At 36.3% G+C, this 221,072-nt stretch overlaps 15 protein-coding genes and 2 long non-coding RNA genes across 34 annotated transcripts; 6 read left to right on the forward strand and 11 right to left on the reverse strand.

Annotated features, from left to right (window-relative positions):
* The first annotated feature begins 4,724 nt into the window (after positions 1 to 4,724).
* LOC106175440 (lipoma-preferred partner homolog) lies at positions 4,725 to 20,143 on the forward strand. 2 transcript variants are annotated; one of them, XM_086995936.1, is made up of 11 exons: positions 4,725 to 4,897; positions 5,960 to 6,151; positions 10,828 to 11,091; positions 11,808 to 11,898; positions 13,118 to 13,305; positions 13,780 to 13,881; positions 14,194 to 14,261; positions 14,496 to 14,543; positions 15,058 to 15,188; positions 15,325 to 15,445; positions 15,789 to 20,143. In XM_086995936.1, the coding sequence occupies exons 2-11, from the start codon at positions 5,983 to 5,985 to the stop codon at positions 15,918 to 15,920; spliced, it is 1,314 nt and encodes a 437-aa protein (XP_086852062.1). In that variant the 5' UTR covers positions 4,725 to 4,897; positions 5,960 to 5,982; the 3' UTR covers positions 15,921 to 20,143. The 2 variants fall into 2 exon arrangements, with proteins under 2 accessions (XP_086852062.1, XP_013412899.2); XM_013557445.2 differs by having other exon boundaries at positions 5,960 to 6,136.
* LOC106168264 (uncharacterized) lies at positions 19,799 to 23,508 on the reverse strand. 2 transcript variants are annotated; one of them, XM_013547272.2, is made up of 5 exons: positions 23,144 to 23,508; positions 22,655 to 22,810; positions 22,104 to 22,382; positions 21,690 to 21,805; positions 19,799 to 21,285 (listed from the first exon to the last, which is right to left on the reverse strand). In XM_013547272.2, the coding sequence occupies exons 2-5, from the start codon at positions 22,782 to 22,784 to the stop codon at positions 20,845 to 20,847; spliced, it is 966 nt and encodes a 321-aa protein (XP_013402726.2). In that variant the 5' UTR covers positions 22,785 to 22,810; positions 23,144 to 23,508; the 3' UTR covers positions 19,799 to 20,844. The 2 variants fall into 2 exon arrangements, with proteins under 2 accessions (XP_013402726.2, XP_013402725.2); XM_013547271.2 differs by having other exon boundaries at positions 23,169 to 23,507.
* A 24-nt stretch (positions 23,509 to 23,532) lies between these two features.
* On the forward strand, positions 23,533 to 46,090 carry LOC106175433 (uncharacterized). Of its 7 annotated transcripts, none has more exons than XM_086995941.1 (9): positions 23,533 to 23,650; positions 24,869 to 24,921; positions 27,814 to 28,045; positions 30,522 to 30,592; positions 31,878 to 31,986; positions 32,208 to 32,335; positions 32,729 to 32,952; positions 37,842 to 38,007; positions 44,810 to 46,090. In XM_086995941.1, the coding sequence occupies exons 2-9, from the start codon at positions 24,888 to 24,890 to the stop codon at positions 44,974 to 44,976; spliced, it is 1,131 nt and encodes a 376-aa protein (XP_086852067.1). In that variant the 5' UTR covers positions 23,533 to 23,650; positions 24,869 to 24,887; the 3' UTR covers positions 44,977 to 46,090. The 7 variants fall into 7 exon arrangements, with proteins under 7 accessions (XP_086852067.1, XP_086852065.1, XP_086852069.1 ...); XM_086995938.1 differs by having other exon boundaries at positions 23,548 to 23,585; XM_086995940.1 differs by lacking the exon at positions 23,533 to 23,650 and adding an exon at positions 24,083 to 24,212.
* Positions 33,456 to 36,545, reverse strand: LOC106175437 (hepatocyte growth factor activator serine protease). Its single transcript, XM_013557441.2, has 5 exons — positions 36,053 to 36,545; positions 35,302 to 35,472; positions 35,005 to 35,118; positions 34,287 to 34,426; positions 33,456 to 33,816 (listed from the first exon to the last, which is right to left on the reverse strand). Exons 1-4 carry the CDS (start codon positions 36,090 to 36,092, stop codon positions 34,287 to 34,289), a joined length of 465 nt encoding a protein of 154 aa, XP_013412895.2. The 5' UTR covers positions 36,093 to 36,545; the 3' UTR covers positions 33,456 to 33,816.
* LOC106175435 (14-3-3 protein epsilon) lies at positions 40,866 to 42,735 on the reverse strand. The gene has a single exon (XM_013557440.3). The coding sequence runs from the start codon at positions 42,610 to 42,612 to the stop codon at positions 41,833 to 41,835; it is 780 nt and encodes a 259-aa protein (XP_013412894.1). The 5' UTR covers positions 42,613 to 42,735; the 3' UTR covers positions 40,866 to 41,832.
* On the reverse strand, positions 45,936 to 49,625 carry LOC106175434 (peroxisome biogenesis factor 10). Its single transcript, XM_013557439.2, has 6 exons — positions 49,442 to 49,625; positions 48,758 to 48,915; positions 47,857 to 48,102; positions 46,995 to 47,185; positions 46,533 to 46,665; positions 45,936 to 46,266 (listed from the first exon to the last, which is right to left on the reverse strand). Exons 1-6 carry the CDS (start codon positions 49,548 to 49,550, stop codon positions 46,192 to 46,194), a joined length of 912 nt encoding a protein of 303 aa, XP_013412893.2. The 5' UTR covers positions 49,551 to 49,625; the 3' UTR covers positions 45,936 to 46,191.
* A 202-nt stretch (positions 49,626 to 49,827) lies between these two features.
* Positions 49,828 to 65,458, forward strand: LOC106175438 (ubiquitin conjugation factor E4 B). Its single transcript, XM_013557442.2, has 26 exons — positions 49,828 to 49,987; positions 50,864 to 51,026; positions 51,339 to 51,399; positions 54,006 to 54,093; positions 54,295 to 54,433; positions 54,907 to 55,048; positions 55,209 to 55,356; positions 55,792 to 55,892; positions 56,504 to 56,618; positions 56,924 to 57,067; positions 57,378 to 57,494; positions 57,849 to 57,947; positions 58,088 to 58,201; positions 58,420 to 58,509; positions 58,995 to 59,100; positions 59,317 to 59,561; positions 59,916 to 60,043; positions 60,370 to 60,468; positions 60,585 to 60,826; positions 61,120 to 61,246; positions 61,613 to 61,757; positions 62,150 to 62,284; positions 62,668 to 62,862; positions 63,230 to 63,404; positions 63,669 to 63,815; positions 64,173 to 65,458. The coding sequence occupies exons 1-26, from the start codon at positions 49,964 to 49,966 to the stop codon at positions 64,226 to 64,228; spliced, it is 3,345 nt and encodes a 1,114-aa protein (XP_013412896.2). The 5' UTR covers positions 49,828 to 49,963; the 3' UTR covers positions 64,229 to 65,458.
* Positions 65,459 to 65,568: 110 nt separating this feature from the next.
* Positions 65,569 to 71,685, reverse strand: LOC106175425 (serine/threonine-protein kinase Pink1, mitochondrial). 2 transcript variants are annotated; one of them, XM_086995935.1, is made up of 12 exons: positions 71,396 to 71,685; positions 71,069 to 71,138; positions 70,286 to 70,460; positions 69,815 to 69,953; positions 69,301 to 69,543; positions 68,814 to 68,970; positions 68,063 to 68,245; positions 67,567 to 67,736; positions 67,276 to 67,403; positions 66,785 to 66,950; positions 66,395 to 66,456; positions 65,569 to 66,065 (listed from the first exon to the last, which is right to left on the reverse strand). In XM_086995935.1, exons 1-12 carry the CDS (start codon positions 71,481 to 71,483, stop codon positions 65,772 to 65,774), a joined length of 1,875 nt encoding a protein of 624 aa, XP_086852061.1. In that variant the 5' UTR covers positions 71,484 to 71,685; the 3' UTR covers positions 65,569 to 65,771. The 2 variants fall into 2 exon arrangements, with proteins under 2 accessions (XP_086852061.1, XP_086852060.1); XM_086995934.1 differs by having other exon boundaries at positions 69,301 to 69,558; positions 71,396 to 71,684.
* Positions 71,686 to 71,890: 205 nt separating this feature from the next.
* LOC106175448 (ran guanine nucleotide release factor) lies at positions 71,891 to 75,600 on the forward strand. Its single transcript, XM_086996405.1, has 5 exons — positions 71,891 to 72,061; positions 72,602 to 72,718; positions 73,211 to 73,309; positions 73,720 to 73,872; positions 74,448 to 75,600. Exons 1-5 carry the CDS (start codon positions 71,985 to 71,987, stop codon positions 74,560 to 74,562), a joined length of 561 nt encoding a protein of 186 aa, XP_086852531.1. The 5' UTR covers positions 71,891 to 71,984; the 3' UTR covers positions 74,563 to 75,600.
* Positions 75,214 to 78,900, reverse strand: LOC106175447 (DNA fragmentation factor subunit beta). The gene is made up of 6 exons (XM_013557455.2): positions 78,704 to 78,900; positions 78,247 to 78,376; positions 77,539 to 77,742; positions 77,193 to 77,272; positions 76,610 to 76,890; positions 75,214 to 76,234 (listed from the first exon to the last, which is right to left on the reverse strand). The coding sequence occupies exons 1-6, from the start codon at positions 78,821 to 78,823 to the stop codon at positions 76,042 to 76,044; spliced, it is 1,008 nt and encodes a 335-aa protein (XP_013412909.2). The 5' UTR covers positions 78,824 to 78,900; the 3' UTR covers positions 75,214 to 76,041.
* A 173-nt stretch (positions 78,901 to 79,073) lies between these two features.
* Positions 79,074 to 144,287, forward strand: LOC106175431 (centrosomal protein of 104 kDa). Of its 6 annotated transcripts, none has more exons than XM_086996401.1 (28): positions 79,074 to 79,174; positions 80,362 to 80,494; positions 80,743 to 80,834; positions 81,120 to 81,201; positions 81,523 to 81,661; positions 81,840 to 81,905; positions 82,363 to 82,430; positions 88,050 to 88,159; positions 88,311 to 88,366; positions 88,730 to 88,885; positions 89,108 to 89,135; positions 89,448 to 89,583; positions 97,892 to 98,031; positions 98,568 to 98,650; positions 99,474 to 99,641; positions 100,011 to 100,072; positions 100,326 to 100,398; positions 100,868 to 100,933; positions 101,277 to 101,398; positions 102,133 to 102,367; positions 102,796 to 102,891; positions 106,023 to 106,064; positions 136,791 to 136,829; positions 137,312 to 137,463; positions 140,184 to 140,292; positions 140,577 to 140,715; positions 141,944 to 142,093; positions 142,516 to 144,287. In XM_086996401.1, exons 2-28 carry the CDS (start codon positions 80,382 to 80,384, stop codon positions 142,590 to 142,592), a joined length of 2,799 nt encoding a protein of 932 aa, XP_086852527.1. In that variant the 5' UTR covers positions 79,074 to 79,174; positions 80,362 to 80,381; the 3' UTR covers positions 142,593 to 144,287. The 6 variants fall into 6 exon arrangements, 5 of the variants coding, with proteins under 5 accessions (XP_086852527.1, XP_086852528.1, XP_013412880.2 ...); XM_086996402.1 differs by having other exon boundaries at positions 137,366 to 137,463; XM_013557426.2 differs by lacking the exon at positions 106,023 to 106,064.
* On the forward strand, positions 82,729 to 84,536 carry LOC147759758 (uncharacterized). Its single transcript, XR_015331119.1, has 3 exons — positions 82,729 to 83,018; positions 83,467 to 83,522; positions 84,027 to 84,536. It is a non-coding gene; the product is annotated as an uncharacterized LOC147759758 (long non-coding RNA).
* Positions 84,529 to 87,833, reverse strand: LOC147759759 (uncharacterized). Its single transcript, XR_015331120.1, has 3 exons — positions 87,417 to 87,833; positions 86,390 to 86,519; positions 84,529 to 85,678 (listed from the first exon to the last, which is right to left on the reverse strand). It is a non-coding gene; the product is annotated as an uncharacterized LOC147759759 (long non-coding RNA).
* Positions 112,374 to 134,183, reverse strand: LOC106175432 (uncharacterized). 3 transcript variants are annotated; one of them, XM_086996399.1, is made up of 4 exons: positions 133,819 to 134,183; positions 124,614 to 124,687; positions 117,708 to 119,047; positions 112,374 to 115,328 (listed from the first exon to the last, which is right to left on the reverse strand). In XM_086996399.1, the coding sequence occupies exons 3-4, from the start codon at positions 119,022 to 119,024 to the stop codon at positions 112,851 to 112,853; spliced, it is 3,795 nt and encodes a 1,264-aa protein (XP_086852525.1). In that variant the 5' UTR covers positions 119,025 to 119,047; positions 124,614 to 124,687; positions 133,819 to 134,183; the 3' UTR covers positions 112,374 to 112,850. The 3 variants fall into 3 exon arrangements, with proteins under 3 accessions (XP_086852525.1, XP_086852524.1, XP_086852526.1); XM_086996398.1 differs by lacking the exons at positions 124,614 to 124,687; positions 133,819 to 134,183 and adding an exon at positions 122,816 to 123,201; XM_086996400.1 differs by lacking the exons at positions 124,614 to 124,687; positions 133,819 to 134,183 and adding an exon at positions 122,816 to 123,200 and having other exon boundaries at positions 117,747 to 119,047.
* Positions 144,288 to 146,304: 2,017 nt separating the features above from the next.
* LOC106175429 (uncharacterized) lies at positions 146,305 to 158,561 on the reverse strand. Its single transcript, XM_013557420.2, has 14 exons — positions 157,302 to 158,561; positions 156,741 to 156,863; positions 153,956 to 154,039; positions 152,886 to 153,012; positions 152,177 to 152,389; positions 151,680 to 151,802; positions 151,204 to 151,410; positions 150,741 to 150,898; positions 150,126 to 150,256; positions 149,301 to 149,463; positions 148,868 to 149,072; positions 148,188 to 148,365; positions 147,633 to 147,822; positions 146,305 to 146,836 (listed from the first exon to the last, which is right to left on the reverse strand). The coding sequence occupies exons 1-14, from the start codon at positions 157,464 to 157,466 to the stop codon at positions 146,567 to 146,569; spliced, it is 2,337 nt and encodes a 778-aa protein (XP_013412874.1). The 5' UTR covers positions 157,467 to 158,561; the 3' UTR covers positions 146,305 to 146,566.
* Positions 158,562 to 182,335: 23,774 nt separating this feature from the next.
* Positions 182,336 to 198,706, reverse strand: LOC106175443 (solute carrier family 12 member 9). 2 transcript variants are annotated; one of them, XM_024077176.2, is made up of 11 exons: positions 197,332 to 198,706; positions 190,595 to 190,729; positions 189,606 to 189,740; positions 188,886 to 189,043; positions 187,545 to 187,740; positions 186,726 to 186,836; positions 186,195 to 186,306; positions 185,817 to 185,974; positions 185,497 to 185,579; positions 184,702 to 185,019; positions 182,336 to 184,319 (listed from the first exon to the last, which is right to left on the reverse strand). In XM_024077176.2, the coding sequence occupies exons 1-11, from the start codon at positions 197,672 to 197,674 to the stop codon at positions 183,162 to 183,164; spliced, it is 2,907 nt and encodes a 968-aa protein (XP_023932944.2). In that variant the 5' UTR covers positions 197,675 to 198,706; the 3' UTR covers positions 182,336 to 183,161. The 2 variants fall into 2 exon arrangements, with proteins under 2 accessions (XP_023932944.2, XP_013412903.2); XM_013557449.2 differs by lacking the exon at positions 197,332 to 198,706 and adding an exon at positions 194,322 to 194,889.
* Positions 198,707 to 201,840: 3,134 nt separating this feature from the next.
* On the reverse strand, positions 201,841 to 211,444 carry LOC106175427 (rhodopsin, GQ-coupled-like). The gene is made up of 3 exons (XM_086995279.1): positions 211,042 to 211,444; positions 208,940 to 209,070; positions 201,841 to 203,816 (listed from the first exon to the last, which is right to left on the reverse strand). The coding sequence occupies exons 1-3, from the start codon at positions 211,257 to 211,259 to the stop codon at positions 203,014 to 203,016; spliced, it is 1,152 nt and encodes a 383-aa protein (XP_086851405.1). The 5' UTR covers positions 211,260 to 211,444; the 3' UTR covers positions 201,841 to 203,013.
* Positions 211,445 to 221,072: the final 9,628 nt, after the last annotated feature.

A 221,072-nucleotide genomic window follows, 5' to 3' on the forward strand; every position in this document is an offset into this window, starting at 1 on the left:
CGGCCCTGAAATATGTATAACTAACAGAGATTGGTCAATGGATGCCATTAATTTAAGATTGGTGATCTGCGGAAATCGTAATTGTAATAAATTAGATAGATATGATCAAATAAGGTATTATCTACAGTTAATCTGCTATTTTTCATAATTCATACGAGGACACCGTGAATGAAGCGTAAAATCAAAGATAGAATTTTTGCCGTGAATAATGACCCGTTTACTGATAAAGTGACCATTTTAGAAAGGCCGAGGGAAGCGGTACAAGGTCATCCCCCCTCCTCCCCCGAATGCATTAGATCCTTTTCTTTTTAAAAGCACATTAACTTCGATCCGGGCTGTTATACGACTTCACTATTTCCTCCCTACTAACAGGCTTCAATCTTCCGTTGACGCTTCAATTTCTTTTTTCGACGGGTCAACGACATGTGGCAGTGTACTGCCAACCATGTACCAACATCATGAAATAAATCGACTCATGGTGTTAGTGATTAATTATTCTACGTTATCACACTTTGCCATTAGCCGACTTAATTGCTGTCAGGTGCCAAGAGCGTTGGCCATGATAAGATTCTAAGAAATCCACTTAGGTTAAGCATTCTCAAGTGCCATTATTGTCTTTAGTGCATGTTGAAGAATGCGTTAATAGCAAGTCATCACAATCAAGATGCCCAGTATATATTCCTTTATATCGATATGTTTATGCCTAAATTATTATTAGAATTAGCTGGAAGGTGCTTTCTTATACAATTTTTTTTTCTTTTTGTAATTTGGCATCAATGTAATTTATATTAGACGTTGCGAAATGACGTTCCTGTACATGTTGTGTTTGAACTCTACCATTTTATCGGCAGCACACTTAGTTACCGTCTGTAAGAATATCATCAATCATAAAGGAAGCCAAAGTAGTCAACGTTATTTCTCTGGGCGCTCTGCATTTCTCATGTCTAAGATGACCAATTTTGATTACTAGATACAAGCTCCCTTCAGAGTGAAATTGGCATTAGCCGATATAGAAAAGCTTGACAACGAACAACAGTCGAAGACAGCGTCTTCCTGTTGATCAATCACTGATACTTCTCTTTAAGGCCCCACACCAGACCGTAAATCGAATAGGTGTCATAAATATTATTGTCAAATTGATCACTTTTCTGAACTGCAGCCGTTTATTAATGCAAAAGATTGTATTTTCTCCGTCCTTTGATGGCCCTTATTTGTTCTCGTGACATTCCGATGCCGCGTTGGTCATTGCGGTGTACGTATACGGACGTGCGCATGCGTACCTGACCGGTCACATGGACACGAGAGCGAGATTTTCCCGTTGCCATAGGGTTTCGTGCCCGCTTTGAATTTCTGGAACCGTGCACGCTCCCGACTGTGCTCTGTGAACCTCCCACATTCCTAACGTGCGAGTATTTTTGTTTTAAGCAAAATAACTCCTATTAATTATATTCAAACTTAGTTTTCTTCACTTTTTTTTTTAATGCCACTTTTTTATCATTCCTTGAATCAATTGAAATTACTGTAGATTAATCTGATCTACGACCAACTTTTCTGATAAAATCTTTCTGGGTTTCTGGTAACCAAGTTCCTTGATGATACTCAGGGCACCAGTGGTGTGCTGTCTGGTTAAGTCATTTAAGGCTCTCCAGTTGAACGGATATGTTATAGGCCACAACCTTCTGACCATTTAGTGCCGTCGCTACATACCCTTCCGTTTATTTCTTTTATCAATAATTCAGCACTCGAAACACGCCGCTTTAACAAGGTGATGTTATTACTTTATTAATACTAACATCTTGTAGCTGCAATCTCCTTAATTGCCACAAAGTAAACCCTGAGTCTCAGAGTTCCATGAACTATACTGTATGTAGAATCTATAGCCAGGTTCACACTCCTGCGCTACGAGCTCAGCTACTGGCCACTAACGGTCGGCAGCAATCGGGTCACTTCGACGGCTTTCGGCACGTAAGCAATGATATATGATCTTGCGAGGACCAATACGCATGAACCGTGTGCTTTTGGCTTAAAATGAGGAAGCGCTCGGATGCAATAAATAAATAAATAAATAAATAAATAAATAAATAAATAAAATAATAATAATCATAAAAATTTTTAAAAAACATGTTCAAGTAACTGACTCAATAATAAATAAATGGATAGTCGATTTAATAAACAGTTGATAAAAGAGTTATTCGACATAATGCTTACAGAATACAGGGCGAAGAATTGTCTGACACATACACGCGCTGTGTTCATAAAATCATAAAATACACTCGCTTCCTTGTCACGAGTGAATGGAAAACATTAATTCAATACAACATTTCAATTATTATATTTCACATGCCTTTTCAAAGTTCGAGAATAGCAATCCGGTGCTTGACGAGTGTAATACCAGTGCAACGAGCCAGTCTCCCATTCCATTTTAAATGTGCTTCATAAACGAAAAAAAATTAGCTTGGAAACAGGTTTATAAATCGTAATCTTTCCTACGGTTTTCGCCTCGGTGTACCTCGGTACGTGTTTAAGGATACGTTTTGAAATCTCAGTGAACATCATAACGTTACTACAGTGTGTATATCTAAAGGTCTAGCGCACATTCTTTATATCCAGGGTACAAACTGTGGTCTGACGTGGTATGGTGACCTGGGTTGTCACTTGTTACCGGAGAATATTCATTTATGACGGGAAAGGAAGTTGACATCCCAAGTGCCTGCAACATGTACATGCAACCACTCAAATGCAACATGAAAGCTATACCATAGAATTTCTTTGTCTTAAAGGCACGAAAGGTACCTTGGATCTCTGGGAAGCAAATTTTTATTTTTCTGGAGATTTCAACGTGTTTTAACAACGGAAACAATACCCAAAAAACCGTTGACCAAAACAATCTTTTTAAAAGTCTCTGTGTCCGAATTTCCCAATACTTCAGAAATTCTCCTAATAGAACTAAACACTGGGGCATTTCACTCCTGACAGTGAAAGTTAGGATTTATAGGAGCGCTAGCAAGGCAGGGGTTTATAAATCTTGAATTACTGGGCGATGTTGGATACAGAATACTCAGGTGATAGGAAGGAAGGGGGTTGCCGAATTTTCGAAGAATTAGAATTATTTTGCAGTAGAATGCGAAACGCGGTTTGTATGGCATATTACCTGTATTTTTGTTTAGTATTTGAATAAAAAATGTGTGGAAAATCCTGACATTCGTTATCGACTTCAGCCCTGCTACAGTCGTGGGGACAACAACACTCGAACGATTATATCTGAATTCTTGTGAACTTTGCCACTTATGTTTTATCTGTATTGATTAATAATAGGCCTTAGAGATGCCCGGAGAATAGTCATTCCTTTGGCCATTTTTTCATAGTGTCATATTATTTTATCAGGAGAGTCCGTACCAGTATACACTCTACTGGTATCTGGGTACACCCTTTCCCAAGCTCTCCACAGTTCGCTTAATATTGGTAGGTTAGTTGTAACTAAACTAAAATGTAAGAAGGCCCCATTTATAAGAGAGAGTCTAAACATGCACAGGTGAGAGGCTAGTAGGCCTAAGTTTTCAATCTCTCAGAGTGCACGAATGCGATAGGTGCGCCGGTCAACGCATTCAACTAGAAAATTTTGATATTTTGGAATTCTTTCCCTAAAAAAAAAAAAAAAAAAAAAAAAGCCTCCACTACAATTACTTAACCTAGTACACTATACAATACCCATTTTGTGTAAAACAAATCAAAGCATTCATTATGATTCAGTGGGATCGACGGGTTGAAATCTTTTCTCCCAAAATACATAATTATTAAACATTAAAATATGGTTATATAAGCTGCATTTGTACCTGTAGTTAGCAGCAATGGTAAAATGGATTTGTGTTTGTACAAACTCCTGATATATAAACAGCAGGTTACTAAAAAACGTAATTTATCCACATTAGTAGGCCTACACGCCCTACATGCACACATGTACCATTACGTCCCTCCTTTAAATGATCTTAAATGACAGCATCTAGACTGACGCGCAGCGTTGGGTAAACATCATTAATCCCGCGAATTCCCATGCCAATACGTCACAGTCAGACACCTTAAAATAAATTTAAAAAAACTTTTCTGCATTCCCATATATGGTATGTTTACAACAAAGTTACTACAAACTGCATGCTTTCAATAACCCGGAAGTAAAGTGATATTTGATTCTTTCAATTAGATTAATAATTCTTCTTCTTCTTCAAGAGAATCCATGCCAAATAAAAAGCAATTATTAACACGAACGCACGTCAAATTCAAAGGAAAGTGTGTTAAAAAGGGTGCCAAAATAACTGAAATGTGCAAGTACAGTACTTTATCCCTTCCAGCATCACAACTAGGTCAAAGTTGAGGTCACGCACGGGTCATGTTGGCCTAAATATTTTCCAGCCCAGGTTAAGTCTGACAGTTTGTAGATTCGACCTCACACAAATGTCATCGCGTTATTTTTAAATGAATAACAAAAGAATAGATGTTTTGTAGAAGGACGTTGTGCTTTACCCTACGTACATCTTGATCAATATGCAAACTACTTAAATTTGGCGAGCCTCTCTCGCATCGTTAGCATTCCAAAGTCACCCTATCACGTCGTTTCCTGCGTTACGATAAAGAGTTCCACATATTTCTTTATATATCTAAGTACAGTTTCAATAACTAACACACACAAAAATGTTTTGAAACGTATTTTATTGTTTTTAGCATAATTTTCATCTACAGGTTCTACAAAATGTTTAGATTAAAAAACATATGACTGAAAACGAATTCCGGAAGTTGCGTAGAAATATTCAGCATCCTCAGTGTTTGGTTGGAGTTAAGCTTCGTCTGTAGGCTCAAGTTTCAGAGGATCGGATCTAAAAACTCCTCGGACGTGTAATCTTAGGTAAGGATCAGCACTTCCATTTGCTCGCTTACTACTTATCGTACATTTATGCAGAAAACTGTATCGTATGCTTAAACGACAGCTTAATTGTAAGTAAAACTTCTGAGAGAGTTAAACTTCGGCAGCCGGCTGTTTTTTTGTTGATATGTCAAATGACAAAAGTCAGTGTCACCATGAAGTAGCTATTCTAGTCACACTCTCTTTGTTTGAGGTAAACCATTAAAAGCTGTTCAGGTTATTCACAGAATATTAAAATGGTTACTAGTTGTGTTTTTATTTCTTTTCGTAGATCAACAGTATCACTATATATTTCATTAGATATCGTTCATCATAAATAACAATATTTGCTAGATATTTTTAATACAGGTACTAAAATTGAGAATAGGGTGTTGGCTGATTTCTCGTTATATACATACATTTAGTATTTTCAGTCCACCCTGTCTGCTTTTTAACCCTATCCCTAGTGAAATCCAACATAACATCATTTAAACAGGAAAGGGGGACCCAGTGTTGTTGAAATGGTGGCGGTGGTGGTGTGTGTGTGTGTGTGTGCGTGTGTGCAGAATACAAGCTAAATTCATGTACAACACTGTAATCATACACATTACTAGTACTAGTAGGCAACTGTGTCTTTGTGGCTGTATCCAGCGATATCGAGCAGCAAATAGTTCTCTTTATTCCAAAATTTTAATGTACTTTGTCTTTGACCTAATCAGGTCAGAAGTAGTCAAAATAAATAAAATATCATGCCTGTTTTATAATCAATAAGACATGTTAATTAGCTAATATTACTATTGAGTGCTATAATTCTGATTGAATACTCCACAGGGAGGTTGAGCATCAATGCCCAGTCTGTACCAAAAATGACTAAGAGCCAAAGTAAACTGTGCTAAAACCATGTGTTGTGCAGTGTACTAGTATAAGAACTGAACTTATTTTTACTTTTCCTTTATTTATTTATTTATTTATTTTTTTTTTTTTTGTGAAATAAGACCTTGGTCTGTCTGTGAGATTAATATTGTAACTTGACCTACATTTATCTTGGAACTCTTTTTTTTTTAGGATTTTAAAAGAAGCAACTCACCATGACAACCCAGGCACGGCTGATGCGGGAGCTAGGGGTGCCTGACCAAGGGGGCGGAAAGAAGCCAGGGCCCGCTGTGGCACCAAAGCCCAAGTTTCGAAGTCCTCAAATGTCTCCACAGCCTCAGGAATACAGGGCACAGCAGTTTCGAACCGGTACTTGTATGAGGGGTGAGAGAGAAAGATTGTGATTGGTTGCCCTTTGTTTTCTGTGAGAAGAGGTATATGAGAGAGAAAGAGAGAGAGAGAGAAGAAACCCTGATGCAGATATTGAATAATAACTGAATTTGTTCAGTTTGCCCCCCCCCCCAAAAAAAAAAGTAAAGAAAAAGTCGATTTGAAACTAGAGCTGTGCTCTCTCTAAATATGGTGTTTGTGTGTGTGAATATGTGTATTTTCATGTGTTTTGAGGTTTCTACAAGCACAGGATAGTGTGTGTACAAATGTGTGCACATGCTGAGTTACGTGTGAACATGCATGTGTGTACTGGCACTTGTGTGTGCACATACCTCTAATGGTCGTATCGCCTGAAGGCTGCTTTAAAAGAGGTCTTTTACCATGGGCGTGTGTTTGTATGCTATAGTGTGTGCCACCTGTCTGGGGCTGTGTCTCCACTGTTTATATAAATAACAGTAACATCTGAGGCGTGCTTTGTATGCCAAGTTGACTAAGGTCAGGATTCAGTTTATGCCTGTTTTCACTCCTTGACAAAAGCTAGTTTGACAATAGCTGAAACTGTTTATCTCCTGTGTACATGGTGCGGTGGATACAAAAGCCGCGGGATTGTCTCAGTTATTTGAGTAACTCTCACATCAACCACCACAGCAGATGAATGCTGAACGGATCTTTGATTGGATTTGCTTTATAAGAAATATTGCCATGTTTTAGGGTGGTGGTGGTGTTTTTTTTAATAGTTAAATATGAGTGCACAAGAGTGTCATGCCATCAGTTTATATGCTCATTTCACATTTTGATTGTCATACTGCAGCTTTTTTACCAAAGTTTACCAAACCAATGATAAGATTTTAATTAAAATTTTGATTTTTTTTTTCTAGTTTAAAACCAAAATGAAAAACTTACATTTAATGCAGAAATTTTTGTATGTCACTTCAGGCTTTCTTAGAGTTGAATTCAAGCATCTAACAAAGATCTCACAGTAAAGACCGATTCGGAGCCAGTTCATTTATGGAAGCCTGTGAACTGGTTCAAAAACTATTTTACGTGTTCACCTAACTAGCATGTCACATCTCAGTGTTGGTGACTCAGCTTGTGGTTGACCAAGTTCATCTGTCTCTGTGCCGGGTGATGCAGATGTAGTACTAGTAATGCATAAGTACGGTTATTGGTAGCAAATTTCAAACACCCTCTTCCACACACACACACACACACACACACACACACACACAGACGCACACACAGACAGACACACACACTCAGACACACACACAGACACACACACAGACACACACACACACACCAGACAAAAACAAAGAGAGACAGAATCATGGATGAAAGGCAAGTAAACAAGAAAAAAAAATTATTTGCCTGCCAGCATCCTACTAGTTTCAACAGTGCTTGGATAGCACAATATCACTGAAATCCAAAATCCCTTGCTATATGGCATGTCAATGCGTACTCTACTTACACTTTCATGGAAATAATACACGAAAAGAATGGTTTTAAGGGCATTTGGTTCTTTTCTATTAGATAGTCTTATTGAGGGAGAAAGAGAGACATCAAGAAATAAAATGAACATAAAACAAAATTACCCTGTCAGCTTTAGTACTTGGCAAAGAGCACAAGGACATTTTCATTGCCACTTGGGAATAGAAATTGCCAGACATCTGTCATAATACTCATTAATTTGTTGTATGTCTAGTCTCTGCAGAATTTTGAATGCTTTCATGGGTTTTGATTAAGTACTAGAAATGATGGTAAAAGCATGTTCCAATAAGTTCCAGCTTTAAGGTCAACTTTAACCATTTGGCAATTTCCCCAAAATTCATATTTTCTATAAAAAAAAAACTAAAATAAAAGTAATTGATGTTGATTGTTCCTTCTGAATATGTTGGCCAGTCATTCAGAACTTAAACAGTGTCTAAAAAATGGAATAAACATCCAATCTAAATGATGGGATGGGTCCAGCAGTGAGTTAGGAGTAAAAAAAAAGATGCTTTCTTCTTAAGGAAAATTTATTTTGGCGAGTAAATTCAATATGCGGAACCTTTATAGTTTGAAACTAACTGTAAGAATCTTGCCTTGGAGTGCAGTCCTTCTTAAAAAATATCTTAACTGCCCCCAGTTCTCATCAGTATACCACAGGCGCCATTCAGATCGAGAAGAGCCAAGTGCTAGCTAGTTCGCAACCTAAATATGGTGGATCTACACAAAAAGAAGACTGCTTAATCCTGTAATTATCGCTCTGCCTCTCACACGCCTCCCCGCGCGTCGAATCTCACCCATTTAAATTGTGCTGTGATTTAATTACTAGTACAGTGCCCCTGCAAGGACGACGCATGGGAAGTGGGCCTTAGGATACTGTAATTTAAAGCTTGATAAAAATTTTATCACCCTGGCCTGTTTACACAGGAGGCATGTATAAACAATCTGTACAAAGTGAAAGTGATTAGAAATGTCTATTTATAAATATATATAGAGGGTGGGTATAAACAGTCTGTACATGTATGGTATAAGTTGGGCCAGCCCAACTTGAGTAGAAATGGGCCTCACGTAGATGTTTTAAAGCTCAAGAAAACAGACAGGAGGAGACAACCAGACACATCTAAATTGATTTCTTTTTGTCATGCATCCTTGTGTGACAGAACACTTCAGTGGTGGAGAAAAGAGTAACAAAGGAGGCATCCTTCTTGTTTAATGGTCTCAAATGTTGACCTCTCACCCGAATAGTAGTTTGTACTTATGTGTGGAAGGGTGATGAATAGAGATATATAAGACAGAATGAAGAATGATTAATGGCCAATTTGGAAGATAGGAGGATTGGAGTGGGTGGCGGTTGGAATGGAGGACGAGAGTGTGTGTGTGTGTGTGTGTGTGTGTGGTTGCACACATGCAGGCGAGTAAAGAGTGGGAGGGTTAAAAAACAGAGAGAGAGAGAGACTTCTAGGGAGAAGGGACAGAAAACCATTTATGACATTTTAATTCTAGGTTTGGCATTTAAAGTACAATGATGTAATACCATAAATAACAAATAGATTTTTTATGTTAGTAGTGACTAGTTGTACGGACTTGAATTTGGGTTCTGGGGAAAAACATAAATTGATAATTGTACTTCACATCAGGATTAGAAAACAGTACAGCAGAATTAGAGCTCTCGTCAGAAAAAGTCAGGCTGCAGCAGTTTACAACATCCCTCTGATCTGAAACATTTGTTAGTGGGGTTGGAGGAGGGTTAATTTTTCATGATTTCCACACGTTCTTGTTATGATTTTATGAAATACAGGTCTGACAGAAACAGGCATTTCATTGGAAACATGATGAATGTATGGTGTACGTATTTTTCAAACTGATAACTTCTGTATATATTATTGCATTTAACTCCAAGTTTTAGTGTGGATTTGTATATTTGTATGGTGTAATTGCACACACGGTTTATGTATAATCTGTTGATAGTGTGTATATTTCAGTATAGCTTCTTTGGACATAGCTATGTAGAAACTTTTTTAGTGCCAACTTATAAATGAGTTGTAAAAATTGTCAGAAAGCAGTCAAGAAATCAGTACTAGTATATACAAATTGATGAGAAATTTCATTTTATTTTTACTGGTCCCACAAACTTTCCTATTGACTTAATCTTCCACCCCCCTGTCATTTTTTTTATTAAGTCACTTGCAATGGAGATAAATCTCTGTCAGTTTCACTTGTGACAATAAAAATAAGAAATTTGGAACTTGAAAATCATATTCATAATGGTTCATATATCAATTTTTTTCAGTCAGCAGTTCTACATAGGGTATTCATTCAGTTGGTTATTTAGGAGAAATGGCTTTAATTTCCAGGAAAAGTCAATTTTTTTTATATGGAGGTTTAATCCACATTGTATGTATGCCCTTCAAGTTTTAACTTAAAAGTAAAAGACCTGGTTTTGACGTAAGTTCCCTATGTGAAAGCAGGCCCAGATTTGAACAGGGGTTAAGGGTGCCTGGATCAGTCGTGTGCACAAGGTGTTTCTTTTTACAGCACCTGGGCCATTTCTTGTCAGTGATGCCCACATTATTGGCCCCGTAATAGTTGCACACACTTTAGTACTGAGTGCTACTCTTTTTTTTGGAAAAAAAAAATGAAAAGTAATTTATGTACTAGTACTACTGAAACAGTTGTGTAAATCAGATATGACTTTGGGACATCCCATGTGCGTACTAGCATAGTGTACTTTGAAGTGTGTGCTTGTGTGTGCATTTGTGTGTGTGTGCATGTATGTGTGCGTGCATGTGTGTGTGTGTGTGTGTGTGTGTGTGTGTGTGTGTGCATTTGCATGTGTGTGTGTGTGTGTGTGTGTGTGTGTGCTTGCATATTTATGTAATTGAAATGTAGTCTTCAGTTTATGCATGCGTGGATGTATTACTTTGATTTCTTGACAGTTTTTGTGTAAAATTTGTTTTAAAAGATATTTTAAAGTCAGTTTGCTTTAATTCAAGGTTTGCTTTGTGTGAATTTGTTACTGATTAATTGTAAAGCTTGAAAAAAGCATGGTTGTTGTATGTATGAATCATGACTTTTTACATATTTTCCAAGACCTTGTTTTTATGAGATTTTCAAAATAACTGTTTTTTTACCGATCCGTGTGTTATGTTTGTGCTTTGTTTTATGCTTGTTCTCCCCTTTCTCAGCATCTTACCAATACCAAGATGAGTTTCCCCCGCCTCCTCCCCCTCAGACCAATTTCTCCAGTCCGCAGCCGTTCTACAAACATTACGAAACCACACCGCAGGATGATTTCCCTCCCCCGCCCCCTGTCGTACAGGATTACGGTGGAACAGAGAGCGTGAATGACACGAAGAAACCTTACGAAGCGCATGCAGTGCCTCAACCTGCTTCGTATCAGCAGACGACGACAACAAGGCCTACGTACACTGCATCTAGCACATATGCAGGTGTGACAAATGAGTCTTTTCTTGATTTGGTATTGCTTGAAAATTATTTTTGTTTAATTTAAAGGATTGATTGAGATGCTGAACAGCCTATTTGAAGATATTTTCATTGTTTATATTGCATGTTTGCCAATGTGCATTGGTTGTTGTCAGGTTGAATAAGCAATTAAATTTTTTTCTTTGTGAATCTTCCCTCTTAATATTTAAAGTAAAAAGATTTATTTTGACACTGTGTTGAAGGGCGATTTATACTGCTCTCTGTCTTGAACTGATTTCAGCTTATACATGCATTTGTATATGTGATTTTTATCTGTCTGGTTTTAAAGGGCAAGTCTTGCAGTTTCAGTTTGTACATCTTGCTAAGAATTATGAATTTTGAATGCACGGCGTACATGAATACATGTTGCATGGCTTTGCAGTGGTTGTGGTGATACAAAGCTCATGTCTCTGTGTGGGAATTAGCTTATAAATCCTTATATTTCTTGTGCCCTCTCCATCTGTTCCTCTCTCTCCAATATGGCGTGCTTGATTAGATAAATTAGGGGGAGGGAGGGGGTCTCCTTTTTAGCAGCCTCTGATCCTATGACTGGCCTAAGGGGGATTGAGGGGTTCTCTTCACTTTTTAAGATTCTCAGATTATATGTTTGGTTTTTCGAAATCACCATAATGTATTTTGGTTTCACATTCATTGTAAAGATTTTTTCTGTGTTTATCTACAGGAGCTGCAGGTCCAGTTTTAGATGGCAGAAGTCCTTTCAGCTCTGGGTCTGTGTCCCCCAGCTACCCTGCTTCCTCCTACAGCTCATATAGGTACGATGTTATTATTATTATTATTATTATTATTATTATTATTATTGAATATAATCAAGTGTATGGTTTTCACTTACAGTTCAAACTGATAGTACATTTCTTCTTCTTCTTCTTCTTATTATTATTATAGGAGAAAATGCATTGGTCACCTCTTGTTTTGTAAAAAAAAACTTGCTAATCTTTTTTAAGGCATGGCCTACTTTGCAAATGTTTAGCTCGGCTAAATTTCTTTGTATTTTTTGCTGTATCCGTGGTCAGGGCCCCTTGACTCCATTTTGGTTTATATCAGGATAAATATGTAGTTATAAATAAATAAATAAATAGATTAATTAATTAATTAAAAATTAAAAGATACTATTCTCAGTAAGTTGAAAAGTGGACTGCTACATCCAAATATTAGATGTACATTTATATACAGTAGTGCAGAGTATTTAATACTAATAAAGTTTAAACTGGTTTCATTGCAAGTCCTTTTGTAAAACTGATCCCTGATTTTCCCCTGCCGTGGATAATAAAACTGGGCACGGATTGGCCCCAGCTATGGATAATTAACCTGGACACTGATTGGCCCCAGCTAAGGATAATTAGATGTAGCGGCAGCTGTGTTTTACTTGGAATCTGAATATGATCAGGGCAACATGACACATTGATTTTTAGTTGTGTTTGATACAGAAGCTGTTGAAAATTTTCTATACAGTATCATTCAAGCAGCAAGGGCAGGGCTGGTAAGTCAGTGTCATAAAAATGGTCTAAAGTGTGGGTTAGTCTGAACTTAGACTGCTTAGAAACTTAGCCAGCTAAGTTGTGTTTCACATAGACTAGTATCTTCAGTTGCCTTTTACACAAAAGAATTTTTGTCCCAAATTTTGATCTAAACTTAAATTTAAGCCTATTTTGACTCAAGACTAATCTGTTGTAGTCTCCCCTCTACCAGGGTTGCAGATTGATTTTTTACTAGATGTTATTCTGGCTATGTCTGTGCACAAATCTGTTCAGAATCTGAGATTGAGCAAAAATTTTTGTAAAAACCTAAAGTCAACACTCAGCTCTCCTCTGTTAGAGAGTAGTCTTAGTAGGCCACTTGAAATATTTTGCCCAATTTATGAAAAAAAAATGGGTAATGATTTAGACCAATAGTGCCATTCTTATTTTCAGTGATAGTTATAGTGATGTTGAAATTGGACATACAAATAAGCTCAATTTTCATTTGTTATCGTAGGTCTACCCCCCAGAGTTACGAGGACCACTACGCTTCAGATCCACCTCCGCCAGTGCACCCTGGTGGCAGTAATTATTCACAGCCACTGAGAGCTGAACCAGCAAAGACAGGGAGCGAGGCAGAAGTTGATGCTTTGACCAATTTGTTAGTCAAGAGCATGGAGGCTTCGTCAGATCCAGATTTTTTTGGTGATTGCTTTTTGGGTACTTTATTGGTAGATAGTAAAAAGAGAGAGAGATGTAACATTTTTAGAATAGCAGCAGCTATAGAGTAAATATTTCTTAAAGTCTTTGAGTAATACAATTTCATTTTGAATAACCACAGGAGAGTTACTCACCTGCGTTATGTCATGCAGTGAGTAAAAATTCCCAGACAATTTTCAGCTGTTGACAAATCTATATGAGGTCTAGGCAAAACCATCAAATGAATAGGAATTCAAAGATGTAAGGATCTAAGTATCATGAATATTTTCTCAGTGTTACTTTTACATATCCAGTGAAACAGTTTTTCTTATGCTAGACCCAAATGCACATGTGCAGTAGACCACAAAAAACAAATAAATTTTTTATCATGTCCTTCACATAAAACATACCAGAGTTGACAAAAAATGATCTCTTTTGTTGAGGGAGGAATTGGTGTTAATTTTCTGTATCTTGTTCCAGGAATGTGTGCCAAATGTAAGGAGAAGGTCAGTGGTGCTGATAATGGCTGCACTGCGATGGAGCAGGTCTTTCATATTGGGTGCTTCACCTGCGCCACCTGTGGTAAGTGAGTTCAGATCACCTGCGCCACTTGTGGTAAGTGAGTTCAGATCACCTGCACCACCTGTGGTAAGCAGGGCTCACATAGCCTTGGCAAGTGCCTGAATTCAGCCCTCCATCTTAAATTCAGTTTGTGGCTTTTAAAAGTACTTGAAATTGCTTTTAGCATTTAAAGGGCTTATTTTCCATCACATTTGTCCTTGAAAAGTACTAGTACTTGAATTTAATCAGTGAGCAATTTTTCAAAGTAATATCAATTCTTGTCATTTTCACATAAATATTGTTGCACTGAGAACAATCTCATTTTATTTTTAGGAGCCAAACTTAGGGGTCAACCTTTCTATGCAATGGAGGCCAAGCCTTATTGTGAAGGATGTTACATGGTATGTTGAAACATTACTGTAAAGCTGCATTCTGATAGGATTGTACCAAAACTGATCCCTTTCTTTAATTGTTTGGATCAAAGAGATATTTAGAACATTTGGAAATAAGATAAAGTAGGGAAAAAAGAAAAGATTGGAAAAGATGATGTAAAGCTTTGAGTTTAGAGCTAAAAGTTTACACGGTGGTCCAGGACACTGTTTTGAAACATTTATTTATCATAATCTGAATTTCAGAACACCTTAGAGAAATGTTCAGTTTGTTCAAAAGCAATTACACACAGGGTAAGTGTTGTCTTTTTGATCTTCCTTAAACATTATTTAGATAGATGAATCACCAAAGAATAATCAAGAAATAAGAATGAAATTGACTTAAATAAATAATACATTGATCAGATTTAATTCTCAGAATTTACCTTTCTAACATCTTTTATTCATATTTTTACATGAAATATCATTTTCTACCAAAATTACTTATTTATCCTCTTCGAGCATACCTGAATGATAATGGATACCTGTATGTGACTTCTTGACTTGCATAATCCATTGCAATGTGACACGGGAAGCTTGTCTATAAAAAAAATGAGTAAAAAAATGAGTAAAAAAGGATGATGGCAAGAAAGTGGATTTTTTTATTAGCGTCTCTCACTGTTGAAGTCAAACTTTGCTTCTGTGGGTATCAGCAACTCTCTTCAGATGTTATGGTACAATCTACAAACCACTTGCAACACTTCAAATTGGGAGTTCTTCACATCTTTTGTGATATGTCATCAATTGAGTATTTGAACTCGTATTGCAGATCCTCCGGGCCACAGGGAAGCCTTACCATCCCGAGTGCTTCACGTGTGTGGTGTGCAATAAGAGCCTTGACGGCATTCCTTTCACTGTAGATGCCACCAATCAGATACACTGTATTGAGGACTTCCACAGGTAGTTACTGGCTGAAATGTGTTAGTTGAGAAAACTTTCCGCGTACTTTGGTGCTTACTGTGTTGCGACTTAGCTGTGATATTTCACCTGTTGTGATTTTTCATTTTTGCAGTAGCGAAACTTGTTCTCGTTTCAGAAAATTTGCCCCTCGTTGCTGCGTGTGCCAGCAGCCTATAATGCCGGACAACGGCCAGGAGGAGACGGTCCGTATTGTCGCCATGGACAAAAGCTTTCATGTCAACTGCTACAGATGTGAGGTAAGACTGGTGACTTATTCCACAACTTTTCAGGTTACCACAGGGGGATTATTCCTTTAAATTACAATTGCTGAATCACCATGGTACACCAGGTCCAAAACCATTAACAAATATAGATATATTTTCAAGTTCTGTGTTTCCAATTTTTAAGTCACTTTGGTAACAAGACTAGCAAATTTTACTCCTAAAGGTGTAGATTAAAACTTAGTATTCAAATTTAGTCCCGACCTGTCCCATATATTATTGCATGAAAATTGACAAAATGACTTATTTTTTGCATCTTTATTTTCTGCTTTTTGACCGTACATATGACAGCTTTGCTGCCTTGTTTTTTTCCCCTCAGGACTGTGGACTGATCCTGTCCTCGGAGGCTGAAGGACGCGGCTGTTACCCACTGGATGATCACCTCCTATGCAAGAACTGCAATGCTCTTCAGATACAGGCCATGACTTCCAAGATGACAACTGAATTATAACTGACCGCTGAGTTCTTATTTGGTCTGGTCGGATATTGTCATCTGCCTGGATGGCTGTCAAGTTTGTCCTGTATGTTATTACCGACCACTGAGTTATAGTTTGGTCAGATATTGTCATCTGCCTGGATGGATGTCCTGTTTGTCCTGTATGTTATTACTGACCACTGAGTTATAGTTTGGTCAGATATTGTCATCTGCCTGGATGGCTGTCAAGTTTGTCCTGTATGTTATTACTGACCACTGAGTTATAGTTTGGTCAGATATTGTCATGTGCATGGATGGATGTCCAGTTTATCATTACTGACCACTGACATTTAACTTGGTCAAGTTGTCTGAAATGTCCTGGACATCCTGGTTGAACACTTATTTGTCACATGAGTTCAGCATACTTATTTATATGTATCCTCTGCTTTTATAGATTTAAGCCAGTTTTTAAAATATTGGTCATGACAGATTTCCGATGAGGTCATATAAAGGCACAGCTACTTCTTGTGTGAAACTGTCTGTAACCATGATTTAAGTCGGTATTTATGACTTTTTATTATTTATTTATTTTTAACTGGTCCTTACTAGGGCATAATTTAGTTTTATATAGGATGTGTAGATGACCGGTGGCCAAAATCTGTCCATGATCTCCATGATTTGAGGCCAGTTTTATAGATAACTGTACATGAGATAGAGTTAAGTGTTACACAAGTGTTGATATTTTTCAGAGAAACAAGCACTGTGAAAGGTACGTTTTTTTTAAACTGAGGTTTCTTTTTCGTGCACTATAGGGTGCAAAAATGATCATCAAGTTCTTGTATGGTCACAGCAATTGCTCCATACTGTGGATGTTGCATAAGTTAGTTCTATCTGCCTGAGATTTTTTTTTCATAACATTCAAATTCTTTGCTATGAAAAACACAAAAGAAGCTTTTTATTATTATTTTTTAAGGCCTTTGTCTTAACCAGGTAAGACCAAGAAAATTTTTGAGATTTTTAGACAGTTCTTACAATTTACAATTTTTAGAAGATCTTACTCGTAGCTAATATTGCTCGGTGAAATTTGAGCATTCTTATTGTGCAAACTAACTGTGATGTCAAATGGAGTAAAGGGCGGGATTTAAAACTGTTTTAACAAAACTCTTTCTTAAAAGTAGTTAAGGCCTATTATTGCTGTTGAAATATGACATAGTTGGCGTGTTTTCAATCTGATAACTAGGTTGACCTATCTCGGTGTGAAGCTTTCTGCAGTCAGTCAAAGTACCCATAAACTCTGACTAAGATATTGGTCTAAAACTAAACCTAATTTGGGGCTTAAGTTCTTTTGTGCAAGACGTACCAGAAGTTACACAGGGATAACTGACAACCTACTGGGCTGTCTGTAATAAGAATACAGATGGTTTATTAAAGGGAAATGTTGTGTATTGCCTGAATCATGAAAATACTATTTTTAGTGTAGTGAGATGAATGATTAAGTAGCATTTCATCTTTCAGAGTATTTAGTTAACTTGTTTTAAACTTCTGCAGATAAAACTGATTGCATATGTTCGGTGGAAACCCTTCATAGTGATCAGTTACAACGCTTTGATGACAGCAAGAGAGTTAGTTTCTATGCTCTGAAACTCAAGGGGAGGGGGGGGGGGAAGTTGCTGTAGGAGAGGATATTACTATGATGCAGATTTGAAATTGTGCCATATTTATTATTAGCGAAATATTTATTTGCTAAGTATTGGTGAAGCAAGCATTATTATTAGATTGAATGTTTGGATAAAATGTAGTGCTTTAGGGATCGATTTTTTAAAATTGGGGGTGGGGGAGGGGTGTTGCACAGGGGACATTTCTTATGATAACTTCATGATAAAACATAAGTTAAGGTAAAAATATTTATCATTGCAAGTATATTATTAGCAGAGGTGGGAGTTTTCCTTTTATTGAAGATGGTTTTCTCCTTTTTATATGGAAAAGATTACTTTGCAAATGTGCTGGATTTTATATCAAATAATGTTAAACTGGAATTATACCTTGGATATTTTCAGATTTTTCTCTTCATTTGAGAACATTTCTTGAATGTTCAGTCCTTAAAATAACTTCAGGTTTCTGCTGTCTAAAATTGTTGATTTGCTTCATTCTTGTTCATTTTAAAAAATGTTTTAGGATAAGGCATAAGGCAGAGTATATCCAATAATGTATCAAACCCAGTGACTTATTTTGTCTAGTCAGTATTGTATTGGAAAGATAAGCAGTCTGTACGGGCACTTACTATACTGAACAAAATTGGGAAAGAGAATTTGTACAAATATAAATGACAAATTTATTTATTTAGTCAAAGGAGAAATTGTTCAAATTTTATGGTTAAGGATCACAGTTACATATTATGGACATGGTATTGGCTTTAATGGCAAACAAGTAGTGAAGGAGAAACCAGGGTCCAAAAAAACATTAAATGGGAGGGGGGGTGGGGGGGGGGGTGATTATTAGCACACAGACTCATGTCTAGACCAAACTGGAGGAAAATGGTTGTAATCTGATTATTCAATGACTTTGGTAATTTTTGATGTTAAAATAAAAAAGTCTAGCCTATTTGAAAGAGTCAGTACACAGTTTGTTTATACCTGGTAAGCCGTCATTGTATATTAAACACATCTGCATAAATATTATAATCCCTTCAATTGAATTAATTTTCATGTATCATGCTTTAACACACATACACACACACACACCCTTATGCATATATATAGAAGTGATTTTTTTTTCTGCTTCTCAGTTGCTCATGTAGAATATAGGACTTGCCAAACTAAATTGCTTGATGGTTCCTAGTTTACTCTAGGCTTGTGATGGGTGCAGATAAATTCTATGCCATATGTACAATGAATTAGGTAGCTATAAAATTTGTAATGAAATATGTTCCTGGATAGTGCATAGCAACCCTACCTCTTACTGAAACAGTAGTAAAAGTGTATTAGGCAGGAACTACATTATGCAATCTTTTTTAGCCCAGTATGGGAAAATAATATAAAATCATCAATAGAGATTTTGCAGGATTGGGAAGAGAGTGGGGTCAGAAATAATGGCAGACAGAATTTATCCATGGATAATATTTTTATTTTCATTTCTATTAAGTTCTGCCAGAGGGCAGTCTGTTGCACAACAGTGATTTTACCATGCTTGCAGGATTTTTAGGTGTATTTGGCACTGAAATGTCACTGAAGTAAGTTCAGTCAAAATGGAATCCTTTTCCTTATAATCTGGGATTCACGGCAGCTTTGTATAGTCATGGCTTGCATTACTGTCATATTATAGCAATAAGGTGTGGTCACATTTAGACAATATTTTCCACAATTTTATTAAAATACCCTATCACAGTATGTACATAAGGCACATTTTATACCTTACATAAGGGCACACAATGCTTTACTCCAATACAGCTAGCATACATTGGGTCAAAGTTGGTGGTTTACATGAAGACTAAAATTGTCAGTTCGGTGAAAGACTCATTATGTTATTCTTTGAATAACTTGAAGCCACTGGCTGCAATTTTACATGTTAGCGCGAGAGCAGTATTGTGTTCCAACTGCTGAGCAGTTGATCTCCTTAGAATAGTTTAGTTATGCAGTGCTGCCCCCAGTGGTGATTTTTTTCAGTCACACCAATCACTGTCAGTCATTGCACAGTGCTGCCTGTAGTGGTAATCATCAAAGTCACAGTCAACAGATTTGCACGTCTTTTGTATTTTTCATTACTGGGAGGTAGTCTGCATTTGTTGTATTCATATACATTTATATGTATTTAAATCATTATATATGAAGCTATCAGGTGCTACTTTCAGAGCTTCAGCAGGTGTTGACAACTTAGCTGAATTAAATATAATAGATCTACAGACAGAAGATGAAGACATATATAGAGCAACTTCTTTAATATATTCAAATGTAAGGGGAACTAATTACAGCGTCAGATTTTCACATCTCTTATAAAACAAATTATTTTCTTTATGAAAGGGGCAACAACAGCTTCAGAGTTAAACATCTTGGAAAAATATGGATAGCTTTAGCTGTGGTACCCAATCACCTTTAGTTAATAAAATAATTGTGAGAATCTAGTATAAAAAAATCACATTTATTTATTTTGTTCACTGCTTTTTTTATCAAGCTTTGTTGTCAACTCTGGAAGACTTCTGCTTTCATAATTATGCCATGGTGTTTGTAAGGTGAACTTCATAATAAAGTGTTATTTTATCTGAACCCATTTCATGTTTTGTGACTCGGATATGAAAGATTCTGGATATGTACTTATCATTTAGACACTAGATGGAAGGGAGAGGGTCGGGGGGGGACATCTCCAGAATAGAGCCTATTAACCTGGATAAACTCGTTTCATGATGAAGATGATATCACAGACAGAAATATTGGAGGTGATATTAAAAGTAATTTTTTTTTTTTGGGGGGGGGGGGGGGGAGATGCACCTTTAATAGATGCCAGCTTAATATTGCTGGACACTGAATACTATTGGATCTATTGACTTGACCTGATCAAGGATTTGTGCTGGAAATGAGAGGATGCATGACATATACCAGCTATTATGCTCATTAATAAACAGAGGGTATTCCGAGAGTGCAGACTTCTGGCATGGAAAAACTCCATGAAAAATTCTTTTCAAAATATATAATATCCTCTAAATCTCATTGGAATTTTGTAAAGGACTCTTTGAGAAAGGTCTATCTTGTCCACTAATAACTGAACAGAAAAAGCCACACCAATAAAAATGTTCCCTCTAATTAACAGAGGTAATGAATGAACAACCTCTGTGGGGAGAGGTCAAAGCTTGTTAGTTATATAAGAAGTGACCTTACATGCTTATTTGCTTGAACTGTAGCAGCACAAAGTACCTAGAAATTTTGGTGTCCAATCCAACTGCATCAAAATTAAATGTTTATTTGTGCTATCAATCATTCTTTTTGTCAGAAATCCACCATTTAACATCTGGCCCATTACTTTCTATAGGTTTGACAATTTCCAAAACAGTGGGGAAATAAATAGTATCTCTAATCTTATACTCCCTCCCTGCATCTCTAAAGGCAACCCTTATCCTGTCACGAACTGTCTTAGGGTTGTCCCAATTAGTCACAGGGGTATCTGAGGGAAGATCGTGCTGAGCAAATGAAATTTCTGGTTGTAAAAGTATATAGGCATGATCAGAGTCAAAAGCATATCTTGAGTGGTTAACTGGGTAGCAGGGTGCAAACGTCGTCACAAAGAAAGTGATTTTGTTGAACTGGAACACCCATCCTCTTTTGGCGATAAATGACTGCTTCATGCAATGCACGCCAGAAGGATCGTAGTCTGATATTGTTGTCAGAACTCTCCGCACAGCTTGTCCAAATGTCTGGAAATGAGGAAGAAAGAATCGATTTAATCACAATAATATTAATTATTATTATAGTAATGATGATGTATTGAAATCCTACTTTTCTTTAGAACTGCGTGGTATACTAATTTTTTTAACCATTTACTTGATTTTGTCCGAAGATAAAACAATTTTCCTGCATGGCTCAAAAGAACTGGAAAAATACTAATAAAAAAGTAAGATTAAAAAAAACAAAACAAAACAAAACAAACAAAACATCTTATACAGTAAGCCTTTAGGGTCAACACTGACAGAATTTCCTAAATTCAAAACATCTGGATGTTCTGAGCACCTCCCATTTCATGAATTATGACAAAAAGGATCATTATGTTATTTTATTTAATTTCTTCTGTACAGAATTCATGAAACATTACCGTACATACCTGGACATTCTTGCCATAGTCTCCTGGAAGTTCATAGACAAAACCATCCAGACCAAGAGGTTCACATAAACATGTAAACTTGAGGAAGGTTGGCACACTTTGATATATATTGTGTTCTGAAATAAATAAATAAATAAATAAATAAATTAATTAATTGACAAATAAATAAATTAATTAAAGAATTGTGAAGATGACATACTATTGTTGAGTGCTAAATGAAACTAGTAAAATATGAGAAAATGGAAAAGCACTTTAAAACCTCTGCCAATGCAACTCAATTTTCATTATCATAAATTATTATTAATCATCTAATAAATTAGCATAAATCTAATTATTAGTTAATAAACTTTAGTATGATTTAATTTTTCATTCTTTAATTACCTCATCTTAACACATGCCTTTATATGTACATACCTATACTTAAATCATAATTCCATTTCGGAGAACCCCATAACCGTGCCTTCTTTGCAAATATGCATTCTGTGTTCATTTTCAGACTCTCAAAATTTGCTAAAGAGTCAACGTCCTCTGCATCATAGGTCACAAGTTCAGTGACCTTGTGCTCCATAAGGTCAATGACCTTTCTTGGAAGGTCATCAACACTGATTTGTGGCTTGCCTTTCAAAGGATTCCTATTGGATTTTGGTATTGCATCTCTTTTATCTTCAGCATCATTTAATGCATAAAGTGAAACTGAAACAAAATAAAATAAAAATAGGTTTTTGGTTTGGTACAGCAAATGAGCTAATTCGAAAAGAAATTAAAATAATTCATTTTTACAGAGTATTTTTACCTTATTTCTCTATGTACCCCAAGCCTTTTTAAAACAATCAAAATACATAGTAGACCAGCTTTTAGACATGCCCCAAGCTTTAAATTTTCAATTTTGGCAATCATGGTCCTATTAAAATTTTCCATTTTACAGTTATTCAGTAGGTGGCGAATATGCTTGTATACACACGTACCTAACAATGCCACAAATGCAGTCAAAGAAGACCAAGATATCACAAGAGAAGTCCCCAGGAACCCTAAGAAGCATGAAATCCTAATACATAATATAAGATTGGATCTGTACTTATGAAGAGTGTTCCACATGGTGAATCAGCAGTCTGGCTTTAAACCTGAAAATAAATACGTAATACAGATAAATGTTAGGTAAACTACTCTGTTTTAAGATTTTAAAACTAATTCTGATTATATTTTTCTCTTATTTTTTTAAAAGTTGCTAGTAATAGTATAAAACTCAGAGTCAAAAGTCTTTCCCCATTTTTTAAGTCATTTATGGTTTTTGATCTTTACTCTATGCGTCTACATATAGTACATATAAAAATGCAAATAAAAGAACTTAAGAATGTTTTCCGTGCTGAAATTAAAGAGGTCTTCAGTGATCGATTTACAATTAATGTTCATATAAAAATCCTGCATGACACTCAATACGAATGCTTGCAACTTACTATAGTACATGTATAGATTGCTCACCTCCTACGCGCACCCAGCAAGGATTACCACTCTCTCCAAAACTTGAATTATTTTGTAAACCTTTGTAAACGTTAATATGTACGTACATTATCAACAAGTCAAAGCTGACGTCATGCCATGTTAATTTCAGTGGCAGTGTCAAACGTTCCACCGTGGAACTTGTACCCGTTTTTCTTCTAAATCTGACCAAATCGAAATATTTTCCAGCGATTCTTACAGCTGTACACTACAATTCGATTTTCTAAACACCACCTTATTTAGAGTAGCATGTCATGCTTTATCAAGACAAGAAACTTAAGAAAGAAATCTACATTTTATCAGAGAAGTTTGTTTATCCCGGAAGTAGCTCTTCACTATGCGGAGGTATGAAACTGACAGATCGAAAACAAACCCAAACCCACGTGAAGTAGCTCACAGGTATTGACACGTTTATCACTTCGAGAATTGTCAGCTGATAAGTGATTCTGCTGTACTGGGTCACGGTATGTACCATTGTAATTATTTATATGGCTTGGCCGGTTAAAGCCAGTCGGGATTTATCAGAAGCGTCCGTTATCTGAAACCTATCACAGGTGGCAGTGCCGCGTAACAGGCATTCGGCACGTAGTGACACTGTGCGTTGCGTGATCCGCATAATCGTACAGTAGCTCGTGTGTTTACGTTGTTACAGGGCCAGTGTCGAATAAGAGCTCATACAATAAACATGCAGAACAGGCAGATATACATTAAACCAGTGCTCTTGATGGGGCGCAGATCAAATATGTGGACGCGTCATCCACTAGTTATACAATGTATAATACCAGGACTACTGCCTGGTAAAATTTAAATTAATAGAAAAAACAAGTGGGATATAAAAATGCCCTACTTTACACTGGCCAAACGGACCGACCAAGCAGCAACCGGTTAAGACCAGACCTTACAAGACCTGACATTTCCAAGTACTCAGTACTAAACCCTAATATTTATATTTTATACACACATTTTTGTGTCAGCATCAGTCTGTGAACAGAGTTTGTACAGTTTGTCTTGTGTCAAGAGTCTGTGGTAGGTACTTGGTCTGTTTAAGTCATTTGTCTGCCTCTTGCACTCCTGTCTGTTTATTTATTTATTCTGTTTATTGACTGATCATGCAAGATCTAGAGACAGTATTAACTGCTGAGATCAATGTGAAAATGTAATCTGTGGCAGCGTGAAACTGTGCTGTCAGTAGTGGGGATTTGGTGAACTGATTAACTGTAATTGGCAACAATGTAATGAAAAATGAGCAGTTTTTCAAAAAAAAATGTTATTTCAGTAGGTGACAGTAGTGTATTGTGTTTAAGGCTGAGAGGTATGGGCCTATACTTCGTCAGTGAATCTAAAAACCACAAAACAACTATAAAGAACACCACATTATTGTAGTCTATCAAGATGAAAGGAAAATACTGTGGAAAAAAATTTCAGTGACTGATAAAATATACATGTACGAGTATATGTCATGCTGTTTTTATTATTTATAGACTATTTATATAATATAAGAAGTGTTATTCTAACTTAGAAAGTAATTGTTTTAACATTTGGTTTTTAGATTCATAAATTGATCAAAGTGATAGGCTAAGCCTAGTGTGGGTGAAACTGAAGTCCCCATCATGAAGAAGATTATATTAAAGGCAGATTTAAAAAAAAATCATTTTCACCTGAACTTCACCTGTATATTTCAGACTAGGTGGTCTGGATAAGATGCCGATTTCAACATTCTTGCCTGTTTTAACAGATAAGTATGAAAGGAACACTGGCAGCTCTGAAATTGTTTGATACACAAAGTAGACCATGGGCATTTTATTATAAATGTTATTGATATATGTGGAACAAGTGGAAAGAAAAAATTTAAGGGTTTTGATTGTCACTTAAAGTTATCACTTGACGTGACACTGGCCGAAATAAAGTGGTTCAACTGCCTGCTTCTCAGAGTGAAGATACTATATCTCTGTGTCCCTGTATCATGTGCCCACTTTGCCCTCTCCCCCTCAATCCCCCTCCCAGAATTTTCTTTTAGTTTTATTGTTACTATGTTTTGGTATACATATGGTTTGGTTTCGTGGCAGAGTATCGTCCGGTCATGTTGGGTACTGATGGGTTTGGATTGGTGTTGTTCAGTCTCGGTCAGTGTCGATGGGTCATTTTTTTGTAGGACCTCTTTTAAATTGTCCTCCTTGAACCCTGAGTCTGATGTTATGAATAATTGATATTATCTTTTCTAATATTGAATTACAAAAAAAAAATCAGACTTTCAATTTGGCTCTGGGATCTATTGGTACAAAGCTGGGATCTTAACTGAAACTTCACAGGAGTGGGAACTTTCAATTTGCTATGTGTCCCAACCCCTTAATGCTTAGTTTATCCAGTTTAAAATAAGGTCATTATATAAGAGAAGAACTTCATCAGCTGTGTAATATTTGTCATTTGAATTAAATAGTAATTTTTCTTCAATCAGCTGATTCCAACCCTGATGAAGATGCTCTAGACAGGCATCAAATATTGGAGGTAAAGCAATTTCAGCATTACATGTTGATAGAAGAAAAATTACTGTTAATCCAAAGATCATTAATGTGTTTGTCAAGTAAAAATTTGAAAAAACAATACATCCATCACTAGTTGTCTTATCTTGTGCTTCTTCCCAGTAATGTCAGTACTAGTACTAGTAATCAATTCCATATGTATTTTGTATTTATATCTAGATGTTATAAAACCAAAAGTAGAGTAGAGCAGGGTGGGATTTAGGCTGTCTTCTGGGTCTTCCGGAAGACGGTCAGATTTTCAAGTTTTCATTGACAGGTACGAGTATCTAATTTTTTCTGTCAGAAGACGGTCAAAAATGGAGGCTGGATCAGCAAAGATAATTTGGAAGATGGTCAGAAAATATCTGTGGATCCGCCCCTGTAGAGAGCCTGTTAAATGTAACCTGTACACATTTTAGTGCCCAATAAAGATGGTTATAAAATGGTATTAGTAATAGAATTGAGTTATACCCAGCCGGCTGCAGCATTCTGGCCTCATCACACGCCATTCTGCAGCTTACCTATTACCAGCATATTCCACCTACCTCTGAGTCAGCTGTTTTGACAGGCATATTGTTTTCAGTTATGCTGGTTTACATCAGCCACACAGAGAGGTATATTGAAATATGCAGGTAGTAGAGGTGTGTTTTACATAGACAGAAATTCAATGTCTTATGTATTTCCCCTATTTTAGGTCTCTGAGCTACATGCGCTTGAAATAATTTCAATGCAGTTGAATCCTCTGGTCCTGAGCCCCTGTACTCCTATTGGCTATCATAAACAAACTAATTATTTGGATGGCAAATTGGAGTTTTTTTAAAAATTAAAAATTAAATTTCTGGGTTTTGACAGTCAGTTTGATCACAGTCCAGAAGACAAAGCAATGTACAAGCTAGGCACTCAAAAAAGGACTTTTTATATAAAAAATACATAAGTGCAAGCATCTCGTAAATTTGATTTATTTCCATTATCTGTGATGATAATAAACACAAAGAAAATTATGTAATTGGGCATATTGCTAGTAAGTAATAATTTCTTTAGAATGATATTGTAGAAATTTGCCTCCAACACATACACCAAAAGCCCCCTGTATGATCTCATTTTCTAACATTCGAGAGAATTTCTCATTGTCCTTTTCAAGGTAGCACTTAGCCTTGGCAGTGTCATTGGTCACTGCAGACCGCATTATATAATATTTTGGACACTATAGTTATCTATATGGCTGTATATCTTAGTGTGGACATATTTGGTCACCCTGGGCAAACATTTTATGTGAAACCAGGAGGTGAAAAATCGGCACATTGTATTGTGCTGGGGAAGATAGTCCCGTCAGGATCCAAATTAAGGTACCTGTTATATAGTTTAAATGTGGCATAAAAAGTACTAGCATATAACAGACACAGAGTTTATTTCATGGAGATCAAATTCATACATATACTTACTTTACATTAGTGTGCATGGAAAAAAGTAAGAAACACACATTTTATAAGGAATATTCAGTTCAAGAGGATATATATATACATATATAAACCAATCAAAATTTCATGAATGTTAATTAGCCATGGCAAGTTAATGCATGATGGTTTCCTCAAGAAGTTATAAAGAAGTTATAACTTCTTGGTTTCCTTAATGCTGCTTGTATCCAGTTTTATACTTTAAATGGCTTGTAATTTGCATAGATCTACAATTACTTTATATCTTATCCCAAGTTATTTTTCCACAAGATCAATTCACAACATATTTGACTTTTTAATATGCTGGTACTGTAGTGTGTTCATGTTGGTGATATTTATGGTTTTAGCATTTGTGTTTTTAAAGCCCCTGTGACACTTCAGACATTGGGCTTGCAATTAGAGCTTAGAAAATAATTTTTTGCCTACTCCCCCCCCCCCCCTTATTTTTGAAACTTTGACAATATAAGACAGTCAAAATCAAAACCATGCATCAGTGTTACTGATCTTTAAATATTCCCAAGTGAGAGAGCTTTTTCGTTTCTTACATGTTGTGGTCAAAATTGGTTCTGTACTAGTAAGTAAACACAATAATGGTGTAACTGGGGCTTCACATTTCAAGAATTAATTTTATTATTCTTTTTTCTCTTTCTGTAAGTGACGAAATGGAGTGTCACAGCATGAAAGACCCTCTTGGCGTTGCCTTATTCGGTCTGGGACGAGCTGGCATGATACATTTCCTGAACCTGATTCGCTGCTACCGCGTTCAGCTGAAGTATATCATTGATCTCGATATCCCCAAGATCAAACAGTTGCTAATACAGTATCACCAGCGTCATACTGTTGCTCTTACTCCTGAGGAGGCAGAAAAAGTATACAACGATGAAAGGTGGGTTCTGTTGCATACAGGTCTATATTTTCGGTAGTTCTGTAAATCTGGACTCAATTGCACACAAGTTTCAATTTTGTCTGATATGTCGCCCTCACTTACAAGTAAATTGGCTATCTCTGTTGATAGAGGGTAGGGAATACCCCCCCCCCCCTTAATCACCAATCTCCAAGATTTAAACAGCTCAATCACCAATCACCAAGATATATTCAGGCCAATCACCAATCACCAAGAATTCCTGAATCATGTTTCACGCAGAATATTGGGCTAAAATAACGCATCACGCTCGAAAAATAAGGCCAATCACGTGTAACGCAAAAGGTATTCCCTACCTTCTTGATTTGACACTGGCTGAAGAGAGAGATATTATCTTTTGTTGATAATTATTATTTATTGCATGAATTTTGCTTTTTCCTTTTGGCAACGATATCTTAAAAAAAGGATGTACTTTGTTTTGCTTTTAAGTTGCTTGAGTCATTAGTAGGGATGAAAAAAAAAAAAAACGGAACCAATCAAAAATATGCTTCAGTATTTCTCTTAAATATGTCGTAAATTTTTATGTGATTTTAAAGATGTATTTTTCTTCATTTATCTAGCTTTCTTCTTAATCTTGTTTAGCTTTTTTTTAGGGGGGTGCGGCTGTTTTGTGTAAAATGACATCTGCTGTTACCTTTTCAGTCTTGATGCTGGAATGATTCAAGATGTTTGACAGTTTCTGCTGACTTATTTGATATTATTTCTGTCATTTTGAGAGCACTGACTTTAACACAAAATCAAATATCCCCAACCACACTTGCAAAGAGTAGACTTAGCAGCAAATGCTGTCATATGTGCACCTTCCCTGCATTGAACTGTATGAATAATGAAAGCACTAATAATACAAAAAAAAAAAAAAAAAAACAATGTATCTTTGGGTTTTTCAGTTGCCATGTTGACAAACTCACAATAAAAATCTTGGAAAAAATGAATGTATAAAATTGCTGTAAAAAAAGAATTTTGAAAACGTAAGGGGTGTATGTACTTTGCCTTCACTGTAAATTATGATTTTTTTCACCCTTTGTTTTCAATTGTTTCTCCAATTTCTATGACGAAGAACTGCAAATTGTATTGTTGAAAATCTATGTTTTGTAGTTTGTAATTAAACAAATTTTTGATCATTTTTTCAAATTTATTTGTGTGAAATATCACATATTATTATATGTGAATGGCTTAGAGGAATCTTATTCACATTTACTAGATCAGTGTTAAAGAACCTTTATTATTATTATTAGTTAGATGTGAGATAGGTTTTAAAAACTTTAAATAATTTGTGATCATATTGTGGTGCCCAGCATAACTTGTTAACTGTGATTTGAGTTCAGATCATGAAATTTTCGGTGATATTTATGGATCATTTGAATGTCCATACTGTCATATTTTTTATTAGAACTTTTAAGTTTAATGTTCTAAAGACGAAAAAAAGTCAAAGTCATTTTTCACTGAATGTTCAAATTAAAATTTCTAAAGACAGGAAAGTTAAACCATTAGAGAAAAGCCTTTTTGCCACCCTCCCCTAAAAATGTTGCTACTGTATGTCACCGAGGAGATTATGAAACAAGTAAAAGAAAAAGTTTAACATAATCTTTTATGTATTACAATCTTCTATTGATTTTTAAATGGCATCATATAGTGTGTGACAGCTTAATTAAAGTACATATTCTGTACTAGTACCCTATTTCTATACATTTTGTGGTCAACCTGAAAGTTACACTGGATTCTTATTACTCTCATTTCCCCTTCCCTTTGCTATCAGAATCTGAAGTACAGGCCATCCCAATTTGTTTTGATCTGGAGTACAGGCCATCCCAATTTGTTTTGATCCAATCAGAAAAGGTTGGAAATGAAGTTGAAAAAAAAAAACCCTTGGGCAATTGAAACTTATCCTCTGGTTGGTTGATAGAGGAACATAACTTGGCACCAATGTTGAGCTAATCAATGGGATGGCCTGTTCTGAAAGTCTTGATAACATTGTAAGGTGGAACCGCGGAGGTGATTAGGATCTGGTTTTCTTAAGGGGCCTGTTTCACAAAATGATGAAAGTTTTTGTGATTAGCTAAGAATGCTTAACTTGGATAGTGCGGTATGTCATGTCAACCTTGTGATATCAGATATTTATATTTTATGTATATATTTAGAGGCATGAAAAACATTTCCTCAGCATGTCACTGGCATAAAGACGTTTCTGAAAATTTTACACTTCCTATCGAAATGACTCTCAGAACCACAGTAATTTGGCCTTAGCTCTTATTTTTGGGACTGATCACAAGAAGATAATCAGCCTCTTATATTTTTTGTGAAACAATTTGGTTGACTATATGTGATTGTTGGCAATCTTAGCTAAGTCAAATAATCAACCAACGATTCTTTGATATTTGTGAAACAGCCAGGACCATATTGTATTGTACGTGGCATGCTTTAAATTTGTATATATTTACAGCGTTGGAGCAGTATTTGTCTGCTCCCCAACTTTTACGCACCAGGAGATAGTGCAGAATGCACTCAGAAAGGGTTAGTCATCGGATCATTTGCTGTTGAATTTATTTGGAGTAAATTTTAATTAAAAAATAAAGCAAAATAATAATTTAATTTCTAAGAATATGATAACATTATTGATCAGAAGTATTTTTGGTATACTGGGTAGTTGGGACACATTTACATGAGCTTATACTAATTTTCAGAAAAAAAACAAGAGTTGACCAAGAACATATATTGTTAAAGTGTTGAGTGCAACTAGTATTATAGGAAAGATTGAATGGTACCATTGTATGCTAGTTGCTGGATTTATTTATTTATTTACTTTTTTGCACTATTAAATTATCAGTTTTTTGTTTGTTTACCTCTAAGTGATGGTCCAAGAGCTACCCTGACATTATGAAATCTTTCTTCTCTAAATTTATAACAAACGGCTTTGTGAAAAACAGTCATAGTCATTAGCAATATATATATTTTGTATCTGTGTGTGTGGGTTTGTATGTGTGCATTTGACTAGAAACAAACAGGTTTAAGGATATTGTTAGCCTTTGCCAAAAACTCCTTATTTACTGCCTTGCATACATTCTTTTGGATGACAGATAAATTATTAGTGTTCAGAGACTAAATTAATCAACAATTATACATGTGTCATCTTACGGGGACATCATAATTGCGATTTTGGAATTGAAAATGGAAAATTGAAAAATCATTTTCTCAAATTTCTCCTCTACCAGAGCATCCATGGACACCATTTTGATGCCAATTTAATGACACCATTAAGTACTCCAAAACCAAGCCAGTGATTTTTTCCAAAAGTTCAGATTTTATCAATGATAAAGCAAAATAATACTTTTGTTTAATAAAAATCTGTAATTAAGGGCTCATAACTCTATAACAAAAGTGCTTAAACCAAAATGATAGCACAGGGTTGTAGCCTATTCATTTGTGGTCAACTATGCCAATTTTCCTAATAAAATCTTGTTCAGGGATAAAGTTACGCCCCATTTTGATTGCCATCTCACCTAAAATAGAAAGGTGTTAAGTTAAAAATTAAAACTTTGAGTTGCCTATGCCTATACATTGCAACAAAAAATATAAATGCCAATATTTTATATTTTGGAAGGGATTTGTGTTGTTTTATATCAGCAGAAAGATTGATGCAATATTGAATAATTAGATGCAGGAAAAAACTCATATTTGGTATCTGGATGAAAATAAAGGCTTACAATACCCTTAAGGAATTAAATACTATTAATCTGAGATTGCTGTAACACATTTATAAAAATTTCCCTTTTAGTTTCATTTTTTTGTACTTTTCCAGGGAAAGGTGTTTTCTGTGAAAAGCCAATTTCACAAGATATTGCTGGAACTGAGGCATGCTACGTAGAATCGGAAAAAGCTGGGAAACCCTTGTTCTGCTCGTTCAACAGGTAGGAGCCTGCTTCTGGAGTCCTAGAACTAGCCTAGATAAGTCAGTACCAGTCCACTTGACTATAAATCATCTTTTATTGTTTCCATTATACATTCAACTGAACTGGGGGAAGGTCCCTCATTATGCACTGGCATCAGCCCCCCCCCCCCCCAAAAAAAAAAAAAAAGAAAAAAAAAAAATTCTCAAAAATCCCAAAAAAGTTCATGATTCTGTTTGCAGGAGGTACGACCCCAGTATTAGAGGCATCCTTAATGGCATCGAGGAGCAGAATGTCGGTGACATCCACATGGTCAAAATGTGCAGTCGAGACTCTCCTCTACCACCTATGAGCTACCTGAAGATATCTGGTAAATCATCATCCCTCGGACAATGTTTTAAGTCATGTGACTAATTGGTTGGTGCGTTCACACCCAAACTGCCTGGCATTGCTCCAATCGTACATGCACTCAGGGGTGGATTGAGACCATCTTCTGGGTCCTCCGGAAGATGGTCAGATTTTCAAGTTTACATTAATGGTATATAAGTTTTTTGTTGGAAGACAGTCAAAAATTGAAGGTGGAACTAAAAAAATAATTTAGAACACTGTCAGAAAATCTCTCTAGATCCGTCCCTGTGCACACACAAACACATGCACAGAGATTTTATGGAAACTATATTAACAATTAGACAAACAAGCGAAAAAAGAGATTTATTATAACTCAAAAGAATTTCCATTTAAAATTTTTTTTGGCAATTTGTAGGAGGCATATTCCATGACTGTGCAGTTCATGACATAGACGTTATCTGCTGGATTCTTCACCAGTATCCAGTCTCTGTCTATGCTCAAGGCCACGCCCACATCAAGGCCATTGCTGAAATGGATGATGTTGATACGGTTGCTATAACGATGAAATTTCCCAGCGGCGCCTTGGCGATGATTGATCTCAGTCGCAATGCCAGTTATGGCTATGACCAAAGATTAGAGGTAGGTTTTATTCATGATTTCCATTCACCATTGTTTCATATAGAAAGTTGATATGGCTGTATTGAAATATGGAGTACGTAGATTTTTAATTACTTAGTTAAACAAAACTTTTTTTTGTCTGTGCAACTACCATATTTCTTAGTATTTCTGTGGAATTCTGTATAATTAATATAAATTTATATGGATTTGTCCATTCTGTGTGTTGTTATTTTGATAGGATAGTCTTTTGCAGTACAATATTTCTGTTGTTTGATTTAATGCTTTCCTTTTTTTGCTCACTTTGAAACCTGATCAACAAAGAATGGGGAGGGGCAGGGGAGAGAGGAGGGCAGACATTCTGCCCTTTCCCTGACAGTTTATTCTTAAATATCATAAATTAGTAACATATATTAGCCAAAAAATATGAAAATATTTCAACAACTTTTTAGAAATTTAATCTCTCCTCCCACCACCACACACACACACACACACACACACACAAGAAAAAAAACAAACAATGAGGGTCTGCTGAAAATGTTTAATTTATCAGTAATATGTAAATGATTACATGAACATCTTCATAATCAGCTGTAAGGCCTCTATTTGCTCCAGTATCTAAATACAACACCTGATCAAGATGTAATCCAGCAATCAACATTCTAGAAAAAAATATGTAATCATTTGACAAAGGTTGTATTGTAGCAGTGCATATAACAGAATCATTGATGATTTAAGGTAACAGGAATTTTTGAATTGCTTTGAAATAGCTGTATTTAAAGTTTTTTTTTCTGTAGGTAGTTAAAACAGTTCTTTTTCTCTGACCCTCATATCAGCAGGATTTTAATGTGGGATTCCTCTTTTGACAGGATCTTGCTTTTTTTGTGCCTAGGGTGAAATAAAATTTAGTTAAAAGTAGACTTAAATGTGAACTTTTTCAACACATAATGTACTTACATTTGCATGCAGTATAACTGTATTGCCTGTAATGGCATATAATATAGCCACTGTATCATATATTGTGAGCCGATAATTTGTGAAATACTAGCTACCAGGTAGACTTATGATTTGCCTCTTGACTGTCCAGCTTATGGGGTCTCAATTTCAATTTGTTGAACAGGCCCCAGTAGAGACAGAGTTGCTTTTCTTCATGAAACACTTACGCAATAGCGTAATTACGCAAAAAGGGAAATATAACTGCACATTTGGCCATTTACTAGTAAATTCAAGTTTTTTTTTGTGAAACATTAACGTGAAAAGACATAAAATGCAACTATCACAAGCACTATAAATATATCTACTTTGCCAAGTTGATTGAACTGGATAAAAAAATGATCATAAATTGATATTCTGCTTACCTAAACACAAGTGTCACCAATTTGGATGAAACCGTCGTTACAAGTACACTCGCAGACTGTGTAATAATAAATATAGCCCCAATAGTAGCAATATTTATATTGCCGCAAGCAAGTCGCATCAGGTTGGATATCACATTGAGCTGAAAAAAAAAATGCTCATTATAAAAACAGGAAAGTTTTGTTCTAGCCCAGTTTCTCAAATGTAAAACCAGTCTTTTAGTTGAACCAATTTTGATCTGTTTCAATTCACAAAAAAAAAAAAAAAAAAAAAAAAAAAAAAAAAAAAAAAAAAAATTATTCCATTAAACTGTTTCAGTAATTGTTGTTCATGGAATTTTATCCTTTTTTTTTCTTACTTGCAAAATAGGTTCAATACTGCCTTTTAATTGGACTATTACTGATTTGTGGAAGAAAAGGGAAGACAAGAATATTTGATTTTCTTTTACAATTGTTGGTACCAGTGTGTAGACTGAAATGTTGCATTTGATCAGTTGTTTTATAAACATCGGCCATAGGCAAAGGAATTTAAATTACTTAAAAGTGATCATATCTGCAGGAAGAGAGGGGAAAGCCCCCCCCCCCTTCCAAAAATGTAATTCTTAGGCACCTGTTGTATGTATGGCACAGTTAAGTCTTAAAATCCTAATTAGCCAATTATATCACTGCCTCTATTGTAATTAAATTGGAAATAAGCCAGAAATTCCTTAAATAAACTTACTCAGTTGGCAGTTAGTCCCGGCGTAGGCTGGAGGGCATTGACAACTGTAGCCAGTGGTTAGTACCGTGCAGTTGCCTCCATTTTGACATGGGCCAGAGGCGCATGGATTTATAGCTGTTTGAAAACAAAAAAAACAAAAAAAAAAAAAAAAAAAGATTTAGCAGACATTTTATAGAATCTTGCTGAAAATAAGTTCCAGTACCTGAAATTTTTTTTTCTTTTCGAGGAAAACTATTTATTGCTGTTATAATATTTATATGAATGTCTAACATGTATTGTAAGCCACATTTAATTTACCTGTGCAGTACCCAGCAGTTCCAGTAAACCCCAGATTGCAGGTACATGAACAGTCGTAGTAGTAATAGTAGTAGCCGTAATAGTATCTGCATCTGTATACCAATCGGCATGATGCATTAGGGTCGTTATTGGGTACCGTGCACGTGGTCTGGGCATTTTTTGGGAAGAAACCTAAAAAGATTTTTAAAAATGACAAAAAATAAGCCAGTAAATAATGATATTGAGGATTGATCAGAGAAGAAACAGTTAGTCAGAACTGAAAATGCAAAATGAGAATGGCAATCCAGCAATGCAGCTGTACTGTAGGGGAAAAAACTTGGACCAGTGATTTTTGCTATTATGATCAATGACTTCAGAACCGAATGTGACTCTTTAAAATATGTAGTTGACACCACTATTCCTAAATATTGAAACGTCCGAAAAAAGCCAGCTTGCCTCCTACCTTCAGCAGCACATCTCACTCTTTGGTCTAGTGATAACAACTTAACAATAAATGCTGGCAAAACCAATTTGAAAGAACCGATGTTTGAGTTTTTAAGAGATGATCACAATAATTATAGCACCTTCATAACATACCACTGCCCCTTAAAAGCTTTTTGAGACATTTTGTAATCAAACAAACAAAGAAACAAACAAACAAATACAACAATGTGATGAAGGCATAAGGTCTTTCATTGGCATATCTAAGAATAATAATGAAATTTAGCAAATTGCCTTTTACAACTTTGTGTTATAAGTGACATGTACTTACCTAAGACCATCAGGCTGCACAGGAACAGTGCTTTCAACATTTTCTTCAGCTTTAATTTAGACTTGAAGATTTTCTAGGTTAAACAAACCCACTGTGTTTGGACCTCGTTAAAAGCGGTATCTTTCTTCAAAACAGCGAAGAAATACAGTGATAACTTAAGTTCAGCTGATGAGAAGTTATACCAAATTTGTCCAATGAGCACACTTTGATTCATTTTAAAATTAAAACTGACACCTCTGACACATCCTTCTCCAAAACTTGAATATATGTATATCGATGTATTCAAATACCCGTATATTTGTCAGCTTATATTCCAAAACATCCTAAACCGTAGGCACAAACGAAAACTAGAAAAAAGTTGAAAAAGTTAAAGACAACAAGAAAATACATCTATTCCAAAGAGAGAAAAAAATATGTTGTAAGTTGGCAAGAAAGATTCAGAAGATTGCAGAAATTGACTGATTTTATCAATTATGCTTGTTTTGATAAAATTGGTCTCTTTGAGGTCACAGTCCATCACTTTATTCAGCCATACTGTTAAAGGGCCCGAGTTTTCAGTAACCCCTAAGAATCTGGGCATCCCTGTAGAATTTAGGGGATTGCAGCAGAGTGTTACGCACACTCAATCACTTGTAACACTTCAGGCCTGTAACCAGGGAGGTTCGGGGGGTTTGAAAGAACCACCCTTTTTGCTGGGAAAAGGTCCACTCTGGGTAAAATCTGATCTATGTACTTGAGGATTGTATGGTAAAAGGTCCACTTTTTCAGAAAACGAACCCCCCCCCCCCCCCCTCTGAAATTGCTGGCTACGGGCCTGCACTTATAAGTGAATGTGTATCCAAGATTATATTTTACCATATTGAATGTGTACATTGTGAAAGGGTTTTTTCATAGTCTCTAGATAGGATTCTGTATTAAGCTTCTAAGATACTGAAATAGAATTATTCTTTGCTTATAGAGCCTTAATAATAGGAGTCAAACACAACGTTTCAATCAGTTTCCCTTATAATTAGCTGCATGATAGTCAGACTATAACTCTCAGCAAAAATTTAAATAATGCCCTCTTCATTTTCATATTACAGAGATTTTGGTATCATTTAATAATTATGGATAACACATGTTCCTTCGTTGCTTGAAAAGGGGTGGGTGGGGGGCGGCCTGCTCTGTGTGTGTGTGTGTGTGTGTGAGTGTGTGTGTGTGTGTTTAATGACAGTATGCATTCATACCAATTGTAATGGTGAATTCATTGTGTACTTATTGGGGCCGGAGGGGGGTGGGGGGGGGGGGGGGTAGAAGGAGATTAAATAATTCATGCCCCTGAAAGCCATTTTAAAGAGGTACTTTATGCCAATATTTGGCACAATTGACCAGGAATATTTTAAATGTTAGTGAAAAGGTTTGGGTGAATTTTTGAACCCTCTTTTAAAGACACTGAAAGCTCACCTCTATATATTTTCAGCCTGACTCTGTGTTTTCATGTAGTATATTCTTTTCAGAGAATGAAAACTGCAGGGGCACGCTGATAATGTATAGCTCTGAAAGCCTGGGTGCAGTGTTCGAAATTAACGCTGGACCGTCTGCCCGGTGTTGACAACTTTCAGAACGGGCCAAGAAGTTTTCCCACCTGGCAGACATTCAGTCCAGCTACTTTTCAAGATGGCTGGATCTTCTGTCCAGCAACTAATTTTCCTAAGAGGCAAACACTGCCTGGGTGCATTCATGTTAATCTCACTAAATGTTTTGTTGTTGTCAGGACAAAAGGTATGCTGATTCTCTTGTGTTGTTGTAGGTATTTGGGACGAAAGGTATGCTGGTCTCGGAGAATCAGAGGTGCACCGGTGTCCAGCATTCCTGCACCACAGGCACCAGTTTGGCTCCTATGCACTTCTCTTTCCCACAGAGATATGCTGACAGTTACGTGCTGGCTATGGAACATTTTCTTAATGTTATGGAAGGTAAGATTGTGTGTTTCCATGAGAAAGAACAAAGAAAGTATATACATAATGGAAAAAAAAATAAATGAAAATAATGATAAACAAATTAAATGAATTAATAAAATAAGATTGTATGGTCCCATGAGAAAGAACAAAAAAGTATATAACCAGTATAATGAAAAGAAATGGAGAATGATCAATAAACAAATTATATCAATTATTGAAATAAGATTGTATGTTCCCATAAAATAAAACAAATATGAAAAAAAATATATACATAAAAATCATAATGATAATAAAATATATAAATTAATAAAATAAAAAGTCAAAATATGCTTTATGTCAATGTTACTCATGTGCAAAGAACACGACAGCACAGCTTCTCAAAATAATTTGAATCAAAATTTAGTTTCAGTATTGTCAAAAGACCAAAATATATGATATCCATTCCAATCTGTAGTAGTGAACCAAAACATTGGCCATTCGTATTTTTTTCTTTGAACCATTGCCGTTATGGACCATGTTATATATTTGCTAGGTGAAGCCAGCCAAAATATTTTGCCCCATTTAAAATACCATGCTTTACAGGTGAATAAAAAAGGTTTAACCTCCCGTTTTAAGTGTTTATGTTTGTTGGAATGTTTCAGTAGGAAACCAGGAGTCGATGTATAGGTAATGTAGGTCACCTATTTTTTAAGGGATATTATATCAAGTTGCCACCCTGGCGCAGCATACGGACTTATGGTGACTTTGTATAACATAGCCCGTTGTAGACCTATCTCTCTGCTTTACAATTCACGTGCAACTAAAGGAACACTGCATTTTGAAATTCAGATGTATTTGCATTTTCTCTCAGAGCATGATTTTATTTATTTATTTATTTAATTATTTATTTTATATTTTTGGACCAAACAAGTAACTAAATTTGTGAGGCTAATTAAGAAATGGATGGTTGATATTTAACCCAAGTCCAAAGATACCCTCATGCTATTTGTATCATTTATTGAGATATTATCATGTTCATTGGCACAGGAATACAAATATTACTAGAGAATACTTTGTATGTAAAAGCCATGCGCCAGAGTTGGTCATTTTTCATGCAACAACTATCTGGAAATCTTAATCTTTTTCAACTTGTCCATGTCCTGCTGAGATTGTACGATTTTTGATTTTGTTCTCAGATGATTTCAAGTACCGTGACCTCTTTGTCTGTATTGGTTACACTTAGGTGAGCATTTATAATGCAAGCTATTTCTACAGGTTTTATTAGTTTGTTTCTATTTCTTCGCATTTTTCATTCTATATCTGAAATTGTCTTGTGTTTCAATTAATAATTAGTTTTTTATGTAAAAATTTAAAAAATGAAAATGATCACTCTGTATTAATTGACACACAAATTATGTCCACTGTTTTTTATGCCGATCTTTAAAATGCTGAATATTGTGTTACGAGGCAAATGGTGATCATTAATAATGACGTCAAAGAAATAATCCTAGAAACGAAGGCAGTGTTTGGAAAGAACCAGTAAAGGGGCTGTCACAGTGAAAGTCGAAGATAACTAGAGTAGGAACAAGTCTGAACAGAATGTTAAAGTACCACAAAAACATCTATTGTAATTCAATATCAATAATCCTATATAACTACAACGATGTACAAGGAACTGATATGTACAATGCTAGCTTACACTGGTTACATTTCCCATAATGCATCACAGTGGCTGGTCACTATAATTATGCAGATATATTGACTTCTAAAGGCATGTTGACTATTGATTATTTGCAACTCTTGCTAACAGAATGAAGGACACCAACTGGTGGAAAGGACTGCTGCAATTATGGTGGCAAGGGGAACAATTTCAGGACCCATTTCTTTATGCTAAAGCTGGGCAGAATTTAGCTAGACAATTTATGAATCAATTTGTGCATCAACATTGAACTCGTAAAGAAAGGCCGCATTCAGAATTGTGGACTAGCTAGCTCGAGGGTCAAATATGGTCGACCCACTTGAATACTTTCCCACAGTGTCTATTAACGGATTAGATGGCAAGGTTTCTAGTGGGTCGCCATATTTGACCCGCAGATTTGTTAGTCCGCTGTTCTGAATGCTGCCAAACTTGGTGCTAGCTCTGGGCATCTCATCTTGCATGAAGTCCATGGTACAGCAGTACTTTATGATATCACAAAAGTCAAAGTAGTGCAGCCTGTTAAAAAATTGAAAAGACCCCTGGGAGGTCCCAGATGAGTAGTCGCCTCTTAAACAACTATCCCGTCCCTTACACAGTGGCACAGGAGCAGAGAGACAGATAATGTTAGGGTCACAGCTAGGCATAAGAGTAAGTCCATGCAACCCAATGTTACAGGAATTAAAATATTACACAACAAAGGGATATCATAGGCGCTACTCAACATCCAGGTATGAAATAAATTTCAAGAGAAATACAGAGGGTAAGTCTGTGGAGGAAAGAGCTCCTCCTGATCCTCTCAGATCTCACAGGGGTCTTTTCTGTAATATTACAACTGACTAGCAGTGACCCCTATGGTCAGGAAGCGTGACAACACTGACATGCATCAAAACCCAATTCTTTAGTAAGGAAAACATTTTTTGTTCCTCTGTTATGTTCATACAATAAGTTCTGATCAAATACCAGTTGTTTTTTTTTTCTTGCAAAGTCAGAAGGTTGAGGAATCTGGGAAAAATGGTTAAATAATTTACATTTGCATTAGCCAAGATGCTAGATTTGATAAAACCAAACATCAGTAATGGTTTGCTTTGATGTAAAACTAGCAGTTCTTCTGAAAATGGTGAAAAGAATAAAACCACATCAATCACGTTAAATTGAACAGACACAGTCAATATTTCCCATAAAAAAACCCAGCTGGTGCTTTTAAACCATTTAATCACTCATTTTAAATCAGATTAGTACAAGCGCACTCAAGAAAACAGCGGTCTATAATTGGGATTCCTATACATTAGTACCGCAATACTAATGATTCATACAGACCTGCTCTGGCCAGCAATTTAACAGATTGGCCCGTCTTTTTATCCACCCGCCCCTTTTTTCAAGGAACACTTTATATGCACCCTTTGAAGAGATGAAAAAAAAAATGTTTGGAACTCTGAAATCCTATTTAATTTCATACTCTTGGTGATTCCTTTTTAATCTGGGAAAAATGTAAGTGAAGCTAGAAGTAGAACACTCCCAATAAATAGGAAGGTCATGCACTGCACTCATACTAACATACTGGGTTCAGAATGCCCAAAACCTCCATCTTTTTTATCAGAAATGTTCAGTTGCCCTCCCCCTACTAATATCATGCATCAGCTGCCAGTGAACTAATGATAAGACTTTTAGAAGGCTTACAATTGGGAAACAAGTGGAACAGCATCTTATGCTTATTGCATGCAGTAATATGACACAAGTTTCATAGTCAAATTGTCACAAATATATATCCAATCAAGCTTGGAAGGGGTGGATCCAAGTATTTTTTATTATAAGTCAAGCTGCTGGCTCCAGTTAGCAATCCTCCTACATAGATTTACAGTATACGGTGTTAAATAAGAAACGTCACACTTGTGAATAATAACACTATCTCTTTTCATCAAAACAATAATAATAATAATAACAATCAAGTCCATTAAGTACACATCTACAAGAGGATTCTGTATAAAAATTGTTATTATCTGTCATCCTGCTTGGGGGGAATAGTTACAAGCAGTTTGGGATTCCAATTTCCATGTTTCATAAAAAAAAGCATCTCAATAGATGACAGAAGTTTTTTTCCTCAGACAAGTCACGATACAGATAATACAGTCAGTCTTTCATTTCTGAATTTTTTTAAAGTTCGGTTACGAGTCCTCCGGTTTCCCCGATGTCTCTAAATCTTCAACTTGCTCCTGTCCTTGCCCCTGCTCGTCTGCTTGCATGTCCGACGTCCACAGTGTCAAGTTGTCCCGGAGTAACTGCAGTATGAGCGTGGAATCCTTGTAACTTTCATCGTTCAAGCTGTCCAGCTCTGCTATGGCGTCATCGAAAGCTAATTTGGCTATTTGACATGCCTTGTCCGGGGCGCCCAGGATCTCGTAGTAGAACACGGAGAAGTTCAGGGCCAGGCCGAGGCGTATTGGATGCGTAGTCGCCAGGTCAACTTTGGCGGTTGTGGTGGCAGAATCATAGGCGATCAGACTTTTTTCCGCAGCTTCCTTTCTCTGTGCGCCCGTTGCAAACTCGGCAAGGTATCGATAATAATCACCCTTCATTTTGTAATAGAAAACTTTCGATTCTCCGCTGCCCGCTGAAGGGATGAGGTGTTCGTCCAACACGCTTAAAATATCATTACAGATATCTTTTAGTTCATTTTCCACGGTCAGTCTGTAATCCTTTATCATTGGTAGTTTCTTGGGATCATCAGCTTGAGCTTGCTTTGTTTCTATACTGCTAATAATTCGCCAAGATGCCCTTCTTGCACCAATTACATTCTTGTAAGCTACAGACAGGAGGTTTCTCTCTTCTATCGTCAGATCAATATTCTGCTGGGCAACTATCTTCATCTCCTCCACCATTTCATCGTACCTCTCAGCCTGCTCAGCTAGCTTGGCGCGGTAAACACGATCCTCTCTGTCTACCATGTTCGCTAGGTTTATGGAGCCGGACGATCAGAAATATTATTAATTGTTTACCGCTTCTGGAAATAAAGAACAAGATGGCCGCGCCCGCCAACAGGTTACCTCGATCAGTAATGGAATGTGTCACGTGATGCTGAGCCGCCAATGAGAAATCTGTAAATATTGCACTCCGTTATAGGCATATACATATTTTGTCGCTTATTATGATTAATTAGATATTATGTTAAGTTTGTACGTGTTTCATTCATAGTTTCAGTAGGTTTGGCCTTGAATTTTAGGGTGCAATAATCCAATCAAACAAACTTGATGTTCAAAAACAGGTTACACGTTAGTTACTAGGGAAAGTTGACACTTTTTTCCAAGTATCTCCCTCCCCCCACCGCATGACCCTTTGATTTTCAATATCTTTTCTCAATTAATATGTGTAGTGACTTTGAGCAACGTCTCAAGTATTCAAATAATTTAGTTTTGCCATTCATTTACTGAATTATCGATGTATTTTACATGAAATTTATGCGATCCAAATACTGCGAAAGCCGGCTCATTGCTGGGGTGAAAATTTGCTGCTATCTCATTGGTCAAAGAGCTTGAAGATTAAAAAAAAAATTAGTCAGTGAATTCCCAATTTAATCTACATCCTTCTGAATAGTAAGGAAATTCATCAAAGTCAACACATAACTTAATTTGGATTAGCATTAAAAATTAGAGAGTTATTTAAAGGGAAGTGATCAAATTAATTAGAGCCAATTAATTTGGTGAGGCATAAAAAAAAGAAAGAAGAAGAAAAAAAGTTAATCTAGCTAGATCTTTACCTATAATGTATAAATAGGATAGCATTTCGACCCAATTGTTTTGTGAGAAGAGTCCACATTGATTAGTTGAGAAGTAACATCTAACTTAATTTTTTTTGCCTTGAAATGGTGAGCTGGAAAACTGCCAAAATACACTCTGGAAATTGGCAGAACAGTCAATAACTGATTCATCTGTCATAGAAAGGATCCTTTATACACTTGCTCAATTGAAATATGTATGTCGCTTGAAAGGGTGAATTAAATTACCACCCTTCCAGACCAGAAATGTTGTGACAGCTAGCAACCAAGTACCCCCAGTATGCATAATATAGCATATATATGTGCAGCCAGTGTGTGCACTTTACACATACCCTTAAAAAATTAGCAAAATAAAAAAAATTGCGGCAACCAGTTTACAGAAGTTTGCAAGAAAAATTGTATTAATTGCTGCTTATTTGCAGCAAATTTGCAAGAACATCTGAAGTTTGCAGCAGGTTTGCAAGAAAGCACGAATTCTTGCAAATTAGCTGTAAATTATCAGCAAGTTCAGGAGAGAGTTAATATTGAGGCAGCTAGGCCTGATATATACTTTGTGAAGGGTAGCTTACCATGCAGATCATGCAGTAAGTAATTAAAGCCCCTAGTACAGCTGCAATCAGTGACAATACCTGTGGAGTTCATAAGGGCCCATATGTGTTACCTGACAATTAACACTTTGGGAATGCACCCTATATAATTTACAAGAATGGTTCTTGAATAATGACCACGTATGATACTGAACAAATTGGAAAACCAGCTTAATTGACTTAATTATTTTTCTTTAAGTTAAACTTTAAAATCCCATATTGGACTGAATTAATTAAACCTTATCGATGTTAGTTACCGTGTACATTTCCTGAATGTCTACATATTACCTACAGTACATAATTAGATATTGATAGTGCTTATGGTGTTTATCATCATGTAATATACTGCATCAAAATTGACAAAAACTAGATATAGCTGCTTCAATAGCATTAATACAAAAATTAAAGAAAATAAACCGCATGCATTACTTTTTTTAACTGAAAGAATCATGCTAGTGCAGTACTGCAAGTTGGAAATTATTAGCTTGATTGAATTATTAATTTTAAGTTACAAATTTTTTATGAAAAAAAATTTTTTTTTTCACGTATATATATATTGGCATTTTCAGTGTGTGGAAGCTTGGCTTTGAAATCTCATTTGCTTGAATTTCCATAAGTTACCTGTAGCACATAATTAAAATTTTGTGGTGATTAAATGCTGTCAAGTATATATAATACTGTAATTAAATAATGAACATACCCTTTAATAAATATGCTTTTGTGTTATGTCCGTTGAGATCCCACAGAATGAAAATATTTCATGTAACTTTCTGTATTTTCTAGAAAAAGAAGCTATGGAAATCACAAAAGAATCTACTCTGACCATCAGCAAGATAGCAACAGCGTGTGAGGAGTCCTACAAGTTGGGCAAACCTGTGGAACTGTTTCTTACTCAGCCAGAGGGACCAACTTTGAAGTCTGACACCAATGGTGAAATGGTGACCGCTTGAATGGTGATAGCTTTAGTTGGGAAAATATATGAATGTGCATCGCTACACGCACATTATAGACAGTAATGACTGATTGGTAAATTATACATCATTGGGTTTTTTTTTATAATCAGGTCATTAGTATATATATGCTTCAATACTTGTCAAATTCAGAACTTGTGTCCATGAGCAGAGCTGATGTTTTCTGTCTATTTTGAGTTTTCTAGTAGGTTATTTTCTGGTGCTAAGTGAGAATTTAAAAAATTGCAGATATTAAAAAAAAAATAATAATAAAATTGTTTTGTCATGGCTGAAAGTATGGCTTACACAGAATTCTTTTGTTTCATTTTGCTAGGGAAAGTATACTAGTAAGTAAAGGTGAGGTTCAAAGTATTAGAATATTTTAATCATGTGTCTTTTCATTTTTCTAAATTTTTATTTGGCTAACAAATGTAGTGGTAGCTAGGGAGAGTAACCCCTACTCATTTTCCATGGAAGTGTTAAATAACTATAATTTGTTGCCCTACGTTTTGTCCCACAATAAATGTTCACAGTTGATATTTAAACCAAGCTATCATATTTGACTATAGCTTGCACCTTTCCAGACACATTGCATGTCAGTATTTAGGTAACACCTGTTTAACAAGTATTACTTGATCGAAAACCTTTTTCTGTTTACAGCAGGTTATGGTTTATTTTAAACAGTTATACATTAGGTAGATTATTATGATGATGATGATGATGATTTTTACATGTTATTCAAGTAATGTCATTCTAGCATTCCAGTTGTTTTTCTCTCTCTCTCTGCTCATAAAACAAGAATTATTATCAGAAAATTCATTTACACTAAATACTTAATGGACATCTTAGAGTTATATGTATTATATTCCTTCAGTTTTATATTTATAGAAGGCATATTGGGAATTGAAAATAAACATTAATATTTAATATTAACAGAAATTGGAATTTGTCAAACAGGATAAAATAACCATTATATTTATTATTTCAATGTCGTGAATTATTAATTACTGGTACAGTGCCCGGATACAAAATCATAATCTGATCTTATTCTCTAATATAATAAATAACATCAATATTGTTACTCTAATTTTTATAATAAAACATTTCATCCAGATTTAGTTTCTCATGAAGATTGAAAATTATATTTTCCATTACTTCATGTTAGTATTTTGTCATTGATTACATGTGGAAGAACACCGTCTTTCTTTATTTCTTTCAAGTTGGATCAAAATTTTGCAGGCAGACAAGTCTTGATGGTTCTAACTTCTCTCTGCATAGGGGGCACTCCAGCTGAAAATAAAGAGTTGTAAAATATTGACACAAAATTATCCACGCGCAGTAACCAAAATTACAGGTGACTAATTAAATGCCCCCAACAATGTGATGACAAAACTATCGATAGAAAAGGACCAATTAAAGCAACCAATGTAGTCCCATTAATCTTGTTAAAATATTAATTCATTACTTTACAGTATGTAAAACATTCAGATGAAATATTTACTAATTTACTCCTGTAAACGTGATTAAAAAAGTATTTAAAAAAAAAAAAAACTAACCTTGGACTCACACCATTCTAGAATACAGTCCCAGCAAAATAAGTGACCACAAGGTGTTGCTGTAGAATGCTTTCTGGACTCTAAGCACAAAGAGCAGCGAGACCCTGGACTCACATAAGACTCACTGTGAGAACTAGGAAGTAATAAAAAAGATTTTAAAGATGTTAAAAAAACAACAGATTTTGAAGGTGAAGATAAAAAAACGAAGAATGTAAGTAGTCAAAAGATCATTGCATGTAATTTTCTCATTTAAATTGTTACTGTTACTGTACTATCTTTTTAGAGTTTTATGGTGGGGCAATATTAGAATGGAAGCCTTTTTTTTCCATCGTAAAAACCTCGCATGCAGAGAGAGGGAAGTGGAAGGTTCCTTCTGGGGGGGGGGGGGGGGGGGGGTAATCTGCTGTGCCCACCAATGGATCTGCCACAGCTGTTTATCTTTTTCACAGCTTTCTTGCTTACCTTGCCGTCACTTGTTCTTTCTCCTCTTCCTCATCTCTTTTGCCATCTGTTGTTGTTGATGTTGCCATGGACACTGCATCCCATCCATGTTTACCCACAGAGTATGTCAACTGTATAAGGCTCAGCCAGCCAAGAATGCTATAACTGGCCCTGGGAGACCCAGGATCTGAGGGGGAACTACTGACACGCAGCTGGAAAAAAACATTATTAAAATCAATTAAGTGTTGCATTTTGTGCAGAGTTTTAGAGAAGTGGAAGGTCAAAAGTACAAGATGCGATGAAATAGACAGTCTAGTGTAATAGACCTCGCCTAGGGGTTCTACTTCTAGGCTCTTTTCACACCTATATGTGTGTGTATTATACAACACAGTCTGTATCAGTTTACTTTGAGAGATTACCAACTTATTTGCCTGCCTTTTACTTATAAGAGAGTCACAGATTCTGAAGTAGAGCCTCCATACTTGACATGGACAATTAAATCGTAACTCAATAATTACTGGATCTTTGTGAATTTTACAGATGCTGTATTTTTAAGTCAGAATTTCTTAAAATAAGAACATTCCTTCTGAGTGACAACAACAAAATTAAAAAGGCTACTCTATATAGTTCTATTCCATGCAGCTAAAGCACCACAAATGCTATATGGAAATATAATTATTGGATTATAAAATTATGTATCAGAAAGCTTGATAAATTTTGCCCAATAAAAAAATGGAGTAATTGCCCAGAAATTGTGGAGAATTTGTACATGTTAGTCCACAGATACAGACTGGATCGTTGTAGCACACTACACCATTCAACAAAGTAGAAATTAAGGGCCATATACAAGCTCTGAAGGGGTACGTTGAAGTTTAACACTTACATATCTAATTCCTGTTACTCTCTTGGATACATTATAATAGACACCCTGGAGATAAAATAAAGCCAGATGACTTCTGTGAATGTATGGGATGACAGCTCTGCATGTCTTCACAACCTTAAGCAACAGCACCCTGAATCTCTGGCTTAGTTCCCATGTGTTGGAATGGAGTTTCATCTCAAGGAACGTGAAGAGTTTCTGCAGGAGGTATGGGGTGCACACCTGAAGGAGGATCATTAGCCCTCGTCTCTGGGGGAAAAAAAACGTTTCAAATTATATTTGAATAAATTAGAGAGCGTTTAAAAAAGTGTTGAATGATAGTAACTGCACATGGAGAAAAATTTGTCAAAACTCTGAGAAATAATTTGAAAAATCGTAACTGAATGATTTCCAGAGTTTTTAAGAAGTACATTTATAAACAAAGCTAGAAAATTTATCTGTATGAATTCTAATGAGTAATGTAGACATTTTGAATAAGAAAGACATTTTGAATAAGAAATTTGTCTGATTTATTAAGATGATTACTATTTATAAAAGCATTCTTTAAGGCCTTGAGATTTCAACTTTTTAATCAATTCACTTCTTCTTTGAGCAAATATGTTGTAAGTAACAGCCCATCAGAAACACTAACTACCAGTTATCTACCAGGGGAAGTTATCAGCACAAAAAAATGAAAAATTTTTTTTCGTTGAAAACTAATTAAAAATCAGTACGTATAGGGATGAGTACTAGTAAACAGTTAATACAATTACAAGGCAACAATTGACTTATTGGAGGTTATTATATTATAACATGCATGCTTTTGAATCCTGGAATGGGGGAAGCATGCTATATATATATATATATATATACCATTTCCTGGATCTGCTATTACTGTATTTTCTTACAATAACATTACACATACCAATTTGGACGGAATTGACCGTTTGGACTGGTCAACTTGCAAGATGCTGACATATTCTTCACCAAGCGTCTGGTAATCTGCCAGCGTGGTCAGTGCCAGGTAGCCCACACTGGCCAGAATGTCCAGTTCTACTTTCCACCTAAGCCATCGTCTGGCACCTTTAACATCAAATAATTGCCATGATCAAAGTTAGTATATATATCTACTGCTCAGTTAATAGCTTGGTAGTGATTAGGAATTGTTTACCTCCAATTTCCTGATTAAATGTATCTGGTATATACCCCAAAGAGTTTTTACATCTATTTTATTTTCACATTGTTTTAGTATGTCATTCCAGATCCTATAATTATTGCTTTGAAGCTGAATTTTTCTCCAGACAGAACATATCCAGACATGATCCTTTATTTCAGTTTTAAAGTGTTGACAGTTCAGTTGATGTATGCCTGCCACATACTACCAATAGTCTAATACTGCCTGGAAGAAGACTATGCGGACCTGAGGACAGTCATATTAGCAAGAGTAACATCCCTTTAGTCCCCTCCCCCGCACCTCTTGCTCCAGTTTTTCAGCCTGACAAGCTAGGTGCACGCCACTGGTAGCCTGTAAGGCCGAAAACTGAGGCATCGCCCCCTTTCAGATGCTACAATATTTACTAGTTTGTCCAAGAAATAAATGTGTAAATACCCCAAACAGACTGCACAACGTCTGCAAGTGTATTCTTCAAATACTGGAGGTAAAAATTGTCCTTCTGATTTGACCTGACGATTTCTGCAGCCCCCGCATCAGATGGCATTTCTTTTTTATGTACAAACGAAACGTGAAGTCAAGTAAAGGAAACTACTCTTTAGTAAATGGAGTACACAACCGGTCTTTCCTCCAACCAGTAATAGCTTGTTGAGGTCAAAACAAATTATAATGTTTGTGTTTTAAATGAACAGGCCCCACAAACACAAGAACGGGTCCCACAAACACAAGACTTTATTAAGAATGCTCCTATATCTATATATTATACAGTAAATTTTGAAAATACACATTATTTCATAGTTTGAGTGCATAGTTTATCAGACAGGTAAGCATCGATGAACAGGTGTTACCTTTTTACTTTATATGTGACTATTGTTAGACTGCAGTCGAACGTTCGGGTAGTTTTACTTTTTTTTCACAAGCTTTCTGAGGGGTTTAATTCTTTCAGCTTTTTATTGAAAGATGAGTGAACTCACTCCAGATGAGGTAAGGTTTGAGTACTCTTTCCCTCCGATTGATTTTGTACAACGTGTTTGACGAAGGTTTTATGTCCCCAAGGGATTGGCTTGGCAGTTTTGCTGCTGTGTCATTATACGTTTGTCGTCGCAAATATCTCAGCATGATTTGATCATTTTATTCATATTTTTAGGAAAGAAACTCCGTCTCTATCGACAACGTTATAAGTATCAAAAACCATAAACGTAAATGTGAAGTTTGTGAAAAACTGCAAAACATCTTTTTCTTAACCATAGCAGGTCATAATAAAATGCGCAACACAGCGCAGTGCACCAGAGAGTTAACACGGGGAATGGTCATTCACAAGAAAACACTGTATTGAGAATTTTAGCATGACTGTTGAATAGTTAGAACACTGTCAGTTAGCAATTCATACTGTACAATACTTTAATTTAAAACCATATAAAATGGTAATCATTAATCTTTTCAATGGGCAAAATGATCAAACTTTCAGACACATAATTTCATAAACATAAAAATTATATTTCTATATGGCACTTCTGGTGCTTTAAATGCATAGAATAGAACTTTAGAGTAACCTGCTATTTATTTTGCTACCACTCAATAGGAATGTTTAAATTTTAAGAAATTATGACTTAAAACAAAAATACGGTATCTGTAAAATTCACAATTTCCTCTCCATTGAAAGGATTGAGAAATGACTCTAGTAATACCTATATATAGCATAATAAAATGAGTTAGATAAGATAGCACTAAAAGTCAGAGTAGTGAAGTCGAAAAGTTCTACTGCACTCAAAACTTTGTCTGCAACCATGACACACATTATGCTCTAACTAACTATGTATTCATATATTTAAAATATTTTTGTCACATTTCATTATTAAGATGCGTAGAAGAAGGCTTGCGCGTCTTGGGGCAAGCCCAGCCAGCTCACCAGGGGGAGGTAGTGTCTCTCCACAGACCCCTGCCAGTCTAGGTGCTTCACCGTCACTCCGGACACAAGCAGCGTCAAGTACACAACCCTCACCATCTGAAACACCCATGTCAGGTAAAACATGCCATTGCTAAGACTATCAATTATTATAACAACAACAACAATGACAATATAACACTTATAAATAAATAATGGTTTATTTATTGAAAGATACACAAGCACAGTTTTGGTTAATAAAAAAACATGCATTTTGCCTAGTCAACTTCAAAAAAGAGAATTAAATTTCAAAGCTTCAATGACTTCATTCTTACATTCAAGGTACAATTACTAGATGTTCTGATGCCTGATAAGTAAGGTAGGGACTTGGTTAATTTACTGAGACATAGTGTAGTGTATTATATAAGAACCAAACCTTTTATTTTGCAGTAGATCAAAGTGCCTCAGAGACATCCAACATGGAAACAGATGATTCCTCATGTGAAAAGAGGTTTGTTAAATCTTTTTTCATGGGATGCTTATGCTCATTACTTTACTTTAAATCCAGCAACTCTCTTAGGCTCTGTTCACAACATACTAGTAGTTGGTATACACTATCCAATATTGTTGTGAATGTTACAATCTGTTGACAATTTGAAATCAACATTTTTTACTAAAACCATCAATTTCAGGCATGTCTGGAATGACTTTGCTCAAATTCTTATGAGAAGTGTCTATGAGTGCATTCCCATAGATTTAGATTGATCGATCTAGATAGACCTAACTCCCTGGGGGTTCACGCTAAAGTGCTGTCAGCCGAGCGCGCACGGTAGTTAATTACCCCCTTACAGCTTTAAGTAGGAGGGACAGACATTTAAGGCCGGTGATAGTAAAAGGACCAAAGTCATAGAAACAAAGCCCTGGGCTTATAAGTTTTTATAAAAAATTAAAACAAACTTCCCAAAAGGCCAATTAAAGACGGGGATTAAGTACAGTGTCCAACGGATGACGCTCTGGCGCCAATTTGAGGGGGAAAAATGCCGTTTTCGGTATTGGGATTTTCTCTATAACCAAGACAGCTATTCAAGTGATTCAAAAGGCCTCATAAAGCTGGGTGAAAGCACTTCAGCGCGGTACCAGGGAATTGTCTTAAACTATTTACTTTTGATTTTATCATCTTTTACGTTAAATTACCCCATATTTCAATGGCTTATTCACTTCAAAAGGCGATATCTTTCAAACAAACAATTTTCTCTTAAACCCCTGATATCATGCTGTAGTCCACATTCCTAACAAAAATAGGTGCAACTTTTGTAACGATCGGTTGCTCAGATAGTGAGATATACTTGGCAGCGATTCACTTATCTCGTCAATATAGAAAGCTGTTAAAACAGCCAAAAACGTTCACAGGTTGGTTAACAGGGCTTATTAGTCAAATGCTTAGCTGGCAAATTTACCTGTTATCGGTTATACGATCAGCTGGAACCATTGCTTATTGTCATCTAAAAATATTTTGTTTGGGTGCTTTGAAGGGGCAGAAAATCGTGCTTTTGTTACATTTTCCGACCACTCGTTAGGCATGTAAGCGTGCCGCCATTTTGATTGACAGCTCTGGAGAGGGCCCTAGCCTTGTGATGCCCAGTAGGGTGTCAAGGATATGTAGAAGGAAGCGCTAACAAAGGCGATTACGTTTAACCGCAATTAAGAGGTGTGAAGTTGCATTTGAACGTTTCAATGGCTCTTCCTCGGCAATCGAGTAATTTTACCTGAGAGATTCCTTCTTTGTTATCGGCAAAGTGATCAGATAAAACTGTGTCGAGAGCAAGTGTCCGTCACTTGTGTTGATACGAGTTTTTTGACGGGTAACGCTGCAGGATTATTTTGCACGGCACTTGGTAGTCGTCAGATCAACGGAAAAATCCAGTGATTACTTCAGAGCGGTCTCGCTCAAAATGCCAGCTAAGATAAAGGGGAGACGCTCAGCTGCACAAGATTCAGCGGTAAAAGTGGCTGAGAGAAGGCTTTTGAATAAATATTTTATTTTTACACACATGACACTTAGACCCTATTTGCTTTTTACCTGCTAGCCTTGACTATTCTCGGGGTCTTTTTGTGATTTTCATTTTTGGACACTTGAACTCTTTCTTCCCGCTTGATCAGTGATTTTGAAATTGTTTTTCTCCAAATATCGCAAAATGCAAAGCCGCTAACATGCGTTTTTATTTTTATTGTTTTAATCATGCTGTCAACCTTTGCTTGGATTTCTCTTGTTTGGCCATTCAAATCACAATTTTTCGCGTGTCTCTCAAGCTCCATGATATCATATCTTGGAGAATAAAATTTTATTTTGTCAACATTAGATTTACCTTTTGCAAACGGCAACCAACAATCATTTCCGGTTTCGTAACGTGTCGCAGATACGCTCGACGATATATATCGCAAAAATTAAAGGCTAGGCTAAAAGTATCCTTTTTTAGCTTTTTTTATTTATGTTTTTATCGATTTTTCTTTCATTTGTCAATTAATTTAGACGTTTCGATTAACTCTTTCACCCATTTATTAGGTATACAGAAATCAGTCATCCGACTGAACAAATAGGGCCGGTTTTCCCCAACCGCCACGCATAGGCCTTACTCTCAAAATTTTCCTTCTTTCCTCTGGAAAGGGACTTTTAACACGAACTTTTCTCTTCCCCATAGTGTACTAGCTAGACTTCTTCGCTGCTAAGCTGATGTAAGACTTATGACCTATTACCGCACACGTAATCGGCTTATAACTCATTAACTGTGCTCCGACCCCCTCATGGCAACGGCCCTTAGTAACAGAGGCGTGGCTTAGTTGTCAGCCTGACTGGGGCGCGTGCCGGTTGAAAAACTCATCAAAAGACGCATTTTGCGATGCAAATTCATAAAAATTATTACATCCAACGTTAGATACTTTTTTGATTAATATAAACACACAAAAAACTCAAAAACACGATTTTAAGCGTATTTAACCCTATCACCGACCTTAAGCCGGCTAAGCTGACCGTAATCTAGTGAGACTCCCCACAGGGATAGATCGATCTAAAATCTGTGGGAATGGGGTCTATGTCATGAATGTGTGTTATTTTCACAGTGCCCAGTCACAAGTTGATGTTGATTCAGGGATAGAGACCAATATGGAAGTTGATGATGAGCCAAGAGCAGAGACAAAAAGGAAAAGAGTAAGCAAATACAAAACCAAATATGTCAAAAAATATTGCCTTTTATAAGTGATTTGAAGGTACCTGTGCCAATGTAGGTGTTATGTCTTGGATAATCTAATAGTGTGAAGTTGTTGGTAGAAATAGACTGCCAAACTTGCCCTTAAAAAGTCTTGATCTTGCTTTGATACAACTGCTTTATCCCAAGTTTCTTCATTCCAGGACATCAGCGTATCTGAAGCCTCGGAGGAACAAACCATAGCTGCTATATGCAGGCTTTTTATAGTGTCGTGGAAGGAGAGGAGTGAGGAAACCCTTTATTTGCCAGACTTAGCAGAATCATGCAGTGGAAGTGAGAATGGTAAGGGGGTGAAAAAAGATGGTGACAGCAGTCAATTTTGGAGTTCCGAAGAGATGATTCATTTTTTTTTTTTTTTTCTTGAGAGCAGGCCAAAAATAATGCATGTACGGATGACATCCATAAAATTAAATCAAAGTGTACACCTAAAGTGTACTTCTCCATGATAAATAGTCCAAGGTGTGCAGTCTTGTGACCATTGTTCAATTGTGCAGTTTACCCATGAAGTAAATCTGACAGAAATGCACACTGAGTCGCCTGCTTAGTTAAGTCACTTGAAGATTTTAAACTAGATCAACAATGCAAGCAGCAATACTGACATGCGGCATAGGTAAAGTTAGTTCTTTCATAGTCAGGAACCAGCAATTTTTTTTTGTAACCAGCTCATGGTAATCATTAAATGTGTTGCTGGTATTTCACAGATTAATTAGGTCAGCACATATCTGTAAAGAATCAAATTTATTATTCAATTTCAGGGTATGAAGACTATCAAGATTTGATAAGCCAGATATTGATGGAGGTCCTCACAGTCATGAGTCAACAAAGCAAGAATCCAATGCTAAGTCTCAGACCCCCAAAGCTGGCAGGGTCGCCTTCCAAGTATGGCGCTAGCCCAGGGTATGTATCATGAGTTACTAAATTCAATGCCAATGGTAGATGGGTGCGTTTTTAAAGAACTCATGACATAAATTGATTTCTGATATATATTTTATATAGAATCTGAGTAAATTATTATGATTTTAAAAAATTTACAGAATTATTAATTTCCTTCTTTCAGCGCTGGTGCTATGTTGCTACATGAAAGACCAACAAGAGATTTCCCCAGACTCAAGTTTCAGCCTGAGGACTCTAAGGAGGTGGAGATGCTCAAGTACCTGCTGGACTGCTTTGACAGGTGTTTAAATGAGGAACGCCTGTCATCAAAGGTAACACGTGTGCTTGTCTGTGATGTCTGTCATGTACGTGACACGGTGTCACTGCATAGTGTCTAGATCACTGTATTGTAGAATTGTTGTCATCTAAGATAGTACAATTTTTGTTGTGTATGTGACATGGTGTGAATTTGGTATCATGGTTGCTGTTTCGTTGTTTGGATTTTTAAATGAAAGAATAAGAGAACAGTTTTGGAGGTAATACCCACATATTTTATAAGCTCTTGATAAAAAGAAAAACAATAATTTAAATAAATGAAAGAAGTTTTCCTGCTATGACACTAATTATGACATTGGATCAGCCAGTTACTTTCAGAGGTTTAAACTGGGCTTTAAGTAAGGTATGAATGATCCCTCTAGCTTCATTTATAAAGAAAATGCTTTAAAATAATTGAATGAACAAATTTTAAAACTGGTCTTTCTGTTCAGCGCTCCAGAGTGCCACCTCTCAGTACGGCCATCGAGGAAACGAGAACTCAGTGTGTCAACATGGCAGCCTTGGTTCTGCAGGGGGTGCTCACACACCCAAGGTAAGAAATAAAGTGTAGACAAAACAACAGTTAGAAGGATAGCAACTCTTCATATGAGATTCAAAACTCCCATATAAATACTTTGTAAATGACACATAGAAATATAATAAAATTCAGTTTACAAGTACCACTGAAAAAAGCCAGTTATTCTGAAATCTGTGCTTGCCATTGGACCAGGTGGACCTTATAAATGGCTACCGGGTACCCTCCATGATAAGCAAGATTATTACACAAAACACTCTGAGAAAAAACAATTGACTAACTTTGAATGTTTGAACTGATTCATTAAGCATTGATGAAATCATCATTTACCCAAAGAGAGTCTGTTTTATGGCACTTTTCCCGCCAAAATGAAGAGTGATTGTCCTTTAAAATAAGAGTTAAATTGCATCGTTGCTGTAATAGTAATGGTTATCAAGTGATCATCTTTTTGGAAGAAGACCAAGTGTAATGGTAGCTCTCTGACATGAAGCCATTTTTATTACTTTTCAGAAATAATGAATAAACAATTTCATGTTAAATAGCTAAAAATGGACAGTTTTTGGAAAGAAGTTTTTCAATAAAATATTTTTGTTCAAATATAATGAGTTTTAACCATAAATCTTCCACAGAAGCCCAGCACGGCCTTCTTTACTGCTGCCATTTTTGCTGAACCACAATCTGCCAGCAGGCTTCTTAGAGATGTTGGTTAAACAGACCAGTGGCTGTCAACGGAGCTTTAAACAGGTAGGAAACTGCTTGTCCATCTTCCTCCTGTTTTTCTGTCTGTTTGTCTGTCTGCTCGTCTGTCTGTTTGTAGTGTAATTTTAATTGACTTTCTGTTGCGTGTCTGTCTTTCTTTGACATCAGTAGTTTGATAACTGCACTGAGTCAGTGTGTGTGCACGTGTGTGTGTGTATGTTAATAGCCTGTATGTCTGAATGGGCGAGAGAGAGAGAGAGAGAGAGAGAGAGAGAGAGAGAGGGAGAGAGAGAGAGAAATGAAAAAGCCAGTGATGCTTCTTTTCAAATTCACATTTGTTCATACTTTAGGTGTTTGCGCCCATCCTCCAAGGCCTTTACAACACCATAAAAAGGCTATCGTTTGATGAAGACGACTACAGGCAGCCTATACTGGTGCTTAGACAACTCTGTGATATACAAACTTTTGGAAAACAGAAGCCAGTCTGCAGCTTGGTAGGTTTTGATGTACAATTGAAGAAATAATTGTGTATTTCATTTTTTTTTTTTTTTTTTTTTTGTGACATTCATTTATGATGTTGTTTTTGGAAAGCTAAAGGCTTTTTTACCATTCCATAATAAGTAAAAATCTTAGGAATTTGGCCCAAAATATAATGCATGATGCGAAAAGGGCCTAAGATATAAAGCATGATGTGAAAAGTCCTTTATTGTGCTCACCATTCATCAGAGGTGAAATTGATGAAGTGATGAAACTGCCTTTGTTGACAATACTTAATGATTGACAATATTATTGATGTCACTGTAGATCATACAACTTGATAACTGGCTGCCGGCTGGTATGACAGAAGCAGAAGGGATGGAGCTGCAGAAACTGGCTTTTTTGGGACCTTTCTTTGCCCTGTCAGTATTCGCAGAAGACAATGTAAGGGAAAAAAAGGAAAGGGTAGTGAATATAGATGACATAGCAGGGGAATAAATAGAATTATACATAAACTCTTTTTCAGCTCAAAATGGTTTTCAATTCTTATGTGCATGGGACTTTTAGTTCACATAAAATTTAAAAACTTAAAATCCTAGAGCAATAAAGATGGCTTGGTGAAGCTGGTAACAGAAAATTTATGAGGGATACCAGAGGGAATGCTCTTGTAGTAAAAAAAAAATATGATGCTTAAATGTTGGACCACTTACTTGTTTTTAAACATGTGTAGTTGTTTTTTTTTTCATGTTAAATGTAAATGCTGTAAAATATAAACCCACATGTGTGTGACTTTTTCAGACACAGGTTGTTGAAAAATTGTTTGCTAACAAAGAGATGCCACCTGACAGTATTCGACTTGTTCATCAGAGACTGAGAAGTGAGATGGACTTTGCCAGGGTAAGATATCTCTCTCTCTTCCTCCTTCCATCTCTCTCTCTCTCTCTCATTTATTTGCACACACCATCTTGCATTTCATATTAAAAATCATTAATTTAATACTTGTCTTTCATATTTGTTTCCTTATAATTTACTTTCAGAATGAGCTGTTTGAAATAGTCCACACATTTTTAAGGAATGTGGACACTAGAGATTCCTGTTTGAACTTCATCACTGCTGTAATTCAAAGAAATCTCAAACGAGCACAGATCCAGGTATACTGAAACAAATGGTGTTAATAAGAAATTTGATAATATTTTGTTACTGGCAGCGCCAAGATTTAATTACTGCTTTGGAAGTAACTGGCTGCCCGTAATAACGCCGTGATCACAAGATACCGTAAATAGATTTTTAGATTTTTAAAAAATAGATTTTTCATGTGAACGCAGGCTAAGAAGTCAATATGGTGATAATATGCAACTTTTCTTTTCAGGCTGATGAGCGTCTACTCTGTGGGGAGGGATTAATGCTGAATTTTCTCACTGTGCTACAGAAATTATCCAGACCCATTAAACTAGAGAAGGTGGGTGCTCTGTTCTGTCTTTTGTAAATATGTATGGACAATATTTTTAACTGAAAATTTTTGTGTTGTTAGTTAGGAAGAGCATTGCAATTTTGACATGAAAGAGTGTTGTGTAATATAGTCGTGGTGTTTTTATAGCGAGGTATTTTGAAAGACCAGAAAACAGTTATTCTTTTCTCGGTCACCAAGGTGCAACATTTCCATAACAGTTAACACAGTCCATTAACACTCTCATTTTAGAGATTTTAGTTTTTTGTCTAATTATGTGTCGATTGTCTGATTTAGATGGAAACTGGTGATTTTCAAGTGTAAAAGGAAAATAAAAATTTAGAACTCGAAAAGGTTTATTTCTTATAATATAAATATTTTAATTTTCTTATTAGTTTTAGATTTCAGATTATAACTTAAAAATTAAGGGAGAATTGATATTAAATTTTTTTGCTATACAAATAGCTTTAAAGTGTATTTTCTCTATTTTTAAACAGGTAGACCCCTTCTATTTGTTCTCCCCTAACGCACGCGTCAATATTTCGGAAGAGGCAAGATTAAAGTGCACCACTCAGGACTCTACACAGTGGATTGAAGAACTGAGTGAGTTAGAAATTAATAATTCAATGAATATAAATGGCATAAACACTGACAGAGCCCATTAGCAATGTGCTTGTATAATTAGCATCAAGTTTTCATTTATCAGGAGCTGTAGAGTCTGGTAGAAAAATTTGCTTCATGATGTTTTGTCACTATGCCATAAACAGACTACAGAGAAAGAGAGCCCACATGTTCAGTTATTATAAATATAAATTTCAGACAAGGACACGTCGCACATTTGGCAGGATGCCAAGTTCCCCACGGAATGTTATTTCCTCACTCTTCACTCTCACCATCTTTCCATCCTTCCCATAACGCGCAAATATCAGCGACGCCTACGAGCCATGCGGGATCTCACACGCATGATAGAAGAACTGGAAAACCACGAGCCACAATGGAAACATCTACCAACAGTTGCCAGTAGGAATAGAGAATTATTGAAACGCTGGAAGTCTCAAGAACGGGTAAAAAACATTGTAGAGTTGATATTATTATATGATAATAACTTAGAAATCATTATTTTCTGGCATTTGCTTACAGACCTCAAATTTATAATTATACATTTAATTACTTTAATAATGTTTTTTCCCCCCATTGTGATGCATATTGTTTTTAGTTTAAAAAATTTTTTGTCACATGAACCCAGCTCACTTTTAAGAACATGAACTGTAGTTTTCAGGCAGTGCATGCAAAATGTTTTTAAAGGGTAATTAAATCAGTTTTGTTCATAGTAAGTGAGGTTTTCCCATAAGATATTTGAATTTTAAACAAAAATAAATGCAGAATAAAAAAACTTTGTATCTCCCACATGCTTTCAGAGACTACAGCGCGGCAAGATGTGTGCTGATGCCGCAGTTTTCCAAGAATCTTTGTTAGTCGGCACACTACAGTTCTTCGAGACTCTTGTGCAATATCTACTCAGGCTGGTTTGTCCTTCATATCCAAGGTTTGTCTGTGTGTATAGATCTTTCTCTTTCTCTCTCTCTCTCTCTGAATGTGTGTACAAGTGTGTCTGTGTGTTTAAGTGTACCTCTTTCCTCTGTGAACATTTTTTTCACAAGAACTCTCTTTCTCTCTCTGTTTGACTATGTGTATATGTGTATTTACTTTGTAAATTTATCTAGTTAGAATGATAATATCTTTAAAAACATTAAATTGTATTGCTTCTTTAAAAAAAAGAAAATGTTTTACATATTGTTTTCTTTTAATATTTTTAACCATTCTTTGAAATAAAAAAATTAATAAAAGTATTTATTTTTAAAAAAATTTAAGGATCTCCCTGCCACTTCCTCAAGAGGTTCCAATGTTGTTTGCAGCACTGCCAGAATACTATGTGGAGGATTTGGCCGACTTCTTTCTGTTTGTCATACAGTGAGTACAGTTTGCTACTGATGGTCAGATTGGAAAATGCTAGTGTCTTCATTTTCAAGCCTCTGTGTGTATGTGACCATCTCTTAAATATTAACATGTTTTTCATACTATTTCAGATACACGCCCCACATTTTGGAAACTTCACTGACTCATATAAAAGATCTTGCGGATTTCTTGATAGTGTTCATATCAAGTTCCCATTATATCAAAAACCCATATTTGGTGGCAAAACTGATCGAGGTCATGTTTGTACTGAACCCAAACGTGCAGCCGAGAACGGAAAAGACGAGCGACATGGTTCTGAACAACTCCCTGGCTCTGGACAACCTTTCTCCTGCCCTGATGAAGTTTTATACAGGTGAGCGTTTCCAATAGAATGATCGCTCTGCTTTTAAATTTAGAGAAAAGTATACATATCACTTTTATCAGGATGAACCTTTTACCTCTTATCATTTGTTAATTGTATTTGTTGTCATTATTATTATTTTTATTATAATTGTTGTTTTACATTTTGGTACGACAGTTTCTCACATTTAACAGTTACTTATTTGTTCTCTAATAATAATAATAATAATAATAATAATAATAATAATAATAATAATAATAATAATGATAATAATAAGATATGTGTATATATGTGTATATTTTCAGATGTGGAGTCAACTGGAGCTAGCAGCGAGTTCTATGATAAGTTTAGCATTCGCTATCACATCAGTATCATCTTTAAGACGTTGTGGGAAAACCCTGCACACAAAGGGAAGCTGATTGAAGAGGCAAAGTGAGAGCTTTTGCTTATTATTATTATTTATTTATTTATTTTTATGAATGTGCATATTCTGAAGTTTTAAAGAAGCACATTGATAAAGAAGTTCTATCATGTGAAAAGTGGTAGTCTTGAAGGTACATTTGCATTAGGTTTGTTAAGTTACTAAGGTTACATTTTTTTTTTGAGTAGATGGAATCTCTAAGTTAACAACATGATTTTTTTAAATTTTATAGATGAAATCCCCGAAGTCATAATATTTATTTTCCTTACAGCTCAGGAAATCAAGAATTTTGTTTGTTTGTTTGTTTCTTTTTTTTTCCTAAGAGATAAAATCACAGGCAAGACTAACCAAACATTTCAATTTCTAATCATCTCCAGCTCAGGAAAGCAGTTTGTGAGGTTTGTCAACATGCTGATGAATGACACCACCTTCCTCCTGGACGAGAGTCTGGATACCCTGAAGAGCATCCATGAGGCACAGGAGCTGATGGAGAACAAGGCAGAATGGGGGAAGTTGTCTAGGGTAAGTGCTGGCAGATACTGGAGGGAAGAGGGGGTGGGGGAGGGGGGCAAGAACAAGAAAGGGTGGGGGAAGTTGTCTAGGGAAAGTGCTGGCAGGTCCAGGTGTGTGAGGGGGAGTGGAGGGTTTGGGTGCAGGGACAAGAACAGAAGAACAGAAAGAATGGGGAAAATTGTATGAGGTAAGTGCTGGCATATCCGTGGGAAAGAAGGGGGGAGGGGAGCTAGGATGGTTTTTCAAACTCTATCATTGTTGGGGAAGATATGTTTAAACCATACCATTATTGGACATGTATCTTGGACCAGCAGAAAGCAGTGAAAGTTAAATTACTGTTACTTTGTTGGTATTGTGGAGTGTATAAATGATAACCATACCTTTATCTGTTGTGTATCTAGGAGCAGCAGCAAAGCAAGCAACGCCAGTTAGCCCAGGATGAGAGACAGTGCAGATCCTACCTGACGCTCGGCTCAGAGACAGTGGAGATGTTTTACTACCTCACTCGCCAGATACAGATGCCTTTCTTAGTGCCTGTAAGTGTCAGCTTAAACCTCTTGTCCCTTCCTTCACCATCTCTCTCTCTCTCTCTCTCTCTCTCTCTCTCTCATGTTAATAGTGGGTCAAATTCATGTTTACAGTTACTGTATTCTTTTATACTAAATAGCAGTGGTATACTGTTCAATTTGGCAGAATAGTTCACTAAAACTTGGTGATTTTTCAGAAACTGATATAAATGGTTGCATTTTTAGCCAAAACAGTACAATGCTTAAGGGTGGGTCACTATCTTCCATGACTGATAATGATATGATTATTGAAAACTCCATATTTTACCCTAGAAGAATGCTTGTTGCTAAAGATGCCTTACATTGTACAGTTTATTTATATTTTTTTAAAGTTTTATTATTTTTATCTTTAGGAATTAGCTGACCGCTTGGCAGCCATGTTGAACTTCAACCTCCAGCAGTTGTGTGGACCAAAGTGTAAAGAATTGAAGGTGAAGAACCCTGACAAGTATGGCTGGGAACCCAAGAAACTTCTGGACAGGCTGACCAGTATTTATCTCCACCTCAACAACTGTGATGCATTTGCTCAGGCTATTGCCAATGATGAGGTATGCACAATTAATGATGAGGTAATACACAACAAATGATGAGGTATTATGCAATAAATAATGAGGTAATGCACAACAAATGATGTGGTAATACACAACAAATGATGAGGTAATACACAACAAATGCTGTATGAATATATTATAGACTCGACCAAAGAAGTTGGGAATTGTTGAAGGTTGTATAAAACAGTAATTACATTATGTATATTGAATTTATGAAAAGGTACTAAACAGGCATTGACGGGTAGAATAAGAAAGAGAGAGTGTGTGTGTTTGGGGGTGGGGGGGGGGGGGGAGGAAGACAAGACGGCCCCCACAATATTCATGGGCTATCCATCAAATATGGTCATATCTATCTGCATTCCAGAGATCTTATCGGAAAGAGCTATTTGATGATGCTGTGGCCAGATTAAAGAAGGCCTGTATCAAGACTCATACAGAAATTGCCCAGTTTCAACAGCTGCAGAGTAAGGTGGAGAAGCTGTTGGTGGAGAAACACAAAGAGGAGACAGATTTTGGGGATATTCCAGACGATTTTAGAGGTATTTTGCCAAAAAGTTTTTTGTTTGTTTGTTGTTTTGACAGCTGTTTCCTGAAGGCACTCTGAAAATTAACCCTTCTTTAAAGTATTACTGCATAAGATGCGAAGAAGTATTTTACTGTGTGCATGTTTAATTAAGTTACAACCAAAACAGCACATGTATTTTTTCACCATTCTCAACCAATTGAGAAAAAAGAGTTATTTCCACACAATTTAAAGCCATCTATTGAGGAATATGCTAACACAGTGCTGCCGTCTATTGTAGATCCGCTGATGGACACCCTGATGACAGACCCTGTGATACTGCCCAGTGGGACTGTCATGGATAGGCCTATTATACAGCGCCATCTATTGAACTCCAGCACAGATCCCTTCAACAGGCAGCATTTGACAGAGGAGATGCTGATACCAGGTAAAGAGGGATTTCTTTCGGAAGTCTATTATATTTGACATCAAACTTACCTGGAAATGAAAATTTCCAAGATGGAATATTATGATGATATTAATAATGAGTATAATGATAATAATAATGATAATATGACAAAAGTTGTGCTTATCACAGTTTTCATTATGAAGGGGTGTTCGCTACAAGAAGCAGATGTCGCGTCTCCCACACTTCTGTTTATTAAGCAGTTACCTACTGTGTCATTCTGACTCGATTTTGAAAAAATGTCCCTGCTCCCATCACTTCACTTTATGATTTATTTTGCAAAAATATATTTTTTTTCTGCTTTTTCAATTGTTGACATAATGAATCATTTCATTACAGCAACAGATCTGAAAAAGCGCATCGAACAGTGGAAAAGAGAGAAAACAAAGAAGTGACTGAAGAAAAACAGAACACAACATCTGGTTTAACATATCAATTAACAATATATACAGACACATCTGTGTCTGTACATAAAAAACAGACCCTCAAAAAATAACACGGATATGGAGTATTCCAGTCTTTCCTGGAAAATAACTGTTATCCCTAGTTGAACTTCTACCATATATAAAAAAAACTGGTATTTTTCTGCAAGCAAGAATATTTTGGAATTCTCAACCTTTTCAATAACAAGCTGAGGAAAGCTGAAAGTTTTACTTATCTATTATGATGCAGTTTATATGTATTTATTATTTTGTCCTTCAAGGGAAAATCTTTTTAGTTGCTAAAGAAGGCCAGTATCACTCAGTTATTATTTGTAATACTTAACAAACCCCCATTTATTCCGTCTCTTAAGTATACTATTCAAAGATACGTGAATATTTTGAGGTAAAAATAAAATGCTTTTTTGTTTTTAAGTTTGGGAGGTGGGAGGGGGGTGGGTGGGTTGAAAGAAAACATAAAATAAAACAGTTCTCCTGTTCTCCTTTCTAGTGTTCAAGAAATAAGGTTCCTTTTTGGTCACATAATCATTTATGTTGGAATGATGGTAAAGAGCATTGGGCAGGTTATAAGGGTGCTTATGGTCCAGTGTTACAATGAAGGTATTTCTGGACTGATTACAGATTTTCAAAAGTTTTGATGGTGGGACACCACATCATTGTCGACCTGGACGAGGCTGTGGTAGGGTAGTAAACCACATGCCTTGCCGTATTCAGGGGTTTTGTCCCAGGTGGTTTGTACCTAGTTTTATTACTGATATTATAGCGATTAAAAAAGTCAATCCCTTGGAATGGACCATTTGAGCGAGGGGAACACATTATGGCAAGTCTTTCATTTTTGGAGTCTGAAAGATATGTATTAAGAAAGTCCACTTTTTGTGCTTTTGACTTTTTGGCCAATATTCAGTCATTAATTGCACATAGTCAATTTGCACATGTGATAGGTTTCCTCCCTTTTCTGTTTCTGTACAACTTTGATATTCACCAAGTGAACCCACTGGTTCTCTCTGTCTATTCAAGCAAATACATCTGTCCAGACTGCTTTGTACCATGTTGTTTCTCTGGATTATCAGCTGGTTGTTTCACAAGTTCAAAGAGTAAGTCAAGAATTTGTAATATGTATTATAGGAGTTTTAAAGATGAAGCCTTTATTCAATGTTTCTGTGGGAATAAAAATATCTCAATTGACCCAATTGTTTTTCGTTGGTTGGTTTATTGAGTGGTAGAAAAAAAATTGCCAGTGGCACAAGAAACAAGTACCATTTCTTCAAGCTAGAGAATTCTGTTTTATTTTGGTACAAGCTAGAGAATTCTGTTTTATTATGGTAATCTTATTACCCTCCACACAAAAGAGAGATGATTTCTTATAGCCAACTGCTAAAGTTTCTAGCACAATAAATAAATCACAAATAACCAAAGTTAAACAGCTACAAAGTTCCTAAGTACAAAAGTCCTTGATGTTTGCATTGTTAACAACACTGCGGACCTTCACACAGCGCAGTTAACAACAAGCTTCCAAAAACTCCACGGCTTTCAACAGTCCAGACATATCTGCCCTCCTCAGCAGGGACCTCTTCAACTGCTGCCGACAGTTCATGTGGGAACAGAATGACCTCCCCGGGCTGAAAACGACCTCGGCAGTCAAGGTCAGAAGCCAGGTCATGAGGATCCCCCTTTGCAGATTGTTCTGGTTTTGGTTGCCCCCAGAGGTCAGGACAGACCAGCCCAGTGGGAGCAGGTGCTCTTGCCAGAGATATAAATGGAGAAGGTTGGCTATGGTGTCTGCTTCAGGCCTCTACGAATAATAATATCATGATGCTATTAATAAAATGAGACAAAATCAGAAAATTTTTACTACAAACAATTGTGGGAAATAGAATTCACTAGAATCCAATAGTTTTCACTAGAATTAAACATATTTCATGTTTTGCATTACAAGTCAAACATTAAGCGTGTTACTGATTTTGCTCACATTTGTGCCATAAAAAATTCTTTTTTTACACTCTGTTCCACAAAGCAATCATTAAAAAAAAAATTGAACACACAAATTGCACACTTTTTTCCCCCCATTTGCTAAAAGTCTATTTGCTAATTAAAAAAATAATTTTCAAGAAGAATCTTTACCTCATTTGGATCCCTCATCAGCATACTATATACAGCCATCTTTATGAGGACTGGGATGTTATCTGTGAATTAGAAGTCAAAATGATATCAGTCATAAAATTTAACTTCACCTTAAATAGCCTTATTTTCCCCACAAATCGGAAAGAGTCCCAGTTAACTAAAACTATATAAAGAAAAGCAATAAAACATCTTTTTAAACATCTACTTGAAGGATACTTTAAACTACTTTTCTCGGGCAAAACTGGGTTTCACTTTAGCAGAGGGAAGATATAAACACTACTGCTGCCTGCTCTTAATTCACATTCCAGTGAATGACTTAACTGTCAAATGGTACAAAAATCTTTAAAGTCTAAGTCTACAGTGACTGTCAACAGAATATTTCTTTTCTACCTGGCAAACAAGGCAAATCCTCCTCCTTATAGAACCTGCTGTCTAGGCCTTGGCCATGAAACGGGTTGGTCAGCCCAAAGATTTGGAAGGCCAGTGTGCCAACTGCCCAGAGGTCTGCCTTCCTGTAGTCAAGGTAACTGCACTGACCAGGGGAGGCACAGGCTATCTGAAACCCAGGGACAGTAGGGTTGAGTGAGGTCTTCAGGAAAAATAATACTTTTGACCTCTCTAAGGTTAAATTTGTGTTGGTTACTTTTAAGGAATTTCTGTTTCAAGTTATTTTTTCAGATGAAGAAACCAATTTATGCCCGAACTCTCTCTCTCTTTCTCTCTCTCTCTCTCACACACACACACACGCACACACATCTGTTAAAATCTCACACCAACAAGTTCAAGAACATACTAGTAAGCATGCACGCACTTGCTGATGTGATCATGTATGAAGGCAAACACACACACACACACACACACACACACACACAGACACATACCTCAGGAGCCATAAGAGCCGGGTTTCCACCCTTCCCTACTTCTGATGTCCAGTAGGGGATGACCAGCCCATTCTCTTGGTCACACAAACAGTTGCCAAAGTCTGTGACAACCACCTGCGGAGAGGAATCTGGCAAAACAAAATAAATAAATAAATAAATAAATAAATAAATATGAATAAATGAATATGAATAAATGAATAAAGAACTGAGAGATCAGCTCTCTTGTCACTAAATATTTTTTTTAAAAAACAAACAAACAAACAAAAAAAAAAACTTTTCAGGTCAACTCACCTCTGTTGTCCTGAAGGTCAACCAGGATGTTATTGGCCTTAAGGTCACGGTGGGCAATCCCATGCCTGCCCATGTGTACCACTGCCTCCAGGAGCTGTGCCAGTACCAGGATCCTGGTCTCCAGGGAGGGGCTGTGAGTGGTGAGGTATTCCTCCAGGGTACAGGAGTATCTGGGGAAACGGTGAGCATGAGGATTTAAGATAACGTAGACTTGTATCACTATTACTATTATATTCTTATTCTGATTTCAGGTACCAACTACACTACCATCTCTCTCTCTCTCTCTCTCTCTCTCGTTTTTGTTATTAATAATACAAATGCAACAGGGAACATGTCCAGTGTTACTGAAATTTCAGACCAGTAGATTTTAGGAAAATGGTGGTCTGAATGGCCAATACGCTAAAAAGTTTTTGCACAGACAGTTCACAGGTTTTTAAGTTGTTCCTCTTGCAAAACATTCCCCCTTCTTCCCCAAGTGGGTTCTATTGCCGCCTACCTTTTCATCACCAGATACATGGTCATATTCCTGCCGCAGCCTTCTGGGTTGATTCTCTGGGGTAGAGGGCACGGGAATTCCTTCAAACAATCCTTGAGCTCTAAAACATCTCCAACAAATACTTGTCTCATGTCCACAATGTTGGGGTGAGGGGGAAGTTTCATTTTCTTTTTCACATGGTTCCTATAAGTCCAAGATGATGAAATATATATAAAGTTTTAAAAAGAAAATAACATAGTTATACTTACTATTTATCCATAAGACTGTTATCTCATATTTCTCAAAATGCAAAGGTTTTGACATATTAATACTTGTGCAATGATTGAAGGCAGAAAATCAGTTGCCAGACTATCATAAAAGATATTTTGACAAAACTGCATCTCAAGCTACCAACTTTTTAATATTTCCATATAAACCATACTCATTCTCCCACATATCCATCTGAACCTACCCATTCTCTCACATATCCATCTCAACCTGCTGATTCTCCCACATATCCATCTGAACCTACCCATTCTCCCACATATCCATCTCAACCTGCCAATTCTCCCACATATCCATCTGAACCTACCCATTCTCCCACATATCCATCTCAACCTGCCGATTCTCCCACATATCCATCTGAACCTACCCATTCTCCCATATATCCATCTCAACCTGCCGATTCTCCCACATATCCATCTGAACCTACCCATTCTCCCACATATCCATCTCAACCTTTCCATTCTCACACATCTCCATCTCAACCTACCCATTCTCCCACATATCCATGTCAGTGTTGGAAGCAGCCATCTTGGCAGGCACCATTTCTTTGCTCATCTCTCTGAGGATCAGCTCTGCGTTGGATGCCACATGGTAGTTGAACATGACTTTCACAGCCAATTTGTACTCCGTTGATGTGTTGTGATCTGAAATCAGTAACCCACAGCAACAACTTTAGAGGAAAAGAAAGCCAAGTTTACACCTGTCCAGCAATAAAGTTAACCTCTTAAAAATATCCACAAAATGATCCAAACTTCGTAAGGGTCCTCTGGGTAAAATAACCACCACACAAAGAAGTGGTGCACTGCTCATGACGGGTGCACTGCATTAAACTGATTTTTAAAACAAATATTTTTTTCAAGTAACGGAAAATTTCGCTCAGCACTCAATGAATATTTCATATGCCTGTATAACTCTGGTCGCAGACCCTTGACCTCCTCTCCCCATATATTCCAATAACTTGATGCATTAACTACCTTGGTGATTCAGGCCCTGTGTGCCCGTCTCCAGGTCATCATCACTACAAAAACTGAAGTCAGCTTCATCATCTGATGACATCACCTCTGAGGACTGTTCTGATTGGCTAATCTCAGTAACCTTGACCTGGTCATCAAGTACAGCATCTTCCAATGTTTTCATGGCAACATCAGCATTCAAAGTAGAGAGCTCCTCTTCTTTTGGTATGTCATAGTCATTGAGAGAAAGGCTGGTGTTTGAGCCTGTATAGAAATAATCTGTGGGAAAATGAGATATCTAGATAATATTGAAAATCCATCTCCAAGAAAGTTCAAACAAGACCTAAATCAGTCTTTAACAAGCCCTCACATATCATATCATATTATACACTGTTCTGAGTATCATTTAGATATACATACATGCAATTCCATACAAGCAAACTCCACCTGGTTTTAAAAAATCTGAAATTGTTTATTAATTATGTCAAGCTCTGTGAGTAATCACCATGAATGATTTCCAACAATGCACTTCTACCTGTTAGTTTTGCCTCATACACAGCTGCATTGCAGCCCTTTGCGATTATGTTTCCAAATGTATAATCTTCAAGGCAGAATCCAATTTCTGTTGAGCAGGGTTTGGCCTCAACATTTTCATATGATGATTTGAAAAGCTCCTGTAAGTGGACAGAGGAAAAAATGTTCATTTAAAAATTTCCACGCATTGCCTTTCCCATTGTTTTTCTGTTAATTAATTTTGTCTAGATAAACTAGACAAAAATCTGACAAATGTACAGACATTAGTTATTAATTCTCACAAATGTTCAATTATGGAGATGAAATCGTGGCAAAATTTTTAATAAGAAAAGTGAACTTGCTTTTCACAATGAAAATATAATCTATTCCAAAATGTTTACCCCAGGATGCTGTTTACAGTATCACTAGCCCTCAAATAATTGAGACTTTATTTTTAAAGACAATTCCAATTTTTTAAATCAAAAACGCTCACTTGAATCTCACTGCAGAGCAGATCTTCAGTTTTTGCCTCCGAAGCATTTAGATTGCTGACTAAACCAAATCCTACTAATCCTAGAGCAGGGACGCGTCCGCCAGATCTGACCTGGTTAAGTGCTGCGAAACGCTGTGCTGCAACTCGATGAATCTGTGCTGGTAACTTGAAATAGCTGTAATGTAGAATGAATGACTGCTTTAAATTGTAACAAATTTAAAGCCCACAAATGAGAAAAATAGAATTTCCAGCTTTATTTTTAAACCCAAAATGGACAAGTCAGAGATCTTTCCATGCATATTGATTATGGATCTTTTTGTTTTACAAGCCAAAAATTATCATAAAATGTTTAATCAATGTAAATAACTCTGAAAGTAACTGTCACTGACAAAATAAACTTGACAATTATAAAGTATGAGATATATATTTGATTTTTACTAGATAACCTCATTAACTATGGCAGTATTAACCTCCATCAGGGAATGAGGTTATCCAGGTGAAATGCTTCTATCAAGGGGACATACTTGGAGGTAAACAGTTTCAATATAAGCTGCTGATTGAAGAACAAATCACTTCTTTATTCATACTAAACTTAACACAGCTGATGAAATTCTCCTCCGATTTAAACCTGCGGCCGTAGCAACAGTCGAAAGGTTCATTGGTCCGAATGTTCACTATAGAACCTTAAGATCAGTGAACCCTCGATTAAAAACCAATTAAAATGTTACCATTTTTGGGACCAATGAACCTTCGGACAAACAAGATGCCCTCTTTAAATCTCACCTCCTGACTGATGTCTTCCATACCTCTTGCCTTGTCACCAGCTCTCTTCCAGGATAACCAAATGCACTTTCTGAAACACACAATTCACAACTGGTAAGTAATCTGTTACGTCAAAATATTCTTCTAGCACATAATATTCAGTAACCACATCAGTCATAACAGAATTTTGACAAAAACTTGATTTGTAAGGTCAATATCATTATAATTGTAATTTCCACAAGACGCCAATTTTGCAATAACGGTAAAAAATACCTGCTTAAAAATTAACTTGAAATCAAAATGAGTTCTTAATAAAGTAACCAAACACACACACACACATATACATACCAAGCCCTTCACCTCGACCATGGACTTTCCCAACTTTGCACCATAATTCTTTCCCACGCTTGAATAATGCTAACAACTTCTGTCTCATCGTCTCCTTGTTGCCATCTGCTGCGATGCAGAATTTCCCCCCGCTGGCCCCAAAAGAGGCCTTTAACTTAAGCCCCAAAAGCTTAATGATTGCGTGGACTTAAACACTGACGCAATGCGCCCTAAAAGGGCGAAATATTTTCGCTCATCAACTGCGCAGTTTTGTATCTGATGACGAAACCAGAGAAAATTCCCCAGTCAAAACATTGGTGACGTCATTACATCTTACTCTCAAAATGACTAAAATTACTTTTAAGTTTGTTTGTTTAAAATCTCACACTCATTATTATCTTTGTGCATCAAATAATGATTTTTAAATTTCATATTGATGCGATATGGCCAATATTTACATTAATGGGAATGAAAACAAACATTATGTACAGCTACGGTTTGAGATTAAGTGGCACTCTTGTGAATAAGAAGGTACATAAATAGTTTGTATACAACACGTGAGGCAACGAGGACAACACGAACTAAGAAAATATAGCTAAAATTGGTAAACATGGAGACTTTCCACGAACAAATGATGTTCGGGGATTCTTTATCAGTTTTTCTACCCAATGATGCGAAGGATGTCAGGTACTTTGGAGTCCCATCCCTCAATCTCTCTAAAACAAACGCACGTGCACACATTCTCTCTCTCTCTCTCGCACATAACGACCAATCAAAGATAATATTAATTTTATTATTATTGTTACAATATTATTTTTTATTACTGGTCGTAGTAGTAGTAGTAGCTAGTAGTAGTGATCAAGTAGTAATACCAGTAGTACATGTAGTTTCTTCTAGAACATGGAATTCAGTTCATTAAGTAAATTTCCTATCTAATTTATTTCAATTGCAGGGACGAAATTGATAAAAGGTACTGCATAAGTGACTTAACAAAAAAAAAAATAAAAAAAAAAATAAATAAATAAAATAAAAAATAAAAAAAACAGAAAATCCAAAACTTATTTACTAGTAATTATTTTTTCATGGGATGGGGGGGGGGGGGGGAGGCACAGGGAAATATACTGTATACTCGGTAAGTTCGTGGTAGCATCATCATGTGACTTATAAAAATAGCCAAAGACATGATTCCAGTGGTTATAAAAATAATGATATTTTGATATTTTCAAGTGAAATCCGGGAGATCCCAGACAATCAAGAAGTGTTTACCCATTCACAGATGGACCAGAGTGTAATATTTGAAATTTTGGAATACGTAAAAGAGGACTCACACCAACAGGCAATGAGGTTACAATGCTTCAGTTATTTATTTATTATTATTATTTTTTTTAATAATAATTACACAGAAGCAGTCATAGCAGTTGACACATTCATTCATTCACAAAATTCAGTAAAATGTATCATTTGTTTTGTAATTTGATTAATGAATAGTAACAGTTGTATATTTCATGTAGAAGTGAAGCATATTGGAATTTGTAAATACCATTTCAATATACCTTAATGTTCTAGTCTGCACCAGTACATGCAGTTACCACTATACTTGCTTGTGATTTGAAGACTGAACATTAATGTCTAAGGCCCCATTCAGAATAGGGGACTAACTAGTACGAGTGTCAAATATGGCCAACCCACTTGAATACTTTCCCACAGGATATCTATTCAGTGTCTGTTAGCAGATTAGATGGCAAGCTTTGTAGTGGGTGGCCATATTTGACCCTCTGACTAGTTAGTCCCCTATTCTGCATGGGGCCTTTGACTGTCCTTTTGCATTTCATGTAGAACCCACTTTGAAGATGTGTGTCTCAGTAATGAGGTGGGTGAGGACTCGGAGATTATTACAATTGAAGCTGTGCCTGCAGACAGAATTCAAATGGAACAGTGAGTATAATATTATTGAGCTGAACAAACTCAAACTAAAGCCAGTTTGAGAATAAATTGAAAAAAGAAGGGTTATTTTAATACCAAATATTTTAGCCTTCGTCAATTTATGACAATTAATTCCTTGGTTGTCCATTGAAATAAAGTAAAAATTTGATCAGTATGACATTTCTAAGTTATTAAAAAACTGAATTTAGTTACCTCAACTGAACTGACACTCGAAAGTAATTATTGAAAATTTAGCTCAAAATAACTGATATGAATCGATTTGTTAAGCTTTTGCCACCGTTCCTGCTTTTATTCAGAAGTTTAAATCCTGATGTCCTAAAGGGCCAGCATACTACAGTATTTTTAGTACAGACTGGGTGATTCTGTTTCTAAATGATAAATTAAATATACTGTATTTTCAGCGCAAAATGCGTGTGGTACCTTAAGGGCTGCCAGAGAGTTGCTAAATTCAACGAGGATGCTAAAAACACAGTGGAGATCCACATGGCTTTGTTCAGGCTGCCTCAGTTTGACTCTGATATACTTGTCACATTTAATAACCCATTAGAGATCAGGTACGTGTGCTCTTTTATGGACAGATGTTTTTACAGCACACTGTTACTGTAGAAGTTTTAATATAGAGGGGTCATGTCGATGCACCGTTACTCCCCGCACCGTTACTTCCCCGCACTGTTACTTCCCCGCACCGATACTCCCCTGCACCGTTACTTCCCGGCACCATTACTTCCCCGCACCGTTACTTCCCCGCACCGTTACCCCCCACACCAATACTCCCCCGCATCGATACTCCCCTGCATCGTTACTCCCCCGCACCAATAATCCCCCTTAGTATTTTTTTGTATTATGCACATCGATACAACCCCACAATGATAGATCCTCGCACTGATACTTCCATGCACCGATACTCCCCCTCAGTATATCTGTAATTGTGGGGGAGATCGGTGCGGGGATGTATCGACATGTAACCAATATAGAGTCTTGACACTGATTAGTACTACCGCTGATGGCAATAGCCAATAAGAGTATTTTGGAGTCACCAATACCACAAAGTAGTTGACTAGCTGATTTTGATAGTCTAAGCCAAGCCCCAAAACTAAAAGATTAAATTAATGTTTCTTTATTATTTTAGCCCCCTCAGTAGCAGCCATGCAGCGGTGCCCGTGTCAGCACAGCCTTGGACATTACAACACTTTCAATGTATAGTGGACTCCTTGAAAATAATTAACACGGATATTTTTGGCTGATTTTCTGGATAGTGAAAGCAGTGTTGTGTTTGGTTTTGGTTGAAGAGCAAACTCAGATGCCCTTGATGGATATACAAGGCTATACTGAGGATTCTTGGGATATTCGGCATCTTTTATCAATTTTTTTCATCAATCTGTGCCAATGCTCTAACAGTTCCAACATACATTGGATAAGACATAACTCTAAGGATTATTATGGCTGTATTTAGAAGGCAATATCATTGGGAAATGGCACATCTACAAAATGAATATTTCAAGGGTATATCTGACTGTAAAATCCATTGGAAGTACTAAATACAAGAAAAATCCCAGTGAAATATTTTGACTTTGATAGTACTTTCAGATTATTTTACCAAATAAGCATGCATACTGAAACCGCAAGAGAAAAGCACTTTTTTGACCTCTTAAAATGACACTTGATGGACAAGTTATAAGAAATATATTCTTTAAAGTTTATCAGTTTTCTCTGAAAATTAAATTGAGTAACAAAAGTTGATGCACATATGAAACTGGGATCCCTGGATACAATGACAGTGTCACAGCCATATTGAATTTGGTGGCCATATTTGACAAATATTTTTATGGAAAAATAATGGGAGATCGACCACAATAACATAATTTCATTAGTTTAAAATAAAAACATAAAAAATATTCATAAAAAGCAATGTTGCACTTTATTTTTCATATGCACTACATGTACTTTCAATATTTGCATAATCCTTAAAATCTGTTCATCATGCAGTATACACATTTCAATGTTACTGAAATATGTAATTTGTCACTGTAATCTGATTATACTAGTCTTTCTTTTCTTTACCAGCAAGTCCAGAGTGCATCATGGTAACTAAGTCAATATAATCCTGGTCCTAAACCTGTTATGCCAGAGTCATTTGGTCATTTAAATAATATTGTTCCCATGATATGAAAAAGACTTCAATTATGTCCTTGAAATGTAGCACAGATTAAAAAAATAAAACTGGATATTATACACCTTGTATTATAAAATTTTAATAAATGTACAAAAGTACATGAACACAATTTCAAGTTGTCTTCCTACTTCAACCAGGGCTAAAAAAGCACATGAAAAATATAAATGACTTGATAAAAAGACAATAAGTGGCACTTTGAACATAATGTATGCCAGTTAACTACAATAAAAAGTACAAATTTGTGGCTTTTTATCTTTCATTTAAAATCATATTCTTGTAAGTGAACTATCAGAATACTACTCTGACCAGTAAAAAGAATATTTGAGAGAGGAAAATACATTGTTAACATTTAAAACATTACATCTGAAATGCTTTTTCTGTCTGTGAAAAACATTTATTTTAGTGTTATACTTTCTTTGTCTCCATCCTTCATGCCAATTCAATTCAATTCAAACAAATTGAAAAAAAAAGATGTTAGAATAACTTATTTCTACCTTTGTAAATGGTAAAAAGATGATTTTTATTTTTTAATTAAAGTAAAATATCTAGGTCAGGAGTAAATTTTTCTACGGTCGCATCTTGTCGCATGTTCCCTTTTATCATGGCAGGCAATATGGACAAGTTTAAGATTCATCCTTGTAAAGAGGAGGTCGTAAAAGTATTGAACATTTATTTTCCTGCCCCTAGGAATGTTCTTGGCGGCTTCCACAAGACATGGTAACACTTCTCTGGACTTTTCAATACTAAAAGAAAAATAATAATAATAATAATAATAATAAAAAGAAAGAAAACTTGACATGTAATTCATAACAAATATTTTGTGGCTGACATGCACTACTAAACAACCCCATGCTCTGTGAAATATTTTGAAACCATAATGCCTAATAGCAAATTCATTATTTTTCCAATATTTACAAAAACATTTCACATTTATAGGCTGAGTTTGAGAGAAAAAAGCAAATTCAATGTCCCCAAGTGCAAAACTATTTCATAAAGTATTTCAAATTTTCTATCATATATCACTTTTGAGATCAATGCCCTCGACTCCACACCATTAATTTTTCAAATTTGTTTACTTAATGGTAGTATATATCTCACACTGTTTCTCTGCAACTTACACATGATCTAGATTCCATGTGCTGAACAAAATCCTGCTTTCCTTGGACCCGTACGGGTTAATAGAATGATAATGTTGGCATTTCTTCTCATTGTAAAGTCCCTCACAGCTGAACCACCCATCCCTGTCACACATTCTTTCCTTGTCAACTGAATGAGATCTCACAAAATAATGTCCATGGTAACTGTTAAGTTTAAGCTGTTCTTTGAAACTGTCCATGACTTGTTCTAATTTGAGTTTTGTATTTTCAGGTATCTTTTGAGCATTGAAATGTTCTTTGGCCTAAAAAATGGGGAAAAAAGTAAAACATCATAATATTATTGGTGATAAATGCTTTAAAAGACCAACAACTATGTACCTTTCTTCTTTTTTCAAAATTATAAAATATTGACCTTACGATTTTAAACTGACGTAAACATCTACTAAAAATAATGCATTGCCAAATGCTTTCCAAACCAGAAATGGCATGGTTTTCTTTGGAAATGCACAATTCTTTATCTTTATTTATTTATTAATGTATTGAATGACACTGATTATTACTTAATATTAATACTTAATATTAAGATACAAATTTCTGTGACCACCTTGTCCAAGTACCCCCTGATTCTGGCTTTTGCACTGTATCTCAAATGTTCTTCTTTTGCCCTGCATTTAGATGATAACCCTACAACATACAAAATGAAAATCCATTGAGTATCATATTAATATCACTACATACAAATCTGTAAAAAATAAACATCTCATAAATAATTTATGAACACTTAAAAACCAAAAACTTATACATATGGCTCAGGCTGAATCAGTTATCATTGTTGCTTAGAAATTAATATTGATAAGTCTCATTGATGTTGGATATAAAAAAGGAAGACTTAAGAAAATGATCATACCATATACTACAAGTATCTCTTTAATATTAATATGAAAAAATACCTTCAAACCAATCTGGATCCTCTTCCCTTGTACTAGATTTTATATTCATTTTTATATTCTTCACAAACTCTGCCAATCCAACTGCAGTCTGTTTGTTGATGTCTCCATCCAAAAGTTCCTTGTGGATACATGTGTAGATGTCTTCTTTTCTTGAACAGATGTTTTCCTCAATTCTACTTATACTTCTAAGTAGCATGGAGGCACCTGAAGAGTAAAGGTAAGTAATGTGAAAGAAAATCATGTTAGAATTTGTTACATTCACAGTAAAATAATGATAAGCATGCATACATTGTGCATGAGACCTTCACAGAACAAAACTGCTTTTAAAGGAACTGATGTGACTCAGAGATTCACTTCTTTTGTGGAGAGATCTTAAATCAATCGTATCACTTATAATTATAGATCTATTCCTAAGAAATATCCACAGGAGAGGATATATCATCCTCCCATCCTGCCCAACCCCTCCCCTCCCAAACCAGGCAAGCCTTTGTCTTTAAAGCTGTCAAAAAGAAGAGATTATCTGAGGGAATGATGGTTTGACACCAAAAGAAACAAAAGATTATGGCCAAACTTACTTATAGTGAACATTTTGGTTTAATCGTGTCACATGATCTTTCACGACCATTTCTGGTGTTTTTAATGGTGTACAATAGCATCTATGGTCTCTTTTGCAATTATTTGATATCTTCTAAAATGACCAAATCTCACCTCCCTCCCATTTTTCTCCTTTACATAAAATCATTAGAACGGTCTGTGAGGGAAGACTCCACAGGTACTTGTTGTCTTCAACTTCTGTGCCATCTTCTTCTAGACAAACTGTCACTTCTTGTGTTGGAATCTACAAAAATAATGCATTGAAGAGAAAATTACACACAAAAAAGAAAAAACTTATAAAAATTAACTGTGTGTGCCATTAACACTTAGATTCCTGGGATTTTTCTTAAACAAAAGGAGGGTCTCAATTTAAGGTCTCGATTGGAAAAGTTAAGTAACGTCACAGAAAATACAGACACAGGAAATATGACTTAAGGATTAAACGCGGATTATATATCTTTAATACCGGCAGTGAGGCAACGTTAGAGTATAGACAACAAAGTGCCAGCGTGGAATTTGAAGCCGTGGAAATGGAAAGTAACGCCTGTTGGCTACATTTCAGTGGGCTTACCTGTAGTTTTTCGCAACCTTTTAATTTCAATTCGTTCAAATCCTTAACGGCTATTCCTACTCTCTTCCTTTTGTTAACACCAGTAACTTTGAAAGCCTTCATAGTAAAATCTTTCGTCATTTATCATTCTCAAAACAAGTCGAAAGTGAAATTTCCCCCCATGCGACCTCCATTTGTAAACATTGCAAGTCTCGTGACCTCTCGTCCATGGCCTATTTTTTATTCCCATTGAGTTTTACCTATAAAAGACAATTAAACAGAATACGTGTATAACTACATTAATTTTATTTTAACTACTCAAATTAGAAATAAATGCTAATCCAAATACTCTTCGCAATTGCACATAAATGGGACTTTGTTTTATAGGTCACGTGACTAGAATCTCGGACGAAATTTGGCGCAAGCGCAGAAATGTGTGTACAAATTTTGGTTTCTAACCAAGCAGATGTAGGATTTATTTAAGCACAGCTGGTAAGCAGGGGTCAAATGTTGTTAATATGTATAATCATCGAAAAAGGGTATTACCTCAAGTCAAATTAGCCGCATATTTTGCCTTTTGCTTGCATTGTTTGGGCGCACGCAACTTTCTTGGTCCTGTCGTTCCGACCATGACTTTGATATTATTTTGTTGGATTCGTGACATATTATCTGACACTGTAGTTCAGTGACACCGTAGATCTATACTTAATTATGCGTCATCACTATTACCGTATAATTGTGATGTTAATTGACCTTTAATAGTAGTTTGCATTAGCAATATTGTTCGACAGATGTTTAATGACTTCAAACTCTAGATGTAATAAGGACACCATGTGCCTTGCAAATAAATGTCAAGTTGTGAGATTATCATCAGGTTGGCAGTAATATACTGGTATGTGTATGTAATAATTATTTTAGGGTCTGTATTCATGATGGGTCAGTTGTTAAGCTAAAAAGCAGGTAAATAGTATGTTTAATTATACTAACAATTACTTGCATGTATAAACTTTCATGAGCATGCAAGCATGGATATAATCTTTTAAGAATTATCATTTGTTTGTGTTATTGTTTTTGCTACATTAGCAGATAGGGTTGTGTTTATGCACTTTAGAAGTTCACCATTGAGTTAATGGTTTGTGTATTTTATACCATGGAAACTGGAGTGTGTTTCTATATTTTGCTGCACCGGTTAAGTATGTAGAAGGAGGATTCTATACCGGTATATCTGCAGGCTTTTAAGGGTAGGTCATTATACCCCTCACTTAACAAATATCTTCATTAGGTCTGGAAAAGCTTATGTTTATGTCATAAGGTAAGAGGTTTTTCAGGCAAAAATATAATTATTAAAATTAAAAATTGCTTTGAAGGGAACGTCTGCAGGCTATTGGGCAGGAATAACTAAAGAATGCATTTACTATTAGTGAATTTTTTTTTTTTTTTTTTTTTTTTGACCGGATACTTTTTGACTTAGTTCTGAGTTTCAAAATCAGAAAGCTAGGAATGTGTGTGCTTTTGATACCAACATTTTTAGCAAATATTCTGTCAATTAAAAAAATGGCTATGGAGGGAGAGGAATCAGGCCTAGGTGGGGGATCAGGCCTAGGTTCTCTCAGCTGCTCTGCACCAGCATTTTAAACTAATTTGTCAGTGATTTATTTGAAATCTCTTTTCTTTGCTAGTGGCATAGGTAAGCCGAGCCATGCCAGGAAAGCTAGAGTTTCGTGTTGTCCATGTGTCTGGCCAAGATGATGGTTTCAAGGCCACTGAACTGAATACTCATTCACCTACTACCAAGGGATGGCAGTCTTCAAGGTAGTGTTTTTTTGCCAGCTCTTATTATATATATAATATAAGAGGAAATACTTAAGTTTGTCTATTTGAGCAAGTTAAAAAGAAAGAAAGACCACGCTAATTTTGTAAAAAAATATTCTTGTGTGTATAGATCTATACAATTGCCAAATAAATTTGAAAATCACATTTAATTTGAATCAAATAATTTATGATTAATGAGTAACTGTATATTTATATATATTATAATAATATGATGTTTATCTCCACAGATTTTGCCTTTATCCACAAGACATGGTTTTACAGTTAGACAAGAAATCTCGAATGAGGAAACTTCAGATTCTTGTTCATCAGTACAACATTGGTAAGTTGTCTCAAGATGGTGATAATAAAAATGAAGAAGATGGCTTATCTGTTTTTTCGATTGTTATGCTGCTGATCGTGAGTTGTTGCCAAGGTGACCAGGTTGCTTTGCAACAGGTTTCAGTTACTAGTGCTTAATGTTGAAAATATCCTATCCAGGATCTCCGTGACGATGCCAATTTTTTCTTACTCATGAAGAAATGAATTGCTTTGTGTGTATTTCATTTGTTTCTGTGTGACTGTATTTTATTATCTTGTTGTTCATCCATACTTTTATATTTTACAGCCACAAAGATAGAGTTTTATGTTGGAGATGTTCCAGAAGACACTCCTGTTACACTTCAGAATGCTAGATATACACGCCTGGGGTAAGACAACGGACACATTTACTATTCAAAGTTTCACTGAAAACTCATATTTTTTAGAAATATATGACCTTACTTTGAAAACTGAACATACCTCTGATAAATTTTTCATAATTTATGTTTTCTCATAATTCAATTTAAAGTAAATTTATTTCTAAAGATAACATAATGATTGGTATAATTCATGGCACATTCCTATGGTTTGATCAATTTTTAATTGGAATATAGACCCAACCATTTGTGTAATATCTGTTTACATTTACATTATACATTGTTTCTACATGATGTCCTGATGGATTGTGTTATAACTTTGATTCGTGTTAGGTATGTCTGCATGTCAGATAACGAGAAAACGGGCTTCAAAGCCAGGGAGTTGAAGAGCGTGCACGTGGATGCTGTCGGCTCCTTTCTTAAACTAGTCATTCATAAAAATCATGTCAACAAGCACAATTTATATAATCAGGTAATGTAGACGCTGTAAAATTTAAGAAAAGAAGTCAAATTGTAAACAAATGCACAACTCAAGTGTTGATTATTTATAGTGCTACGTTAAAGTAGAGAATTTTTTCATAAGAGGTCCGCTTTTCTGCCTAATGAGTGTTATATACTAATTGAAAGTTATTCATTTTTTTCATCCTCAGGTTGGCATCATAGCGGTGAATGTGATAGGAGATGAGATCAAAAATATTTATGACCCAAGTAACTTGGTAAGTTGTTTTTTAAGAAAATTGCATCACTTGGGAAAACAATAATTATCTTAAGTCGGAACCCCCCCCCCCCCAAAAAAAAAAAAAAAAAAAAAAGAGGTGAGGCTAGCATCTGTATTAACGTGTCAAGAAAAGCCCAATCTAAGTTTTCCCTTTGATACTTTTTATCTTTGAATTCAGTTCAGTTTTTGGTTATAATAATCTTTTATTTCTCAGTATATTTCTCAATTATATACATTTTCAAATCTCACACTGCACTTCCTAAGTAAAAGCTACCATTATAAATATATGCATGATAAGTATGTGTCCCAATACCACGGTGAAGGTGTCTTGTAAGACTCAGAAATACTGGGCTGGTTATATATCTGAGTAAAAAAACAGGTAGATTCTACAGTAAGAGTTATTTAATAATACTATTGTTGTAACTTAGATTAAAAATGCTTCTCTGATCCTACAGGAAGGAGATCCGTACATAGATGATCCCAGATTGAAGCAGGACCCTGCCTTGGCTGGTTTACTGAATAAGTAAGACTGGGCTTACTGGTGTTCATTGCCAGTTGAGAAAGTTCTAAAAAATGTCAACATTTTGATTGATATCATTGTGGATACCAACAATATGGTGGAGGCCGTTCCCGAAAAAAATTTGTTTCTTTAAGAACGTAACGTTGTATGACTGCTATGATTATAGTGCAAGAAAATTTATTTCATAATTTTGTCTACAATTTTAGAATTGTGTAAAAAACCTTTTAATTCAAGATTAATATTAAATTTAAAATATTTTTCCTGTTACTGTATTTCAATAGGTTTAAAGGGACAAAAAATAGGATTAAAAACGCCTTTTTAGTGCATGGATTGCTTCTTTTTTAACTTTTCTGAGAACAATTGCTATGGGTAAAGCATAAAATGGCAGGTAAATGGCCTTAATCAATATCGAAAAAAAGAATCATATTCACCGTCCACTTTCGAACCCCGGGCGTCAGCCATCTTGACACAGTTTGAAATAACGCGGCTTCTCGACTCAGATACGAGATGTAAACAATGCAGACAGCATGTCGTTTCGAAGGTGAGCGTGGACGTGAAGGAGAAGAGGAATTGCTCACCGAATCTTTGCAGGTAAGCGAGTTATATTTACCAAAAGTACTTTAAAATGGGAAGATGGAAGTGGGAATCAAAATGTCTGGCAGAGGAAGTTAAAAAGCGTAGATAACTGCTAATAATTAACGTTTCCTCGGGTAACGCACTCGCAGCCAAATCACTCGCACTGGGTACGTACTACTATAGTTATATGAAGCGAGATAGTGCACTTTACCCCTGAGGTATATAGGTCTGTAAAGCAGGAGGAATACCCTTTTCTGCTCAATGTGGTCATCTACCAGTACTTACAGACTAACCTCACACCATATTCTCGCAGGGGAATCCCATGATATATACATGTGCGATGTAACTCGAGTACTATAGTGGGGATAGAGGGTGTTCTTTGTACAACACGTAACTACGTTAGCTTATTTGTAAATTTAATAATATTGTCAATGAATATGATTATAAGGAATGATTTTTTTAGCCTTTCAGAGGAGGAATTGGGTGATACACCCCTTCAAGCACGAGTGAAGAGATCAGGTATGTTAATAATTTTAGCAGTATAACATGGGCGGATCCAGGATTATTTGAAAGGGGGGGGGGGGGGGGGGCGGTCCGCAGATGCAAAGCCGACCCCCCCTAGTTGGCGTGGGGTCCTGGGCCTGCTTAAAACTTTGGTATTTTAGAGGGTGAACAGTGCCATTTGGTACGGTTAAGCACTATACTATAGGAAATTAGCTAGTCAAAATTCTAATTCCAAGTGGGGAATATTAGTGTAATTTTTTTACATCAGTTCTTTGAAACCATGTGTGATTATGTTATTTCTTCTTGTGGCCTTTATGATTTAATGCAGCTACAGATATTTAAATTTAATTTTTATCTTTTTTTTTTGCCATAATCAGACTTGCTTCTTTATTATAAGCTGGTTATCATGTAGTGATCATGCCCTCTAATTTGTTGATTTTTGTTAAAGAATAGTGCTGTTATGATAATATCAGTACATATTTTTCTTTATAACCATTTTATGTAATTTTTCTATTACAGTGTCTCAAGTTATATCTGGAAAACTAATACCAGGAAGCACTCCAATCTTACAATACTGCATCACTTCAATGTCGGTGTGACAAGTTGTGTAAAAGACTGCTACAAAAAACTTGCAGCAATGACCACATGATTCACCACCTTTTACCAAAACCAAGTGAACAGTTTTATATTATAATGCCCATGTACATGTATTTAAAGTGACAAGACTGAGATCAGCGAGAGCCTCAAGGCCTTTATTTTCTGGGCATTGTCAACTCTTCAATAATTTTATAATCTTGTCAAATACATCCAAAGATTCAATTCTAATGCAATTCTTGAAAACTTTTTTAGAATATATTTTAATGTCGAACATGTTTTTCTAAGAACTAGCCCTTTAGTAAATTAACAACATGTACTATCCAACTGTTATTATTAATTAACATATTTTTATGTACAAAGCATAAGCTGCAGTATCAATGTAGCATTAACTGGGTAGAGATTATGAATGAAATAAAAGTTTAAATATTGAAACATCTTTTATTTATATTTGGCAAAAATACAAGAATAAACAAAGTTTGCTACATAAGTTTGGAATTTGGCCAAATCATCTTTATTATTACCTGTCACATGTAATGAATAAGACATACACAGATTTTGTAAGCTAGAATGCATAATTATTTTCATACTTATTAATGCCATCTTCATAAATAAGCCTTCTATTCAAGCATACACAAACTTTCACATTGTGCAGTACACATTATAGTATGATAACATTTTTGAGAGCCTTATTAATAGCCAGGCTATCATGTTAAGAGTCTGATGTACATGCAGACCCATGAGGATTGCAGATCAACAAATTATCCCCCTCTCTGTCAGTGTATTGACTCATGTGAGCTGACACAAAAGTCTCCATGCAAAGTGATGTGTCATAAGAAAGGACCAACCCAACTTACACAAACATAAATTGTTTCATCGGTAAGATATTCACACATACTTTTCCAAGATGTGCAGGGAATAAATAGAAAGGTATAAATATTTCTTTAAAAAATACAGGCATGGCTTCCCTGCATGAATTCTAAATAATGGCTGAGTGGAGAATTGAATACAGGCACAAGTGTTCACTCAAACCATTTTTGTAGGTCTTAAAAGAAATGACATGCAGTCATTTGCCAAATACAGAATTTTATGCTGTAACAAAGTCACAAAACTGCAACTGGTGATCTTACAAAATCTAACAACACACTGGTTTAAAATCAAGTTGAAATCACAATATGCCACCAGTACCATATTCCATAATACATTTGATGTCATTTAGATTTAAGAAGTAAATGCTGGACCAAAATGGTTTATTCTCAATATCAGACATATGACTTAGGTTTGGGAGGAAAGACCGCCTTGATTTCCAATCTGTCTGCATTATAGCATACATGTCAGTGCTAGATGGTTTGAAGTCAGCAGATTATGCTTTGTCACATTGGCAAGATGAGTTCACTGAATATATCCTGTAAGCAGCACTCGAAAGTCAGGAAAAGTCTCTCACTATCCAACTCGTCCCCGCTTTGGACCCTCAAGAAAAGTTCCTCTTTTTTTGGTGGAGAGCCATGGAGTTCCTCTTCCATGTAAAAAACTCTTCTTCAGGACATCATACTGGCAGTTGCTCATAACCTTAAGGTCTAAAAAAGCAAATCAAAATAATAATAATAATAATAATTTATTAAGATTGCAACCCAGTGGGTTGAAGTTGTACATAGTGTTAAGAAAATTATAATGAAAATAAAGTGAATATTTGCTTGAATAAAACTGAGTTAAAAGACTGCTAATTGAACTTTAAAATTATTGTACTTAGGATAAAAGACAACATAATACTATTGGAAATTTAAAAGTGCATACAGAATAAAAGAGCATCAGAATATGTCGCTCTTAAATTGTGGCACTTTGTTACTATTGTTTGATCTTAAAAGACGATTGGATTGATCAATAAAGATGTGATTCAGTTTGTCAGAGGATTCAGTTTTTTTTGTAAAAGAAAGTTTTGCACAGATCTCTTCGTTTATCTAAAGTACACATATTTGCCAGGTTCAGGGTTTCATCATAGTGTAGGTCAGGGAAAATAATCTTCAAAGCACGTGTTTGGTCAGTCTCTTAGAGTTTGCATTGCTCTATAGTTAGTCCTGGATGCCACACAGGGCAGGCATATTCTAGAATTGAGCGCACAATACTTTGGTAAAGCTTAGCTCGTTTCAGTTGACGGAGGAAATAGAGTCATGTATTATGTTTACATTATGTGTCGCCAATTTGGAAAAAAAATTGATAAAAGAGAAATCATGCACCTATAATGCCTAATATATGAGGAGTGAATATCAGCTTATTAAAATTCTGCTTACTCTAAAGACATGTTTTAGTCCCATGTTGGATCATCAGGATCCTTTAATTCCCTCTTCTTCAGCATCTTCCTCCTCTTCCATCTGCACTTCTTCCAGCTCAGGCATCCCATAGGAAAAAGTTACCTTGATACTGCAACCAAAAAAAGCAACAGTACATAAAATAAGATAATCAAGTTTGAGAAAAATCATGTAAAAACATAACTGAAATAAGTATAAAACTCAACTGAAATAAGTATAAATGCCATTTTTCTCAATATGATCACCTTAAATTATCTAGACTGTCATCTTCAACTGCACTAGTATTAACTACAACTTAATTTTGAAGTTTCTTGATCACTTCATATTGGTTTAATCTCCGAAATACTGGTTGGACTCTAAAGTTAAAACTGTATGATCTAAATTATTACTCTGGACTATTTAATACATTAGAGAGATGTACCAAACATAAACATGCAATATCCCCTTTCTGATTTATTTATTTTTAATGTAAAAAGGAGACAAATTGTCTTTAAAATATAAAATCAAAATACTACTCAAAGATATTTTCAATTATAGTTGACATTCCATTTAACATTGAGTTAAACTTAGATACAATAACAGCTTCTGCACATTCATTTTGGGATTTAGATGCCTAAAGAAATAGCATCTTGGTCATATGTCTTAATTACTGTGGTATGCCTAGATGTTAGAGGCACAAGAAATGTGCCCTCGGTAAGTAAAAAATTCGCCCTGGTCATTGTAATGTACATGTAACGAGACTAGTATCTCCCACCAAGTCCGTTTTTATTTAAACTTTCTTTGCTCTATAAACTAACTCAAACCCTGTCAGAGTCGACATATGAGCACACTTGCAATTTCTGTCATCGATACCACTCATATTAGTTACAATTTCATGGCATATTTTGACAGACGAGCCTGACAATCGTAAAGAAATACAACGAACACACGTAAATAAACATTAATCTCTGTGCTTAATAAATATTTTTACTGGTGTCTTATCTCAAACATAATTGTAAATGGTACTCACAAATCCAGTAAATACTTCGCGGCCAGACGATCCTTCGTATCCATGGCCATCCATGCAAGCAGGTTTTCATCTGCCTTCTTCCTCGCCGGTGTTTATTGTTTGCCTGTCGTACATTTGCTGATACACTGTTTTACGCGCATTTTATTTTTCTGGTGTTGACTTTTGTAAAGGGTGTTTCCTTTTTCTTTTTGTTATCTTTCTTCCCTTCTTCGATGGAGTCTCAACTAATTCAGCCTCCTGTTCCATGTGCTTTCCCGGCAGCTTGAACTAGTTTTAACTAGGTCGCAATACGAGAATCTCGCGATATCCGGAAGTCTAGAGAGCTCAATAATGAAAATGGAGGTGGTTGTTGGTAAACCTCCGCTTAAGCGGAGGTTTTCTTTTTATTGTATTTTCCAAAAATGTTACAGAGCGATGGAGAGTGCCGGGAATGATACATTAAAGGTTGGTAAATCGCAGAAAAGTACTGTTAACCTCGGGATAAATCGGGATAAATCAATTTTGGCGCGAAAATCCTCTTTTGTGTCCTTTTAACACTTAATGCTGTACCTTTAATATTCTGATCATTATAGACTTATAGTAGCACTTAATCCCTGGTACTGGGTTACTGACAGATTTGAAATCTTTTTCCAGGCCAGATTATATTTCTCCACTGGACGATCTGGCATTTGACATGTACCAGGATCCTGAAGTGGCACAGATTATCAGGAAGCTGGAACGCAAGAAGCAAGAGGCTGTTCTAGGTAAGTAAACTCATGAATATGTATATTTGATTAGAGCTGAAATTTTGATTTGTTCTAGGTTAGTTGTGAATATATTTTGATAAGAGCTGAAATATTGACTTTTGGTTTTTTATTATTAATATTATTATTATTATTATTATTATCTTTTCAGAGGAAAGATATGACTTTGCCAAGAAGGTGAAGCAGGCAATAACAGACCTACAAAAGGTACAAAACTGAAATGAATCCTTTTGAAATAAATAAAATGTTCTGTCTAACTGCCTAACATTTATGCTAAATGTGTACTTCTTTTTGTTCTTGCTGAATATTGATTTAGTTTTAATCAGTCAGCTTGCATCCTGTTGTAGAGCCACTGTCAGCATCACAGTGAAAAATGATGTGTTTCAAAGTATCAAACTCAAATAGTGCTTGAATTCACGCTCACACGCACACACAAACACACCTACCTTAAAAAAAAGAAGGAAATGTGATTTATCTGTTAATTTATTATTTTTTTTCTTTTTTTTAGTCAAAATTATTTAAATATTTATTTATCTTATCAATTATATGTTTATTGAATCATTTTTTAAGGTGGGAGAAAAGTTAGGAAAGATGGAAGTAGAAAAACGCCAGGCGGTGGAGAGCGAGGATTACGACAAAGCCAAGTTAAAGAAGGTCCAGATGGATGAATACAGGCTTCAGGTGTACAAACAGCTTCAACTCCACGATCTGCTGGAAGTGTCAGGGGTGAGGAGTGCTCTATTAGGCATCTTTAACTAATAAAAACCATTTCCAAAACTAGGGAACGGTTCACAATGAATTTTGTCCAGTAGAGCATTAAAGAAATATAATAATACTGATTATTTAGTGTATTGTCCACTTTGATTTTTGTTCAAGAAAGAAAATTGGCTCTGGATGTTGTCACAGAGTAGTACTTGGTTTTAAAATGGATTTTGGTTTTCATTTTAGTCAAAGCATCCTCAGCCAGTGACCATTGGTAAGTTTGATTGGTTTTAAGTTTGAGACCAAAATTTTAGTCTATTGACCCAAGATCTGCAGCTGTCCAATAAAATGAAGATAGACTGCATCAATTTAAATACAAGAAATGAACAGCTAGGTTTTCACATCAGTGCCTTGTTTAAATGGACCATGTGTGTATGTTTTTAACTAAAAGATTAACACCAGTTTGGGGACCAGTGCAAGGTTATTGTCCACAACCTCCACAATACTTAAGTACTCTGGGCTTAATAAAAAACACTCATAAATGCATTATTGGGGATTTAATTTTTAGACATTCATATGTTTTTAGAACCTGTGAGGCAGCAAACTCCACCCCCAAAATTGGAGCGACTGGAGAAAACACCAACCCCTCCCCCTCTCCCACCTCCAGAAAGTCGCTCGGGAAAGCTCCCCTACGATGAAAGACCTCTTCCAGCTTTAAAAAAGTAAGTCAGTGAATGATTATTAAGTAGAAAATTGAAATGCTAATTTCAGTATTTGGTGAATTTAAATGTTCTAATTTGTAGATTTAGTTTTTGGCTCATGTTAATTGCAACCTTTGGTCTTCAGATAGGTTAAAAGATTTCCCAAGTTCACCCCAAAAAAAGAATTTGCAAGTGCTTTTATTTCAGATCGATCAGCAGTGCAAAGATACAATCTTGTAGCTAGATGCACAGTTTTACAATGTGTGTGCATGTGTTGGGGGGGGGGGGGGGGGTAGAAATGTGATGTTTTACAGCAACATTGTTGCATTCACACATGAGTGGGAACAAGACTAGTGTTGTTGCCCGTGAAAACCATACATGGGTCAGGAAGTACAAAACTTGGTTCTGTTTGACAATCTCGTGAATTTTAAAAACATATATGCTTGGCAGTTTAGTTTTTAGCTTGTTTCAATGAAAACTGAATGTTATTTGGCACATAACTTTTGCCAACATTTTACAGTTTTGAATATCCGAGAAAATATCCCTGTTGAGAAAGAGTAATTTTGATTTTTAATATAAGAGGGTATGATTCTGTTTATTGGTAAATGTGATGATTGGATTGTGCAGTTTCATATCATATAGATACTTTATTTCATAAGTATGTGTAATACAGTGAGATAAGAAAATATGGTGTTTCCAATTGTTAGAAAGCAGCCTGCAGGTATAGAAGAGGACTATGGTAAGCTTGAATCTGAAAGTGAAAGTGAAAGTGAGACAGATGGTGAGAGTAGCAGTTCTAAAAATAAGCAATTTCCCCACAATCTGTCTGTACCCAAACATCGCCAGGCAGTGAAAAAACGGGAAAATGTGGAGACTGTAGAGACGAGTGAAGATGATACTGATACTGAGACCGAGACAGAGAATACTGCAACCAAGCCACGTCAGCTTGTTACAGATCCTAAAACACCAGAAGACCATCTTGACGCTGGCAGCCAGGATGATGCGAATCCTGAAAGTGATGATGAGGATGAAAAGGGAAAGAGACCAATTGAAGGTAGTGAAAGCAAAAGTGAAATCGAACAAGATGAAGATGAAACCAACCATGAACAGCCGCATGTGGCAGGAAGTGATGAAGGTGATGATGATGATAATGATGAAGATGATGACAGTGAAGAAGAAAATGAAATACCAGCTGCTGAGAAACCAAGTGGTTCTCCAAGCAGTAGCATCATTACTGACAGGCACCAAGTTGATACAAGACTAAGTAGACTTAATGCAAGTGATACGATGTGAGTGTGAAATTGTTTTCAACCAAGATGGATGGAAGTTACATGGTACAGCTTATGTCAATGAATATCTGCTTACAGTTAGCTCACCATAGGAATCCAGTTTAATCCTTTTGTTGTCCTGCCCAACCATTGTATTTGATATGTGAAATAGTGACCTTTCTCCAGTAGCGTATAGCTCACCAAAGAAGTCCAGTCTAATCCCTCTGTTGTTCCGCTCACCATCTGCATATGCAACATGAGAAAGAGTGACGTTTTTTTAAGTTATGTTTAGCTCAACATAAGAAACAAGTCCAATCTCTTTGTTAGTCCCACCAACACTTCTTGATACAAGTTGATATTTTAATTGTATCAGTTGGTAGCTTTGCCTCTTACGTTGAGCAGACTGTAAGCAGGTAGCCAGCTGAGATGGGCTGTTCCAAGTAAGGCTGACCCATCTTGAATGGAAGCGCGGCTCCAGATTGGCCTTTGACTGTATGTAGAACGTGCAGTTTGGTTGATTTCATTCTCTTTTTAGAAGTTCTAAGTGTGTCTGAAAAATGTGCCTATTTGATAGAAGTGTCTACTTATGATGTTGATATGTAATCACTAGTACGTAGATTATTTGTTGAGTGGTCATTTGGTTGTTTTCAGACCACAGAGAGAGAGAGAGAGAGAAGAAAAAGTGGAAACACACTGACACCAATACACACACTTACATGCATAGAAGCACACACATTTACACACATAGCTATTGATAGATGCATGTTTATTAGATTATTAAGCTTTTGCATTTATTATTACTTTATCATTATTATTATTATTATTTTGATACTGATAGAGATGATAGTAATAGTACTAGGTCTTACTAGTCTAGGTGTGGTACTCAGGTTGGTGATTACTTACAGTTGACAGTCTGAAAGTCAATTGGTCATCTACTTTTTGGCTGCAAGGATAGTTTCGCACACACAAAAAAGCCCAAAAAACCATATAGTCCGTGGGCCAAATACCGAAACCCTCCCCCCCTTAGTGATTTTCGTTCACTGTGTTTTTCTGATAGCTTAGGTCCTTAGCTTTTATTTTCTGCTTGTTTGCCATTAAACTGGTGGTGGGTGTGTGTGCTACAGCCGTTGCCATGGTAACACACGGGTTAAAAATTGACATTTCTGAGCCCAACAAAATCTAAAATATTTCAAATACATAAACTAAATAGAATTCATAATCGTTCTAGACATGTAGTCTAAGATGTGCACTATACCTAACAATGAACAAAATTTTCCAAGATGGCGGCAAATCCAAGATGGCGGCCAGTTTTTGCTGTTTTTTCAGAAATTTTGATAATTTTTAATTTTTTAATTCTTATTTAATTATTAAAGAATTGCAATATCTGGGATATTTTGATACACCAGTGTAGCATGGAATCTCTACTTTCTGCCTGTAGTGTTTGTTTAAGGTGCAATCTTTTTATTGAGATGAAAAATCCTGAAATCCAACATGGCTGCCACAAAACAAGTCTTTTACATGTAGCTGTCCTGTCTGGAAATATGACAGATTTATCATCCCAAATTAAGTTCTTCATTACGTTTGGTGCACTGAATATAAAAACAGAGCCCTTTTCAATTACTTGACTTAATTTGGATTACAGTATGGCTTTCAAAATTCAAAATGGCCGCCAATGACCGTGAATTTACATCTTTGTAACCAGTAGACTAAAATATGACAGCAATATTCCTAATTTTATCTTAAGTTTGGATGAATACTTATGTTTTAATAGTGCTGATCACTACTAGATGTGTTGTCATGTAAAATGATTTTAAAAAAAGAAAGATCAAATGGTCAACAATAACCTAGACTAGATAAAAGACCTATAATACCCCCCCCCCCCCCCCAATAAATGCAAGTCACTCACATTTGACCTAAGAAATCACACAAAGTTTCATGTACATGCTAATCACTCAAATTTGACATGGGAAAGAATACTTTTGAGTTGAAATACTAATGTATTCTGTCGCATTTGAAAGAAATGGCTGTCAATGAGTATAGGGGACTATATATTTATGGTCAATATGATACACTCTTGCTAAAAAATTGATTGAAAAGTATATTCCAAAAGAATGTTACTTAGATTGATTTTATTAACCTGAATCCCCCTTTAGCGACTTTTATTTACTATTATATATCGCTTACATCCTAAGATCCCATTTTCTGCTTGTTTTCTATTCAATTAACCCAGCCATTGCCATACTAACACAGGGGTTCGAAATTGACATTTCTGAGACTAAGAAAATTTCATACATTTCAAATATATTAACTTCAACAATAATGTAAACTTAAGCAGACATCTGGGATTGAGAAATGTTAAGTATTTTGATATCCATATGGTATTTAGTCTTTACTACGGCTAATAGTGTTTGTTATTCCTATAATTATCATTTTAAGAACAAAAAAAAAACAACAAAAAAACTTGAAATCCAAAATGACCCCAACTAATCCTGGGTGATTTACTTTGGTATATATTGCTGTCCTATTAAACTTCTAATATTGAATATTGTTCTCCGAAATTGCCTTCTTTCTATCTGTATTTATTCTTTTATTCTTTTGTATTTGTTGTTACCTTTTGATGTATTGAATTTGAATAATATGAAGCCAAGATCGTGAACATTTGTAATAACTCAATATGGTCTACAAGTATTTAAATTATCGTGCGGTAGATGGCTGAAATTATTTGATGGTCTCTTACCATCTATTGGGCAAGTTGAATGACACAAAATAGTCTGATTTTGAGTGAAAGGCAACTAGTTTGCAAATATAGATGGCGATTTTGCATTTCTATACAATTATATTTTAAGTAAAATGTTATAAAAATTAAATTTTTTATAACAATTTGAAAATTAATTCTGTTCATATCAGCATATCCAAAAACCTAACATTTTTCAATTCCAATGCTGCTTTCAAAGTTTACAAAAAGCTACTTTCAGTAATAAGAAGAAAATTAACATAAATCTATCGTCATCTTGGATTGGCTGCCATTTTGGCAATTTAACTACGATAATTTTTTCAAATAATTTTGTTTATAACTGAGGTCCAAGTCTAATTTTTTTTTAAAAAGTTTACAATACAGCGAGTTCATATATTTAAAATACATGGCAATTTAAAGGTCTCATAAATTATAATTTTAAAACCCCTGTGTTACTATGGCAACAGCTGTATCGGTCACACCTTTCACCTATTACATGGCAAACAAGCAGAATATTTGAACTGAGGGCCCAAGCTATCAGAAAATCATAGTAAATAAAATTTGCTAATAGGGCTGAGCTAGCTTGAGTTTATTAAATTTTATTTTGTATTGGAATAATGTATTATATCATTTTATGTGTAAGCAAATTGGCGGCCATTTTGAATTTCGAAAGTCATAATGCAATCTGAATTAACACAATTTAAAGAAAAGGGTCCTAGGTCCATATTCAGTACACCTAAAAGTAATAAAGAATGTAATTTGGGATTATTAATGTGGCATCTTTCCACTTAGGACAGCCGTATGTAAAAGACATGTTTTGTGGCAGCCACCTTGGATTTCAGGATTTTACGTCAAAATTAAAAGGTTACATCTTCAAAAAGCACTTTAAGCAGACAGCAGAGGCTTTTTACCATTATGGAACATTAAAACACATGCCACATTGCAATTTCTTAATAATTAAATAAAAACTCAAATATAAAAAAATCCCAAAATTATAAAAAAAACGAGCAATTATTGGCAGCCATCTTGAATTTGCTGCCATCTTGGGACATTTTGATGATTGTGAAGTATAGCACACTTCTTAATTTACACATCTGGTATAATTGTGAATTCCATGATTTTAAATGCATTTGGAATATTTAATTTTTATTTTGGTCTCAAAAATATCAATTTTCAACCCCAGACATTACCATGGCAACAGCTCTGTTACTCACACCCACCACCAGGTTAATGGCAAACAAGCAAAAAATAAAAGCTAAGGGCCTAACCTACCAGAAAATAATAGTAAACAGAAATCACTAATGGGGCTAAGTTGGTGGGAGATAATTAAAATTAATATTCTGTTGGAAGAATATATTATATTAATTTTAGCCAGTGTGTATAAGCATATTGGCGGCCATTTTGAATTTTGAAAGTCTTAATGTAATCAGAATTAATGCAAATTGTTTTAAAAAGTCCTAAGCTCGAATTCAGTTTATTAAAAGTAATAAAGAATGACACTTTGATGATAAATCTGGCATCTTTCCAGTTGGGACAGCAGACTTATATTTAGGCCACCATTTTGGATTTCAGGATTTTACAACAAAATTAAAAGATTTCATCTAAAATAAATACTGTAGGTAGCAAGTAGAGAGTGTATGCTATTCCGGCGCATCAAAACATATCCCACATTCTTATTCCTTTATAATTGAATAAAGACTCAAATATGAAAAATAATTGAAATTACTCAAAAATTAGCAAAAATTGGCCGCCATCTTGAATTTACAGCCATCTTGGAACATTTTGAGGATCACAAAGTATAGTGCAGCTCTTAAACTATACATCTGAAAGGATTTTGAATTCCATTCACTTAACACATTTGAATAATTTAATATTTTTTTGGTCTCAGAAATTTCAACTTTTTATCTCAGATGTTACCATGGCAACGGCTGTAGCACACACACCCACCACCAGTTTAATGGCAAACAGGCGGAAAATCAAAGCTTAGGACCTAAGCTATCAGAAAAACATAGTGAACGAAAATCACTAAGGGGGGGGGGGAGGGGGGTCTACATTGGCCCATAGACTAATATATTTACAATAGTCTACTTAGATAAAAAAGTAAACATTGGTCTGACACATAGAGTTGTGTTTTTCAGCAGGCACAATATTTAAATTAAATGGTCTACTTACTTTTCTTGGGTGGAAGTAGACTAAACTAATTATCTAAAATTTTGTCCTTTTTATTTATTTATTTTTTTTATTATTATTTTTTAAATGTGAAACCAACTTTAGGAGAAGTTTAGTATATTTTTTTAAATAAATAACTCCCAATGAATCCCATAAAAGATTTAAATGTACATCTAATAGAAGGGTTGGACATGTGTAGCATGAAAATGTATTATATTTCTTAAACAAAACAATTATTGGATTCTTCAACCCAGTATGCAGTTAGAATTACATACTAGGATATTCTTAAGACATATTGGATCCTGTAGGGATATCTATAGTACTGTAGATAGTTGAATACAATGTAAAAGATGGGGGCATTGCTAAAAAGACAAGTGTCATTAATTCCATTACTTCACTAGAGCTTTGGAAGAAGATGCCCAGCTGCAACATGACGAGTATGCAGCAGAAGGACTGTAAGTGTATATATTTGCAGTCTTTTGATTTCTTTTTTCTCTTATATATTATGTTCAACTTTTTTATTTGACCTTTTAGGTTCGGTGATTTTTTTTTTCGTTCCATGATCAAGAGATCATTTTCTGAGTTGATTTTTTTGTGAGACTATTATTTCACCTGTTTATTGATTAAGGTGCTTTAAAGTTATACATATGAAGTAAAATCTGCCACTAAACCCGATCAAATGCCATCATTTGGTTTCTAATAGCATAACATTGTTAACTTTAAGAAAATACCAATGGATGCTGTTTCCTAGAAAAATTGAAAAATGATATTTTCTGCTTTTTTCCCCCTGTGCCATACATAAATAAATTTTTGATTGTTTCTGTCATGTCTTTTTGCTTTTGTACAAGCAGCAGTTATGCATCAAGCATAACTATATCGTTTGGCAGACTTTTATGAAGTAGAGGGATGGATAAATAGGTCAAGTTTACGACCAGAAATTTGTGGGATCCACATTTTTAAAGCTGTTATTTTTTGGCTCAAACGACTGAGCTATTACCATAGTCCTGATTACAAATAAATAAAATCTAAATTGACAGTCTGATGGAAATTCATCTTAGTTTGTAGTTTATTGATAATGACTATAAGTGTAAACTTTTCTCTTTCTGCACAGAATTGAAGCTTCACCTCATAAAGCTTCATGTTTGTGTGGAAAGTGAAATAATTCAAACTTATGATCAGTCGCCAAATGGTCAAATCGCCAAATTGTTGAATTTTATTGGATTTTCAGAGAAGACCAGAATGGACCACCAGCTGATTCTCCTCCACTGTCTGTAGAACCAGAGGGGGAGGAGGATTTCGTTGAAGAAGCGAAGTATGAGCGGGCCAATGTTACCTTCATCTGTGTCGTTTCACCGTTTTTATTCTTCTGATTTATTCTGATTTTACATGATGCTGCTTTTTTATGCACTTGTCTTGTTTTTATTTATCTGTAATAGAAATTGGATGCTCTGATGGTCTTTGCAGTGGATACTCTTAACCTGATATGTTCTTTTATTTTATTCCGAGTTGAGTCTTATAAAGCATATTTGATTGTTTGTTTTTGTGCACCTAGTTTTTTGTTCGATGGTGACTTTTCTTTTCCAGATTCCCTTCTTTTTGTGAACTATGTTTTGTCACAGAAGTCAAAGAATGATGAAGAACACTTTTTCACTCTTTATAACTCTCTTGCCAAACTTTATCCTATTTTATTTAGTGTTTATGGACTTTATTGGATTGAATCTTGTTTTGGCGTGTTGTCTTTTCTTTTCAGAGATTTTGGGGATGTCTTTTATGTTGGCTGATTTGAGCAAAGATGAATGTTAAAATCATTGTGTTTTGGTGTACTCTTTTCTATGTACTTTATTAAAACACAGTTTGTTTATGGTGTGATTATAATGTGCAATGTCTTTGTACCTGACACACACGCACACGCACACACACACACACACACACACAGCTATGGCTCTGAAACAGGATGGTCAACACACACCGAAAAAGTTGTAAAATTGGTGGCTTTTAAGTTCTTGGCTATTAAAGTAAGACCAGTCTAGGTCATCTTTCAATGCAGTATAAGATTTTGTTTTATTCTCACTCTTCTCTCCCCTACTGTTACTACTATACCTTGAAGCAGAACAGAATTTTTCATAAACACTTCTCACACAATTCCTTGAATTTCTAGAACACAAAGCCCCAGAGATGTTGAAGATGAGGCTGAAGGAAGTGGCTCGCCCCCGCCAACTGCCAGACAGCCCCCTCCGGCAGAATCGCCGCCTCCGCCATTGGATGAAAGTGGTGGCACTGGCGGAGGAACAGGGGGAGGTAGGTGGAGATGAAATTATAGCAAATTTTGAATTTTAATGTTGAACTTAGCTGTGTTCACTTAATAATATATAAATTTTAGTAATATTGTTAGTATTATTATTTTAGTATCATTATTTAGTAATAATATTATAGTAAACAGGAAATGCAAGAAACCTTCAATGATATGCATGAGATGAAACAGGTGTGTGTATGTAGATTTTTTTGTCATATTGTATTAATATTTATTAATATTTATTGTATTGGGAGTAATATTTTGAAAATTTTCTTAGTTTGATGATAAATGTATCACTTTAAAAAAAATTTATATGAACTTACCTCAGCATGAAGATATTATGATAATCAATTTAAAAACTTTAAACTCGTCCCACTGTAGCAAATTAATTTTTTTTATTTAATTAATTTTAACCAATGTACTTTGATATGCTTCTGAAATAATTTTTATCCTTGTGTTTAAGTACAAACATCTGAATCAAAATAAAGTAATATTAATTATAACAATATAACACAATGTATCAAATTCTTAATTTTTTAAGGAATCACAGAAGGACCAGAAGAAATGAGTGAAAAAGATCTCCGTGAGGCCGGCATTCTTATTGACGTGTTTGGGCAGCCATTGGTAGGTTGATAGTCTGCGATGTAAACATTGACGTCACACCAAATGCCAGTAAACGTCCAATCAGTTAACTTTTGCCAATATGTTCAGTCATTGGCCTCTATTTCTGCTTTGAATCAGTAGTTAAATACTGAAAGGGCCAGAGGCAGGCTTTAGCAAGGATTTTGAAGTAGGAATTCCAAACTTTTTTGTAACTGAAGCAGGCCATCTAAACTCGATATGTTCCAGGAAGTCCAAATTTATTTTCTTACTGAGACAGGCCCTCTAAACTCCATATGTGTTTTCTTACTGACTCGTCTAAACCCAATATGCTCTAATAATGAAAATCTTTAAAAAGTGCCAGTCCAAAATTGAAATACAGAGTCCAGAAGAGAGCTGGACAGTTGACTGGCTAAAGGACAGCAGGCTAAAGGGGTTTAGACAGAAAATGAAGTTAGCCTGGGTATCTTACACCCCATTTCCTTAGATTTTTAGATCGATCTATCCCTGTGGGGAGTCTGACTAGATTACTGTCAGCTTGGTCGGCTTAAGCGTCTGTCCCACCTACTAAAAGCTGTAAGGGGGTAATTAACTATGGTGCCTGCTCAGCTGACTGCAATTTAGCGTGAACCCCCAGGGAGTTAGGTCGATCTAAAACTTAATCTTTAGATCGATCTTAATCTCTGGGAAAGCACCCTTACACACTGTTGGCTTTCAATTTTAATATTTTTATTGTACACTTCACAACCTTTTTATACACTTCACAACCTGTGGTTGACCATATTTTACCCTTATGTGGTAAAGAAATTTCATTTTTATATTTAAGATTTTGGCTATTCTTTTCCAGGCTGCCAAAGCCTATTCCAAAACTTGGAGTTTCCGAGAAGATGCCATAAATTCAGTCCAGAAGGAGCTGCGTGACCTACCTACCAGCTCTCCTAAAGAAGAGACCAGAAACATGCTGCGGGCAGCCATTTTTTTAGTTCAACGAGGGATCAAGGATAAAGTGCAAGCGGTGAGAATGTAACCAATTTGAAGTGGAGTTTATTTCTTCTTTCTGTGATAGATTCATGATGCATGTTCCTGCAGGCATGTCAGGTGCACATGCCTTCAAAAAAATCAGAGTTAAATAAAAAATGTATTTAAAGAATCTTGACAATGTTAGATTAATGTTATGCATGAGGATCATTAATGTAACCTCTTTCTTTCTTTCCTTCTTAATTGAAATAGATATATCAGAAATAGATTTGTCTGAAATTAGGATAAAGATTTCTTTATGGTTTTCGATCTTGAAGTTTATGTCAGTTGTATATATTTATTCTTTATTCTAAAGTTGGACATCTGTCAAAATGATTATTTATTTTTGTTTTTTATCTTTTCTTAGGTATTCAAGGCAGCCCTGAGTCTTCTGCGGTTTATTCTCAAAGATTTTATTTCATTGCACAAGTATGTAATTCCCCTTTTCATTACATTTCATTTCCTTGTTCAATAAACAAAGTTGATCATAAAATTTGGGTAATAAAGAAATCTCTGAGCATCCAGTTGTATGTAGTTTCTTTTATTTGTTTTTTACTCAAAGATTTTCCAATTGATGATTTGACATCATAGTGGTATTTGAGTGAAACTCATTTCTTTTTTATTTGAATAATCACATTTTACTTTTATCAATTAATTAATTAGTTTTTTTTTTACTCTTTAGACTTGGCAAATCAGAAACTTCTTATGCTGTTGAAAAGACGCTTCCAGGCTTAATCCAAAGGAGCGGAGACACAGTGAGTGGGGCCAATGACGTATTTCTACCCAAGATTTTAATTAAAATCCAGTTTAAGTGGAATCTTGTCTTAAGAACTAACTTAGCAATATCAAAAATCACAGAAGTTGGTGTCATTGACTTCCTTTCATAATCCCCAAGGCACAATTGAAATGACTTTGTTTAAAAACTGGTCTTTGGTGTCAGGGCTCAGATAAGGTGATCATGTTATATGATAGCCAGGCTATGAATAAGTTGTCAATCTCTCCAACTGGTACATTACAGAAGAAATCATTATTTTATAAAGTCAACAAAATATTTCAAAATGGATTTTAGGCTAAAGATTAGCATATTGTTATTATTATTGTGTTGTTATTATTGTTCCTTAAAATTTTGGAAATGGGGCCTTGATGGCACATATGAGGTAAAAAAAAAAGGGAAACTCTTTGATTTTTGGAAATTACTACATAACTGATTGTTCAATTTTTCAGGCTGCTAGAATCAGGGATGAAGCCAAAGCATTTGTTTTAGACATAGCACAGTACCCAGATGTCAAGGTGAGATTGTTACTTCATAGTTTATTTATTTATTTATTTATTTTGTATTTATCTCATCACAACTCTGATGTTGGGGGGGGGGGGGGGGGGGGGGCGGGGGGAGGGGGGTAAAGAGAGCCTTGGTTGTAGTAATGTGGGTATTTTTGGATGATAATTATTGTATGCTCCCTAGGGAGGTGACGTCATTTCACAGCTGAACAGGTCCATAAAAAATTGTCATCAGTGAGAATTGTCGAGTTCAGGGGAGTTGTCAAAGGTCATTTTGAAGTAAAAATGTCTGTGCAAGACCAACAGAATGGGAAAAATCTGTTCTTCAGTTTCGTTTTGATGTGTTTGTTCACAGGCTACCCACCTTGTACCCAGTGAGTGTACAAAGCCATTCAAGCCCTCAGCGGCGCCACGCCTCTCACTTAGCAAGACAGAGATAGTAGAGCAGCTTTACCGAGACTTAGGATTGGAAAACAAGTAATTTTCTAAATTTTACTAAAAAAAAAGGAAAAATTAAGTAACAAATGAGATAATTTTCCTCTCTCTCTCTCTCTCTCTCTCTCTCTCTCTCTCTCTCTCTCTCTCTCTCTCTCTCTCTCTCTCTCTCTCTCTCTCTCTCTCTCTCTCTCTCTCTCTCTCTCTCTCTCTCTCTCTCTCTCTCTCTCTCTCTCTCTCTCTCTCTCTCTCTCTCTCTCTCTCTCTCTCTCTCTCTCTCACACATATATAGTCCAACTGGGTTGAGTATTTTAATTGACAATGTACAGTGTGAACAGTTCAGAGTTTCAAACAGCTGTTCATATGTCACCTAGTACTATTATTTATTATATCTTCATATTTTATGGTAAGGCAGATAAATTGCCATAACATCTAGTCAGCCATTGTAGTCAGTGGGAAGTGTCTACAATACTTCCACATAAAAGGTCTTTGATATATCCTGGTGCAAGTACACTTGTCATTGAGCAGAAATTTGCCAAAGAAAGGTTTCCTTTGCTTTTCCTAGGAAATCCTAACACTCACTCAGTTTTCATTAATTGTGCCACTTGTCTTTTTTCAAAGAAACCTCTCAGCAGGAGGGTTTGGATTAACAATTAAATGTGACCATATTTCGTGGTTTAATTTGTCACGTGAATGTAAATTGATGACACTTTTTAAAGTTATGATTATTATTCATATATTATTTATTTATTTATTTATTTATTTATTTATAATAGTGGCCTGACAGTTGACAACTTGATGAAGTTTTGCGTGGCAGCTCTGCAGCACAATAATGGGGAGATACGCCATGTGGCCGAACGCATCATCATTGACTTGTACAAGACAGTTGGTGCTCCCGTCAAAGATTTCCTTCCCCCGGATGATGATAAAACTAGGAAAAACACTCTCTACAGACAAATATTTGAGGCCTTTGATAAGATTGATGGGAAGCCTTCGAAAGAGGAACTGAAGGTGTGTTATTGTATTTTAATCTCTCTCTCTCTCTCTCTCTCTCTCTCTCTCTCTCTCTCTCTCTCTCTCTCTCTCTCTCTCTCTCTCTCTCTCTCTCTCTCTCTCTCTCTCTCTCTCTCTCTCTCTCACACACACACATTGTTGGTAGGTTGACTATGATGGGCATGTGGTACAGCCAAATTCTTTAGTTTTCAATAAAAACTAACTCACATTAAGAGCCAATTAAAACATTTTCTTTACTTTGCTGCCTTGAAGCCAGTTTATTGTGTAATAATGATAATAATGAGTTGTCAATCAGGCATTGAATTTTTACATGTTGAATACATAAATGCCTAGGTTATGCAGGTAAAATACATAAATGTGTAATATGCATAGTTGCGGATCGTTATTGTTATTATTATTGTTGTTTATTTAAATTTTTGTCACAGAGGCAGAAAGCAGAGGAAGAAAAGAAGAAAGCAGCAGAAATAGAAGCTCTCCAGGCACAGTTGGCAGCTTTAAAAGATCTTTCGAAAAGCAGTGGGGTGAGTTCCTTCCCCAGACTTTCTTCTGCTTGGTCAGCTGACTTCTTGCAAACTTAAATCCCTTTTTGTATCACAACAATAATTTCCCTTGCAATATTGTTGATGTAGATAATCCCTTAAAAGCGACCCACTTTATTAAGTTCAATTTGAAGGCAGCTACGTGGACGCATATGTCCACTCTTTGTGCTCAAACTGAAGTAAAAAATCTTTCAAAAGCCGTGCGCACACAATAGAAAATCCCCCCCCCCCAATCTGTCAGCTGCTCAAGGAGGTGTGTTAGTCTCTTACTCTGATTGCATTCAGCGAGAGTCCTCACGGAGTGAGTGAGCACTAGCTAGATCGACTTAACTCTTTCTGAATGGCCCCTTATTCATACTGTAATCAGTCAACAAAAATTCATTAAATGACATCCTTCTTGTCAGCCTGTGATCTTTATACCATGTTATATTATTATCATTGCACACCTACTTTTTAATAAAAATAAATAGGGAGAATTTTACATACTTTACAGCAGACACTGATGTCAGTGTTATGAATTAGTTAATGCATTTATTTATAGGATAATTGATTAAGTAATTAACATTACCAACAGTAGAAATTCTACCTAGTATGAAATATGAAAGTTCATCACTCGGTCTGCAAATGCGCAATTAAGTTTTGAGTTACTGTGTGCAGGTTTGAAGGATTATACCAACGGAGCGTAGTCTCAAGGTTAAGCTGCACACTGTTGGACTGGGTTCCAGTACCTACATCGATCTAACAGGATCGATCTATCTCCGAGGGGTTTCTCGCTAAATTCCTTTCAGCTGAAGCTGCTAAACAATTTATTACCCCCTAGCAGCTACAGTAGGCATGACAGACATGTAAGTTGATTGCAATTTAGTGAGAATCCCCTTGATAGGGTCTGGGAATGGTCTCTTAGTTAAGGATACAGTGAAGCTCACAGCTGGCTAGTGGCCCTTCCTTGCCCCCTTCTTCCCCACACCCCACACCCCACACCCCCTCAAAAAGTTTATCATGTAAAAAAGGTGCAAAATCCAAGCAATTATTCCACCCCTTTGACCTTTGTATTATTTTTTTAAAAGACTTCCTGTTTTATTTTTTCCTTGCTTCACTCAGTGATTTTTGGATTCTTGTTTTTTCCTCCCCCTCACAAAATACTGGTTGTCCCAAGAAATTTGCAGATAATTATTTACTTTTTTAACAACATTGATTAACCTCAACGCACACGCACATGCACACACACACACACACAATTATTATAATATTAATGATTAATTAAAATAAAGAAAGAAAAAGTTATGAAAGACAGAGGTAAGGTGTTTGAGATGTACAAACTCTGTTCAAAATGAACATGAAATTATCACAAGTATTCTCGTTGGTGTCAACAGTTTAATTCTGAATTCTTACAAAAATGTATTGAACCTTATTTTTGATTCTCAGAAGAACTGGCTAACGTCAAAGTTTTGATTCGGATTAACACTGTCTGATTCCAAAGATTATAATTGTAATCAACACTTGGGCTATAAAAGTTTTAAAACCTTTTATAATGACTATCATTTGGTTTTGTCATCATGGTAACAGACTAGAGGCATTTTCACATCAAGCGTCATATCTTAGCGATGCAGCCATACCAGTATGTTTTGAGAGGTTGTATCATGTATTTATGCTACTGGATACCTTTCTCCCTTTAAATTTAAGTTTTGCCAGTTCACTTCATGCTTTTTAGTTCATGTATTATTCCCTTTTTTAACGACATTGATTAACCTTAACACACGCATGCACACACACACACACACACACACACATTAATTAAAATAAGAAATACATAAGTAATGAAAGACACAAGTAAGATATTTGAGGTGTACGAACTCTGTTCAAAAAATGAACATGAAATTATCACAAGTATTTTCATTGATGTCAACAGTTTAATTCTGAAATCTTACAAAAATGTATTGAACCTTATTTTTGGTTCTCAGAAGAACTGGCTAACGTCAAAGTTTTGATCCGGATTATCACTGTCTGATTCCAAAGATTATAATTGTAATCAACACTTGGGCAATAATAGTTTTTATGCCTTCTGTAATGACTATCATTTGGGTTTTGTCATCATGGTAACCAACTGGAGGTTTTCACATCAAGCGTCATGTATTTATGCTACAGGATACCTTTCTCCCTTTAAATTTAAGTTTTGCCAGTTCACTTCATGCTTTTTAGTTCATGTATTGGCCTTCTTAAAGGGATAATAACTCTTCATATGAGATCTATATTTCACAATAAAAACATGGTGAATAACTCATTGAAATATAATATATTCTGTTTTACCACAAAAACAGTAGCTATAGCTTTTATTCTGATATCTGAGCTTGTCTTTAGACCACGTGACCTCCACTGATGGCTATACTCTGTTAAAATCTCTTAAGAGATTTTAACAAAAAAACAAACTTTTTAGAAAAAAAAACCAGGGACTAACTTTGAATGTAAAAATGGATTCATTAACCATTGGTAAGTATGGGAAAATTGTTGTTTACTCAAGGAAAATTCATTTTTTGGCCAAAACGAAGAGTTATTATCCCTTTTAAACTGTTGGGGTGGGGGTGGGGGTGGGGGTGGGGGTGGGGTCCAATCAGCTGACTGTCTTGGTTCAAAGCCAGGCTAATAAGTTGTCAGTCATTCCCTTCAAAATGTACAGGTACAGCTGCACTGCCAAAATGTAAAAGATGTCAAAACCTGTCAGTTTTCGTGATTAATTCACACTGTTTTCAGCTTCACTTCTGCCCTTCATCAGCATGGTGCCTTGAGAACTTTATTTAGTGGAAAGAAAAATATAATGTCAAATCCTTTAAAAACCTGTAACATTCTTGTTATTGAAATAGGTGAAGACACTCTTGGGAAGCTTTGGAAAGTACTGTAAGCCTTTCTTGAGGCTAGACAATAGGTATTGTTGTGAAAATAGATTCTAGCATGCTTAACAGTTTTGATTTAAAGTTGCAAAGCTTTGCGTATAGGTAATTTCAGTGTAGTGCTACATGTGAGAACACAAGGTGTACGGTTTGTATAGTTACACAGGTTTTGTCATAATGATGCACCCACCATAATTTTTTTGCGCAAACTTTGACTTTTCTTGGCAGGACCTTCCTCCAAAAACGCCATCTATAATTGTGCAAGATGAGGTAGGCTCTCTGAATATGACCCAGTGTTGTTTTGACCTTTGATTCCTTGATTTCCATGCTGCCCTCTATATTAATTTGCCGTTGGTTTTAATTAGATGTTTTTATGTGCATTATTTATTAGTAGGATACTTGGTTAGCTCGTCGATCAGGCAAACAGTATATTTTCTAAACACATCTTGCCATTATATTATTTGCAGTTTTGATAATAAGATGACTAACTAAGAAAAAGGGTATCTTATAATTTATCTTCTCTAATGGAAATTTCCTATAGGATCCTATAGGATGTGTAAGAGGCCAATTAGAATGTGAAGAGCCGAGTGCTAGCTGGTCCACTGCCTAAATATGGCAGATCTACATGAAAGGAAGACCGCTTAATCCTGTAATGGTCTCTCCACCTCTTTCATGCCCCTCCACGCGTCGTCCCTACAGTGGCACAGTAATTAAATCTTGGCTCAATTCGAACGGTCGAGGGACGACCCATGGTGAGGCATTTGAGAGGCTAAGAGACCATTACAGGATTAAGCAGTCTTCCTTTCATGTAGGTCCACCATATTTAGGCCGTGGACCAGCTAGCACTCTGCTCTTTACATTCTGAATGGCCCCCCTTAAAGGAAGTTGGTCCAAAATCCTGTAGGACATTAGTCCTAGGTAGGAATCTTAAACTGAAAGGACATTGGACACAGTCCATTGTAGTCCTACAGAATTCCTATAGAGTCCTGTAGAATCCTTTAGAACTCCTATAGGAAATTTTTGTCTAAGGGCTTGTTATTTATTGCTGGCACTTTGGTTTTGTCTGTATATTTCAGTTGATTTCTGTTGGAATTTCTCTTTTGTTGTTTTCTGTATAAATGCTAATTAGGTTGTAGATATATATGCAGTGTTTTATGTGAAAATAAATTCATTACCTTTGTTTTTGTATCATGATCACAACAAATTGTTACAGATGCATATCTAAATATTTTTATTTGTGTCATTTTAATGTCATTATGTGCCGTAGCTTTGCAGCTAGTTTCTAATTCATACAATTTACAGTCCCAATAATCACATGCCATATGTGTCTAAACGTGCATCTGTACCAAAAAATCAGTTCAGTATGACTTGGTTCCCATACCTAGATCGATCTAAAAGGATCGATCTATCTCCCAGGGGGTTCTTGCTAAATTGCTTTATGGGAATGGTGTGATTCGGTATTACTTGACAAGGCAGATGTCATAGCAACTCGATAGAGAGTGCAGCCTTCCAGAGATTAATCAACACCAAGTTTGTGTTTTAATCAGGACTTCATAGTAGTGGCAAACTTCTCTATGCTTTGTAATTTTAAAATCGTGTACCGACTTTTGAAACGTGAACTGTTAACATGTGTTATATATGCTTGGTGTAAGTGTTATGTATTATTTTCTTCGAATTCCCACTTGCTAATGCTCTCTACTGTCCATATGAACATATGCAACCCACCCAAATAGCTACATATATGCATGTACTGCATGTGCATACAGTTGAGCATTTACACGTATTAAAGATATATGGACATGCAGTGGTACATGCATGTCGTAGCAGGCATGCACCTGTGCATGCATGGACGTGCACACGTTTAATACTTTATTCACACCAGTCCTGCTTCACTCTCTGAGTGTCATAGCTCTTTTTTTCTCTGTTCCTCAAGGATCGAGTAAGTCTCATGCTACACCCTGTCTGGGTGATAAGTGAGGTAGGCAAAGCATGCCCGTGTGCTCGTGCGTGCATTTTTGTGTGTGCGCATGTGCTGATTGACATGAAGTGCAGGTGTCTATTAGTTCCTTTATTTTTATTTTGACCAGTCAGATAGCATCCTGAACTGTACCGAGAACAGATTAACAAAGTATTTTGTAAGCATTTATTTTGAACATTAAAATATCTTCTTTATTCATAGCTCCTATAATATAATATTATGTTATATCTGAAATGGTATGGAAGCTGCTTTTTGATTTATTCGGTTTGGGGGGGGAAATAGTTGAGTTTCTTTTGAATTTTTTTTTCTACAATCTTGAATGCCTGTTGTCCTGGGCCTCCTGTCTTAAACTGTCATTTGCATAACTTTCATACAATCAGTTGTACAACTTTTATACAATCAGTTTTATAATTTTCATACAATCAGTTTTATAACTTTCATACAATCAATTGTATAACTTTCATACAATCAATTGTATAACTTTCATAGGATCAGTTAATTAACTTTCATGCAATCAGTTTTATCATTTTCATACTAGTCTCTCAGTTTTATAATTTTCATACAGTTTTACAACTTTCATGCCACTGTCTACATGTATGTATGTATAACTGATCATGGCCACATGGGCTTGTATGAAACCAATTAATATTTAGTATTTGGTGCTGCCTTCCTATAGGTTTGTGTGTAACTATGAACTTAATCATGGAAGAATTGTTATTACTATGGCCTATGAGGCAAAAGGAAAAGAGGGAAACTGAAGTAATTTGTAAAACTGTGGTGTTTTTTTTAATGGAAGTATTAATTTTTAATTAGCTTATGTTGATTATGGAAGTGTGTGATTTAATGTGGGAAGTTCTGAATGCTTTAATGTATTGAAATTTGCCCCCAGGAAAAGTGGGTAATGGCCACCAAATAATGGTGTTCAGGAGAAAAATTATTAATATTTGGAAATTCATTAACAATATTTTTTGTGAATTAATAAGATTCTGTGTGTATTATCATTATATGTATTACTTATAAGAGTTTCAGTTTCAGTAGGTCTTTGTTTGGTTAAGGATGCTGCTTGTAAGGCTTATGCTTAATTGTTTTTTTGTTTTTGTTTTTATTCGTTAGCTGCAGTTTTTCGTTAAAAATTCATTCCAAAAATTTGTCTTTCCCAGGATGCCATGTCACTGTTTAGTCAGGTAGGTTAATGAATTGTGCCAAGTAAATGAGTGACATTATTTCTTTCATCACAGGTACTGTACTTTATTATTTTCATCTCTTGAAGTCAAAATCAGGTTTGAAGTGGTGTATGAGTATTTATTTTTACCGCGAAGTCTGTTTTTTTTTTTTTTTTTTTTTTCAGTTTAGATACCATTTTTAGTTGGTTTGAGGATTTTCACAAAGTTTTCTTGATTAGCACAGATTTTGCATAAGATCGAAGTTCTCTCTGTGTTGTTTTAGCAACCTGAATATTAGCATTAGTACTAGCCAGTCATTTAGAACTGAAGTGATTTAACTTAAAATGGAATAAAACGTCAAAGTGCAGGGACAATAGGAGGAAATTACTTTTTTCCTAAGGAAAATTCATGTTGATGGGTAAATCCTGCGGTACCTTTAAGAGCAAAGCATAAAAACTTGTGGAAATTAATAAAGAAAAGTTGAAAGTAGAGCTGTTAATAGACGTGATGTCATGAACTGTAAATTAAGAAGATAATTATAAGTTGCCGCGACCAATAATTAACTGTTGGAAAAATAATTTCTATGCAGTAATGAGCTTCAGCTTCTTGGAGCCATTTCTGTTCAACAATATGAAACAAGATAAGTTAATTTTTTTAATAGATATTTATTTACTCACAACATGAACTGTATAAGTTAATTCTTTAACAAGTTAATTCTTTAAATTCTGAATGTACTGCTGCCACTCTGTTCAATATAGAATATTAAATGAAAAGCAATCTTTGTGAGCAGTTAATGATACAAGTATCTTTTTCTTCAACATTAACAAGTAGTTAAGGTAGAGGTGTAAGATGAACAGGCTATGTGTTTAGTAACAATTATAAAGCTGAGATTAATCCAAACAAATCTTCAATTTAGTTTCTGTTTTCATTAACACCAAGTACAACCGTCCTTATTCAAAAGATGGGTTTTATCAGCAGTGTCATACATTCAGATCTTTTGTAGTTTCTTGTGCACCGATGGTCAAAAAATGTTCCAAGCATCATGCCTCATAGGCAGAAAATATAGAAAACATTCAAGTCCTGTAGGAAGCTTTTCCTTTTTTTACCAGTGGCATACATTGCTGGTAATAAGACTGGTCATTAACGCCACATTTGAAAAAAAAATTGTCACCTAAAACAGCTGAGGACTGGGCTCACCAAGCGCTTGAATGCAGAGGTCCGCTTCTTTTTCACGTAAGGCATGGCCTTCTTGAATGTGTTGTCTGCAGATTTGATGTGTTCAGGTGCTTTTGAGACATGATTCTCAATGGAGTCAACTAGGTCACCTTGATGGAGAAGGTGCATTTTCACTTGTACGAAGAGGTTCCTTAGGATAACAAGTTTGCCCTCCAAGTCAAGTATTTCTTGATGTCTCTCAATTAGATCTGCACAAATTTGAGAAGTACCTTGTATGTCAATCTCTTGAATGAAAAAATTGTCTGATATTGTGGACGACTGGGGAGAAGGAAAGGATGAATCTGTTGCACTTTTACCTTGAATGCTCAGGTGGCGCTCCAGACGAAGTTTGCAGTTGTTTTCATGATTATCTTGAGCTGTTTCAAGCTTTGACATACACTCGTAGAAACGTTGGTGAAGAGAATGGCTGTGTGCATCAAACAGCCTCTTTTCCACACTGGTCTCTGCCGCAGAACCAAGTTTCTGGACCATGTTGGCGCCAGACTCCCTCAGGTCAGTCATCTTTTGGCCAATCGAACTGGCGATGTTATAAACTTCTTCTCCTGCCAGGTTAAGTTTGCTTTGGAGTTGACTCACACCAAAAGTGGACACTTGAATCTCTTCATGCAGTTTGGTCACCTTGGTCGCCAGTCGCTCCAGCTTGTGGATATCTCGATGGATTTCTGCACTTTGTGTGAGAAGTGCCTGGATTGTTTTTGCCTTTTCTTGATCCTCCGATACAACTACAGTTTCATGCTGTTGTTCATGTTCCATCAAAACTGTGTCAAAGTGGTCATCTACGTGATGGTTTCTCAGCTGCATATCTGCAAGACGGTCTTTCACCAAAGGCATTTTGGCTGGTGAAAGTTACTCTGTGAAGTTCGTTATGTATTAATGCAATTTTGCTCAGTTTGTGTTTCTGAGAGCGATTGTTCGGGGATTTATGTAGTTTTCAAGTTTCACACCTCGAAGGGTTTGTGTTAGAAGTGACGGTTTGTAGAAATGGGCCAATCAGGAGTTTTCTGATATGCAATTGGATATTACCAAATGGTTTTGTGATGTTTTAATAGAATTGTAATTAGCACTTGCATGTTTTCACGTGTTGATCTAAAACAAGCTCAATCTATAATAAAACATTCACTTTAAAAAATGATATTCCTTTGTCGTCATGTGACAACTTGGTGATTTTTCTTAGTTGACTGCCCAACCTATCTTTCTGCGATACAATGTTTTGATATAAGCAAAATGTGCAGCTTGAATCAATCAATTACACTTAAATAATATCATCATCTGTAAAAACAGCAATTTTTCAGAAAAAAAAGGGGAAAAATTAAGGATATTTGATAAGGTAAAAATGGATATCATTTATATAGTCCAGAAAAAAATCACTATTTGTACAAGGTGATATGCCGTTTATTCCCAGTACTCCAAGTCTGCTGATGTAGATATTTTACATATAAGGACAGTTGTGGTGGTTTAAATTTTTTCCCTCATCACTAAGGCCTATAGATTCATTTAATTAAAAAGCTACTTGACAGACCACAAGGATGTTTGAGTAGATTAACTTTTAAAACTATACATATGATATAATATTTAATAATAATGTATAAATAATAAAATATATGAATAAGATTTGTACAGTTGATTGATGATACTGTTATAAGAACTTAATCTTGGTGAGGAAGAAAACATATTGCTGAAGTTATGTAAAGGACTTGATAAACAATTTTCTAATATTTTAATAATTTCTACTGCTTGTCTAAAGAATAATTATGAAAACATTAAAATCTGTGATGCTTAAAAATGATATTTACAGAAAGTTTGCCATCAGTTCAAAATACTGTCATGAGAGTAACTGAAGTCAACCTCAGAACTTTGTTCACTCTTTGGCCTAGGATATCAACTTCATAGCATTTTAATGCTTTAGATCTGCATTTCATCAAATGGCATAACTGCCTTCTTCAGTCTTTTAAAGAAGTATTGTCAAACTGTGACAAGTCTTCAGTTTTCTCAAATTAGGTGCTAAATTGATATTTGTATCATCCAGCTTAATTAAGTCTCTTGGAGGCCTCACTCATTCTTAAGACTGCGCATGACACAATGGGTTGTTGGTATGTGGTCTGTCTGAGTCACATCCTTCTGCCAGGTTGAATATTATAGGGATAACCCTTCATTAGAGATTCAAATTTCTGCTATAAATACATTGAAAACAACACATAGAAATATGATAAAATCCATTTTATCCACCAAAAGGGTGGTCATCAGAATTATTCTAAAATCTTGCCATCAGACCATGTGGACCTCTATAGATGGCTGCCACTCTTAAGAGGTTATAACAAAAAAAAAAAAAAAAAAAAAAACACTTAAAAAAAACCTTATATTGAATGTCAAAATGGATTTATTAACCAATAGAAAATATATACCCAAGGATAATCCCATTTTGACACTATTCCTGCCAAAATACAGAGTTGCCATCCTTTGACTTTTTTTTTTGACCCCTTGATTAAGCTGTAAGCACACAATGTGACCATGGTTTCTTTGGCATCTAGAGTAAATATTGACTTTGTCTCTTAGTTCCCTCATGGTATGTTTTGTCACATATACATCCAGGTTTTACTAAGGGTCCTTCATCGGCCTGCGATGATTTTCGTCCATAGTTACTTGGATCTTTTGAGTAACACTTTAACAGGTTTCTTATCCTCATATCATATACAGTGACAGGGGTTTTTTGGGCTTCCTTGTGTACAACACTATGATGACAATAATTATGAAAGCTCCCAGTATTACTGTTCCTATGACTGACAGCACTATTATATCTGTGGATTCCAGTGTTTGGGTTGGGGTGTTCCCATAGTTGTTACTGGAATAGTTGTACGTGGTAGTTGTTGAAAATTGGTTTGCAGAAACTGTGTTATTTTCTTTTGTTATTGGTATTGAGGATGTGAAAGTCTTAATTGTAATTGTAGTTGTTGGTGTGGTGGCTGAAGTTGTTGGGTTGGTTGTAGTTGTTGGGGTGTTGGTTGTAGTAGTGGGAGTATTGGTTGTAGTTGTGAATGTAGTGGTTGTAGTTGTGGGTGTAATGGTTGTGGGTGAAGTGGTTGTATCTGTGGGGGTGGTGGTTGTAGTTGTGGGAATAGTGGTTGTAGTTGTTGGGGTGGTGGTTGTAGTTGTGGGGGTAGTGGTTGTAGTTGTTGGGGTGGTGGTTGTAGTTGTGGGGGTAGTGGTTGTAGTTGTTGGGGTGGTGGTTGTAGTTGTGGGGGTAGTGGTTGTAGTTGTTGGGGTGGTGGTTGTAGTTCTGGGGGTAGTGGTTGTAGTTGTTGGGGTGGTGGTTGTAGTTGTGGGGGTAGTGGTTGTAGTTGTTGGGGTGGTGGTTGTAGTTGTGGGGATTGTGGTTGTAGTTGTTGGGGTGGTGGTTGTATGTCTGGCAGTAGTGGTTGTAGTTGTTGGGGTGGTTGTAGTTGTTGAAATGGTTGTAGTTGTGGGAATAGTGCTTATAATTGTAGGGTTGGTGGTTGTAGTTGTTGGGGTAGTTGCTGTAGATGTTGAAGTGGTTGTAGTTGTTGGGGTAGTAATTGTAGAGGTGGAATTTTGGGTGGTAGTTGTGGGCTCAGGCAGTTTGGTTGTTGAGGGCATGGTTATAATCATGGGTGTGGTTTCATTTGTTTTCAGAACAGTAGTAGTTGGAGATGTTGTGCTTGTGCTTGTGGCATTAATGGATGTATTTGTTGGTGTATTAGTGGTTGTAGTATTAGGTGTGGTTGTTGTGATGATACTCATGCCAGCCATTTTTGTTGATGCAGGCTTTGTAACTATTGTAATTTCTGTAGGCACGGTAGGGCTTGTGGTTGCTTCAGTTGATGTACTTTCATTGGTTGATGGTTTTGTAGGTATACTGGGAGTGGTTGTTATTTCTGTTGGTACACCCCAACTGCTGGTTGTTTCTGTTGGTATACTCTGGTTGGTGGTTGTTTCTGTTGGTATACTCTGGTTGGTGGTTGTTTCTGTTGGTATACTCTGGTTGGTAGTTATTTCTGTTGGTATACTCTGGTTGGTGGTTGTTTCTAATGGTATACTCTGGTTGGTAGTTATTTCTGTGGGTATACTCTGGTTGGTGGTTGTTTCTGTTGGTATACTCTGGTTGGTAGTTATTTCTGTTGGTATACTCTGGTTGGTGGTTGTTTCTGTTGGTATACTCTGGACGGTAGCTGTTCCTATTGATATACTCTGGCCGGTAGTTGTTCCTATTGGTATACTCTGGCCGGAGGTTGTTTCTGTTGGTGTACTCTGGCCGGTGGTTGTTTTTGTTGGTATACTCTGGCCGGTGGTTGTTTCTGTTGGTATACTCTGGTTGGTAGTTGTTTCTGTTGGTATACTCTGGTTGGTGGTTGTTTCTGTTGGTATACTCTGGTTGGTGGTTGTTTCTGTTGGTATACTCTGGTTGGTGGTTGTTTCTGTTGGTATACTCTGGTTGGTGGTTGTTTCTGTTGGTATACTGTGGTTGGTAGTTGTTTCTGTTGGTATACTCTGGTTGGTAGTTGTTTCTGTTGGTATACTCTGGCTGCTAGTTGTTTCTGTTGGTATACTCTGGCTGCTGGTTGTTTCTGTTGGTATACTCTGGCTGCTGGTTGTTTCTGTTGGTATACTCTGGTTGGTAGTTGTTTCTGTTGGTATACTCTGGCTGCTAGTTGTTTCTGTTGGTATACTCTGGCTGCTGGTTGTTTCTGTTGGTATACTTTGGTCGCTTGATTCTGTGTTATCTCTCAGTTGTCCTGGTGATGTTCTCTGCATAGTTGTTTGGGTGATGGAGAAGACAGGTGATGTTGAAGATATATCAGGAATAATTGTAGTGTTGCTATTTGTCCATTCTCCTGTAGAACGGAATGGGGTCTGCCTTTGGGCTTCAGAAGTTGATTTTACACTTTCATTCCTCTGAATTGGATCCAAAAGTGGTTTTGATGAGCTTTCTGTGGTAATGATGCTGTCTTTACTGAGCTCTGATAGGCTTTTGGTGCTTGCCGTGGTGTCTTGACTGGGATCTGACAGACTTGGCGTTGTTGTTTGGCCAACTTGATCTGTTGCGTTGTTTGCCACTGTTTCGACACTGTCTGAACTCAGGAGAGCAGATGATGGTTTTCCATCATCAGTGGAAGCTTGGTGTTCGTTGGTTGCATCCATAACCTAGAGGACAGAAAACAAATAAATGAATAAATAATTAAGATGAATGTATATTCTGATCAAAGTTGATCTTTGTCATAGTGTTACTCATAATGATGAAATTTCAAACTGTTCAATTTCTACACGTAAGTTCAGCGTTACTGATGAAGTCCCAAGTGTTGGGACAAAGCTCTAAGGTTTGCTTTCAGCTTATTGTGTAGAAATTGGACAGTTTTAAATTTCATATTTTTGAATATATATATAATTGTGTGTGTACAGGGATGTGTGAAAACATTATTAATAATCAGAAATAATTGTCATTTTGTTTGACTTGAAAAAAAAAAGATTGAACATTTAGTGAAGGGTTGTTGTGGTAAGTGTTGGGGTGATTTTTTTTTTTTTTTTTTTTTGCTTACCAAAATTTGTTTCCTCCATAACATGATATTTCTAACCACCACCTACTCTAGCTGATCAAACAAAAGTTGATTTCCAATTTCGTGTGAAGCGTGGGCTTTGTTTTCATTCAGTTAGTAACTGTTAAGGTGTGAATTTCCTTTCAGTCAATAATTGGCTATTGTTTTGAATACCGTAAGTTGATTTTATGAGGCGTGTGCAATGCATGTTGTGGACTGAATGGTGGCATGTCCTGTTATTTCTGTTCACTTGAAGTGAGAGGATTGGCCCTCTTTTGTGGACAGTACGTTAATTACTCAATCTTTTCAATGGGGGAAAATTGTGAACTTCATAGGTACTGTATTTTTAAGATGTAATTTCTTAAAATTAGAACATTCCTATTGAGTGGTAGCAACTAAATCAAAATTATTTATTATTATTTTATTATTGAAATTCTAATGACAAGTATTGTGAGATAGACTAACTAACTTAGGTAGAACATGCAGAGGTTTGCCAAAGTGTTAATCTTAGAATAAAGTTAACATGTTGAGTCGCAGTATTTGCGGGACAAGGTAGGAGTGGTGTAAATGCCCTGTAACACTGTTACTGGCTGCAGGCCAATTGCCAGTTATTTGGATCTGGGCCAGAAAAAAATTGTACGTGTTCAGTTACTTTTAAAATTACTACTGGTTCATGGCAGCTCAAATGGTCAGTAAACTAAAAATCTAAGTAAAGCTCTTACTTGTATTTAGACTAAAAATCTAAGTAAAGCTCTTATGTGTTATGTAGTCAAGTTGACCTCCCATTAATGTTAAGTAAAGCAGGTGATGAACAGGGACCTTTGTTAAAATGTTAGTGGTTATTTAGGAGCAAAGCAAAAAAAAAACAAAAAAAACTGCAAATTGTTTAGCTTGAAGGATAAGACTGAAGGATAAGACTGACCAAATTCAAGACTAAACCTATTGAATGTAGATTGACATGGGAATTATATAACATTGGCATTGCCACATTCAGAATCCAATTTACGTTGAGCTAACCATTGTTGGAAGTATGGTTGTTTATTATTGTGAATTGGTTGTAGATGCCACTTCAAGATGAGCTGATATATAGTATTTAGTATGTAATAGAACTTGAAAGTATTAAAATATGAATTTTTTTTTTAATTGGTAACGGCCTTAACAGTTATTGAACTATTCTTGTGTCTTTGTCCATCTGATTATACACAAAAGATTGCTGGCTACTTTAAAAAAACACAACAGCTATTCTGGCTTGGCTAACATCATATTTAAAGGTGTTCGGATATTTCTTCTCGGGTAATTCTTTCAAAATTAATTTTTTTCCTTTTGAGAGATCATAAAAAATACTGTTTTCAAAATTAAATAAATAAATCCTGATAATGAAAATATTGTTAAATGTAAACTTGAACCAAAATGAAAATAAGAAATACTTCTAAAAAATTGAAAGTCTCATTCAAAATTTTTGTCAAGAATAGGTCTTTTTTATCTTCCGAGGGACCATGAAAAAAAATTGTTTTGTCAGAAAGTCCACATAAGTGATCAGCCTTGTGTGCCGTATTTCTTGGGCAGGGAGAGGTATGGCAGTGGATGGACCCTTCTTTAGGTTATACAGTGTATAGTGTTAGACCTTCATATAGCAACAACATTTTTTCTGGATATTTTGGTACTTTTGATATCTTAATTGCCATCATATCTGAAACTTGCCAAAATCATTATCTACATTAGTAGTTCTAAGTTTTAAAATAATTTTCAGCCATTCTTGTAGTAGCTGTATTTTGCCCATGATAGTAAATATTTAAAAATAAGTGCTCAAAAACCAAATTTATTAATATATATATATATATATATATATATATATATATATATATATATATATATATATATAAAGGTCACACACGCATTGTATTCCTTTAACCAATACTTACTGAAAGTCAGTAAACTAGAGGAGTAGCTGGGAATAACACCATCACCTCAGGGATACCACTACCATTACCGTGACAACCGCCATTGCTGGTGTCAATCTAGTCGTTACCTCTACTGTAGACATCGTTGCTGTGCCACTAGCGACTGGCGATGCAGATGGTGACTGCGTTGGCATTGAGGTTGTACTTGAAAGCAGCTTAGAATTACAGAGATCTCTAGTATCACAGTGGTCAATGGGGAATGTTGTGACAGTGTACTCCTTGAGTGATTCAGAGGGGCACGGCTGATCGAGTCCTTTGAAGTCCTTCCTCAAGATGTTTTGTAAAAAACGCAACCCTGCAGCATTGCAGGTACATTCCAATGGGTTCCCAGACAGTGAAACCGTCCTGAGGTTTGTATTGTTGTGAAAGGCACATGTGTCTAATGTAGCAATAGAGTTTCTGCTCAATTCCAGGCGATGCAGGTTTTTCATCTGGGCAATCCCTTTGGGGATTTTTGTGAGCCCCATATTGTGAAGGTAGAGATTTTGTAAGGTAGAAGTTAGGTTCCCAACGGTGGGCAGATCAAAGGAGGCCATCTGGTTGCCACTGAGCATCAGGGTCCTCAGTTTCCAAAACCGGGACAAGAGAACAACGGGAAATTCTGACAGTTGGGTAAATTCCAAGTTCAGATCTTGGATGGATTGGAATGCTTGCCCAAAGCCAGCCTGTGGAATGTTTCCCAAAGGGTTATAGGCAAGGTAAAGGATCCTAAGTTTAGGAAGGTTGGCCAGCACTTGAATGACATTGGAAGTGAGGGAATTATTTTGCAAATTGAGCAGATCGAGACTGTTCTGAATGTCATCAAATGCGGCGCCATCTATGGTTGAGATTTTATTGCTGTTCAGGTACAGTTTTGACAGTGCTGGAGTCTTGTGGAAGGCGTTTGCTGGAATGGTCGTCATTTGATTGGTTGATAGCACCAATTCTCTTAATATAGACATGTCTTCTGCAAAGACAGGAATTGCCGTCAGGACATTCTTCCCCAGATACAGATATTCCAGGCTGTTTTTTTGTCCGAGGAATGCTTTCTCTCCAATATAGCTGATATTGTTTTCACTCAAATCAATAAAGTTGAGGCCTTTTAGAGTGCTAAATGCATCATTGGATATGCTAGAGATATGATTCTTTCCCAGTAATAGTTCTTCAACTGAGTCCTTGGTGGTGTCAAAGGTCGGCACCATGGTCAGTCCTTTGTTTACGCAATTAACTGACCATGATTTTGTTCCGTCGGAGTTTGTGCCGAGTTCATCACAGGTGCAAGGTGGCCGTACTGGACAGTCCGCGGCCACATGTGATACTAGGGATAGCAAAATTGCCATGGCAGGAATATGGTGGTGGAGATTCATTGTGTGGATGGGGTAGTTTTTACCTGGAAATAAAAGCACATGATTTTATTAGTACCAACCAACACAAACACACACGCACGCACACACACACACACACACACACACACACACACACACACACACACGCATGTATGCACACACGCGGGCACACACACACACACACACACTTACTGGACTAGGCCAGATCCCAATTGGGTCTTTGCATTGTTAAAAGCATAATGAGCATGTTTGTTGGCTGGGTAATGTACAGGTGTTTGTGTGGCATGTGTAATAAATTATGGAGATTTTTTGTACCAAGCCATAGATATTTATATGTATTTATAAATATGGTATACCTAAGAAATTCAGAAAAGACAATTTCATGATTTTAATGGCCATATTTGAGCCAAATATTTTCTGACATATGATACTGTCGCGGTATTTTTTTTTTCTTTTAACATTTTGTGTACTGGGGTTACCAATGACAGCATCTTTAATTCCTATTTCTAGCCCAGCACTCCTTACCTCCTATCTGCTGTTGCTATGCCTACAAGGTGAATATTTATGTATAAGAACTGTTGATAATAAGACGGAAAGCAAGTCATGAAATAAATTAAGTGATTAACAATTAATTTACATTGTCCATATTGAGCAAAATTAGTCCTTATTCAGTTGAATAGACTTTGCCTTTCTTCTACCTGAATGAAGAATTTTACAAGGTGAATATTTATGTATAAGAACTGTTGATAATAAGACGGAAAGCAAGTCATGAAATAAATTAAGTGATTAACAATTAATTTACATTGTCCATATTGAGCAAAATTAGTCCTTATTCAGTTGAATAGACTTTGCCTTTCTTCTACCTGAATGAAGAATTTTTAATTCTCAGTACTTAAGCAATGGAAGGCGTTTGCCCAAAGGTAATGCCATGATAATAAAAAAGTGGAAAGATCCTGGGAGAAGTCAGTTGTATTTTAAGTTGTACAATTTTCAATACCATATTTCTATAAAGAGTTGTATGATACTGTTATGAGATTATGTTACTGATGATGGAAGAGGATTTAAAACTTGTAACCAACTAATAAAAGGATGTCGGATGTTATCAATTGGGAACAAAATGTTTATTTCTTTTGCACCATCAAAGGGTGAATTTTCTCTCATAAATGGCATCAAAAATTGCCACTTTTTGACTGAAAAAATGGAATTTCCTTTCAAGTTTTTTTTAAATAAAATTTCCTCTTGTCAATGAACTTTCAACATTGATATTTATTTTATAAAAAAATATTTTTCATAGCCATGCTATGAATATTAGAGAAAAAGTGGGTTTGTGGAGAAAGATTATGAAATGTCCTTAGAATAGGTAGATGTCAACTATTTGAGCACTAAAAATGTTTTACAACTGGAAAGTAAAGGCTTACCAGAAAGGTAAAGCTCATGTATAAATGCAGTGTATATCACTTTTTAAATATGCATCAGATTGTTTTTAAATTATTTTCCTTTAAGGAAGTAAAATTTCATTTTACCTTGAACTGTTCTTCAAAGATGCAGAGATATTTTCTTCTCCATCAGGTTCTTACCAAGACTGTGAGTCAGACGTGCCATTATGTGAATGAATTAATTGGTAATAAAATAAGGAAGTGTCACCGTTTTCTTTTTAGTGCTGTCATCAGACTCAAGAAGGGGTGGATTTAATTATTTTTTCTATACAAAAATTGTTATTAAATTTCAAGCACCTTTTTTTATTTTTAAGGCTGATTTTTATGAAAAATATACAAACATACTATTTGTCTGTAAGTAGATTACTTTTCAGAGATTCTGAGGAATCTGTGCACTATTCCATATATTTTTAGTAAAACATTCTTTTTGGGAACAGATAATGTAGTCACATTTTGGGAGTAATTACCATAAACACTGTTGCCTCATCTAATAATGTTATAGAGGTCTTTGGGTGGGTTTATTATGAGAAGATAATATTCATGGCACGACTTATTAAAGTGATTGTAAGTCACACCATTTACACTGAAACTTACAATAGGCCCCAAGGCCAAAATGGAAGAAAAATAAACCCCCGTCTTATGTATTACAGATAGAAGTAGCAACTACATTATAAATCAACAGAGCTGTTGTCTAATTCCGTATGTTGCCTTATTCTGTGTGATTTAGTCTATCCAGCATCTAAATTATCAAATTAAAATGCGTGTTGGTGGTCCTGTTTGGATGTATGGCTAAAAGTGTATTGGTGTGTTTTGAGAGAATGACAACTTAATCATCTGTCTATTAAGAGATTTACCTTAACAGATCAAGACAGTTGCAAGGTGCAGGGCATGGCCCGTTGTTAACTAAATTAGTTATTAATAAAGATAAAAATCCAGAAGCAAAATTGTGGAGAGCTTATGAAGGGGAGTCAAATAAAGTAAAGTGGTATCCCTAAAATATAACCCTCTCTGTGAAAAATATCTACTCGTCACAAAAAGCCATTCAAATAGCAGATAGTAATCAGTAGATTTGTAGTACAGTATTAGTACAGAATTTTATAGGTTAGAATTAGGTTTGGTGCTTGGGGGGGGGGAGAGGGGGTTATCATAACGAGATGGTCCAGTAAGATGAGTTGTACTAAGATAGGTGGACACAACTTATCTGGAATAGCGGCCGCACTATGTAGATTTTACCAACAGACGGTCCAGTGAGAAAGGTGGACCCAAGTTATCTGGAATAGCAGCCACACTATGTAGATTTTACCAACAGGATTTAAGGACGTCTGGTAACCAATATCATACTGACAGCCTAGTAAGTAAGATGGGTCATTCCTAGATAAGTGGGCCCAACTTCATAGGAAATGCAGTTTATTTAATTAAGCTAAAAGGGTTTGAGTATTTAGTTGAACCATATCTTTATGAATAAATGTGCCAAGCTTCTTACTCATCTCAAAGGAAGTAATTAAATGTGCTATGACTGTCATAAGAACAAGCTGTATATTTCCTCATCTTTAAGAACAAAACTGACATCATCTATTTCCTTTTCTTAAACATGACCTTTCCATTATGTGGTTAGATCATTGACTGTATCTCTGTGTTTCTTACCACCAACTTAGATGGTTTTTGTTGTGAATGGATACAAGCTTAAAATAAACTTTTAAATTAAGTCAGAATGTGAGTGTGTGTGGGTTTGTGTTGATAGATATAATATAAATAAGATTGAATGACTTCCCTATTTTGAAGTCAAATATCATAATTTTAGTTGCTATGGTTAAATCTGATATTGTGGGACAATGTGGTTTTCCAAAAAAAAAAAAAAAAGTTCTCACAAAAAGAATGATGGTATAATTTCTGTTAGTTGCGCAGTTAAAGAAAACTATCTTCAAAAACCTGAATTTGTTTTAAAGAAAAATTACAAATAGAAAATGATGGCTATCATTAAGTGATTGTAACATTTATAGCGCAGGTCTCCACCAAGGCATAAAGTGATAGTAACTAAAATAATATTTAAAATTGTTTTTACTTTATTCCCTCCAAACTAAGTGTTTTGAATTTTTCAATAAAATTTGTACAAACTTTTTGGCCACAAACCAACACAATTTCTAATATTATATATTCAGTTTTCTTCATTCAATCTTTTCAGTGTAGACAGTTATGTCTGTACTAGTTCCAAATTATAAACCTATCTGAAATTCAATTCCTGCAATTTTTTTGATAAGCAAATGTTAACATGAGTGTATTTTTATTTTTGACACTTATTTCAAGCCTTTTGTTCTGAACCGTATCTCTTTCCTTTGATTTAGTCTGCACGCAATACATTTATATAGTGATATTTACCTGAATGATGCTGATGAGGTAACTGATCTGCTAAAACAAGATATACAGGTACTTCCACAGTCACAATGTCTAGATACTCTTGTCACTTAATTTTTTTCCCCTTCTTTTAAGCTGTCAAAGTGTTGCTAGTCTGAGGACTATTTCTTTCACCGTTATATCATGTTTTAAAAATCCTTGCTGCTGTAAGAATCCGTTGATAGTATTTCCAAAATATTTTGTGTTTTCGTCAGCAGAACTTCTTGTCTGAGACAGATATGTCCATTCTACAAATACCTTTTAGTATGCCCCAACAGGAAAGTGGACAATTATGTCCCTTAATAGAAAAAATAACACAGAAAGTAATCCGTTTGCATCAACACAACTCTGAACATGTCTGTGGACAAATCATAACTGCAGCTGTATCTTTTGTCTAACAGAAACCAGTTTTGAGAGATCAGGATAATTTTATCTGTAGGAGATCAACGGCACTTTCTAATTAGATATTAATGTGTACAGACAAGATATCGCCCTGTAGTGCATAAATATGTATTTATTACCTTTGAAGGTGAACTTTGATGTCATTGCTGTCTGACCTTCTCTAATCAAGACGATCAAGATTTTATAATGTGATTTGTACTACCTACCGGATAAGTGATGAGATGAAGTGGTTGATAAATCCATTTAAGTGTTGTTAGGTCTGAGGTCAGAGACATAAGTTCAACAGTGGCAGTTTTTTTTTTTTTTTTTTTTTTTTTTTTTTTTTTTTTTTTTTTTTTTTTTGAGGGGGGGGGGGAGAGGACAAACATGGAGAAAATTATTGAGTCAAAGGAAGCAAATGCAAAAGAGTGCTACCCATTGACCCTGTGACAGAAAATGTAACTTTGCTAAAGCTCATTTTGACCACAGTTGTTTGGTATTACAAATCCCATTGATTTTTTAAAAATCTGTTTTAGAGACTTAAGAAATGGGTAAGTATCTTGTCTGGTAATTTACTCAGATTTTGGAGACAAGAAAGCTTATAAAAATGGCATAATGGTGAAAAATATGAATGACATACAACTCATATATTCTCAACATGCCAAGGGAAAAACTACTCTTTTCAAGTTCTTCTCAGATGTCATCTTACAAATATCTGTTCCATTAGGTAATTTTTGCAGATATAAAACACTTTTTTCCTTTTTTTTTTTGTATTTTTTCATGTGTTTTAAAATTTTTTTAAAGAAAATTTTTTTAGGATAAGTCCATTGTAATGATTCAAGATTAAGTAATTACTGATTTAAAGCATGAGCTTTATTTCTTTTTAGAAAACAAATCAGTTTTTAATGTTGTTGGACTATATCTCATTCAGCCTAGGTCAAAATAGTTTTAAAAAATTACATTAAAAGTCAAGAACTTTTAATTTCAAGCATATTTTTTATGAAACTGGAGCCAATGTCTCACCAAGAAATAAGAGGACATATTTCTGGATGGCGAGAGATTTTTGGAATACAAGCTACACCCCCGAGAAGGGGTAAAGTGTGTTAAAGTGAATGAGAATTTCCTCTAACTTTTTTTCCTGTTTCCGTTGCTGAGGTAGCAGAGCACAAATACTTGTGGCTTATACAGGGTTGTTTGTTCATGTTTTTTTCCCCCAAAGAGACATCAGAAGTTTTAAACAAGCCTTATCAAGTGACTATTTATCCATTTTATCCATTTATATTCATAATGGATTTGCCTTGATCAATAATCAAGAAAAAAAAAGCTTTGGGAGAAAAACTTATGTTACTTACTCCCTTTGAGATGCAACATAATGAAAATAATTTTACATTTTTCCTCTTACCTCAAAGATGGTTTCTGTTCTCGATCATAACTATCACCAATAATTGTGTCATTTGAGTTTGTTTATTTGGTAAACTGAAAATAAAGGGAAGGAATAAATGATGAATTTATAAAGATAATGGAAGTATATTTTGAGTACACATTTTTTTAATCGTTGAAAGATTCAAGGCTGAATAAATTTGAACAATAAATATGAATATGTTCTATGTTTTTCCTACTTGTAAATCAAATTGGTGATTATATTTACCTTGTCATGGTAGTTAGAAGGCACCGCCCTTTTTGCCAGAAAAGGTGGGCTCTGGGTAAAATGTGATTTAGGCACACAAACGTTTCATGGTAAAAGGTCCACTTTTTCAGAAAAAGACACTCCCCCCCCCTCCCCCTTCTTCCTTTGAAATGACTTGGCTACAGGCCTGGACATATGGGGTGAATGTGACAAACATGATTTGAAACTAGGGTCTTCAGACATGACATACCTGCATGCTACCTGTAGTTACTGCAAGCTTGAGACCTTCGTTCTCCGAATCATCAGTGGTTATCAAGTGTCAAATAATATGAAGTAAATCCTACGTTTTACTTTTAAATCTCTGATGTTATTATAGCCTCTGTCACAAATTAAACAAGTTAAGAATTTAGATTTATCTAAATAAGACTACATACTTAACTTGCCATTGGATGACCCACTGCATTAAGTTAACATTGTGATATCCTATGACGTATGTTTCATGAAATGCGTGGGACATATTTGTCCTATAGATAGATGCAGTTGACGTACCTAGGTAGGCTTTGGTCGTCACTGCCAATATTGAAAGTTAGTATCAGAAAGACTTAGTACCAGGTGTCTGGACTAAGCTTAAAAGTTAAGTTATATTGTTCAGTCCATGGCTGTTATATGTAAACTTGGCAGTAGAGAAAGTGCTCCATAATGATGATTGTCTTCTGCCAACCCCTGTGAAAATTTGTCTCATTTAGCGTTCACTTACAGTTCTTATGTTTTTAATATTGAAAGATTTTGATCTTAAAATCTCAAACCTACAAGTGCGCTTTTTGTGATACCCTAAAACTGATTAAATTTGAAAAATTGCAATAATAATTATACTAGAAGCATGATATTATACTCTTTTCAGAAGTTTTTCAAATTAATATCCTAAACTTTTGCATCATTTTAAGGTGTTGATGAGCATGAGGCAATTCCCCTTGATGTCTGATGGAATAGGGAGTTAATAATTAATTATTCCTGGAGATAAGGGCTATCAAGAAGCATGACTGTATGAAGAGATAAGGGAAAGCATGATAGGAGATCGTCTGGTGGGTGAAGATCAGATATTATGTCGTTATGAACATGGTGGTTAACTAGGTCAAAATTTATGCGCTAAACCAGTAGCACATGTGGGGAGTGATTATCAAGGAAGGGGGGGGGAGAGAGAGAAAGAGAGAGAGAGAGAGAGAGACAGAGGTGGAGAGGGGGAAGAAGATTTTAAGAAATAGGGAAGAAGGGTTTTTTGTCCTAGACATATATGATATAGTAGAACATTAGCGGTGATTAAAACAGTATATCTCCTCTATCTGTTTAAGGTTAAGATCTGCATAATAATCGTATTAAGCATGCCTGCGTCATGTGTCACTTAATCTATGGAAACAGGAAGCAGGATCCATTATATAGCTTAGGTAATTATTCAAAGACAGTGAACCATGTTTGTTGACGCTGCAGCCAGGACAATTTTACATTTAAAACATTTGTTATAGTTTGGTTAAGATTTGCTCAGTTTTTTACAATTATAATTTATTATTTCATTATTAAAATGGTGGTAGTTATTTTTATGGTCATGTAGGCCTCATAAATGATAATTGCTGCTTGCTGACCTGAGCCTTAGATTTGAGAGCACAAAAGACTGGAGCCATAAATTAAGTACTCTTACATAAAATTAGTAGCCACTAGCACTGTACTGGATCCTACAAGATTTACAGTTTGTGGGTCCTATCACTGTGCCCGTGGCCACTATGTTGAGTGGTGTTCTTAATTCATGGCATTAATTTGGACATTCGTGTTCATAAATCTGCATGAGGCAAAAGCTTAATCAGTTTATGATAATAATAATAATAAAAAGAAGAAGAATTTATTGAGCCCAGAAATGTTATATAATAATAATGCCTGGCATCACCAAACGGAATGAAAATTATTCTAATAAGGCTGTTGATACCATGTGATGTCAAGACTCTGTGACGTCATTTGAGACAAGAAAGCGTGTGTAAATACACGTGAGCTAGGGTTAACTTGTCTGTGGGAGGCTCTATTAAAGTCTAGCGCAAAACATGTAATTCGATAGAATTTAAGAGGAAGTACTGCGAAAACCCTGTAATCGTGTCAGCTATTATATTCCTTATATGCCACTTTCTTTTACTTCTTCTCCCACTCTCCTTGAAATTCCATGAAACTGCGTTCGATTTTACATGTGACCTCAGGATAACTCGGGTCGTTGCTATTATCGCTGATGATGTAATTTCCAGACAGTGGCTTGACCTTAATCACACTGCCATAATTTGCGGCAAATTTCTACCTTGGATTATTTACAACCCCTTGAGATTATTGAAAAAAATCTTGACTAAAGGATGTGTCACGTGTCATTCTCAATAATGCTGATTGGTAAAATTTCAAGAAAATGGGAGAGGTACTATTCACACGTCACAGCTGTACCCATTCCACGCCGTGTGTCATGTTATTGTGCACTGAAACCAGCTTCAGCCTTTGTCACATGGTGCAGTACAGTTTGCTTTACCTTTACAATTTGAGGAAAAAAAAAATTAATAACCTGGCTATTAACCATGAGAGTCGAGAAATTAACAGTTTAATAGCTTGTCTATTAATTAAGAGAGTCGAGAAATTGACAATTTAATAGCTTATTAATTAAGAGAAAAAACTAAATGGGTTAATTTTGATTGGTATATTTGCGCTTAAAACGAATAAAGCATACATATCACTGCAGTCACGTCACATCTCTAGGTATGTGCAAAGTATATTGCATTATATAACTAAAAAGCAGATGCTCTTTTGATACTGATGTGCTTTTGTCATTATAAACATATCAGTTTAAGACAAGCATTTTTTTTTTTACTTCAGTCTAATGTGTAAAAAGTATATGGATTTGACATTTCCTGTCATGTAGATAGTGTTACTTTGTGGTTCATTTATTAGGGTCTTTAACATGACACCCCTTTCAGGTGTTTGTGAGGGAGAGAGAGGATCAAAATATTGTAGTTGAAGCTTAAAGGGATAACAACTGTTCATTTTGGCCAAAAAATGGATTTTCCTGGGGTAAAGGACAATTTCCCCATACTTACCAACCAATGGTTAATGAATCCATTCCTACACTCAAAGTTAGTTTTTTTTTTTTTTTTTTTTTTTTTTTTTTTTTTTTTTTTTGGGGGGGGGGGGGGGTTCTGTAAAATATTCTCTTAAGAGATTATTACAGAGTGTAGCCATCTGTGGAGGTCATGTGATGTGATGGCAAGCACAAATTCTAGAGTAATTGTGTTAACCAACGTTTTTGGTGGTAAAATGGAATTTATTATATTTCTATGAACTGCTTACAATGCATTTATTGTAAAATATGGATAACTTACAAAAAGTTGTTATCCCTTTAACTTCATACCAGAGCACTCACAAAAGCCTCCTTTATGGTGCAGCTCTATCCAAAAAGAAATACTGCTTTGTGGAACTGATCAACTGACATGGCAGATTCTTTTCAACCATATAAAGTTACATATCTTTGTGCAGCAGATCTGTGCTGTCTAAAAGTATTGAATCTTTATCTGAAAAAGTACTTGACACCAAGCCAGCTTTGTTTGGTTTTCTAGTCTAATGCACATTGATTTTTTTTTCAGGTAAAATATATTTTTTTCTTTTTGGTAAGTCTAAAGAGTAGGGATTTTATCTAAAGGACCATATAGACCAAAGACCCATTTCTTCTCAGGTTAAAATGGATTTCTTGTAACTTGTGTGATAGATGTAAAGAAATATGGGAAGGAGATCTGAAATTAGTAAATACTAAAGATAAGGAATGACATGATTCAATAATATTATAGACTTTGGCGGAGATCAATCTCAGCTAAATCAAAGGTTATAATATTATATAATTTAATACCTGAATGTCAACTGTTCTCCAAGACAACATCAGAAGTTGCAACATCGCTGTCGTCCAACGTTATCTTCTGATTGATAATATAGGCAGCACTAAATTGTTCCCTTTTCTGCGATTGGTCAAAAGATCAGTGTTGACACTAACAATCAATATTAGGTTTTATCAGACCTCAAATTCAGGAATATAAGATCATATAATAATCTATGCTCACTATAAAATATACGTTATAATTTTTAATGACTTGTCTCATCAACATTAATAGTCAACCTCGACATTTGTTGTCCAAATTTTTTTTCAGAACGATGACAAAAAGATATGTAGGGAATATTCCTGTACCTAGATAGCATCATTTTTTAAGTACTAAGCTACTGGTAATAAGACCCATAAAGCTCAGAGCTCCAGCTTATTGGATTCTGATGATCTTCTTAGTCTATCTGGGTTTTGATAAGGACACTGGCGCCATTTTTTTTTTCTAGGCTTGTGACTCACAGGTTAAATGTTTCCTTGGCAGCCGCATTCAGAGCTGGTGTGATTCACATAAAAAATGATTGATCTCATACTTGTCATTAAGCAAACACATCGCTTAGGGACTCCTATGGAATCCAGTGTGAATAGCAATCAGCCTGCCTTATGCACAGCTTATCTCCCTTCTTCATTACCAGTTGATAGATATAATACCAATACTATTTCTGTTCTCCCATTAACTGTTAAAAAACTGATGTAAATTGGAAGGAGGGAGGTTTTATTTTACCCCCTCTTAAAATCATATCCTTTTTCTCGAAATTATGTTTATAATTGGATGTTTTTTTTTTTCTTTTGTATTAAATCCAGCAGCAAGGTTTTAGACACTTGACTTTTTTATTCCAGTGTGAGGAAAGAGAAAAATGAAGTTTTTACTTAACCCCATTAATAATGACATTTTTTCAGGATTGCTGACTACCTCTTTATAGTTAATGGGGGTGAAAATAAAAATTTGGTTACAAGTGTTTATGCAGGGTCTTCAATGTTTTAGATTCTGTAATGTTGAAAAAAGCAAGGAAAACCAAACGTGCATACCACAGTATTTACAGAAAAGAGGCAGTCAGTACTGAACTGTTCAATCCAGCACTGGTGAAACAAAAAGAAAAAAGGAAGGTCTTCCTAGTTATAAGTTGGTTCAGTGTATTTTAAAGACAAAAATTAGGCGAATACTGGGTGACAAGAAAATTTGGTTTGCTTTAGTAAAGGGTTAATTGTTATAAGACCAAACATAAAGTAGCCATTAATCTCTCACACATAAGGTCTCTCTCTCTCTCTCTCTCTCTCTCTCTCTCTCTCTCTCTCTCTCTCTCTCTCTCTCTCTCTCTCTCTCTCTCTCTCTCTCTCTCTCTCTCTCTCTCAAAAAAGTCACAGTCACATTGTTCTCAGTTAAGTAGACTACTGTTTATCTCTCTAAGATCAAGGTTAATTCAAATTGAGACCATCTTTTGACTGAAGTTCTTTGGTGAGAACACTCTTTGACCTGCCAACAGAATTTAGAGATAGAGAGCTCAGTCTCCAGGTAACAACCTTATTGTAGCATGATAGATAAAGGGTTTTATAATGGACAAATATTTCCTCCTATTTCATGACGGGAGATTTTTATCTCAGATACATCAGGCTCCTACAAGTCCATTATTTGTGATAGGTAGAAACTTTTACCTGGGAGGCCATTTACACCAAATGACTCAATCCCCAAAATTTGGGAAAAATACCAAGGGATAAATCTGCACCTTCAGTGTTTTTTTTTTTTTTTTTTTTTTTTTTTTTTTTTTTTTTTTTTTTTTTTTTTTTATAAAAAGGTTGCATAGATTTTGAAATAGATTGTTTTAAATGTGCTGCAAACCCTAACACTTATGCCTTCAAGATCTCGACGAAAACTGGGAGTACATCAGGACATCTCTCTTGTATTTGGGAAGCTGCTGGATGATTTTCTGATGAGAAATATTCCTTAGCTTGTGTAAATGTTGAGAAAATAACCATGCAGATTATAGAAGATTCAATATTAATCAAAATTTAAACTGCTTAATGAGACAGTTAAATTCATGTATTTCTGACCTTGACTTGTCAGTATAAACAAAATGTACTGAAAACATTGTAAACAAGCATGTGAATGCAGCGTTTTATACCTTGTATCAGATGCTTCATTTTACTTGACAACGCAGAGTGTTTGCATTAGGCATGCGGGGAAAAACAGTGAAAGGAACATGTACTTCGGTTTTCATTGATTTCTTGAAGGCATTGATATTTTGAAGGGCGAGTCTATGGATTCCTTAAAATTCCCAAGTTTGAATGTTTCAAGAGTATCAAATCTGCCCCAGAAAATGCATTGTGTCTTGTGTTCATGTAATTACTGTTAATCACCCTTGTTTAATTTGCTGTCAGTTCTTTGTACGATGTAAATACTGTCGCTGCACCTGCTCTTTGTGAGGTGATTAATACCTACCCTGGATGTACCTAGAAGTGTCAGTACTGCATGGTATTCTGCATTCTCATTTATCACTCCTATGGAATCGTGCATATATATCTTCAGCTTATTATCTTTTGCAAGCATATTTGCGTCATGCCTGATTTTGTTAATTATTTTGGAATATCTCTTAATCTATTGAAATATCTCCTAATCTCTGTTGTTTAATTCACACAGATGGAAAGTAATCAACTGTATGCCCTGACATGACTTACATATCCCGTGGCAAATGTGAATTTTTCCAACAACCACAAGTTTTATAAAAGGAAAATGCTTGCATCTGTCTATAAATAACTTTTTGGTTTATTGGGGTTTGTTGATTAACGGTTTATCCTATACAAGATTACTAGGAATAGTGGGATAAGTATTGTTATGGCCTGTGCATTTTATATTAGCATCTTTTTTTTTTTAATCTTGGTGTCTACTAAGCAGTTGGACATAACATTTTTTTAGGAACAAGATGATCTGCCGGGTAGATGATCCACTGACTAAATATGGCTGACCTAATCCCCTGATGGTCCCTCTGCCTCCCCACATGTCATTAAACGAATTAAATCTTGGCTCCGAGGTTTAATTGCTAGGCTCCTGCAGTGATGGTGCATGTGAAGGCAGGGAGACCATCAGGGTGTTCAGAACAATAAATTTTCATTTTTATTAATGTTATAGTAATATTTAACATTTAATAAAAATGAAAATTTATTCAGGTCTGAACAAGGGGATTAGCAGCAGTGCTTTTAAGGTGGTCAGCCATATTTAGTGCGCAGATCATCTGTTCTGAAATTAGATTTAATTTTTTTAATTTTTTGTTAAATGTTCTTATCTGATATAGGTTTTTAAAAATTCAATGAATTTTGTTTGGCAGCAAAAAAAAAAAAAGTCCATAATAGAGGTCAATTTTGTTGTAAACTTGGGTTACAAAAAAAATTGCAGTACCACAGTGCATCCCCCATGGTTTCTTTTAAAGAAGTGATTTCAAAATATCCTTTGTATTATCTACAACTAGAAACGTAAACACTTTTGATATGCAGTTACCTAACTGAGCCTTAAGGGTAGACTAGTCCAGTTGAAAAGACTCTTTGTTTTGGTTTGTATAAACTGTCAACAAACCAGAGAATGTGAATGTCTGGGTTCCCATGCTTAGATTGATCCATCTGGATCGACCTAACTCCCTGAGGGGTTCACGCTAAATTGCTATCAGCTCAAGAGGTTTAAATGTCTGTCACACCTACCGAATCAGCTAGGGGTAAAGATAATTACCCCCTGACAGCTTTACTAGGTGTGACAGACATTTAAGCCGGTTAAGTTGATTGCAATTTAGTGGAACTCCCCAGGGAGATAGCTTGATCCAAATATCTGTGGGAATGGTCTCAATGTCTACCAGTGAATGGCACTGAGGGAGAGAAAATGTACATGCTGTACCAGTGGTATGTATCCAGTAATGCTATGGCTTCTTTCCCAAAAGCTAGCTATAGTTAGGAGACATCGGAAATTATTTTTTATCACTAAATATTAGAGGGCAGAAAATAGCATTGTTTTTTACCCATGCAGTGGTCATTGGATCCTGTTAGAGCTACTCAGTTGTGAAGTGTTTTCTAGTCCTGACATTGCACATAGGGATGTGTTTACAAAGTCCTACTTTCAGTGATGTATGTGTGCACCACTGTCTATTTGCTGTTGATTCTTAAGTGCAGCCAAAAGGTGTCCAACTCTTACTCATTATATTAAAAAGTATTACCTGTGCTAGTGCATACAGCACCTGTAAGGAAATTTTTTTTTTTTTTTTTTTGGCCTGTTTTTATCTCTTTTTAATATGTTTTTCAAAAAAGCCTTTATCCATAAACTGTATTGGATTTCTTTCTTAATAAGTTTTTTTGATGATTTCAAGAGTATTTAGTCAGCCCTGGAAAAATGCATTAAGTATAGTGCTTATGTATTATCCCTGATTACATGACAACTTTACATAATGGTCGTGTAATCACTGTTTAGGCTTGTTTAATTTGCAGTCAATTAAATTCTGTCACTTCACCTGCTCATGGGGGCCTGAATTCTTAACCCTGGCTACCTGGAAAAGCAACTCACGGGATGCTGTTTTAATTTACCACTATTGTATACAAGGGCTTGTTTTCTTCACAGGTTTGTTTGTGTCGTACCTTGTTTGTGAATTATTTTGTATTATCCCTTAATCTCACAAACAGCTGTGCTTCTGTGGTGTTAAACTGTGTTAAGTGGTCAGTGTTAATTACGTCAAATCTATGTGTACATACAGCACATTTATAAGTATACAACAAATGTACCAATGTATACTTTCAGTGGTTAATATCTATACACTTCTAGTGTACTGCACTTAAAGCTCATTGAAGGGTATTGTGCATATATGCTGGCACAGGTATATTTTCTTTCTACCTGTTTGGGTGGTTTCTTTGCTATCTTATACAGTAGCACAGAAGCTTCTACAGCTGTAACTGATACCCATTTCACACAACCTCAGTTAGACTTTTTACTCTTATTAACTTCTATCTCTTTTGTACATATTGTACTTAAAGCTTGTTGAAGTGCGTCTTAAAACTGTGCTGTTTTCGTACCTGTGCGTTGTCCCTGATACAGCTGTGCAGTGTTAAGCCTTGTTAATGTGGATCACTTGGCTTGGGTTGACTCTGGATAGCCCCGTACTTAATCCAGGTTTCTTTGGTGGGCTCCTTGTATGTGGACAACCTGTGTATAGACTTGAGACAAAAGATGCTTCGTTGAAAGCAGGTCACAGGTGTTAATGTTCCACCAGGTGTGTTCTCTTTTGTCTCATTCACGTAGTTCAATTTATGCTAGGTCTTCTTTATAACATGGAGAACTTTGATGAAGTGTTTTAGTAGGAGAGCTTTTGGAGCTGTGTTGTCGTGTGAAAACCCGTCTGAGTTTAAGATGAAAGTCTGTAGTTCAAGACTGGGTTAAGTCCTCAACTTCCTTACTCTGAACCTTAAAAGGTGCGTGGTCATGATTAATATCTTTTCACCTGATTGTTGCATTAAATGGGTCATTCGTCTGGGACATGGTTGTGTTGACAGCTATAAATAGACCATGAAATTGTATGATTCCACAGGCTGTGGGGGAGGGGCTGTGACCATATTTGGACAAAGGGGCTGTTCTAAGGAAGTGGTCACTGTCAGTTGGAGGTGGAGTTTTATCCTAATAAGGTAGTTTTGGTAATGTCATTTAATGTCATAGTGGGTTATTAAGAGTTGTGGTGTGATTGAGGATATTTTATTTATCCTTGGCCAGGGTTATTTTTGGAACTGAGAAAGATCTGAAAGATTTGGGATTTTTATTAGGTCCTGTTTATGTGAAGCTTATTTACATTTCTTTTGTCGTGGAAATTCTTTGCAATCCCATTTCTCAGCAAAAGGTAAATTGATGAGTAGAGTGAAATGCCACAATTATTTACAATATTATGTGTCATTCAATAAAAAAAAAAGAATAGTTTGAGGTGTATTATTAAGTAACAGAAGTATGAGGAAGGGGAATTTATTAAGAGGTTAATTAGTAACAAGTTATAATTAGAATATTATGAGAAGTACGCTATAGTAGTACATGTAGTGGCCTAGCTGTAGCAGTAGCCTGTAGTGATTGTAATTGTAGTAGTTGTTTTACATGTAATTGTTGTAGCAAGTAAACAAATTAGACATGTTTATACTGCAAATATGCTTCATAGACAAAATTAGTTAACAAGTAACCTCAACAGGATCTTCCCATAGCTCATATACACTGTTCAATTTGTAGCCAGGCCATTACTTAGCTTTTTTTTTTTTTAATTGCATTCATGTCCAGTGAGTTCTTTTAAACCTCAAGGTGACTTCTTCATGGCATGATTTGTTTCATAAGCTTCTCTATAATCCTGTACCTGTAGCTGTATAAATCCAATATTGCATATACTCAAAAAGGCATTCACAGGGAAAAGCAGTTTCGGGGGTGTTATTACCTTGATAAGATATCTGATTAAAACACACAGGTTACTCTTAACAAAAAGCATAGTCAAAATATATTTTCCAACCTAAGATGTTAGTGCACATAGCACATTTTCTTGGTGTAAGACTGTGTAAGTGAGTATTTTGAGTATTATGATATGTTTTGTATTATATGATATTCATTTAAAACAGGAGGGAGACCTCTTTCTTGTTGTCACCTGTTCCAAGTTGGAGAGTAATGTACATTGAACAAGAAGTGGTAAACGGGATTTGTTGTTTTCCTGTTTACTTTTTTGACCTCTCCAGCTGCCACTGTTGTCACTGGCCGTCACATTTGTCGTCCCTGTCACCTAGTGCCATATATCTAACCAGTCTGTCAGAAGTGTCGCATTTCTCAGTGTAGGTCTCATTAGAGAGATTATTATGTGAGAGACACGCCACCAGGAGCTTGCCTCCCAAGGTGTGCTTTCATTGATAAAAGAATTAAGAGAAAAATTCTTGCTAACTCTGTTACAGTTATATTTCACCGGTAAAACATATTTCAAGGAACTGACTCACAGGCAAGAAATTATATAGTAATGCAAACAGCTAGGAAGGTGTGGGAACATCCATTTGCAGCCCTGTGATGTTAAATTTATGAACTGGTGCTCTGCTTGTTCTTGACACAGGCTTCCTGATATTGCAGGAAATACTCATTAAGCCATTAAGAAAGTGACCCATCTTTCTAGTAATGTGCAGAGGAGACATCACTCTCAGGAAATTTACGGACTTGGTTTAATTACACTTTGTCATTCAGTAGGGCTTGGTATGATGATCTTTATAGTTACCACCTTTTGAGGGTAAACCATGAATATTTCACGTGTCATTAGCTGTAGGAGGCCCCTGTGGAGTTTGGGAAAAGGGTGATGGGAAAACTTTATTTTTTTTTTCAGGGGATGATGGTTAAAAGCTGTTACAAATTTTGTGCATGTAAATGTTTTTTTGTGCATTTATATATATATATATATATATATATATATATATATATATATGTATATATATATATATATATATTGTTGAGCTTATAAGGATTAAAATATTTTCGTATTTAGTATTTTTTTTTTGTGATCAATACTAAAATCTCTCTGCCCCCCCCCGCCTAACTCCATGTCTTGGTCATCTTCATCCTTAATATCTATTTAAAACATTGCACAGGTACTGAGGGTTCTTATGCTCTGAGTTTAGCGAGATTTGGCAAGCCGTCCTATGCACACTAAAATAAGACCCTGTCTCCATACCTAGATCAATCCAGGGGGATCAGTCCATTCACCTGGGGATTCTCGCTAAATTGCTTTCAGCTTAAGTGGCACGCCTACTGGGGGTAATTAACAATCGCTTAGCAGCTCCAGTATACATGCCAGACATCTAAGCCGCTTAAGCTGAGAGTAATTAGCAAGAATCCTCCTGGGAGATGGAACAATCCCGTTAGATCAATCTAGGTATGGGAAAGGAGACTAAGTGCATAAGTAAATAGCAGAGATTAATTATATTTCCTAGATTACATTGCAAGAAAACTTATTATCTCTTTGTTGACGACTTGATTTTTTTTCTAATTTTAGCCTGCTGAAGACACTGGGAAGGGTGGAACCAATGTGAAGGTATGTAATAACAATAATAATTATGATTATAATAATAGTTTATTCAGACAGTGTTTAAAAAAATTCTAGTAGATTTAATTTCATGAGTTCTTAAAATAGTAATATGTTCATTAAGAGTATGTTAAAGATATAAATACGATAAATTACTAATAATTTTCTAACATACATGTGTGCGTGCGTGCGTGTGTGCATTACTGAATTCCTTTTATTTCCTACTATTCCTTTGTAAATTAATATTGATCTCAGATATGATACTTAACATTTATTTATTCTTGACTTTTTTTATTCATTTGTATACATGCATTCAGTGGCATATTAATTCATTCAATCAGATTTATTATATTTACTAATTATCTAATTTTCTTGTCACTAGAGTGTCTTTTCTAACACTGTGTTTGGTCTTGTTTCTCTTTTGTTCAATTTTCCTCTGTCTGCATGGTGCATGCTGCTTCTTCGATTCTCTACTAACACGGGGGGCACAGCTGCCTAACAAGCTTGGCGGAGACATCAATATACATATCAGTGTTGTTCCCAAGGATGACAAAAAGAAGCCAAAGGGGGCGCCACATGCCAAGCCCAAAGTCAAACCGCCACCCGAAGAGGATGACACTTCAACACTCTTCCAGATTGATAAGTGAGTAATAGACCCTGTTCAGAATGGATGATCCGAGTACTTACTGATCCGAGTACTTACTGATCCGAGTTCTTACTGATCCGAGTACTTACTGATCCGAGTACTTACTGATCCGAGTACTTACTGATCCGAGTACTTACTGATCCGCCAACTAAATATGGCCGTCCAAAGTACAAAAGCGATGCTGCTGATTCCTGATGGTCTCCCGGACTCCACAAGGCCCATTAAACGGATTAAACCTCTGCTCCAAGGTTTGATTACTAGGCCCCTGCAGCGATGGCGAGTGTGGAAACAGGGAGACCATCAGAAATCAGCAGCATCGCTTTTGAACTTTTGGATGGCCATATTTAGTTGGCAGATCAAGTACCCCATCACCTATTATGAATGGGGCAATAGTTACCAATAGTAGTTGCAGTTAAGCTGTAGTCTTAAAAAGTTTGGATTCTCTAGATGAAAGGAATATAGTATGGGAAAGGGATTGGAGAAGGGTCATTACCAAAAGAAATAAAAATTTGAATGAATTTTTTTTTTTTTTTTTTTTTTTTTTTGAAGTTTAATTGTTATTTTGCAAATGTGTAAGTGTGCTACAAAATGATTGAGAAAAAAACAGTTTCTGCTTAATGCAATGTGTGAAGTAGTAAATTTGGAGTTAATTGGTATGTGAATTAACATATATACTGATGAGAGGGCCGATACCTGGTATGTTAAAAAGGAACACTACACTAGCTTAATTCTTGGAAAAAGTTTCATTGTTATTTTTTAAATGTGTATGTGTGATAGGAAACAATGAAACAAATAAGATTTTGCTAAACCCAATGTGTGAATTTACAAATATGTGAATATAAGGCACACCTTATGTACGTCAGACCTTACGTAACCAATATCAAAAAGGGAAAAAGGACGTTTCTGTAATTCTTGTTTTTGAGTTTTAAATGTCTCTTTTTGAAGTTTACGTCATACACTATACGTCAGACTTAAATATAACAAAATAACAAAAACAAGTATTTCCCAGTTTTTTTTTTTTTTTTTTTTTTTTTTTGTTCTAGTGTGAGTGAAATTCCATCCATATCTAATATGAGAATGTTCCAAAGCTGACAAACTTTTGCCTCTAAAATGGATTTCATATCGATCTTTAATATATACCCTTAAAAACTAAAAGCCTAGAGTTAATGGGAAAAAAATATGAATAGGGTATGAGCTGGATGAGTGGTATCAAGTCATGATGGAAGCTGTTTTATTTTTAACCCTATTGAGATAAATGGAATGAATGGGGGTAAGGGCCTTTCCAATAACATTACCTGCCGTTTCAAAAAATTTTTTCTAGTTGTTTTTTAGCCTCTACAGTTGCACACCCAAACCAAATACTGCATAAATTTAAATACTTTCTAAAACTCACCAATGAAATTTTGTTAAAATAGACATATTCCTGGTAAAAGCTTGGTGTGAATTTCCATTTATGCTGAGAGAGAGCAGAGCCCTGGGATTTTAACATAGACACTTGGTTAAAAGTTTATAACATACATCAGACCACTGTGGAAAATTATCATAACTCATTAAATTTGAACAAAATGAATTAATGCATTTCCTCAAATGAATGTTCTTGATTGTAATACTTAAAATGTTGATTGTAATACTTAAAATGTTGATTGTAATACTTAAAATGTTGATTGTAATACTTAAAATGTTGATTGTAATACTTAAAATGTTGATTGTAATACTTAAAATCTTGATTGTAATACTTAAAATCTTGATTGTAATACTTAAAATGTTGATTGTAATACTTAAAATCTTGATTGTAATACTTAAAATGTTGATTGTAATACTTAAAATCTTGATTGTAATACTTAAAATGTTGATTGTAATACTTAAAATCTTGATTGTAATACTTAAAATGTTGATTGTAATACTTAAAATCTTGATTGTAATACTTAAAATCTTGATTGTAATACTTAAAATGTTGATTGTAATACTTAAAATCTTGATTGTAATACTTAAAATGTTGATTGTAATACTTAAAATCTTGATTGTAATACTTAAAATGTTGATTGTAATACTTAAAATGTTGATTGTAATACTTAAAATCTTGATTGTAATACTTAATACTTTATGCTGAGTGGGCATAGCCCTGGCATTTTAACAGAGGCACTAGGTTAAAAGTTTATAACATACGTCAGACCAATATTGAAAATAACTCATTAAATTTGAGCAAAATGAACTAATGCATTTCCGTCCACAAATGAATGTTCTTGATTGTAATACTTTAAATGTTGATTCTCGGGTTTTCAAAAGGTAACTTTGTTTCTCCTCAAAAAGCACTTGTTCATGAAAATAAATGAGATATTAGAAAGAGAAAGTTGTTTGAAAAATTTTAAATACATTCATAACTCAGTCTTTTCAATCGGGAAAATAATGAATTTTTGAGATATTGTATTTTTTAAAGTCATATATATATAAAATTAGAACTTTCCTGTTGAGTTCACATGATAACAGCAAAATGGAAAAGTAGTCTTCGTTGTAGTTCTCTTCCACAAGGAAAACCTCCACAATAATGTAATTGCTATATATATATATATATATATATATATATATATATATATATATATATATATATATATATAATACAATCATTTTCACATCATTTTCCACATAGATTAGATCAAGTTATTGTCTTAATTGCCATACATGTTATATCACTTGTTTTTGTTTTGTTTTGTTTTTAGGACTTGTATATTTTGTGGAGAGAAAGATGAAGCTTTCACTGAGGAAGGCTTAGATGTCCACTACTGGAAGAGCTGTCCCATGTTAAAACGTTGCACTGACTGCAAACAGGTACATTTTGTTTTCTTCCCACTTCCTTCAGTGCTGGTGGTTCATAAGCTGGAGGTAGTCTGCACTTCTTTGATGTTTATAACCATCACACCCCCACAACCAATTGACTGACCTATACCAGGGTAACAAAGGATGGAGAACAAGAGAGACTGCTTAAGAACCTATTCAGATGCCCTAAACATCACTTTGTAACCGCCAATAACTCAGAATCCTTTGATTATTTTTTATGTAAAATTATTGTTGTTCTTTTCGTTATTTATTTATTATCTAATTATTTATTATAGGTTGTTGAAATTGCCAGTTTTACAGAACACCAAATATCAGAGTGTGAGGCTAAGGGCAATTTCTCCAAGTGCCCCAGATGTACTGAGGCCATTCCAAATACAGAATTTGATCAACACGTCAAAGACAAAACTTGTAACGGTAAGTTTTTCAAGTTGGCTATTGTGGCATCTAAGACCCCATTCCCAGAGATTAGATCGATCCAACTAGATCGACCTAACTCCCTGGGGGGTTAACGCTAAATAGCTGTCAGCAGAGCAGGCACGGAAGTTAATTACCCCTTACAACTTGTAGTAGGCGGGACGGTCATTTAAGCCGGATTATCTGACAGTAATCTAGTGAGACTCCCCACGGGGATAGATCGATCTAAAATCTATGGGAATGTGCCCTTAGTGCTGTTTCTTGGTACGTCATGTATTTTGCAATTTAACAATTGGTTAGTTTTTTATGAAGTCTTCTACAGCTGAAAATGCAGTGTAATTAATAACACTTTATAATTTCAAAAACATTTTAATTATGAACATGTTCACTTTGTTGTTTAGGAATTCGAATAATATATCACTCAGGCATGCCATGTTGTTGAATTTGTTTTGAACTTTACAGCATATTTGTCATGGCATTTACCCTTTTAATACAGTTGTAAAACTTCTGATTTTTTTTTTTTTTTTTTTTTTTTTTAGTCATGCCAATTCATTTAATTTTCTCATACATTAATGAAGGGCTTGATTGTGGCAAGTGTCTCATTATTTTGTTGCCTTGTATTCTTGGAAACCTAGATTGCATAGTTTTCAGTCATGGATTAGTTCACAGGAAATCACCTTTTCTAATTATCATAACACTGTGTTTAATTGACTTGAACTACAAATTTTGTTCTCATCATTAATCTTAACTTTATTACGCAGTATGAAGTCCTAGTAACTGCCATGTATTTTGCACGTATCACATTTTCCTGTTTTCTTAGAAACTTCTATATTATGCATTGTGCCATCATTAAGAGGATTATCACCTGGAACTAATTTTTCATTGTTCACATTGTATCACATTTTCCTGTTTTCTTAGAAACTTCTCTATTTTGCATTGTGCCATCATTATGAATATTATCACCTTTAACTAATGTCTTATTTGTTAATTGAACACACTGGCAACTTTTGAAAACAGAGGCATAATTAAGATGAGTGAAAAATGACTTTTTCATGCTCCTCGTCATGTCGGAGATAAAGATCTTATCACATCAGTAATTTATAACCCATACAACCCATTGAGGCTAAATTGTGTAACCCTGCATTCCAATCTCAATCATTTTTATTTTTAAACCTACTAAATGTTTAAGTTTGTCAATTTAATGAACACGGTTCCTGTCATGTTTCAGCTGCGGTTGCTGACCAGAGTCACTGTCCCCTGTGTCATGAAAATATCCCCCAGGGAGAGGAGGGCTGGAAGAACCATCTCATGGGAAAAGACGGCTGCAAGCACAACCCCAGGAGGCTGCAGGCTTTGAATAAGGCAGGGAAACAAGCAGGTAAATACTACGGCTTTGAGATGATTGTTTTTTTTTTTTTTGTTTTTGTTTTTGTTTTTTTTTTTTTTTTTTTTTTTGTGGCTTTGGGACTGATGAGCATGAGTTGGCAAAGAGAAATATTTTTGTTAAAAATTCCATGGAAGAAATAATGGTTCTTGCTCCTTTCTTGATGTCTTTGATCTGCCTGTCGACATCAAATATCTCATGTTCTTGCCCTGATAGAAGGTGTATTGTAATTTCTCACAAGATCTGAACACTACATAGTCTCAAAGGTTTCCTATCTGAAACTTTCCCACCAAAATGAAACTTTCTTCAAAAAAAAAGTTATTTTTTCCCACTCGTCTGTTATCCTAACACAAGATTCAATTAAAAACCTTCTTTTTCATTCTTTGAACATTTTTTTTATTATTATTTTGTTTCAGGGGGAGTAAATAAAGGAAAGTCCAAACTTCCAATGAGGGGGCGAGGAAGAGGGCGTGGTGGAATACCCAAACGATAACTCATATCTTTGACACCAGTGGGGTTTCACCATATTAACTTCTTGTTAAATGTAAAAAAGGAGTTGTGTATATTGTGTCTACCAGGAGGATTCCCTAAGGAGTCACATTCAGGGTTGCCAGTATTATGGCATTTGAAATATCTGTCTCTATGTATATGTTGTAAATCATACCAGAAAAAATTGAAATATTTATTGCTAGTTATGCATTAGTATACGTATACTGGTGAAAATGATTATTTGTTTTTCAGAAAATAATTATAAACTTTAAATCAAAGGCCATCAATATTGAATATTAAGATTTGTGAATGAACTGGCAGTCCAAAATGTTATATATAAATATTGCGTGTACATGCATACACAAACACACACACGCATGCACACACAAACTTTTTTAGAGAAAAATCTCATTATATTATATCATATATTATATCAGGGATGGGATGTTTTTCCTTCTTGTGGAGGATTTTATCCCTTTTAGATGGAACTTGAAGTTTAAAGGTAGATTGGGTTTTTTGTTAGTGCTATAGAAAACGGTGGGGTGGGGAGGGGAGGGTGGTTGTTTTGGCAGCAGAATTTAGGATACCCTGCTCTATTTACTGAAGTATCTAAATCCATAAGCTAATAGGCAGAGAGTTACTGGTAAATATTATCATTACAATTATGTCTTGATATATCTACTGAAGGTATAATCCACATTTGATTAATACTTTCAGATTTTAACTTTCAAAAAAATGTTTTGAGAAGAAATATAACCATTTCATTTGGTTACAATTTACAAAAATTATCATATTTAAAAGCAGCTACATGTAACTCCAAATGCCATAGAGTTCTTTTGTATGTCTCCAAGTGTCATTTTTTGTTTTTGTCACTCTGTTTTGTTATATTCTGCCATTTCAGTGGCAGATATGCTGCAAATAATGTTTTAAGTTCTTTGAGTGTTCCTGTGAGTAAGATGCTGGCATCACTTTTCCAAAGTGGTCATTGGTTGTTGAACAAGTACAGGTGGTGGTGTCCATGTCTTTTCATAAATGCAGTAACTATTTTTTTTTTTTTTTTTTTTTTTCTCTACTTGTTTGTGATTTTTTATTTCCTTCTCCTCAAAATGTGACCTTATTTTTTAAAGCATTTGTTGAGCAGCATATTTATGTTGCCCTCCGAAACAACTGCTTGAAAATATAAATGATACCCTTAATTTGATTTTTCCTCTTGTAAGTTGTACAAAACACCACTGTAACTCTTTTTATACAAACTCACTTTTTATCTATAATTTTGCTGAGGCTACTGAATTGAAGGAAAATTATTTTAATTCCAAAATTTGTGATAATTTATTTGCCATTCAGTGATTGTGATGTTACTTCTTTTCTTTCCAAAAGTTTAAAAATGTCTCCAGTGTCTATAGGTGCTAATTGTAGGGGGGATAAATTCAAGTTTATTTTTGCTAGAACTGTGATTTTGATATTTTGATTGCGTTAGATGTGATAGCAAGATTGTGTTGGTTGGAGGAAACTTGCTCTCACAATTTTGTATATAATCAGAATGTGTAAGATGTGATGTGATTTCTTATTTACATTTTACGAAACGTGAAAGCAAAGAATGTGTCGGGTGAGACACGCGATTTTTGTTTGAGGGGCTATCTTGCATATCTGGTGTAGCACCATCTAGCGTTGAATTCCAGTAAAAGCGTTATACAGACTATTTGATATGGTGTTGTTTTATTATTGTTACTTTTTAGGTGTGCAAGAGAGACCTACTGCAGTACTGCAGAGTTTAAATGAACTCTTTCAAATTTAATCTTTCCAAATATTACCAATGGAGGTAATGTTTCGTAATGTCTTCTCTAACGCAACTGTCGAGGGGGGCTGAACTTCCAAGATCGTTCAGAGGAGAGTAATTGGGACAATTCAAAAAAAATTGTTAGTGGAAAGACCTTAGGTTAAGGCACACGAGACATCTATCAACAAAAATTACGAGAAGCATGTCGTGTCTCTCCCCACCCCAAAATTTGAAAAAAAAAAAAAATATATATATATATACATATTTTTTTTTTCTAATGAAAATCTCATTTAATTATAACTTTAACGTTAATTTTTACTTAAACATCCTATTTCCGATTGTCACCTACAAACGTGCAAAGAACGCCACCTTCCCTAGTTTTGAAGAATATTTTTCTTTAAATTTGGGCATTTTTTAAAGGGTAAAAGTGTCGAAAAGTGTATAAAAGGTAATAATAGAATTAAGACAGGATCAGGATTCCCTTCATGACCACTACGTTTTTGAGGATTTTTCTTTTCACCTATTCTATCATACACATGGGAGGGTCTTGTTTGGTATTTTCCTTAACCGTGAAACCCACATTTATTTCACGAGATGCGTGAAAGGTTCATTTCATTTAGTGCAATCCGTAAAGCACCCCATTCGGTGACACGTGAATGCGGCTTTTTAGTCTCCGCCCTTCGAGAAACGAAGTCATTATACCCGGTGATTTGTGATTTTCAGGGTTTTCGACGCGCATTATCAGTGAGATATGAATAAAGTATTTTTTACTGTGATTTGTGAATTGATGATTTTATTTCCTGGGTACGTTGATCACCCCCTCCCCTCCCCCAATGGGACCCTCTAACATATCTGCTGAAAACTTCGAAACATTTGCACTTCAATATGCAGGGTAAATAAAGATCCCCATACTGAATATTTGATGGAATATTGGCGATATGTTGTGCAACGTAAGTACAATGATATTAAGCAAATTGATACAGTAGTTAAGGTAACGATATCCTTTATTAACATAACATGTAAATTAAACATAGTATTTAAATGGGTACATTACAACAGGATATTGATTAAAAAACAGACAATATGCAATCAATAATGCTGTACAACCAAGCACAATAAATTCATCTAAGAACAGTTTGTCCGAATGGCAAAAAAAAGTTCAGATGTATCAATTAATATATCACAAGATCCCTTCATCGGAGAATGTCTCCTCTAGTTTTTGGGAAAAAAATATGTATATATACACACACTTTGCGTAAATGTCCATTACGTAATACCGTCTCTCTCTCTCTCTCTCTCTCTCTCTCTCTCTCTCTCTCGATCCTCCATGGCTTTTGCGTTTTTCCTTCCTACAATATGTATATTTTTTGTACTGCGTCCATTTGTGACCAACTACGGTTACACACACACACACACAAATATGTACGACAAACGACCGCAGTGCTGACCAGGGTACTAGTAATATAAAATATTTCGATCGGATGCATGAAATCATTAGCAGCAGTACTGTGGACTTTATCCCAGTTTGACAGATGTCAATATGACAGCGAGTCCGTATCCCATTCATTTGTACAGGTGAGCCTCGCCCTAGATTTTGACCCACTTACGTCAGACTAACCCTAACCATCATTATAATTATATGGAGGACGGACTTTTTTTATTTCCCGTGAACTGTGACCACTCCCCCCCCCCCCCCCAATGGGACCCTCATGGTCGGTACTGACGCTAAATGTACCGTGTACGCCATCTCTTTATCAAATGGGCGGCCCTTCGAACTGTCGTAAAGTACATTGTACCAACTAGGCTGTGTAAAGAAATGACTTATTAAATATTATCATCTACCTGGCCGTTGTCTGGACCGTGAGAAAAGAATATATATATACATATATATATATATATATATATATATATATATATATATATATAAAATCAACCCCACCCCTTGAAACACCACCGCCTCAGCCTTCCTCCAGTCTTTGGTCAAAGGCAACGATAAAAGTCACGATGTGCTTTGAACATACCAAAATTTTACGCATTAACCATTTAGAAAACAATCGGGTGCACTATCTTTTAACCTTTTTAACAACATCACGGTGGCGCTAAATTAAAAGGCCACGCAGTCTTCTTCAGCGTGACTCCGCAACTAAATTAAAACCAGGTCCTTCTTCTGTTTTGGGCCCTGGAGACATTGGCCCAGCTGTCTAGAATACCGCCGATGCACTACAGTCGGAATACGATGCATCCACGCCCACCTCTTCCTCTTCCCCGCCCAGCTCAATACTACAACCCGCTTTGGTGAAATCATTCGATGGCGGCTGCCAATCTGTGTTACGCCTCTCCTTGCTTGACCTTGTGACGTTGACCCTCTTGTTGGAATGGACCGTCTTTCTGATCTCGTAAATCTCGTTGACCAATGGCATAATGAGGATAAATGCGCCTGCGCAGAAGGCCCACACCATAGAAGTGATGACCTGTCGAAAGAAACAAATTTCAGTTTACACCATTCTTAAAAGTAAATATAAAACCAGTTTTATTCAACATATAAGAACTGAAAGGCAACAATCCAAGTATGATTATACAATGTACACTTGGTTTATAAAATGTTGTGAGTTATTCACTGTCCCACACCATGATTTGTACATTTACACTGTACATGTACAACACACAAAATCTCCCGCCCAAAACAATATCTTTAAACATATGGCATATGACAGAAATATGATTTTACACTCAGTTAATAACACTTGGTTTACAAAGTGCAGCAAGAAAAGAGGGATGAACGCACTTGTTTCAAACGTGCACATGCACGCAATTACAGTAGCTCGAGACAATTGTTTATATCAGATTTAATTTCTTTTTTTTTTCCAGTCCCTTTCTCTTCAAGTGATATATACTACATCTAGCAAATAAAATACAATATGAGAAATGATGTACTCTGATATATTATTGCATAGCCATATCCGTGTGTTATGAGGGGCCTGTCGCCGTCCAGAACTCACTCATGTCAACAACCAACTAGTTTTCAAGAAAAACGAAAACGCGGGAGACAGGGAGAAAAAAACACAACATGACGCCAAAAACAAGTTTTATGTATTCTTACCTGCAAAAAGCTTCAATAAGCCATATAGTATTTTACAAAGGCTACATGTACATAAGACTACATAAATTAATAAAAATAAATCCATAAAAGGCCAAGCCCCTATTTGACATATCTTAGCTCCTCTAGCCTATATCATACCTAGAGAAAACTGACATGCGCACACTTACCCATAGTCGAAAAAGATGTAGATCTAAACTGCCCAGGGTAGCCATGATTGCTGGCCATATCAGGATAAACACTACGGAAAGGGTCACAGAGCCCCATATTGATAGTTTCTTTGCCAAAGTGAAGGTCTTGGTAACGTCTTCCAGGGATGGCCTGTTGTCTATACGGTGGGCACCTTGCATTCCGAGTTCTCTGAAAATGACAACAAAACATAACTGTGTTTAATACTGAATGGCGAAACACAGACTCGTATTCGTGGTTCTAAAGTGAAGACAAATTATCAATAAAGTTCTAAAGTGAAATTTTGAGAGGCACTGTTCCGGCAAAAAAAAAAAAAAAAAAAACACCAAAATGCACTTCCGGCCAATGCGTCGCCGTTATAAACACAGTTCAACACAGGTCAGCACAGACTAAATAGAAAAGAACTCATCAATGCCACCAAATGTCATGTAGCAGCAATTGACTCTCAATCTCATTCTCTTAATGTCTGCTTTGATTGTCACTTGCTAAAACAGTTTAAACAACAGCCCGAGGGGTTTTCCCTCATATCACACTACCTGACGTAAGTCTCAGCCCACGGCTTCAAGGGATTGTCGATATCCCGAGTGTTTTCCCAGGTTTCTTTTTTGGACGCATCGCTTTGCTGTTTGCTCCCTATCACGCTAACAATGACCGTCACAAATGCCCCGGTCAATAAAGACACCAAGTTTCCAGTCAACATGCTGAATTCTTTTCCTATGCGGGGAGAAACGAAACGAATGAGAAATCTCTCTCTCTCTCTCTCTCTCTCTCTCTCTCTCTCTATATATATATATATATATATATATATATATATATATATATATATATATATATATATATATATTAATGATTGATAGATAGATAGATAGATAGATAGAATAAGATATATATTAAATCAATATTGAAATTGGTAACAAGGCATTGGCTCTAGACTCATGCCGTCCATAAAACTACGAAAACAAAATAACCATTCTTTGAGTAACCAAAAAGCAAGCACATCCTGATATTGTATATAACGATATTAATACAGCTCATTCTCTGTTTCATATGCCCTGTTTTGTGTGTGCGTGCGCTACATGTGCTCGCGTGTGTGTGTGCGTGCGATAGGAGAAAGACATTATGAACCCAGTGCTGGCGCAATGTTCACCATCTACATGTACTGGCCATGGTAAATACCTATTGTCCACTATCGATAGTGTAATATTCATGTCCTCACCTGTACTTTCGCGAAAATCCTGAAGACCACCGCCATATGTTGCTGCCACTATTAGCCAACTTCCTGTCCCAAGGCACGTTCCCGATAAGGCACCGAAAAACATTCCTTTTGACGTCAGACGCTCCCAAAACATCGCCAGAATTATCGGCAGTACTGCTGAGCCTATCAGAATGCCCATAAAGAGATACACCCAATTCAGGCTGACCTATGTGTAAAGGATAACAATGAATGAGTAAATATTCTGGTTATATATTTGATCAAATTTTTTAAAAATTTTGATTTCGGATTACGACATGCTGATAGCTACGCATAAAGGACGCGTGGTCAGACGTGCAATCCAATTTCTACATGTGTACTTCCTGACCCTTTTGCCTGAGACATAATCCCCTACTGTATTTACTCGTACTTTATAAATACCAAAGAGTACTCCCACCTCTAAAGCATCCAAGAACATCGTGAGGGGGATGATTGCTACAGTTGTCCACGTAATGCACCAGTTCTTCAAACGACCTAGATATTCGTGGTACTTCTTAAAATTCCCGTGGATACGACATTTGAAATCCGGCTTCAAGGCCCGTTTACAAGACTCCCGGTTTCTGTAACAAAGAAACCAAAAGGTCATGGTGAAGTTTAAAAGGAGGGCACAGCAAATGGCCTCATCAACGTCAAGGGTAAATTTAAGGACGTGGTTCAAGTTCAAAGAAGAAAATGGGATGGGTATGGGGTCCAAAAGCAACAGAAAACTTTAGCCCTTTCCCAATCATGATTCTCATGATTACTTGCATCATCAACATGTTAATTTAATGTGATACTGATACGTGTAGGTATATGATTTTATCCCGTATTTCATTTTTTAAATCCATATTGCCAGATTATCAGTCTTAAGTTTCTTTGTGAGAGGGACCCCTCACGAAATGAGCGCTAGACCTACATATAGCAAAATAAATAAACATATGCAACCAAAATGAAAATAATTTCTGGACGTTAAAAAAAACCTTAGGTTATATCATATCCAAAATTGTTGAAAAATAAATTTACAAACCCGTTTTAGAGTTTTAAATTTCTGTTTCTATCGAAACGAGTGAAATTTTTTCTTCTCCATTCCCTACACAAGAGTGCCGTAAAGTAAGAAGCTTATAAATGAAAAACTGGTTTTAGATTGCAATTCTGGAAATTCTCTGGTGTTTGAAGGACACTGTAAAAACTTCCAAGAAAGATATCATTTTGCTATATAATCCCTGGACGACGGGATACTCACGCATTATCTTCTTCGCAGTCTGCGCAGTGAGTGATGCTCTCGCAGTTGCACGTGTCCTGTTTATGAGCTAGTCGACCACGTGCTCGTCCACATAGTATGCATGAGTTGGCGTCCAACACCGCCCTGAAAGGCTGGAACACATCATATTCACATGTAACACGCTTGTTGCAATATTTAAAATGATTTATCAAGTCTTTTAGACGTGTTACATGTACTAGCAATTACTCGTAGACTGTTATTATACCAAGTTATTATTGGCATGTCCTTAATAAATCACGAGGTGGGCAAATCCAATTACCAAAACGATATAAGTTTTCTAAATATATACACCTCATACATATATATATATTGAATTGTACAAACCAGTATCACACACCTAGATATACAAGTAGAGTAGGTCTTTCTTATACACCTGTATGGCATATAAAACTCAGCATATGCCTTGATAAAGTTTAGGTGCATCGTGTAAACCAAAAGGAATCTAGAGATCATCACATAAACTTTGATATAGATTTGGTTTGTCATTGCCTTGTATACCGGTCATATACTTTTGAATTATATTGGTTATATGTTGTATACAATGTACCAATATAAAATATTGGAACCATCACATACCTTAATATAGACTTGGTAGATATCATACACCAGTATTGACGTCACGGCCATAACCTCAGCTGATCCAGTGGAAATGATAGCCATCATAATCATGACGATTACCATTGTCTCCCCAGTTGACCCCATCACCTTTTGAGCAACCAGGGGTGGTACCAAACCTGAAAACAAGACAGGAAGTATTACAGATCTTATTCATGATAAGTACCCATGATAAGTACACATTACGGAGGTAACTTAAGTCTCACTGACTTGCATTCTATTCTATTCGTTTGTCCAATAAACAAGATAATAAAAAATTGTAACTTAAGTCGCACTGGCTTGCATTCTATTCTATTCTATTCTATTTTATTCTATTCTATTTGTCCACTAAGCAAAATGATCCAATATCTATACACACCACCGTAATTGAAACCGAATTTTGTAAGAACCAGTGTATCTGACTTCAGATCAGAGACAGCAATACCTGCTTTAATATGAGAAGAAGACAGCAACTCAGAGCCTTCTTTTTCAACCAGCGCTATGAATGCTAAACCCATTGTTGTAGCAAATGAGAACGGCACTGAGAACCAAGTGAGTCCCCCAAGAAGGAATCCCCATACGCCTTGTTTTGGTCTAGCAGCAACACTGCTCTGCCAATATGATTGGTCGACGAAAACGGTGCCGAAGTTTCCTGAAAGTATTCCATATGCCGTAAGCATGATTTAGTTTAAATATTGCATATCTGAATGGACTTGAATATTGTTTCAGCATTACCAACTTTGTTCAACTTAACTGACTCACTAACAAAACAGTATCCGAAACGCAATGAGTCTACAGTATGCAGTTCACATATTTCATCATGAGTAAACAGTAAACTAGTATATTCATTTTATTTCTTCAATATTGCTCATTTTGGAAATCACAAACAAGAAGTGCAATGCAAGTACTTTGTTAACATACCAACAATGTTAATTATTCCAAATGTGAGACCAGAATAGGAGCGAAACGTTAAAAAACTGAAATCTTCATTTTCTGCAGGCCCCATACTTCTGTTCAGATAATGGTACACTTTTTCTACTGAACCTAGAAAATAAAGAACACTCAAAACATGTTTTTGAATATAATCAAAAGATTAATTCTTAATCTCTCAATTCGTGCTTTTAAATATTGCGATACAATGAAGAATATAAAAATAGCATTTATCGATCACTTAATAAAACAACAGACATTCAAATGACACCATGTCGAATTGCAATCGTACCTTTATTCCGTCTTATATATTAAAGTAAATTTTAACAAACTCTGATAATTAGTGAAAAGATGGACATGCAAATCCATATTTCCAAATAATATAAAATAGATACCATATAGCTATACTTGTTTTAATAATCAAATCACAATCCATTAAAATGATCTTGTTTTGCATTATATATATATATATATTTATGTAACTATACCTAGTGGATTTTGTTCGTTGTCTTGGTCCACGTACACTTTCATTATAAAGGATAACATCGTGATGAATATAATGCCCGTATTGAAATAAGACACATAGAATGTGGCCCCCAGACCCCCAATCATTGTGTATGACCCTATGACAGCCGTCAGCAACAGCGTGGCCATTTCTGTGCTGAGATCATGGACAAGGCTCTTCAGGACTGCAACGCCACCTATAGTAAAAAAAAATAGGCAAGTGATTAAACTTGCATGCATTTTCAAGGGAACCATCAGGGCCGGTTTCAGAGTAGAATATCAGTGCAAAATAAATCCATGAATGGTTGTCCACTTACGTGTAAATAAAGCAAGTATTGCTTTGAAACATTAGTGATGTCTTTATTATTATTCATTAATTGGACTGCTATTTTTTTATCATGAGCCATGTTTTATCGTGGGTTGAGAAAAAGGCTTTTGTCGCAAGCGAAAATCGATGGCAATTAAGAAATTCAGACGTCTGTCCCGTTCAGTCGCTGAACATAGAGTATTACAGTAATGGGGAAAATTCTGAATTTTACAAATTTAACTGTACTTTTAGGCACACTTCCTTAAAATTAGAACATTTTCATGAAGCGATAGCAACAAAACTGAAAACAAAAAACAGTATGTATCTGAATATTTGCAAAGATTTGCCCATTGAGATGATCGTGCCATTACCGTACTAATACTTACCCAACATCAACATAGCAGTAACGATGACGTTTGTGGTGAGGGCGAACATACAGTAAACAATGTGGGTCTTCTTGTCAAAACGTGCCCTTATCACTTGAAGAAATGTCTTCGCTCCTGGCGCACGTACCTTTGTTTGAATAAAATGCGAAATGTTGATTAACATCTTATTTGAGTGACAGCCAGAAAAGGGATAAAAACTGTTTGTTTTGTTGAAAAAGGGACTTTCCTGGGGTACACGACGCTTTTTCTTAACTTGCCAATGGTTAATTGATCCATTTCGACATTCAAAGTTGGCCCATGTTTTTTTAAAGTTTGGGCTTTTGTAATAGTTTGTTAAGAGATTACTGCGAGGTATAGCCATCGACGAGGTCCACTTGGTCTGATGTCAAGCACAGATTTCAGAATAATTGCGCCAATCGCTGTTTTGGTAGTTAAATGGAATTTAATCATACATCTATGAATTATTTACAATGTGTTTATTGTAGAATACGAATCGCATGCGAACAGTTGTTATCCCTTTAACAACAGTGCTTTTGTTTGCTATTCTATTTTCGGGAAATTGGATTTATAGGCGGTTCAGCGCAACTTTATTACTATTAATCGATCCGGCCTTCAGTGCCTGCTTATCTAAGGTAAACATTGCGCTTGCACATGATTCTGGCCTGACGGTGTACAGAAGACAGAAGACACGCAATTTACGTGACATACAGGGAACCATAAATTGTTATATTTTCGATTTCATAAGACTTTTGTCTTTGCACAGGCGCGATTGATGGTAACCCAACATCTTTATGGGAAATTATGTTCATCTTTTTTTCTTCACGTTTAAGTCCATCTTTTTATTTATTTATTTATTTATTTTGTCATTTAAATTCACAACGATAAAGAGGGACATTTGCCGCTAGAACAACATGTACAGTAGTGGCAGCGGTTCTCCACAAAGTGGTGTTGACAAATGTAAACTGCACGCAACACTGTCATCTGGTGCCAAACGAACTGAATTGCCCCATGGGACGGACATGGTAATTATCAAAGCCATGCGCGTCTATTAGTGGAAATATAATGTTTACCTTCAACTGGACGGAAAGCATCGCATATAGTAGAATCTGTATGGTAGCGCCCGCCGCATACCAGTAGGGGCCGCTTATGCCATACTGGAATGGGAAATGAAAATATTAAAATAAAAACAAAAAACGTCCAGTGACGTGTTGTCGTCACATCGACTCAAGTTATTTTGCGAAACAAGCTGTTGGTGTGTCACACCCTTTTCACATTTGAGCAGTACAAGTAACTGTATGGCACCATATTGACTGGTGCTACCATCGATGTGATAAGGCCACGAGAGTGGGGTGGTGTTACTTCCTCCCACAAACCATTACAATGTAACTACAATGTTTCATTGAATAAAGGTATACTTTCGCCGTTAGGGAAGCTCTGTTACAAGGCTATTAAGCTATCAGACTACTCCAACTGGTGCGATACAGAAACCTGCACTGCTTTATGAAAAAAGAGCCTAATTCTCCTTTCACGATATGCCGATTGTGTTTAGTTGTGACGTCAATGCGCGAAGGAAGTTTGGGTTGCCGGTTATTTTAGATTCAAATGGTCGTGAGCTTAAAGCTGTATGCAAAGAGAAAGTGAATTTTTCATCAACATATTTAGATAAGAATTGGCTCTGTTGATATTTTGAGCAGAAAATTCTATGCTATTCTATTATCAACAATTAGGGTTCTTTCATTATAGTGGGTTATTTCATTTATGTTTTCTGACAGTACTTCTTCAAACCCGAAAAGCACAGACAGAAAAATATTTTTATAAATGTATAACAATTATGAAACATTCAACTAGCAATTAAAATTTCTTCAGTATTTTGTCTTTAAAAATAAACGTCTGACGTTGAAAAGAAGTCGAAAAACGTTCAGCATTAACAGTCACTCTAACTAGTCACTACTGTACTCAGAACTGAAAATCTAGTGCCCAGAATAGTACCACTTTGGATAAGTTTAGTAACATCATGAAATAAATAAAATGTGAGCAAAAACAGGTGTTTAATTGCTTAAATGTGAATGGTAACTAACTACTGCTGCCAAAAGATTATTTTTCACACATATTCGAACAGGCAGTCGCTATGGAAATAATTCAGGACTATGAAATAATTCAGGACTATGCATGGTCGTTGGAACCCGAATAACTATTCTTCCCGTTTAAGCGTTTATTCGGTACACAAAATATTTCCTTGCCTATAACGTTTTTCCCGCAAGCAATATTTTTTTACTTAGCACAGTACTTGATAAAAACCACTTCTCCTTTGCACATACATGTAGGTCTTAAGTCAAGAGCTGTTCAACTAAGTCACGAACTCGTTAAATACACATTGACGTGTTTTCTAGTTACTGGCTTAAATAATCAACGCCAGGTCAGTCACTCGCAGAACGAATCCGTGCCTGTTAAGTAACACAATGCGTATTTTGCTTTCATGCTCATATTCCTATTGCTACATTCTCACTGAACGCAGACTTGTCTATGGGATCTTCAACTATCTTAGATGATCCTTCTTTTTTATTGTATTAAAAAGAGATTGCAAGGGCATTTTAAAGAGGTGTCGAAGACATGGGTTCACCCTCGTTCTCTGTCTTCCAAGGCGTGGGCAAAGTGATCACGAGAAGACCCTGCATACCCTTCACAGGAACTACATTTTTCACTTAATGTTGACAGAAATGCCTCTTGCGTATTCCAGGCAATTATTTCTCCTGCGTTAATTTTCGCTTGAAATTATTCTCAACACTCCACTGGCCTCGGGTATAGAGTGGGCCATAAACATGTATGAGTAATTATCGCAAGGGAAGCGTGTTACTCAACCAGCGGCCAAGGTTTAGGTCAAATAAAACACACGTCGCCAAGCTGCACGTGAAGTAAAAAATTACACGTAAATTGTATCGCCTGCGGTTCACCAATCCACTCGTAATATTTCACGTACAGCTCGCCAACTCGTTTTGTATCTATCACATTTACTTAAACTAGAACCTCCTTAGTGGTCGCCTCTTGGTCTTAGTACTGTCATTGTATCGAGTGGCTCGAAAATAAAAACGTTACTTATTTCAAATAACTTAAACAGTTCACAAGCTGAAAATTTGCAAAGATTTTTGATACCTTATTATTTGGCAATCCTGAATATTTTCTAGTGCGAAGGCTAAACGGTTTTAATATTATTATCAAATCAGAAATTCATTGGCAGGTGTCAAAACTGTCAGACGCAGGAACCTGTCTGCTGCACATAAGAAATATCCGTGAGATTCAGCATTTGTTTCAAGTTTCGTTTTCCTAAATTATCCCAAATTTCATTGCAATATATTCAAAACTGGTGAAAATAATTAAACTTTTTGGCATCAACAGGGCAGAATGGCCATTCCAGTCACCAGACGCGAACCCCATTAAAAACCTCTCGAATGAGATTGGAAATCATGTGACAAAGGATTGCCCCTTTACCAGAAACGCTCTAACCCATAGTTTCTTCACAGCCTGGTTCAACATTGCCCCAAAAGATTACTGAACCGTTAGCATGCTGTGCACAGAAGAATGGTCGTCATATTCACGTAGATATCCAACAGAATATTAATACTGACACTATAACATGCATTGTACAAGGGCACATCACTGGTCTATAAACCTGTAGTAAGGGTACTAACTTGACATAACCTGTTTTCAATAAAATGCTAATGGAAAAACCTTACAGAACCAGCTTTTGTTCACCTTTAAGCATCAGGGAGCAATACTTTGGTCAGTCCTCTGCATGTATCTCAATTTTAATAAACACCTCTGAAACTACAGTATTGCTATTATTATTTATCGACTTACCATTGCCGCCACGGCTGACGACTGGAGCAGAGTGGCTGCCCAAATCCACTGGGACACAATGGTGGTGGCCGTCAACCCAACAGACACGCGACCTCCGGCGTCGAACACCGTATCCAGGTTATCCTGCCACAAAGAAAAGGGTTTCAATTATATATTTTTTGCCTCAGAAGTTTATGGAATACTTAAAGCGCCTAGTTGTGATTATATATATATATATATATATATATATATATATATATATATATATATATATATATATATATATATATATATAATGAAACTGTGAATATACTGTATGTTACCTATGCTGGGTAATAAGAATAATGCTTTTAAATAGGCACATGAGGATGGAATCACGAAGACCAGTTACAGTCATTTCAACAACTATATCTAAACTTTAATGTTTGCACACCAATCTCTCTCTCTCTCTCTCTCTCTCTCTCTCTCTCATGCGTGTAAGCAAAAGACCACACACACACGCGCGCGCGCACGCGCATTGGTCCCCATACAAATAAACGCACACACTTACATACGCCAAAGAAAACAAACACGTTCTCCTACCTGATCCCTGTAGACATTTCTCCTGATATAATTGAAGGCCATCGCAGTCAAGTTGAAGAACAATCCGAACACGGCTGACATGAGGATCAGTTGCCAGAGGTCCATGTTTGGTTGGACTCCTGGCGGACCTACAGTTACATTGAGACTAGGGGTTTCGTATCCCATCTTGTCACAGTCACGGGGACGCTCGACTCACCACCAAACTATGCAGCTATATTGAGTTAATGCAGCGGTAGACGCTTATTAATGTGCAACAACCTGACGTGAAATTTCGGATTTTGAAGATACTTTTCCAACAAAGGCACCTTGATATAGAGTTTTCTGTTTTGTTAGTTATTCAACATTTGTGGATTTCTGAAGGTTACACAGCCCAATTAAAAAAGTTCTTTGGCGCACCGCCGATGGCCAACCCGACGAAGACTCCTGCGCTGTCGTTTCTACCGCATATCAACCCTCAACTCTTGTTTTTTCGGGCAGCGATATCATATATTCAACGCTAAGGCCTTCCTGATAATTCTTATTCGACCTGTGCTATGACATCACAATATAGTATGATGGGGAGTTATCAGTAATTTTGCTGTAACTAGGGAGTCTTATTACTTCATATCACATGACAGATGACATGTCTTCACAGGGGTTTGATGTCAAATCCTGCAGGATTAACAGCGTCAATGTCTTATATCCTGTATTGCTTAATGAGCAAGTCTTAACTGTTGGTGTTCTTTTCAGTCTTCACGAAAATGTGGAATACTTCTGAACTGAATTTCAGTTACTGCTGGTGCCCAATACCCCACCATGAGCGCTTTTATTCTTATTTTTGATATTCCTCTGATTGCTGCTAGATTTCAATGATGTCACACTCTTTTTATATTATTGTGACTTGGTTTTCCGCTTTTAAGTTTCTTTTCAGCCCTGTAGAAGAGGTTCCATAATCATAAAAGGTGCCCCGATATGAGTGTAGGTGTCCACTGCGCCCTGGTAGTCCTTATTATGCTTCTAAAATCACTGAAGTCAAAAATACTGAAGTCAAAATCACTGAAGACAAAATCCTTGAAGTCAAAATCCGTTTATTCTGTTCGCTGGCAAATTCTCCTCGTCACCGTGATTTGAACTCGGTATTATATCCGTGTTTTCTAACAGATTGTTTTCCACAAAAAAGAGCAGTCTTTGCGTTATTTGGTCTGGTTGACTCTTATAGTCAATAAGCATGTTTACAACCATCTATCGCTGAGGCACGCAGCGTTTACAGCATTCACATTATATAACAAAGATTTTCGGGATATCGTAGCCCTTAGATTTAATCAGTTGTCTAAATTATCGTTAGTTTCAAACTGTTTGTGCGATGAAAATTCCCAGAATGTGCTTTCGGATAAACGAAAATAAACGACAGTGCGAGTCACATTGCAAGAGAACAATGCGACTAAGGTTTTTCAGCGAGCCTTTCCATATGTCAATATATCAACCTATCGTGATGTACCATATCGAATATCTGTGGGCAAACTTCTTTGTTCCCTCTGATATGAGCTACAGTGTACAGGGATCACTTTCACTCTGCATGATTCTATCTCTGCTTCGTGACATGGAATAATTATCCTATTTGACTAAAAAAATGACATGGATTTTTTTTGCGTTTTATTAGTATGTCGACTCGTAAGAAGTGTCTCTTCATGCAAGTGTCTCAGATACCAATACATGCACATGTACCAGTGAAAGAGTTTTTAACACTATACTTGTATACGACACAGATAAACGGGAATTAGACGCTGTCTTGATGAGTGTGAGGACAAGGCCCATCACTTATCGAATTGTCTTCATAATGTGGCACTCTGCGTCAGTCACTCGCAATTTCCGTCGAAGTTACACCAGGGCTCCGCGAATTGCGACCGAGCGCAAGCATCTCTGCTCTATAACTCCGGATTTACTCGCCCCATGTAATAGCCTCGAAATAAAAGATGTTATTGCTCTTCGCAATTCGCGATGCTTTCAAGTTACGGAGCTCAGATTGCTCTGACTTAACTCTATCACAGGCAAAAATAAATAAATAAATAAATAAATAAATTAATTAATAAATAAAAAATAATAATAATAAATTTAAAAAATAAAAAATAAGCTTTTGTCAGTACATACTGTATGATAAAGAGTTTTTCATGTTCCTTGTTGTTACTAGCAGGAGGCTCATTGGTTTTTGCGACTTTTGCAACGGTTGCATCGTAGAACCAGTACAAAGATATAGGAAATTTATTCAATATATTAATATTGTCACCTTCCATAGTTATGGTTATAGGCGTTAATTATACCCATGGGAAATCTCATATATGACATCGATATACAGACTTGACATTTGATATGGAATATTTTAGTTTCAAAGATGTGGCTAAGTTAAATGTACATGTACTATTTATTTCTAAAACGTGTATTTCATGTGAGTTATGAGAATAGACAAATGTGCAGTCAGGTGTGTCAGTATCAATAATTAATTAATTAATGAATTGACTACCTCGTCTAAAGCACTGCTGCGTTACGTAATATGCGGTGATATCTTTGGGTAGTACTCTTTTGGCTGGTCCAAGTAAGACTACGGCAGAGCATGGTTCAGTCAAAAACAGTCTCAATATTTTCGGCAACGCCTGCACAGAAGATTTTGGCATTTTGCATACAAGTAGCGGGTGTTAACGTGAGTAAACTGAATGAAGCATGAAGTGTTACAGCATCGTTGCTATATGCGCCAGAATGACACAAAACAAATCGACATTGCCAGACAGATTATTGTGTTGCAAGGAACGCTCAGCGCAGGCGTACAGAAGTATGCCAGGACTGGTGGACCTACAACAGATCAGGCCCAAGACGTCCAGAACTTACCGCCTTTGGCACCAACGCAAACTTTTTGAAGAGCTTACTTTCCAGGAAACAAAAGAATGCTGGAGAACAAGCTCTTCAGATAACAACAGAAGTCAACATCTAGTCATCTAGCAGCAATAGGCCTATTGGTCCTGTACCGTGAAACTGAATTTTAAGATAAAGCACAATTGGAATTTATTTTTCTTATGCTGACCACAAACTAACTTCAGGTCAATTTTAAGGCTACATATGTCTTTCTACGGATCCTTTTTGTGCAATATAGATACACAAAAAATAATTAAAAAATTTTTTTTAAACGCACCTTACTTCAAAGGTCATTTTTGCAAATTAAATTAAAACTATCGTGTATTCACTGGGAATTAATATACGTGTATTCAAAGAGGGTCTGAGACGTCTGGTTTTTCCCTTTAAACGCTTAAAAAATGCATAAATAAGCATTGTCATGTTAGAAAATGTTGCTGTCACATCTAAAATACATAAGGGCGAATTTGTTTATTCGAGCTGTTGGCGTAACACCAGCGTTTTTTGGAATGAAAACTACAACATAGATTTCAAACGGATCTTCCTGCTCTGAACGGCAATCAACACCGTATTGACGCATATAATCCACAACAATAAACACTATAGTCATTGCCAGGAAAGTATCATGCCAGGCTTATTTCTCTTTTTCTCAATTACGAGGCGAACTAAAGCCGTTTGTTAATTGGTATGTCGAAAATAGGGGCTTCTTTCTCCTAAGCAACGAAACAAACAAACAAACAAAATCCCAATGATACTTAATTGTAGGTGGCACCGTAGTCGTCAACCCCATGCCTAATTTTAAAGATAATATTGAGCTTAGTTCCAGAGTAACGGCAGAAGCAATTGCTGCCGCGACCCTATTAAAAGAGCAGCTAAATCGTCGATAAATGCTCGGCCAGCCTGTGTGCAACTCTTAGCTCGAGGGGGACGTGGTCACCGAACAAAAAAACAAAAATGGGGTAAATAAATGTAAACATAGAATGTAAATATTCTCCTTGCGCAAATGTAAGATAAGTATTTTATATATAAAAAAGTGAAAGAACCATTTTTCAACTAATGGCATTTATAATGTATTAAACTCCATTCAAAGCGTACAATGCGAGTAAAACTTACCAAGTTAAATTTCCTGGGGGATTCAGTAACTTTCCTTATTTACCAAGGTGTATCGACCCATGACTGTTGATAAAATACCACATTCTATAAATACTAGAGTTCTTAATTGCTACATGTATTTTACTTTGCAGTGAAATTCCTCAGTCTCTGTCTTCATTTTAAAAGCGACTGAAACTTTTTTAAAAAATTCGTCAATGGAAGATTGCATGTGCAGGAAAACGTTAAAGATATTCCATATAGAAGCGTTGGTCCGCTCCTCTCTCACAGTAATCAGAAGTGTCTTACTTTTCCCTCAGTAAACGTACGGATGAGTACATAAGACGGTAAAAATAACCTGCTTGTTTTATACTGTAGACAATAAACATCTGCCCTACGTTCTCTTCTCAACCTACTGCTCTGGTTACTTTTCAACTCATTGTCTAGATAAAGATCATCCCATATGTATTTGTTATAGATCTAATGCGAATATTCGGTTTATTCACCCAAGCGTAGAATCTGAGACTAAGGGTGTATTCCCAGAGCTTTAGATCGATCCAGGGATTAAGATTTAGATCGACCTAACTCCTTGGGGGTTCAAGCTAAATTGCAGTCAGCCGAGCGCGCACCATAGTTAATTACCCCCTTACAGCTTTCAGTAGGCTGGACAGACGCTTAAGCCGGCTAAGCTGACGGTAATCTAGTGAGACTCCCCACAGGGAAAGATCGATCTAAAATCTCTGGAAATGGGGTCTAAGAGCAAGGTGCATGTATGCGGAAGTCTCGGTTAGTCACGATGAATAAAGCATTTCCTTTGCCGTCAGCAGTTCACCTTAACAGTACACGGCTGCAATAGATTTCAAAAGATGGCGTGCCAACAGCTCGAACGCATGTTTACCTCTCTAAAATAACCTCTGCAAATGATCTTTTCTTATGATGATTTTATTTATAGCACCTCTTACATATAATTTTTGTGTTAAGTTCATGATATTTTTAACATCATCCTGTATACCCACATTTCAAAAGTTTAAAAGGCACGATATTTGAATCTGAACGCGTTCTAAATAACATACGTCAAACACAACGCTGTTTCCTGAGCGTCGAATTCCGGTTCCAAATCCGCCATTCACTCCACCAAGATTCCCAGGTGGTCGACGGAAACTAAACAAAGTGTTTGACGTTTGTTAATGAGCCTCTAGAAAAAAGGATAATGTACGGTATTTTATTATCCTATCTAAAGGCCACGGGAAACCTCTTTCATAGCATATACATGTATTTTATATTGGCGCTGACAGAAAGAGCAAGGTATACATGCATATGTCCACAGTACTGGGTAAAAACGATGGGACATGGGCATCAAAATTTCAACATGGCGCCAATCTTGTGAGCACGCTTAGAATATACATTTATTTTGCTTTCATAATTTTTGGAACATTAAACACATATAGATATTATCAGAGAAGAATCGATTCCCTACACAGTTGGGAAACCATGCACGCTGTGATCCTGAAGCAGGGTTAAAACAGCGATGACAAATTCGTCTCTCGTGCGTTTTACGACTAAAAGCGGGGCCCGGTATGGCTCATTTTATGGTTTTATGGTTTCGCAAAGGTCCCCATGATTGTTTGAATGTTTCAAATGACAAATTCTATTCCAAATGAATGGTAAAACTAGCTTTAAATTATCACTGATATCTGACATATCAATTAACTGGCGACATTCTATATGTTAATAGTAATGCAACTACAGGAGAATTAAGGCTTTGACATTTAGAACACAGCTAAGAAGGTATCAGTTATCCGCGAATGTTTGTCTTCGTAGTCAGGAATATCTGATATTATATAACCGATACAACATAGGTCAACCACGCCCTTCATACAACGAAAAGTGCGAAAAGAAACCCAAGTACATACACATGCCGCCATGCTCGTGTACCGACGGCGTATGTCTTCTAGTGCGGCGAATGTCGAAGACAAGAGACCCAGGCGAACTGGAGTGACTTTCACTCTTGAGATAAAGACCTATTTATTCAAATTTAATTTTTAAATACAAAATATCGGATTACATCACGTAATTGTGTTAAAAATCCATGTTGATGAGGACAATGGCACTGTTATATGAAGGCTCCCAGATACTGGAAATATAGATTTGTGCGTGTGTTTGCAGAAAGGGAGAGAAGGTAAATCCAAAGCTCAGAGATCAGGTTCTCCAGTGTGTCCCCGTCTAGCCTGTATCGATATGGTTATCATAAGGTTATCTGAGGTTTAAATAATGATCACGCAGTCAATTTAAAAAATCATTTGATGTAGCCAAATATCCGTAAGTTGGCTATCATCGATCCCTGAATTGGTTTTTTGTTTTGGTCTCTGGTTTTCATTGCAATGCAGTCATTTGCGTTACCAGGTTATAAACAGATTTCACACGCAACCACGGGATTTCGTGTTGAGTCTTAGAATACTGGCAGCGTTGCCTCTAAGCAGTATTCGCTTTCCATCACCCTGATTTTAAGATACTGATTGTGACAATTGTGACTCTCTTCTTCCCAGTATATGCTCTCCAACATCCCCAGTTTCATAGCACTGAGTGACAGTGGCTTTCTTCCACTCGGTATGCGTTCTCTATCACCCTGAGTTTGAAAGTACTGACAGTGACTCTTCTCTACCCAGTATAGGTTCTCTATCACCCTGAGTTTGAGAGTACTGACAGTGACTCCTCACTACCTAGTATATGGACTCTATCACCCAGAGTTTCTGGGTACTGACAGTGACTCTTCTCTTTCTAGTATATGGTCTCTATCACCCTGAGTTTGAGAGTACTGACAGTTTCTCTCCTCTGCTCAGTATATGTTCTCCATCTCCCGAAGTTTACAAGTAATGAAAGTAAGCAATTAGTATTAGAAAATAAGTGCAATGCAATCAAGTCGACTTTTAACACATCCGGCAAAAATCCTAATGATAGGCCGTGTAAATTAGGTGTTTATAAGCCAAGACAGGTATGGCTTAGTGGATATATCAAACCGACGACTTTCAATCCCACTGCCTCATTTACCGAATTGATCGCATACAATTAAAAGGACGTTTTTAGAAACAGTTAATCTTTCTCTAGGAAAACGTGTTTTTAACCACCTGCGGAGATTTCCTGTAAGCTGGACAGCTAATCAGGACAATCCATTGGTTTAACCTAAAAACTTCCATAGAAGTTTGCCTGCATGAAAGCTGATCCTTCACAACTTCTAAACTATAGAAATCATGCCTAACGAAATGAAAAAAAACCCTGATCCTTGTATAAGGCTTGTTGCACGAAAGAATGAATGAAATGCAATTTTAAAATGTGATCTAAGCAAAGATTGCTAGGAATTTTAGTCGGCTTAATTGTGTTTCTCAAAAAAAAAAAAAAAAAAAAAAAAAAAGGATGGCCCTTCAACTATGCCTTTGAAGCAAATTTTGATCATCGTGGCAAAAAACTTTACTCTTGACACCGTCTAATTTTAAAGGGAAATATAATAAAAAGTTATTGAAAAATCTACGACCACAGAGCTTTTTCAGTAGTCACAGGTGCTTCGCCAACACTACGACAGGTACTGACAATTTAATAAAACATCTAACCATTTTTCTTCCAACATTAATTGATTTTGAACAAGCATTCATTTTTAAATCTTTATAACACTACTAACAAAGAATATATATTATTGAAGATAATTGGAGTTTTCAAAATGTTAACAAAGTTTTCATATTTAGTGTTGTTACGAATACTGTCTTTTGAACACTAGTGTAATTACTTATTTATTAGGTTTACATGGTACAGTGCCGCCAGAAAGTAAGCTTACCAAAAGACCATATGGTTCCCTTACCCTACGCCGTAGGTTCGGACAATAGAATAAACAACTATTGGAATCCATTCCAGCTTCGGCAAGTAATTCTTATCAGACACCCAAATTAGTCGGTGCAACGAACACACACTGTACCTTTTTTAAATAACGTATAGTAACTTTTCTTTTACTTTTGTAAAAGAAGAGTGTGCTATCGACATGAGCAAAAATAATAGGTTATGTACCAAATAATAATGGGTTATGTACCAAATAATAATAGGTTATGTACCATATAATAATGGGTTATGTACCAAACTGCAACAGAAGGCTAGAGTAAATTATTGGCATATTAAATAAGAGACAAAATTTCTGAAAACAAAACTTGTCTTAGTTTTAAAAAATGGAGACTGTATCTATTTAAGCCATTCCTTCTTAAATGCTCACAGACCAATAACGAATTATCGAATTTACCTAGATGACTACTAGAACAATCTATTTTAAAACAGATTCAAACAAAAATGACCTGATGTTAGGATGATTAAAAAATCATCGCCAGAAACCTCCTTTAATTAGCGTGCTTCTCCATTATACATTTTAACTTGGATCCGAATTTTACCTAAATTTGTGAAACTTTGGATTCATCCAGCAAGTTATAATAATTATATATAATAATTATCAAAATTGGAACTATATTTAGTACTTATATTAGAAATTGAAACTATATTTAGTACTTATATAAACCCAAGCACCGCTTAACAATGTACAGTCAACAACACTAAATCATTTTCAAATTACTGTTTTTCTTTTTATCAAGAGCTTGTAAAATATGTGGGTATTACCTCCAATATTTCTGTTAATGAAAGAAGAATGAATAATGAAACTAATGAAACTGTTCTCTCAACACTAAATCATGTTTAGGAAATAGCCTTAGAAATTGCTTCGTCCCATATGTTGAAATGACACAGCATATAACTAATCGATTCAGGCAATCCCATTACTTGATACTATAATTGATTAAGTCACGAAGAAAACAAAACAAAACAAACAAAAAATAAATAAATAAATAAAAGGAAGACTAAAAATATCCAAGTCTGAAATGTTCACTTACTAGGGTTATTATTCAACGTTTCACAGCCCTTGTGCGTGCCTTTGCTCGGTTAAATCGAATTGAAGAAATAAATATTTAAAGCAGCTTGGTAGGACAACATTAAGCCATCGCACGTGTGCCAGGACATCATTCAATTGGATAAATAGCAACACGAGCAAATAATATGTACCACACTGCAGTGGATGGCTGGATTTAATTCTTGGCAGACTGAATAAGAGAGTCCTGAAAACAATTCCAATCTTAGTTTTACAACATTATGACCCTTTTTATATAACGCCAAGTACGCTGATACACATTTGAGGTTTTTGGTTTTACCAAGGATATTAAGTATTATTATTCAGTGTTTCACAGCCCGTTGTGCGTTAGTCTTTTTTCGAAAAAATCGATCTGAAGAAATAAAAAAATTAAAGTAGGACAACATCAAGCCATCACACGCGTGACAGGACACATTCACGTGAATACCTGTCAACCACATGTTACTGTCAATCCCTATTATAAACCATTACACACAACTTGATCGTGGACAAAATATGATTTGATCGATCGATCCTAGGTTGACAATAGTGTAAACTACAGACTTGACATTTAATATGGAATATTTTTTCCAAATCATTTTTCATCAGTTTTTTTCTATTTTGCTGACTGATAAATGAAAATGAGGATTAAAATCGTGTTTTAATAACTTTTAATTATCTCTTTGATATCATTGTGACATCAGTTCATTAATGAAATTCGCCAGAGAAGCAAACAAAAACACATTGTCTGTTCTATGTCATACAACAACAATTAAAAGAGATAATTTGGATCTCCATATTTTCCAAATTATTTTTTGTAAAAGAGTTACACGACTCACAAAGAACCCCCATGTGTGTGTCTAGTCACAGTAACAGTCGCTATTACGCTTGACATCTTCTGTCTGCTACCAGCGCTCTCAAGTGGCAAGGCATTCCTTGGGTTAGGTTTTTAGAGTTCAATCTGGAATATCATTCTAGGCATCGGTCAAAATCTGTCCAATTTGGTCCAGTTTTGTAGTAGGACATGTATGCCATTGATTCGGCGAATAATGACCTACCCACATATTGTCTATGTGGTTCAAATATTGCGATTTTGATTACCAAGGTAGCTGCTCATTCCCTTGGTTCTGTAAGTAATCTACTATTAAAAGTGCTCTGTGTGTACCGGCAATTTCACTGTGCAACCTAAAATTGTTCCTATGGTGCCCCCTATCAAATGATAGTCAAGTGGTTCCCAGATTATTCCTTTATTTGATCTGGTTCAGGTTTTCGTGGATGACCATCATTGGCGTTTTGGCACCAATGTGGTATCCATTCCTATTACTGTTAATGACCTTAGTCATTTTAGACGCGGCAACCGCTTAGTCGTTGGCCTCTTCTGGATGTCTGTAAACTCTGTTTTGTCTAGTTGAGCGGTACAGGTGAAATCTGACCTCAATAAAGCCCCCGTCACACTAGAGGCAGATTGAGCAAGAATGCCGTCGGTAAGACAATTCTTTGTGCGCTCCTGGTTATTCGTAGAGCATTCTAAAAATTCCGAGTGCATTCTAAATATTTTTACCCATTCTTGTGGCATCCCGAATGTTTTTGTCATATCAAAAACTTTCGAAGTGCATTCCACGTGGAAATTTATCGAATGGCATTTGAACAGTATTCTAACTGCACTATGACTGCATTCTAAATATTCTCACGGCATTCCGACAGTATTCGAAACATTCTGATCACATTAGTGGAATATTCGAACTGACAAGCCCCCGTCAAACTTATTCGAAATCAGTAGGAATCAAGCCGCCGGAATTACTAAATTTAAAATTTCGTACCATATTCGGGAGGGAATTTCAAATTATCATAAAATATTACGGCTTTGTAAGAATGCCTCTGGAATACTAAGAATGCACATCGAACCCTCCTGGAATGATTCTTGCACATTCCAGGTATATTACCTCTCAAATGCAGCTCGAATGTAGTTGGAATACTGTTGGGATATTGCGATAAATTTCCTCTTGGAATGCACTTCGAAAGTTTTTGACATGACAAAAACATTCGAGCCGGCCACAAGAACTACACTAGTGCGCCGTTCAAAGTATATTCTAAATATTCTTACTGCCTTCTTACAGCATTATAAATATTTCTAGTTTTCCAACTACATTCGAACTGCTTTTGAGAGCTCATACAGTCGAAAGTGCACTAATCATTCCAAGCGCATTCTGAGTATTCCAACGGTACTCTTACAATAATTAAGGTCAATTTGAAATTTTTCCCCGAATGTGGTGCGAATTTTAAAAATTCTTCGTTCAGGCTCATTCTTCTTCATTCCTGCTGATTCCGAATAAGTGTGACGGGGGTATAAAGAAAGTCACGAGGTTTCAGTGTTCAACTCAGAAACGGTCAAGGTCCCCAATTCATTAGAGAAACATACAATGATGTTTTGCTGTTTACAGTGGGTTCCCCTGAGGTCGTCTGGTATTCTAACCAGCTAAAACCAGTTTGGTGTTCGCTAAGGGCCTTGAAAAATGCGTTTTGGTGACAATTTACCCCTCATTCTGAACGGACTGGGGTTTTTTTTATTTAGTTGCAACAGCATATCCCGACAGACAGTGAGTCCTGTACCCTGGTGGTAAGATTTCAATACATGTATGTAGGTACATCAGTCTGGACATTACTCTAAAAAACTGTGCCAGACTTTTCGTTTGGCACAATTATCTGTCTGGCAATGTCTGACTTTTTCGCGCCATTCTGCCACAGATTAACAAATTTGCAAAGCACTGCATAGCTCAATTTACACCTTGCAAAACCGACCACTTGCATGCAAAATTTCAAATTCTTCAATGCAGTTGTTGTCGACATATTGATACCTTTTTGACAGAACCGTGCTTTGCCAAAGCCAAGCTTTGACCTGCCCAAAAGAGCACTACCCAATTAAATCACTGTATATTACATAATGCAGCAGCGCAACAAAACTGGTATTCAGTTAATTGGAAGCGACACACCTGACTACACACTTCTCCATTCACACATCTTATATGAGATCGGAGTTTTTTTTAAAAGAATGCATACCTTCGAAACTGAAATATTCCATATTAAATGTCAAGTCTGTATCAAGATTCAGACGCTAGGGGTAGAGTTCTGAAACAATTAAGGAAAAAAGAGGAAATTGTTTATGGCGAAGACAGGCCACAGACACTAGCTAAAGCCCCTCCTCCCCACACCTTGCTCCGCTATCACGAAAAAAAAAAAACGCCGCTGAATAAAAGCAGTGACGGTAAAATAAATTAATTTGCCAGAGGCAAAATGTGCTCTACAGATGTCCCATACCACGGATATTACCAGAAGCTATTGAAAAATGCCTCTATGTGTACGCGGGCCAACAAAATAATATCAGTAACGATAAGCTGATTTGCCAAACTAAGAATAAACGAACCCCATTAAAATATACCAAGATCTCAGAAATAAACAAATAAATAAATAAATATAAATTATAACAATTACAATACAAATAAGATACACATCAAAACAATGAAAAACAAACAACAATTTCAATACTAACTGCTCATTGCTAAACATTACCGCTTTATACTAAGCTAGGAATACATACAACATACCTCGTCACACCTTGACTTGAACCAAGCTCTCTGTCTCACTGCAAAGCCGGGGACACTTTGGTATATGGATAGTCTACTCCGTCAAAGCAATTTCATTAACTAAAGCCATTGCCTGACAATCAATCAAATATAATAAGCAGGTGCAGAAGACTCCGTCTTCATACACGATATCGCTAATGACACCCACTGTTTTGATCAAGTAACCGCGAGAAGTTCATTTGGTTTTCTTTTACGCAAACATCTAATCTGAGAAAGAATTCAGGGCGGTCACGATTAAGTCATATTTACAGTTCGCTCCGGGTACATTTATTTGGCTAAATCAAAATCAAAATGAAAACAAAATAAAATCGAATCAAATGACACTGAAATGTCCATGTACGGTTGAGTCCTTTAAAACACAGAAAGAAAATATTATAAAAATGTTTTCGCTTACGGTCTTACCTGTACAAAAAAATAAGGGGGGGGGGGAGAGGCCCTAGAAACCCCGTGTGGTGTTCATAGGCACGCATAGTGTCTGCCACTGCGAAAAATTGTCTCTTTTTAACGTTTGCTTACGGCTCTAAATTCCTTCTAGAACATTTGGTGTATTTTGTTTTTACAGTTCTAATGTTGTTCTGTAATGAACGTAGGAGTTCAAGAATTGTCTTTGGGAAGTCCTTCAGAATTGCCTAGAACAGTTTTCATTAAAAGAGAAAAACATTAAGTTCTAGGACAGGTTGAGAACCGCAAATTAGCGTTAAATGAGACAAATTTTCACAGGGGTATTTCTGCCATGCGTTGAAAACCATCAATGTTTCTGACACCAGCACAATACTGGAGCCATGAGGATTTCACTCATGAAGTCAGATTCCATATGTAACACCAAGGCGGTCGAATTAGACTTGGTTCCCATGCCTTGATCGATCCATCTGGGTCGGTCTAACTCCCTGGAGAGTCTCACTATATTGCTATTAACGTGACCGGCTAAAATGTCTGTCACGCCTACCGAATTAGCTAGGGAGTAAAGATAATTACCCCTAACAGCTTTACTAGGCGTGACAGACATTTACGCCGGTTAAGTTGATAGCAATTTAGTGAGACTTCCCAGGGAGATAGATCGCTCTAAATGTCTGTGGGAATGGTCCCTTAGAGTCCTATATATATATACTACAGGGAATTTTCATAAGGATTATCTACATCACGAGCATGACGCAATAACAAGAAAGCCAGAATCTTCATAACCGCTATCACGACGAAGTGTTCATATTACGATGTGGGTGTGACCTACATGTTAACCGTGTCTCAGAAAGTCAGTCAGGATCTGTCCAATTATACACTGCCATGTTTAGAACATTGTACTGACAGTTGGAATTAAAATTTTATATAGTATCTTATCATGTGCACATTCTATTGATGTTTCAAGAATGGTATATATAGACAAAATGTTATTACTCTGTGATAGCCCTCCGTGCCAAAAGTGTATCTTGTAAAGACGACCTTTTGGTAATTATTTTCGAAATTTTCAATAATCAACGTCTGTGGATACCTGTCTGATGTTTTTGTGGTTACGTATCTGATGTTTTGAGGATGAATGAAGGAATTCGACATCTTTGCACATATATTGTATGGTATATGTCTGTCACGCTTACCGAATCAGCTAGGGGGTAAAGATAATTATCCCATAACAGCTTTACTAGGCGTGATAGACATTGAAGCGGGTTAAGTTGATAGCAATTTAGTGAGACTCCCCAGGAAGATAGATCGATCCAAATATCTGTGGGAATGATCCCTAAGGCTTTGCTTGACTTCACGTAACATAGACAGGGATGCGCGCTGCCCAACACCTAGGTGTGAAATCGCCCTAATGACAAAATGAAAGGGCACCGGTCTGTCTGGCAAGGAGCGCGTTCCCGTTGATCACGTCAAATCCCATAGTGCCCAGTATAATAATTTTGTAACAGACTGCTAGCGCATTGGTGGTCGGTGTACCAAAATCCACAGGCAGGTTAAACCTGTTGCCCTTTCAGGCACGTAGCCAGCGATTTCAAAGGGGGGGATGGACCTTTTATCACAAAAACTTTGCGTATATATACCAATAAAAACCTTTGTGTACCTAGATCTAGTTTTTTCCCCCAAGTTTATTGATAATTATTTTTCTCAACGGGATTGTGCAAGATTTTTCTTGGTAAATATTTTCAGGAAAATGTCGCAATTTCCGTGAAAACGTGTTGCTACTAGTATATAAACGTATAGGTCTGTACACGTATGTTATGGCTTTAATTTTAACGTGTAAAATGTGAAAAACGCGATCGTGCGTGTTCGGGCATATGTAACAGCTACATGCAATTTGGGTTACATAAAAATCGATTGGAATATCTAGTCACCTTATTAATTGAGGCGCTAATTGACAGAAGATGCGCTGTCAAGTATGTTACATAAAGCCGGCGATTATTAAAGGTCTTAAAATAGATCAACTTCATGTCAAAGAAAGCTGCCATGGGCATATAATGTACACTTACGGACATAAGATCAAGTACGGAAATAAAGCCCGGCGCCGGGTAATCCTTAATGCGTTTCTTCACAACATACTACAGTATTATAGCTAAAATCTAAAAGCCTACCCTCTACCAGGGCGGCAGATATTAAAAGCACATATTCCTCATTTCTCAGAGAACAGAATGACCGTCTATTTATACCCTCTTCCAGGTCCTCAGATTGATTTTTCACAAGATATTCACAGATATGTCTTTAGATAAACAGGCGCTCATTTTATATCTCTGGCTTTTGGTAATTTTCCCTGTAATATCTGCCCCCCTGGTAGAGGGTAGCCTATTTGTCTTGAGACATATCTGGGACTATCTAGTGAAAAATCAATCTGTGCCCCTGGTGGAGGGTAACAGAACCCCATTATTAAAAGTAGGCATATCCCTAACTTCTCACTGAGCTACCACTCAGCGTATGGAAATGTAAGATGGAGATCGAGAGTGGGGGGGGGGGGGGGGTGTATTTAAGACCTGGTTCTATATCATTACCCGCACGAAAACGAAGTAGATACTCCAGCGCAGTAGACTACTGCAATCATACTGCAAACATGCTTCAAATCTGCTTCGATGTGGGAGCTAATTAGCATATTTGAAACATGCTTCTATCATGCTGCTAATCTACTGCATTAATGCTCCTCCTCTGTACAACCCTATGTAATTTTTGAAGTAGAATTGAAGTAGACTCTACTGCATTTCTACTGCAAATATGCTCCACACCACTACTGCGTTAATGCTTCTTTACTACTTCGATACTACTGCATTTTCGTGCGGGTACCCTCTACCAATGCCACAGACTGCTTTTTCAATAGATATTCACAGACACATCTCCCTGGTTAAGTCATGACACATTTCTCCACAGTTTTCCACTCGTTAGGGACAAAGAGAACAGAATTAAACTGTGGCCCTGGTATATAGAGGGTAATGTATCATACGATAACGCTGTAAATTGTGAAAGATAACTCCGAGCACCACATACGCCGCTGTATGCGTTGCGTTCTCCCATGGGAGGTGAAATCGTTTCAGAATTGACTACATCCATAAAAAGGTGATATATATTGTATAGCCTGCCTATCACGTCTATCGTATCGGATATCAGGATGTAAGCCCAACATTTGTCTTTTAAATCTTTATTGGATGCTTTCGGGTCTGAAATGGAAACCCTGTAAATCGCAATTAATTAGAAATATGATATCCTACGCATAATCCTTTGTTTCAGTATAGGTGCTTCGTGTCTTATAAATAATTCACTCTGTTGTAATGTTGTATTTTGTAAGTACTGTACAGGTATATTACACTCTACGAACTCGTATTGGTACGAGGTTCTCTACCTGTTTTCTACAAGTTTTCTTCATTTTTTCGGGATACTAGACCATGGTTCATAAGTTCAGAATAGAGTGTTGCGACATTGTGGCGATTTTACATAAAAATGTTTAAAATGTTTAAATAAAAACTGAACTTCAGTTTCAGATGAATTAATCAGTACCTTTATAATGTTGGTGTTTAGTATTCATGTAGTGAGTAAAGTGCGTGGAGTGCTCTGTAGAATTGATTGGCACGTTTTCTTAATGTGCCATACTTAAACAGCGGCATGTACAACATTAAACAGAGAGGACGCCGCAAGAGATTGAATGGGATCGAGAAAGAAATTTGAAAAATGGAGAGAAGGAAACTGAAAAGTAGTGAATAGAGAATATAAAACAAGGCAGCAAAGCTGTCAAATGTACAGACAAAAAACAGAAAATAAAGATGCAAAATAGGTCATTTTGTCAATTTTGATGCAATAATAAATAATGCTTATAATAGCACTGTCAGTCAACACTGAATTTTAATCATGCACAACAGGTAACATGGTCAATAACAGGAGCAGACCCTGAGATATTTTCTGACAGTATTCCAAAGTATCTATGTTGATCCATCCTCCACTTTGATGGTCTTCCAACAGAAAAAAAATAGATACAAGTCAATATAAACTTAATAACCTGACTGTCTTACGGAAGACCTAGAAGATGGTCTCAATCCACCCCTTCAATAAGATTACAGTTTCAGGACCATGAGAGACCAAAGTCGCACGATGAAAGTCTCAATATTTGAAAAATGATGACAGTGTATAAAATAATATAACATAACAAATGGAAATACAGAAAATGTGCAGAGCCTGCATAATTTACCTCCATAATTATCACTGCTTCCTTATTATTAATCTAGCAGAGAGCTTAACCTTTGGGAGTTTACAGGGAGATATCAACAAGTGTGCTTTATGTAATCTCATTTAATGGCCTATTAATAATCAATTAGGCAAATGAATTTATAACTCAGAACTAAGCTAAGTGATACCCAAGGGAAATTTACAGACTGACCCTCTCAAAGGTCTTTCAGGCCCATAAGTCACATCTTAAGAAAAGCACAAAACAATAATGCACAAAATAGGAGACTACCAATTCTGATGCAATAATACATTATGTTTAACTGCACAGTCAACATCAAATTTTAATTATGCACAACAGGTAACACCGACTAAAGTAAGAGCATAAGGCTTCAGGCCCATCAGAGTTCAAGTTTATACTTAGAAAGTGCCAGAATGAGAAAAATGAAAATTTCACACAAAATTGCATAAATTCAATAATAAATGATAACCCAATTGACCTGGCTTTCTAATTTGAACTGCATGCCAATCCTTAAAATCATACTTGGAAGTTAAAAATAATAATAAGTAACACAGTTTTCTTTTCATAATGTTTGCAGTAGCAGTGCAAAAAGATTGTTGTCAATTTTGATGTAACATTACATAATAAATTGTAGAATAATTATCAACAATTTTTGATTATTGACTATAAATAGCATGGACATGTAGAAAATTTGATTTCCATTCGCCTTCATGTCCATGGGAGCTCCAAGTCCCACAATGAATATGCCAAAAAGATAATGAATATTTCACTCAAATGTATAACTTCCAGAAAAAGAAGCCAATTAGACTGCTTTTCCAACTCAGGCTGCATTTTAGTCCAGTGTTTCTTTTTTAAAGGTTTGACAGTCATAAGTAACACAGTTTTCTCATAATGGTCATCATGGCAGCGGCACCAAAAATTGTGTTTTCTTCTATTTTGATGCAACATTACATAATGCTTAACAGCATAATGACCATCAATTTTTTAATAATAGAATATTAGTGACATGGACATTCAGAAAACGTGACAAGCAAAGGTCTTCAGGATCATGGAACTTCAAAGTCACACCTTGAAAATGCCAATAAGTGAAAAATAAAATTTTCACAAAAAACTGTTTAATTGCCAGAAAAAAATTACCAAACAGACTGCATTGCCTACTGAAGCTGTAATTTAGACCCATATTTCTTTCCTGTAAGTTTGAGAACAGTAAGTGACATGATTTTCCTTAAATGGTCATCCTGGGAGCAGTGCCCAAAATAGGGGTTTCTTCAAATTTTGATGCAACATTACATAATGTTTAACAGCATTATGACCATCAATTTTTAATAATAGAATATTAGTAACATGGACATTCAGAAAATGTGACTAGCAAAGGTCTGCAGGCTCATGGAACTTCAAAGTCACATCTTAAAAATGCCAAAATGTAAACAAGACAGCACTGTTCTGAAATGGGTTTATTTCCATTTTAACACTTTTTTAACATAAAACAAAATAAACAGTTTACTGCCATTTTTATATGACCAACTAAGAAAATTGATGAGTTGGGAAAAATATCAATAGAGCAGTGTTAAATGTCCAATTTCCTCCATTCTGAGATTCTGAACATAATGGATGATTGAATCTAACAAACTGCAATGATATGAGTTTATTTCCATTTTTGACACTTTATTACACATTACACGATATCAAGTTTACCATCATTTTTACATAATCAACTAACAATGTTGTAAAGATGCAGGAAATATCAAACTAACACTTTTACGTATCTTATTAGTTAAATAATGAGACTGTTAACATGCTTAAGAATTGAATCTGAGGAAATGTGAAAAAACAGCATAACTTCTAAAATAATGGCCCGTTTATGCTGATTTTCGAACTCAACCTGCGTTTTAGTAAGATTGACCACTCCTGTAAGTATAATGACAATTGGCCTATCTGTTTTTCTTATATTGTGTTATCAGCGTTGCATATATGTTGAAAACAGTGAAAAAATAGCATAACTCCCCTAAAAATGGCCCGATCATGCTGATTTTCGAACTTGACCTGCGGATTATGAATATTCATCAGTTTTATAAGTTTCAAGCCAAAAAGTAAAATGGTTTTCCTCTTATCGTGTTATCGGTGCTGAATATATGCTGAAAAAAGTGAAAAAACAGCATAACTTCCCTACAAGTCACCCGATCATGCTGATTTTCGAACTTGACCTGCGTATTATGAATATTCATCAATTCTGTAAGTTTCAAGCTGAAATAAAAAACAGTTTTCCACTTATCGTGTTATCGGTTAAAGTGCACGACGGCGACGACGACAGACGCAGATGATGGCTATATGTACAGACACATCTGTGTCTGTACATAAAAATAAATAAATAAAACGAAAGGGTTTTGTGGTTTCTACCTCGCGTAGCAACAAAAGTAGAAGTCAATACCATCGTCACAAATAGTATTTCATTTCAATAATTCATAATAATAGATCGGCCAGTGCTTGTTTCCCACTATGTAAACAGGATCATTAAAGCTTTTAATTTTTTAACATACTATAATAACATATTGATTCCGAATACATTTACGATTTTATTGCAATATATCCCAGGCAACAGCAAAGTTAACGCATTTTAACGTTTCAATTTCTAAATCAAAATGGAATAGTGTAGCTTCTGAATTTCTCCGTCACTTATGCTCATTTTTTGTTTATTTGTGTCGGCATTATATAATGACTGCAGCTGTGAACTCCTCATTTGCTCTATTATACCATCCACAAATTGTTGGACAGTGATTCAACGAAGCGTTACTCGGGCGTAGTTAAGACGGTCACGCTGTCTTGGTGCATCGGGCGTAAACAGGGAGGGTAAACCTGGCGCACGGACGTCAGGCGTTGCGGTTTACGATAGTCGCATCCGAGCAAATTTACGCCCCGTTGGTGCAACCTGGCCCTGCTGAGCACACAAGGTTTAATTTCCGCAAGAAAGAAAAACAAGCCCAGTATGTGATTTTCTGATCCGCGGATCAAATATGGCGGACACTACATGTACATGAAAGAAAAGCTGACTAATCCGCTGATGGTCTCTCCGCCTCCACAAGCGCCACTAAACGGGTTAAATCACGTCTCCGAGGATTAATTGCTAGACCCCTGCAGGGACGGCGCGTGTGGAGGCGGCAAGCATTTTAGACCCCATTCCCAGAGATTAGATCGACCTTACTCCCTGGGGGTTCACGCTAAATAGCGGTCAGCCGAGCGGGCACGAAAGTTAATTACCCCCTTACAGTTTGTAGTAGGCGGGACGGACATTTAAGCCGGATTATCTGACAGTAATCTAGTGAGACTCCCCACGGGGATAGATCGATCTAAAATCTATGGGAATGAGCCCTTAGAGGGTCGTCATATTGGATCCGCCGATCTGTTTGTCCGCTGGTCTGAATGCGCTCTAATTATTATACACATGACAATACGGTACACGAAAAACAAAACCCCTCCATATATCCAATCTACTCCGCAATATCTGGCACATGTATCTACATGTGTACACGTCTAACAGTGAGTCTCACGAGGTCAGAAAGTCTCAATCAAAAGGCAGTAAGTTTACTTATCACACCGACTGTGCTCCAAACCTTAAACAACTGGTATCAGTAACATGTACGTAAGTAAAGTTAATTTATCCAGTGGACTCCACACTATCCAACTAGAGGATCAGAGAGGCGATACCGCCTCCGGATATTGTACCAGCAGCTGGAGTAAGCGCATTCGTATGGACCCCCCCCTCCAAAAAGGGACACCATCACCAGTCTTGTGCTTGACAAGCTCTATAAAATGCAATCAACAGGAGTTCTCAAAATATACAAAAAAATATAATTAAAAATGGTCAGTATATGACTTTCTATTCAACTTCAATAGTAACTATGGACCTATCTCTGCCAGTTTTGGAGATATAAGGGACTAAATGTTATAATTTTGCAGTTACCATAATGTGCCATAATTTTCCTACAGAAAAAATTAATTAAAATAAAGAAAAGGTCATTTTGGTCAAAATTCTTGAAATGGGAGGTGCTCTGAAGTTCCAGATGTTCTAATTTGATGAAATAATGTCATTTTTGACCACAAGTTGCCTGCTTTGCCAAGCCTTATGTTTTATTTTTCTGGAGTTCAAAATTAATTATCCATTACCGTACTGCACATTTTGCTTTCACCACCAATATGTACTTTTTGATACAGCGTAAATTTGGAGATAAAAGGGAAGCAAAATTTGCAAAGTTCAGTTCATGGTGAAAAGTAGGTCAAAGGTCAATTTCAAGGTCACATTCAGATTGCCAGTATGACTTCCTATTCAATACAACAGTAACTATGGACCTATCTCTGCCAGTTTTGGAGATAAAAGGGAAAAAAATATGCAAAGTTCAGTTCATGGTGAAAAGTAGGTCAAAGGTCAATTTCAAGGTCACATTTAGATTGCCAGTATATGACTTCTTATTCAACCTCAATAGTAACTATGGACCTATCTCTGCCAGTTTTGGAGATAAAAGGGAAGCAAAATTTGCAAAGTTCATGTGATGAAAAGTAGGTCAAAGGTCAATTTCAAGGTCACAGTAAGATTGCCAGTATATGACTTCCCATTCAAGTTCAATAGTAATTATGGACCTATCTCTGCCAGTTTTGGAGATAAAAGGGAAGCAAAATTTGCAAAGTTCAGTTCATGGTGAAAAGTAGGTCAAAGGTCAATTTCAAGGTCACATTTAGATTGTCAGTATATGACTTCATATTCAAGTTCAATAGTAACTATGGACCTATCTCTGCCAGTTTTGGAGATAAAAGGGAAGCAAAATTTGCAAAGTTCAGTTCATGGTGAAAAGTAGGTCAAAGGTCAATTTCAAGGTCACAGTAAGATTGCCAGTATATGACTTCCTATTCAACTTCAATAGTAACTATGGACCTATCTCTGCCAGTTTTGGAGATATAAGGGACTAAATGTTATAATTTTGGAGTTACCATAATGTGCCATAAATTTCCTACAGAAAAAATTAATCAAAATAAAGAAAAGGTCATTTTGGTCAAAATTCTTGAAATGGGAGGTGCTCTGAGGTTCCAGATGTTCTAATTTGATGAAACAATGTCATTTTTGACCACAAGTTGCCTGCTTTGCCAAGCCTTATGTTTTGTTTTTCTGGAGTTCAAAATTAATTATCCATTACCGTACTGCACATTTTGCTTTCACCACCAATATGTACTTTTTGATACAGCGTAAATTTGGAGATAAAAAGGAAGCAAAATTTACAAAGTTCAGTTCATGGTGAAAAGTAGGTCAAAGGTCAATTTTAAGGTCACATTTAGATTGCCAGTATATGACTTCCTATTCAATACAATAGTAACTATGGACCTATCTCTGCCAGTTTTGGAGATAAAAGGGAAGCAAAATTTGCAAAGTTCAATTTATGGTGAAAAGTAGGTCAAAGGTCAATTTCAAGGTCACATTTAGATTGCCAGTATATGACTTCCTATTCAACTTCAATAGTAACTATGGACCTATCTCTGCCAGTTTTGGAGATAAAAGGGAAGCAAAATTTGCAAAGTTCAATTCATGGTGAAAAGTAGGTCAAAGGTCAATTTGAAGGTCACAGTAAGATTGCCAGTATATGACTTCCTATTCAACTTCAATAGAAACTATGGACCTATCTCTGCCAGTTTTGGAGATAAAAGGGAAGCAAAATTTGCAAAGTTCAGTTCATGATGAAAAGTAGGTCAAAGGTCAATTTCAAGGTCACAGTAAGATTGCCAGTATATGACGACCTATTCAAGTTCAATAGTAATTATGGACCTATCTCTGCCAGTTTTGGAGATAAAAGGGAAGCAAAATTTGCAAAGTTCAGTTCAAGGTGAAAAGTAGGTCAAAGGTCAATTTCAAGGTCACATTTAGATTGTCAGTATATGACTTCATATTCAAGTTCAATAGAAACTATGGACCTATCTCTGCCAGTTTTGGAGATAAAAGGGAAGCAAAATTTGCAAAGTTCAATTCATGGTGAAAAGTAGGTCAAAGGTCAATTTCAAGGTCACATTTAGATTGCCAGTATATGACTTCCTATTCAACTTCAATAGTAACTATGGACCTATCTCTGCCAGTTTTGGAGATAAAAGGGAAGCAAAATTTGCAAAGTTCAATTCATGGTGAAAAGTAGGTCAAAGGTCAATTTCAAGGTCACATTTAGATTGCCAGTATATGACTTCCTATTCAACTTCAATAGTAACTATGGACCTATCTCTGCCAGTTTTGGAGATAAAAGGGAAGCAAAATTTGCAAAGTTCAGTTCATGGTGAAAAGTAGGTCAAAGGTCAATTTCAAGGTCACAGTAAGATTGCCAGTATATGACTTCCTATTCAACTTCAATAGTAACTATAGACCTATCTCTGCCAGTTTTGGAGATATAAGGGACTAAATGTTATAATTTTGGAATTACCTTAATGTGCCATAAATTTCCTACAGCAAAAATTAATTAAAATAAAGAAAAGGTCATTTTGGTCAAAATTCTTGAAATGGGAGGTGCTCTGAAGTTCCAGAAGTTCAAATTTGATGAAATAATGTCATTTTTGACCACAAGTTGTCTGCTTTGCCAAGCCTTATGTTTTATTTTTCCAGAGTTCAAAATTTATTATCCATTACCGTACTGCACATTTTGCTTTCACCACCAATATGTACTTTCTGATACAGCATAACTTGAAAACCGTACGGAATACAAAAAAACGGAGACCACCACCAGTGTTGGGCTTTACATGCTCTACAAAATGCAAAAAAGAATGGGTCTCTAGCATTAACGGTTCCCGAATTAGAGACAGTTTTCAGTTTCGCCATCTTATGGCCGCTACTCCGGTGAAAATGAACTGATTGACCCCAAATTCACGGAGATGAAGGATGACCTGAAGGGTAACACTTTCCAATAATATTATTGGTTAAGTCTGTGTGGTGTCTGAATAACAGGGCAAAAAATTTTTTTTTCGTAAAAAATTTAATTTTTTTGAAAATTTTGGCCCGTTTGACCTTGAAGTAAAGGTCAAAGGTCAAATCCAAGGGCATATTTGAAATCTACACATATGACTTTTGGAAAGCCGTCTGTAGAAATTTTTCCCATAACCCCTTCCGTAGGGTAGATAATTAGCATTTAATTTTGCCATTTTTGGACAAGGGTGCATTTCAATGAGTGCCACACCCAGACCCCAATACCGACAAAGCCCAAATTTTACGTGGAACGAGTTGAGATTATAGGTGACCTAAATCCAAGAGATGGGTACGGGGGGCCTTACCGCCTAGGAGGAGAAGCGGTAACGGTAGCCGTCCGGCGGAGCCGGCGGAGCCAACGGAGCCAGCGGAACGATCCGGACGGGACCGAAACCATGTGTACCGCCAGCGCTAACGCTGGTGGTACAATAAAGGATTGGTAAAACAATCTATGTTAATCATAAAGAGTACAGGAGGAGACAGGGTTATGTCGGAAGTACCAGTACGCGTCACACAGTAACCCATTGGATCCCCCGGGCCTGCACGAGGGAAGGGGGGAGGGGAGAGAGAAAGGGGGCAGGGTCAATAACCTCCCTCCTCAAGGAAATCCCAGGACCCACCCGTGTTCTAGATAATCTAAGAACTTGTTTCTTTGAATCACAACCTGTGTCACAGGAATGTAAGTGAATATCATTGTCTTGTGGCTTATTACTGATTTGTTTAACAAGACGTAATTAGTAGAAACTGAGCTGAAATTTAAGCCTGAAATTGCCACTCATTTAGTCAATTTTTAAGCTGTTGTAGGACACATTGTGTCTGTACATAAAAAGATAACAAAATATTGAAAATGACATCCAACTACTATTAGAAAAGCAATTAGTTATTCATTTATTTCAAATAGAATGACCCATGGGATAAATCAAACATTCAGTGGATCAGCTGCTGCCACGGAGAATCAACAAGTATCAAATTCTTATTTCTTATATCTCTGACTAATTTTAGATCGCTTTCAAAAGCATATCACTGCACTTGATGTTACAGTTTGTATTATTCATAATCCCATTCAAAGTATGACTTATGTAAAACAATGCTTGGAAACGCCAAGTTACTATGCCTATAGAGTTGCACTGTCTAATTAATTAGCTTTTGTTTAATCATCTATCACGTTTTAGTTTGAAAAACCACATCCTTAATTCAAAGAATTTTCACTATGGAATGAATGAAAATAATATCAAAATATCCAAAAACATAGGGGACTTTGTCTTTAAGATACATTTCAAATACGCAGTTAAAAGAGCATAAATTGTCCTAAATATTTTTGTGAGAAGTACAACATCACATCTTGTCATCTGAGAAAAATCAATAGACGTATGATAATTATCACAGTTGCTGTATAATTTACCTCCTCATATCTGGTAAATAAACTGGGAGGGCGGGGGGGGGGGGGGAATGAATTCAGCCTTTCTTGACTGCTGTGCCATCTACAGTGCTGTTGAAACACCTAGATGCAATACTTGATATTACACGGACAAACTTTTTGTATAATGACAAGTTTCACATTTTTCTGCTTGACACCCCACCCCCATTACAGTGAATATGGCAACAGAAAAGAAAAACTCTGGACAAACATTTGACTGACATAAGGCTAAGACAATATGAAAATTGGTCTTTTCTTGACTAGTGGCTCTTCTTATAGAGTAGTAGAGGTAACAGGATGGATCCCATGTACTAGCACAGTGGGCGGCAAATCGTCTGTCAATATGGCCAACTGTTTTAAATACTTGGTATACAAAGACTCTTTCTTGGGAGTTCTCGGCAGATATAAAAATGTCACTGCAGTATTCCCTTGGTTGCTACTATGTTGTTTGATAAGTTCGTTTAATTTCATTACATACTCGTCTGACACTACAGTATAATCTGTGCTTAATTTCGTTTCCTCTGCACTTTGCTGCGATGTAGCATGATGAATTACAGCATCTGTCCATGGAATGGCTCGAATCTGCCCCAGAATCCTTAGCTGTTTCAAGATCTCTTCCAGCTTCTTCTGCTTTCTGTCTGTATCGGGACCTTCACGTTCAACACATAGGAATATTCGCAGGGTGGTCTTGGATTTCCAACCAGAAACCATGTTGAGAATGCAAGCAAGCTGTAGAATGAAAAGGCAACTCATGTCTAGGTAGCCCGCTGTTCTTGGGTTGAACATATTAACTGGCCAAACATCAATGAATTTGCGATTCTTGGACTTAATAATGGCCTCCTTGTCTAACTGTTGGAAGTGACGACAAATGAAGATGTTTTTGGACATTTTCAGGGTGTCGGCAATCAACTTAACATACTCCTCTGCAGCTAAGGGCTTCCTGTCCCCTATTCCACGAAGCGGAGGAAAAATCTCTGCCACAGGGTCAGTACTGCCTTCTTCTGCGCTGCCGTAAAATGTTCTGGTTCTTCGTCTGCGGTGCACAAGGGTGTCCATAGGAACGCTATCATCGTAGAAACCAAGACAAATGGTATTTGGCTTCATTCCCCCTAACCCTGAAATGTAAACCAGATGGCGCATTCCCTCGCGGACCGACTCTGCCACGGTCATTTCAGCAAAGGCCTTGACCTTGAGACTGTCAATCAGGGCCAACCAGCCGGGATATTCCTGCTGAACCTCGTCGTCTTTCTGCTGGTCAAATTCTCCAACTTTAACATGTCCGAGAACGTATAGGCCACCTTTCTTTAAGTCGTTGACAAAATGGATCAGGTTTATGCAAGAGCGGGGGTTTGCAACCAGAAGCAGGATTTGAGGGCGCCAAAATTTCACATGTTCCTTGCGACTGTCCAACAACAATAAGTACTTGCGCACCTGAAAAACCAAAATCAAAGTCTCACATTAACACACAGTAAACACTTAAAAGCATACAAATAAATAAATAAGTAAATGAATAAATAAATAACAATTCTCATAAGTTGATAAAGTCTTGATATAATATTACAATAACTATTGGACTATTCAAGCATATTTTTTGCTGTGTATGAACTCACCTGATGTAATATGCTGTGTATAGACTCACCTGATGTAATATGCTGTGTATAGACTCACCTGATGTAATATGCTGTGTATAGACTCACCTGATGGAATATGCTGTGTATAGACTCACCTGATGGAATATGCTGTGTATAGACTCACCTGATGGAATATGCTGTGTATAGACTCACCTGATGGAATATGCTGTGTATAGACTCACCTGATGGAAAATCAGCGCCTGACTAATGGATCCCCAGGATGTTGGCCATGTTCTCAGATGCAACACCATCACTAACAACATCAGTATGATGACTGCTACTGCTGCAAACACTGCGTTGATCAGAAAACACATGGCAAGGCATCCCAGCATGCCCAGTAAAGATGTCCACCAGAAAAAGTACTTGAACGTGGGTCTAAAGTTAGGCGCAGATGCCAACTCCAAGGCAAGACAAGCTAGATTGGTGGCTGCGTAGGACAAGAGGAAAAAGACGGACACCAGAGGGGCGATTGCATTCAAGGAACCAATCAGAAGCACCAACTGGAAAATATAGAACATGTGGAACCAATCAAAAACCAGTAACTGTTGGAAACTGGGGTTTGTCTCCTTTGAAATTTTAGTACTGTTGCTAAATGATAACTTATTATTAGTTTTTTTAATTGTTCATGTGATGTAAATATTCTACTGCCAATGTTTTTTTAATAAATTTAAACATTATGTAAGATGCACTGAAATTTTTCTGGAAAGTGCCGTAAAATAATTTATTAGAGCTACGTACTTGTGGGAACAGTACTTTATTATGAAACATGGTTTGTACTACATTTTAGCTTTCACTTAAAAGATCCAAATATTTCTTTCAACATATCTATGCTAATCACTAACAAACCCTCTTAAGTAGCAATATACTAAACACATTCTATAAAAGCAGTGAAAACGATGTAAAATATCTTGCCAATTTTATGTTCAATGTACTCTCAATCGGGTACCAATCATTACATGCCAATCTACATTGCCTACCTGAACTAATAGCCAAGAGATAATGACAGCTACCCAGGGGTTCCCAGATCTAGTGACTATAGTGGCAGGCTTCAACAAGAACCCTAAAAAATATATATAATCACATCAATTTAATGTGTGCATTACACTTATGTATAACAGCAAAATAAATAAATAAACAAATAAAAAGACATTTCCTAGAAATTTCAATACTTTACTCTTTCTCATTAAGTATAACCCCCCACACAAACACCAAAAAAAAAAAAAAAACCTGGAGGAAGATTATGATCTAGAAACCTATTGCGATGCTGTAAATTCATGTAGAAGATGTCAGAACTTACAAAACAACTCGTCTCTTGCCAGGGCTTCCAGAACTCTGGACGCTCCAATCAGGTTACCGAGAGCAGCAGACAGAGTGGCGGCAAATATGCCAATGATTACAAATGGTGCCCAGATGTTCACTTCCTGTAGGTAGCCATAATTATTCCTCAAAAGGTCCCTAGAAATTGGACAAAGAATTTTGGTGAAATTTGAGACACTTGGTAGTTCATTTCGACAGACTATGGGGAAAAAGGAAGTGTCCTAAAAATGTTCAAAAGTCTTAGGAATGCAACTAAATTTTAATTTTAATAAATATTGACAAAATTTTCCTAAAAATCTGACAAAGTTCTCTAAAAATTGAGTAAAGAATTATTTCTGTCAATCATTTAAATAATTACCCTGAGGCAGTGAATGCAGTGATGAAGGCAAGGATGATGTAAGTGGTGAAGGTAAAGCTGACAGCTCCTAGAGTTCCACGGGGTATAGATCTACTGGGGTCTTTCAGTTCACCTATGGAATACATGAATAAAGAGAACAAGTTAATCCACAGATCAAATACGGCGCCACTCACTTGAAAGCGTGCTGAGATTCTATTGCCCTGCCCAAGCTGGGACGGTGTGCATTGGAGGCAGGAAGCAATTGTCAACTGTGCGCAACATTTGATACGCAGTCTAGTTAATCTGTAGATCAAAGACTTCACTTGTGGTTCAAGCTAAACTTTTCACTCCATTTTAAGGGACTGCTTTGGACTTCTCATAAACAAAAGTAGACAACAATTTTGTTTTAAAAGTCAAGGTCAAATCCGGGGCTTAAAATTCTTTGTGTGAAATCAGCCCCAGAAGCTCTGAGTAAGCAAGATACACGTGCACACAAACACATGCACACACACACACACACACACACACACACACACACACACCTTTACCCACCTGACATATTTGAACCATTCATGATTCCTGTGACACTACTAAACAGTACAGCAAACACAATGGCAAAGTTCTGAATCACCTTAGGGTTGGTGTAGTCAGCAGTGTACTTGCCTGAAAATGAAGAAGACCAATCCTTCAGCAAAAAATAAATAAAATAAAAAAATAAAAATAAAAAAATAAATAAATAAATAAATAAATAAATAAAAAAATTAAAAAAATTAAAAAAAAGTTATATAAGAAGCAAAACTTCTTGGTCTGCTAACTTAAGAATAGCACCCTGCAACACTGAAAACAACAACAATATTGAAGTTGGACAAGTAAAATTTTGGTAAATTTCTTGTGTTACTGATAACTGTTTTATCTCCTTGAGTCTAGAAGATGTTTTGGGTTGGTACCAACACGGTATTCTGACTGTAATAAGTACCCTGTTGACTCAAAGAGACAAGTAGGCTAAAACATTTAAGCACAGAGGGAGATAGAGAGTGGCCATGGTCACAAACAGTTGATCTGCAGACTATCTAGTCCATGGATCAAATATGGTGCGACCCACTTGCAGAAAGCTTGTCAAGATTAAATTGCTCTGCCTCTGCTGGGAGCATGGGCATGGGAGGCAGGAATCCATTGTCAAGTGTATGCCATATTTGATCCACATACTGGTTAGTCTGCGAATCAACTTGTTATGAATGAGGCCAGTGTCTTAATTGAAGGCATGGGCTGAGTGTATCAAGTGTCATTCACATAGAAAAAAAATCAGTCCATTTGTACTGACCAGTATAAGATGTTGATGTTTACATTACCTGTGGAACTTGTGGAACTCACCAAATAAATTCTCCATGAAAGTGTGAATACTGTATCCAGTATAATTGTAAAAGACGGTGGTCACATTTTCAGTGACATTGCTTACATCAGGATAAACCAGCGTATTGGTCCGTGGTATAGGAATGGGTATGGGGAGTTCCGAGGCTTGTTTCACAAATGTGCTGATAATAACCATCAAAGTACACAAAACTACAACCTAAAAAGAAAAAGGAACTATTTTTCTGTACTCTGAAGGCATTGCTCAAATAAACAAACAAACAAACAAACAAAATAAATAAATAAATAAATAAATAAATAAATAAATAAATAAATAAATGTGAGATTTCTCTTTCTGTTTGAACATGATGTACTGTGATATGACGTGATGTGGTATGAGGTGATGTGATATCAGATAATATGATATCACTGGTTGGACTTCAAATCAAATCATGACTTTAGGACCACAAATATAGACTAATATGTATATTATACAGAGTTTGTTCGCCTCAGTGTTGGCCAAACTCCCAGACAAGTTGCGTCATTACCAATGTGACATTATTTATTTATAAAATATTCATAGATTACTATGGGATTTCTACCATGGCCCATAGGAGCCTATGCATGCGAAAACAACATGCACCTCGTCTATTTCATATGCTATTAATCCCTACAGCAGCGAAATTGACAAGACCTATGTTGCCTTTGTCTTTTACTACAGAGCTTTGAGCTCCAAAAATGACATGACTGAGTCTGTTTCGCCACAAGATTGACATGTTACGTTTGTCTCTTACTGCACATGGATCTTTGAGCTTCAAATGGCTATGTTATAAAAGGCAATCTTGCATTTAGGGAGCCAGAAAGTTACAAAATAAGCATGACTATATGTCAATTTCGTGTTTTAGACAAATGCATCATGGGTCTGGTCAATTTCCTGTCTATGGGCCTCAGTGAATGACGAACAAGACATGACCATGTGAATTTCGAGTTTTATAACATAGCCATTTCAAGCTCAAAGAGGCTAAGGGTTGTGTCAATCTCGCATCTATGCAGTTCAGTAATTGGCCAAACAGACTCAGTCATGTCATTTTCGGGTCTCAAAGCTCTGTAGTAAAAGATGAACGTGGCATAGGCCGTGTCAGTTCCGCTGATACAGGGCTTAATAACATACGAAATAGATGCAGTGCATGTTGTTTTCGTATGTTAAGGGGCATCTAAAAGACGCACGCGTAGGCTCCTATGGGCCATGGTAGATTTCAATTTCTTACCACAGGAAGTCTCTCTTATCCCTCTTTAACCCCACCCGTTACCAAAGTTAATGAGATCAAGAGCTTAATGTGAATATTGGCTCTGAACAAGACTTACCATCAAAATAAACAAGCTCGTCCTGGCAAACATAGCTCCCCCTATCATGCAGACAATGAGGCAAAAAATCAGCACCACAGTAGCGTAGAGATAGGAGTATCCCTTGAAGCTGGCATTAATGTCGTCTTCAGGAAGAGGTGGATCAAGATTAAGGGTTCCTAATATATCGAAAAGAACACTTTGGTGTTAAAAATGAAAATGTAAAATTTAACAGAATAAGAAGAATTTAAGAGTGCTTATTCATATGCTGGGGAAATGTAATTCAAGGCTATCCAGACAGATATTTCCACTTTACCATCCAGTCTACCAATGTAAAGAATAAGTCAAAGCAGAGAATGTGTAAACATACAAAACAACTCCGTAGGAAAAATTTTAATCTGGTACAGCATTACCTTTTATCAATGATGAGGTATATATCATTGTTGCTTATTATTATTTATAAATGCTAAATTTTATGACCCCATTTGTCACTTTTTTGTCTAAATTTGGTGCAGGTACATAACGTCATATATGTAGAAATACACATAAAATTCAAACAAAATTGATCTTTTATTCCAATATTTGTTTATTTATCTTTCATTCAATCATTTAATATTCAAACTTTGCACCAACTTTTTTTCTTTACTCTTTGACTTTTGGTGACTTCCAAAATCTGTAAAAAATGACGACAAAGGTGCCTTTCTTTTAGTAATACAAGCCATCTTGTTCAGCAATCACTACCTCCAGGTCCGAAATTGGACAGCAAGCCCTCCACAAACCCAGCCACGTACAAGGCAGCTGAGAAAACATTGGCAAAAAAGAAGAGGAGTCCTATGGCCCCTCCAAACTCTGGTCCCAGTGCACGGCTGATCATGTCTGGGAGAGTTGTTAAGGTCATAAAAGGTCAAGTGCTTCCCTAAGTGAAGGGAAAATTTCACCTTACTTGGAAGGACAGGTAAATTTGCAGTTGTTAAGTTATGATTGAAATGATAGGTTTTTTTTTCCTTATCAACTCTGAATCTATGTCGACGTAGAAGCATAAATGTATTTTCTGCCAAAAAAATGTTGCAAGCCAGAAACAATACAAAACATCTTTGAATTTAACAAAAATCATTGTTGGTGGCTTAATCATTAGTCGAAAATAAATGCATCAAATTTTTTCAAGTTAAAGATGCATACAAAGTCAATTTTTTGTCACAAAAACCAACCAAATGCCAGCATATAGTTTCAAGTAGTATAACTAAGAGAATTACCAAAAGGCATTGTTTAATTTTACCCGAAAATGATGTTTGAACAGATTTTTCTGCTGGCATTCTAAGCTGTATGTCAATGGGGCAGGAAAGTAGGTCACGGAAGTATGTTAAATTTACAACCATAAATTTAAAGAAAGGAGCAGTCTAAAGGTCTTTTATGGCTGATCGAGTGATCTATTCAGTTTATCCCTTGGCATGTCGAATTTATTTGAGTCATATAAGAATCTAGTAGAAGTGGTTTACATGTGTTACTCGGAATCCACACTCCACCGATGCTCGGTTCGTATGTACCTTTAAGGTTTTAAAACAGATTCAGATTGTTAAAGAAAGTCATATACCACAGGTAATTTTGTATCAACAATTTATCAAAATAAATTCAATTTTACAAAAACCAAAATGCTGAACATGTAGCTATGATCATCATTAACGTATTGTCATATACAAGTCACTTCAGTGACAGCTCTCATGAAAGGATACAGTAGGCTCCGCCCCCTTCTATAGCACCATTGGTTGAAATTGCACAGATTGACAGCACAGTGAGCAGCAGGATGGTGTAAGCTAAGACGAACATCAATAAGGTCTGCAGCATTCCTGCTTCACCCACAACAAAACCTGAGAACATGGCAAAAACAAGTGGCTATTTATTAAAATGTTTATGAGGTCTACATCTTGTAAAAGTATATAATAATTGGACTAAAGGTAGTTCTCTGTGAAAAAAAAACAAAAAACTTTGCACGACTGGTTAAGATTTTTTTTTTTTTAATCTTTTATTAGGCTTAAGCCCCAAAAGTGATTTTGGACATTTTTGAAACAGTTCCCAGAATCTACAAACAACTATCATCCTGAAGCAAGTACAGGCAAAAAACAGTTTGTGGTAAGCTGCAGAACAAGTTTATAAAAATTTTACAGGCACCATTTCAACTTTACTGGTACCAGTGTCCATATCATAGACCATGATTCATCAGTACAGTAGTTAGTGTTGTATTGCTGGGATATATTCTGATAAAGTAAAGGTCAAAGCCTGCATAATGCCAGTTCTGCCAACATCACACCATATGACTTTAACCTAAAACCAATCTAATCGCCAACAACATACAAACCGAACATTTCAGATAGCCCCAACATGTTGATCACATGTTTGTCCCTTTCTATGCACATGTATTGAGCAGTAAAGTTAATATTGAGAGTCATATTGGCAATTTAAATTGATTATTTTTTTAATGCCATCCCAAAATGGCAACAAAAGAAAACAGAATGAAAAAAAATAAATAAAAGTGTGGGTAGAAAAAATTGATTCAAATTAGGAATTTTATAGTTATGTCAATACCTGTATCAAATCACTGGTATCATCCAGTGATTCCACCCCCCTCACATTCCCCATGCAAATATCAAAGATGTCAGGACCCCTTCTTTTAATCCCAATTTGCAAATATATTACTGATAAATACAGAAAACAAAGCACACACCATCCCATTCCCCCCCCACTCCCCCAGCAAATACATTTCACTCAAAAATTCCTTGTCTTAAGTTTAACCTTAAAAGCTTTTCTGATAACCCTGATGGCTATGACTCATTCACCAGCTTTGCATTTATTATTTAAAATCATGTGATGACATGTCACAATGACTCACAGATATAAATTAATATTTTTAAAAAATTTAAATATAAAGAAAAATAGGATTTATATCATAACATATAAATAAAAAGAAAAAATCAGATTCAAATTGATATTTATGGTAAGAAAAGAACTGAAACACTGAAACCAAGGAAGAATTATCATTATGTTATCAAATAAAGAAACACAATAAGTATTTAGGAAAAAATTTTCAGTGCCTTTTAACACTCTTTTCTCCATCACAAATTCATAACCATTCACAGATTCATCAATGAAAACCATAAACCCATTTTTCAGATCGAAATCAACCTGGAAAATTTCCTTCTCTTAGCTAACTGCTATCATTTCTCTTTTATTACTCTAAAACTACGTGATATATTCTCACACTTGTGTTTTTCTTTAAGTTCTCCAATTTCTGGTCAATTTCATAGCTCTACCCAGCAAATCTACAGTATAGCCAAGCTCGATACATCTTTTTCACTTTTTGTTTGTCCACATAGTTTTTCTTGAGGATGAATATTTCAATTTTGGACTGTGTCAGAATCTGTTTTTGGAAGTTATATTCATGCATAACTGATATTGATACTACCTTCTGTGTATACTATTTCTCATAACATATTTTCAGAAGTAAATTTAATGGCATCATTATCAGTCCTTTGTCAACCTTTTTCTCACGATTGTTATCGGTCATGCACTATGGAGTCAACAACTGAAAACTAGTCACGTGCTACATTCTTGATCGTTTTTTATGATCACTATCAGTCACTTACAGGTTAACTTTTTTTTATAACTACGAGGTCAAAAGATGTTTGGCACCTGCTCTACGCCTGCTAATTTTTCTTGATGATTAATCATCACATAGAAGTGAACAGCCCTATAATACCAGCTCTATGCTTGGATACCTTTTTCCCAAATCAGTATTAAGGGTTACAAGGAGCACAAATATTGGTAGACAAAGCTTGGTGACAATGGCTCTAATTTACTTCCTGATAAAATCCACGGCAGTCGACTAGTTGTCCATTTGAACAAAATACACATTAGTATAAAATGTTGGCTATGTGTTTCTGCTATCATGCCTGTGGAATATTTCCTTTGTTTCTAGGACAAGTGGCACTGGTTTATCTGGGATCAATGTAGTCAACAAAAAATTTGGTCTAAAAGATCTGGTGAAATAAGCCTGTATTGCATAATATATTTCACCTGGACACTGTGACCTAAGCTCACCTTTTGCAGGCTTACATAAGAGCAAACACCTAACAGTATAAACAAACTGAATATCAGCGTTGGTCAAATGTCTTGTGTGTGTGTGTGTGTGTGTGTGTGCATGTGTGTGTGTGTGTGCATGGGTGTGCATGCATGCATGCGTGGACTGTATATGAACTTCGTGCTCTCTCGTTAAATGATTAAAACCCATGCTCTGTGTTGTTCAGTTAAAGTACCCTACTAATACTTAGGCCTAGTAAAGAACACAACCCTTGGTACACTAAGTTTGATCACACAGTAAATAAGTTACTGAACACAAGCTAATATTTTTAGCCACTATAATACCCCATTTCCATAGATTAGATCGACCTACTTTAGATCGACCTAACTCCCTGGGGGTTCACGCTAAATAGCTGTCAGGACACGAAAGTTAATTAACTCCTTACAGCTTGTAGTAGGCGGGACAGACATTTAAGTCGGATTATCTGAAAGTAATCTAGTGAGCCTCCCTGCGGGGATAGATCGATCTAAAATCTATGGGAATAGAGCCTAAGTTTACATCCAATTTGGTTGGAGGCCTTCATCAGAGTGATGTCGATTGATATTGGTATCATAAAAAATTGAAAAGAGCATTTATATGCGAGACGTGATATTTGGTTTTAACAATGGTTGTCTTTATGGCACTTGCTTTAATAAAATCAGTTCTTATCTACTTCTTTCCCCCTGATAAACGGGAGTCAAATTGCACAAAGAATTTACTCTATTTTGGTGTGTATGTATACGTGCATGTGTGTGTGTGTGTGCGCACGCACATGTGTGCGTGTGCATGTTGCAGTGCGTATGTACATTTTTTTTGTACATGTCAACTACCTGGATGGAAAGTGGAAAAATGATTTGTAGATACAGTACATTACATCAATAACATTTAAGTTGGTGAGGGGGGGTCTAGGCAACATTCATTAATGGGGGGGGGGTCAGTTCCATCTAAACATGTTGGAGAAGAACCAGGCACACCACCATGCACCCCTTGCGTTGAGGAATGTGTGTGTGTGTGTGTGTGTGTGTGTGTGTGTGTGTGTACATGCATGTGAGAGCGTGTGTGTGTGAGGGGGGGGGGGGGGGAAGAGTTCACATCACTTCCCTGAAGACAGCCTTGTCAGTTTAATCTTAAGAAAATTCCAGAAAAGCAAAGTGCCTCTTCTGTCTCAACCTCAAAACGCCATGCATTTAAGTATGCTGGTATCTCAACAGTTTAATCACTGCTTGTAAATTAATATATAATGACACAAATCAAGATATATACATTGTAATATACTATAATCACGTGAAGCACGACTGCGCACACAATGAAAGAACATTTACAGTGTGCCCATGACATTAACCTACCTAATCGCAAAAACAAGACTACACTAAACATGGACAAAGCCACGGGGCAGAAGACTCCCATGAAAGTATTCAGCGTCCGTCGACTTCTTCCGTCTGCCGACTCCGCCCTCGCCCCCTCAATCCCGACGTCTGGAGCATCCTGATAAAAGCCGCTCAAACTCCGCTGAATTAGGTTAGCTATGTGAGGTGCATCTTCACCCAGTCCGTGATCAGCCAGTAGATTCTGATCCTCTTTAATTACTCGCCTTAATCGGGCTTCTGATTCAGTTTGAGTCGATCGCCTTCGCGGCATCGAACTCGGCGAGGACACCAGCTTCACCTTGTCATCCATTTCTGCGTCATTCGAACTCGATCCTCGCCAAAAATCCTCCACTACGAGAGGCGCTGTGTCGTCACCTGGATCGGAGTTAACTGACTCTAGGTTCCGCCCTCGACGAAGCGTATTACTAAATGCCATTGTATTAATTTCTACAGCGCATGACCTGACAAAATAGCATGTTTAGAAATGCTGGTAGGCCAAACAAAACGTCATGTGCTAAAGAGCAAGCAGCCTCGTTCTCAGTACAGGTTAAAGGTCAACTTTCAAGACAAGACAGCTGATGTGCGGGAAGAAAGATTTGTAGGGAGAAGCATTGAAAATATTGAAACTGACTCCTATGTTTTACTTCGTGGACGGATAATGAAATGAATAATTAAACTGAAAAATAGGTGATAAGAATTTATGGGGAATTCAATATATTTAGAAGGGAAAGGCTTATTTTTAATTAATTAATTATATTAATTATTATATTAATTAATTAATTTGTTTGTTTGTTTGTTTGTTCATTTATTATAACGTAGATTGAATAAGCAACTCAGTCTGCTAACTGAAATAATTCCACAATGTATGGAGACAATCCAATCATTAAACTTATTTGTATATATATGCTATAAAGTATCACGTTGTACTCTCAATGGCAAGTCTAGGGCTCCAGCATGTAATCTGCATAAACTACACGCAATATAGCCTATAGATATGTAAATACAGCAGTATAGCTACATGTATGTATACTGGTAGGTCTATATGTATGTGTAGTTCATGCCTATAAGGACGAGTGCTACTGCCCTGTTTATTATCAAAATGCTCGTATCTAATCTCCTTCATGATGCCTTTGGTCTCTCTCGAGTTTCTTCTGTCGTAACCCGCTTAAATTGTGTATACAGAATTAATTATTGATTGGCAAAGGGTGCCAAATTCTCATTTATGAATTAATACAATAAAGACTCATTAATAGAAATTAAAAAGATGGTTGCAAAGGCAAATGGCATATGCAGTATGATTGGGCCAAAGTCAGCAAGTTGGGTTACCAACGTTGGTCCAATAACGCCCAAATGACCTGGAGACATTAGAAATTAAGATGTATCTCTGTTCTCAGGGTCCGCTACACAAAATAACTGAAGCTCGGAATTAAACTGGTCTTAATACTGTATTTAGTCAAGAAATTTGACCCAGTTCAGTTCAAGTCACATCTACGATAGTAGTCACCTTTGATAACATGAAATTTTTTCTGAGATTATAGTCACGTTTTTCTGGTTAACTAACAGGGTTTGACATTTCATTTGACTACAGGTGTACTATCGATTTATCTCGGGTCAAAGTAGACAAAATCTGGATCTGAAAGTTTAAACTAGTACGAAAAAAACGCGTTTATTCATCCTAAGTTTAAACCAGTTAAATATTGTGACCATGACTTTCTCCGGTTGTGAATGTATGCACGGTCTGTGTTGCATAGAAAGACGAGACATCAACTCACACTCCGTACCCTGCCTTTCGTGGTGACCATAATTGTACACTGGAGTGTCTATTTTAGTCTAAAGACCAAAGTGCTAACAGTTGGACAATGGAACAAAATCGATAATCACGTAAATAAATAATCTATTTAAAAGATATGTTATGTAAATAAAGGGTCTCATATTGTCAGAGGTCCTCGCCAACTCTGAGGGCACATTTACGTAAGTTCAACTTGCACGGTATGATCATGGTTCATAAATTTAGCACTTCTACACAGAGACAGCCTGCTTTCAGATATTTTCAGATAAAATGGGATTAAAAATAGGAATAAAAATGATGTGAATCAATGATGGCCGGTGGGGGAGGGGGGGTCTGTTGTGCTTTTCAGTTTATTGGATTTAACACAAGCTTTCTCCTCTCCCTCGATCGCCCCCCCCCCCCCCTCCCCAGTCAAACATAATAAGAGCAGGCAGTAGAATAATACGAGTATTAGTAGATTGATATATGGGAATGAGGAAAAGGGCACTAGCCAATAGACGTGTATCAATTCATATTCCACGCGAAAGATTAGAAGAAGCCACAAACGGGACCCCTTGTAGTGGACCATGCACAGCTATCCTTGGGCTTCCGTTCTGATGTAGGTGAGGCAATGGTGCCTTTTACAAAACACACACACACACACACGCACGCACACACACATAAATAAAAGATATTAATAAATAATAAAAAAGAAAGAGAGAGAGAAAGCTCCTAGTAACAGAAAACTTGGGTCTAGAGTCAGTTTTCATCTAACACGAATGGAAGTCCTAGGAACGGAAGTCCGGCCTCCCATATGAGTAGGTACAGGTTAGGGTAAGTTGGCGCATTGGGGACAGAATACGGGACTTACGTCATCCGTACAAAGTGATGGGGTACGGACTACGGTTCTTAGCAGACTACCATTCCTGTCACACCGGTGCACTGAATAAAGCGGCCTATAACGAGTCCTAATTATTTTGCTGTAAAGAACAGGTTTATAAAGGTTTATATATATATATATATATATATATATATATATATAAACATCAAGAGCCGAGTTAAGCCCCGTGTGCAATCTGCAGTCAACTTAGCTTCAATCGAAATGTGAGTAAATATTGGTATATGCAAAAAGAGGATTTATGTCAACTTTTTCGAAATTTTATATCCTGTATATATTTGATGTGCATCTTTAAAAAAAGGTTTCAATAAAACTTAACTCACCTACACGCTGAAACACATTCGTGCTCAGCTGCCCTAGTGCAACGGGGGCGAAAACCCCGCCAAGGGTCCCTAAAACTCTCCCCGCGCTTGGGGGCAAAATGGGCTCATCGTCTTCATCGTGCCTGCCTACCGGGTCGATCAGAACGCTGGTTGAGTCTGATTTGTGCGACTTGCCAAAGGAGTCGTTTGTCCTGAGGTACCCATGACCGCTAGAGAACACGCCCGACGCGTTGGAGATAGTGTCGGGAGCCGTGGCTCCGCTGCAAAAATTGACGCTGTCCTCTGCGCCGTTGAGTTTTGAGTAAGAGACGCCGTTGCCTACGCTGCCGTACTTCCCAGACATTTTGATGCTTTCTTTTTATAATTTTTTTTTCTTTATTTGATCCTTTTCTTTTTCTTCCGCCTCCTTTCTTCTTTCTTTCCTTCCTTTCACAATTTGACTCTTTGTTCATATGTCTGTAAGAATATCCTGTTTACAACTGATGTGCTTGACACTAATCCAGTATTATTATATAAGTGTACTAAGTATATCTAAGTGATGCCCCTGGTCACGCTGTAGATGTGTGCATTTTAATTGGTTTTCGGTTGATTTTCAACTAGACGGAGCCGCAAAAGCAACACCATTCAAAGGCTATCAATAGTACAAAAATCGATAACCGTTCAATATTCGATGCTGCTTGTCGAGTCAGTTCAATTCAAGATTAGATGAAGGTCTAGCTGCAGAAAGCACGGACCTCCTGTTTTCAGTTGCAATCAGTAAACTAGCGTCCACCGAACTGATTTTAACTGAATTTTAACGGCGCCGTGGTCCTTTACTAAAACATTTGCCAAAGCAGAGAAATGACTGTCCATACAGTATGTAGGCCTACCCATGCGTGTTCCCAGCCGTTAGCCTTTTGTTTTGTGCTCATTGAAGTCACTGTCACAGTCAGAATCGAATCTGTTCCCAACGCTCAAACAGATGCACTTTTTCACTCTTTTCTCTGCAACTTTTGTCCACAGTTTATGTTGATGTCATGACGTTAGGCGTTGCGCGCCAGTCTAAGCCTTGGTGAATATGCAGCGCTGGCAAGGAAGCACGTTTAAACAGCTAGGCCTAGTGTCTCGTTTCAAGACCGCAGATCGACCTCGGCCTGTGATTGACAATGACGCAGAATGCAGCAGTAAGACTCCGGTCACGTCCTGTCAGCGGCTTTCCCCTCTAAATAGGCCTATACCCGTATTCGAGATGAAGATTACTGTTTTATGAATCAGTTAGGTTTTCAGGAAGTCTCGGGACACGACGGATACATGTAGCACAGTTTAGAGCCAGCAATTGTTGGTCGCAGTCAGGTACATGGAAATGGTAGACGCTAGTCTCAAATCTGACCTTCTACCCAAAGATACGCAAACCAACGGAAACAAATCTGCAAGGACCGACTAAGTACATTAGCAATCTAGTTAATATGGTGCATCCAATCTATTAGACGTTAAATATTAACTAGTCGGGTCTCCAAAATTATGCTAATATTTATCTTTTACCGCGTAATTCTGACTGCATGGTATGTCACGAGCATGCAACCAAACGGCAGGGTGATGAGTAACAATAACTGTAATTATCTTAATGATAGTGAAAACACCTGATATTCGCCTAAATATTTCATTTGGAATCCCTGAATTATTCACCTACCGGTTTAAGCAGGTAGTGCATTTCTATAAGCATGCCCTTTTGTCCCTTAATGCGCTATACTTCACATGTGACATATTTTCTAGTTATCTGTATTAAGCAGGTTCACCGCACGTGATGTTGAGGGGACGTTTGCTTAGATAAGGGCGTTCAGTTGGAGGGTCTGAGGTCACCGGGCACCTTCCACAGGAGAAGTGAATCGGTTAAAACTAAAATTTCTCAGTGAAATCACAGGGATTCTCGCACGCTTAAGGGAATCATTCGCTTTTTATACTAGTGTGCCAACGTTGAATTTGCTCTGCTTGCATGTCTTTTAGAGCTACCTGTCTTTCCAAATTTAGATCTTTGTAATGATTACCTCCCCCCCCCCCCCAAAAAAAAAAAAGGAAAAAAAAAGAAAGATAATAACCTTTTTTAATTTCCTTCTGAAATGTACAGGAAGACATGGCCGTCTACTTAATTGGTCAACCATTCATAACTTACCTGTTTGATTATAAATGGCATAAAGGCTTGGATTGAAATGCTATTTTATCGAGCAAAATTTCTTTCCGGATTGGATACCTTTAACCTTTGGTGTATTTATGGCATGGCAGGTGCAAATCCTTACCGCGGAAGCATTGGACGGTGGCGCCACCAAGAGTTTTTTATTATGAACCTTTTTGACAGTGCCTTCATAAATGATGATTATGTCTTTCTAATACAGATTATAAATAATAATAATAATAATAATAATAATAATAATAATAATAATAATAATAATAGTAGTAGTAGATGTGGGAGTAAAAGATAATACAGAAATAATAAGCTGTCGCATCAAAATACATTGGAGTGATTTGCTAATTACTCGAGCTGAAGACGTTACAGCAAAGTTATTTTAATGAAAACTGTAACATCGATTTCAAGCAGATCTCCAATATCAACACAGTTCTTACGCCTACTTTATAACAATAATCCGGCGCCCGGGAATTTTCTCAGAAGTCTTACTTCTGATTTCATCAGCAAAGAGGCGAAATGATTTTTTTCATCAAACGAACATCGTTGTCATATCGATGTTATTATGAAAAACCGCTGGGTTGAAAGATTTAATAAAACGAAACAACGGGCTCAGCGCTCCCAAACAAAAAATTAAAACCAAACACTGTTACGTGATAGTCCTCGTCGTCAACCACGCCTAATAATATAATGAAAGTACTTTAACGATACTTATCTACCGAGTTACGTCGGAAACAGGTCACTATCTCAAGCAATGAAATAGAAATTAACGATCAACGCTTGGCCATCCTATCTGCAGCAGCAAGTGGTGTGGTAATTAAAGCAACAGAAAAGCAAGTCTGTGTTCTTAAAAGGTTAATTTTTATTACAATAATATGACAAGTGAGATAAGTACATGTTACCGTACATTTATGTCACGTAAAAGAGTAAAAAGCTGCTTTGCCAAAACAGATTGAGGCCTTTATATTATAACGTATCGAAACTACGTAAATCGCATCATATATCAATTTGTATCACTGAAAGGAAGGAAGGAATGCACAATGGTAGTTATTACTTACAGCCACACTTTCTTACTGAAAACATTCACGAATTTTACCTGTTTTTTTCGGAGCTGGTTGTGAGGTGAGGTACATGTAGTAGTAGCACAGGGTGGCTTATGTTAAGAAAGGGAAAGTATTCGACAAAGACGCTATTGACCATTTATACCCCCCCCCCCTCAAGTCATTAATTCCAACCTTCCCTTCACAGTCTGCCTCACTAATGAGAATGGTCTATTTAAAGAGATACTTTGCACAGGTATGGTCTCACGAAAACCAACGCTTCTCACTGTTTCCAATCTCAAATTTCTAAGCAATCGTCAATAGGCCTACACATTACTGTGTCAAGACAATTTAACATTTTATATTATTAAAACTGAACACAACAGTCTGTTCAATAATGGTAATATTATATATGTGTAAACCATGAGCAAATTGAATAAAATTACGTGTATATAGCTTATAGACTATCTTTCATTACACTTCTTGTAGAATTCTAGGTACTTATCCCAAAAAATATGTGACAAAAATGCAAAAATCAATAACTCTAGTGAAAAATAATCCTTGAAGTTTCGAAAAGCCGCTGTTCATTTTTCGAGTAAAACGTTCATTTTATTTAGCGTGAGCCGTGTCGATGGACTCTCGTTTTATATGAGATACGAATAAAGATTTTTTTAATGTAATTAGTGATTTGATGTTTTTTCTCGTTAACTGGGATTATTACCCTACTCCCCTTGGGGACCACACAAAATACACGCAAAAACGTACAGTATATGAAAAAACATAAAGCGCGAGTGCATGAGAACGTACAGAACGCTTCATTAATCATCCGCGGCAGGTAACGACAGTCTTGTTAAGGTATTTCAATGACGCTGGCATTTTTCTTCTTGTGAAGGAACTCAAATGACGCTGGCTTTTTTCTATTCTTGTTGAGGTGTTCAAATGACGGTGGTTTGGAAATTTCTTGTCAAGCGATTCCAATTAGGGTGCTTTTGTATTTTCTTGTCGAATCATTCAAATAACGGTGGTTGTGTAACTTTTTTTTTTGTGACGGTATTCTTCCACCTGACGTGCTCAATTTATTTGTGACAGACAATCATTATCCGTGCATGTGCGTCAGTCGAAGCACTAATGAGTAAATAGGAAGACTGATGAAATGAACAGACAATGGGTCATTTTCTACAATATTTTTAGGAACGAAGAAAGATATATTAACAGATGAAAAGATAAGGATCAAGAGGCTAAACGACTGAAAGAAAATAAAAATGAATCAAAGCGACTAGCAAACAATTAACTAACAGAGAACAAATGATATAAAATCCATAAATAATATATTCATGTATATCTCATTTTGATCAGTTTATGTTTGGAAAGTTATTGAACATAATTGAGTAAACTTTAAAGAAATCCGTCACTGGTTGCTGAAATGATACTTTCACAATAAAAAAATATCCTCCGCCCAAAAAAATAAATAAACTAATAAATAGATAAATTTAAAGGAGTCGGTAAAATAAGTGCAAAATAGTGACCTGGTTTATGTATTAAACTTATCACAAATACACAAAGAGTTGCAAGAATCATTATAATATCAAGTGTTGGGAGACAACATTCTCTCTACATGTATTTATTGTATCAACAGGCTGTAGTTCATTTCACCCAATTAATAAGTGACTCATATAACGAAACATAAATGAAAGCACGACCAGGCCTCAATATCAGGGTGCCTATGAGACACATAAATTTATTAGTGTGCATTTATATTATTCATACTTAAAATATCAGTCTTTTTTTCCCTTATGTCTCTGTATAACACGGTCTTTATATATTACATAATCCTATCGTGCTAGCAATATTGGCACTTACTTGAAGGGATAACAACTCTTCGTATGAGATCAATATTTCACAATAAACACAATGTAAAAAACCCATAGAAATATAATAACTTCCAATTTACCACCAAAACGACGATTATCAAAATTATTCTAGAATATTTGCTTGCCATCAGACTACATGTACGTGACATCCATAAATGGCTACCCCCTTGAGAGATTATTAAAAAAAACTTTTCAGAAAAAAAAACTTGGACCTCATTTGAATGTCGGACGGATTGTTAAGTATGGGGAAATTGTCGTTTAGCTCAGGAAAATCTGTTTTTGTCCAAAATGTTACCCCAACAGTTGTTACCCCTTTGAGTGTCAGTTCACCGCCTCCACCGAGGTCTGTGGCTGCACACTGTAGCGGTTAGCACACTGGTGGCATTGTCAGCACTATCAAACGCAAGCCTTAAGTTCCCTCAATATATATATAAACAAAAGATTTTACTACATGTACATCCCTTTATGAAGTGAAATGTCATTTTTCAAAATCTTCAGAGTGGTGGTAATGTCACTCCTTTTTTAGTAGCAAGACAACATTCTGTGACCGTCACATATTGCCATGCGTCTTACACAAAAGTTCCCAAACTTTGCTAGAATTTCGTTACGAAGTCTAAAACTCACTCAACATTATTTCGTCGGGTCCACACGAAGTCAAGCGGCTTTCTGTAACAGGTAACAAATCGATGGCTATCACGTTTATCCTATCACCCCGAGACACCGGTGAGCGTCTTTGCGGAAAACGCGCTGTCCTCCGTCGCCGTATACGTCTCATCAACACAGAGCGCAGTTCTTTGTGATACGTGATATATAGCAACGGGGTGAACATCGGGTACGTCTTTGCGGCGAGGACAGGTACGCCAGCGACAAGCGGTGTCAGAAGCTCTTTGTCGCCGAAAACTCCAATCATAGCCACGATGACGTATGGGAGCCAAGGAACGACAAAGACTATCACAGTGCTGAGGGTCATTTGCGCAATGCGTACCAATTTCTGAGATTTAGTCGGGAACCTGTCCACCTTGAATTTCTTCAGGTTTGAGGACACCATGTGAATGTGCCGGAAAAGGCGCACGTTGGTGATTACGATCATCAGTAAAGGCAGTAAAAAACCAAAGCAGGCCAATGAGAGGACGAAGGAGGTGTCCTTCAACGTCGGCGTCAAGAAATCAAACGTACAAGAAGTCCCTGTGCTCTCTAGTATGTAGCGCCCCCAACCGAACACCGGCCCGATTACCCAAATAAAGGAATTTGTCCAGACGACAAGCAGATATGTCGTCACGCCCCTCAACTTACTTCCGGTTTGACCACGTGGTAACCTGCAGGTGATTTCCCGATACATTTGTATTGATATCGCAGCCATGGAGTTGAAAGATGCTAAGGCAGATGCGCCAAACCCTATTCCGTATGCATAACAACCTCAAATGAGAAAAAGAACATGTGATTATCTTGTGAGGAACGTTTTTAAATCATTAAATTTTCAAACCACCCAAAAGTTGGTAAAATATGCAGCTTTATGAGAAAGTTGAACGAACAACACTTTCTTTGACTTTGTTACATTTTTGGCGAGGTGATTTTTCTACCCCTTACTTCTCTCAGCTATGATCCAAAGTTAAAAATGATAGCGAACGGCGAGATTCTAGTCTCTTTGCAGATCTCTGGCGCTGGATACACGTAATTTGCATCGGCGCATACAAGACGTCCGCCAGTTTAAGCCAATGCATATTACCTGCATATTACCTGCTATGTTTGTTTAATGCATCCAGTTCTAAGTGATAGATAAATTGCTTAATTGAAGAACGACACGCACGCGCGCGCGCACACACACACACACACACACACACACACACACACACAGAGGCACCAGCACAGGACTAGGTTTAAGTTTCTTGGTGCCGTTAACACTTTCAACATTATGGTGCCCCCATTACACATTAAAAATTCCGGCTACATACTCGTATATTTAATGTTCTATTGACTCTGTCATCCAAATACATAGTTTTTCCACTCTTTATTAAACATCCCCCTCCCCCTCTAAGTAATTTTGTTGACTGACTGCTCGGTGACCCCTTAGCCATGGTGCCCTAAGCACATGCTCTTGTCTCCCCTCCCCCAGGGACACAGGTTGATTTGTCACTGGCTATTCACAGATGTCTCTGGCTAATTTTGTACAATTTCGTGTCTTGGACAGACGATATAATTGATGTATGGCATTAGCTTCATAACTCAGCTGCCCTCTGGTATAGAATATGCATGATTAGTGTGCTAATGCTAAAATCCTACCTATACGAAAACTGGGAATTTAATGAGTATGTTACACTTCTAGTCGAATAGTTTCGTGTTTTTGTATAAAAAATATACAGCGTGTACTGAATGGTAAAATGTTGTCACTTTTTAATAATCAAATGTCAAAGAGTGGGAAATTTGGTCTAATTTTATAAATCTAAAAAAAATATAATAAGGCGTTTCACGGGCGTGTCACTGGAAATAGTTTCAACTGAAAAGTTATAATCGTGCTTAGTTTATTATGAAAGCTTTCGGCCTGTCAGGTTCGACCAAAGATCAAAGGAGATCCCAACGCAATACATAATTTTCTAATGAAAAATTTAAAGTTGCTCTCAGAAACATAGCGCAGGAACCTGTTCATGATAGATATTTGTATAATTACAGGTTTGTGAAATTTAAAAGTGACGCTCAGACATGTAGCGCAGAATATGAAACTGAAGAATTTACTGCTTGTACGATAAGAAACTGGTATAAAAAGCGTCACAGAGAGCAGCTCTTGGGGGGGGGGGGGGGGCGTAATAGAGCTGCATCTTGATCTTGTAAACTTACCCTTGTGGTTGCCTTGGATTCATGCTGTACACGCTTACGTGAAATTAAAGACAACAGGAGCCGGGATCGTGAGAGTGAAAGGTTGACCTTGTGTACGTTATCTTAAGTTACATAAGTGAAGTTAAAAGTCAATATGTTAGAACATGCTGCATTAAAAACACACAGATAAATGTTTTCTAAAGGGCAGCACATTCCTCATAGAATATTCATGGGTAATGAGAGCGATGTTTTGCGTTAGCAATGAAGTCATCTGCGTATCATCTTCAGTCTACGATTTCGATATCTGCATGATGCCTGCGTTACAGCATCCAGTTCATTATTAGCATTACAGGTTGCGAACCGTCGTATAAATGGCAGAAGTCAATGCGCTTGCTCTATTGCCTTGGCGTAACATTTGATCAGTGTCGCCTGTCAAGATTTGCATACGAGCAGGACCAAGCCAGCGTCTTGCACAAACATAAGATCAAATTGCACGTTAATGAGACGTTTGCAGATCACAAAGAATGTGAATTTGCGCAGCAATCGCGGTACCCTACCTCTGTTCGGAGTAACACATGCAGAGATCGCGATTCGGTCATTGCCAAATCACTGCCACAAAACCAACCAAATGCCTCTTTTGTAATTCAGATAGTACGACTTTAAGAGATATAGTACTTTTGTGACGTTAAAGCAATAATAACTCTTCCTTTGAGATTCAAAATTCCGCAAGAAATACATTGTAAACAACGCCTGGAAATATATTCTATTGCATTTTCCCACTAAAACGACTGTTATTGTAGTAAAACTAAAATCTGTGCTTGTCACTTGGGCTTTCGATCCCTTTTTTCGCGGTCGACAAGTGCATCCGTTGCCAATGACGTTTAGGTGTCACGCGGATTCTCGCGTCCATTCGAGACCAAAATAACATGGCGGGAAACCCTCAGACGTAAGTTGCGAGTTTTTGTACAGTGCGTCGGATAACGAAAAGCCCAGAATTGCACACATTGTAGATATAAATGCATTTTGAGCAAAAAGACGAACATATCTTATGAATCTTATAATATTGTTATATAGTGTTGTTGTTGTCTGCTTTTCCCGCGGTTTTAAGTAGGTCACCAGAAACTATCGCTCGATACGAGAGGGCTCCGTCAGTTAAAATCTCTTAAGAGATTTTAACAAAAAACCGTACGTTTAGGAAAAAAACCCTGGATTAACTTTGAATGCAGGAATGGGGTCGTTGACCATTGGTAAGTACGGGAAAATTGCCGTTTTTTCCAGGAAAATCGTATTTTTGGCCAAAACGAAGAGTTATTATGACTTTAATTATTTTCCGAAAAGAAAGATGAAAGATATTTGCACAGATAATTCTGCTTACTCTCTGTACCTTACGTAACGGAAGGTGAAATGCAGGTCAAATATTGCCCGAGAGAAGATTCCCAGTTTTTTTTTTTTTTTTTTTTTTTTTTTTTTTTTTTTTTTTTTTTTTTTTGTGGATTTAATTTTTGCTGTGTCAGGAACAGGTACTTATAAAATGTTATAGAACATGAACTCTCGCTTCATTGTACCTCTATGTAAAACATTAAGATTTTAATCCTTGAATTGTAAAATCTATATTTAGAATTTCAAATCATGTCCAAAATTCTTCACTTTGCGGTTGTGCCTCAGCGAGGGCCTCGAACTGCATTGTGGGAAAACAAAGAGTGCAAACAGTAAGCAGGTATAGGGCCTAACCATCTGAGCCATTACTTATCTAGCTGACCTGCTTACACTGCTGCCATTGGTTAAGCCGTGTGCACTCTGCACATTTAGAAGCAATTTCTTCCAATATGGAAACAACCTGTAGTGCATATTTGACAGAAGGTATCGGGAAAGGTATATGACAACAATTTTACCGATAATTCTCAGTTCTGGAAAATGCGTGAAGTGCGTTCTAACGAGAAACGCCAATAGCGCCGCGCCAATCGTCTATCCTATAGGCAGAGAGATGACATAAATTCCATGCAAAAATTCTCCCAAGTGAAAGAAAAATTGTCCCAAATAAGCCAGAGACATATGTATATACATCGATCTGTGGATATCTAGCGAAAATGTCAAAAGTGGTCCTGCAAATATGGTGGACGGTAGTAAAATTTTACAATTTCGCATTTATATTTGAAATAAAGCAGTCAGAAATTGAATTTGAACTTTCCGTAGAAGTCCTACTAATCTTTTGATGATCCTCGATATAATGCTGAAAATAGAATTTGTATACTGCGTGATGAAAAAGCGTGCACTAGAAATTCGTTTCATTGCAGGTTAGAACATGAAACGAGATGGCCAATTTGATTACGTTTTGGCTTTGTCATACATGTTCGCGTAAATTGCTACAATGTATTGCTAGTGAGACAGTTGTTATTCAATCGACCGTCTGACACCACTGTCATATCTTGTGAAAACTAGAGATTTGCTCAATCAAGATTTATCAAATTAAGAGAGGTTGGGGATTTTTTAGTACATTGAATGATGGGGCCCTTTATTTCGCAGAGGGAATGGTGAAAAAAAAAAAAAAAACTACAGACTTGACATTTAGTACGGAATATTTGATTATATAACAGTTTGAAAGGAATGCCTAGGAATACTCTGTAAAACGTATTGTTTTTTTTAAAACTTTTATCTCATATAAGATACTGTATAGAAAAATATGCAGTCAGGTGTGTCAGTACCAATTAATCTACTACGTTGTCTGTAGCACTAATGTGTTACGTAATATGTGATTATTTCATTGGGCAGTTCTCTTCGAGGTTGGGCCATGCATGACCATGTAAGAGCATAGTGCGGTTCAAGAAGTATTCATATTTCGCTGGTAGTATGGAATGGAAACCTGACCCACGTCAAATACAGGGGTTTTCTGGAAACCGCATCCTGATATATATGTTGAAGGCAACTCAGAAACAATTCCATTTTACCAGATGGAAGTGCCAGTCCAAAAAAGGGGACTAACTTGTTTTCACAGGTTACTTTCAGAATTAAGAGAATGAGCAGGTACCGCGGCCATCAAGATGGCGAGATTTGATGCCCGTAGACAATCTGTGGGTAGTCATCACTAGCCGAATCAACAATCTACTGGTTCTACAACAAACCTCGACCAAACTGGACAAACTCTGATCGATATTTGGAATGTAATTCCAGATCAAACTCCGAAAAACCTGTCAGTAGGAATGCCTCGCCTCTACAGAGCCCTAGTAGCAGCCAGATGAGGCCAGGTGCACATTCCGTGACTAGACACTGATGTGAGCTTCCTTTGAGAGGCGTATAACTCTTTCACAGATGCTAATTTAGAATATATGGAGATCAAAATCATGCTTTTAATTCAATAGAAGGCCTGAAGTCAAAGTGACACTGAACAGGTCATAAAATGTTTTTTTAACTCGATCTGAATCCTTTTTTTTCAATTATTAGACAGAAAATAGGGAAAATCGAGGAAAAGGGATTTAGAAAAAAATATTCCATATTAAATGTCAAGTTTCTACTTTATTATGTTGCAATGAGTGGAAATGACAGTAACATTTGATCGATATGTAATTCACGCCTTCCAGAGATGCTTGGTGATAATTAACATATTCAGGGTGATTCCATATATTGGTATATATTAACGCACGCATCATTCGTTCTCTCTCTCTCTCTCTTTCTCTCATACACACCCACACACACACACGCACACACGCACACACATATGGCAAAAACTTCACCTGCGTGTCCAAATATCCAATGCCCATGAAAACTCCCCACAATAACCATGACCGAGGCAATAGAGGTGCCTATGTTGGTAAGTGTAAGGTTAATTAACAGAACGTTTTCCAGTCGCCTCAGTCTTGGAGATCTAAAATACAAAACTTTTAAAAGTAAAATAATGTTTAAAATGTCCATTACTCTTGGGGTTCATTCCCAATTTAACCATCGTTCTGCGTAGATCGATCCAACTCAGCAGGAATGCATTCTATTCAAGATTAATAGATTTACGTACCCTTCATTTGGCTTTCAGTAGATAACAGTAAAGCTGGTGATTATACGAGTACGTTGGATATAAGAGGAGGCGTTTTAATCTGATTGCATTCAGCGAGAGTCTCCGTGGAGTTAAACGTAGAACGATAGTTCTATCGGGAATGAGCTCTTGGCTTATTCCAGATCAAACTCCGAAAAATAAAAAAGTAATAATCAAATCATTAAACTGCCGTCCTAATCAAAGATTAAGTTTGGTTCTGAAAGTAACCGATATCCAAGCGGCTGTTTAATTACCACATTGCTATTTAAAAAGATACCATCAAAACAGGATTGAAGGCAAGATTAATTATAAACCAATTATGTATAACCAAAATCATGGATTGATGGATTAGCGTGACTATGATACTTTATATTCTGTGTGAAAAAGGGCCTTATTAAGTCGACTTGAAACCTTTATTGCTTTAGCCTAATCTCGGCATCCGTTCTGGCTTCAAAATATGGATTCAAGATTTGTTTCGTTTTCTATAATCTCTTGGTAATAAAAACCTAAATCTGAGAAGTGGCAACTTTCCAACTATTTGAACGAAGGAGACAAAATATAATATGCATGAACAAAATGCCTTAGATAAACGGTCACAGTCCCATGTAATTCAACTTCTTCATTGTTGACACCAAATACACATAAAGTAACCTTTGTCTGATTAACTTGTTAAATTGTCGTTCAACAGTAGAAGGTTTACTGTGCAGCCAAGAAAAATAAGGAAATTACTGTTGTTAATGGAAACTTTTCTATTAATACAATAGGAACCAAATTTTCGATTTCAGACTAGAAAAGTACCAAAATTAATTTCTTTCTCAGGAATTATTATTAAAATCTTGAAATCTCTAAAGAGTGAACCTGTATCAGCATCAAATTAGATCTGACAAGCAAGGCAATGAAAGCCCAATTTACCACCGAGCAATCGCTTTAATATAAACAATAACAATATCACCCTAACAAATTTGAAGCTATTTGATACAGTAATAAAATACATATTGGGCGTTATGGGGGGGGGGGGGGGGGGGCGTCACTCTTAGGATAAACACGAACCCCCAAGTACAGTGGTACAGTGCATTGGAATCCGACAAAAATTCCTGAGAATCTGGAGCATTGGAGCAACAACGCACTGAAGGGAAATCTGGGTAGATATCCTTTTTTAAAAAAACTATTCTCAAGCAATTATTCAAAATTTGCCACATAATTTTGCCACAAAATAGAATGGACAATAATAAATTTGTCAAGTAAATATACAGTTACGATTGCAACGGTCATGTTACAAAAACAGATATATGCATGCGTGGACCTTTCTTTACAGAAATCGCTAGAGCAGGTAAGGACTTCAAAAATATTCCCACAAAACAATCAACCAGATCGGATTGTACACAACTTTAAATACCCCTAAACATGAGTTCACAACGTAACAAGATTAAAGGATTGGTAATTGTGATCGTGATATACAGAAGGGAAGATATAAGGGAAGATATAAAAAAAGTCCACCCCATGCAGCCATCATGTCGAGAAGAGTATATTGATAAATTTCGATTTGGCGGGGAAATACTGGGTAGAATATCTTTAATATTTATCGTGTCATATTTGAAGATATCATCTACAGGTATCTGTTAGGTCACGGTCTTGTAAAAAGCACTCGAACCAATTAATTAAAGAATAAAAATCAGTTATTTGACAGCATTTTTGAAAAGATCCCAGTGGCAGAATAGTTTAACGAGACGTTAAATCAACTGCTTTGGTCACGATCCTCTACTGAAAAAAAGTACGTTATGTCTCATAACGTTACAACACTTGACTTACCTACAGAAGGCGAGCGCAATGGTTCCATTTCCTACAACAGACACTATTGCCGATATTGTCAAAAGCGTGGCTGCTACAACATGAAACGTAGGTGATATTGGTGGAAATTGACTCCAATGGGGATGATGTATATCCATCGCTGACATCGTGTCGTTTAGACCTAGTGCCATAATCCTAAGAACTGCGCTGTGAAATATAACACGATGAAGGTGTAGCATTCGAGATACTTGACGTTCCTGACAGGATCGCAGTCGGTAGAATACTGACTGCGTCAAGCGTTCCTCGGCTTTTTAAGCGTGTCACTGAGCTTGTTACATATGTTCAGCATGTGACGATTATTGTATCATTGTATATAGACCGCAAGTGCAATTTGGTCATCGTTTGCGTCGTTAATATAATGATTTTGTCCGGGAAAGAACGTCTTATTTGCCCTGAGAAAGCCGATGGCTCATTTAATCTGATAAATTTGTTATTGTGATAATTATGTACTAATAGTTCTTCGGGCTTGCTTTTTGCATTTGCTTCTTTATGGTAAGGCACTTGTGCCTTTTGTCTGGCACTCTCTTTGTGTCATATGCCTAGAGGAAAGACTGAACGCGCACCCACAATTGTGCATTGTATACTTAAACTCAAAAACTGTGTGCTGAAAATCTGACTGCTTTTAAATAACAATATTGTACCTTGCATTATCAAAGCTCTAACGAACCGCGGTTCTTCTCAAGAGCAAGTACCGTGTTGTCTTTATCTTTGCAAACACTCCTTCCTCGAGTAAAAGCAGTCGGCATGACAGAATATGGTTCCCCAAAGAATAATTGTTTGACAATAACTGTTTTGTGACGGTCTCATAAATATGTACATATCATTTTATTTTCTCAAATAGAGTGCCTTTGGTTTCTTCCGTTTCTACTATTGTCTTCAAATATGTTTTTTCACTTAAACAGTAATAATGATTTTAGTGAGTGTATGAAAGTTCTAAAAATTACTAAATATTGCTCCTTCAGACAATGCCTCATTATTGCTCCTAATCAGTAAAATGCTTGCAGACCCCTTGCTCCAGGAATTTTTAGGAAACGTACGATGGACTGCAGCGCAAAATGCACTCTAGTCATAATAAAGGACATTGGATAGTTTACCTTTCACGTCAAGGTCATTGCAGAAAAGGCCAGAGACCCTAATGGCAGGATAAGCCTAGAGTATTTCTAGACTCCAAATTGGGACTATTGAGACTGGAGGAAACGTACCAACGTCAGATTGCCTTTGACGCATCTCTACAGCAATTATCGCATCTTTATGTAAACAAACAGGACATGCACGAAATAACAGATCTCTAATGAAAAAGTCGTGATTCAGTGCTTTTTTTGTCCATTGAAGGTAATGCCAAAGCTGGGGTCTAGTCTTGAAAGATGATACATAGTGATTTATCCAGTTGAATATTTACTGACATCGGCTCCTTTTTCGGAATCAATGGTTAAAACACTGGTGTGTGTGTGTGTGTGTGTGTGTGTGTGTGTGTGTTAATGGTGTTTTAAGGACAACTCCATGGGATTTACCCGCCAAAATGGATTTTCCAGGGGAAATGAGCTATTTTCCCGTACTCACGAATCATTTATCTATCTCTCTCTGCACTTGGATTCGACTTTTTAAATTAAATATTTAAAGGTTGATTTAGTTTTAAATGGCTGGTCAGTCATCATAAGCAGCGACCATTGTCCCAAGCTGCGAAGGAAGTATCAGCATCAGGTACACTCTAAATAAATTATTTAAGGGGTTAAGTCGTTTAAGGGATGTATAAAAGGCTTTATAAGAAGCGATGGATGGCAAAAATAAACATTTGGGGGCTTTTCAAACCCATGTAGTGGACCTTTAAGAACCCTTGGTGAAAATAGACAAGCAGTCGTGGGTTTGAAAACACAAGTGGTCACAGGTAAAATTGAGATCTATTCCCTTTTTTTACTGAATTTGGTTCTTTCTACTGTGCGAAAAAATATAGGTAAAGATGCAGGTGAGCGGCACATTATGAATTAAAATTTAAGGAGTTCTAGGGTCACCTCTATACAAAGACAAAAATAATGCAACACTTGAAAACGTGTAGGAAAAAATAAACCGTGAAATGCGGAAATGGCAGATTGTCATGGAAACGGACAAAACCTTAGATGACCGCAGTAATTCCTTCTGCTAAAGATATTAGTTATTGATAAAATCACCTAAAGCATTGAATTTGTATAATCTCTTCACATTTTGTGGGAAGGGAGAAAGTGGGCTACAAAATCTTGCGTCTCAGAATTTCAAGATGGCGGTCATTTCCAAGATGTCCGCCATTGTTAATGGAAAATTGAGAAAATTATTCAACAGAGATGCCCTAGTACACCTGTAGGTAAAAAAAAATTGTAAGATGTGTGCTTTCACTTATTCAGTTTCCCTATTATTGACAGTTAAAATATATTACTTTTAAAATTTGTGAAATATATAACTCATCTCAAAATCAATGTCGTGATTTCTGTTGCACTGTTGCACCAGTAACCATATGACTTGTGGTTATCATTATTATTACTTTTTATTCAGAATTTATAAGAATGTAGCCAGGAGTAATAATCCTTTAAGGCAAATTTTATTTTAGAAATATGCCAGATTTTATCAAACCAGGTATGAATGATCGCCGTAAAAGACTTGGGGATATCGGATCCTTTATTTACTAAATTTTTAAGAAAATTTTAAATATTTTTGTATGCACATTTGGTTCTATTCCCCGATTTGGCTAACAAAACGATACCAGAGCAACATTTTCAGAAGTGTACACATGATTTGAAAAAACGAAAAAAAAATCGGTAGTAGGGAATTAAGGAGATTTGTGTAAGGAGATTTGACGAATTTGTATAAGGAGATTTGAATTATTATATTTAAAAAAATGTGTTATTCAGAAGCAAAGCCTAAAAGTGACACATACTTTAAAATCCTCGGGCAATTTATGGAAATCTCTCATTATGTCTTTTTATCAGCTTTTGGTGTTTACGTTGAGATTAAATAGGGAATCCGTTTATATGTCATGAACATTAAAGAATGCTTATATCTAGGGTTCCTTGCGCATAATTACACGGTTTAATCATTAGGCATTCTTTGTTGAATAATTCTACCAAAAGTTCGGTACAAGTGTGTAATTTTGGAAAAGCGGCAGGGCCCTGTTATCCTCCAAGTAAATCACTGTAAATACATGCTATTCTTTGCAACTAAAGAAAAAGATGCCCAAAAAGTCTCTGGCTTCTCAATTCAATTCAATCCAATTAAATTGTTATCATGTTGTAGTAAAGTGTTAAATATATTGAGATAAATGATATAGTTATCACATTGATTAATATTGTGAGAACATTCTTAATTGTATAGTTACATGTATATACCCATATGCACATTTTCAACAGAACACATCGGTGCGTAAGATACAATAAATTTTTCTTGTCTATTCGTGACATAAAAACGTAATGTTCAAAACTGAGATCCAATGAAACTATTTCACATATAACATATTTATGCTCAGAAACTGACAGCCCCACGTATATGACTTATTATAGAGATCTGGCCCCAGTTTCACAAAAAACTTAAGTCAGTTTCCTGGCTTAGTTGACTAGGATTTCCATGAGAGTGCTGTTACACTGCTTCTGATAGGATAAGATGTGCCAATGTGACCGTGTTACCTTGGTAATAAAGTTCTTAGCCAGGAAGCCTGCCTTAAGTTTTTTTTTTTTTTTTTTTTTTTTTTTTTTTTTTTGTGTGTGTGTGTGTGTGTGTGTGTGTGTGTGTGTGTGAAACCGGGGCCAGAAAGCGGAAACGTGAATACCATTTGATCAATGAAAAGACGGTTCTAGTGTGTGATCATCTCGCAACCAAATTTATCATTTTTGACGCAAATGTTGAAAATGAAGAAGATTATTAGCATAGGTTATATTTATGAATTCACTAAAGCGTCTAGCAACACATATTCATTTTGCTGGCTTTCATTTCTCGTAGAGGGCAATTGAAACAATCCTCTGGCGTACATAGAACGAACTATTTCAACAGTAAATTTCAACTCGGGTTTAACAAGATGCCGGCACGTCGAGTTCTGATTTTGTTCCGGCAGCAGGGGATAGACAAGAGTGTTTGGTCCATAAGGCCGGAAGTCCTTGTCCTTCATCTCAATACCACGAATTGGCACATCGCTTACGCATGAGCGCGCCCACTCACGCAGACGACTGCGAAATTTTGCCACCTCGTGTTGAAGCTTTGCAAGGCCATATTTCTTCGCTTTGTTCCAAAATGTTCTGTTAAAGTGATCATAAAGAACCTCGTCTCCTTCGTTCCATTTGCGTAATTTCTCTACAGTTTTGGACGAGATCGGTTTTGAATGATCGTCTGATCTTGCGTTTTGTTTGATGTATACTATGTCGTCTGTACTCCAATATAACATATCCCGCATCATAATCAAAGATTCATCAAAATATTCGCATATCAATATCAAGTCATAGACAGTGTCTATTCTTTGAATATAACTCCTAATATCGCTAAGATTTCCAAGCGAAGCAAGTGGGAGTCCTAAATCGAAGAGCATGGGATTCCGTAATGAGGAACCATACACCGGAATGGCTCTAGTCCATTCCGTTGGGTTCGATGTAAAAGTATCCAAGGCAACGCTACCTGTGACATTCATGCGTAGCACACTCGGTATATCATAGTAAAAAAAGAGGGAAGGGAAAAGGGAAAGTGGTTCACGGAGAATCGTAATGTATTTACTATCAGAAGGCATGATTTCCTTTATGTCGTCGCTATACCGAGCGTGGTGGCAAAATATGTTGATGTGATCCACAGTTAGAGGAAAAGTGTCGTTCTTTCGAAAATGGTATGGATAGCCTAAACGGTACACCCCCTTTCCTATAGCAAACGTTAGGTTTCTCTCAATGCCGAATCGCATGAGGATATTCTGGAGGGTGCTGCTCGCGGTTTTGTGCGTTTTTAGGATCACGATGTTTTGATGGGGTGGAACGTCGGCATCTATCGAAGTACCTTGCGATGCTTCGTCCATCTGATCATCGTCAGTATTGTGTAAGGCGGTGGTATATTGATCTAGGTAATTGTCGGCATTTTCAGACTCTAAATCTAGGTAGTCTGTCAATGGTACACCGGGCACATTCCTTACATTGGTGTGCTTATGCAATCTGATCATCTCCTCCCTGAGTTCGATATAAGTCTCACGAAGAACGTGGATTTGTATGGCCACCACAATGACGAGACCGAGCAGAATACTGGATAATATGACTCCTATTCTGGCCATTCCCGTTCTGTCTTAAAAATAAGGAAAAGAAGCAATTAAAACTGTGATGAGATATTTTGAATAATATACATCACGACTGAGAAATGCACTAAAATATGAGAAGGATCCGTACTGATTTATAGACATGAATATTAATGCCACCTACTTACTAACTACAACTTCCTGGCAAACCTCAAGATTCAGCAGAAGTAGCTTCGTAATGTAATGCCCAACCACGTGCTGTAAGCAGAATGACTTAATGGTAATTGATACTGTTTCTTCCTTAATTTCAATAATCAACCATTTACAACACTGATACTTTTAATTAAAGGTCCCTTAGGTAATTAAGAAAAATAACATTCTTTCCATTCTTGCGCTAGACTGGATTTGGTCAAATATTTGTCACCCGTACAATCACCTTGACTTGTATCCAAATTTGTACTCTCTTTTTTCATCCCAATATGTTCAATTGTCAGTTCTATATTGCGTTTCTATGTGTTGTGTCTTCACCCGTATATTAAGTGTAACATACCGATTTTAAATATTGACAACTTGAGCTTTGTTGCTATTTAACTCTTACCCTTATTTGTTGAATATTTTAGAATGCGTTATTGGAGAATACAAATGAAAGCTGCGAAAATAGATATACAGTACACATATACAACGCACGTAATGCATTTATTGGCCATGGGACCGTCTATTTTTGTTCCCTACACAAAAAGTATACAAAATCCGTTAAACTGGAACAGCGTGTATACCATTCTTTGTGGTTAGAATGGAGTGGCGCTTCCACACTTAGTACACTGTCGTACATTATCAGCAAGCGTCCGGTTCATGCCATGCCGTTATAAGCGGGGCCTATTGTATACAGACAGAACAAACTAGGCGAGTTAGGTCGCATTTTTTGTTTCACCAACTTAACTTGGAGCATTCCATTTTTAGGATATCACTTGATTACAACTAGAAAAGCACTCCGAGAGCGCAGACCTCCGCCAAGGCAGCAATTTTTGATTATTATTGATTATTGATTGATAATTGATCCGGATCACCACTAAAAACAAATCATCTCTTCCTTGGCCCACTTCTGACAGTTCCTGAAAATTTCATCAAAATCGGTCCATAACTTTTTGAGTTATGTTGATGACAGACAAACAAACAAACAGACAGACAAACAGGGGTGAAAACATAACCTCCTTGGCGGAGGTGATTAATACTGTTACACTCATGAAGCGACTTGTCTTCATTCCAGTCATTGTGGACACTTCAGGGATTAGATTGGCTTTCTTGAAAGTGAACTTACGAGGTTGGCATTCTTGAGAACGAAGCAGCTCTCTGATTGGAATACTTCAGGCTCAATAAGAGGGGCGCTGAGATTAATATCTAGTTACCAGGCTCGGTTTTGAAAAACGACACTAGTTTCTAGTTGCCAGGCTCGGTTTTGAAAAACGACACTAGTTTCTTGTTGCCTGGCTCGGTTTTGAAAATCAACACTAGTCTCTTGTTGCCTGGCTCGGTTTTGGAAATCGACAATGGTTTCTGGTTGCCAGGTTCGTGTGTAAAAAACCGACACAAGTTTCCGGTAACCATCAGGTTTGAAATAGAAACTGATAACGTTTTACTTTCAAATGAATATCAGCAAATTCAGATTCCCGTGGGTAGTAATAGCATCACTGGTTGATCCTGAATTAGTTTCTCTTTTTTCCCCCTCCCTTTTTTGTACTTTCCTTAATCATGAAGTGCGATTCGAAGAATTATTTACGAAGGCTACCAGCGCGCTGCATGTTGTTTTTGATGACATTCTCATGGTCTGCTCCAGGGTGTAGCTGCCAGAACTGCTCGAGTTCACTAGCCTCGTGTCTCTTTGACAAAATTCATATCAGTTATGGTAATCCTACCTCATTCTTGGCGAAAATAATTACAATAACTACGTAAACTATCATATAAAACCGCATATTTCCTGCGCTTCTATTTTATGACTTACCGATGATACAACCCAAAATATGACTGGACTTAAAACGCATGAATTTGTAAAAAGGATACACAGTGGAAAAAATGACACATAGGTGTCACAAAGACTCCATTACAGTTATGAAGATGAAGATCGCATGTGAAGATAGAGCGCGCTTATGAATTAGTTTCTGAAACCCAACGTCATATTTTGTAAACGTATGTCATGTTTCGTGCAGAAGACATAGGACTGCTCCATTAGCGATTACTTACCATATGGTAGACCTGGGGAAACATGACTCTTTTACAGATGATAATTCGGAAAATATGGAGATCGAAATAACTGTTTTTATGGTTGTTGTATGACTTAATATGACTTAGAATCATCCATGTATTTTTGTTAACTAAATTAGGTGAATTCAGTTAAAGAACTGATGCCACAAATTCGCTGATAAAATTATGAAAATTTAATAGTTATTAAAACACGATTTTTATCCTTGTTTTCGTTATGTAATAGGAAAAGTAGGGAAAAATCACCAAGAAAATGACTTGGAAAAAATTCCATAATAAAAGTCATGTAACTGAGGAAGTCTCTTGGCCCTGTCTTATTTATTTATTTATTTATTTATTTTGGTAGTATTTAGCCTATAAGCACGAGGAGAAGTCATAATCGCATTTGAAAGCCTGTGCAGATTTAATCCAAAACAACAATGGAAACCACGTTGGTTTGCTCGTGCTTTTCTTCACCCTGAATCTCTGGTTACTCGATCACGTCTCTTTTAATGCTATCAGTAATCCTGTTAATTCAAAACTCGACACAGTATTACTGACCGGTGAGTTCCTTAACGGATTTGGACTGGTTTTTATTCTAATGGTAATAGATAATATAGTCTAAAGTCCATATGAAATGTCCAGTAGACTTCACAGGGGTAAAATGAAGTCAATGAATAAAAAGACAGTTAAGATATTAAGATATTAAAATATATAAAAAAATATATATATAGACAGTTAAAATGTTAAGATATTAAAATAGAACGTTCAATGTAAAGATAAAAAGCCAGTGAAATCGGTTATAAAACTTTTTGAAAATAAAAGTTTTTAATTCTTTTTAAAACTGTCCTGAGACTATCAGTTTTTAAGTAAATTGGGAGAATGTTCCATTCATTTGGTCCATAGACTTGAGGAGTAAGGTCGCCGTATGTTCTAAATCAGGCATAACATGACATCAGCAAAAACTGGTCAAGTTATCATAAATTACGTTTTGGAGCATAATGATCTTCTAGTTTTTATAGGTACGGGGGTGCTGATTGATAAAAAATTGCATGCATAAAAGTTACATTTTGAATAAAATGCGTGCTTTAACTGGGAGCCAGTGCAGCTGCTTTAAAATGGGTGGAATATGACTCTCCCCGGCTGTACGGGTTAAAAGACGCGCTGAAATATTCTGAATCGCTGCAGTTTTTTCTCTTCGTTCTTCGGTAAGGCATAGAGTTGCAATAGTCCACACGAGAGGTGATCATCGCATGAATAACTGCTGTCACAGAGGATTGATCCAGGTAGTTTTTAATAGCACCGATGTTTCTAATGTTAAAAATGCATGATTGGGTGATGTTTGATATTTGTCTATCGCTGGAGAGAGTGGAGTCAAAGTAGACACTCAGGTTTTTCGCATGTGGTATTAGGTTCACAACACTGGTGCCTACTGGTAATTAAGTTGACGATTCTGTGCAAATTGCTTGTTGTGTGGTTGCGTGATTAATAAGAACTCAGTCTTCCTGTTATTAATTTTCAGTATGTTGTTGATGAGCCAGGCGTGAATATCAGCCACGCAGTTGGTACATGTAATTTTATCCATAGACGGTTTAGGATTATGTATGTCACAGCAAGTATAGATCTGAGTATCCTAAGCTTACCAGTGATATCCAAGTTTGTGAAGACGTACCACAGTAAGATGGCATCAAGTGGCAGGGCATAAATGCAAAATAAAATTGATCCAAGGATACTGCCTTGGGGCATCCCAAAAACAAGTTGTGAAAGATCAGAAAGTATGGCGTTTACCGAATTTTGTTGTGACCTCCCAGTGAGGTAATACTGGGAAACGTGCTGATATTTCTAGAAAAAATATTTTTGGAATATAAAGGCCGAAGGTGCATCGTGTGTGTTTTAGGCATAAATTGCTGTCACTTTAACAAAAGATCTCATTATTGAGTGAACTAAGAAAAAGGAGGTGAAACGTTAGTGCAAAATGCTATATGAAACATCGATATAGGCATCAGGTCATGTGATCTAATTGATGCGTTATGATTGGCCATTTACTAGTCCACAAATTCTAACCGATAATATTTTTGCTCAAATTTAAAAATCAATTAAAAAGGCTCGCACGAACGTTCACTTAACAGAAACCTGTGTAAGAAGATTGTACAATCAATAAACCTTCAGTATATCCAGTCCTTCCAGTCAAATTGATCAAATGAGTTTTGTTTTAGAAGGATTTTCTTACACGATTTATTTTGCAACAACAGTCCACCCCCTATGTCTTTCTACCTTATCAGAGCCTTAATCTTCTTCCCATGAGAAATAAGTGACGATAATGACGAGGAGGATGAACAGAGACAGTAATCATTTTACAAAGACCTTTGCCACGAGTACGGGTGTACTGCCTTCAGCAAGACTGACAAACAACCGATCACTGAGGACAGTTCATGTGAGAGAAATGGTCTCTGATCCTTCAGTTTTCCACATTTCTTTTCAGACGTGCGCATAAACTGCTTTTATTTATTTTCTTTTTCATTTCTATTTTTTTTTT

Source organism: Lingula anatina, chromosome 9 (assembly GCF_051362555.1).
Source record: "Lingula anatina isolate TDL-2025a chromosome 9, LinAna3.0, whole genome shotgun sequence".
Classification (NCBI taxonomy): Eukaryota; Metazoa; Brachiopoda; class Lingulata; order Lingulida; family Lingulidae; genus Lingula; species Lingula anatina.

Coding starts and splice junctions, on each gene's coding strand:
- LOC106175447 (XM_013557455.2), bottom strand. CDS start 78,823: ATGACGAAAGATTTTACTATGAAGGCTTTCAAAGTTACTGGTGTTAAC. Junction 78,377..78,703: donor AAGGTTGCGAAAAACTACAG/GTAAGCCCACTG, acceptor TTATTTTTGTAG/ATTCCAACACAAGAAGTGAC. Junction 77,743..78,246: donor AGGAGAAAAATGGGAGGGAG/GTGAGATTTGGT, acceptor TTTACTCTTCAG/GTGCCTCCATGCTACTTAGA.
- LOC106175433 (XM_086995941.1), top strand. CDS start 24,888: ATGCCGATTTCAACATTCTTGCCTGTTTTAACAG. Junction 30,593..31,877: donor GCAGAATGCACTCAGAAAGG/GTTAGTCATCGG, acceptor GTACTTTTCCAG/GGAAAGGTGTTTTCTGTGAA. Junction 32,953..37,841: donor GCTATGACCAAAGATTAGAG/GTAGGTTTTATT, acceptor GTGTTGTTGTAG/GTATTTGGGACGAAAGGTAT.
- LOC106175432 (XM_086996399.1), bottom strand. CDS start 119,024: ATGAATCTCCACCACCATATTCCTGCCATGGCAATTTTGCTATCCCTA. Junction 115,329..117,707: donor CAGCAATGGCGGTTGTCACG/GTAATGGTAGTG, acceptor TCTGTCCTCTAG/GTTATGGATGCAACCAACGA.
- LOC106175443 (XM_013557449.2), bottom strand. CDS start 194,778: ATGGCATTTAGTAATACGCTTCGTCGAGGGCGGAACCTAGAGTCAGTT. Junction 190,730..194,321: donor AGTCTTGTTTTTGCGATTAG/GTAGGTTAATGT, acceptor CCATGTTCTCAG/GTTTTGTTGTGGGTGAAGCA. Junction 185,020..185,496: donor TCTCTTGGCTATTAGTTCAG/GTAGGCAATGTA, acceptor TATATTTTCCAG/TTGGTGCTTCTGATTGGTTC.
- LOC106175448 (XM_086996405.1), top strand. CDS start 71,985: ATGGAGACTTTCCACGAACAAATGATGTTCGGGGATTCTTTATCAGTT. Junction 72,719..73,210: donor TCACACCAACAGGCAATGAG/GTTACAATGCTT, acceptor CATTTCATGTAG/AACCCACTTTGAAGATGTGT. Junction 73,310..73,719: donor GACAGAATTCAAATGGAACA/GTGAGTATAATA, acceptor CTGTATTTTCAG/CGCAAAATGCGTGTGGTACC.
- LOC106175437 (XM_013557441.2), bottom strand. CDS start 36,092: ATGTTGAAAGCACTGTTCCTGTGCAGCCTGATGGTCTTAG. Junction 35,119..35,301: donor AACTGCTGGGTACTGCACAG/GTAAATTAAATG, acceptor GTTTTCAAACAG/CTATAAATCCATGCGCCTCT. Junction 34,427..35,004: donor CGGGACTAACTGCCAACTGA/GTAAGTTTATTT, acceptor TTTTTTTTTCAG/CTCAATGTGATATCCAACCT.
- LOC106175429 (XM_013557420.2), bottom strand. CDS start 157,466: ATGGGATACGAAACCCCTAGTCTCAATGTAACTGTAGGTCCGCCAGGA. Junction 152,390..152,885: donor TACTGCTATGTTGATGTTGG/GTAAGTATTAGT, acceptor TTTTTACTATAG/GTGGCGTTGCAGTCCTGAAG. Junction 150,899..151,203: donor TTCTTCTCATATTAAAGCAG/GTATTGCTGTCT, acceptor TCTTGTTTTCAG/GTTTGGTACCACCCCTGGTT.
- LOC106175438 (XM_013557442.2), top strand. CDS start 49,964: ATGAGTGAACTCACTCCAGATGAG. Junction 58,202..58,419: donor TCAAACGAGCACAGATCCAG/GTATACTGAAAC, acceptor TTTTCTTTTCAG/GCTGATGAGCGTCTACTCTG. Junction 60,827..61,119: donor CCTGATGAAGTTTTATACAG/GTGAGCGTTTCC, acceptor GTATATTTTCAG/ATGTGGAGTCAACTGGAGCT.
- LOC106175440 (XM_086995936.1), top strand. CDS start 5,983: ATGACAACCCAGGCACGGCTGATGCGGGAGCTAGGGGTGCCTGACCAA. Junction 14,262..14,495: donor ATTGTGAAGGATGTTACATG/GTATGTTGAAAC, acceptor TCTGAATTTCAG/AACACCTTAGAGAAATGTTC. Junction 15,446..15,788: donor TCAACTGCTACAGATGTGAG/GTAAGACTGGTG, acceptor TTTTCCCCTCAG/GACTGTGGACTGATCCTGTC.
- LOC106175427 (XM_086995279.1), bottom strand. CDS start 211,259: ATGCTACACCTTCATCGTGTTATATTTCACAGCGCAGTTCTTAGGATT. Junction 209,071..211,041: donor ATTGCGCTCGCCTTCTGTAG/GTAAGTCAAGTG, acceptor TTTGTATTTTAG/ATCTCCAAGACTGAGGCGAC. Junction 203,817..208,939: donor TTGGATATTTGGACACGCAG/GTGAAGTTTTTG, acceptor TTCTCATTTGAG/GTTGTTATGCATACGGAATA.
- LOC106175425 (XM_086995934.1), bottom strand. CDS start 71,483: ATGAGACAGAAGTTGTTAGCATTATTCAAGCGTGGGAAAGAATTATGG. Junction 69,954..70,285: donor TGCTCTGCAGTGAGATTCAA/GTGAGCGTTTTT, acceptor GTCCACTTACAG/GAGCTTTTCAAATCATCATA. Junction 68,971..69,300: donor ACAGGGCCTGAATCACCAAG/GTAGTTAATGCA, acceptor TACTGATTTCAG/ATCACAACACATCAACGGAG.
- LOC106175434 (XM_013557439.2), bottom strand. CDS start 49,550: ATGCCATCTGATGCGGGGGCTGCAGAAATCGTCAGGTCAAATCAGAAG. Junction 48,916..49,441: donor CGTTGTGCAGTCTGTTTGGG/GTATTTACACAT, acceptor TTGATGTTAAAG/GTGCCAGACGATGGCTTAGG. Junction 47,186..47,856: donor GAGTAACAGGAATTAGATAT/GTAAGTGTTAAA, acceptor GTTTTTTTCCAG/CTGCGTGTCAGTAGTTCCCC.
- LOC106168264 (XM_013547272.2), bottom strand. CDS start 22,784: ATGTGGAACACTCTTCATAAGTACAGATCCAATCTTATATTATGTATT. Junction 21,806..22,103: donor GAATTATGATTTAAGTATAG/GTATGTACATAT, acceptor TATTTATTTCAG/AACACAATATATATCAAAGT. Junction 21,286..21,689: donor ACTATGGCAAGAATGTCCAG/GTATGTACGGTA, acceptor CCTCATTTCCAG/ACATTTGGACAAGCTGTGCG.
- LOC106175431 (XM_086996401.1), top strand. CDS start 80,382: ATGCCAGGAAAGCTAGAGTTTCGTGTTGTCCATGTGTCTGGCCAAGAT. Junction 81,906..82,362: donor TTTATGACCCAAGTAACTTG/GTAAGTTGTTTT, acceptor CTGATCCTACAG/GAAGGAGATCCGTACATAGA. Junction 106,065..136,790: donor CTATAATTGTGCAAGATGAG/GTAGGCTCTCTG, acceptor TTCTAATTTTAG/CCTGCTGAAGACACTGGGAA.
- LOC106175435 (XM_013557440.3), bottom strand. CDS start 42,612: ATGGTAGACAGAGAGGATCGTGTTTACCGCGCCAAGCTAGCTGAGCAG.